Below are 288,358 nucleotides of genomic sequence, written 5' to 3'. Positions count from 1 at the left end.
AGACAGAGGTCCTATGGCTAGGTCGGGATGGCATGGGGATGAGGGACCAACTCCCTTCTCTTGCGGGACCCAATTAGTGCCATTGCCTTCTGTTAAGAGTTTGGGTGTAATCCTTGACGCCTCCCTTTCCATGGAGGCGCAGGTTACAGCAACAGCCAAGGCGACATTTTTCCACCTTTGCCGCATCAAGCAGTTGGTCCCTTACCTTTCCCGCCCTGACTTGGCCACAGTGATCCATGCGACGGTCATCTCCAGGCTTGACTACTGTAATTCGCTCTACGCGGGGCTGCCCTTGAAGCTGTCCCAGAAACTCCAGCGGGTGCAGAATGCTGCAGCGAGGCTCCTCACGGGGTCTCTGCCATGGGAGCATATTCACCCAGTGCTTTTCAAGCTGCACTGGCTCCCAGTGGAGTACAGGGTCAGATTTAAGGTGCTGCTTTTGACCTTTAAAGCCCTTCACGGCCTAGGACCCTCGTACCTCCGGGACCGCCTCTCCTGGTATGCCCCACGGAGAGCCTCAAGGTCCATAAATAACAACACCCTAGTGGTCCCAGGCCCTAAAGAAGTTAGATTGGCTTCAACCAGAGCCAGGGCCTTTTCAACTCTGGCTCCGGCCTGGTGGAACGCTCTGCCTCATGAGACCAGAGCCCGGCAGGATCTGATTTCTTTCCGCAGGGCCTGTAAGACAGAGTTGTTCTGCCTGGCCTTTGGCTTGGAGCCAATTTGATTCCCTCCCTCCCTCTCTCTCTTTCCCCCCCCCTTTCTTTTCCTTCTCCTCCTGCGATGAGGCTACATTTTAATATTTTAATGTTCCATTATTTTAATGTTGTATTTTATTTTTGTTTTTAAGTTGTAACCATTCATCTTGTTTTTATTATTGCTTGTAAGCCGCTCTGAGCCCGGCCTTGGCTGGGGAGGGCGGGGTATAAATAAAAATTATTATTATTATTATTATTATTATTATTATTATTATTATGGTTGGCAGTTTAAATCAATGCTGCAGATGTCCTGATAGTTGCTGGTGTCCCACAGCTGGGCGTCCTGGCTTGGGATGTTTCTTTTTGCGAATGACAACACTGCTACTTATGTGTAGACAAATGTGTTCCTCACCCTTTCATTCATTGATCCAGCCTATGAGCTATGACTCAAGACATATGATCTCAGAGACTCATCATACTCCATTGGTCAAATGTGAAACAATCAGTAGATTTCCCCACCCTATCACCGACCTCAGCGCTGATCTGAAAGACCACCCTGTCCTCGGATAAGGGGTGACTTCAAATTACATATTGCAGTTGAATTGTTTTGTGACTGCCAGAGTTTGGGGGCAGAAGCAGTAATAATGATAAAAAGGCATCAGTGTAATGGATATCTTCATAACTCCATAACTGCAGTTTAGGCTTTGGAAATTACCGATATGTGCTTTAAGGAAGGCTAACCAGAAAGTATTAGATGGTGTCTTAACTGTTGCCAGCTGTGTAGCATTTAGAAATTAGAATGGAATGTTTTGCCATTCCTATGTGGTGAAATGCTGGCCCTGAATATTTGATAAGCCCTCCAAATCTACAGTGTCTTTCACTGAATGTGCATAATTTTTGTTCAGGTAAAGATGACAATGGAACTTATAATAATTATTCCTTTAAACTTGATGCTCCAAATGCCTACAGTGAAAAGTTAAAGATCAATGAAGGAAGAAACTTAGTGCATGGAAACAATGGCACTGAAAGGGCAGAAACCAGCAGCTCAGCCTTGGCCCAAAGATGAAAGTATTCAAGAAATGATGCTCCAGATGAGAAAGCAAATAAAGCAAAAGACGGACAATTTTCTGACAGAGAGGAGGGGAAAATGAGGAGCAAGGCTTAATCTCAAGGTTTAAAAGCAACAGTAATAGTCAAACTAAGGAGAGTCATAAAGATCCTGCGAAATTGTTTTGGAATGAGGAAAGTGAATTCCACATATAAACGACACTCTTCTGCATGTACCACAAATAAGTTCATGTGCAACAAAGCATGCACAAAACAAGTACAGCCTAGTTTCATGATCCATGCACACTGCACACCTCCCATGGGGCATGTCTGGACTTCCTCAAATTTACAGTATTATCGTTATTATTTCAATATAGAATCATAGAGTTGAGTCACCTAGTTCAACTCACTGCAATGCAGGAATCTCAACATGTGTTGATCCCCCATCCATATTCCACCCCTCCTGAAGGTGCCAAACTATTACTATTGAAAACATTTCTATCTCATATTTATGCTGCCTATATTCAAAGTGGCAACCACAAGTTATAAACCAATAAAATCTAGAGCCAGAAGAAAAAGAGAGATGTTGGGGGACAGCAATCCATCAATCAACTATGACCATGAGTAAATTAACTCATCCAAATGTTTTAACTAATGGAGGTTCTGGGAGTGAAACTCCGGGTAAACCTTAACTGCAAGTTTGCAATGTACAATCCACCTACACAGCAGAACCATTAATCAGTACTTTAGTACTGTCACGGACTGCAAAGTAATCTCTGCCAATTTATCCTTTCAGCACCAACAAACTGTCATCATCATTTTATATTTTGGGGGCCCTGAGGCATTTGCAACATTGGCCAATAATGAGTCATACTGTATCACCACCCCTAGTTACAGTTGTTTATTAGAAACCAATAGGCAGGAATGTACTGTTCAACTATGGAGAGGCCATAGATGGAAAGAAAAGCAAACGTATTTGGGGGATGGAAAAACAAGGATTTGCAGAGTGTGTTTGAGTTATCTGGATTAATGGCAAATGGTGACTGATGTATTGGCCTGTATAGTAACATGTATTCTTTCTTTCAGGTCTCCCACTAATTGCACAAGTTGGTGGATCATTTTGGACAATCCTTCCCGACTTTGGCCTAGAACTAGATTATGGTTTATCTCCCCCACTCCTCAGAGCCTAAGATTGACAGGTGGACAGAGCTGCCCACCTGCCAATCACCAGACGTCAGGTGACCTATTCTGCCTTCAGATGTGGTATCTTGCCCATGGTTTAATAGCTCCATAGAAGAAGACATTTCAGCTGCTGTAGCTTGAATGACAAGCATTAGTGTTTGTGCAGTGTTTTACTGATCTGTAAGTAGTAGTAGTAGTAGTCATGGGATGAGGGTGGCACTGTGGTCTAAACCACCGAGCCTCTTGGTCTTGCTGATCGGCAGGTTGGTGGTTCAAAGCCCCTTAACAGGGTGAGCTCCCGTTGCTCTGTCCTAGCTCCTGCCAACCTAGCAGTTTGAAAGCACGTCTGTGTAAGTAGATAAATAGGTACCGCTGTGGTGGGAAGGTAAACAAGCGTTTCTGTGTGCTCTGGTTTCTGTCATGGTGTTCTGTTGCGAAGGAAGCAATTAATCATGCTGGTCACATGACCCAGAAAGCTGTCTGTGGGCAAACGCCAACTCCCTTGGCCTGAAAGCGAGATGAGCGCCACAACCCGATAATCGCCTTGGACTGGACTTAACCATCCACGGGTCCTTTACCTTTTACATAATAATAATAATAATAATAATAATAATAATAATAATAATAATAACAATAATTTTATTATCTATACCCCATGCATCTGGCTAGGTTTCCCTAGCCACTCTGGGTTGCACTTTTTTTCATATATGCCGGTGCATCAATACGTAGTGCTGCTGCACAAACACACGGGTGCACTGATAAAAATACAGCATGGTAAAAAAAAATCAAGACTATCCCAGTTATACTGGTATTCCTGAGTAGTGGAATTGCTGTTGTACAAAAGGTACAATAAACTGAGTGCAAAGAAGGGAAGATTAGGATCCCTTTCCAAATGTATAGCCATTTTTCCCTCTTGCTTCCGAAAGGGTGAATTAGGTTCACATTTAAAAGCAAATGTCTCTCCATCCCTCAACTAGCTAGTAAGTTTTTGGAAACCACTAGTTTGTTTTGTAGTGCTTTGCTTATCTGCTCCAAAATGACCCTGAGCTTGTTTTGAGCCCCAAGAAGGCACTTCTGTGCAAGGATTTAGGTGTATACGAATGCTCCAAAGGAAGATTAAGCATGGGAAAATATCTGCAGCCAATGTCAAAAGAGCGACCTGAAAAAGCTGGTTTCTAGCACAAAGATTAGTCCTGCAAGTGAGAATGTATTGCTGCGAAAAAACCAGCTTTATCAGCTTTCTGTCAGCAGCTATCACCAGCACTTCCTTTCCCAATCAACGTGAGCTGTGACCTCATCATTGCAAAGGTGAAACTGTGACAGGGATTAGAGGCTAATAAAGAGCAACAAGGTAGTGGGACTGAACAAAGATGAGACTGTTGCACAAAACAACACTTACTCAGAAAGTTACGAGTGAAATGTGAGTAGAAAGGCCACAGGCAACACTGCCCCACCAATGAAACCAAGGTCTCCAATGCATAAAAGCCCCTGCCAGCTTCACCAAGAACTTTTTTTTTTTTAAAGCAGGGTTAGACTGGCTTTGTGATTTGTGGGTATTCTTCTGGGATTTATTTATTTTATTATTTATTTAAAACATTTTCACCCTGCCTTTCCTCAAAATATGTACTTTGAGAAGGCCAATAGTCAATTTAAACAATGCCATACCACAGGAGCTACAAAAACCTAAAAACAGCAGAGGTAAAACCCACAATCAAAATCAGAAGGCAGTTGAACCAGCTTCCAACAAATTCCCAGTGTTTAAGAAAAGAAGTCTTCTGAAAAGGAAGAGAAGCGGGGGGGGGGGGGGCTGCTTAAGCAGGGAAGGTTCCTCTCCCCAATCCGCAAACTCCATTGAACAAGCTGGCTGCTGTGATTCACACTAAATCAAGCTTCTGGGGCTCTTCAGAATCAGTCCCCTATCAGCAAAAAGAGAGAGATGTTGATTTAAGTTATCGATTTAAATAATTTCCTACTGATTCCTATTTATGCATTTTCTAAACAATGGTGAAAATCTGACCATTAAACAAACTCCTCGCTATATTGCTAAAACTATTTTTCATTTCAGCAAGTAGTCCCAGACATATGACTTAGTTATGCATTCTCAGTTTTTTTCATGTTGCTTATTTGATCTGCATATTATTGACTATTATTTTAGAAATGGGGCTAACAGACACAGCAAAGGTGCAGAAACTCTAATAATGGTTGGGCTGCCTTTCCTTATGGTAAAGGAAAAAGGAGAGGGCAGTCAGGGAACCAGCAAAATATAGCAGATTTGAGTTTATTGAATGGAAAAAGATGACTCAAAACACTTCCTTGGATACCTACAGCATTCATTATAGTGTTTGGAATGGATTGTTGGTTAAACTTCTTGTGCTGGACCACGGGGATGAACTTCACGGCATGTAATGCTCTGAAGGAAAATGTAATGAAAATGATATATAGGTGGTACATGACCCCAGTTAAACTTGCCAAAATATGCCATGTGCCAGACAATAAATGTTGGAAATGTAAGGAAAATGAAGGAACATTCTTTCACCTCTGGTGGACTTGTCCCAGGGTGAAGGTCTTCTGGGAAATGATATATAATGAGCTGAAAAAGGTATTTAAGTATACCTTCCTTAAGAAACCAGAGGCCTTCCTCTTGGGCATTGTCGGCCAGATGGTGCCAAAGAAGGATCGAACATTCTTTTTGTACGCAACAGCAGCAGCAAGGATACTTATCGCTAAGAAGTGGAAAACTCAAGATCTACCCACGCTGGAAGAATGGCAGATGCAGCTGATGGACTATATGCAACTGGCTGAGATGACTGGCAGAATTCGAGACCTGGGAGAAGAGAGGGTTGAAGAAGATTGGAGGAAATTTAAGACTTATTTACAAAAATATTGTGATTTGGTGGAAAGTTAAGTAGGATGTTTGATCATAAATAATTGGCCACCACAAAATCGGATCGGAATGGGATGTAAAGTGAGATTAAGAGAAATAAATTTGCAGAGGACTATATTTAAATAAGCGGTTATAAAATTTGCAAACTAGATGATAAATTGCATGGAAAAAATCTATGATGATGAAAATGGCAGCGGGAGATGTGAGGAAGTCCAAAGAAGTTATGAAACTCTGTTGAGATAAAAGTAAGGTTGTTTATTGTCTTTGTACTTTATTCTGTAAAAACCCCTAATAAAAATTTTATTAAAAAAAAAATAAACTTCTTGTGCTGGAAGATTTTCGCTCTCGTTATCTTATCCACCATCCACAGCTTGTGTACTATTTTGTTACTTGTAAGGATAATGACGCACCGCTACAGTAGAGACTTGGCTGTTTGAACTTTTTGCCTGATTTTGGTCTCTCCAAGAGGTGGAGCTAGAGGAGTAGATTTCAGCCTCTCCCTAAGGTTCACCCTCCCCCATTTAACGCGTTTGCTGAACAGCTTTTAAACCAAGCAGAGATAATCATCAATCCCACAGAGCAATCACTGAAGATAGAAACTTTGTAATTTTGATAAGAGTCATGGCATGCTGTCAGATTTGCACTGATGTTTCTAATATTGCCACACAGCAGCAAATTTTCGAGCCTTTGCAAAATTTGGAGACTTTCTAGTCTGACAGTCTTGGAATTCCTAGAAACAATTAGTAATTGATTTTCCCATCCCCACAGCTGCACCAAAAACCAGTTTCAGATACACTACTGGGTAGTAATTGATATTGGATTGGAAATATAGGAAAGCCAAAGTAAAAGTAAATTATGGATCAGATTTCCCTCTCCCTCCAATAAAACTAAAAGTATTGAATCCAGGGGTGGGGGAAGAAGGAAACAGCATTTTGGGAATGCACGGCACAGTTCCCCAGTGTTCCTCATACTCTCCAGCTTCTCTTGGGGTCTAGTGTGCGTTCCAGAGCTGGCACAATACCTTTTGGCACTTGAGGTGAAAAACAGAATGGCCCTCTCTTCCTGCTAGGGAAGAAGGGGTGAGTGAAGATCTGCATCAGGAATGGGGGGGGGGGTAAAGATCTACATTGGGAGCAAGGAGGGGAGACCAGCAGACCTCCTATGCACCCAGAGGCCGCTGTTAGAGGGGGCTCTGGGAGGGCTGCCAAGAAGGCGGCAGATCAGACCTCTGTTGTTGCTGCCACCTGGGCAGTGAACATGCATTCCCTGGAGGCTGCCCCCCCCCGTGGATCCCGACGCCTGAGGCAGTTGCCGCATCTTGCCTCATATGTGCCTCTGTAAGCCAGGGTGTATATAACCACTTGGCAAACTGCTCATGTGTATTATACCATTAAAGGGCAATGAGCACTTTACCTCATGTCAGGAGCAAATGTGTTGTAAAATCATAATCTGTAACCAACCCAGCTGAATGTAAAATTTACATAACTTGGTCTTCTATTGATAATGGAGTTCAGAAGCCAAATGCATTTGCATTTTAGCTAGGAGCACTAGTTCATGTAAGCTATGGTGAATGGTTCTTGGTCCAGGAATTGATCTGGAGAGCCCACCTGTATCTTCACACAGTAATGGAAGAAGTTGCCTGCTACTTCCCAAGACCCTCTCCTCCACACTTGCTGTTAGGCAGAAATTATTAACACCCCCAGGCTTCAACAGACAAGAGAAGGGGATCGCCAACAGATCCAGGCACTAACTCCCTCCCCATCAAAGTGGTGCCAGCAGGTTTATTGGACAACATTGTGTTCTGTGCTGTTTCTAAACAAGAAAGGCGCATTTTCTACTCATTTTGGTGTGTACATAAAGTATAAAGTGGTAGGGTAGAAATAAAAAACAAATCTCTTAAGAGAGTGGAGTACAAACAGCAATCATTTTTTTCTAGCGTCACAAAAATTGTCTGTAAGACACTAGGGCTGCAATCCGACACCCACTTATCTAGGAGAAAGCCCCAGAACCATGGACGCCATTCTAGAGTTTTCTGAAGCATCCAGAAAGCAAGAGTTGGAAGTTAGATATTGTTTGGGGGGGGGGGGGAGGAAAAGATAAAAAATGGTCCATTAAAGAGAAGCCAATTCATTATTTCTTCCTTCACAAACAAAGAAAACAAGGAAAAGTGTTCTCAAGAGAAACTGTATGCCTTTCTTTAAGAGGGTGCACTTTAGATCAAGGATAGACTAAAATCTGTATGAAGTTGGAGTTACTAAGGTAACGATGCATTTTTATGAATACCAAAGCAAACAGATGAATAAACCTTGGGTCAATCATTAATTCATATTACTATTTTTTAAACTTTGCTAGAGTGATTTAGGTACCATACTTCCTCTTTATTTGATATTACATATGGTATTATTTGATTTAAAAGCAAACACTTAACACTGACTTTAAATAAACACTGTTGCCTTTCTTCCCATATTACACTTCTTTTGAAATGTTAAGTTACTGATCATAGTGTGTATGTGTTTTAAGCTACAAAAACGGTTTCTGATTCAATAAGGTAAAGAACTGATGATTGAGACGAGGGTTGAAAATGCTAAGCTTTTACCAAAAAAGAAAAGAAAAAGAAAAAAGGAGGTGTATCAAGCACCAGGTCAAAGTAAAATATTTGGGTAGACAATAATGAAATAGGAAATGCAGAGAATTTGCATTCTTCTGACATTAAATGTGGTTATTAGATCTTTAAAAGCATAATGTGTACTTGGAAAGAAGTTCTTAAGGCTACTATGTTAAGCACATACTTACTGGAGAGTAAGCCCTGTTCAACTCAATAGACTTACTTCTCAGCAAGTTCACATAGGATTGCACTGCATACAACCCTCTCGTGATTTCTAAATACTGTTGGTAAATAACAGATAACTTGAATCTTAACAATTTGTATGTGGTGCATGTTGAAGATCAAAGATATATTCACATGGACCATGATTGTCTTTGTTAGAGCTGTTAGAATCATTTGTGAATGAGGTGAGGCAGGAAATGTACTAAAGTTACTATGAGAGCGCCATCAAATAGTGGAAAATACAACTTCTTCCTTTTGAGTTTTATTCCACCAAATCCTTTGTTGTTTTGTCTCTACTTATTCACATATTAGCTATGGGTCTAGTGACATATTTAAAAGTTCCATAACACCATTTCAGTAAACAGCAAGGCAATGCAAACTCTCAACATTATCATGAACAGTCTTAACTATAAGAACCATTTCCCTACAACTCTGCCTGGATAACTCAGTTGGTTAGAGCAGTGTTTCCCAACCGGTGTTCCGCGGCACACTAGTGTGCCGCGAGACTTTGCCTGGTGTGCCGTGGGAGGGAGGCGGGCTCCATGTGCTTAGAGCAACAGGCTGCCACCCCAAGCCTCGCGCGCCCGACGGGAGCTCCTGCCGGGTGCGCAAGGCTTGCAGACACTCGCCCGAAGCACGGGGCACCCTCCGGAGGGCTCCGCGTGCTTCGGGCAACAGGCTGCCGCCCCAAGCCTCGCGCGCCCAGCGGGAGTTCCTGCCGGGCGCGCAGGGTTGCAGACACTCGCCCGAAGCACAGGGAGCCCTCCGTAGGGCTCCCTGTGCTTCGGGCAACAGGCTGCCGCCCCAAGCCTTGCGCGCCTGGCAGGAGCTCCTGCCCGGCGCGCAAGGCTTGCAGACACTCGCCCGAAGCACGGGGAGCCCTCCGTAGGGCTCCCTGTGCTTCGGGCAACAGGCTGCCGCCCCAAGCCTTGCGCGCCTGGCAGGAGCTCCTGCCAGGCGCGCAAGGCTTGCAGACACTCGCCCGAAGCACGGGCAGCCCTCCGTAGGGCTCCCTGTGCTTCGGGCAACAGGCTGCCGCCCCAAGCCTTGCGCGCCTGGCAGGAGCTCCTGCCGGGCGCGCAAGGCTTGCAGACACTCGCCCGAAGCACGGGGAGTCCTCCGTAGGGCTCCCTGTGCTTCGGGCAACAGGCTGCCGCCCCAAGCCTTGCCGCCTGGCAGGAGCTCCTGCCGGGCGCGCAGGGTTGCAGACACTCGCCCGAAGCACGGGGAGCCCTCCGTAGGGCTCCCTGTGCTTCGGACAACAGGCTGCCGCCCCAAGCGGCATATAGTCAATATAGGCACAGAGTTAATTTTTTAAACATTTTCTAATGGTGGTGTGCCTCGAGATTTTTTTCATGAAACAAGTCTGCCTTTGCCCAAAAAAGGTTGGGAAACACTGGGTTAGAGTGTGGTGCTGATAACCCCAAGGTTGCAGGTTTCATTCCGTACGTGACAGCTGTATAGCCCTGCATTGCAGGGGGTTGGACTAGATGATCCTCAGGGTCCCTTCCAACTCTACCATTCTATGATTCTAGATCGTTCACAAGAAACACTGATCAAGATCAACCTGGAAGTTGGAGTGAGGTGTTGTTGATAAGCTGATGACACCCAACTCTTATCCCTTTCATTAAATTCAGGTGAAGTTATTGACATGGTATTGGTAATAGACTAAATGAATCTTAAATCTGACTGTTGGTGGGTGGTTTGTCTGTCCTGCTTAAAATATAAAAGACAACAGAGCCTTAAAAAATAGCGGGATGAGGACAATCATGTAAAAATAAAACAGCTCTATGAAGAAAAGACCTAAAGAGACCTTGGTATCCCCAGTCCTAGCCTAACTCTAATTACTAACATCACCGGCACCATTAGCCACTAAAAGCTGGCAGCTGGCAGTCCAGAACAAACCAAATGTTTTTTGTCCTGAGGTGAGCATTTCACAACCAGGGTACTGGGTCACTAGCCTGCTGATTTTAGAAGATTGGAGAACTCAGCATCTGAGAAGGTCTGAACCTCCTCGGCAACAGAGACTTACTGCTACAACCAAGAAGACCTGCTGCTTGGCCACTATGTGCTCCTCCTCGGGTGGCAGGAGGGCCCAAAGAGGAAAAGCTCAACAATCAGACAGCTTTGTGGGGGCAGGTCGTAAACTGTACAGGGTTTATGGTTAAAAACAGCACTTGAACTGCGCCCAGAAATAGATGGGAAGATGTTTTAACATTGCTGGGATGTGCTCTGACCAATTCACATGAAGAGAGAATCCATGTTTCAGAGGGGATAATTCTGACCTCCCTCGTGTAAAAGCTCCACAATCCTACAGGATATATTTGCCAGTTCCCTGAACAGATTCTTTCAATGAGTAATTAGCTTCAAGCAGCATGAATGGGCTAGTTTTCTATCAAGAGAGTAAATTTTAGCTGACAAATTAGACAGATTCCCTAAGGCAACAGCTATGCAGCTTTGCCATCTGCACTTAAAAACATGATTTATAATGGAGTCCTGTTTTCTGGGCACTCCTTTCTTCAGGAATGAAGCCTACACTGCATCTTAGATTTCTAGGTAGGGTGATCATATAATCCTGCATTTTCCATTTCCTTTGGTTTACACCAGGAGCCAGCAAACTTTTTCAGCAGGGGGCCAGTCCACTGTCCCTCAGACCTTGTGGGGGGCTGGACTATATTTTGAAAAAAGGAGTGAGTTCCTGTGCCCCACAAGTAACCCAGAGATGAATTTTAAATAAAAGCACACATTCTACTCATGTAAAAACAAGCTGATTCCCAGACGGTCCGCGGGCTGGATTTAGAAGGTGATTGGGCCAGATCTGGCTCCTGGGCCTTAGTTTGCCTACTCATGGTTAACACAAAATATAATGGCCACGTTACCCAATTTAACGTGCTCTTTTAAGATCCATCAGCATGTTTCGGGGGGGGGGGATTCCCCCTGCTTGTGCATGGATGGTATGGTTTTGGACACAGGAATGTGTCCAACAGAGGGATCACGCAGTTGGTAGAACACGAGACTCTTAATCTCAGGGTTGTGGGTTTGAGCCCCATGTTGGGTGAAAGGTTCCTTTGGCAGGAGGTTGGACTAGATGATCCTGAGGGTCCCTTCCAACTCTATGATTCTATGTGGAGCTTTGGATATTCCTCTTACCATATATGATGATGAGAAACAGGGTTGGGGGCAAACCTGACTAGAGCTGATGGAGGGCTCTGAAGGTGAGGCTGGTAGATATGGGAGTGAAGCTAGCATTCAAAAATGCCTGCCTCCCACTCTCCCACCCCATTGCGATCTTGTGTCCTAGAAAAGCAGCCTAGCCTACTTTCTTCTCCCTGTCTCCTTTGCTCAGTACCCTTTCCCTCACTTGCTTGGCATCTAGTTTTGTGTACAACCTTCATTTACTAAAAGAGCAAGATTGTCCTTTTAATTATCTTCTGCGTCCCACTCATGATCTGATCCAGACAGTAACCACAGTCCACAATTTTTCTCCCCTTATTTCCCACTGCAGAGAAACCGCACATCCTACATCCACACAGCAGCAATCCCATTCTTTTCATACTCACAACACATCAAATCCCACAATAACTCTGCGTCTCACGGCAACTCCTCTTTTTAAAGCCATGCCACAAAAAGAACTGTTTGTGTGTGTTTTGGTAAGAGTGCACTGGGAAGGAGGAATGGGGCTGCTGTCAACTTCTGGGCGTGATCCACTATAAAGTACAGATGGACTAGTTTTCAAATACATTTTATTGTGTAGACGGTTCCCTAATGGAAGTGAAACCCTATCTCCATTGTGAAGATGTACTCTTGCATCAAGCTGGCATGTATGGGGATTAAATGCAGCAAAGTCCCATCCTGGGCCAATGTTTGATCCTTATCGGTCTTTGACAGCAACATGAGCTTTTGGTCTTGTTTACACCTTGGCAACACCTGAATGTCTTCTTGTGTTAATAAAATATGACTGAATTTAATTTTATGGAACGAGTGGGGAGGGCATTTACGATGTGGAAGGCTTTGAGGGAAAGAAGATGGAAAAAGAGCAGGGTGAGGCATGCAGATGTGAAAATCCAGTGATGAAGTCATCATGGATTCAAGTTGAAGCAGCAAAGTTATTTTCAGCTTGGGTGCGGGAGTGGCGGCAGTTGTGAAATGTGTAGAATGTGACACACTAGAGAGGTGTGGGCGGGCAGAGCTCTGCATAAGAATCGGCAGTACAACCTCATAGCTGTACATGGGGAACTGCCTTATAGTGAGCCACACCACTGCTCCCCCGGCCCAAGATGGTCCCTGACACTCACCTTTTCCAGCCCTGCTACCCGAAACCATTTTGCTTGGGATGGAACTTGTCACCTTCCTCATCACAAGTATGTTCTCTGCCATTAAGCTATGCTCCTCTAGGCTGCCCTGCAAGGTAGTGGCTACAAAACCCACAAAGCTCCACACATCTAAAAGGCCAGGGTGGGAGCACAAAGCTCCTCCTGCCATTAGCAGTCCTCAGACATCAGGATGATGTATTTTCAGTAATTAAGGTGGCTTAATAGTAAAACACTTTTGGACAAATGCCATATTGACATACTTAGCAAATTTAAGGCTACATCAGTTTTCAAACAGAAAAGAAACAAGTGGCAAACTCAAACAGCTGCCATGGGCGGCAGAATCCCATGGGGCAGCATGGGCCTGCTGGCATTGTGTGGCTGTGGTTTCATGTGAGACCCTGTGAGAGCTCTGAGAGATCTCACTGGAAGTCACCAGTGCTGCAAGACCCAGGTAGGCAAGGTTTGTCTCATGCTGCCCCTGACAAGTGGGGCCCTGCAACAAAAAGCTGTAGTGTGGAGGCTCCCAGCCACTCTTCCAATTCAGCTTCCCCCTGGATTTTTGCCCTTTCAAGCCAGTATTTCATGATGAGGATGCTCAGTCTTTAATGGACTCTTTAATGGGGTCTAAAGAAGAGGGTGGGGTAGGGTGGGCACATTTGTGCTCAAGGGTGTTTTAAGAGTGCACAATGAACAATTGTGCTTGAATTGTTTAATTTATCCATTGATGTTCATGGGCAGCCTGGCCTTCCATCCCTCAGTTTCTCAGTGTGAACCACAGTCACCTATGCAGAAGGAGATGGTTCTTTCAAGGTATAACAAAAAAAATTCCTTCCAGTAGCACCTTAAAGACCAACTAAGTCAGTTCTTGGTATGAGCTTTCGTGTGCATGCACACAAAAGCTCCTACCAAGAACTGACTTAGTTGGTCTTTAAGGTGCTACTGGAAGGAATTTTTTTTGTTTTGACTATGGCAGACCAACACAGCTACCTATCTGTAACTTTCAAGGTATGTGTGCCCTTCTCTTTGGCCTCTGCATTCAAGCCCATCCTCTACCTATTGGTAGTGTTGTCCCCCTACCTGTAGCCAATACTGTACTCCATTACCCTGAGTTGTTAGAGGGATCTTACAAGGGTTTTCAGCCCCATGGCAGCTGGCTTCAAAATATATATTTTTTGTGCACCTACAAACCTTAGATTTCAGCAAGACAGCCCATAGCCCAGAGTGGTGGTGAAGCTCCCTGAGCATAGGAAGAATCAGATCGATATTAGTATTTATGATATCTTACAGTAAATAGTTTTCATAGTTGGTGAAAATACATGTGCAAATTAAAATAAACACACCCTGTCATAGGAGAACAGCCACAGAAGGAAATCGAAACTGGTTACAAGTAAAAACACAAAATACATTTTTAAAACCTTCTTGGCGTTCAAACTCTCCAATTCCTGTTTTTCTGTACTGCTCAGGAGCAGCTACGGAAGAAGCGCTAACTTTGAAGGGAACTCGCCAGGGAAGTGGGGAGCTGGGCTCCCTCCTGCCCCTTCGGGAGAGTCTCCTGCGGAGGGTCGGGAGCAGGAGGACTGGCGCAGGAGCTGCGCCCCCTTCTCCGGGGGGGGGGGGATAAGAACATGCGCCGCTGCGAGCGAGCGAGGCCACGAGGCCCCCACCCCCGCGAGAAGCAGGCAGGAAAGGGCGGGGATTGCTGCCTGGCGAGGCCGCGGAGGGCGAGCGGCCGAGGCCCAGGCCTGCGGGGCGGAGCGAGGCCTCGAGCCGGGCGGCCATGGCGTCTTGGGAGGCGCCGCCCGGGGAAGAAGAAGAAGCAGCAGCAGCAGCAGCAGCGCCGCTGGCCGCCCTGGCCGCGCGGCTGACGGGGAGCGCCGAGCAGCAGGAGGAGCAGGAGGAGCAGGCCGCGGCGGCAGCGCCCGGTCGCCTGGCAACCCTCGGGCAGATCGCAGCCCTCTTTCGCGACCCGGCGGGCAGGTGAGGGCCGCGGGGGGCGTTGGGCCGGGCTCCGTCACGTGTGGACGCGCTGCCGCGTGTCTTCCTGCTGGGGCGGGTGTGGTTTTGCCTGCGTCTCGGAGGAGGGACGGGACGAAGCAGGCGGAGCGGGGGGGGGGGTCGCTTCCTCCTCCTCTCATTCTTCCTGACGATTTTGTAAGGAAGCCTCCAGAAATTCCTAGCCCCCCATTTCTCCCTGCATGTCTAGAAATACAAGGCGTCAAAAGTTCACGCTGCTTCTCTTCGCTTGGCTGGATGCTGTGGCTTTTTGTCGGCAGAAGTTGCTTGGTGGGGTATAAATACTACTACTACTACTGCTACTGCTACTAATAACAACAACAGTAGCACTAATATGATTAGTTATACCCCACCCATCCGGCTGCATTCAGCCACCCTGGGCCGGTTCCAACACGTATGAAAACATAATAAAACGTCAAACATTAATAATAACAATCAGATCCAATACAGAAAAGTCATAATAACTTTAAAATAAGTAACTTATATCAATAAAGCCATATTCAATAGTCGATTAGAATATAATGGCAAATATTAAAATTAAATATCAGCAAATAATAAACCGTTTCCACTTGGGAATTACAATAAACAATTACTAAACTGTAATTAATAAAAATCACAATGCATAAAATATCAGAAAACATACAAAACCATGTATTTAAAAATATATCTGAATTTCTTTCCGGTGAAAAATAATACTATAATATAGCTTTATTATTATTATTATTATTATTATTATTATTATTATTATTATGTAATAATAATAATAAAGCTACAAATCGTATGTAGAAGATGCTGCTTTTCAGCATCTTACAGTTTTCATGTACATTCCTCACCCTAGTTCAGACAGTTTAAGAAGAAGCATCCTAAGAACCAGTTCTTTGATTCCAAGAGGAGCTTTTTCTTTTTTGGTAACATAGTTTCTATTCATTCTCATATTTAAAGCGTTTAACATTAAAGTGTATGAGATGCAACATTTACGTAAAATAAAAAATAAAGCAGCAAGAAACACAGAGTTAAATGTTTCTGAGTGTATTAGCAAAATTGTGTCAAACTATCTATCAAAATTATTACAATTATTACAGATATGAAATGATGCGTAGTAACATGTAATGACCATAACTAACATGTATTTTGTATTAATAACAATTAGAATTTATAGGAAGGGGCGAGGGAGAGGAGCAAGGGAAAAAATAAAACACATGGTAATAAAACTGCTAGCCCATTTGCACATGCCTGCCCAGGTCTTTGGATCCTGGGAGCCATGGAAGTGTCCTTACACTGAGGCCGACTGGCTACACGGACCAGCAGTGGCTCTCCCAGCCCTGCCTGGAGGCCGAACCTGGGACCTTCTGCATGCAGAACAGAAGCTCTGCTCCTGGGCTATGCCATGCAAGGAAGTGTGTCTGCAGCTCCACTTTAGGAAAAAAGTCTGTGGGACATACTGAAATGCACATCAGTCCTGGCTTAATCTTTTAAAATTTCACATCTTGTCTTCATTCCGTGGCTCCACAGGAAGGAATGTAGCTCAGTGATAGAGCCAGTTCTGCATGCAAAAAATTCCTAGGTTCCATCCTGTTATCTCCAGGTAGTGCTAAGAAAAATTTCTCTCTGAAACGTTGGAGAGTATCTGTCTTCACTGTGGGTAATCCTGAGCTAGCTGGATCAATGGTCTGAAGTCAGCTCCTTATATTCCAGTTCAGGCATCCATCGTCCCCAGAGCTGCTGTGTTTCAGCAAGATGGTTTCATCATATTCTGAAGGCAAGCAATGCAGCCACCTTGGTGAAGCTAAGCAGGTCTGGGTATAGTCAAAGCCTGATGGGATACTGCCTAGAAGCTCTACTTAACTTGAAAAGTGGGTGTAATAAACAAACAGAATAATTCACCTTTTGACTTGCCCTGGGAACTTAAGTTCAGAATTTAGAAAAACTCCATTTTTTATGAATTCTCTTCACAATTTTATGAAGCTTGCAGAGGCTGGAGAAAATACCTGAGTTCATGGATACCTATAGTAAATATTTCAAAGCCAGGGCAACCCTTTATTTGCTATATTTTTTCTATCCCTATCAAGTACAAAATATGCAAAACAGCTTGGATTAGCTTTTTAAAAAAACATTGCATGGTACAAATGATATCCTTCTTTTATGTATATTTTTTAATGTACTGTTGATGCTGTCTACTTTATATTTATTTTTCTTTTCAGGGAAAAAGCAACAGAAAGCCTATTCCATGATCTCCTGCAAATTTTGAGGAAGGCATCTTATGAAATTGATGTAACCTACAAGCAAAATAATACACTGGAACACACAGATTCATTGTTCCTGTTGGTATCAGAATGTTTCAGATGCCTTCGGAATGCTTGTGTTCAGTGTACCAAGAATCAGAACGTTATGAGGTATGATTATTGCCCCCCTACTTGCATAGTTTTTAAAATGTTAAATTACAGTAACTTGTTTCACCCAACTGAGTTCATAGCTGATTTAACTTTTGAAGCAGGCTCTCTTTGAAATACATTTCACTCCTCACTAGTTCACTTCACTTTGCTGTATACTCTTGGCGTTTGAGTGGAAACCTTGTGAGTGAATTGTCCACATTTGTTAAATTGTGTGGCTCAGACTAACTGACCAGTGTGTAATCATTATATATCTACATATTCTCTGAAAGTAAATTAATCTGCAAGAGAATCAAGGGTGCATGAACACAAGATTTATTCTGACAACTTTTTTTCTTTGATTTGCTCTTTTTAAAATACTCATGAAGTGAGATTTCATAGACATCTTCACCAAGTCTTGTGATTATTTAAGATCTGATTTTTTTTGTTAGTCTTGCATCTGGATTACTTAATATTTGTTGGCTGCAAGGATGTGCATTTTATTTGCCCCTGAGGTCAGGTGAATTCTGGGGTGTTCTTCATGGGATTTAAAGTGCACTGCAGCAGGGAGCGTTGTGTATCCATGAAGGTTCCCTGCACAGTTGAAAACCCGGATTTTCTAGAATTGTCAGTTGTGCAGGGAGCATTCATGGCTGGACAAGCATCCTCAGTGCAGAAGTGCACTTTAATCATGTGAGGGGTCAGAATGAGTTGTTAGTTATTTTGAATCTTTATGTGAATCTTTATCTCCTGCCAGCTCCTCACCATGAAACCCCCCTCCTGTCTGTCTTCTCTCCTGGTGTGCCTTGCCACCTTAGGACTTTTTATTTTCATTCCTTTTCATAATTGCCCAGTATGACTTCCCTTTCCTAGACTTCTCTGGGCCTGTTGTTTTTTAAGCTACAGTCTGTTCTTTCCAAGTATTTTTAAAACCATCTTCCTCCCCTTGGCTTTTCTTCCTACTCAGTCCCTTTCTGTCACTCTTACCTTACTCAGTCAGTTACTCCTAGGGGAGTTCACCACCACAGAATTTATTTATTACATTACAATATGTATTACAAATTTAGGACTTTATATTATGATACAGCTTTGTATAAAACACTAGCTTCTCTGCTTTTTTTTTTTAATTTCAGAGAATTTTAAATTTAAAACTGTTCTTTTATAACAGAAACCTGGGGCTAATTGAGGCATCTGTACACTTGATCCAATTACTTCACAAATTAGAAACTAATCTGGAGTCATTATTGCCAGGTAAGATATTGCGGGGGCTACGTACATAAGCCCACATAGCTACTAACTTACAAACATGTTTACTTGCCTGTGTGCTCACATATACCTAAGAAAAGACAGCACTATTCCAGTTGAACAAAAAGACTTTACATGTCCAGCCTCCATCTCCATGTTGTAGAACTCTTAGAACTGTGGAACTGTCCTGATTTTCCCCCTGATGCTCTGTGGCCTTCTTGTACAGTGGTACCTCGGGTTAAGAACTTAATTCACTCTGGAGGTCCGTTCTTAACCTGAAACTGTTCTTAACCTGAAGCACCTCTTTAGCTAATGGGACCTCCCGCTGCTGCCGCACCGCCAAAGCACAATTTCTGTTCTCATCCTGAAGCAAAGTTCTTAACCCGAGGTGCTATTTCTGGGTTAGCAGAGTCTGTAACCTGAAGCGTCTGTAACCTGAAGCGTATGTAACGCGAGGTACCACTGTAACTTGAAGCCATTGGTTTGCGTCCTACCCTTTGGAGCAGGAGAAAACAAGCATGCTCCCTCTTCCATGTGAAAGCCCTTAAGATATCTGAAGATGGCTACCGTATCTCCTCTCAGTCTCCTCTTTTCCAGGCTAACCATACCAACTCCCTCAAGGCTTGGTTACCAGGCCTTTGATTATCTTGGTTGCTCTCCTCTGCACACATTCCAGCTTGCCAATGTCTTTAAATTGTGGTACCCTGAACTGGAAACATTATTGCAGGTGTAATCTGGCCAAGGCAGACTAGATGATACTCTTACTTCCTTCACTCTGGAGCAGTATGCTCTTTATGAGAGAGAGAGTTATTTCTTTATTCTGTTACAAAGCCAGAACATCTTGCTAGCTAATTGCCGCCGTGGCAGTGTAAGGCCTTGGGGTGCTGTTGCACTCCCGCCAAATGCTGTGGGACTGCTAGTTGCTGCCCTCAGCAACTCTGTACAATGAGATCATGCTCTGGGAGTGCCAGCTGACCTCCAGATTAGCATGTTGTGGCACTTATTAGTGCCAGATGTGCTGATGATGGATACTGTTACAGGTCTCTATACCAGCAGACTAAAATCAAAAGACTTTTCTTTGAGAGCAGGTGTTCTTTAATTTTGCAAGCTTGAAACTGAGCGGTATAGCTCAGTGTTAGATAATGTGTTCTGCATGCAGACAACCCCAAGTTCAATCCCAGTCAAAAGGATGGGGTTAAGGGAAGACATTAACTGTCAAGGTCCCTCAAAGTTGGAGCAGCTGATTTTGTTGTGGTTGCCATATTTATTATATTAAGTGATCATTTTACCCTATTCAAGGAGGTGCACATCAGCATTCATTAATGAAATATGAAACCTGAGTAAACAGATAAAACAGCAATGGAATTAAATGATAGGTGAAGATAGAATTATTCCAAACTATTTCTCACCAAGAGTTCATGTAATCAAAACAAGGTTTAAGTTGATGTGAAAAGACAAGATTAGGTGCCAAGCCAATTCTCTGGAGAGGACACAACCTGGATGTTGACACAGAAAAGGCTTTGTATCTTAGTAGCCACCTTCTGTTATCAGGTTCATACAGAAGAAAGCACCCTGTTTTACTTAAGTGCTTTAGGGCTTTATAGGCCATCACCAGCACTTTGAATTCTATCTGGAAATACAGCGAAGCTCTTCAAGCGCTGGAGTAATACATAACATAAGGCAAGAAAATTTATTTATTTCATAAAATTTATAACCCACTTGATTGGAAAAAACACCCTCAAAGCGGTGTACAAAAAGATAAGACAATAAAATCGAGAGAAAAATACAACCCTGCTTTTTAAAAAAATAAAATAAAAATAGATTAAAATAAATGACATGACCATCATATGTTGATCCTGTTGAGGTTTTTGAGGCTGCTTTTCAGAGGCAGTCTGACACAACATATGGAGAGGTTTCCAAGGTGTTTACGGTTATGCCAAAGTCACCACAGAAGGAAACATGGCATACTAATTGAAATGAGCAAAAAGGTGTCCTTATATTTGTACCCTCAAGCTATGAATCTTGCTTTAAGGGGAACATGATCTCGTTTGTTATGGGCCAACATCACTTCAAACTCTATTAAATCACCAACCATCAGGAGAAGACCTCCATTGGTCTGGATTGAATTTTAGTTCCCTAGAGCCTACTCTAGAGCCTGTGTTGGTGGTGATGGTGAAGAGAATGTTATTTCTGCATCTGCACAATGCAGTTTCAAGTGGTAAAGGGACTGCTTCATTCTGAGCCCCAATATAATAAATTTATAGTTCTGGAGGCACTCATCCAGCGCATTTCTGACTCAAGGAACATTCACATCACACTTGTATTAGAGAAAAAAGGAGGAAACAAAACTGGATGCCATTGGCCTCCTTATGATGCCTCACCTAAAAATTTCAAATAAGCTCAGCGAGTGGCTTCATTTCATTGTTAAATAGCATGAGAGGCAGAATAGATCCCCAAGGCACTCCATTGCAGAGTTGTTCCCTGGAAGCACTGGGATTCCTTTCCAGGGCTTTCAGTCCAGACTGATCCTGTGATGGATGCTGCTGAAAGCTGAGAGGTCCAAGACAACCTGAGGGGCCACTTTTCCTCTGCCCATTTCCTGATGTAGGTTGTTTCACAAAAGTAACAAAGGCACTTTCTGTCCCAAAACTAGTGCTTAGCTGCAAGCTCTCTCAGGAGAACTTTTTACTCAAATGTGTTTGGGGGAAAGGGGATTAACAAGTCCCAAAATGGGGGTAATTTTGGTGATGGCAGAAATCATTCAAAAAGTGTGCGTATCTTACCATTTGTGATGGCAGCGGTGTAGTGGTTCCTTTTTAAGCTTGTGAAAGCCTGTTTCAGTGCTGCAATCACACACACCCCTTTTCCCCAAAGTGCCTGGATGTAGCTTTGTTGTGGAGCATTCTGTCATAGCAATTCTGGGCCTCTTAAAGCAGAGAGATGATGTTAGGGAGAATACAGGTGAAACTCAAAACTCAATTATGGCGTACAGCTGATGAAAACCCTAAATTAACTATCTCATAAAATTAGAATATTAAATGAAATCAGCAAAACAAGGATTGCAAATAGAGCAATATTGGACCTCTGAGAAGTAGAAGCATGCCTATGTACTCAGTAAATGGTTTGGGCCCCTTTTGCATCAATTACTGCCTCAATGCAGCATGGCATGGATGCTATCAGCCTGTGGCACTGCTGAGGTGTTACGGAAGACCAGGATGCTTCAATAGCACCCTTCAGCTCTTCTGCATTGCTTGGTCTCATGTCTCTCATCTTTCTCTTGGCAATGCCCCATAGATTCTCTATGGGGTTCAGATCAGGCGAGTTTGCTGGCCAGTCAAGCACAGTAATCCCATGGGCATTGAACCAGGTTTTGGTACTTTTGGCAGTGTGGGCAGGTGTCAAGTCCTACTGGAAAATAAAGTCAGCATCCCCATAAAGCTTGTCTGCGGAAGGCAGCATGTAGTGCTCCAAAATCTCCTGGTAGACGGCTGCGTTGACCCTGGACTTCATGAAGCCCAGTGGACCAACGCCAGCTGATGACATGGCTCCCCAAATCAACACAGACTGTTTAAACTTCACACTGGACTTCAAGCATCTGGCATTGTGTGCCTCCCCATTCTTCCTCCAGACTCTGGGTCCTTGGTTTCCAAATGAGATGCAAAAGTTGCTCTCATCAGAAAAGAGGACTTTGGACCACTGAGCAACAGACCAGTTCTTTTTTTCTTTAGCCCAGGTAAGACGCTTCTGACGTTGTTTCTTGTTCAGGAGCGGCTTGACAAGAGGAATAAGACATTTGAAGCCCATCTCCAGGATGTGTGTGGTGGCTCCAGCCTCATTCCACTCCTTGTGAAAGTCCCCAGCCCGTTTGAATGGTCTTTTCCTGACAATCCTCTCTAGGCTGCGGTCATCCCTGCTGCTTGTGCACCTTTTACTTCCACACTTTCCCCTTCCGCATAACTTTCCATTAATGTGCTTCGGTACAGCACTTTGGGAACACCCAACCTCTTCTGCAATTACCTTTTGAGGCTTTCCCTTATGGAGGGTCTCAATGATGGCTTTCTGCACAATTGTCAGGTCAACAGCCTTCCCCATGATTGTGCTTCCTACTGAACCAGACTGAGAGACCATTTAAAGGCTCAGGAACCCATTGCAGGTGTTATGGATTGAATAGCTACTGCACCTTTTCACAATATTCTAATTTTCTGAGATAGTTAATTTGGGGGTTTCATCAGCTGTACACCATAATCATCACAATTAGAACAAATAAAGGCCTGACATATCTCACTTTGCATGTCATGAGTCTATCTCATATATTAGTTTCACCTTTTAAGTTGAATTACTGAAATAAATGAACTTTTCCACGATATTCTAATTTTTTGAGTTTCACCTGTAATTCAAGCATGTCTGAATGTACTCTACCTATATTTAAGTGGCATAATTTGGGAGCTGCATTTCTTCTAACCAGGAATAATAATAATACCTTTATTGTCATTGTACAACTTGTGTACAATGAAATTAAACGAGCCTCCCCCCCCCAAACACTCAAGCTCATTACACTCTCTGTGCTTATCGAACAACACACCACTTCGCAAGTCAATTGCGCTATGTTATTTTCCGTTCAACAGCCTAACAGCCCACGGATAGAAGCTATTTTTTAGCCTGTTGGTATGGTTGATTATACTTCTATATCTCCTGCCCGAGGGTAGAAGATTAAAGAGGTGCTGGCCGGGGTGTGAGTCATCCCTGAGAATTTTTCTCGCTCTCCTAAGGCAACGATTCCTAGCAATGTCACCTAGCGGACTCAAGGTACAGCCCATGATATCATGAGCTGTATCCACCACCCTCTGTATAGACTTTCTGTCCGTGTCTGTCAAGCCAGCATACCACACTGTGATACAGTATGAAAGGACACTTTCTATTGTGGACTGGTAAAAGGAGTTCATCAATTGTTGTTTAACATTATTCTTTCACAAGACCCTGGGGAAATAGAGTGTCTGTTGGGAAAGAATACAGTGAAATCTTTTAAGTTAATTATCCTGATGGCTATGTATTTTTCTCTCATCCAGTAACATCTATTTTAAGTTTTTATTGTGGTGTTCATAATGTGGGTAGGAAAGTCCAGAGTGTCCCAACAGTTTGGAATCGGTAATGCACACACTGAAGTGGTATGCTTTATGTGCCTGGCAGATGCTTTTACCACTGCGGCTGACTTGCGGGAGGAGTTTATTTTTAACGATGTATTAATGAATAAAGCAGCAGAAAAGGAAATACCGTGCAAAGCGCTGTGACTTAAATAACTGCTGTCTAATATCTGGTTAGGTCAAACTGCAATTTGCAATTTGCCATGAGAGCAAGGCATTTTTTATATAAGGGAACAGCCAAGTCACTGCTCTAAAAGTTTTAACCCATTTTGTTTACTGTTCCTGCTTTCATGTTTACTTAGATCTAGCAATCATAATTTAGAAGCTGTTCAATTAACAGCTTCTATATTATGACCAATTTGCATACGACCAATATGCAATTATATATAAAGAAGTTTAAATCACATTTTTTAATATTGTTCTAGAATATTTATTCAGTTAATGGACTGAGTTAGTATTGTTGACTTTGTGAATTGTATTATCATTCTGTACAATTTAAAACCAAACTGTATGTGATGTAAACTGTATCATTACATCCATTAGGCAGGTTATTTTAAAAAAGAAAATTGCATCAGCTGAGGAGGAAGCTGGTAATTAATCAGTTTGTAGCAAGTATGAAAGGGGAATATAATCCTTTTGTCCCCTGCTGCATTCCTGAGGAAAATCCCTTTTCTAATACAGTGGTACCTCGGGTTAAGTACTGTATTGTTTGCACCATAACACTCACTTTTTTCCTCCTAGAAAGTAAGGGGAAATGTCTGTGCGTGTTATGGAGGGAATGCCTACGGGTGGCATGCCTACAGATTTTCCTCCTCTAAAAATTACGTGCGTGTTATGGTTGGGTGCGTGTTATAGAGCGAAAAATACGGTACTTAATTCGTTCTGGAGGTCTGTTCTTAACCTGAAACTGTTCTTAACCTGAAGCACCACTTTAGCTAATGGGGCCTCCAGCTGCCAGCGCACCGCCGCTGCACGATTTCTGTTCTCACCCTGAAGCAAAGTTCTTAACCCGAGGTACTATTTCTGGGTTAGCGGCGTCTGTAACCTGAAGCGTATGTAATCTGAAGCGTATGTAACCCGAGGTACAGTACCACTGTACTAATAATTATATTGTGAGAAATTCCCCCATTTGCACCAGTTAAATACCCCAAGATAAATTTCATTTTTTTGCAATTAACGCAGGTGGCGCTGTGGGTAAAACCTCAGTGCCTAGGACTTGCTGATCATAAGGTCGGCAGTTCGAATCCCTGCGGCGGGGTGAGCTCCTGCCGTTCGGTCCCAGCTCCTGCCCACCTAGCAGTTCGAAAGCACCCCTAAGTGCAAGTAGATAAATAGGGACTGCTACCTAGTGGGAAGGTAAACAGCGTTTCCGTGTGCTGCGCTGGTGCTGGCTCGCCAGAGCAGCTTCGTCACACTGGCCACGTGACCCAGAAGTGTCTTCGGACGGCGCGGGCTCCTGGCCTCTTGAGCGAGATGAGCGCGCAACCCTAGAGTATGGGCAGGGGTACCTTTACCTTTACCTTTTTATTACTTTTTTAATTCTCTTAATTTTTATTTTGAAATTGGGATTTCCTTTTGCAAGTTTCACAATATAGTTAGACTGTAATATTCACAACAGAGTGAATATTCTATTCCACTCTCCCAGAAACCTCTGCATTTGGGATCCTAAGGTGTACTGACCACCCTCCTCGGAAGGTGGTGGACTCTCCTTCATTGGAGGTTTTTTAACTGAGGTTGGATGACCACCTGTCAGGGATCATTTAGCTCTGATTGCTATATTGCAGGGGGTTGGATAGATGACCCTTCCAACTCTACAAGTCTATTACATATCCCTCCAAGACAGCATTGCTGGCCATGCTGGTGGAAGTGGTATTGGCGGAACCCAGGACTTTGGTTCTGTGTGACTTCAGTGTCTATGCCAAGGCCTCTTCCATGACAGCTTTGGAGCTATCACAGCTCATCAGTGGCCCAACCCACAGGGCAGGACAGATTTAGCCTGGGTTGTGTGGTCCAACAATAGATGGGATTCAAACAAGATAGACCACTTCCTGGTGAGGTTTGGTCTCATGGTGATTATCTCCCCATGCAGGGGTTCAGGACCTATTCAGATGGTCCATCCCAGAGACTTAAGGAATCTAATGGAGAGAACTGGCAATGGTACTGAGGCCCTTGTCTTCCCCTGTAACAGTGAAATGTGTAGGGCTATCCACACTTTCTCTCCTGAGTGCCCTCTCCACTGTTGTGGAGCTTGAAACACACCTTGGTGCTCTAGGGAGCTATGAGTTGTGAAGCAAGATGACAATGGCTACAGCGCTCTTGGCACAAACCCCATTGCAAAGGTGACCCAACACACCTTAGAGTACACAATAATGCACACTATGTTGCAATGAGGGGCAAAAAGGGCTATTTTGTCTCTGCCATTGCATCCTGAAATAGACATCCAGTAGATGACACACCGTCTCAACCCTTGCCTCTCATAGCTAATTATAGCTTGTTAGGTGTGCTTGTGTGTGTGATTGGTTATGTACTGTATATGTGCAAAAGTTCTGAACCAGTGCCTGGATGCAGCAATGGGCTTGGTGAGGGCTAATAAACTGAAGCTGAATCCCCGAAAGAGTCAAACCCTGTTGCTAAGCATCTGGAAACCTGGGTCAAGTACCATCTCTGCATGGGGTTGATCCATCCTTGTCATTGGGAAGCCCAGCATCCTCAGTGGCTGGGAATTTCTTTGACCAGCTTTGCCTTGTGTGCCAGCTGCCTTTCCTGGACTGAGATCATCTGGCCATGGAGCTTTCTGCCCTGGTAACCTCAAGGCTAGACTAATGTGCCAAATGCAGGGCTGCCCTAGAGATTAATCTGGAAGCTGCACTTGGTGGATGTTACGTTGCTCTGTGCAATGACTTAACACCAACAAGCTACACCATTGTTAAACTTTTGCTCTGGTTGCCAATAAGCTACTCAGCTAAGTTTAAGGTTATGGTATTGGCATACGGAGCCCTGAACAGCCCAGAACCTGATTATCTGAGATATACCTGATTAATATAATATAATATAATATAATATAATATAATATACCTGACTGTCTGCTCTGGTCTGCTGTGTTTTTTGTTTTTTTTAATACCATGTGCATCAGTGGGCCTGTTGTTTGTTACTCACCACTGAACATTTAGTTGTATAGTCCCCTTTCTGTCCCTTAATATTTTAGACAAACACCAAATTGGTATATTCTTGGACGCTTATTGAACAGATCTTCCCAGACTAAGACTAGACTGTATTTTATCTCCACACAATGTTTTTTCAGTTACATAGTTGTGCTTGTGTTTTGTAGCTGTAATTATATTTTACTGTATTTTGTATAGTTGCTGTTTTAAGGGAATCACTTAGATATTTTGGTTTGAAGTGACAAATAAATAAAACAGTAATGACTATGATGCTAATCTGTGCTGACTTTTCTTTAATTACATAAGAAAAATAGCTTAAAAGCTACTTATTTACATCTTTGCTTTGTCTTTCTGCACTTCCAGGACAGGGAATTGAGGCCAGTATTTTGCTACTGTGGTTGAAGCAGAAGCTGTAATTACATTGTCAGAATAATATTTATAGCACTGTATTACTTTCTCAAAATAATTGCAGGCATATGACAAATACATTACACTCATCAAAATTTTATGTAAACACATGCACAAGTTTTTATTTGACTTATTGATAGTGTGTGTGAGTTTCATGCCTTGCAATCTGTTGACCAATCAACCAAACAAGCAAAAAGCAATCTTCGTGGCCTTTTAACTGTTAACACTATAAATATCTGCTGTAAAATAAACAGTCACTTCTACTGTGGGCAATATTTGTTCTGTCATACTTTATGCTATGCAACTCTCATATCATGCTTTGAAGTGAGACACTTAATCTTTTTGTTCCTGGGATGTTATTGGATGAATTTGCTCTTGAAACAATTATTAAATTGACAATTTTTTAAATATGAGAGTTGAAAGTGATCTTTAGGGCTCATAAGGTCCTAAAAACCTGGTTGTCTTATAAGCAAATGAACCAACAACAGCCAGAAGACCTGAAAGCAAAAGCAGGCTTTTGCACAAACGATTCATGGCAGGTGCACGTGGTTCCCACAGAAATGGCTTGATGTGTCCTTTGATGTCGATATAGGTAATTTGCAGCTTCAAGCTGATTTCACTTATGCTGAAATAAATAAGTGGAAAGCGCTTTCTGAACTCTTGCTTACTGGCCTTTGGGGAGACCATATGAGGCCCTGCGATGCTCCCAGAGTCCTTTCCAGAGATTGGTAAGCAGCCCTGTCTGTCTCACTGGGCTTGGGGAGTGTATTCTCAGGTGGGGGCATCATTCTACACAAACCTGGGTGTTGTAGATTTTACCTGTTGGCCTTGAGTGTGAAATTCACTATACGATTCAATTTTTCATTGCAAAATGAATATTTTCGCTGATTTAATTTCTAATTGCCTTATCTTATATAATAAGATGCAACATAAAAAGAGTACTGGTTACATTATAAAACTAATTCAAAATAGCTTTTTAAAAATACATTGGTAGTTTTAAAACAGCTAGTAGGGAGGACCACAAACTTTTTTCCTGGTAAGTAAACACTGCTTTTTTTTTTAATTATTCAGAATATTTATATCCCACTTTTTCCGGAATATTGCTAACAATAAAAATGAAATTCATAAACTTAGCAAAAGGACCCCATAGTAATAAGATACATATCCCGCAGGCTGGTAGTTTTTTGGTCCAGCTTGCTGGGGTCTGCAGTGTGGCACCCATAGACATCCTGGCACCTCAGGTGGTCCCCGGCCCCTCCCAATTTTTAAATTTGACTTAAACAAGCTTTGCAGGTTTGCTAATTTGGTCAGGAGTGCCTGTTTTATTTGGACAGAGAAGGTGATAAATCACCAGTTTTCCTTCTGAAAAATTAGTATGATATGGTGCTCACAACAGTTTCTTCGATTTCCAAATGTGGTCCTGAGCTCAAAAAGATTGGGAACCCTGTTCTAATATTCTCAATTGTGCTTTCTTCTGTTCAGAGTGCAATACAATAAAATGCAGTATAAGAAATAAAAGAAGCAATAAAGATACGCTAGCTCAGTGGGAGAACACATGCTGTCCATGCAGAAAGTCCAGGTTCAATCCCTGGCACCTCCAGCTGAGAAGCAAAATAAACAAGGAGAAAAGAGCGTTCGGGTAGCAGATGATGTGAGACATCCCTGCCTGAGAGTGTGCCCACTTGAATAATTTTGGGGGGTGGGCGCCAGGTAAGCCCCGTCCCGCATACACTGTTTGAATGGCCATGCCCATCAGCTGGGGGGCAGCACCCTCAATTTTTTTGGGGGGGGCAAATACCCCACGGCCCCTAGGAGTTGGCTCCTTACACCAGAGTAAACAATAAACTGCTCGATGACGATTAGTCTGACTACGAACTCCTCCTCCGCCTTCCTTCCTATTGCTTGCTGTCCTGTCATGGAAGTGGAGATCTAGGCCTATTTGTGTCAACAAAACAGCCTGTCTTTTAAAATGTATAGTTCCCAACTCCAGGGATGCAATCTTGAAGTTTGATAAGCAAAGCTAGGATGCCTCATTTTCACAGAAGACTGACATTCTTTGAAATTAAATGAAGCAGCCAGTCCGTCCAGACATCTCTATAAATCTAAGTGTGCAACATCTGCTACATCCTGTGAACTGGCAGGTCATATGGTCATGCAATACAGCAGCTGGACACTATGAATAACTCATGGTGGGTGGCCGGTCAGCCCTGTTCACTCGTTTTCTCGGTTACCAAGTGTGGTTGAAGTTCAGGTTAAGACTCAGACCATTCATTTTCTGCTGATTTTATGCAATTGCTCTTTGAAGGGATACTGTTGCCTGATTATATGCTTAAATGAAGGGCTAATCCCAGGATTGTGTTTGCTATGAGGTATCTGAAATGAGAACACTTGTTCTTTAACAGAAAGATTAACTGTTGTTCTAATGCATCAGGGACTGGTGAAGGAACTTCAAGCAGTCAATAATGTTTAATTTATTAACTACAATTTAGTCCCTCAGTTCCTCAAAGTAATTATACTTGCAGGCCCTGGGGCACTAAAAACGAACAGAGGTAAGGAAATTTCTGCATTGGTTTTTAGACCACAGAATGAATAAAACTCCCTTTGGTCAATGTAAACAGAGGTCTTTAAAAACAAAGGGCCATATCATATGTGACCTTAAATTCAGATTTACATTTAACTTGTAGGTTTAAAATCCAAAAAGTATCAGCTGTTAGCGCCAATAAGAGAATGCAGAAACAACCTTCAGAGGACAAATTTGTCTTAGTAGCTCAGCTGGGGAGAAAAGAGTTAACCTCCCACATGCCTGCTGCAACCCTGATTATTATCAGCACACCCCTTACCACTATTTGCATGTTTTAAAACTTGCATTTTACACCAGGTGTCCTAAACCCTCTCCAGTTTTTGTATTCTCAGGGGTTGCTGTCATCTCGAAACTGTGGGCTTGGGCTGGCAATATATTCTGCCTTAAATTGGCCCTCTCACAAGTTATCCAACTTCATAGGAAGGCTGGTGCCCTTTAGCCTTGTTGCACAGCTCAGAAAAGCATGGCATACAAGTGTGTGCAAGTGCATTAAAAATCCAAAATTAAAGTTTACCATTAAATTACGGAATCTCTCTAACAACTTGAAAATACTATTTTATTATTTGCCTACGGTTTCATTCACAGAAAAAAAGTTTTGTATTACCTTGCTTAAATCATTGTAGAGTGGGGAGGGGGGAATCATTTAAACCTAAAGAGTAAAATCAACTGTAAATTAGAAATCAGGGATGGACTGAAAAGAAGCTTTTCTCCTTCAAATAGAGGAAACCATCTAGCCTGTGAAAGACTGCTTCCAAGGCTGAGAAGACAGACTCCTGATTCAAATTCCAGAGGACACATAGTCTTCCCAGGTCCCTAAATAACTTCTTGCCTTTGCCAAGGGTGGAAGGCTCTGATGGGGCTCCCTCTCCAGCAGTTCCTAAGGCATAATAGAATGGAAATGTAGCTCACAATTTGACTAAAGGAGCTGTTTATTTCATGTGTAGACAGCCAGCTATTTTTTATTATTATTTGTGTTCAGGGCTATCACCTTTCCTGCTACAGCTGCAGCCTTTCCCCCCCTTCACTTTACAGTGTCTGCTTTCCAGCCCAAAGCTGGTGGGCATTCTTAGTGTTCAGCGCTCTGAAGGTCCTGGAGGGTTTTCCTCTGGGCAACAGCACTCACAGGAAGTGACATCGTCTGGTGGTCTTCCACAGCAGCCTTCCCATCATTTGTTGTAGACCCAGGGGTAGCTTAACTTGTGGCCCTCTAGATCTTAATGGCCTAAAGCTCCCACCATGGCTGGGCTGATGGAAGTTGGACCCCAACAACCTATGGAGGGTCAAAGGTTGCTTGTCCCTGCTTTAAACAAACAAGTGTGATTTCTCTGTGTGCCATGTTCTCCCATGGGAATATGTAGGCTGCCATGACTTGTAGAATTGCAGCCTTTTAAAAAGGTCCAGTGTGATCATGCAGAATTTAGAGGTCATGTGTTTACTTGCTATGTGGAAGAACCAGTTATTACCAGTTATTTCCTGGTTTTGTATGCACATCCCTCCCAGGATGCAAGCCTGCCAGCGGTCAGCTCTATATGATTGCTCTTTGATATTTAGGATCTATAATAGGCATAGGCCTTCTTTTTGTGCAATTCAGATAAAATCTAGCCTTAACTTTTAAGTGGTTTGTGGCTGAATTCAATCAAACTTTGATGTAAGATGAACTTGTGGCCAATCAATATTCCTTTTACTGTTCAGATGGCCACATAGCCTGATATAAATTGGTGTCCTAAATTGTAGCATATTGTGCTAAAAATCCTTTAAGCCTGAGATCCACTATGACCTAGCATTTGTGAATCTTAAGCTGCAGACTCCTTGATCAGGGCACATGTCCTTCTTTGGTAATTTTCTAAGAAAGGAATATTGAGAAAATTATTCTCTTCTTGGAAGCAAAGTGGAAAGCTGAAGTTCCTTTTCTTCATACTTCACTGGCAATAAAACGGGGGCATGTTCTACGTTTCAGCAAATACAGAACAGTAAGGCCTTTAAATTGTGTGTAAAATGATCTATTGCCATGGTCGCCAACCTTTCTGGGCACATTAGCAATCTGGAGAAACTCTTGTGGTCCCCAAGCATATACCACAACCTGTTCTTTGTATTGGCTACAGTAGAATCCTCCTTTCAAGCCCAGTTTCATCAGAGTGAGGGGAGGAGACCCTGTGGGTGCCAGGGAAGGCTTCTGCAGGCACCTCCTTGGTAGCCTCTATTCTGGTGTTCTAAAACTAAGTTGCAGTGACCATACACATCAAATCCACATTTTGTTCTACCTAGATTACCCTAGACTAGCTATCCTAAGCAAGCTTTGTTTTTGTATTCTTTGTGGTGAGGTGAAAGCAAACTGGATGGCCAAGAAGATCTTTCCCAATGGATCATCCAGAAATGAGAAATAGCCTTCTGGCACCTTAAAGATTAACAAAAAATTATTTTAGCATAAGCTTTCATTGTCTGGAGTCCATTTCATTGCATGCCAGTGGACTCTAGTTCAACAAAGCTTCTGCCACAATAAATTTGTTAGATTTTAAAGTGCCACAAAACTCTTTGTCAACAGACTAACACAGCTGCCCCTTTGGAAATACCTTAGAAAACCTGAAGTTAGGTTGTGACACATAAGGGCTGGGAATATACTGTATTAAACTGTCTTGAGGTATATATAATTCTTGTTAATGCTATATCTGCATGGGCCAGAATGCCTCTGCTACTCAAAGACCAAGTCACACACAGCTATTGTCTGCTGCTAACAGTTGGATGGCTGGCAAATTAAATATGTATTACCTTGGTAAGCCAAACCTGAAAATGCTTGCCCTGTGTTTTGCTTTGGGGAATTGAAAACTTCCTCTAGAAATGGCTCAATTTTAGGTAGGTTTTATTAGGAGCAGCTTGTATGGAAGAGTCTGCCATGACATCTTATTCCCTATGGTATGTTGCTGCATCACTTTGTGTCCTTGGATATTAGAAAGGGAGGTATTAGAAGGAATGCTCCCTGAGTGCCAGGCTACACATTCTGTAAGGATAGAGATGAACTCTGGTTTCTTAAAGGTAAAGGTAAAGGGACCCCTGGCCATTAGGTCCAGTCATGGCTGACTCTGGGGTTGCGGCACTCATCTCGCTCTATAGGCTGAGGGAGCCGACGTACAGCTTCTGGGTCATGTGGCCAGCATGACTAAGCCGCTTCTGGCAAACCAGAGCAGCGCAAGGAAACACCGTTTACCTTCCTGCCGGAGTGGTACCTATTTATCTACTTGCACTTTGTCGTGCTTTCGAACTGCTAGGTGCAAGGAACAATTGCTTATTTCTATGTATGTCCTGCAACGAAGTAAGGAATTGCCTGCCATGGTATCTAGTGCCAAGAGTTTAAATTTAGAAACAATTGTCTTGCTTTTTATTTATTTTCTTCAGGTCTGGGGGAATTGAAATAGGCTTCTGTTATTACACACTGATTCCATTTATATATATTTTTGTTCCAAAGGACTGAAACAGAATGTCAGCCTCTTATGGGAGTTTGCGGGGCAATGCAGCTAGGGATTGTCAATTTCAGTTCCTCTCAGGTGAGAGCCTGAGCGGGAGTTTGTGTAGGTAGAGGGTGGGCCCATGAGGAGGAGAGCTGGGAGTGAGAGTTAATGCGGGACACAAGCAGGGGGTGGGGTGGGGCCAGGGGGGGTGATGTTGTGGTGACAGAAAGGGGTCTGACTTAAAGGTTGAAAGGGGGCCAGAGAGCCGGACGTTGCCTTTCCCACTTTTATTCAATTCCGGTATTGGAGCTCAGCTGGGGAGAAAAAGGAGTCATTTAAGTGTCAGGATCATGTATGAATCAGTCCCAGGGCAAGTTTGCAGGGAGGTAAGATACCGGAGGGATTTAGCTTCAGCACCCATTTGCTTCAGAAATTGGATGTATATCACCTGCTTTATAATTGATTTTAAAAACAAGGATTGCTGCTCACAGCTTGGTTAAAGTGGAGGGATTTGCCGCTAGAGGGGGCTGTAATACATTCTTTGGCAACTGGTTAGACAAGATTGTGACCTTTGCCCAGAGATGTCCCCAGAGCCACAACTCGGCCACAGTTTCTTGATGTCCAAACTGGCCAAGCACACATGTCTCTTTAAATCCATTCAGTCTTAAGTTAAAATCGGTGTCTCTCTATCTATATAATGTGAACTGGAGGATTTATTCCCATCCTGCTTCTCTCCCCCAGCCCCCCCCCCCCCCCCGCAAAAGCTGGAGTGCAAAGCTGTGACTTTTTTTGGCGTTTGGAACATTTGTCTTTCTATGCTTGTTTTATAAATCAAGAGTAAAAATGATCTTACTGTTGCACTATTTCATGATGCTTTTGACTCATTAGCCAAGTATCTGAAATCCTAGTAATAATTATAGATTCTTAACATCAGTCTTCCATTTGAGATGAATCTTAATTTATATCACAGAATAATAGAATCATCATACCTTTCACATTTTAAAAGCATGATCGTTATGTTTTGGTGATATTTAACTTCAGTTAGAATTTTGGAGTTGATCCATCCACATAATGATTTGATTTTTGTGAAGTTGTAAGTGTTGGTTCCATGTCCCCTTTTGTATAAAGGTAGGCAACATTATGCTAATTTAAACAGTTTTCCTTAAATCTTTGAGATTTGAAGAAAAATCAGTTTCAAAAAGTTAAGAAAGTAAAAGTCAGAGGTTGCTTTGTGCCTAACCCCAAGTGACCTTACTTCAAGTTCTCTTTCTGTGTGTTCCAAAGGAGCAATGTTCCCAGGCCCTTCTCGCAACTTTGGTTGCCAGCTGGCTCCGTCCCTTTCAAGCGGATACTCCTTTGCTATTTCCAGGACCTGGCAAAGGACGCTTCCATTTGCAATGGGCTGCCTTTTAGTAATATCTGTTTAACTATATTTTAATATGTAATAGTATGTTTATAAGCCAGCCTGTAAACAACTGAAGAAATTGAGAACTTGTAAGTCTTGCCCAGAGTGTCCTGTATGCTAATGTTTAGACTTTTATAGACTGGAATTCTTTTATTATTCTTATTTAAATTTACTGGCCTTCTTCTTTTGGAGTCCTAGCTACAAACCTGACTAATATTTCATTGAAAATCAATAGTTTTCTTTAACTGAAAATAATCCTGGGGTGAAGATTTACATAGCTTGCATTACTAGCATACTTGATGCATTTACATTACCGTACAAAAATTGGCTTTTACGATATCGCTGCTGAAGCAGACATATGGTAAAAGGGAATGGGTGTGAGTGCTTGTGGAATTTGAAGGGAGCAGCTTATATTTGGGTATTGTCTTTTTTCTTTTCCCCTCTTGAATTTTAAAGGTGTGGCTAATATTCGAGTGCAGCTTATATTCGGACCAATATGGTAAGAAAGCAAAATACTCTGGCTTCAGTCTTCTGGAAGGAAGATTTTAGGGTGTTGTGTTCCCTGACTGCAAATTGCAGTGGTTTGCCAAGCTGCCTAAAAATAAAGTTAGTAGTGAGTGACTTCCCCTTTGAAATATTGCTATTTTGCATCCTACAGCCTGCAATAATATTTTTTCCTCCATTAGATTGTATTTTTGCTCCATAATCGCTCCTGTTTACTTCTTTGAGTCACTATAAAATGTAACTTTTCTGTTATGTGACAGGTTGAAAAATACTTTAAGTACTTGAGGCAAAGCAGACAAAAATAGTGGTAAAAGTTAAAGTCCATTGATCCTGCAGAACTCCAGGGAAATAATCTTTGCATTTCTACTAGGTTCCTTTCCAGCCAGAGTGCAGTAGCAAGCGAATCTTGTACAGTGAACAAAGTACCACAACCTAGTTTTGAATTTTGAACAAGATATTTATTAAGGGAAATCTACAATCCTTAGGCATATGCAGAAAATGAAACTGTCTAGTATTATTTTATTTTATAGATGGGAAGAAGGAGTTTCATTTACATGCTCTTAAAGGCTTTGTCTCCGCAGCATGCCTGTAGTGCCAAAGGGGCAGGCTGGCATGTTAGATTGTTTTGAAGTGTAACAGTTGGATTCATTCTGCAGTGCCAATTAATCCTCCCCCTTTGTCATGCTAAAATTTAAAATGGAGTTGTTTATGCATCAGCTTTATTCCGTATAGAAGACCATATAGAACAGTGTTTCCCAACCTTGTGCCTCCAGATGTTTTTGGCCTACAACTCCCATCATCCCTAGCTAGCAAGACCAGTGGTCAGGGATGATGGGAGTTGTAGGCCAAAAACATCTGGAGGCACAAGGTTGGGAAACACTGATATAGAAGAACCCCTTTTCACCCCTCTCTGCAAAGTTCTCCTTCCCTCCCAGTTGCAGTGGGGACAGTCTTGTGATTGCCTTCAGTATCCTATAGCAGTGGTGGCGAACCTATGGCACGCGTGCCAGAGACGGCACTCTCAGCCCTCTCTGTGGGCACACGCACAGTCGCCCCACTGTGCTGGAGGTGGGAGGAGGAGGAGGGCTCACGAACACGCCCACAGCCTGCAGCCCGAGTGCCGTAGCTTCCGTGCCGGGGTAGGGGAGGAGGAGAGAAGGGCTGGGTTAGGGTAAGGAGAGGGGGGTGTCATCGTCGTGGAAGCAGCGGCCTCCCCTGACAAAGGGAGGCGACTTGAGTGCAAAAAAACTAACAACCCCAAGACGGGAGGTGATCTGGTGTGCAGGGGCGCCGACTTATAAAAAATATTGGGGGGGCCCATACCGGGGTCCTGCCCCGGGAAGTTTTATAAGATCCGCTCCCGGCCCGTTGCTGCTGCTGCCGCCCGCCTCGTGGCCCCCTCGCCAGCTGAGGGAGGGAGAGAGACCGAGAAGGAGAGAGATGCGTGGTGGGCAAGGCAAGTGCCCGCCTCGCCTCGCCTCCCACCGCCCCTCGTGCCGGCCGCCCCCTCCCCTCCCTTCCCCGCGCGCGCGCCTCGCTCGCTCGCCCTCCTCACCCCAGCTCTTGGCCGTTCGCCCCAGGAACTCGCCGCTGTTGGGGTTGTAGATGAACCTCCGCCACTCGGCCATAGACTGGCTGAAGGGCTTCTCCTCCTCCTTGGCCAGAGAGAGAGAGAGAGGCTGGAAAGAGAGAGGGAGCTCGGCGGTTCGCGGGCGGCGGTTTTTCCCCTGCCGAAACAACAGCGGCTCCTCAGAACCGCTAAGTAACTCTCCCTCAGGCGCCCGGCGGGAGAGCAGAAGAGAGGAAAAGGAAAGAGGGGCTGGGCCAGTCGCACGCACCGAGCAAAACTACTCGCGCCGCCTCTTTTACTACCGTAATAATTATTTGTTTTAACTCATTACTGAATGTATTTTAAAAGGTAACTATCATCAAACAAGGAAAATAAAAAATACCAACATAATTTTGTGATTTTACAAAGCATAATATAACTACCGTATTTTTCGCTCTATAACACGCACCTGACCATAACACGCACATCGTTTTTAGAGGAGGAAAACAAGGGAAAAAAACATTCTGAATGAAACAGTGGATGTATCATTTTTGTGCTTCATGCTGTGGCCACAGACATGTGATCTGATGGTGAATTTGGGGTGACCCAATGCAAAAATCCTGAGGATCCATGTGGATCCATGTTTTGTAACCACGTTTTTGCACCATTGCAGCCCCAGGGAACAGTGGGTGCGTGATTTTGGGGGGGCAGGCTGTAGCCATGGACATGCTATGTGCTCTGATGGTGAATTTGGGCTGACCCAATGCAAAGATCCTGAGGATCCATGTGGATCCATGTTTTGTAACCACGTTTTTGCACCATTGCAGCCCCAGGCAACAGTGGGTGCGTGATTTTGGGGGGGCAGGCTGTAGCCATGGACATGCTATGTGCTCTGATGGTGAATTTGGGCTGACCCAATGCAAGGATCCTGAGGATCCATGTGGATCCATGTTTTGTAACCACGTTTTTGCACCATTGCAGCCCCAGGCAACAGTGGGTGCGTGATTTTGGGGGGGCAGGCTGTAGCCATGGACATGCTATGTGCTCTGATGGTGAATTTGGGCTGACCCAATGCAAAGATCCTGAGGATCCATGTGGATCCATGTTTTGTAACCACGTTTTTGCACCATTGCAGCCCCAGGCAACAGTGGGCGCGTGATTTTGGGGGGCAGGCTGTAGCCATGGACATGCTATGTGCTCTGATGGTGAATTTGGGCTGACCCAATGCAAAGATCCTGAGGATCCATGTGGATCCATGTTTTGTAACCACGTTTTTGCACCATTGCAGCCCCAGGCAACAGTGGGTGCGTGATTTTGGGGGGGCAGGCTGTAGCCATGGACATGCTATGTGCTCTGATGGTGAATTTGGGCTGACCCAATGCAAAGATCCTGAGGATCCATGTGGATCCATGCTTTTAAACCACATTTTAAGTGGGGAGGGAAGGAAAAACACAGAACGGACAAGGAGCACGAGAGGGGTGTGCAGAGAAGCAGCTGGCTAAGAATGCAGGAGAGGGGTATAACGGGGAGGGAGGAAAGGAAGGCAAAAGTTTTCCCTCACCTACCCACCCAAGCCAGCCACCTCTTGCGCTCTCTCTCTCTCTCTCTCTCTCTCTCCCTCCTGCATGTTTTCAGCAGCACCGGAGCACAGAGACGACACTCTGCTTTCCCCTCTGCTTGCCTGGAGGGGAGGGGCTTTCCCTGCTCTTTGTTCCGTTTGAGCAAACACAGCAAGGAAACAGAGGAGGGTGGGCAGTAAGACCCTGAGGCAGAATGCCGGAAAGCAGCCGCTTCCTCTTTTCAGGTTTCCCTTCTCCGAGACGCGCGATTTGATTTTTGCCTGATTTTATTTGCCTCCCCTTGCACCAATTGGCTCCAGGGACCACACATTCGCTCAATAACACGCACAGACATTTCCCCTTCCTTTTTAGGAGAAAAAGTCTGTGTGTTATAGAAGGAAAAATACGGTAATAATTTTCTTAAATTATTGGGGGGGCAGAGCCCCCCCAAACGAATTTTTGAGGGGGCTCGGGCCCCCTCAGGCCCCATGGAGTCGGCGCCTATGCTGGTGTGGGAATTTGCATGTGGGGGCCTTAGAAACCTCCTGCGCTTTCTTGGGAAGGAAGTGTTGCTGAGGTCGGCAGGGTTTACTCCCGAGTAAGGGTGTGCAGAATAAGGAGGAGGGAAGCCTGGTGGGGACTCAAAGGGGGCCAGGTGTAGGTGAGGGAATTAAGAGCAAGATGGTGGGCAACACTGGGGTGTGAGGGATGGGCGTCCTCTCTGGAGGGTTGTTTCCCTTTATAAAGAGTATCTGAGGGGTGGATCAGCAGGACTTCAGCCAGCCGACTTCCCCTGGGACTGATAGGGGTGCATGTAAACACACTTGTGCAGGTTGCATTTTGCAATAAACAGGTGCTTAATTATTGGCAGGCAGAAGGGTGAACCCTTTTGGGTCATGTGGTTTGTGTTTAGCCTTTTATCTTATGAATGTAGATGTTTACATATGGAAAAAGTATTGGAAGAGAGGAGGGTTATTGGTTTGTTCTTGTTTTCATTATGTATTTTGTGTTTTTTATCTTCTATTTTTATGCTGCGAACTGCCCTGAGACTTGCACATGAAGGGCGGTATGCAAATTCAATAAATGAATAAATAGAAGGATTGGGATCTGGATGGAGAAAAAAAGCACTGAGTTATACCATAAAATTATATATCAATGTAAAGATAATTTAATAAAGAACTTTCATGAAGGATTATTTATTACAACAGCAGTCATAAAGAAGAAACGTGAAACACACAGAAAAATATACAGGTGAAATTGCCATGTTGGCACTTTGTGATAAATACTGTATTTTTCGCTCCATAAGACGCACCTGACCATAAGGCTCACCTAGTTTTTAGAGGGGGAATGCAAGAAAAACAATATTATTTAAAGGGAGCGCTGAGCAGAACCTGTATGCATCCCAGGCTCTGCTCAGCGCTCCCTTTCATGAGCCGTGTGGAGCGTGTGTGGCTTTTCCCCGAGGAGGGAGAAGGGCAGCCCATCACTGACGGGCTGCCCTTCTCCCTCCTCGGGGGAAAAGCCCCCGACAGCCACACACACACTCCACGTGGCTCTTTAAAGGGAGCGCGGCTATCCCTGGCTTTCGCAGGAGGTGGGGGAAGTGTTCTGGCTTTGGGGATAGCTGTGCAGCCTGCATTCGCTCCATAAGACGCACACACATTTCCCCTTACTTTTTAGGAGGGAAAAAGTGCGTCTTATAGAGCGAAAAATACGGCAAGTGGGTTTTGGGTTGCAGTTTGGGCACTCGGACTCTAAAAGGTTCGCCATCACTGTCCTATAGCATTCGTCTAATTAGTGTGTTGAGACCGACAGCCTGGATCACCTACCCATTGAAGGTGGATTGTGTGGCACCACTATTTTTCTTTTGGGTGGCTTTTTTCTCTTTTGGGGAGGAGGGTGAAGAGCAGGCAAAAGAGAGAGCATGGGAAACCAGATTCAAAAAGGCCATCTTGTAAGAGATACAGTGGGGCCTCGCAAGGCAAAATTAATTCATTCCGCAAGTTTTTTCTTCTTGCGAGTTTTTCGTCTTGCGAAGCACGGTTTCCCATAGGAATGCATTGAAAATCAATCAATGCGTTCCTATGGAGACCGTCCGGGGACAGAGGGGAAGCGCCGCGCGTCTTCCCCTCTGTCCCCGGACCTGTTTAAAGCAAGGGGCGGCGGGGAGAAGATTGCTTCTCCCTGTTGCCTGCCCCGCAATCTCCGGGGACAGCGGGGAAGACGCGCTGCGCTTCCCCGCTATCCCCGGAGCTTGCGGGGCAAGCTTCGTTTTGCGAAGCAAGCCCATAGGGAAATGCGTCTTGCGAAGCGGCTAAGAAAACGAAAAACTCCTTCGTCCAGCGCGTTTTTCATCTTACGAGGCGTTCGTCTTGCGGGGTACCACTGTACATTTAAAAGTCGCCCCTGTGTTTCAGGCTCTTTGATGAACATAGGCCCTGGGTTTGAAAAAGTAAAGAGGTCTGGCAGCAAACCCGGGATGGATGTTGCTCTTGCCAATAGCTGCACTGCCGCCTCCCAGCACCATCACAGGGGGTTCATGGCGCTTTGAATGAGGCAGTGGCGACATCCTGCTGCAGATGTGGAAGGCTTTCATCCCCAGGGTGGCTGTCTGTAGCAGAGCTGCAAAAAAAGGGAGGGAGAGGTAAGAAGCAGGTGGACCAAGCAGCACTGAGAAGGACATTTTGCACCTGCAAGGCTGCCAAATGCTGCTTGTCCTTCAGCCCCCAGAGGTGTGCTCACCTGGCAGGGAATCCACACCTTTCCCATTTATGCTGTAAGAATTATAAGTCTGTATTCTTACATTTCGTGTCCCTGTGATATCACTGCTAGTATTTCTCTCTCTCTACCTTTATAGCCATGTACCTGCCTCCTTCAGATAACATTCTATGCATCTGATTAGGTGGACTTGAGTCCATTAAAGCTTATAAAATGATCAATTTGTTAGTCTTTCAGGTGCCAGAAGACTTTGCTGTAACAGACTAACATAGTCACCACTCTAGAAATTTTTCTAAATAGGTGATCAGGGGTCAGCAAACTTTTTTAGCAGGGGCCCAGTCCACTGTCCCTCAGACCTTGTGGGGCCAGACTGTATTTTTTGGGGAAAAAATTAAACAAATTCCTATGCCCCACAAATAACCCAAAGATGCATTTTAAATAAAAGGACACCTTCTACTCAAGTAAAAACACGCGGATTCCTGGACCACCCACGAGCTGGATTTAGAAAGCAATTGGGCCGGATCTAGCCCCCGGGCCTTAGGTTGCCTACCCATGGTGTAGATCTAGTAATTTGTGAATATGTAGTAAGCTTGTAGATTGTGAACATGTTAATCCTATACATGTTTCCTCAGAGTAAGTCTCCTAGATTTAAATTGCAATTAGTTCCAACCACATGTGCATAGCTTTGCAACACTAATGTGCTGGTGGGCTAGATTATTGTGGCTTTCTTTGGATAGCTTTGATATGTTGTAAGGCACTTTGACCGGGCAATTAAATGATTCTCTCTTTTCCCCTTCAGCTTTTCGTTGTAGCCTCCAGTTTCTTGGAAACATTGCAGCTGGAAACAAAGCTTCTCAGCACAGGATTTGGACTCTTGCTTTCCCTTCGCTTTTCTTGTAAGCATCTTGTCCCGCCCATCAACAAATGAAATATTATATATTATAAGCTCTCATTTTTGGAGAATGAGAGAGTAGTACTTTATTTGTGTATGCTAATCACAGGAATCAGGTTAACTGGAAAAAAACTCTTGTTCTAAATAGATTGGGTTGGTTTTCGCCATAGACCGCAAGATCACCAGTAGGCTTAATATCCTTAACGTTTTGTGCCAAATCGTATGCAGGTAGGTACAATGGGTTTTAATTCATTAATGCTTGGCTAAATACAAGTTTATCTTGACCAAAATATCACAGTTTACATACAAAAATTCAGTTATGAATTTAGAACAGGATCTTGAAATTCTTTACAGCTAGGTTTTAATAGGACTGCTATGAATTTCAAGAAAACCTGGTCAGTTGATTAATTGTTGATTAAAGCTGCATAAATTTGGGTATTAATCGCATATGAATAACTCAGTATATAAATAACTTTACTTGCTTGTAGATGATTTACAAATTCCTGATGGCAGCATTTTAGATAACACATTTCCTTTTGCATGTGAGAGAAGAATAAATGGTTATATTAATATTGCACTGGCCAACTCATTTTTTTGTCAGTTATAGTATTAAAATAGTTACATTTTTAAAAAAAATGCTGCCTGATATTAATTTGGGGGCTACTTTTAGTTAATTAATTGGTTGGAGTAACTTAAATTAAATAAATGTTGCAACCCCACTTTTTCTTCTAACGTCACCTCTAAGAGGAAATGCTAAATTCAAATAAATTGTTCCAGAAATGTATAGTAGTATTTGAAACCTTAAACCCCTTTCTCAATGAAAAACTAATGACTTTGTATTACACTGTTTAGAATTTGCAAACTACTTTTTAAATTGCCCATTGCAACATTGTCATGAGGCAACAAAGTTTTTGAACAAAGTTTGACAGAGTTTGGGGGATTTAAATAGAAAAATCTCCATTTAAAAATTACTTGGCCACAACTCTAACCTGCTTCCCAAAACTGTGAGGGCAAGGTAGCAAACACTGAAGTAAAAAACACTGTACACAGCATCACAATTTAAACATTTCTAGTTACCATTCCATTCATATAAACATAAGCGCTTAACTTTGTATGAATTCCCTCTCTGTTTCCAAAAAGTGTCAAAGCAATTGGTGTTAAAAGGATGACATAATAATACAGCTTCAGTGCTTGCTTGCTTCAGTAGCAATTCTTAGATTAGCATAACCAGACAGGAACCCATCCTGACCTTTCTAGTTTCAGGTAAACTTTTGGATGGATGGATGTGTGAGTGAAAACACTTCTCTATAAACAGGGCTTTGGTTGATTTACATTCTATGGCTTTTTAAATATATTTGTGGGAGTGGGGTTATTGGTTTGTTTTCTTTGTTTTTGTTTTATTAAGTATTTTGTGTTCTTATTTTGTATTTTTATGTTGTGAACCACCCTGTGATCTTCGGATGGTATTTTATTGATTGATTGATTGATTGATTGATTGCATTACACATTGAGGGATTAATTGGGATTATTTTAGAATAAAATAGCCCCCAAAGTCCCTTCCAACATTCTTAGATTCAGTAAATACCCATCACCATTTGCACCATTTGAAGAGTTGGGTGCATTACATATTGGCTGTTGGTACGTAGCCTAAACAATCCAGAACAATAAATATTCCTGTTTTTTCGTTTTGTTTTTGAGGAATTGCTTGAAACATCAAGATGAGAAAGTGGTTTCCTATTGCTGCATGGTTCTTTTCACTTGTCTTAACCCTGAGAGGACAAGAGAACTACAGGAAGAAAGCAACTTGAACGTTGCCCTTGCTGTTCTGCAGGCATCCAGGAAGTACCCGGAATCAGAATGGACGTCTGTATACCTCTCCTTTTTCCCAATACATTACCTTAAGTCTTTGATAGTTGTCTTTTCTCAGATGAGATGTGCAGCTTGCTTTTAACTTATTTTAGTAAATACATTGTAATAACTTAATATTGATTTTAATTCTAAGAGAACTTAACAATATGTAAACTTTATATTGGCCCAAAGTAAGGCTGGGATTGAAAGAACTGAATGCCCAATGGTGTTCCATAGTCTCTGGTAGAAGTCACGTGTTTCTAACAAGCTGGGCCATAATTACAATAATTTCACACTCTTCATCTCTTGCTAGAAGTTGTAGGAGGAAGGAGAATGTGATAAACCCTTTTGGATGTGCAAGTTGTTGGGCTTTTTTTGCATGTCTGCAGGGCTCTTTGGACTCTAAAATAAAATGCCACTTGCAGATAGAGATGGTGAGAAATTTGAAACTCTCTTATTCACACTTTTTGAACTAATACATGAAGTGAAAAACAATTCTCATTTGAATTCACACTTATTTGTGCCTCCTTGAACGACACAATGAGGAATGAGTATCCAGACTGCTTTCTGTCTGTCAGGAACAATAAAGTGGAAAGTGAGGCGAGTGCTGTGCCCGCCTTGAGCTCCTTGCCGCTTACGGTGTTAGGACCCTGAACAGGAGATTCATCAACATCATTCCTTTTGATGAATTTTGTTGTATGTCCAGTTAGTAAACTGCTATAATAAATCCATTTCAGGGAGAGGAGGACCTAATGGACATTGATCCCAGCTGAGTGATGGAGATGTTTCTGGGAGGAGATGAGGGGAAAAGCAATATTTAAAATGGAAAGTTTATTTTACTCTGTATCTGAAGAAGCCATTACAGAATCAGTAAGATTCCCGAGGACACTGGAGTTATCCTATTCCAGAGCTTGTCTTGTTGGGAAGAATAACAGAGGTAGATTTTCAGCAACTTGACACAAGTGGAGTTTGGTACTGGTTGTGATAGCTAGATTTTGCTGTGAGAAAAAAGCTTTGGAATAATTTTGTAAATAATGCATTTTACAAGGAATAATAATATATATATATTAATTTATATGCCACCCCTCTGACTGGCTACTCTGGGTGGCTCCCAACAGAATATCAAAAACACAATAAAACATCAAACATTAAAAACCTCCCTGTACAGGGCACCAGGCACATTTTGTACCTAAAGATTCTCCATTTGCGAGCACCTCAAAAAGTCTGGGTGCCATTTTTTGTGTCAGGTTGACACTCAATGACTACTGAAATGTAGGTGCATTGAAGCCTTGTACAGTAGTGTATACAAAAAAAATTCCTTCCAGTAGCACCTTAAAGACCAACTAAGTCAGTTCTTGGTATGAGCTTTCGTGTGCATGCACACTTCTTCAGATACACTGAAACAGAAGTTTCCCAAGTTTTCAGTGTATCTGAAGAAGTGTGCATGCACACGAAAGCTCATACCAAGAACTGACTTAGTTGGTCTTTAAGGTGCTACTGGAAGGAATTTTTTTTGTTTTGACTATGGCAGACCAACACGGCTACCTATCTGTAACAGTAGTGTATGTTAAGGATAGACCATATGGTAAGGAGTTTAATAATAAAGAGTGTTTGAAAACTGAAGTATGGTACCAATATTTTTATTGTAAACACAACATTAAACATGTATTAATAATTTCTGATAAAAATGATATTCACAATCGTGTCACTTATGTGAATTGCATATTAGTTCATGTTTATCAAAATGATAAATAAAAAGTGTTGCTGAACCCTCCTGTGGCAACTAGCCATTCTCTTTTGGCGCCCACAACCCAGGTCCCAGAAGCCACTTGGCTCCTAGCTTTTCTACCCCAGTTTCTAACACTGGCTGCCTTCAGATGTCTTCTAAAAGTCAGGTTGTTGTTTATTTCCTTGACATCTGATAGGAGGGCGGGTGCCACTACCGAGAAGGCCCTCTGCTTGGTTCCCTGTAACTTGGCTTCTCATAGGGAGGGAACCACCAGAAGGCCCTCGATGCTGCACCTCAGTGTCCGGGCTGGACGATTGGGGGTGGGGGGTGGAGACGCTCTTTCAGGTATGCAGGGCCGAGGCCATTTAGGGCTTTCAAGGACAGCACCAAGACTTTGAGTTGTGCTCAGAAACAGATATTTTGATTATTAAAAAGTCTTCTGTCTCTGAGATTCTTCTCAAAGAGTTAGCCATGGTTTTATATATTTAAATGTGAAAGGCAAGATACCATCTTTACTTTGATATACTGTGGTGGTTGCCTTAGTTTCAAATTTATTAGCATATTTAGTTGTCCCCCCAACCCCCCCACCAGTATACTCATTTTTGTTTTCTTACATAGAGGCTGACTGATGACTGGTATGCTCTATATACAGAAATAGTATATGCTATTGTTTTAAGTGAGGGAATTATTTTTTCTAGCACAGTAGTGGCCTTAAAAGGGGGGGGGGGGAATGGGACATTTTATTAATGTTGAAGGGGTGTGTGTGTGTGTGTGTGTGTGTGTGTGTGTGTCTAGCTTTCTTCAGTTGTTGTTTTTCATCTAAAACAAGTTGAGCCCTCTTCCCATCTACCAGAAATATACACTGCTTAAACTGAGCATTTTGGCCTCACTAGATATGGTAACCTGGATTTCGTCAGGTGCAGAATTGTACTGAGGTAGGTTATACAGGTTCCTTTTTAAAGCACAAAGCAGTTTAACTTGGTCTCCTTCGAAGGTAGGAGGTAGGAGGCCAAGGGGTCTTGGGACTCAGCTGATCTTTAAGAGTCATACTTGGCAACTCACTGTGACAGAAACGTGGGCTTAGGGATGTGAGCAAATAGGATGCTGTCCACTTGGCTGCACCTTGTATTATGTGCAACCTGGGGTAGCTTACTTGCAAGTAGATTGTTCAGAGAGACAAAAGGTTTTCCATATATAAATGTTCCTGAAGCAATTCACAATATATCCAGTTAAAAGGACCTCAGGTATCAGGGGTGGAGAAAACATCTAGCTGAAATCTTGGATAGCCGCTAGATAGTAAAGGGGATAGTTTTGTGCTAAATACACCGATGGGTGATTAATTATAAGGCAGCTTCTCTAATCCTTATATTGTAATGATTAGCATAGGCCATAATAATAATACAAAATAGAGCAAGGATCTTGTGTGGATGTTTTGCATTGCTGACTGAGAGTGTGAGTTCTGTGCAATACATACTGTGCCAAATCATAGATATATAGTCTGTGTGTGTTTTATATATATATATAATCCGTCGTCTTCTACCCTGTTTATTATCCCAGTCCTGTAATCATTACTGTGGTTATCTACTCATATGTTTTCTTGGGTAGAGGGAGAGGAGATAGCAGAAATAAGATGGGAATGTCATGAACTGCAGTGTAAACTGATCCGACTGCTTCTCTGAGTTGCATTTCTTCCTTCCCTCCCCCTCCCCCTTTTATGTATAAAAAAACACTTCTTTACACGCAAGCAGATGAAAAGTCATGCCTTAGGCACTGGAAAATTTAAAAGTCTTCAAGAAGTCAGATAATTTTTTTCTATTTTGGTTTGCTCTAATCAACAGCAGAGAAGAGCCTTGCGTCTTTTGAAAGCTACCGCCTGTAAAAGGGAAAAGAAACAACATTGGACACCATATGTTATCTATTTTAAACATTGAACCTGCAAACACATACTGTACATCTGGGATAGGGAAAAGTGCTTCAAAGATGCATTATAATTTATCCAGTATATGTTAGAAAAGCTAATTTAGAAAAACTATGGATATTCAATTACAGACTCCATTAAGGAACGGTTCGTCAATGAGCTTCAGTCAGCTACATTTGTCATATTAAAATTACTGATTTGAAGAAAAATTATTTGTCTTTAGATAATTTTAGAACAAGCATTCCCTCCCGAGCACCCAAGGAGAGCCTGCTGGATCAAGCCCAGTGGCCCACCTAGCCCAGCATCCTGGTCTCACAGGGCCAAGCAGATGCCAGCGCTCTGCCTCTACGCAGGACATGCGTGTGCCCTCCCTTGTGGTCTTCAGAGGCAGACTGGCTCTGGCAAGGGAGCTCCTAGTGCACAGCCCTCGTAGCTAGCTGTGATTCCCAGCAATGGTATTCAGAGGCGTCTCACCTCTGATATGGGAAGTAACACACAACCACCGTAGTGGTAACCACTGACAGCCCAAACCTCCATGAATCTGTCTGACCCCTTTTAAAGCCATCCTGGTTGGTGGCCACCCCTACATTTTGTGACGGCAAATTCCATAGTACAGTGTGTGAAAAAGTGCTTCCTTTTCCCCATTTTGACTCTTCCAACATTCTGTTTCATCGAATGTCCCCAAATTCTAGTATTATAAGAGTGGGAGAAAAGTTTTCTCGGTCTAGTTTCTCCACACCATGCATAATTTCTATCATGTCTCTTCTTACTCACCTTCTCTCTCAACCGGTAAGCCCCCAACACTGTAACCTTTCCTTGATCATTTTGGTTTACTTTTTCTACATCTTTTCCAGTTTCGAAATACCCCCTTTGAGGTGAGGAAAGAAGAACTTTATTCCAAGTGTGTTTATAACTAGACATAAGAAGTCCAGAAGAAAGCAGAATTCTTTGGGGAGGAACCATTTTTATCTGTTGATATACCGCAGTTGTGGTGGAGGAGAGGATAACGGGGGAGAAGAAACTAAACTGTGCCCTTCTTCGTATTTGTTCTTAACTGGAATAAGCATATATGAATACAGTGGTACCTCGGGATGTGAACAGGATCCGTTCTGGAGCCCCGTTCGCATCCCAAACGGAACGTAAGATGCGACAGCACATCTACATGTGCACGGGGCGCATTTCGCCGCTTCCATGCATGCGCCTGACTTCATTTTGAGCGTCTGCGCATGCTCGAGCGGCAAAACCTGGAAGTAACGCGCTCTGTTACTTCCGGGTTGCCGCGGAGTGCAACCTGAAAGCGCTCAACCTGAAGCACATTCAACTCGAGGTATGACTATAGCTGATTCTGTAGCTCTCTTCTACAAGTTTAAAGACCAGAAAATAGCATTATCCTTCCCCACTTCGTAGGTACTTTAAGCTTGTGGAGCTAATCATGAATGGAAAGCCAGTAGTTGAGACCAGAAGCTGCGAGGAAGAGTTTGAAAAGGGAGTCATGGAATTGTATAATCACTATGCTATGATGTGTAAAGTATTTTCTAGCTGTATGTAAAAATATTTTTCTGCCCTCTTACGGGTTGAAAATCCTTCCTTTCTAACTTAGGGATAGTTTTATTTCCCCCCCTACAAAATTGTGTGCTCTCCAAAAGACCAAATTTGTTTTTAATTCCTGGAAAGTTGGAGTTTCCTCATGTTACAAGTTCCAAGTGCAAGTGAGGGTTTGATAGCTATTTCTCACTGGAAAAAATGTTCTTTAATTGTAGCGTTGCAACAGATACTTGACATCTGTAGAAGCAATGCTGGTATTCTACAAGAACTCTTTTAATAGTTTTCTCTCAAAGCCATGACTATATTTGACTTTTGAATGGGAATTGTGACTAATATAATCACAAACACCATGTGGAAATGATTTTTGTGCTGAAGCTGGGCAAAGCACATCTAATGGTCCTCTTCTCAGCATCGAAGCTGGGCCACATTGCATAATATAAACACAATGCCTTTGTGGGTGGGGCTACAAGTGGATGGAGTGTCAACATGAGGATGCTGCTGAAAAGGCATATTCCTTTGGTGAATTTGCCTTCTTTATCTGTAATATTTAGGAGCCCTTACGCCATGTTGTGAAGTCATTCTGAGAGTTTTCATGTCTCATTCCTTATCATAGGCTGGTGGAGAGAAGAAAGAATGCAATGGTGTCATTGCATAGGGCAAGCGTTATGGATGATGACATTTTTGGTGGTACCCCCATTTTGCATTTAATGTGTAACTTGGTTGTGATTCTGTTTGTTTTCCAACCCCCTTCCTTAATCAGTCAGATTTATTACTTGTAAAAGGTGTAATTTTGCTTCTTAAGGAAATGCAACTATTTTGGTTTGAGATGAAATAATCCTATAATCTGGTAAATCTTCCCTTCTCCTGTTTATAGCGAAATCATAGCACATGACTTGAATGGAGCTCATGCTCATGTAAATATATATAGGATTGCACCCTTAGTGTTCTAACTGTCTCAAAAACCAAGTGCCTAGTTGGTTACCTGGTCACCTGAAATTCACAGTCAACAGCTAAAAAAAATTATGATTGTTTTTTCCATCTTTGTCCAAGATTGAATCCTGAAGGTTTCAAATGTTTGTTACGCAGCAGTGCATGATCCATTGGACAAAGGGTGCATGTGGAAAGAACATTAGATTGGGAATCTCCATTTTTGTAGTTTAGGAAAATCTACAGAGGAATTTGCCTACTTCTGTTATCAAAGATGTCCTGGCTTGCGTGGGACAGGGAATTTAATCCAACTATTTGTGTGCATATGAAATTCAGTATCATAATTGAGTTATCTATTTAGCATGTTTAACCTATTGTCTTCTGGACATTTACAAATGATTGTATTCTTGTGTCTCCCATTTACTTTATATTACGTTTAAGTCTGCCTGAACAATATCCAATTCATTTTTTTTTTAAATACCATTTACTATTTAATCTTCTTAAACTGGGGTCAAGCAACAGAGGTGCAATGGACCAACTTCTGAAGCGTTGCCAGCCAGGACAGAAAGTGGGGGGGGGGGCATTTGTTATATTTTGCAAAGCTACCACTAAGTATTTGAGGGGTCTGAGGATTGCACCATTTGGTGGAATTCATGGTGTTTTGGTTCAGACAGAACCAAAGCTTTGGCAACCCATGGACAGCTAGGAGTCTAAAATGACTCCCAGGCTGCACACGTGGTCCTTCATGAATTTAGGAGGTTAGGGATTGCAGTAGCAATTAGCAAATATATTTATAGGCTAGAATATCTAACGACACATGTCCAGGGCTGGATTTAGGTTTGATGAGGCCCTAAGCAACTGAAGGTAATGGGGCCCTTTATATGTCCAGCTGTCCTTTGTCAACAACAAATTTTCACTGGTTTTTTGTGTTGAATATATGCTATATGGTAATTTATGAACCTAATAGGTATCTAAAGCCATTTGCACATAACAAAATATGTCTTTAATCAAAGTAATTGTTGAACTTATCTTATATTTTGGAAATGTACATCTAGTTTCCCCACCCCCCTTTAAATTTTTTTGGGGGCCCCAAGACAGTGGGGTCCTAAGCTACAGCTTGTTTAGCTTATACGTAAATCCGGCACTGCACATGTCCATGGTTGCAAAGGAAAAAATAGTTAAATTTGTTGTTGTTGTTTACTTCTTATATAGTTTAGCAGGTACTGATAGAAATGTAACTTGATTAGTGACCAATTATTATAAAATGCCAGTGTGAACTACCGGTAACTTTGCACAGTGCAAAGTAGCTAACTTTTGCAGTTTTCCTACAGCCAACAACAGTTTGTCCTATTGTTTTTCCTCCTCTTTCAGGTTCTTGATTGTTACCATCCATTTGCTGAAGTGCCCCGAGTTGGTCAAAGCCATGTATGCCAAACTGAGCAATCAAGAAAGGTAACCCCAAAAACCAATGTGGGTTTCAGCATTTAGCATTCCATATAGAGTATCCTGTTCACATGATTTGAAAAAAAAAAGTGTGGTTTCATAGTTGGCACAGAATCTCTAAATACATGTTTCTATGTCAGTAATGGTTTTAAATTGGTTGGTTAACATTACAATTTAGCCACAACTGGCAGGGATTTAGATAGGGGTTGCAGAATCCAGGTTGGCGCCCTTACTCTGTAAGAAATGCACACACAGAAAGAGAAAATGAAGACAAGATTTCATGCTTATGCCTTGATTTCATAAGTGCACCGCACCCTGTTGTATTTTATGGCTCAACTTATACAGCCATTTAATAGCTATTGGAAAAAAAAACAGATTTGCACCAAATAACTTTAGATATGCTTCACTACCTTGCAAAGGAAGTGCAGAATGAATGCGACAATGCATTCGTGCCGTGTTCTTTTATATCTCAGTCAGCACAAACATGCACATAAATTCTGTGTATGGAAAAGAGCAAGTGTGCTACTCTTCAAAAAGGAGATGGGTCGGGTAGAAGTTGCACATTATGTATATTGTAGATTCTGACCTCACTTTATATATTTTTAACACAATCAGGCAGGCCTCATTAAAAAAAATATAAGGAGATGTGGGCCAGCAACTGGCTGCACCACTATTTAGTGAACAGAAACCTGAAAGCCAATGCAATTCTGGGCTGCATCCGTAGGAGTATAGCATCTAGATCAAGGGAAGTAATAGTGCCACTGTCTTCTGCTCTGGTCAGACCTCACCTGGAGTACTGTGTCCAGTTCTGGGCACCACAGTTCAAGAAGGACACTGACAAACTGGAACGTGTCCAGAGGAGGGCAACCAAAATGGTCAAAGGCCTGGAAACGATGCCTTATGAGGAACGGCTAAGGGAGCTGGGCATGTTTAGCCTGGAGAAGAGGAGGTTAAGGGGTGATATGATAGCCATGTTCAAATATATAAAAGGATGTCACATAGAGGAGGGAGAAAGGTTGTTTTCTGCTGCTCCAGAGAAGCGGACACGGAGCAATGGATCCAAACGACAAGAAAGAAGATTCCACCTAAACATTAGGAAGAACTTCCTGACAGTAAGAGCTGTTCGACAGTGGAATTTGCTGCCAAGGAGTGTGGTGGAGTCTCCTTCTTTGGAGGTCTTTAAGCAGAGGCTTGACAACCATATGTCAGGAGTGCTCTGATGGTGTTTCCTGCTTGGCAGGGGGTTGGACTCGATGGCCCTCTTCCAACTCTATGATTCTATGAAAGGCGGTTTAGGTTAGATTAGCACCCTGTGGATGGGATTTTTCTCTGGGGAGCGGAGAACGTATGATGAATTACTCTGCATTCCTCACCCCACTTACATGGGAGTTAGCCCCATTGATTAGACATAGTTAGGATTACAGTCTTAAGTGAGTATGTTTTTTACTCAACTAGTTTTTACTGATTTTGAATCTGAAGCAAAAGCTGAGCTTTTAACTTGGCTTGAGGCCTGCCCTTACCATTTAGTTTATATGCTGCACTTAACCTTAAGTCGATGAGGACGCAGGTGGCACTGTGGGTTAAAGCCTCAGCGCCTAGGACTTGCCGATCGAAAGGTCGGCGGTTCGAATCCCTGCGGCGGGGTGCGCTCCCGCTGCTCGGTCCCAGCGCCCGCCAACCTAGCAGTTCGAAAGCACCTCCGGGTGCAAGTAGATAAATAGGGACCGCTTACTAGCGGGAAGGTAAACGGCGTTTCCGTGTGCGGCTCTGGCTCGCCAGAGCAGCGATGTCACGCTGGCCACATGACCCGGAAGTGTCTCCGGACAGCGCTGGCCCCTGGCCTCTTAAGTGAGATGGGCGCACAACCCCAGAGTCTGTCAAGACTGGCCCGTACGGGCAGGGGTACCTTTACCTTTACCTTTAACCTTAAGTCGAACCTGTGGTAAGCTTCCACTGAGGTTTTTAAACGTATAAGTTACCCTTTAGTTTTAAGATGTCAGTTTCATACCCTAAATTTGAAACTGAACTACGGTTGTAGCTGCGGTTTGCTGCAGCCCCCCAAGGCTGCCCTGCTAGAGTTAGAGCAGGAAAAAAAGGTTCAACAGACTTCTCACCCCTAGGATGCCACTCCTGAGCTATACTTTTTACAGGGTTTTAGATTAAGCTCCTGCCGCCCATTGCCTTTCCCCTTGTTACAGGGGAACAAGTTGTACTTTAAGAAAATACATGAATAAATGGTTGGCAAACACAGTACTTGCCCTTTCCATGCCCAACCCTCTGACTTGCTTGTTACCTTGACAGTTTCTTCCTGGGCCTTAGACTTTACATCAGCTTCATAAGGAACAAGCAAAGCTGTCAGTTATCACTTTTCACTGTTGGTGCCAGCAGTAGAACTGTCAGCAATAGCAGGCAAAAGAAATCAAGCAGTGTATACATTTTATGAAACAAACAAACAAATAACAATATAAAAAGTTGCCAGGGGGCTCCCTCACACAGAGCCTGCCACTTCTGGCTGCAGCCCTAGCAGCCAGAAGGCAGTAGAAGGGGCAGTGGAGTGGCCTCCTCCTGCGTTTCTAGCTTGACATTTTCTTTTTTTTAATAAATATTTATTAAAGTTTTTTTTATAAAAGAAATACATAGATAATAAACAACATTACTTATATCATAACAAAATTTCATAACTTGTTTGGGCTTCCTCACGTCTCCTGCTCCCACTTACATCGTTAAAAAGTTTTTTTTCAAGCAAATTATCATCTTGTTTACAATCTTATATCCACTCATTTAAGTATAGTCTAGCAATTCTCCGAAAGGTTTATGTTTTCCTTAATCTCATTTATCATCAAGTTCCAGTCTAGTTTAGTGGTGGTCAATTATTTATGATCAAGCATCCTTCTTAACATTCAACCAAATTACAATATTTTTGTAAATAAATCTTAAATTTCTTCCAATCTTCTTCAATCCTTTCTTCTCCCAGGTCTCGGATTCTGCCAGTCATCTCCGCCAATTGCATATAGTCCATCAGCTGCATCTGCCACTCTTCCAGTGTGGGTAGATCTTGTGTTTTCCAATTCTTAGCGATGAGTATCCTTGCTGCCGTTGTTGCATACATAAAAAATGTTCGGTCCTTCTTTAGCACCTTCTGGCCGACAATACCCAGAAGGAAGGCCTCTGGTTTCTTAGTGAAGGTATACTTAAATACCTTTTTCAACTCATTATATATCATTTCCCAGAAGGCCTTCACTTTAGGGCAAGTCCACCAGAGGTGAAAGAATGTTCCTTCATTTCCTTTACATTTCCAACATTTATTATCAGACAAATGGTATATTTTGGCAAGTTTAACTGGGGTCATGTACCATCTGTATATCATTTTCATTACATTTTCCTTCAACGCATTACATGCAGTGAAGTTCAGCCCAGTGGTCCACAACCTTTCCCAGTCCTCAAACATAATGTTATGCCCAATATCCTGTGCCCACTTTATCATAGCAGATTTAACCATTTCGTCTTGTGTGTTCCATTTTAACAGCAAGTTATACATTCTTGATAGTACCTTAGTCTTTGGTTCTAACAATTCTGTTTCCAACTTTGATTTCTCCACCTGGAACCCTAACTTTTTGTCATTTTTAAAAACTTCTTTAATCTGAGCGTAATGTAACCAGTCTCGCACTTTATCCTTCATTTTCTCCAAACTGCAATTTCCAATTGTCTCCATCTTTTTCTAATATTTCCCAATATTTTGGCCATTTGGCCTCCATATTGGGTCTTTTTCGGGCCTTAGCTTCCAGAGGGGAAAGCCACCTCGGAGTTTTATTTTCCAATAAGTCTTTGTATTTTGTCCAGACATTAAATACTGCTTTCCTGACAATATGGTTCTTAAAGGCCTTATTGATCTTAACTTTGTCATACCATAAGTATGCATGCCAACCAAAAGCATTGTTAAAACCTTCCAGATCCAATACATCAGTGTCTTCGAGAAGTAGCCAGTCTTTTAGCCAGCAGAAAGCTGCGGCTTCATAGTACAGCTTCAACTCTTGCAGGGCAAAGCCCCCTCTTTCTTTCGCATCAGTTAATATCTTAAACTTAATTCTGGGCTTTTTGCCCTGCCAGACAAATTTAGAAATATCTCTCTGCCACTTCCGGAAGCACTCCGTCTTGTCCACAATTTGCAATGTTTGAAACAAAAACAACATCTTTGGCAATACATTCATCTTAATAGCAGCAATTCGGCCTAACAAAGAAAGCTTCAATTTTGTCCAACTGTCCAAGTCTCTTTTAATTTCAGACCAACATTTTTCATAGTTATCCTTAAATAGACTCAGATTTTTTGCTGTTATATTTACCCCTAGGTACTTTACTTTTTTAACCACAGTTAGTTCTGTTTCTCTCTGAAACCGTTCTGACTCTGTATCTGTCAAGTTTTTCCCCAACACCTTAGTTTTCTGTTTATTTAGTTTAAATCCCGCCACCCGACCAAAGTCTTGAATCAGTTGTAATACTCTTTTTGTACTAGATTCTGGCTCCTGCAGAGTCAAAACTAGGTCATCTGCAAAAGCTTTAAGTTTATATTGTTTCGCTCCGACCTGAATCCCTTGCACCAATCGGTCCCCTCTGATCATATTCAGGAGCACCTCCAGAACCGAAATAAATAACAGAGGGGAAATCGGGCAGCCTTGTCGTGTACCTTTTTCAATTTTAAACTCTTCTGTAACCACATTGTTAACTATCAATTTTGCCTTCTGTTCTGAGTATATTGCATCAATCCCATTCTCAAAACCCCGTCCCACTCCCATTTCTTTTAAATTTCCCTTCATAAATTTCCAAGAGATATTATCAAAGGCCTTCTCCGCGTCTATAAAAATTAACACTGCTTTTGTATTTATGTCTGTTTGCAAAAGTTCTAAAATATCAATAATGTTCCTTGTGTTAGCAAACATGTGTCTACCTGGGAGAAAGCCTGCCTGATCTTTATGAATTACTTCATTTAAAACTCTTTTAAGTCTACTTGCCAAAACATCAGCAAATATTTTGTAATCCACATTTAAAAGGGAGATGGGACGATAGTTCTTGAGTTGTGTCTTTTCAGTTTCTAATTTTGGTATCAATGTGATAAAAGCTTCCTTCCACGATTCCGGCGCCTTCTTTCCCTCCATAATTTCATTACTGACCTCCATCAATGGTTGTATCAAATAGTCTCTTAGTGTCTTATAATACTTGGAGGTCAGGCCGTCTGGCCCTGGAGATTTGCCCAATTTCATGTTCTGAATGGCTTGTTCGATCTCTTGTCGTGTTATTTTGCTGTTCAGGAGTGATCTATTTTCTTGTGACAGTTTTTTAAGTCCATTTTTCCCCAAAAAATGTTTAATCTCAACCTCATCCTGCGGCCCTTGAAAGTATAATTTTTTGAAATATTTCTGAAAACACTTTCTAATCTCCACGGGGTTCTGAATGTTTCTTCCTTCAATTTCCAGGTTTGTGACTATATTTAACTTTTGTCTCTTCTTCAACTGCCAGGCCAGCAGTTTCCCACATTTGTTTGCCGATTCAAAAGTTTTTTGTTTCATTAATTTAATCTTCCACTCTATTTCCTGGTTCATCAGTTTAGAATATTGTGCCTGATGGAGTTTAATTTCTCTCAGAATCGGCTGTGACTTCGGGTTTGATCTTAACTTCTTCTCTAACTCTTTAATTTTCTCCAAGATCTTATCTTTCCTCTCATTTTGTATTCTTTTCTTTACAGCATTCTGTTGTATCAAAAACCCCCTCATCACGGCTTTGCTTGCGTCCCAGATAATTCTTTTTTCCACCATAGTGTTCATGTTTATCTCAAAGTAGTCCTTCAAAACTTTTTGGGCCTTCTTAATGGTCTCCTGATCTCTAAACAAATTGTCATTCATCTTCCATCTAAAGGAACCGGTTGGTAATAATGTCATGTCCATTTTCAGTGCATTATGGTCGGAGCAGGTCTTTGGGCAGATTTCCACTTTCCTGACCTTAGGTGCCAGACCTCTAGTTATCCAAATTTGGTCGATTCTTGTCCAAGTCAGCTGGGCTTCAGAAAAGAATGTTCCTTCTTTTCCCAAGGGGTTCTTCGTTCTCCAGATGTCAATCCAGTCCATATTGTCTGTCATTTCAAAAAAGGTCTTTGGTAGTCTGCCATCTTTCGTGACATTTTGACTTTGTGACTTATCCATATTAGTTGATACGACCCCATTCATATCTCCCATCATAATGATGTTGTCATAGTCCAGATATTCCAGCATAGTCTCGTGCAACTTCTTATAAAATTCGGATTTCCCTTCGTTTGGTGCGTAAATTCCTAATAACAAAATCTTCTCTCCTTGATGTTGTATTTCGATTTGCAAAGTTCTTCCATGTTCATCTTTGAATAAAAATTTAGGTGACAGGCTCTCTTTTGCATATATCACCACGCCTCTCTTCTTTACTGTATCTGAAGATATAAATTCCTGACCAAGTCTTTTGTTTATTAACACTTTTCTATGGAGCCTAGTCACATGTGTTTCTAGTAAGCAAATAATGTCCAATTGTTCCTTTTTTAATATATGAAAAATTTTCCTCCTTTTTTCCGGAATGTTACAGCCATTTATATTCCAGCTCAAAAGTTGCAGAGACATCCTGAATAAATCTGGTTATTTTTCTGGGGGTGGTACCTTACTCACTGGGTCTTCAGAATCCAAGGGTGCGGGTGCCTCTGGTGCTCCAGGCCCTGAGGGTAATTCGAGTCCTTTTTGAAGGTCCTCTCCGTACGCGTTCAGAAATTTGTCTCTATCTTCCAATGTTCTAATTTTAATCTTCTTCCCTCTAAAAGTAAAGGATAATCCTTGAGGAAAGTCCCACCTGAAGATGATTGAGTTGCTCCTCAACAATCTTGCTAGTTCCAAGTACTCAGATCTAAGATCCAAAAGTTGTTTAGGAATGTCCTTGTAAATTTCAATTTTTTTGTCCAAGATGTCCAGTGACTTTCCGTAGTGCAGACCCAAAATCTTGTCCCTTTCCTCCTTTGATCTCAATGTTATCAAACAGTCTCTGGGTTTGTCTTTCTTTATAAGTCTTCCAAGCCTGAAAGCTGATACAATTTTAAAGTCTTTTTCCTCTAAGTTCCAGGACTCGGAAAATATTTTGGTCAGAAACTCAGCTAAGTTGTCTTCTTCCACTTCTGGTACCGACCTTATCCTTAAGTTAGTCTCCCTGTTCCGCAATTCAATCATAGAAAGGTAGGTCTGGTGTTCACCTACTTGTTTACTGAGTGGTCTCACCTCTTTCTCTAACTTTCCAATTCTTTGGCTGGTATCCTCAGCCAGTTTACGATTTTCACCTGTAGCCTCCTTCAATTCTCCAATTGCTTGTGCATTCTGTGCCACTTGTCCAGTTAGTCTATTTAAACATTCTGTGTTTTGGTCGATTTTGAATGTTTGCTCATCGGCTTTTTTATCCAAAGATTCCACTCTCTTGTCCAAAGATTTTTCTCTAAAATAGAAACAGTTGTTCCTGAGGCCATATCTTCCAATTGTAGTTCCTCAGTTTCTCCTTCCCCTGCCCGTGGCAGAGAAACAGCTTCTTCCTCAGAAAGCAAAATAGGCACAGACGATCTACGTGACTGTAAGGCTGAGGCTAAAGTTGTTTGTCTAGTTCTTACTCTATGTTCCTTTTCTTTAGGCTCCTTTTTCCTTGCACCACTCATTCCAAAGTTATCTAAAAGTCAAGGTCAAGCTGAATTATTCCCATGAGAAAGAGACGGCCCAGATGGTGACAGTCAGACAGGAGGCCGGGAAAGAGAAAGTAGAACAATGCCACTGCTGTAAATTCCAGAACCTCTAGGGGGAGCTTAAAATGTCTTTCGGGAAGAGATCAATTCCAGTAAAATTCATAAAATCAGAATTAATGTCCAGGAACCTTCAAATAATAAGTTTTAGCAGAGTTGGTATTAAAAGAACACAATGTCTCAAACAGTGCTTGCTGGTGTTCCAAATGGTGCCTCAAAGTAGCAAATCCAAACCCCCTCAGATTGTTTCCAAATTTATATTCAAAATATCCAGATCTGCAGACTGACTGCTACAGTTACTCAGGCAGTTCCAGCACCTGGGTTTCTTACTTAAATTGTAATTCCAATAGAAGAGGATATCACAGTCCAAGTCAAAAACATAAAATCCAATGCTTACAGTCCTTATTCTATTTCAAGAGAAGTTCAGTGGGTGCTCAGATCCATTAGGTTAAAAGTTCACTCTCTGCCTCCACTCCTCCTGCTCTTTGCTTTGAAGTTCAATAGCAGCGGAAGACGGACTTCCTTTTTTTTTCGTCACTCCGCTTTCAGCCAAATTCAGTAACTTTAAAATCTTTAGATTTTTTAAAAGTCCTTATTACTCACGGGTTGTTGCATTTCCGAAACAGAATTTCCAGGAAGAAAGGTCAGCGCTCACCGGCAACAGCTACGCGGCTTCGCTCCGTTGATTGCGGAACGACCCTCAGCGCCGCTACCCCCTCCGCGATCCGGAGCCCCTTACGGGGTTCCCTCAACGTTTTGGGGGCAGTTCCTGGTGCCCACCGGGTCCCAAGACCACAGGCTTGTGCCGCCTGCGGTTTTCCGATGTGGGTCTCCGCTTCGCCGTAGCGGATGACCCGTTTTCAGCGGAGCTTCCCTCTCCTAGTTAGAAGAGGGCAGCCATTACCGTTCGCGCCGCCTAGTCTGCTTTTTACTGCCAAGAGGGGCTGGCAAAGAAGGGACCAAGTAATCTGTCCAACCTCTAAAAGCCCCTCATATAAGAAATAGCAGAGAATTTCATTTTACAGGCTAGTAAGTTTTAAGACTTGGGATATAGTTTGGGAATCAGGATTTGTCTCAAGGGAACATCTTATTAATTGAACAATAATTGGCCAACTTAAATTGGGGTGGGGGTTGTTAACATTTTGTAACACAAGAATTGGGAATACTGTAACCCAGGCAGTTGACTCCTTGTGAAGTTAAAGGAGTATATTCATGTATCTTATCAAACTGTACTGCCTTTTAAATTTGGAAAAAATGAGGGTTATCGTTTGGGGAAAAGATTTTGGAACTTCTTCAGAGAGGTGGGGCCGAAAATATAGGAGCCAAAAAGCATTTTTCTGCCAGTACATCATTGAAAGAGACCTAATTTAAGATACTCTAGTTAATATGTGAAAAATCAAAGAATGAATATATGGAATGGATATGTTTGGATGCTTGAAATGTGGAATGGTGGATGCAGACTTATACGTTATGAAGATGTCCCACAGTTCAAAATGATTGGGTTCAAGTTATAAGGATCAGTTTGCAAACTGACATACTAATAATGGTTCTAAATTGTATAATGAATGTACCAAAGAAACCTGGTAGTTAATCTTTTGCTAGTGGCCAGCATATTACTTGTTCAGTACTGACAAAAATTGTCAGCTCATTCTACTGGAGCAGCAGACTCCAGCCTGGTGCCCTGTTTTGGAACACAACTTTCATCTGCCCCAGCCAGCATCTCCAGGGGTCAAGGATTATGGGAGTTGTAGTCTTAAACAAGAAAGAAAAACAAAAAATGGGTCATTTCCTGAATTTAATAAAAGAAATATACCACACATCTGGTATAGACTGAAGGATAAACTGAGTGAATATTACCTCTTACTTCAGTTTAATTGTTGTAAACCACTCTGATTTTTTTAAAAAAATGAGTAGTGGTATATAAACATTTTTATAACTAGGTAAGTAAAAATCATACTTAAGGTGTGGATTGGAATTTCTTTGGTCAGAAACTCCATGAGGCATCAGGAGATCTGTGGTGGCCTAGCAACTGTGGTGTAATTTAAATATATTGACTGTGCCCTCCATTCGGTATACTTCAATGTAAATAAGCAAGGCTTGCATTTTTATTCTAGGGCTTCGTTTTTAGAATTGATACAGTCAGAAATTGGTGAGAACAATACAGTTATCAGTGCAGAAACAGCCAAATTTCTTGTAAGTTGTTTCAAGGAGAAATGTCAAGCCGTGCTCATATTGGCTCTTGCAGCAAATGATGATGATGATGAGGTAAGTATATTTTTATCTGATGTTGTAAACCTGATGAAACGTGATCTGATGTGAAGTTAAAGCTCTGTGAAGTGCATTTAGCTCTGTGGCTCACATTTGCATTTACCAGTTCAGCTCACTACAGACAGTTACTCTGTACATGTCCTGTAAGACATTATTGACAGGAAAGCAGACATTTTTTAAAAAAATGTTAATCATCTGCACCCATGGATTTTTCTGCTGTCTTGAAACAAATAGGGATGTTCTGTGGGTGGGCAAACAGCGCATGAGCCAATTTATGAGATCATGGTGATTGAGTCTGTAGTATCAGGTGCATGAAATATCAGAGATGTTTGGATATGCATGTCCTAGTAATAACTTGTAGTATTGCCACACAGTTGATATATTAGCTGATACAGTTCGTCCTAATACTTGTGGCTAGATCACATTGAAAATTACTTGTACTCTCTTAGACTACAAATGGGGGATTCCTTTGTTTGAATTCTTCCCTGTGGGAAGGAAAATAGCCTTCTGAGTTGAACAAAATGTCAAGGAGAAGGCTGGGAACCATATCTCTTTCTGAAATCTAGTTCTTTATAGATATTTGGAAAGGAGGAAAATATACAATTATACCATCTTCTCAAATGGATATAATCCAGGAACAGATTGATCTGTTTCTGTTAACTGGTTTGTTCATGCAGTTTAGAAAATCCTGGATTTATTATGATCTTTATCCAAACATTAACATTTCTCTATCTTATAGACTGGATTTTCAGTTGCAAGGGTAATTCCTGTCTTATTCAGGAAAGCCATGATATAACACACGGCTCTGCCGCTGTAGCCCATAATTATCGCTTTCTAGTCTTAAATTTTATATAATCTGTTTTCTGCATATGATGATTTGCAATTACCACAGTTGGTACAGATCAATCCAGCTGCAGTTAGACAATTCCAAGCAACAGCTCTCAGGTTGAATAAATAATATGCAAATGACAATAATTTCTCTTTCTATCTAATCACAAATACTACACATTATTTCAAATGAATATTTATTGAACTTTAATGTAAATATAATTACTTTGCCACAAACTATTTAATTCTGTTGCAGAACAATCTTATATTGAAAATAATGTAGCTAAAGACTTTCTATATTTCTTTATTTCAAGTTTGTTTTTAGTTTTTAGAGTATCACCCTTGCAGCAGTATTTCTGTTCTTGATTATGTATTTGTGATTCTGAGGTTGATTGGATATTTGTAGTCCAATATGCTCATTTTTATGGAGGTTTGCATTTGACTATGTTACAAGGCTTTTGAGTTAGAAAAATATCAGTACAGTGGTACCTCAGGTTAGGAACTTAATTCGTTCTGGAAGTCTGTTCTTAACCTGAAACTGTTCTTAACCTGAAGCACCACTTTAGCTAATTGGGCCTCCTGCTGCCGCTGCGCCACCGGAGCACGATTTCTGTTCTCAACCTGAAGCAAAGTTCTTAACCCGAGGTAGTATTTCTGGCTTAGCAGGGTCTGTAACCTGAAGCGTCTGTAACCTGAAGCATATATAACCCGAGGTGCCACTGTACCAAAGAAGGTTGTAAAAAATTCTGCACAAGGGTAATAAAATTTCATTGCCAAGAAAAACTGAATTCTGCAGTCTGTACAAAACAGGCGGTTTTTTTGTTTTGAATAAACGTGCATTTATACTACATTGGGACAAGGAACTGTGTTTGCAAGTAAAGCTTACCGCATGACCATTTGCAATATCCTCTAATACCATCTGGCAATTTCAGTAGGCATTTGCTGCCATAGGTGCTAGAAATTTGCTTCTTAAGTAGGTGAAAGCTGAGGTTTCAAACTGTTGCCTGTTTTTCATAGGAAGCACTAGTCACGATTCGGCTTGTTGATGTTCTTTGTGAAATGACATCAAACTCTGGACATCTGGAATGTCTGCAGGCTTGCCCTGATTTGCTTGAGGTGACTGTCAGTAAGTAAGAAGCACACACATTTTTAAAAATGTAATAATCTAAGGAGTAATGCTTTGTATTTTATTTGAAATTAGGTTTTATAAGGAACACTTGATAGTTGTGACCAACAACTTAAAAATAGGAAGCAGAAAGTTGATAGCATGTCTTCCAATATTTACCGTATTTTTTGCACCATAACACTCACTTTTTTCCTCCTAGAAAGTAAAGGGAAATGTCTGTGCGTGTTATGGAGGGAATGCCTACGGGTGGCATGCCTACGGATTTTCCTCCTCTAAAAACTATGTGCATGTTATGGTCGGGTGCATGCTATAGAGCGAAAAATACGGTATATTTGGATGAAAAAGGTATTGAAAGGTTTGCTAGAGGATTAGCTAACCATCAGGTAAAACGTATAAGCTTTGCTGCTATATATGTTTATTCTAAGATATTGTGTATCTTGTATTAAAAAAATTAAATATATGAACCAATTTTCACACACTACTTTCTGCATGCCTTTATTCTTCACATTGTACAGAATGTGTGAAACAGAATTGAAACTTGAATGCTCCTGTGAAGTAATTTGGTAGTAAATGTTATAATACCTTGGTGTTATGGCAGCAGTTGGAGCTGGAGAGGAGCACAGCCAGAACTTTTCAGCAGCGTGCACTAGAGTTGGTTCACATTAAATTGTAGTTTGTTTTTAACTCTGATTCTATGTGATATGTGAACTACACTTATGAATTAAAGGACTCTTTTGATTTCTTATCTATTGTACCAGAGCAGAGGAATAAACAATAATTTCTAAAGTTGCACACTGAGCAATATTTGCTACTTTTGGTGTAAAAGAGTTTACCAGTGAGCTTAGAGATCAATAAGTACTTTTATGAATTTTCACCCAAATAGCCCAGCTGACTAATTAAACACATAGCATAGAACATTGAAACCATATGTTAATGTTGAGGATTCCCAAACATTCTTAGCCAGCAAGTTTTAAACTATTTATGTAGCATATTTAAATATGCTGCAAAATACATTCAACTTGATGCTTGAAATGTTGGCTAACTTCAGGAAACTGCAGTAATATGACTCATTATACCAGCCTTAATTGAACCAGTGCATTTAGAACATGAGTTAAAATATCACATACAGGAACCTGATCTTGAACAGGAATATCTTGTCTAATGTATTTTCTGTTTTTACTTTTCGGAATGATTCCCAGGATACTCTCGGAGACCTCAAATACACACACATCACCCCTCTGACCTCCTCATGCCACCTTTCCCCTTCTCGGGTTGTGCCCAGATTCTCCTTCAGCTCTCTGTCCTTGCAAAGAGGACCGTCTGGTTCCCCTCCTGGGGAGACTTCTGGGACAAACTATTCCAGATTTTAGTAGTGTTTCTTTCAATAGCAGTAAGATGTAGATTGATTTCCTTTTGTAATTATATGTTAATAACTATGAAGTAAAACAAAACTTAAGTATCATGGGCATTATGAAGAATTTTTTTAAAAAAATAAGACAGAATTATTTTCTCTGTTTAGAAACTTTGCAGCTTACACATCTTGCTGGGAAGCAGAGCACAAACATCTTCACAGTGACTCATTCTGGGCAAGAACAAAGCTGTCATCCAGCTGTGGGGTTTAAGTCACATCTAATTCGTTTGATTGGAAATTTATGTTACAAGAATAAGGCTAACCAAGACAAGGTAAGAAAAGCTAAAGACTGTAAGCAATTGGTTGTGCAGTTCATAGTACAAAAAGACATTTATATCTTAGAAATTTTGCAAAAAAAGGCTCAAGTAAGTAATAAATATGGTATGCTGCAAGGGTGCTTTAAGTCAGTTGTAATATTTAAAATCACTTCCATTAATTCCTAGTGTTTCATGTAGGACTGCATGTATATGCTAAAAATACCAAATTTCTACTTATTATAGGGAGGGTAATAGCTCTGACTGTGCCCCCCCTGCTCACTTTTGAGATTTCATGAGGCAGTGTCTGCAAACTTTCAAGCATAGCTTCAGAGCTGTAGGAGCTAATACTTTTGAAAACAAACATTGAAACTAATTTCAAGAAACTAATTCTCCAAGGCAAATTGGGATGGAGATGATTCATCACATATCTTTTAAAATAGATTTGATCTGTCAGCAAACTCAGCCTCCATTGGGAACAGGGGTAGCATTTAGTGACTCAAATTCCCCATAGTTCAAAGGTGGGTTTATAAGCCACTGACTAGTTGAGGCTTGAGAAATCTTCAGATTGTCCTATCTCAGTTCATTAAGCGAAGAGGTGCACAGACCTTTTGCCCACACACACAGTCCCTTTCCTCTTCCCTTTGTGCCTTGCAGCAATTAAACAAGGAAGGCTCTTATTAACATATTTCCTTGTTTCATCTGAATTGGGAAACTGATTAGCAGATTTGGAACAAATCAAGGTGTTACACCACCATTTTTAGAAAGTGTTTAATTGTCCCAAACTGGTAGCCATAGTTTCCTGCTTTAGATAAAATGGGAAACTATAAACTGTATATTTATTTCCTGCTTTAATTTCCTCTTACATGAATAATGGAGTGAAGGGGCTTTTTGTGCAAGAAAAATGATTGTGCATACCGTGGCTTAATAGGCTGAAATATTATCTGACCTGCGGCAGTGTCGTTTTCCATTTCACTATATAGAAAAATTATTGCCATTGTGTAGGTGTTACAGCATTTAATACATTTGTAAACCAATGAAAATAGCTCACTGAGCTGAAATAAGTGCTTTTTACAATGGTTTTTCACTTCTTGTTGACAACTTGTGTGAGGTTGTTTTTGGTGAGGTTTGTTTCTTCATAGTTTCCCTTGGGGAAGAATAGTCAAGTTTGAAATACTTGGAATTTTGTTTGGGTGTTTTTTTTCTTACTGTGAATTTCAGTTCCCATTCCTGATAGGAATGACTCCCCCTACTGGAGACAGGGAATCTTCAGCTTGCAATGTCCTCTCTAGAAGGGAGGGGTCATCCCATCTCTCCAGGCAGAATAACAGAGCAGAATAACACCTCAACCCTACAGCAGCTGCCCATACGCCAGCCCCACTGCTGGAGCACAGGACACTCAGACACAAAACATGTGGTTAGACAGCAATGCAAAAGTTAATGTTCCAGAACTCCTCCCCATATCAATCAATCAATCAATCAATCAATCAATCTACAAATCAACCACAGCAGCCAATAAAGTCAAAAAATTATGCAATGCATAGAACCAGAGGAAGATAGAGGAGGGTGGAATGACACCCCCCCCAATTACAATATATGTAGGTCTGCCTCTGAAGACAGTTAATTCAATGGCCAGGTTGCTCTCCGGGGCAAGCCAATGGCACTGGGTACCAATTAGTTTCTGGACCCAATTCAAAGTGCTGGTTGTGACCTATAAAGCCTTAAAACGGCTCAGAACCACAAGACCTTAAGGGGCATGAGGTTCATACCTCTGTATAAACCTACTTGGACCCTAAGATCATCCTCTGAGGCTCTTCTCTGTGTGCCTCCTCTACAGGAGGTCCAAAGCAATCCTGATAATTTTTTTGAACTAAGGAAGGCCTTCCCCCTTACTCATGCTCACCTGCTCTGACAAAGAACCTGGAGAATCACCAAAGGCAGCTTGCCTGGAATCTCCAAATGCATAGATCTCCTCTGTGCCAACACTGCAAGGAGAAAGGCTGCCCTGCAGAGATGCAGTCATCCTGTGCATAGATGCAGAGAAAAGGTGGGAAAAGCAATGCGACTGAGCACACTGCAGCACCTGCTCAAACTCCCAGTTAGCACTGGAACCCAAAGGTGCAGTGATAATGCAGCCAGTCGAAACTGCTAGACCAACAGGTGCAGCGATCACGTCTCTAGGAGCTGCTGGGGCCATCCCAGGAACACTGAGTTGCTGAAACAAAATGGCGTTCCTGCTTTTTTTTAGAAAGAGGCAGGAAACGCAAGCTCCTGGCCCTGTGTCGCCTCTGTGGACTCCTCCTGTGCCTGCCTGGCAATCCAGTCAGAATCCAGCTTCTCCCTACAGTCTCCCCAGAGAACAGGGTGGGGGATAAAAACAAAGAGAATGAAGTAGAAATGAATAAGCTGGAGGAGGCAGCCAACAGGAAAACAGAGACAATAAATTCACTCAGAAAGATGATACAGCAATAGGACGAAGGAGAGGACTAGGCAAAGGGGAAATCCACACAAAACAAGCACTCCTGCAAGTGTTTCTCTCCACACACACAGAGAGACACAAAGACCCAACCATCCCTTGAGCAGGCAGGGTCATTGGGAGAGAAGGGGTTGACTCCTCACCTCTGGAGAGGACCTTGCAAACTGAAGACCCTGCCTGTCTCCATAGGGGGAATCCTCCTCTTTCAGGAATAGAAGCATCCCCCTCCATCTGATGAACATTCTCTGCACCTGGCAGCTTCTGCCTTACATATATGCTTACTTTATTCTAAGGTCTTACAAGAAATGGCATGCAGTCAGTGGCTAAGTGGCTGTGCCAGGATGTCCCCCTGCCTTGATCCAACAGGGGAGTTGCCCATGTGAAGTGCACAAGCCACATTTTCTGTGTTTTTACCCATTGCTGCTGCTATGTAGGAGCAAATCACAAGGAAGCAGTTTTGTGGCAGCATATATAGCAATGGTAATGTGTAAATTGGTCCAAAGCTGTGTGTGTTTTAAAAAGTCTGAATATAGAATGGATGTAAGAAAAAAACTTGGATTTTTTGCCAACTAATACTTGCTTAAAAGATTCATTTGTAATTGTGAGACTAGAGAATTGGTGAGTTTTAATAAGGACAGATCTTTCGACAACTTTTAATATGTTTGAAGGGGAATCTTGCTGAATTAACAGTGATACTTTGTAGGTGAAGAGGGGATTGCTGTACAATGTCTCCATTCTTATTCAGGAAGATGCAGGAGGTTGTGATGGACACATGGTCAATTGTAAAACAAGCTGTCCAGCTAGATTTCAGTTCTCTTGCCTCATTTAATTTCTGGATGTATAAGTACTGAGGAAACTAAAGGCTGAACAAATGTTGATTTAAATTGAAACTTTTAGAGAGTGGAGTCTCAAAGATGTGAAGAAAATGGACATAATTATACTGATAATGTTGTTATAGGATCTTTTAATTTGCCAGTGGGATTTGTATTTGCCTGGAGTAATTGTTCTCAAAATCAACCTATGAAAGGGGGTGGGGGGGGAGAGAGGTGAAATTATGAAATCCTCTTGGATTACCTCATACAGTACTAACAATTGTTAAGTGAAAGGTTGAACTGTCAAACACACCCTGTAAACAATTTCTGTAATCACCACCATCATCTTCATTATCATCATCACAGTAAAATCCACTTCAGCCCTCATTCTGTAAGGGTGACTTATGTGTGTAAGCATACAGATACAAATGCTTATCACTGGTCCCTTTGCATAGGCTCACCTGGGTCCCTCTGAACAGGTCAGATGTGCCTTTTTGGAAATACCCATTCCCATCCATGTCCGCTAGTAGCACACAACTGTAGCAGGATCAGGAATGATTTTCTTTTTTGTTTGTATTGCCTAATTAAGGAATCAGTGAAACCTATCACTGAAGGAACTGCTTCCCCACATGGGGTTTGCTAGCTAATGCTTTGCATGCACAGAATGATATGTTGTGGAGCAACAGGGTCTTCCTCAATGTTCAGAAATGTGTCGAATGATCTTCACCTTGATTTAGATGTCTCGTGGCTGGGTGGTGGTATAGGGCCGTGATAGGGGCAGCATTGAACATGTAAGAAGTATTTCAGGCAAGGGTTTTTTTTTCCAACTGGAACTCACTAGAACTTAGTTCCTGCACCTATCAGGTGGGTGCCATTGCCATTCTAAGAGAATGAGGGAGGCATTCATGTTGAGTTCCTCTTTTTCTAGAAAAATAGCACTGATTTCAGGCATATTTCCAGCAAAGATGTGTGCAAGAGGTCACATGGGCCATAGGGAAGAGGAGGATTGCAGTCGCAGATAAACTGTTTGGTGGTTTTTCTTTTGGTCCATTTTTGATTGGCATCCACAAACTCGGTTTAATCAGTAGAGGAGGAGGATGCTGAACATAGTCTGCAAGCACTGTATCACTCTTGGCACCAGGGCTAGGTAGATCTGGATGTACATCTCTTGTCTCAGATGTCGTGGAGGATGCAGCACACTGCAGTCATGGTAAGGTCTTCCTTTCCTGCTTCAGAACAGGTGACAAGATTTCCATTCCCCCTACCCACCCCCAATCCCTGCTACCACCATCCATAAAGAGCCTTCTGCACCTTTTAAGGGGGAAATGCTGTGCCTCTGATCTCACAATGATCTCAAGCGTAATGGTTTCCAATGGAATAAGCCCACACATTCTACTGTTAATCATCAAATGTTAAGAAAGAAATGTTTGTATGAACCCACAGGGCCCACATCTTAGGGCAGTATTTTTCTTTTTATAGACCAACAGTTTGGTGGATGTGTCAGAAAGGAAACGCAACTAAAAAGTGAAATGGTTTTTAAGAAGTGAAATATTTTTAAAGGTTTTCATTAAATCAGTTTCTAGATTAGTTAGGACAAGTAATTGGTAGAAATGTCCTGTATTTCTTTCTCTGATGTGAAAAATCAGTGCTGTTTCACACACTGCAGGGTTTTATTGTTTTGGTTTTTGCTAGGCTGCCAGGTTTCTAAAGAAAGCTAATGCACCATGAAACCTGGCTAGCTTTAACTTTGACATTAAAAAGTGGCATATAATCTAGTGATAGTTTGCTTCATGTGTTGCCCTGTTCAGAAACACTTGAGGCTCCAGTCATCTCTATACTGTAATGCTTGAGTACTACAATATTGCATACCTTGGTTATTGTATATTCTTTGTTGTAAATATATAGATTTCATAGATGCATAAATCACAAAAGTAAGTTACAGGTTTATACAAACATATTAAACATATTAAAGCCTGACCAATATGTATATGCTACTTAAGTAAGATCCATTCATCTTGGAGGACCAAGAAGCTATTTCCCTTCATATAGTTCAGGTCTCTCTTTTTTTAGTCCTCCTTTATAAAAACGATGGAAATGTAAAAGCAATGCAAAAATTACTAAAGTTGCAGTCCATCCTTTTTTTTATGAAAGGTTACCATCCAGCTGTCAAATAAGAGATATTTTCAGCAATGACACTGCAGTTAGTGTGTGTGTGTGTGTGTGCGCGTGTGTGTGGATCACTTGTGGAAACTGTAATAAAGTCCAATCATAATTGCAATAGGATGTAGGGTGTGTCATTCTGGGAAGTGCCACTACTTGGGTGGTTGTGGTGCTGAGATCTCTGCTTCAGTCTGCAAGTGAATCTTGGGAATTGCAACCTCAGCATGAGATCAGCAGAGAGAGAGAGAGAAATCTTCTATTACATATACTCCTTACAAAGACCACTTCAACTTTTCTTATCTTAACGATATTTTAAACAAATTAAGGTGTCTGTACTGTTGATTGCATAAGTTGACCTGATTCTTATCTAAGGCACTTAAGTACTGTATGTGCTAAACACTAAAATTAAAACTAAAGGGCAGTTGACCCTTCAAAGTTAGACATTCTTTTCTCAAATATTTTATATAGAATTATATTGTTCTGCTTTATAAGTAATGATTTTTCTACATTGGAAATCTTTTTGACTCCATAGAAGACTTATCATGTATAACAGAGAGTTCTTAGGAACTATGCTACTCAAGTTTAGGTTCAGCATAAATCTGCTTTCATGGCTATATTTAAAGAACACTTTAAAGACCCTTCCCCTCTGCAGGGAGGTGGGACTGATTCGGATGGTCTGCCCCCGCCACTTAATGGATCCAAACGTTTTCCAGAGAGTGGTAGGGGATGCTTTATCCCATGTTGATGGCCTTTCAGCCGATTCCCTGGTGGTCCGCTGGAATGTGGAGTTAACCAGGGCTATTGACTGTTTGGATTCAAAGCGCCCTCTCCAATTGCATGGGGCCCGGCTGCCCCGTGGTTTTCCATGGATCTGAGGGCAATGAAACAATCGCTGAGATGGCTAGAGCGCCGATGGCGGATAACTCATTCTGAAGCTGAGTGGACACAGTTAGAGCTCAATGTCGAGCCTACCAAGTGGTGGTAGTGACGGCGAAAAATACTTTCTTTACCGCCTCTTTGCATCTGCAGAAAACAGCAGCAGGAGATTCTTTCAGGTGGTTCGCAATTTAGCGAAACCACCTACTACTACATCCTGCAGTGATTCTGATTATTTTTTTTTTTTTTGCAGATAAAGTCACTCAGATTCGGGAAGAGGTAGACTCCACCGTGGGAGCAGGGCTGGGGCGGGATAGTGCTAGAGTCCTGTCTAGTCAAGTTACGTGGGATCAGTTCCAATCCGTTACCTCCGAGGATGTGGACAGGCTGCTTGGACTAGTGAAACCGACCACCTGTCTCCTGGATCCTTGCCCATCCTGGCTTATAAAAGCTAGCCAGGAAGGGCTGGGCGATGGGCTTCGCAGGGTGGTGAATGCTTCTCTCTGTGAAAGAGCCTTCCCAGACCCACTGAAAGAAGCGATTATTAAACCACTTCTTAAAAAACCATCTTTAGATGTGGCCACGATGGCCAACTATCGCCCAGTCTCAAATCTTCCATTCTTGGGCAAGGTGATCAAGTGTGTGGTTGCTGAACAACTCCAGGCACGCCTGGAAGAAGCTGACCATTTGGATCCCTTCCAATCGGGATTCAGGCCTCATCATGGGACTGAAACTGCCTTGGTCACACTGGTTGATGATCTCCAGCGGGCTAGGGACAAAGGTGAGAGCTGTTTCCTAGTTCTGCTGGATCTCTCAGTGGCGTTTGATACCATCAACCAAAACATCCTTCTGGACCGTCTAAAGGGGCTGGGAGCTGGGAGCCTCCTGGGCCATGTTCAGAAAGTGGTGTTGGGGGTTGAGTGTTCAGACCCCTGGGCTCTCACTTGTGGGGTGCCTCAGGGTTCTGTCCTCTTCCCCATGCTTTTCAACATCTACAGGCATCCGCTGGGAGAGATCATCAGGGGGTTTGGTTCATCAGTATGTGGATAATACCCAGCTCTACCTCTCTTTCAAATCAGAACCAGTGAAGGCGGTGAAGGTCCTGTGTCAGTGTCTGGAGGCGGTTGGAGGATGGATGGCGGCTAATGGATTGAAGTTGAATCCTGACAAGACAGAAGTACTGTTTTGGGGGGACAGGGGGCGGGCTGGTGTGGAGGACTCCCTGGTCCTGAATGGGGTAACTGTGCCCCTGAAGTACCAGGTGCGCAGCCTTGGAGTCATGGAGGCGCAGGTCAGTTCTGTGTCCAGGGCAGCTGTTTACCAGCTCCATCTGGTACGCAGGCTGAGACCCTATCTGCCCCTGGACTGTCTCACGAGAGTGGTGCATGCTCTGGTTATCTCTCACTTGGACTACTGCAATGCACTCTATGTGGGGCTACCTTTGAAGGTGACCCAGAAACTACAACTAAACCAGAATGCGGCAGCTAGACTGTTCACTAGGAGCGGCTGCCTAGACCACGTAACACCGGTCTTGAAAGACCTACATTGGCTCCCAGTACGTTTCCAAGCACAATTCAAAGTGTTGGTGCTGATCTTTAAAGCCCAAAACTGCCTTGGTCCAGTATATCTGAAGGAGTGTCTCCAACCCCATCGTTCTGCCCGGACACTTGAGGTCCAGCGCTGAAGATCTTCTGGCGGTTCACTTGCTGCGAGAAGTTACAGGGAACCAGGCAGAGGGCCTTCTTGGTAGTGGCACCTGCCCTGTGGAACACCCTCCCACCAGATGTCAAAGAGAAAAACAACTATCAGACTTTTAGAAGACATCTGAAGGCAGCCCTGTTTAGGGAAACTTTTAACGTTTAATAGACTATTGTATTTTAATATTCTGTTGGAAGCCGCCCAGAGTGGCTGGGGCGGGATATAAATAATAAATTATTATTATTATTATTATTATTATTATTATTATTATTATTATTATTGGAATGGTAGGTTCTTACATTACAAAACATTTGAAGCTGTGTGATGTAAGGTGCATATAGTTCAAGAGCACATCTTTTTTTCTTTGTTTGTGAATGCAGCCTGAGAAGTCACTTCTCCAGTCTCTTATTGCCAACATTACAGATGATAATGCTGACTCCCCCCCCCAAAAAAATGAAATGCATTTTTAATGCATGAATGTCTGTATCTCATTGTATTATTTTTCATAGTATAAGAAATAACAGTTATTCCACACAGTGAAATATTATTCAGGGACGTCTCGCTGTAACCAACAGCTGCTTTCCCCAGCTAACAGGACAGTATCTTATCCCTGCTGAACCTCAGTTCTTTAGTGGCTCAGATAACTGGAAGGCCAACACGTGCTTTGTGTCAGGGTTTGCTACCCTGTAAGCTGTGCTGCACCCCTGATTTCCAGTGTTCATGTTCAGTTACTGTGCTGCAGTAATAATGCTCATCACATTCATCTCAGATGGGATTGGTTTATGCAGTCAGTAAGCTGAAGCTAGTTTTCTAAATCCACACAAGTAAATTACGTTTTCAAAAATGTTTTTTCAAAGAATGAATCAGAGCAATGTGAGAACAAGTTTAGATGTGATGTTAATTAGGTAAATGCAGTTAACATGCACATTTTCATATGCATTAGTAGCAACCAAAAGGAAGACTAAGCAACCATATAGGCATCCTTGAGTTCCTTGATGAAAGGACAAGCAAGGTGAAAAGAAGAAGAGAGAAATTATGAATTATGCTGAAGTACATGAATAAAAATCAATAAAAATACATAGCTAACTGAGGTTCTCCCCCCCCCCTCCAACAAAAATCCTGGCTATGCCAATGCTGAAGAAGTAGCGGGAAAGATGGGTAGTAGATTGAGATTAAGGAATGGGGGAAGTTAGTAATAAGAAAAAGAAGGGTGTTCTCAATATTCTCAATGCGTGTGAACTCATTTTCTAGATTTGTTTTGAGTGTATTGAGCTCTGTTTAACTTAATAACATGCGAATATTTTACGTAAGTACAGTCAGCTTAAATTTCAGTGGGATATCTGTTGTAAGACATTAATACAATTGTGTCAGTAGACAGCCACTTTTATTGAATGACACTTTAAATATATATAGACTTTGCAGGGTAAAGGTCAAAATTATCGTTACATTTGCAAGAGAGAAAAAGTTTCCCCCTCATGTATATATTTAAATGTTTCATAGTGTCAGTCGAGCAACACAATTTTTAAGTATGGTAGAGGCAATGATCATAGTTTTGCTTTCAATGGGTGGGCATGGGGCTTCCTGCTGTGGCTGGGAAAGAATCTCTGCTACTTACGCCATCCATCTTGTATGGGACGTATATGTCACATCAGAGCCTTTGCCATTCCAGCATATGTATGTCCTGGGAAAAAGAGCCACAAGTATTTCAGCAGTTTTGCAGGATGTGGTAGCTTCCAATAATAGACTTGTTTGCCACAAGCCACAGTGCCATATATTATAAGCCAACATGCCTGTACCCTAAGCTCTGAGATCTTTAAACAGCAGGGAATAAATGCCCCATCTTTCTTTGGGTTAGACATGAATTTGCACCTTGCCTTTGTGTGGGGACAATATCCCATATATAAAGCTATCGACAGCAGGTTGCCCACCTCTAATAACAGGCTAACTGGAAGCTGCTGTGGCTCATTGGACGTCCAGGCTGGTTCACTTGGCATGAAAAACTGGAACTGAAGTTAGAGCAGGGACTTCTGTCTTTGCAAAGTCCCTCCACCCCAAGCCCTCAGTTACAAGATCAGGCAACATTTGCAACAGGGATACAGCACAACACCTTTTTGTGGGGCCCAGCTTGTCCATGTGACAGGCTTCAAGAAGGAAGCCACAGTTTATAGTTGTCTTTGTAAACCCAGGGCAGAAATCCTACAATTTTTGTCTCTTAAAGACACTTTTGTTTGTACACAGTTGTGTGCATGTACAAGTGTGCCAACAAAAACAAGGCTTACCATTGCCTTGTTCCTAGTGCAAATGCTAAAAGGGGATTTGTTTTTTAATCAACAGGAGCAAGGCAGTGTAAGCCCCTGATCCTTCCTCTAACACATTACTGTCTCTTTGCAGGTGAGCAGTGCTTCATATATGTTAGGTGAGGCAGGTATTTCCCTCTGGCGCAGGGCTTGGGAGTGGTCTGGGCTCGCTCTTGCCCAGGCCTCCTTTCCTCTCTCTCTAGTTTGGCATGATGCGCGACTGACCAAGGCCTGAGTCAAGCAGGGAAGCCCAAGGCTGAGAGAGAGGCGCCTGCAGAAGGTCACCCAGTGAGGGCACGGATGAAGTGAAATTTAATGGAGGATTCTGGATTGGGAACTAATTCTCTAAACCACAGTAATATGTACAGTGGTACCTCGCAAGACGAATGCCTCGTAAGACGAAAAACTCGCAAGACGAAAGAGTTTTTCGTTTTTTGAGTTGCTTCGCAAGACGAATTTCCCTATGGGCTTGCTTCGCAAGACGAAAACGTCTTGCGAGTCTGTTTCCTTTTTCTTAAAACAGTTAATACCCAGGGAATCCGTGCTTCACAAGACGAAGAAACTCGTAGAACGAAAAAACTCGCAGAACGAATTAATTTCGTCTTGCGAGGTACCACTGTAGTGTGATTGGAAATGGGAATGGGGCGGGGAATAGTAGCTATGAGTGATATGTATATTGTGGAAGGCATTTAATGACAGCCCTGCCCTGCCCCAACCTGTGGTGGGGGAGGTATTGTTTTGGTTCATGATTAAGTAATAATCAGCGCGGGTGGCGCTGTGATTTACACCACTGTTTCCATCTCAAGCAACTAGCGAGCTGCTTGGGCTTGCTGATCGGAAGCTCGGCAGTACGAATCTGTGCGACAGGGTAAGCTCCCGTTGCTCGGTCCCTTCTCCTGCCAACCTAGCAGTTTGAAAGCATGCCAGTGCAAGTAGATAACTAGGTACCATTCCGCGGGAAGGTAAACAGCGTTTCTGTGCGCTGCTCTGGTTCGCCACATCACCCGGAAAAACTTCCTGCGGAAGCAGACAAACGTCGGTTCCGTTGGCCAGTAAAGCGAGATGAGCGCTGCAATCCCAGAGTCGTTTGCTTCTGAACTTAACTGTCAGGGGTCCCTTTACCTTTACCTTAAGAAGTAGTAGTAGTAGTAGTAGTAATAATAATAATAATAATAATAATAATAATAATAATAATAATAATAATAAAGCCATTTTACAGTAGTGAGGATTGGGAATGGCCTTTGTTTTTTATATTAAAACTGACAGCACTACAGATCACATGCTGAATCCTTAGACCTGTTATATGTAATGAAACAAACCCTTGTAGTGTTCACTTATCATTGTTGCCTAACTCTCCATTAGAAATTGACCTACTTCTGATGTATACTTTCTGGAATGAAAACTGTCTGAATAGGTAATTACTGTGTCAAAGAGAGCTTTGCACCTAGAGTTGGCATGTCTAGGCATATCCAAATGTTTTAAAAGTATATTGCTATACTTTTGTTGTAGGAGACTAGTTTAAATAGTGTATTGTGATGTTTTGGATAGTTGCAAGTTTGGTTTTAATTGTGCATGGATTGAGATTGTTTAATCTGAAATTGAGTGATTATTTAATTTCTGAACCGGTTAATATATAAAAAAATCTCTTAAAAACTGTATAGAGATAAATAAATTAAATTTTTTGTTGTTGTTTAGTCGTTTAGTCGTGTCCGACTCTTCGTGACCCCATGGACCAGAGAATGCCAGGCATTTATTATTGTAAATAGGTTACAATAAAAGAACTGTTGGAAGTAAAATATTTTCTAGAGTGTGTATGGCAGGGGTTTGCAACAAATATGATACTTATTCGGATTTGGCCATTTCAAAAGCAGCTTGAGTTGGCTTAGAATGCTTGAGAGGCCACCACATTAGAACCCCTTCAGAAGGGGTTCGCTTCAAAAGCGAAGAATTTAATACATGCTGCGTAAATTTTGCTATCAACGCAAGGATTTTGGCTTGGCAAACAGAACAACCCTTCTCTCCCCCCCCCCCCCGCCTTCTCCTGTGCTCTGTTCTGGGGGTTCTCCAACCTCCCCAAGCCAGGGGAGGAGAGAAACACCATTTTGTTCATGGAAGTCCTTGCATGGGATTCCACTAACAGACCTCATTAACTGAATCTGGCCTAAAGTATAGATGTAACACCTTGCCAAACCTGCTTCACATCATTAGTTTTAAATATTGGGTTGTGGTCAGTTGTTAGGCATTGTGTCTGAATACATACATCATAGTTAACCATGGTTCTCGCTGGATAAATGTATACAAAACCTATCCATTTAGGAATGGGTTATGTTTGTGTATTTTTACCCACCAAGGAGAAATATTTTATAAAATATTTTTTATTTTCTTACAGGTTTATGATCTAGATGGCATCCCGTTGATCCTGGATAACTGCAGCATTGATGACAATAATCCTTGTATCCTTTCAATAACTTTCTAAATTAATAAATAATTACTCCTTCTGACGTAATTTGAGCTGGAGGTGGGGATGTAGATGTGAATGCCTTATCTTAAAACTCCCGTCTAGAGAAAACATTACTTCAGTTGTAAAGACTTCAGAGAGACATAGCACAATCCTAGCCCACTTCCCCTCAATTGGTGGCTTGTGGGTCAGTGGTCAGTAAGAAGCAACAGCCAGTTCTTCCACTGACAGTTCAACGTGGCATCAAAACAGGGTGTTGCAGAGCCCTGGTAGCTTGGGATCCAAAATCCCATAGAAGGGTCCGCTCCTTGGGTCATTCAGCCATTCCCAGAGCTACAAACAAACAAAAAGCAAGGAAACTTCCCTTCAATCCTGGCTGTTGTGAGCTGGCAGGGTTTGGAATGTAGTGGTGTCCCTGCCACTCCAATCCAATGAGACCTTGGCGTAGAATTATTCTGCCCAAAGGGCAATCCTATAGATAACAACTCAAAAGAAAGTCCCATTGAATCCAGTGGAACCTTAGTGGGAGTGGGAATAAGCATTGGCCTATTTTAACTTCCTCTGGATTCTGTCCCAGGTTGTCAGAGTTGACCGCTGACTCTAGTGTTCTGGTATACTCATTTGTTAACCTTTTACCACCAGTACTAAACCTACATTATAATTTCTACTGCCTATTTTAGGAAAAATTATAGCTTGCATCAGAAAAGGGTTATTGTCATATTTATTTTAATTTTTAATATTTAACACAAAGAGAATCATTACGCTTTTATTAAAAGGCCATCAGTTTTCATTTTGCATAACATATTTTAAATCTTTTTCTGTGTGTTTTTTGGCTGTCTACTCTTTTGTCTTGGGTTATACTTGTTAATTGTATGAAATTTAATTGCTGGGAATGTTGTACTGTATTATGAGATCAGAATATCATAAAATAATATGCAAACAGGTTTGAGGGGGTAAAACACAAAACACCGAGGCTGCTTTTTTTTGGCTGGGGTAGCAAATTGACAGAGAGGTTTAAATCTTTTAACTAAATACAAAAATGGCCTCTTTTGAAGTGGAGAAACTACATTATTTTTAGTCTTAAAACAAATGGGCCTGGTTGAACATTATCTCGTGTTCTCTAACTTTCTGAATATCCCAGAATCATTGTTGTCACTTTAGATTACGGATTGTAATGGAATCTAACCAAATTTGGTCATTGTAGCTAATCTTGAAGCTTTTGCTTCAACTGACATCTGACCAGTCAGCTGAAATGAACAGGTAGATGAGTTAGTAAGCAGCTCATCAGTTTTACATACCTTATTAAATCTGACCAGTGGAAAAAATATTTTCAACTCGTATATCTGGTATTATCTGATGAAAGAACAATAGATATTTCTGTTGTTAGGACCGGTGGAGAAATTCCAGTGGAACCACCACTAAGAAAGATGGCTGTTGGTTATTAAACTTTGTTAAAGAAGGTTGTTTTTGAAAGTGAGTATGCAGTAAATAATCTGCCTTGTAAATATTGTGTGTAATATTTAATTATTATGACTAGCCAGTCAAGCCCTCAGCCTAGCATCCATTGTATTCTTCAAAATGATATCACAAAAAATTAGGTTTAATCCCAGAATAAAAGGGAAGGGAAAATTAATAGTAAGAGACAATCACCTGCATGAAATAAATGGTGGAAATAAGCAAAATCATCATGAGAAATCTCATGAGTCTTATTGACTACCTTCTGGGGACTACTCAGAAGTGAGTTTTTTCAAAATTCTTACGCAGTTCCTTGAAAAATCTTTAAATTTTTACATATGAGAGTTCCCAAAATTTGTTTTGGGTTTAGCTCTGGACAGAATTCTTGTGGCAACTTTAGAGAGGTTTAACTGCTCTTCAGATGCTACAAGGATGGAGAATACTTTGTGGTATTGGTTACACCAGTATGGTTTGTGAATAAATTCTAATGATGGAATAAAAGGAGAAGCACCATCTTTGTATGAATTAGAATATTATTTCTTATCTCTGCCTTTCTCACACATGCATATGCATATACGTATATGTATGCACCCACACACTTTTGTTAATATTTAACATTTCAAACTGATTCATAGTCCTGCATCATTGTGAATTCTGTTATTGCAATATACGCCGTAGATACCAAATATTTTTTCTATGGGTAGCTTCTTTCAGATGCCCAACAGGCCTCAGCCAGAAGTCTGTGTTTAGTCCAGGCAGCAACCATTTTGCATGCATTCAGTTGAAGGGGGCAGGGTGGAACTTACCACTTATGCCTTACAAATGACGTTTCCAATAACCTGGAACGCAGCCCCTTCAAACGGGGGGTTGCCTGTACCGTCAGTCCCATGCTATGGAACCCTCTTCCAGCAGAGATAAGGCAGGCATTTCTTGACTTCCAGATCTTGATACCTTTTTTTCCTTCTGACAGGCCTATGCAGTTGTTTAAAACCTTTTGACTAGCCTGTCATTTTATTTCTATTTTTCATGGTTTTATATTTTATTATACACATATTGTTGTACACCGCCTTGATTTTTTGTTGTTGACAGGATAGTGTATATAAATGCATTTATAAATAAGTAATAACAAATCTCCCAGCTTTCTACATATGGCAGCAACTGAGGCTAGTGGCTAAACTATCCATCTTTCTGACCAAAGGCACTGAGCTGAATTCAGTTTGGATACTATGAGGGCCACAAATTATTTGCCTCAGAGTACAAAGGAAGTTTTCAGTTGAGTTAGAAAGTGAGCCCTACTCTCCTGCAGTGCAGTGTTTATTCCACCAGTTCATCCCAGACAGTCTGTTAAATGTTGGTAAAACTTTAAATGCAATGCATTTTTTAAATATTTCATTTATGTTGCAACCAGCTTACTCCCAAATGGATTACCTCTTCTAAAGAGAAAACTCCAGCATTAGAAGGGAGAAACAGGGGCTATTTACTGTAGAGTAGTCCCATAGGAATCCCTGGAACTACTTTAGAGCAGATAATTACAGGAGTGTAGTCTGAGTGATCTTGTATTCAGTTCTTGTGTTAGGTAGTGAGAAAAGGTTCTGATGATAATATGCCATTTAACGTTTGATGAAAATAAGTGGCTCTTTGACTCCAAAGACCTTTATAGTAAAGCTGCTGTGTTATGTTAACATCAGCTTGGCAAGTCCTCTTGTGACCAAAATGTCGGTAATATTTGGAGAGGAAAAAGCAGGGCTGCCTTTCTGGGTGATCATTCAACTGGCTACTTAGGAGACAAAATTGGCATCGTTTGTGAAAGGAAAACCTGTGGTTTCTTTTATGCTCTCCTATTGCAATGGCGGTGGTTTATCCACACATACAGACCCTTTAGTTTGGATAAAATACTGAAAATATAAATGCGAGCTAATTTTTACATATACCCATTTGAAGAACATTTTCTGTCATTATATTCAGTCTGACAGTCATCTCAGAGGTAGATTCAAAATACTTTTGACCTCATGGCAACGGTTAGTATAATTGTGGTTTATGAAACCTCAGGTTAAATCTAGGAGAAATCAAGTTGCTATGGTCTATAACAATGGCAGTTTGTTTTGTGTCATGCCAGGAAAGACTTTCTTGGGGAAACCGATGAGCATTTCATATTTAAAAGTGTAGCTTGAGACGGGCCTCATGCTGTGAAAACAATCCATGCTGCTGAGGAGAGCAAAAAACAGGGATGTGATTATGTTCTGAAGGAGTGAACTATAGTGGCTACCACAAAACAGACAACTAATAGAATACAGTAGTTTTAAAATGGTGATCAAATATGAATTACAAGTACTTTTATTTGACAACAGCTATGTTTTCAAAGATTTGTACCCATTGGGGGAAAAATATTAATTTGTTTATATTGTTTCTTACAAATTATAATGTAAATAACAAAAATAATACCGTATTTTTCGTCCCATAGGACGCACCGGCCCATAGGACGCACCTCGCTTTTTGGGGTGGGGAATGAATAAAAAATATATATTTCCCCCCTCCAGCCGCGGCTGCCGCCCCAAGCCTTGCACACGCCTGCCCGAAGCACGGGGCACCCTCCGGAGGGCTCCGCGTGCTTTGGGCGGGAGGCTGCCGCCCCAAGCCTTGCGCGCCCGGCGGGAGCTCCTGCCGGGCGCGCAAGGCTTGCAGACACTCGCCCGAAGCACGGGGAGCCCTCCGGAGGGCTCCCTGTGCTTCGGCCGCCCCAAGCCTTGCGCGCCTGGCGGGAGCTCCTGCCAGGCGTGCAGGGTTGCAGACACTCGCCCGAAGCACGAGGCACCCTCCGGAGGGCTCCGCGTGCTTCGGGCAACAGATGCCACCCCAAGCCTCGCGCCTGGCGGGAGCTCCTGCCGGGCGCGCAAGGCTTGCAGACACTCGCCCGAAGCACGGGGCACCCTCTGGAGGGCTCCCTGTGCTTTGGGCAACAGGCTGCCGCCCCAAGCCTTGCGCGCCTGGCGGGAGCTCCTGCCGGGCGCGCAAGGCTTGCAAACACTCGCCCGAAGCACGGGGAGCCCTCCCCAGGGCTCCGCGTGCTTCGGGCAACAGGCTCCCACCCCAAGCCTCGCGCGCCTGGCGGGAGCTCCTGCCGGGCGCGCAAGGCTTGCAGACACTCGCCCGAAGCACGGGGCACCCTCCGGAGGGCTCCGCGTGCTTCGGGCAACAGGCTGCCGCCCCAAGCCTCGCGCGCCTGGCGGGAGCTCCCGCCGGGCGCGCAAGGCTTGCAAACACTCGCCCGAAGCACGGGGAGCCCTCCGGAGGGCTCCGCGTGCTTCGGGCAACAGATGCCACCCCAAGCCTTGCGCGCCTGGCGGGAGCTCCTGCCGGGAGCGCAAGGCTTGCAGACACTCGCCCGAAGCACAGGGCACCCTCCGGAGGGCTCCGCGTGCTTCGGGCAACAGATGCCACCCCAAGCCTTGCGCGCCTGGCGGGAGCTCCTGCCGGGCGTGCAAGGCTTGCAGACACTCGCCCGAAGCACAGGGCACCCTCCGGAGGGCTCCGCGTGCTTCGGGCAACAGATGCCACCCCAAGCCTTGCGCGCCTGGTGGGAGCTCCTGCTGGGAGCGCAAGGCTTGCAGACACTCGCCCGAAGCACGGGGCACCCTCCGGAGGGCTCCCTATGCTTCGGGCAACAGGCTGCCGCCCCAAGCCTCGCGCGCCTGGCGGGAGCTCCTGCCGGGCGCGCAAGGCTTGCGGACAGCTTCCTGAAGCCTGGAGAGCGAGAGGGGTCGGTGCGCACCGATGCCTCTTGCTCTCCAGGCTTCAGCGAAAGCCTGCATTCGCCCCATAGGACGCACACACATTTCCCCTTCATTTTTGGAGGGGGAAAAGTGCGTCCTATGGGGCGAAAAATACGGTACATTTGATGTAATATGGTGCATCTGCAAGACACAAACTGGCTCTTTTCTGAGGAAGGCAAAATAAATGGGGATAGTTTTAGCTTTCACATTGGGATTTTAAGCCAAGCATGCACAGTTTTCAACTCTCGAAACCAAACACAGTACACACCAGCCCCACCAGGGGCTTCTGAAACCTTTTCCGTTTGCTGCCTATCTGGGATTGCAAAAGCAGCAGTGTTGCTAAGCCCCTGGCAAGCCACAATTCACTTCCATGGGCTGCATTTGGTTTGTGGGTTGGAAACCTAGTAGGCTTGTTCATAACTTAGTTGAGAACCATTCTAGTATTAATTCTTCGAATATTTGAGTCCCATTGTGGTTCCCCCCACCCAGAAAGTATTTTGCTGCCCCCCCAGTCCCCCAATAAAATTTTTAAATTAAAAATGCTTTTACTGACTGCTCCGATAGATGTCTAACTGAGATACTGTGAAGCCAAAAGCTTTTTGTGCTCCCCCAAATGTGTCCATTCTTTTTAAGAAGTTGTTGTTTTTATTTTTAACAATGTGTAAAGAAAAAAAGAAAAAAGAAAAAGCTAATGGATGCAGCCGCCAGAGAGATAGCTAAGGCCCTTGGCCCAGAAATGGTTGGTCACATATATTTTAAGGAATGTTTTGGCTTGTTAATCTTTTTTTTTAACTGCTTGATTCATCAAATACAACTAATTTTATGTAAATGTATGCAATAGCATGCTAATAATTATACATTAACAATATTATTTGACATTAACTGTGCTGTCACCCAAGCTATCTGTAATTAAACAATATCATTTCATTTGTTTTAATAATTAAGGTCAACAAATGCCAGAGGATCCAATTGATTTACTATTTGCTAATGTTTATTTCTACCTCCAAAACATATATAGATTCACTTCATTCTCTCATTCCATTAAGATATAAACAAATTCTCATTTTAGGTAAAAGTATTAGCACTTTGTCTACCTTTCCCTGACCCGTGCCGGAGCTCCGTTCGCATCCCGAATGGAACGCAAGATGCGACGGCGCGTGCACAGGTCACGTTTCGCCGCTACCACGCATGCGCGCGATGTCATTTTTAGCGTCTTACTTCCGGGTTGCTGCGGAGTGCAACTTGAACGCGCTCAACCCGAAGCGCATTCAACTTGAGGTATGACTGTATATGACAATTACAAAAAAAAAGAAAAAATACAAAAACAAAATTCTAACTCTCCCACCTCCAGGACTGACCAATCTAGTTAATTTTGCCAAAGTCCAGTCTGCGATTTGGGTAGCTGCCATTCTTCAGGGTTATCAGTAAAGTATTTTTTTAAATGGATGCCATATTTCAACAAAATCATCTACATCATTTGTATTATACAATGCATGTAATTTCTTTCTTAATTTTTTTTCTGATACAGCAGTAGACCATATATTCTGTCTTCAATGAGAGATACACAGATGTTCCAATTCTGTGTCACTAGCAGGCATGCTACAGAAAAATAGTTCTGTAACACAAAGGTCAGATTTCCCTTATTTAAAAAATAGTTAAGAATCCCAAACTTGTGGCACATTTTGTAAACACCCATTATTCTAGATTCTTTCCAAGATATCAGGACCGTTGCCATTCTTAGAATGCAGTTAAACAACCTGCCCATATGGGGATCAATGTTTCAGAAAAAATTCTTATAAAAGATACCTGGCAGAGGGGGTTGGACTCGATGGCCCTTGTGGTCTCTTCCAACTCTATGATTCTATGATTCTAGGAGAGGATGTGGCAGGAAAATTCACGGACAATCAAAGAAACATTAAAGCATTTCAGTGCAGTATCGTATCATATCGTATTGTATCATATCGTATCTGTCAGGACTGCCGCTAGGTCCCAGCTCACAGAGGACCAACGCCCGGTGGATGTTATATACAAAAGTCTTTATTAAAGTTCAGTTTCCGTTTCCAAGCTCTGGGCGCGCAGATCCACGTCTCGACGCTAGACCGGCTAAGTCCCCTCTTACTCACTGCTCCACCCACACCAGTTTAAGATTCTAGCCCGGCTCCACCTCTTACGCTGTTCTTTCCTTCGCTGGGTCCTTCTGCCCTCTGGGGTTCCCTCCTTCCTGGACTCCTCTGACGCTGAGCCTCCTGAGTCTTGCCCCTCCCTCCGGCGGGCTTTAGGACCTGGCTCCCTTCCCGGGCTCCCCACTGTGCCGCGCTCCTGTACATTTGAACTTGGCGCGCGCGCCCAGCCGGTGACTTTCCTTCTGACCGTTTCCCCACTTCCTGATGTGGGCGTTGCCAAACCTGACTCCTCTCCTCCCTCTGGTGGTGAGGACACTGGTCCCGACTCCTGGGACTCCCCCTCCCCACTGCGCTCTGGTGGAGACGCTGGTCCTGATTTCCAACTGCTGCTCAGGGACTCCCCGCTGGCCCCTTCCTCCTGGGGCTTCCCCCCTGGAACCCCCCTCGCTCTGGCCACCGGCGCTCCCTTCTGTGAGTCCTCCGATTCGCTAGAGAGGCTTGTGGAATAACTCTGGCCACTGTCACTGCCTGCGCCCCCCTCGTACTCCTCCTCCTCACTCTCCATTTGCTCCCCCTCCTGTGTCTCTCCTTCTGAACCCCTGACAGTATCAAAATGTGTTTTATTTATTTGTGGAATGTGGATAGATATATTTTCAAAATGAGAGCCAGAGCATGTGCTATTCTTCCACTGTTCTCCATGACCTATTGTTGTGAACAGGAATTGTTCTTAGGTAGCTTCCTAGATGTCCCATGGTCATATTCTAAGGCAGCTGTGTTCTGTGTTTTGTTTTCCAATGTATGTCTTATCAATTAAAAATTCATTGTGGCACGAGCAGATTTTTATTCTGAAAGTGTGGCCCAAAGGAAAAAGTTTGGAAGCCACGGTCCTAACAGGCTGGCTGCCTGCAACAGGGAGCGAGGAATTGTCAGCCACATTTAGCTGTAGGTCCCACTAGAACCGAAATATTGTTTGTTAACAATTTTTGCCCAACTGGCATGTTTATGTAGGTGGTAGAGAGTGTTAATGACAGATAAATAAATTAAAGTGACATTTCACAACTCTGCATATTTCTGGATAAAGCAACTGAGTGCAAAATGCATTGTTGCATGTTGTATCACATTCAGTTATTCTGATTCCATGGATTTTCATGACAGTGTTTAAACACTGACAATTAATTGCATATGTTCCCATCTGGAGATAGATATATAATAACTCTTAAAACTGAATATCTTAGGCATGGAATGTTTTTGGCTTTACATTGTCCAAGAGTGTGATTTTTTTTTCTTCTCCTTTTTTAAACCCAAAGGATTTTTAGTTGCATATAAATTATAGGTTTCTATTAAAAATGCCACTTAAAAATATGGGCAGCCTCTGTAGCAAGAATGTATGTGCCACATACAAGCTAGCATTATACATTTTAATTTAGTGCCTGCTTTTACAAAAAAAAATATTTTCTAAAAGTAGACTTTTATAAATTTGACAGACTTTCAAAGAAAGCCTAATAGGTGCCTTACTTGTGAGCTTTAAAATACTTAATTGTCCTAAGGTGTAATAATGAAACTCATTCCATTTTTTAAAAAAATTAATAATCACAAGTCACTGCTTTGAGCTGACATTCTGCTTTTGAAGCACATGATAGAAGAGCGCCTGCCTTAGGAGATTGCGCTTCTTAGGCTTTGTCATAGTAAGCTGCCTTAGGTGAAGATTAAAAGCCTTAAAAACAGTAAGGTGATCCAAAGCTCTTTTAAATGTAATGTGCCCCCCATCTCCAGTTGTACCAACTTTCAGGTTGCATTTGTGTCCCCTCCTTTACCTGTTTATATTCAATACACTTGTGGCAGCTCTACATAACTATGATTCTGCCCAATGCTGTCATTGTACCCACCTTGTAGTTCGGTGACTCTGTGATTCGAGGCAAAATAGGAATATTTTTTTTGCTGTGGAATGAAAAAAGGAGAGAAAGAACAAGGAAACCAGGGGGGCCAACCTGCTGATGAGTTCTGAGTTTTGGGGAGGTATAAGTTTGGGGTTATTTAGTGGTGAGGCAAAAGCACTCTGTGCAAGCTTGGAAGTACTTCTCTCCCTAGGCTGAGTTCTTGTGAGGTCACAACACATAATGAAGTCATAGGGAGGAAAAGACAAAGAATGGAGCGGGGAGTTGTAGCAATAACAGGCACAACCTTTTATTGGGTGAAGAATTCCTGGAAGACGGAAAATAAATGGGTTATGTGGAGATGCACTCCATGTGCATCCTGGCTGTCATTTGCTTGCAGTGGAGGTCAGTTCAGTGCCTAATTCCTTTATTTTTAAAGAGCTGGGGCTTTAATCTGTGTGGGAGACGGGCATCGCTCTGTCAGCTTTTCTTCTTAATTTTCCATCTCTGGGGGAGGGTACATTCTCATTTATCAATATGCCTTCGCACTCTTCAGCCACAAAATGGAGCCCATGTCCTTTAAATAGGGAGGGATTGAGCAGTCTCATTCTGCAATAGTTTCAGTTTCACTGGTGCTCAGAGGTCTGTCCTGTTCTCTCTCTCTCTCTCTCTGTGTGTGTGTGTTTAAAGAATACATTAAAACTCTGCCTTTAAATTGTATGGATTTTATACACATTTTTATATAAAATTTGCATTTTTCAATTATTTTCAATGCATTTCCCCATTAAACTATGCATTTTGTGCATTCTATTTACATAAAATATTGATTTCTGTACACACTTAGTAAACACTGAAACCACATCACAAAATCTGGCAAACTGTGTAATCTGACTGCGAAGTTGTATTCTGATCTTTAGGCAAGTTCCGGCTTGTTGCATTGGGCCAGTCAGCTGTTTAAAGCAGGCCTAGCTAATTCCTTCTTCCTCCCTCCCTCCCTCTAAAGGAGTTGTGGATATGAGAGTTGTGACTCTTTCCAACTTGCCAGGTGGTATCAGGCGCTGGGTTGAGCTGTTTTTAGGACTTCCTTAACCCTTGCAATATTATGAAGATTTCATTTTCCTTCACAGATGTATACAATCGGGTCATGTTGACTGGTTGTTACATCAGCCCTGCTTGGTGTGAAACTAATGGGCAAATGAATGTCCCAAAATTTGTGCTCACTAAGGAAAACAGGGCAGGGCAGCATTTGTAGGACAAAATCAGTGGAAGGGGGTGGAAGCTTGATCCTAACGGCACCCACTGGTTCTCCTAGGTTACTTTAAGTCATAGAGCTGGAAGGGACCCCAGGGGTCATCTGGCCCAACCCCCTGCAAGGCAGGAATCTCAATGAGATCATACCTGGCAGGTGCCCATCCAAGCTCTGCTTCTAAACCGCCAAGGAAGGAGAGTCCACTACCTCTCATGGGAGTCTGTGCCACTATCAAGCAGCTATTACTGTCAGAAATGTTCTTCCTGGTTTTTTGTGGAAATCTCCTTTCTTACACAGTGGTACCTCGGGTTAAGAACTTAATTTGTTCTGGAGGTCCGTTCTTAACCTGAAACTGTTCTTAACCTGAAGCACCACTTTAGCTAACGAGGCCTCCTGCTGCCGCCATGCTGCTAGAGCACGAATTCTGTTCTTATCTTGAAGCAAAGTTCTTAACCCGAGGTACTATTTCTGGGTTAGCGGAGTCTGTAACCTGAAGCATCTGTAACCTGAAGCATCTGTAACCTGAGGTACCACTGTAACTCCATTGGTTCAGGCCCTACAATCTGGAGCAGGAAAAAACGAGCAGTCCTTGGAGTCCAGCTGTGAGAAAAATGATTTGGGGAGCATTTCAAGGGGAACAGCAGGCAGTTAACCACCCTCTGCCAGTCTATATACTTTTGTACTGGAGTATCTCACACTTTTTAAATTGAAGGTATAGTTAATACCAGCTCTTATTTTAAAGGAAGAGTAGCCATGTGGTGGCATTGTTTAAGTTTTCCACCAACCCCCCTCCCTGGGTGCTATTTGTGCTCTAAGATCCTGCAGTGTGAACATTGAAGAGCACAAAATTTTCAGTGGGAAACTAGCACAAGATCTCAGTCTGGATGGGGGAACTGCATGTTTGCCTGATAAGCTGCAGTTCTTTTGGAAAACACAAACACTTGCATGTGCGCGCGCACACAGGAGCTCTCTTTTTTCAGCTGAGTGTTTAGGAAAGTGGTATCTTTAGCACTTTATAGGCTGAGATTGGGAATGCAATGGAAGGGTTGTGCAAAATCTGAGAGAAAATCTAATTGAAATCAGTAAGACTTGGCATCAAGTAAATATTCATAGGATTTTACTGTAAAATATGTAAAATTGTAATTGAAGACACAGAACTGAACTAATTTTGGGGGGGCTTTCCTATATTTTTTCATAGGAGATCCAAGTGATTACCTTGTCATATGATTAACATAATTCTGCATACTGCAGTGCTATGCATTTGTATGGTTTTCTAGAAATGTAAAGCAAACCTGCAAAATTGGGTTTACAGTGATTGCTGTGTTTTGTTTTATTTTGTGAGGTTTGGCAACCAATGGGCTCATGCTCCTATTTGTAGTAACTATGGAAACTTTAGAAGCACTCTCTTTCTAAGGCTGATTATACAATAAAGTGCTTAAAGTGTTGGTCGGATTATGGACTTAAGAATATGTTCAATTTTCTATCTGTCTTTTGGGTAAGAACAAGAGGGTAATGTGAATATTAATTGGGGACTCGCTTTAATCTCTCGTGACACTTAAGTCTGTATGGGTCTGCATCCAGCCATCCAGAAGTCTCAGGCTCACTCAGCATGTTAAGAGCAATCATACATATTCATGACTCTCCATTGCAAGAGTGCACTAGGAAAGGAGAAAGCTGTGAGCAAGCACAGCACACAAACCTTCCCCCAAGCAGGCAATATACTGGTAGTAGGAAAAGGGGGATATGACAAACACAGAAGCCATGTGACACTTTATAATTTATATCATGGATTTATTTTGTTTATATCACTTGTATTGTTCAATCACACTCTACAGCAGTATACTTTAATTGTAATTTAATTTTAATATCTCTGCCCTTGCAAATGTTTGAAGACACTCTTAATTAGCGGGCCAGTTCATGAAGCTGATGTTCTCTACATGGTGGTCTTTTTTAAAAAAATTAAAAGTTCATTGGCATAAACACATACAGAATACACTAAAATGCTCTGTTAAAACAATGAGAATCCATATTGATGTTTATATTGATAACCTGATTTTTCCAACCCTTTGTTTAGTTACTGAGAGCCCCTGTTCAGGGCCCCAATGCACTGGACTGGAGCAGGGTTGCCTGGCATAGGCATGTCCCTCAAGAAGTGCCTCCAGGTGTCTCCCATACTGCTGGTGGCATTTCTGCTGGTGTTTCAGGACGGGTCAGAACTGGTCTGGTTAGGGATCTGCTGCCATTGTGATGGCAACAAGTCTGATCCATCCCTTCTTCATGGCTCCTGCCCTTCCACCCCAGCCAATATGTGCGGTGGGACTGTGAATGGGACAGTGGCTCCATCGCTCTCTTAAGCCCTGCTGCTGCAAGTCTGGGTCACTCTCTTATAATTAAAACTATATTATTTGGTACTCATGTTTATATTGTGGGTGCAATAAACCCTTTTGGATTGTCCTAACATGGCAAATATCCTCAATGGTCTTAATTTTTCATATTTAAAGCAGACAAATGTACATTGCAAGCAGCTTTTAAAGAAACAACTTCCTAGCATTCTTTCTTCCAGAAAGCTATACTCAAGTCAATCAAATGCTAATAATGTGCTGCTGAGTGCCATGTGACCATAATTAGAATCTGTGACACTTGCAGATCACTATCCTTTTCTGCCAAGTTGACAATATGGTACAGCTCTCTGAAAAGGTCTTCATGTTCTCTGTGCTAGTAGTGAATAAAATCGGTGGAGCTCTGCTTCAAATCTGTTCCTGAATTAACATATTGCCAAAATAGCATTAGCTTGGGTAAACTAGCACTGTGTTACTTTCCACTGCCAGACTACATGGCTGTCTTTGTTTCCCTCCTCTGCATTATATCCATCTACTTATCTTTCTTCATTTTGTTAATTAGGACAAATCTCTGGTCATAAACAGTTGTGTTTCATGCTTTGGTCTGAGGTTGTTAGAGGGAATTCACAGTAAAAATAAGTAGTCTAGTATACTCAAAGATCCAACTTCAAACTAGGCTTTTCTTGTTTATTAAATTTACATGGGATGCACAGCAGTGATCCATGTTGACCAATACTCTTCCATACTTTTCTAGTCTTCACTCTTTTGACTGGTATTCTTGCCACACCCAGACTCCAGACAGCTCTGCTTATGCCCTGAAGGTGAATGGCCATGTGGAACTTAGCAAGAAACTATGAAGGATACGAGTAAATTATGCACAGCTTTCTCTTGTATGTGAAGCTACATGTAGCAAATAATTGGTGCCCTGCAGGCATTTTGTTCTTGCATGGAGTTGGAATTCCTTGTCTCCTCTGTAGGTGTTTTTGAGAGCAATTACATTTTGTGACATAACACCTTGCTTGCAGCATTTAAGCAAATAGTTTTAATGGAATGCTCAGGATGTAGTTTATTAATGATGATGGAAATTATTAAACCTGGATCTAACATTTGCCTGAAACTTTGCTTGAAGGGAGACCACCATGAAAGAGGAATGGATCATTGCAGGGTATCCTAGCTCTAAGTGTCTTCCAAAACCAGTAGTTATAGTTTGGTGACTTTAAAAAGGTCATTTTTCATTTTACAGAAGCAACACATGTCAAGAAATAACTTAAATATTATAAACAAAGTACAACCAATAATGCTAAAATATAAATATACATGATAAGAATGTATTAAAATATGGAAAATATGCTTGCAGGCTTCCCATTGTCATCTTATTCACCACTGGGAACAGAATTCCAGACTAGTTGGGCCTTTGGCATGACCTAACAGGCTCTGTTTATGTTTATGCTATTAAAAATATAAGGGGTGGTGGTGGGGAGATTTTTGTCTGGATGCATTTTTCTTACACCTAATTTCCTGCATTAAAACCTTCTTCCATACTAGGTTCATGTTGAATATTTTGGTCACACATTTGATTTTAACTATAATTAGGTACATAGTCATGAGAGCTTCTACTTTGTCTTTCATAGCAGTGGCATACACGTAGCTGAGTACAGGACCATGGCCTGTTTTTCTGATATCGGTGAACTGACATTCCCTTAACACAGACTTTTGGGTGGTTAAAGTGACTTTTGTAAATGACAATATGGATTTAATCAGTCTGTTTAATTTATTGAAATACAAGTATTTGTAACATGTGTCGCATATTATATACATTAACTGGAAATGAACATGGCATAAATTCCTTAACTCTTTTCAACAGTTGTAAGCCAGTGGGCAGTATATACAATTCGCAACCTCACAGAAGAGAATGAAAGAAACCAAGAACTCATTGCACGGATGGAGCAGCAGGGACTGGCTGACAATTCTGTCCTGGAGAAGATGGGATTGAAAGTTGAGAAACGAGATCAGAAGTTGATTTTGAGATCCAGTGGAAAGACACCACATCTATAAGCAAACTGAATGGTTTTCATCTGTTTTGCTGTGGATACGATACCAATGTAGTATAAAATAGACTCTCAACCAGATTGTTGGCATTATTTCTTACCAAAATCAAAGGTTAATTTTAAACCTTCCTAGATTGAATAAAATGTTAAAAATATAATGTATCTACCAAACTAATTCATAGCTGCTAGATACCTGGAGGCGGTTGGAGGATGGATGGCGGCTAACAGATTGAGATTGCATCCAGACACGACAGAAGTATTTCTCTTGGGGGACATGGTGTGGGTGGGTATGGGGGACTCCCTGCTCATAGCTGTCCATGGAGGTGCAGATCAATTCTGTGTCCAGCTACATCTGGTACGCAGCCTGAGACCCTACCTGCTTGCCGACTGTCTCGCCAGAGTGGTACATGCTCTGGTCATCTCCTACTTGGACTACTGCAATGCGCTCTGTGTGGGGCTACCTTTGAAGGTGACCTGGAAACTGCAATTAATCCAGAATGCGACAGCTAGACTGGTGACTGGGAGCGGCCGCCGAAACCATATAACGCCAGTCCTAAAGGATCTTCACTGGCTCCCAGTATGTTTCCGAGCACAATTCAAAGTGTTGGTGCTGACCTTTACAGCCCTAAACAGTCTCAGTCCAGTGTACCTCCAACATTCAGCCCAGACACTGAGGTCCACTTCCAAGGGTCTTCTGGTGAGAAGTGAAGTTACAAGGAACCAGGCAGAGGGCCTCCCTGTGAAACGCCCTCCCATCAGATGCCAAGGAGATGAACTACATAACTCTTAGAAGACATCTGAAGGCGGGTATCAGGAAGTTTTTAAAGTTTGACATTCTCCCCCCCCCCTATATTTTGCTAGAAGCCACCCAGAGTGTCTGGGGAAATCCAGCCAGATGGGTGGGGTATAAACAATATTATTAGTATTTGTATTATTTGTATTAGTATTTTCATCTAAAGCTGCAAAAAAGGAAGCTTACCTCCAAGTGTATGAAAAGGTGGGAGATGAATATGTCTGGCTGCAATAATGCATTTTCCCCCTTGTGTAAACACAACATATCAGACTCTTAATCACTCATGTTACAGATAGGTAGCCGTGTTGGTCTGCCATAGTCAAAACAAAAAAAATTCCTTCCAGTAGCACCTTAAGGACCAACTAAGTCAGTTCTTGGTATGAGCTTTCGTGTGCATGCACACTTCTTCAGATACGAAAGCTCATACCAAGAACTGACTTAGTTGGTCTTTAAGGTGCTACTGGAAGGAATTTTTTTTGTCTTAATCACTCATGAATTTTCTGCCTCACTTTAGTGAACATGAGAAGCCATCTTCTGAGGAATTACTGAAATATGCCCTCATACATTGCAACCATTAGAATTGTTTGTCGCTCTTTTTTATTTATTACAAATATCTATTTATCATCACTGCAAAAAAACTGATACACTACTTACACATCAGAGTTCTTCTGTAATTTACCATTTGCAAAATGAATTAAAAAATGCAGAAGCTGCTGCAGCAGCAGGTGTTAGGTTTAACTGTCACAGGGCTTGTCTCTGTTTCTAGAGAACTGGATGTTTGTTTGAATTTTATTTGTTCCCTTGGTAAGTCATCCCACTTACCCTTTTATTATTCTTTTGCTTCTCATGAGCTTTTTCTAAAATCTGGAAGACTTAAGAGGTAGTTTCTCACTGTGATTAATTCTAGCAATTTCTTTTCACCCCGTGCCTTCCCTAAACATTGACAAAACTCATTTCCAGTTAATTAATTCAAGAGAGGCTGAAGAATGGAAAGCTCTGCCTTTCTATTTTGGATACCATTCTGTATTGTTGTTGAACTCTGCCACTGTGGAATGTTGCATGAATGAGATGGGTGGGTGAGAGACAGTGGCCAATTAACTCCCTGTGCCCCAAATTCATTTTCTCAGGTAAAAACAAAAAACAGAACAAATTAATTCTTAATATTTTTAATATGCTCCCTTCAGTTTCCAAACTTTGGGCTGTGTTCCAAAAATGTGTATTATTTTAAGATAAGCTACTGCAGCTTCCCTCAGATAACAACGTGGTTTGCCTTAAGTTGGAATAATCAAACACATGTTATTAACACTGACCATCTTCTCTCTCACGCAGACCCACCCCACTAAGGCAGAAAAGGAATGTGATTTAATGAATACACAAGCAATATATTCCTTTTTTGTTTTAATAGAACACAAGGGAGAGAACAGGAGGAAGTTCAGCTAAGTATTTGGCATAAATGAAATATTTCCATAAGAAGACCAGGGATGCTTTCATATGCCCTATAAGTTGAACCACACAATTCCAGTGGTGATTTCCCCCCATGATCAGCAGCACAGCTTCATGGCGGCAGAAACATCTAACTAGGCACAAATATGTTGACAGGCACTTCTTTCAAGTGATGTGAGCAGGCTGGGGGGGGGGGGGAATCTGCCATGCATTTAGCATTTCAATTGTGCTTAAACAAGAAATTGGACTACTTTTGTATAAACTACTTCCATTTCATTGGGGTATCTCTGTGGTTGTCATGGGAAATAAAACTACAGCTGTAAGAGAATATTATGCATAAGAATCATGCATATTATGCATAAGAACTCATGCTCTGGCAAAATAAAATTGTTCATAACTTTATTCTTTAATGTTTCTTTTCACCCCTTTAAATATTTATTTTAGTTTTAGTGGAGAATGTGAAAAAAGACAGTATTACAGATTCAACTGGAATTTTGAAACTTCAGCATTGTAATCTTATGTGTACCTGAGGCTATAATTGTATTGAGACTTACTTCTGAGTAGACATGCAAAGTGTTGCACTGTAGATATTTGCAACTGATAGTTAATATTTAAAGCATGTTTCTGGGAAATGGTTGCTGGAAGGAAAATGCAGTTCAGAATGTCAGTAAAAATTCTGTGCAACAAGTATACCCAGATGGCATGCAATATTTTTAAAAATGGGTTCTGCTTTTCCTCCTTTGTGTCAGTGGCTGCAATTGAAGAGTGTCAACTTGTGGGCTCTGCACATGCCCACAGAATCAGGAAGCATAGAACTGTAGTTGGGAGGAACCCCAAGGATTATCTAGTCCATATATAAGAGGCTAGGAAGAACAAAGGGATAGAGAAGCATTTTCTCCTTTGCTTGTTTGTTGAAAATATGTAGTGGGTAAAATTTCAGTTCTAAGTAGAAAATGCAAGACTTTTACAGTGGAAAACATGCTGATTACTGTATTGAGGTTGATTAGCTCTTGATTTTCCAGGATGGATTAATTCTTTTGAGCACAACAGCTTCCCTGTCCTCCTTCCGTGGTCTTCTGTTTTCTGAGGGGTGTGCTTTGCAGGCTTGAGGATTAATATAGGGCATCAACTAATGATAGGAAAATGCCTTAACAAGATTGAAAGGAAAGAGAGTAGTCAGATCAAGGCTTGTGGCAATCTTATTAAACAAAAGAGATCAGTTTTCTCCACCTTTTCTTTAAAAGCAAGTGAGGATTGGGGTTTTCATGATAATGGGTAACTGAATCCTAGCAGAAAGTGTGTGCTATCTTTTACAAAAATCAGATAGAAAGGTATGAATCCATTATTTAATTGAATTGTACACTGTGCCTTTTGGTAACTGTTGACTTGCTGTGGGCTTTTTAAAAATGCCATTATAAAGAAATATTTCTAAATTATTTCCCTTCACTAACAATTATTCTTTAAAAGCAAAATCAGTCTGAAGCTGACTGAAAAATGGTTTTGTTTTGTTTTGAAATATGTTAAATATTCCTTAAAATGCTTCTAATTTGGTCATTCTGGCATGGTAGGTTCCACAATATAAATGCAACTTACATGAAATTCAATATTTGGATCAAAGTGGAAGATTGTAAATTCAGAATTTCATGAAGCACAATAAATGCAAAACATCTTGGGGCAAAATAAGACGAAGAGTCTCAGCAGTGCTGTCCAAGGTTCTGATAAAATGCTTCTCTGAAGAGTATTTTTGTCCTTGAAAGGCTTAAAATATTAGAAAATCTTTGAGGAAAACAATGGAGTTTTTTGGTTTGCTTTTTTGCAGTTTCTTTACATTATGACACAAAAGTATTGCATATCTGTTTTGGTCAGCACTTTATTGGCATTACCTGTAGAAATTTCTATCAGACAATCAATTTATGAAAGCTTTCTTTGGTTGGCTGTGGCTTTAATTAAAATTGCTTATACAGAAGGATAATTTCCTCTTTCCCCCACATTAAATTTAAAACTAAAAAGAACTTTTGCCCCCCCCCCCCAAGGTATGAACTTTTAAAAAGTCAAACTCACTTTAGAATGCTGACATGATCTTCAAGGTTTTTCTTTATACTGAGAGTCCAACATTTGTATTGAACTTTTCCACGGATCTTTAGGAACTCTTATCAAAACAAGGTAAAACATCATTTTCAAGTTTACTGACATGCAATATCAGGCAAACGATTATTAAAGAGGAAATGAAAACAAACACACATTTCCCCCATGCTTCCTTCTCCTTCCTCTGTTTCTCCTCGGCGAATTTTACGCTGCAAGTTCTTAGGAGCAAGGAGCTGTGCTCTTGTACTCTACAGCAGTAGGCACATAGATGACACTGCGCATTTATTATCTCAGTTTCAACTGTGAGCCCAAAGGGACTTTTCAACGCGACGGCAAAAATGCATATCAATACATCAGTATGCTAACAGTCTAATGCTAATTCATTTCAAAGCATAATGCAACAATCCAAATAGTTTATTTTGATAACTGGGTATTTTAACATTTTTAATTCATTATAAAACAAACGGAATCAAATGTTATATCAGAGTCCTAGGACAAGGTTGGGTAGTGGTGCAATCATCAATAATATGTCACCTTGATACTTGAGAGTCTATGGAAACATATATAAATTTGCCTGATGGCATAGGGCAAGTTCTTTTTACCTTTTTATTTTATTGCCAAATATATTACAGACCAGTTCTCTCCATGTTTTTCCACAAACAACAAAATATATTCTGAGAAGGAACATTCTTTTCTGAAGCCCAACTGACATGGACAAGAATTGACCAAATATGGATAACTAGAGGTCTGGCACCTAAGACAAGAAAAGTGGAAATCTGCCCAAAGACCTGCTCCGACCATAATGCCGTAAAGATGGATATGAGACTAACTCCAACCGGCTCCTTCAGATGGAAGATGAATGACAATTTGTTTAGAGATCAGGAGATTACTAAAAAGGCCCAAAAAGCTTTGAAGGACTATTTTGAGATAAACTTGAACACTACGGTGGAAAAAAGAATCATCTGGGACGCAAGTAAAGCGTTTATGAGGGGGTTTCTGATACAACAGAACACCATAAAGAAAAGAGCACAGAATGAGAAAAAAGACAAGATCCTGGAGAAAATTAAAGAATGTGAGAAGAAGTTAAGATCGAGACCGAAGTCAAAGGAGATTTTGAGAGAAATTAAACTTTATCAAGCACAATACTCTAAATTGATAAACCAGGAAGTGGAGTGGAAAGTTAAGCTAATGAAACAAAGATCATTTGAATCGGCAAATAAATGTGGAAAACTGTTAGCATGGCAGTTGAAAAAGAGACAAAAGCTAAATACGGTCACAAACTTAGAGATTGAAGGAAGAAATATTCAGAATCCAGTAGATATCAGAAAGTGTTTCCAGAGATATTTCAAACAACTTTACACTCAAGGGCCGCAAAATGAGGTTGAGATAGAACAATTTTTGATAAAGAATGGTCTACCAAAGCTGTCTCAAGAAAATAGAACAATCCTGAATTATAAAATAACACAACAAGAGATCGAAGAAGCCATTCAGAACATGCAATTGGGCAAGTCTCCAGGGCCAGATGGGCTTACCTCCAAATACTATAAGTCATTGAAAAACTATCTGATACATCCATTAATGGAGGTTTGCAATGAAATTATGGAGGGAAAGAAGGCACCGGAATCGTGGAAAGAAGCTTTCATCACATTGATACCGAAACTAGAAACTGAAAAGACACAACTTAAGAATTACCACCCCATCTCCCTCCTAAATGTGGATTACAAAATATTTGCAGACATTTTAGCAAGTAGACTTAAAAAAGTTTTAAATGAAGTAATTCATAAGGACCAGGCAGGCTTTCTCCCAGGTAGACATTTGTTTGCTAACACAAGGAACATTATTGACATTTTGGAACTTTTGCAAACAAATATTAATACAAAAGCAGTGTTAATATTTATAGACCAGTGTTTATATTTATAGGCCTTTGATAACATTTCATGGAAGTTTATGAAGAAAAACTTGGAAGGGATGGGAGTGGGACGGGGATTTGAGAATGGGATAGACGCAATTTATTCAGAACAAAAGGCTAAATTGATAGTGAACAATGTGGTGACGGAAGAGTTCAAAATTGAAAAGGGAACACGACAAGGTTGCCCTATCTCTCCTTTGTTATTTATTTCGGTCCTGGAGGTGCTCTTGAATATGATTAGAGGGGACCGGTTGGTGGAAGGAATTCAGGTCGGAGCGAAACAGTACAAACTTAAAGCTTTTGCAGATGACCTGGTTTTGACCCTACAGGAGCCAGAATCTAGTACGAAAAGGGTTTTACAATTGATTCAGGAGTTTGGTCAGGTGGCGGGATTTAAACTTAATAAGCAGAAAACTAAGGTATTGGGGAAAAAATTGACACCTTCAGAATCAGAAAGGTTTCAGAAAGAGACAGAGTTAAACATGGTAAAAAAGTAAGATACCTAGGGGTAAACATAACAGCTAAAAATCTGAGTCTATTTAAGGATAACTATGAAAAGTGTTGGTCAGAAATTAAAAGGGATTTAGAAGGTAGGTCAAGATTGAAACTTTCCTTGTCGGGCCTAATTGCTGCTATAAAGATGAATGTATTGCCAAAAATGCTGTTTTTGTTCCAGACTTTACAGATTGTGGACAAAATGGAGTGTTTTGGGAGGTGGCAAAGAGATATTTCCAAATTTGTCTGGCAGGGCAAAAAGCCCAGAATTAAGTTCGAGATACTAACTGATGCTAAAGAAAGAGGGGGCTTTGCCCTGCCAGACTTAAAGTTGTATTATGAATCAGCAGCTTTCTGCTGGTTGAAAGATTGGCTGCTTCTTGAAAACACTGATGTTTTGGATCTGGAAGGTTTTAACAATGCTTATGGATGGCATGCATATTTGTGGTATGACAAGGTTAAAAGTCACAAGGCTTTCAAGAACCATATTGTCAGGAAAGCAGTGTTTAATGTCTGGACAAAATATAAAGACTTATTGGAAAACAAGACCCCAAGGTGGTTATCACCAATAGAAGCTAAGGCCCGGAAAAGACTCAATATGGAGGCCAAATGGCCGAAATATTGGGAAATATTAGAAAAAGATGGAGATAATTGGAGGCTGCAGAGTTTGGAAAAACTAAAAGATAAAGTGCGAGATTGGCTACATTATCCTCAGATTAAAGAGGTCTTTAAGTTGGATAAAAAGATAGGATTCCAGGTGGAAAAATCAAAGTTGGAAATGGAATTGCTAGAACCTAAGACTAAGGTACTTTCAAGAATGTATAACTTGCTGTTAAAATGGAATACACAAGATGAAACGGTTAAATCGGCTATGATAAAATGGGCACAGGACATTGGGCACAATATCATGTTTGCTGACTGGGAAAGGTTATGGACCACCGGTTTGAAATTTACGGCATGTAATGCCTTGAAAGAAAATATTATGAAAATGATATATAGGTGGTACATGACCCCAGTCAAGCTTGCAAAAATATACCATTTGACTGACAATAAATGTTGGAAATGTAAAGAAGCTGAAGGAACGTTCTTTCACCTCTGGTGGACCTGCCCTAGAGTTAAGGCTTTCTGGGAAATGATATATAATGAGTTGAAAAAGGTATTTAAGTATACCTTTCTTAAGAAACCAGAGGCCTTTCTTTTAGGCATCGTCGGCCAGGGGGTGTTAAAGAAGGACCGAACATTTTTTATGTATGCAACAACAGCAGCAAGGATACTTGTCGCCAAACACTGGAAAACCCAAGATTTGCCCACACTGGAAGAATGGCAGATGCAACTGATAGACTATATGGAACTAGCAGAAATGACTGGCAGAATCCGAGACCTGGGAGAAGAGTCTGTGGAGGAGGACTGGAAGAAATTTAAGGTCTATTTACAAAAATATTGTAAATTGTATGAATGTTAAGAAAGATGTAAGATTATAAATAAGATGGCACCATTAAGTTAGTTGAAAGGAATATGAAGATAAGTGAAAATATAAGAAAAGATAAATTTTGGATAAATATTATGCTAAAATTAAGCTTTTAAGGTTTGGGTAAAAATATCTAAAATTAGGGACACAATACTGGGAAATTATAAAATAAGAATTGAAACAAGGTGATAAATTGCTGGGTAAAGTTTGATAAACTTGGAATGTGAGGAAGTCCAAAGAAGCGAAGAAAATATGGCTATTGTAAAGTTATATGTTATTTTCTCTGTTTTTTTCTATTATATCAAGAAAATCTTTAATAAATATCTATTAAAAAAAACAAAATATATTCTGTGCTCTTAAGCTACAAACATGCATAGAGTTCTTTAACCATGAAAACTAGATCATTTCAGTTAAAAAAGTAAACACATTTGTTCTCTCCATGAAACCCACCCCCATCTATTCTGGGGGTTCCCAACACTTCAGAGCATATTCAGAGAGCCTGGGGACACACAGGTAGGGGAGGGGGGGGGGAGTCCTGCAAATGTTGGATACAAGCCTGTGGGTGGGGAAGTTTAAGTTTTACTCAGAGTAGACCTAGTAAAATGAATGGATCCAACTTAGTTGTGTTTTTTTATTTCAGTGGGTTGATTCTGAGCAAAATTAGCTGAATAGCACCACTGACTCTTAATTCCATATTGGACCAACATGAAACATGCTGCCAAATATTCTAATACATTTCCTGATATTTTGTTTTCTGCTCTGCAGCAGTTAAGGACAGCAAAGCTACTTCCATTATTATGAACACTAAAAAAAATTCCTTCCAGTAGCACCTTAAAGACCAACTAAGTCAGTTCTTGGTATGAGCTTTCGTGTGCATGCACACTTCTTCAGATACCTGCACACTTCTTCAGTGTGCATGCACACGAAAGCTCATACCAAGAACTGACTTAGTTGGTCTTTAAGGTGCTACTGGAAGGAATTTTTTTTGTTTTGACTATGGCAGACCAACACGGCTACCTATCTGTAATATGAACACTAAATTGGTGTACTAAATGAATCATACCAAAGTGGAGTTGGACAACTGTGGCAAAACGTCCTTTTCAGGAGTAGTAATTAGTGTATCAGCCTAATCTGAGGTTACCCCTCACCATCACAATAAACCTGATCCTTCCACTGAATTAATTAATAAACACTGTTAGTACTAACAGACATTAGCCTCCTAAAGCTAAGCATTCTTAGGTCTCATTGATTTCAGTGGCCAAGGCTTAAGCAAATACTTAACTTCCCATTGGTATCACAAGAATCTGACAAAGCTTGCCTTAGGCTAGATTCCACTCAACTTTTGTGTGCGTCTCTGCCTGATACATATTTATTGCAAATGTGAATCCTTTCACTCTAGAGTAGACTTCATGCAGCAGTCCGTGGGTTAAAACTCGTATTTTGACACAAGAACAAGCTCTCATTTAGATATTTTCTCTCTCCCTCCGCCCCCTGTTTGGGATCTTAGGCTTTCTAGTTCAGCTTTTGTGGAGGCTGCAAAACAGGTGCTCGCTCTACAGAGAACCTTATTCTGTAGTTTCGACTGGAGCTAGTGGCCTTCTGAACTCCCCTTTGCTACCTCCTTCCCCCTCAATAATTTTTTATGAATGATAGCTTTTCAACACCCTGGGAAAAGCTTGTTGGGAAAAGCAGCTCTTCACAGGGTGCAGTCAAATCCTACACATTTCATCAAGGGGATCTTATGAAAGGAGTAATACTGTGTGCTTACAGGTATGACGTATTCTTGGGGCCCATCGCCTCCCCCCCTCCTCTCCTTCTTTTATGAACACTTCTAAATATGTTCCTTTTTATTATTATTAATTCCAATCGGCTGGCTAGTTCTTTCTGTCTCTGCATGTGCTTCTCAATTAAAGTCTTGTTTGTTTAAAAACTTGAGGCTTGTTTAGCAGATCCCCTGGGGAGATTGCAGGAATAGGTGACAAAACAGAAACCCCAGAATCCAGAGGGTTGCATTGACAAGTCTGTTCTTTGGTTAGCAAAGGGCAGTGACACCTCTGAGAGGAAGTCTGGAATGCTTTGACAAGCCCTGAGCACTCCTGGTTACTGGTCCCAGCCTGTCTTTTTTCTCTCTCTTTGCTGGAGTGGACATGTGCATTCTTTGTCTCTTTTGCCTTGTCCTTAAAAAGAAAAAAGTTGCATCTTAGAACCTTCTTGAATTACGTGTAGCAGAAAAAAGACCCAACCCACCATGAAGTGCTGTGGGGGCATTTTGCTTCACAAACTGATCCACTCCCCTCACAAAGAAGTCAGACTTTGTATTAAATATGGTCCCATGAAGCAGTAAGTACTTCAGAATTATGGAACGGAGGCCTTTGGGCCCAAGGTGGAAATTGCATGTAAAGGGAAATGATGATGATGTTTTTATTATATTGAATTTCTATACCACCCTTCATCAGAAGATCACTGGGCGGTTTGCATCAAACAATACAAAAATACATACCATAACAACAAACAAAAGCAATAACACCCCCCCCCCCCAGTTTAAAAGGCCATAGATCATCTAATTAGTCAAAGGCCTGGGAGAAGAGGAATGTTTTTGCCTGGTGCCTAATGAAGGCACTAGGGGAAATGTTTCAAGAATGTATTTATTTGTTAATTACAATAATTTAAAACAACAATACCAATTACAAATGATTGAAACTAGCAAAACAGTTAGTAGCCATGTGAAAACTAAGATTTAGAAGGTACTGGGAAATAGAAATGTCTTCACCTGGTGCAGAAAAACACCATAGTCTCCATTAGGCAAGCCTCTCTGGGGTAAGCATTTTAAAGCCTGGGTGCCACAACTGAAAAAACCCTGTGCCTAGGCCAGTGTCTCCCAACCTTGGGTCTCCAGCTGTTTTTGGACTACAGTTCCCATCATCCCTCACCACTGGTCTTGCCAGCTAGGGATGATGGGAGTTGTAGTCCAAAAACAGCTGGAGACCCAAGGTTGGGAAACACTGGCCTAGGCAATAGCTGGTAGGTGAAACCTAGAGATGGGCCTCTAAGGATTATATTAATACAGGGAAAGGTTCACATGGGAGAAGGTGGTTCTTTAAAGTCCCAAAATGTTTGGGCATGAAAGGTGAGCTAGTAATTTCAGCTGTGCTCAGAAACATTTTCGAGACTGGTGAAATGTGTTCCAGTTGACCAGGCCCAGTCAGTATCTACTCAGGGTCCAGATAAATTGCTTTGTGTGTTGAATCTAGACTCCATGGCCCCCATTCCTGGCTTACACTTGTAAACAAAGGTGCTTCTTATTACATTGATTCTAATCCACTTTAGAATCTGATTCGGAAGACTTGGAAGTAAGCCCTGTGGAGGCTTTTCTGAAAGCACCAAGATTATTAGCAGTTAGTTCAAATTATAGCTGCTATCTAAGATACTTCCAATGATCAACCTATTGGCACAGGATTGGTCAAGGAATGGTTCTGGGTTTGTTCAGTTAAGATATGTTCAAAAATTGAGGAGTACAGAGAAACTTATGTAATAGCATAAATACAAACAGCTTGTGTGGCCCCCCTCCTCTAATGTTTTGGCCTTATTGCCTTGGCCTGAATTGAGCTTGTATGTGTACTTTAAAAGTAACTTCCTATTTTGAGAAAGACTACATTAGATATCTTGGAATACCCATGTTTGACTATAAGAAAGGTTAACAAATCTTGTTGCCCAAAACTTTGTTAAGGTGCTTCTGATAATTTTTATATTTTATTCTGTTAAATTTATATCCCACCCTTTCTCCAAAAGGGAGACAACAGCAGCAAACACACAATGGGTGAAAAAAAGTAAAACATTTAAAAACAATCTCAGTACAGATCCAAACTGGGAAAGATCTCGACTTAAAAGGCTTGTTGGTAGATAAAGGTCTTTTGCAAGCAAATAAGCTCCAAACCCCAATAGAGACAATACCTGACTAATATGTATGGTGTAGTGGTAAAAGTGTTTGACGAGGGTTCAGATTCCCTGGCATGAAACTCACTGGGTGACCTTGGGCAGTCACTGCCTCTCAGCCTAACCATTAGGGAGGAATAGAACCACGCATGTCACCTTGAGTTCCTTTGAGGAAAGGTGATATATACATGCAGTAAATAAATAAATAAATATCCAAAGGGGGGGGGGGGGAGTGGATTCTAAAGGGTAGTTGCCACAATTCTAAAGGTCTGATTCCTATATTGTGCAAAATGTACCTCCTGATTAAGATGGTATCTGCCAGAGGCTCTCACCTAAAGATTATTTTGGCTCATTAAGAATATTTTAAAAATATTTTATGGTGAATAGATCTCTAATACAAGATGTTTTTGTTCTGTTTTTAATACCCTGAAGACAATGGGAATACAAATAACACCTTAAAATATTTGGATGCGCCACAGTATCTGATCTGTGATTGGCACTGATTAGTAAAGCCTGGGGCATGTTAAAAAATAGCTTTAGACCTTTTTAATGGCCATGCTGCTGAAATTCCAGGTTGTCACTGCTCAGACAGTTCAACAATGAGTTAGGCTCAGGAGTTGTACAAAAATCCCTGCTGCTATCTAACCAGCAGCAATCTGCTGTGGTTCACCTTTCTTCTCCTTCGCTGAATAGGTTTACTGTGTTAGGCTGTAGGAACAGAGCTAATAACAAGCTGTAACGGTCCAACTTTGTTTGCTGCACTCATTAAGCTTCTTAGCAAGATCTTGATAATATGTCAGATTTTGTACCACAAAGACAATGTTGATTGTAAGAGCTTTCAATACATTACAAGGCATTTTGCTGCCTATATTCTGCCCTATTTTCCTAATGCTGCAGACTTTGTTGCCAAAATCACCATTCTTTTTTAAAAAGGTGATAGAACAGCCTGCAGAAATTGTCGAGGCATCTCTTTATTATTAGCTACAGCCAGCAAAATTCTTGCAAGGATCTTAGCAAACTGTTTCCTAACTATATCTGAGGCTACCCTTCCTGAATCCCAAAATGGTTTTTGACCTTCTAGGGCAAAAGTGGATATAATTTTCACTGCTCAACAGCTTCAAGAAAAATGCAGAGAGCAAAACCAACCTCTTTATATGGCATTTATTGACCTGACCAAGGCTCTCAAAACAGTAAATTGCACTGCTCTGCGAATTGTCCTTCTGAAAATTGGCTTCCCAGATAAATTTGTAAACATCCTTTGGCTCCTCCACAATAATATGGCAGTAACAATTGCGGATAACAATGGCTCTCAAAGTGAACCATTCACAGTAGGATCAGGCATTAAACAGGGTTGTGTTATCACTCCAACTCTATGTATTATCTTCATTTCCATGAGCCTACACATTGTTGAAGGGAAACTCCCCACCGGAGTAGAAATCCTGTATCGAACAGATGGAAAGCTCTTCAGTCTGAGCAGGCTGAAAGCAGAGAGTAATGTTACTGTAACTTCCGTCATAGAGCTTCAGTATGCTGATGACAACGTAGTGTGTGCACGCTCAGAGGATGACCTCCAAACAATCCTAAACATCTTTGCAGAAGCTTACAAAAATCTTGGCCTATCACTCACATCCAAAAAACCAAAGTGCTGCACCAACAAGCACAAAACAACCCCTCTGTAGTACCACAAATCCAACTTAAAGGTGTACTGGAAAAAGCAAAGATCACCAGTGTCTAAGCAATGATTCTTCACCATCAACTTCATTTGACTGGTCATGGTGTTTGGATGCCTGATTATCGTCTTCCAAAGCAACTACTCTATTCTCAAGAATGGAAAGCGAAATACCGGTGGACAACAAAAGAGCTTTAAAGATGCTCTCAAGGCAAATCTTTAAAAAATGTAGTAGAAATATTGATAACTTGGAAACACTGGTCTACGAGTGCTCCATTTGGAGAACAGCCTTTACCAAAGGTGTCATGGACTTTGAAGAAGCATGAACTCAGGGCCAAAAGGAGAAATGAGCTCAGAGGAAGGCACATTTGGCAAACCCTCACCATGATCAACTCCTGGCCCGAAACCTATGTCCCCACTGTGGAAGGACGTGTGGATCCAGAATTGGCCTCCACTGTCACTTATGGACTCACTGCTAAGACCGTGTTCATGGAAGAGAATCTTACTTGGCTATGAGTGATCACCAAAGAAGAAAGAGAAGAAGAGGCAGATGAATTAAATGAAAAAGTGCAAGAGTAGACCTCAGCCCAATTTAAAAGCTTAGCAACTTAAAAACTAGACTGTAAGTTACAAAAAGGTACAAAAAGTCTGCTGAGATCTCTTTCTCCCAGATTTTTTTGATGAGCTTGTGAAATTGTTGTGTAAGTTCAATTCCACCCACTTTGAAGACTTCGGCAGGTATCCCATCAGCTTCGCTGGCTTTGTTGTTTTTCATTTGGTTAACAGCTGTACACAACTCTCCCAGATTTGGAGATATTGCAAGCTCCCCTCTAATTTGTTTTTGTGGGATTTGTGAGAGGATCTCAGCAGCTATGGGGGAGTTGCAGTTAAGGAGATGCCGGTAATGTTCTTTCAAGAGCAATGCAATAGCTTCTCTATCTTTTACAGTGGTAGCTTGGTTCCCAAACTTAATCTGTTCCAGAAGTCCATTCCAAAACCAAGGCAAGTTTTCCCATAGAAAATAATGCAAAACAGATTATTCCGTTCCAGACTTTCAAAAACAACCCCTAAAACAGCAATTTAAAATGAATTTTACTAACAAGACAATTATCCATAAAATGAAAGGAATAATCAATGTACTGTACTGTAAAACAAATAAGACAGTACTGTAGATGATAAAAATTTAACTTAATTTTTTTTCTTACCTGCAATGCTGATAGTCATCAGCTTTTATCCATTTCCACAGTCACACAATCAATCAGTAGCTCAGCTGGGTTCCAGTCACGAAAAGTCACAAGCCAGAGTCCCATAAAACGAAGAGCAAGCCACAGTCACAAAAACAAAAAAGTCACACAAACAAAAACACAAAAAATAGCAAAAACAAAAGCACCAAATAACACATCAGAACACTGCATTGGAAGCTCAGGAGCACATTTGGTTTCCAAAGCAAAGTTTGCAAACTGGAACACTGACTTCCGGGTTTGCAGTGTTCGATTTCCAAGTTGATCAGGAACTAAGCTGTTTGAAAACCATGGTACCACTGTAGAAGTGTGGCACTAACTATTGAGCATATGCCATGATTTTTGGCCCATTAATGACATGAGTGTTGGCTAAGTGCTGGATCTCTTGAGTTGTTTTTTTTAATCCCCCAGGAGTTCTTTATTTCTCTGGTTCTTCTTTGAACCTCAGCCTTAGTGTTGGAATAGGTTTTTTTCCTTAGTGGCGCAGTTTCTATCTCTGCCAGATCTGAAAGGCCTTCCTTTTCTTGTCGATAATGCCTTCAATCTCACTGTCATTCTCATCAAACCAGTCCTGGTGCTTCTTGGTTTGGTATCCAGTAGTTTGTTCGGAAGCTGCAATAATGGATGTTTCTAGCTTGGTCCAGTGTTCCTCGATGTTATCAAGGAATTCTAAAAGCAGGTGGTCCTTAAGAGTCACTTGGAAGCAATCCTGCTTTATGGGATCTTGAAGGGCTTGAGTGTTCATTCTGCACCTTGGTTTCCTTCCTTGAAACCTGTGTTGAGATATAATATTGATAGCCATCATGTAACGTATTAATTGGTGACCTGTCCAGCAGTCGTTTACGCTCGTCATAGCTCTGCTAAGGAGGACATCATGGTGATGTTTGGCTTGGTTTATTCTTGCACTTTTCTTTTAATTCGTCTGCACACTTAAATCAGGATATGCTATTTTCTGTCCTCTCTTTTGTGTTGCATGGGGGACCTGATTCACATACAGTATCCTGGGTCCAGAAAATAATAGAATCATAGAATGTAAGTGACCCTGAGGATCATTTAGTTGAACACCCTAAAAGGCAGGAATATGCAGCCATCCCATATGGAGATCAAACCTGTGACCTTGACATTATCAGCACCACGCTCTAACCAACTGAGCGATCCAACTGGTACCATAGTAGAGAATGAATGAACAAGGCATTAAAAAGGGAAAGGTAAAGGTACCCCTGCCCGTAAGGGCCAGTCTTGACAGACTCTGGGGTTGTGCGCCCATCTCACTTAAGAGGCCAGGGGCCAGCGCTGTCCGGAGACACTTCCGGGTCACGTGGCCAGCGTGACAAAGCTGCATCTGGTGGGCCAGAGCTGCACACGGAAACGCCGTTTACCTTCCCGCCAGTAAGTGGTCCCTATTTATCTACTTGCACCTGGAGGTGCTTTCGAACTGCTAGGTTGGCAGGCGCTGGGACTGAGCAACGGGAGCGCATCCCGCTGCGGGGATTCGAACCACCGACCTTTCGATCAGCAAGCCCTAGGCGCTGAGGCTTTAACCCACAGCGCCACCCACGTCCCATGAACAAGGCATTAGTTAAGGATAAAATTGCACTGAGGAACATTAGTTTGGTTCTGAGCAAAGACAACCGAATTATGTGAAGATTTCTGCTATGATGTCTCACAGTTACCGGTAATTTGACAGCCATCAAATTGCACCAGGTGGCCAGGATATAAAACGACCGTGTCAGAATGGAAGCCCGAATGGAACGCTTCTTTCTGATGTGCAGTTTTCTCACTGACCTCCTTACTGTGCCTCATTGAATGGCACAGTCCAGCAACAACTGCACTGTAAAGCTCTGCTTTTAATGTACCCTGGTGTCCTGAGCACACCCAGCCCCCCAGCCCCAAGGAGGACACAAAATTGGAAGTTTAGTTCTTTGCTGCCAAAGCACTCAATTACACCAGCTCCTGAGGTGCAAGAATCACATGCACCACTCCTGCAAGTTAGCTAGCTGGGCACCTCCTTCTTCAGACTTGTGCTCTGACCCCAGACAGTTGGAGCCAGAGCACGACCACGCTCCTTTCAGCACACTAAACTCCTTCTGGTGTGGTGCATGCAAGCAACCAGCGACTTTTTCTGTGCGGCATCTCCAGCTGCTCTTCTCACTTTAAGCTCCTCCTTGTCCTTGGAGACAGTGGGAGAGAGGATGGAGGAGATTCTAAAGACTGGACTCTCTCTGGGACTGTCTCTTCCCCGTTTGTGCCTTCCTGCATTTCTTCCTCTGCCTGTTCCCCCATCTCTGACTGCCTGGCCTCTTCCTCTTTCCTCTGCCTCAGGGGTGGTGCAGAACCCCACAAATCACTGGCCCTAGATCCTCCTCCTGCCCCTTGCCTCCTCTGCCCCCCCCTCGGACTCCTGCCTGTCCCTGACATCTGGCCTTCAGGGTGGGGCTAGCCATGATTACTTCCCAGTGGCATTACATACCCAGTCTCCAAAAATAAATTATTATTTTCAGTCTGGAGGACTGCCTGTCACATGGTTGCTATTGAAAAACATTTTATGACTGCAAAACTTGGTTCCTGGAGAACACATGGCTTTCCTCTGCCAGACGGAAAGTTCCTTCTGGTGGTTACACCAAAGTTGTTTCATACTCCTACGGACACCACAACTTTTTGGGTATGGGAGAAGATGATGGAACCCAGATTGGAGGAGCGAAAGGGATGAGTTTGGACATGTTGGGGGTATTTTTTGGGTGTTTTGTGTCCCTGAATTTCAATGAATGTCTTTAAGACTCAAGACATGTTTCCAATAAAGTGGTTTGGGTATTCTTTTGTTTTTGTTCCACATGTTTGTGTTGTTTAGTTTGTCTTTGTTTATGCTGAAGCTAAGTTAGGGTGACCAGATATTTTTCTTTTCAAAATGCCTTCTGCAATTTCCCTCATGACATTGTGGGGAATGCCAGAAGGCTTTACCAGCTGGAAATGTAGGTCATGCTGGGGACAGGAGTTTCTCAAGGGCGTAGGCAAGTCTGGGTAAAGAGGAGGAGGAGGATGTGGAACCTGCTGTGGAGGCCAGGTTGGAGATGCTGGTTGGTTCACTTTCTGACCTTCCCATGGCCTTTCTTTGGTCTCCCAGACACTGCATTTATTACTTAATTTTGCACATTTACCTTTCTCTTTAAGTCCATGCAAAACAGCAGCAGCAGCAGCAGCGATACATGCCGGTTCTGAATCTATCATGGATGTGGCAGTTTACATACCAAGGGCCAAAGAGCAAATTGCCTGTTGCTACCAAGTGAAAGCAGAGGAGAAATAGAAGTTCAGACCCAAGTTTCCCATCTCCAAAACCAACATCAGGCTGCCTCTGCTCAGCTCATGGGATGGCACTGGGCACGTTGCTGTCTCTGTACCTGACACCAGTGTGGCGCAATGGTTTGACTATGACATGGGAGACCAGGATTCAAATCCCCACTGAGCCATGAAACTCAGCTTGGGCAGCCACCATCTCTTCGCCTAACCTACCTCACAGGGTTGTTGTGAGGATGAAATGGGGAGGAGAAGAACCATGTATACTACCTTGTGCTCCCTGGAAGAAAAAGGTGGTATATAAATGTAACAACAACAACAACAACAACAACAACAACAACAACAACTGAATGGTGAAGAGGTATTTCAAACAAAAGATTGGGCTGAGAGTATTGTGTTGGATCCACAGCCAGTTAGCAATTATTTTAAGTTAGCATAACAGTTCTATTGAAATTAATAGCTAGCTTCCCATTGACAAAAATGTAACTAGCTTGCTCTGGCCCCAACTTATTGTTATTTCCCTGGCACATTGCCATATTGTGGCTAGAGTTTCTATCCCCAGTTTGTTGCCTGCTATTCTAGGATTGGTTTTGTTTGTTTGTTTACATAGAGGAACAATTTTAAAAATGATTCCCCTATTTGCAATCTGAAGTGGTAACAATCCATTCTACACACATGGGACCATCTAATTTCCATCTCCTTCTGCTGTTGGAAGCTGGAGGTGACAGCTAACACCTGTGGCAGTTAACAATATGCTATTTGGACACAGTGGGTGGTGTTCAGCTAAGTTTTACTTAGACTAGAGTCATCAAAATTTGTGGACCTAACTTAGGCTACTTATGTAAGGCACCACCCTTTCTGTCCCACATCAAACAATGTTTAAGTTCCATTTATTATTATCATGAAATATTTTCATGACTTACTTAATCACTGAAATAAAACCAATAAGACTTAAGAATGCTTAGCTTTCACTGGATGATGCCCATAGTTTACTATGGTAGCCTCTAACTATAAAGATACTCATGCGATAGTTTGTAAAAGATATACAACACATTACTTCATCCCAAGCCTTTGTAACGTTCACCCAAGAGGCAATACGTTTTCATCTGTGAAACTACAAATAATGAAAGTTATAATTCCAACCGATGCATGGGGGCAGAAAATGTGACACATCTCAGCCCATTGAACAGTGGGTATCTCAGGATAAACTACATCACATCTTTGGCATGGCAAACACCACAATTACACAGGAATTTGCTGTTATCTTCCATCCAGGTATGCAGAGGGCATAGATTGAAATCTAAGCTCTGCAAAAAGCCTGTCTGAATGGGGGAAATGTAAGTTCCTTAAGTATTGGGCTCTATTGTTCTCCTTTTAAAGCAAGCCATACCATCTGGAGAAATGTGCAGCTTTAATGAAGTTCATAGAATTATAGAATTGTATAGTTGGAAGGAATCCAAAGGGATCCAAAGGTCATCTAGTCCACCCACTGCAATGCAGAAATCATAGATTTATATCTATGATTTACTGCATAGAGGGGATGAGGGTCGGCCAACAGAGGAAGCAGGAAAGCAATGGGTGAAGAGGGAGATGGAAGGAAAGAGTTAGACAGAATCATGTTTGTTTGTGTGTTTAAAAATCTCACTTGTAAAAGCACTCGGCCCTCACAAACGTGCACACAAGACTTTAAAACATGAAAATACAATGACATAACACCTGCACACAAAAGCCAAGCAGCAAGTGAATTTTTCCCAAATACAGCACAATACAGCCAAATGTAGACTCACATAAACATGTATTACGAGGGTTTTTTAAGCACCCTGTGCTAATCATTTCCTATATACTCTGTCAGGGGTGCCAACTTGAATTAAATATTAGGGGGACCCTGGTAAGCCCCACCCCACATAATTGTTCACATGACGCAATGCACACACAACATTAGAAGGGCAATGTCCACCAACTTTTTTTTGGGGGGGTAGCCCCTTTTAATATTTTATTGGTGGGGCTGAAGGCCCCTTGGCCCCTGGGAGTTGGCTCCTACGTGCACTGTAGTGCCCACTTGGATCCGGACCAGAACACAGATTGTGCCCCAGTGGCATAGGATGGGTTGCCAGCGTCTAGGGCGGCATGGAGGGGATGGGTTTGGAGGGAGGGAAATGGACAGAGTACGCATACTACCCCCCCAAAAAACCTCACAACAATATGTATGGTTAAACCCAATATTTAAGAAATTATGGACCATAGGAACATGCAACTTTGGCCACATCATGCAGCAATTGACATTTTTCTCCCTCAGGAGAAATGCTGAGAGGAGTGTCATCTTTTAGGAGCCCAGCCAGTGCGCCTCAGAGTTATCATTTTTATCATTTGAGGCTGCTGGTTCGTTTCTCCAGATGTGCCATCTGGCACATTAAGCAATTCTTTTCTTAGAAAAAGAACCTATGGTTTTGCCATGTAATGCAAAACACCAATGGAATCACTACACAAGCAAAATACCAGTAATGGTATAGCGGTTCAGCCACAAACGATGGCATGCTAATTTGTTTGATTTTTTCCCAGTGTGTCATCTGTAGTACTAGATTTTCTACCCAGGTTGTGGAGTTCATCATTTGGCAACAAATCTTAAAAGTACACTTTCCTACTTTTTGCGTTACAGCTAAGGATATTGATAATGATGTGCTAATGATTCAGTTTTAGGATTCTGTCCACAAATAACGGTGACTACAGTGGTACCCCAGGTTACAAACACCTCGGGATACAGACTCCCCTAACCCAGAAGTAGTACCTTGGATTAAGAACTTTACCTCAGGATCAGAACAGAAATCGTGTGGCGGCACGGCGGCAGCAGGAGGCCCCATTAGCTAAAGTTTCAGGTTAAGAACAGACCTCTGGAATTAATTAAGTTTGTAACCAGAGGTACCACTGTACATTTTTCAGATTAGGAATTTGCTTAATTTTGTTTGCTTCCTTAGTGTTTCATCCCAGATGTATCCCTTCCTAGTTTTAGCAAATGCTCTCAGCTGATGTGATGCCATGTAGTGAGACCCAACAGGTCTGGACAATGCCCAACAGAGCCTCACATGAACTGCAAGTGTGCATCTTGGAACAAGATACAGAATCCTACAGCATGTGGAACAGATTTTCAAGCCAATGTGGAAATTGCTGTCGAAAGAAAGTATGGGAAATCAATGTTCTAAAACAGGGGTCAGCAAACTAAGGCCCGCGGGCCGGATCAGGCCCAATTGCCTTCAGGATCCAGCCCACGGACTGTCTGTGGATCGCTGTGGGGATTCTGTTCATTCGCGCTGCACCATTTTTTCTCCTGTGCCATTCCATTCCCCACACACACACACACACCGCAGCGGCGCCTCCTCCCTCCCTCCTCCTGGCTTCTCCCTGCCCTGCCTAGACGAGGAAGGGGGCTGTGCTGAGCTGGCTGAGCGCCACTTTACACAGCCTCTCTCCGGAGCCAGCACTTTTGCACAGCTCATCTACCCCCCGCCACCACCTGGTGCTTCTGTGGGCCAGAGAGTGGAGTAGACGAGCTCACTCTGCCTACCCATGAGAAGCAGCAGCGGTGGTGGTGGTGGCAGCCTCTGGGAAGGTAAGCACAGTGGCTGGGGCTGGGGCTGGGGCTGGGGCTGGGGGGTGGGGAGGAGGACTATTTGCCCCTCTCTCCTCTTCTTCCAGCCCCCCTGGGCTTCTCTGGCCCACCACTTCTTCTTCTTACTCGTAGCCGAGTAAGATTGTCTTCCATAAACACGGTTTAAAAAATGAGTCTGTAAGTGACTGTGGAGGCCAATTCTGGATCCACACATCCTTCCATAGTGGGGACATTGGTTTCCAGGCGGGAGTTGATCACGGTGTGGATTTGCAAGGCGTGCCTCCCTCTTACCATGTTTCTCCCTTGGGTCCTGAGTTTGAGTGTCTTCAAAGCCCATGACACCTTTGGCAAAGGTTCTTCTCCAATTGGAGCTCTTGCAGGCCACTGTTTCCCAGTTGTCAGTGTTTATACTATATATTTTGAGATTTGCCTTGAGACAATCTTTAAACCTCTTTTGTTCACCACCAGCATTATGCTTTCCATTTTTAAGTTCGGAATAGAGTAGTTGCTTTGGAAGACGATCACCAGGCATCTGCACAACATGATCCGTTCAACAAAGTTGATGTTGAAGAATCTTTGCTTCTTCCAGTACACTGATATTAGTTCGCCTGTCTTCCCAAGTGATGTGTAAAAATTTTCGGAGACACCATTGGTGGAATCTTTCGAGGAGTTGGAGATGGCGTTTATAAGTGGTCCATGTTTCACAAGCATATAGTAAAGTTGGTAGTACAATAGCTTTGTAAACAAGCAGTTTGGTTTCCCTGTGAATGTCCCGGTCCTCAAACACTCTTCAATCAGGAGAAAGCCGCATTGCAGAGCTCAAGCAATGCTGAATATCGGCATCAGTATTGGCCCTTGTGGAAAGATAACTTCCTAGGTAGGAGAAGTGATTGGTATTTTCCAATGTTACACCATTGAGTTGGATTTGTGGCACTGCAGAGGGGTTATTTTGTACTTGCTGGTGCAGCACTTTGATTTTTTTGGATGTTGAGTGATAGGCCAAGCTTTTTGTAAGCTTCTGCAAAGATATTTAGGATGGTGTGGAGATCATCCTCTGAGCGTGCACACACTACGTTGTCATCAGCATACTGAAGCTCTATGACGGAGGTTACGGTAACCTTACTCTTTGCTTTCAGCCTGCTCAGATTGAAGAGCTTTCCATCTGTTCGATATATGAGAGAAGAAAGGGAAGTTCCCCGATGAGGGGCCTGCCCCTGTCTGTGTAAGACAAGGATTAAGATCCATCTTTGAGAGAGGGCTTTGGGTTTTCATCTCTCTTTCTTTTTTCTCTTTTGTTTTATTTTTATTTAGATGACTTTTTGTTGTATTGCATGATGAAAAGTTTCAATAAAATCTGTTGGGGTTGGGGGAAGAGCTCTTACCAAAAGAAAAAAAGGGGAAAAGAAACTAGATGGTGCAATCTGCAAAGCACCTTCATGGAAAACAGGTGTGTAGGAGCCAAAATTTCTGCTTCACTGGTGTATCCATGGCTCCCTCCAGTTTGATTAGCTCTGCTGCTATGTGTTAATAATGCTGGGGTGTGGCAATGAGGTATTTGTATTTATTGAGCTGCTTTCTGTTTTCCCATGGCACACAGAAGGGTGGGAGTGAGCGAGTGTGAACTCTCTCTCAGTCTCCATTATCTCATCCCAAGAGTATGGCTATGCCCATGTCTGAAACCCCAGGAGGTGAGGGACAAACACTTCATTATTTTCTCTTTGGGCCTCAAGGGTTATCAAAAAACACCAAAAAGTTCTGAAAGGAGATTAAGCCCTGTTCTTTTTCAGGCCTCCTCTGTGGAGTGAACCAAAGAGCCACTGCTGTGTCCCTTTTAATAGCAGAGAAATCAAGGACAACAGTGAGAAAATGGGGATTATGGCATACCAGAGTTCCAAGAGGAAAAAGGCACCACCATGATTGCTTACTCCCAAGAATGTAGTTGTCACAGGTCTTGCTATGCTGGTTAGCTTGTGTGGGAAAGAAGCTAAAGTTTAATGGTCATCAGTTCTGTTCTGTAAATTGTTAAATTTTACGTGTGGACATGCTGGACATTCATTTTATTAATTGACTTTCTACCTGGAACCATTATGCATTAGTTGGCAAGAAATCTGTGCTGGTAGTGGATGACAAATTGCCCTGTTAACACTGAACACAGAAGAGATGCAAATTTATTAAGAATTATGGCTGAGTTGGCCACCCATTTTGGTTGCCCAGCACTGGTTTTAAATACATAGTACTTAGTTGAAATGAACCTGGTGGTGGTTTCATGAGAAACTTCATCGGAATTCAAGGAGGCTGCATTCACTGATTGAGGGAAGGATTTTGAAAAGACTAATAAATTATTGTTGTGAATTTATATAGCACAATCAGTGTGCATATTGCTTTATAGAACAGAAGACAACAGGTCTTTGTTCCAAGGAATTTACCGTCTAAACCAGGCTTCCTCAACCACGGCTCTCCAGATGTTTTGAGACTACAGTTCCCATCATCCCTGACCACTGGTCCTGCTAGCTAGGGATCATGGAAGTTGTAGGCCAAAACATCTGGAGGTCTGAGGTTGAAGATGCCTGGTTTAAACCATGACAAAGGGGAAACAGAGGGAGGGGGGAACGGAGGCAGGGGTAGCAATCTGCTGTTATTTCAGTTGCATACAGGTAGGTTGAGTTATACAGTAAGGTATGGGATGAGGTAGTTGTGCCAAAGGTGATTTTTGAGAAGGGATGAAGTAAGAGAGGTGTCATCATGCAGATGGTCTGGGAGGCAGTTCCAAGTATAGAGGAGAGAGTATGGAGTCTTTTAAGGGAACAGGAGATCTTCCCATAATAGAAGCTGATGGAGGGGAGGAATGAAGAGCTGTGTGGAGAGATGGGGAGGGAAGGATATAGAGTTGGCCCTAGGACTCTATAGTGGACAGAAAGTATGGGGATTTTGTGAGGGTGGTGAATCATTTCTGCAGTACAGTGAGGGATAGACATGATGAATCCCAGGTGAGACACTGGAAACTGCAAGAGAAAATTGCAGTTGTCTAAATGAGAGATGCCCAAGGCTTGAAGATGACAGAGAAGAATGGCCATGTGATTTCAGTACTATAAAAGGAGAAGTAGCATAAGTGAATAATAAAAATACATTGACACAACATATCTGCAAAGAAAGTGACCTGTATTTCTATATGTTTCCCCCCTCCAAGGAAAGTGTTTCATTCTGCTGTACATCGTTCTCTCAAATGGCAAGGTCTGGTCATGCTTCACTCTGCCAGGGATGACTCTGTGTTCAATGAATCTTTAGAGGCTTCAGATGTTACAGCAGAACGTGGATGATGGCTGCACAGCTGACTGGGGCATTTTCTTCCTCTGTTTCTACTATAGCATATTGTTAAAGGAGGACCTTGCACATCTTTCCTATAGCAGTTGTCTCTCATTTATAAAATTTTCTTCCCCTTAATTGTTTAGCAAATGCCTGTGAAAATGTCTCTTGGCATCCCCTTTTGGATCTTTGGGCCAGTTAACTTGAGTAGTTATGAATATTCAGTTCAGCTCTGGTGATGAATGAAACCTCTCAAAGCAAGAGTTAAGGTAAAAGACAGTGGGAGAAGACTTGTGAAAAACATCCTAATGAACTGATTTGAGCATGTGGCTAAATTTGATTAGACACTTTTGTCCAAAGACACCCGGAGGTGTGAGCTCACTAGATATTGATTCACATAAGCCAACTTGGCTGTCACTGTACAACCTCTTTTGGAATTGCTTTCTGCCTGGGTGAATGGAAACAATGCATATCCACCACAGTAGTTCTACCACAGTCGGTCTCATTTCCTCCACATGATATACAGAGTTGTGTCTCATTTGTTGCCTTTATTTATTAATAAAGGCCAATTGAAATCCATCCAGTTGGGCTGAGACAATCCTCTACTATTTGGCGTGGGGGTGGCAGTTGGCATTTCTACAGTCTTAAACTGCTTAGCATTTGATCTCTGTAACAGCGTTTCCTGGAAAACAACATTTCTGCCATGCATCTAGTGCATAAATTGAATTGGGAAGAGGGTTTCTAGGAAACCAAAGCAATCTGGGAAATCATATAAAGTGAGGGAGGTGAGAATAGGCAAAAGGCGTGCCGGGGGGGGGGGGGATCCTGATCTCAGGCGAATGTGAAAGCAAGTTGGAGACTTCGTTCTAATAAAAAGTTTGAAAAATTTGTTTGGAGTTGTGGGCATGTGTTTTCCCTCCTCCATCTGGAGGTTGAGCTTAATGGAACACTTCCTGATTTGTCACACTGCTTTGCCATGATATTTGATCTAGCAAACTGTAGTTTGAGCAAACCAAACCAGAGTTCCAAACACAATTCCATCCTGGTCAGCAATTCTCATTTGGAGGATTGCTCAAACCACAGTTTTCTGGGGCAGGTGTCATGGCAAGCTGGTTTGACAAACCAGGAAGCAACAGAGGAGGAGAACATGCACACACGCTCATTCTCCATGTTTTCAACCATGGCTGGGGATAGAACATAATATTGTAAACCTGCTGGTCAGTTTGTAAGCTGGAAAATTGTGAAATTACAATGTATCTACTGGGTGAAATTCTTCAAATTCTACCTTGTAATTCCCTTTGGCTTCCAGTGACTGGATCTAAACAAAATTAGATAGAAGCATGTTGCGTGTCACACAGAGCTGACATCAGTTTCCCCTCCCAAATTCTCCACAGCAAATTTGGTGTTGAACATTATTCAGATGCTCTCTAAACAAGTATCTTTGCATAATAGTCAGAAAATATTTTATATCTGTCTGAAATATCTTATACTGACTTTTGATACTGGGCAGTATTTGATAGTTGTCATGGAATTATATTTGATTTACAGCATTTGTCATGCAATGATATTTAGCATCTTACGGCTTGCATCATAATGATGATTGCTTTGGCAATCAAAAAATGCTGGCAAGTCTAGAGGCCAGAAAATGAGATTTCTGAGGGAAGGTTTCATATAGCTTGACAGCATGTAGAAATTGCCTGCCCATTGACAGTGTTTACAAATACTAATTTAATTTCCAACAGCAAAGGTTCCCCCCCCCCCCCAAAATATTATTTACTTCTCTCTTTGTCCACCCCTTTTCCATTTTCGTGGCAGGGAATTTCTGAAAACACTAAACCAATCTAGACTGCTCTTTCCCAAATGGTCACAAGGTGGTTGACACATTTGAAGAAGTCATAAATACATGATATGAAACATTGAAACAGCAAGCGCTAAAGGAATAATGATATAAGCAAACTGGCCATGGTTCCAGCAATTGCATCCTTCCACAATGCCTGTGTCCCATACCACAGAGGCATTCCTTTGCCAGGCTTCTAAAGGAAGGCAATAGAAGAGCAAGATATTACTTTATTTAGAGAGATCCATGCATCAAACCTGGTGGAGGGGAATTCAAAAGTTTTTTTTAAAAAGGTTGTTCTTAACTTTCAGCTCATTGAATCTCTAAAAAGCAAGTAACCTTAGACTGCAATCCTATGCACACTAAACTAGGAATATGTACCACTGAATTTCTGAGTAAATATGAATAATGATTGGGTTGCCAATCTCTAAAGCCCCTTCCCATGTATGTTATTTAACGCATGTGTAAAGAAGAATGAAGATGCCTGGAGATTCTCATAGCTGTGACTTGTAAATGCCCCCCCCCCGCCGTTTTCTTTGTACTTAGGCTATGAAGACAAGCAGTGGTTATTCAATAGCCTCTGAGATAAAGAATTTGGCCTTTTAAAAGGTCACTCTCACTAGTTTTGGCCAGGAAAACACTTCCACTTTTTGAGGCAGTTGCTGGGAAGTGCAAGCAGGGAGGGAGGGGCTGTGGCCCCCTGTCCTGCTTGCAGGCTCCTCTGTGGGGCATTTGCTTGGTCATTCTGAGTACAGGATGCTGGACCAGATGGGCCTTGGGCCTCATCCAGGTGGGCTCTTCTTATGTTCAGGTTAATTTAAGCAACACATACAGAGGGAATTAAAAAAACCTTCCCAGAATTGTAGATCGTTACACTGTCTCCAAAGGCCTCCACACAGTTCTAGTCCTTGCACATGGAAGCCAGTTTTCTTTGTGTTCTTGTTTGCATACTGCAGGAAAGTGACTTTGCTTGGAGAGCTGGAAGGCGCCAGAGAAGTGGAGAGAGAAGCAGGGCTTGGACTAGCCAGGGGTGCCATTCTTTCTTATTTCTTACACCGTTGACAGTCAGCGGGCAGACAGGCATGTGCATGGTTCCAGGCACTCAGTTTATTATTTTTCTTTGAAAACATACTATCCTTTTTCTACAGTAAAACGGTGCTTGTTGCAAAGTAAAGTGTTTAGCAGCAGGGCAGCAGGAGTCAGATTTATTGTATTCCTGTAATGGTGGTGCTATGATTCAAAGTGAGTTTAAAGAGCAAAACTGCACATGTTCAGAGTATTTTTAAAGAAAAAAATCAGGATTGGCAAACTATTTGTTGTTTCACACAGGAAGTAAAAGTAGTCCTATTGGCATATTAGAAAAAATCCAAAATTCATATATATAATAGACCAAGCACTTATTGCATGCCTTGTTTCAAAGTCTGCTACATCCAGCCCACCTTGTTCCTTAAGACTCTTAACAGATGCAGACTTATGGCCAACCTCTCACTGGCTTTGTCTGGAGTCCAGCCCAGCCTTTCTGAACCTTGGGTCACCAGATGTTGTTGGACTACAACTCCCATCATCCCTAGCCAGCATGGCCAGTGATCAGGGGTGATGGGAATTATAGTTCAAGAATACCCGGGACGCCTCAGCAGGGAGATATAAGGAGCTGATGGGAGTTGTAGACGTAGGCCCCAAATACCTGAAAGACCAAATCATTCTTTGCAGACCCTCGGGGGGGGGGGCTAGGTTTAGCAAAGGAGGTCCACTTGCTGTCTCCTCTGCCCTCAGGATGTCATGAACTGGTTGGATGCAGAGGATTGGTGCGAGGAAGCAGCTGGCAAGAGGAGAAGGCTCAGAGCCATGGGAAGTGGTGGTGGAACAACAATGAGTTGTCAGAAGGGAAGAGGGAGAAGACTGGGATGAAGAGGTGTCAGAAGCTGAAGAGGTAACAGGGCTTAGTGACATGGGAGAGTCTGTGGCAGAGAGAAGCGCATAATTGGAGGCAGAAGCTGAAGCAGGAGTGTGGGAGAAATAGGTCACACAGAGAGGATGTAAGTGGCAGGTCAAGAGCAGATGTCAAACAGGGCGACAAAACAGCAGAAGCAAATGTCCAAATCACTTACATTGCACCAGCGAAAAGTATTTTACAATGGAACCAGATAAAAGAATTACATTTATACAGGTGAAAGTTATATTTCTTGTAGAATGAAGGACATTCCAGTGATGAAAATAAAACAAGAAGATGATTTACTCATTTCTTTACTCAAACAGCTACAAACATTTTGAAACAAAAAGCTCCTCAAAGATACTAAAAAATCAAAGCAATTTCATTTCTCAGGAAGGTGTCAGACCTTGTGTGAGTGAAGTCAAAAGAATGGTACAAATAAAGTCCCATAAGTCAGATGATATTTTATGGATCAGCTTTGCAGATGTTCTCTGGTCTCAATCCTCCCTCAAGCTTGGAGGAATACACAGGTGGAGGAATATTTACCTGGGAGGCTGTCATTTACCATTCCAAGGCCTTCCAGGTCAGAAAACATTGCTTTGCCAGATTCCTCTGACTCAGAAGAACCACCCCCAGTGCAGCCCCAACCACCTCCATGGGTGCAATGGCTCTTTATTAGTACAGGCATCTCCTTGGGGGTGGGGAGCCAATTGCAGGACCACACCAGCCAGCCTTCAAAAGGCCTTTGCACTCCTGGGAAAGACCTTGATGTTGGGAAAGATGGAGGGCACAAGGAGAAGGGGACGATAGAGGGCAAGATGGTTGGACAGTGTTCTCGAAGCTACCAGCCTGAGTTTGACCAAACTGCGGGAGGCAGTGGAGGACAGACGTGCCTGGCGTGCTCTGGTCCAGGGGGTCACGAAGAGGCGGACATGACTAAACGACTAAACAACAAGAAGGGCAACAGTTGGGTGGGTAAGAAGGCACCACCAGTGCCCTGACCAGGGTTTTGAAATGCCCCTGCCTTGCCTCATGTGACCCTCTTGTTTCAGATTCACCTATGAGCTTTGGGTTGTGACAGGGCAGGGCAGGACACAGGGACTTGGAAAATGCACCCAGACATTTGCAGGAAGCAAATTTGGGGTTTATATGTTGATACATGGGGGTGCAAATCATTATAAGGCTGGGGAGATGAATAGCTCCCTAACCCTTCTGGAATATTGGTGAAGAACAGCCAGTAAATAGAAGCATTTCAAGCAGTTAAAAGTCATTTGGAGTTAGAGAAGGGTGAGACAAAAAAGTAGGACATGGAGGAAATGGGGGGGGGGGGGACAATAGAGAGCTTTCAGTTGTTTATGGTGTCAGGATTTGCAGTTAGTTAGGATCACTAAGTAACAGGGATTATTGGTAAATAAGACTTCTGTTGTCACCATTCCCCCAATAAATACAGTTTTTGAATGATGAGGAAGGGGAGAGGCCTTTAATAAAACCCACAAGCCCCTCCTTTGATGTTTCCCAGTCTTAGCCCCAGCTTAGACTTTTGAAAAAAGCAGCTGGGGACCCTGGCATCACTGAAGTCAAGGGGATGGACCTGAATAATTGCTTTCCACACCTCTTGCAGGCTTGGAAGTCTTATTTCCCCTATTAAGCCATCTCACATTCTTTGTTGATGTTTGGAATTCCAATTTATGCGACAGAAAGGTGTCAGCCACATTACAAGAGCTGGTCATGAAAAGTCTGCTGGGAGGCAGGGTTGGCAGGGGATGAGAGGGGAGATCATTCAGATATGCTTGCACTGATAGAGCATTCTCCTCAGCGCTAATTTGAATTCCACCGTGTCAAATCAGTGGTGTGTCACAGAGCTGACCCCATTTGCTCCAAAAATTATTTTCAAAAATCTTTGAACACTTAAGTATTTTTCAAGCATTAGATCCCTATATTGCCTGTGATATGACCTGGCCACATTGTGCAGTTGCCTGTCCTCTCCTGCAGCAACCCATAAATGAGAAAACACACAAGTTGATGATGTCACAACAAGGGCATCTTTTCCCACAAGTCATTGGGCAGGAGGGCAAATGAAGAAGCTGCTTTCTGCTGTTGTTCTGTGTTGATTACACAGTCCAATCCCAGAATAAAAGTGAGAAGGTGCATCTCCCTGCTCCCACTCAGAGATTTAATTTGTAGAGATTTAGACTAGAGCTGAGGAAGAGGCTGAATGGCACCTCCAGCAAACAAGCGCTAGAAACATTTTTTAAAAGGCATCTGCGAAAAGAGGACAGTGATTTAGCAGAGAGGGAGTGTTCCTGGTAAATGGAAACTATTGGAGCATGTGAAGACTAGAGTTAGAGTGGGAAAGGATTCATGCAAGAGGACTTGGGGGCTAAGTAACTTGCTCACAAATTGAAACGGCCTTTCTGCTGGTGAAGGAGTGATTCAAAGTCGACACAATAGAAGAAAGGGAAAGGAACGCCAGGACTTGCCTGAGAACTCATCCGTAGGCCTGTGCTGAAAGATCTTATTCTGATGGAGGCTAAATCGTGCCGACTTTGCCAGTGAAATCTATTCCACCAGTGTGTAGAGGGCTTATTGCTGCATTCACCATGGCCCCACACAGCTCCCCAATGAAGTCATTCTGTAGCCTGATTAAAACAACATCTTCTAATTCTCTTTTTGTTGTAATTTACAATCTCTTTCCTTTGGCTGAACCTGCTGGCCGTCCTGGAGGTGAACAAAGAGAATGTGCTAAAGTTGCCAATTCAAGGGCTTGGTGTCGGAGGAAAGCTTTTGTTTCCCCAGGGTGTATTTATTTGGGAGACAGTTCATAAAGCCCTACAGAGCCTTGTAAATCTCCAGTTAAGTGCCTGATCTGTGTCCCCAGTTCTCCAAATCCTGTAGCAAAGTAACTTAATTGTAATTTACTCCAAGATCTCAGGTTGGTTTCGGCCTCACTTCAAAAGATAAAATTGCATCACCCCGGACGATTTCTTTTTAAAGACTTGAATAGTGGGGTTTTTGTTTTTTGTTTTTGTTTTTAAAAGAGCATACACTAAAGAAATATAAAACACAAACCAGACAGAGAATGTATTATCATCTCAAAGAAAACAAAAGCATACAGTTAAATCAGTTATAGGAAATATTCTACTTAATCACTGAAACTGCAATATGCCAGCCCCACAACCTTACATGAAAAACCTCTTATTGAATAACAGTTATTTTAACCTAATTGTTCTTCATTCTGATATTCGTGTACTGCCCAATAGCATTTTTTTCCTGGGAAGTTTACAATGAAAACCTTTAGACACAATATATATATATATGTGTGTGTGTGTCTGTGTGTGTGTGTGTGTATATATATTGTGTGTATATATATGCATGCTTTTTATTGAGTTTTTTCACAAACAACAAATAAAACAATCTTTTACAGCCATGGTGCCTTTATGATACGCGGTTTATTTACACATACAGTCGTACCTTGCTTTTCGAACAGCTTCGTTCTTGAACATTTTGGCTCCTGAATGCCACAAACAGTGGCTGTTCCAGTTTGTGAACTATTTTTGGAAGCCGAACATCCGACGGGGCTTCCACGGCTTCTGATTGGCTGCAGGAGCTTCCTGTAGCCAATCAAAAGCCGTGCTTTGGTTTCCGAACATTTTGGAAGTTGAACGGACTTCCGGAACGGATTCCATTCGCCTTCCAAGGTACGACTGTATATATAACCTGAGCCTGCGATGGAGGAGCTCACACAGCTTTAAGGATCCTGCTTCTCCCATAGTCACAGGCTTGGCTTCCAGCAGAAATCAGGCATGCTTCTTCCCCGCCTGCTTCCGGCTTCTGGCTTTTTGCTCGCATAACTCAACTCCCAACTCAGGACAATAAAATGATTCATCTGGTGCGGAAAAGGCCACATTGTGAACACCAGGCAAGCCTCTCTGTGGAGGCCATTCCACAATCAGGGCTCCACCGCCAACCCCCCCCCCCCAAAAAAAAACTTATACCCCATCCATCTGACCAGGCCTCCCCAGCCACTCTGGGCAGCTTCCAACAGGGTATTAAAAGCACAATAAAACATGAAACATATACAAATGTTTGCACAAAGTAATTTACACATGTATACATTTATAATTTATACATTTGATATACACTTTCCCCTAATATATGACTATTTGGACACATCATTTGGTTAAAGAACTGCATAGCAAGAGTCAGAGAAATGCAAATTTAGGAGGATAACTATGTTTTGGGTCATGCATTATTTAGTGCTGATTAGATAGGGTAGCATTAAAATGTGAACCAAACCAACTATCTGTCCCTAGCAGAGAGTAGACTACGGTTTCCAGATTTTTTTCAATGAATCCAGGGACACTTTTCAACTTCCTATTAAATAGATGGATTTTGTCAGTGGACTGATTTGCAAATCCGGGGACTGTCCCTGGGAAATGGGGGAATCTGGTAACCTTGTTGTTGTTTAGTTGTTTAGTCGTGTCCGACTCTGCGTGACCCCCTGGACCAGAGCAGGCCAGGCCCTCCTGGTAACCTTAGGGTAGACCATAGTGGGAGATGGTTGCTTCTTAGGTACCCTGCTCCCAAGCTGCTTAGGGCTTGAAATGTTAATACCAACACTGTTGATTAGGACAAAATGTCACCCTTTCTAATTTAACTATCAAGGTTTATTTTGAATAGACTGTTTTGAAACTGAAAGAATACCTGCTGATTTCTAGCTGGAAGCTTCCACAATTTTTGCTACTGTTAAAATGTTGGGATAAGGAGGGAGCCAGAAAGGACAGCATCCTGTCAGCATAGACAGGAGCATTTTTCTGTGTGGTGGTTGTGGTGGTGGGGCTTTATTGGAACTAATCCTGGAGTGCAGCAACTCCAGTAATGGAAGGCCCACTGTGATGATCAAATTGCCAGACACTTTGTACATAAAATTGCTCATATCCATGCCAACTTGGATGCTGTTTTGACATGGCTGGAGATAGTCATTGCCAATGCACTGTCTGGTCTTATTATTAAAGATTTATTTCAGCTTGTGTTGCCTGGGGATAGGGACAAGCTGACAGGAGCTATGAGGCCTGTCACCTGCCCTTTGTGAATACTGAAGGGTCACTGAAGTTTATACAAAGTAAGGTAAGGGCACTTAGCCTCCAGGAACAGGAGGAATTTCCTCCAAACAAATTAACCCTCTTGCCATTTTATTTATTAACAAATGGGTTTTGTCTTTGCATTTCAAAAATCAAGCTAAATGTCAAATTTAAAATATAAATTTCAAAAATGGAACATTTGCTTTCAAAATTTGGTAAAATTGGATATGTGTCCCCAGTCTCAAATATTCATTTCAGCTCTAACTCCTGTATTCAGAGATACAGAAAAGGGTTTTATCATTTATACTTAGAGCATGGATCAGGGAAGAGGCCCACTGACAATTCAATTTAATCAGAATCATTTTACTTCTATAGCCAAGTTACTGGTGGGGTTTTGAGGGATTTTTTTTGTTGCTGCTGCAAAGCTTTTGAAAACTAAACTAGGGTGCAGGATGGAAATCCTTGAGGATGGTACTTGCCACAGTCCTGCAGCCTTTCCCCCCTATGATTGGCTAATGATGTCATCCGTTGTTATTTCCCTTCTTCTGCACACGATTCTCCCTGGTCTGTCTTCAATGCAACATCTCCCTGTTGCCTTTGGATTTGATTTGTGTTTTCATTGGCCAGAACTTGTAAACTTGAAAATATAAAGCTATTTCAGGCAAAAGTTCTCTTTCCCCCCACCTCAGTGTTTTTTCACGGTCTACAGCCACACCCCTGACCTTTTCCTCCAGCCATTCTATTAAACAAACAAGCAGAAGAAATGTGTTATTTCCGCCTCTGACTGTAGTTAACAAGTGCTTTAGAGAGACTGATAGTGATTACAGTGGTACCTCGGGTTAAGTACTTAATTCGTTCTGGATGTCCATACTTAACCTGAAACTGTTCTTAACCTGAAGCACCACTTTAGCTAAGGGGGCCTCCTCCTGCTGCTGCGCCACCGGAGCACAATTTCTGTTCTCATCCTGAAGCAAAGTTCTTAACCTGAAGCACTATTTCTGGGATAGCGGAGTCTGTAATCTGAAGCGTATATAATCCGAGGTACCACTGTACTGGACAAAATGGAAAGAAAGCTCCAATGATTACAAAAGGCTACAAAAAGAAATTTCAGGAAGCCAAAGCAGTCTCATCTACAGTGTCAACACCTTCAATCAGGATGTTTGATTCCAACCAGAATAAGTGTTTCCTGAACTGCCAAGACTTCTTCGGGCCTCCATAGCACAGGACTCCTAGAATGATGGCAGGAACCAAAGTGCTCCATGAGCAGAGAATCTAATGCCACTGAATGGGTTTGGCTAGTCAAGTTTGGTGAGACCAGGTTTGGTTATTCCCCCTCAACTGTTCAGTCTGAATGACAACCTTCACATCAACTGCATTTGTATATGCAGTGTCCCCTCCCAAGACGGCACACAACACCTGTCACCAGGATAATAATAAACCATGATTTCAGCCCAAGCCTGCTTCATCCATTCACATAAAAGTTTGGGCTGACATTTATTTATTTACTTATTTTGCTCTCCCTACCTGTTCTCCCAGTGGAGACCCCTCCTAGCCAGGATTCAGCACTTGGAATAGTATATAGCCTTTAAAATAACTATCCTGGAACACCTTGGAGTGCCTTGGTTTTTTGTTCAGAGTGCTTGCAAGATCTAATGGGATTATAGTGTTGGGTGATCTGCTGATGAATGCAGAATGATTCACTTTGTCTTTTCCATCTTGGGAAAGTTCCCCCACTCACTGTACTACAAAATTTACATGGCAATTGAACAGGCTGCCTCTGTCTGCATGGATATTTGAGTGCATAATTGGAGACCAAAGCTTAATACACAATTAGCAATAGGTTCTCAGCTGGAATGAGAACAACATTGCAATCATGATATTACAGGGCAGTTGCATGTTTTGATGTGGTCTTGTATAACAACATGCAAAAACGAGATGGCATCATTATGTCCAGCTGAAACAGATATCAGTGAATCTAAGTCTCCTGACACACACACACAGATTTCTCCCCCCTCAAAAAATAAATAAATAGCTTTTTACCACCATTTGAATTCTCTGAAATGCATTATAGGCAAATATGAAAAATGAACTGCCATTAATTAGCACAATATAAGTAGTTTCAGCAAGAATCCCCCCCCAAAATATTTTGTGCTGTGCAATATTCCTCCTTCAGCCTTGTTGCCTCTCTTGCACAACATCAATGTTTACTCATGACTGGTGCCTCTTGCCAACAGAGCCACTCAGCTGCTGCAGATGAGGCTTTCACTTTACTCAGAAAAGACCCATTAAAAGTAATGAACATGCCCTCCTCCAGTCTGCAGGGACCTCACCTGTTCTCCTGGAATCCATCTTTGCCTCCAGACAGCAGCAGCCCCGGGGGGGGGGGTGTGTGGAGGGGGGCACAGAAGGGGCAAAAAATATTTCTGGGTGGGAGAAATATGTTAAGATGTCAGAGAGTATATATGAATGATAGGAGTGGGGGAGCAAGTGAATTGCACATGCCTTGTGTGAAGAAGTAGTTTCATTCTGAATTGCAGATCCATTTCTAGTGTTATGAGAAAGGGAGAATAAATTGTCTACACCTACATTGCATACACCAGTCATTATTTTACAGGAATGCAATCAAAGACAACAGCAGAGCAACCACTTCACACTCCTGCAGTTTTCCTTGAGTGTGGGGAGAGAGTCTTTTAGATTCTAGAAAGGAAGAGTGTGTCCTTTGGCAAGTATAACACATATCCAAGCCTCTAGATGTTAAACATAAAGATGCCAATAAGGAAGCCGGATTAGATATCTTTATCCCCTGGGTGTTAATATCCCCAAGTTACTGCCAAAGACAGTGAACTAAATGATGAAACGATCTACCCTTTTCACCCTTTCCTGCTAAGGGTCTAGCATTCTGAGCAGGGGGAGATGCCTCACCCTTACTACAATGAGGCAGCTGTCCAAGCATAATATTCCAAGATGAGTTCCTGCAGAGGGATGTTGGGTTTTGTGGTGGGGAAAAGCTGGCAGCCATGGACTGTGATCTGTAAAAATCGTCCTTTTGCGTCTTTCCTTCTTGGCAGGCTCCCACAACTCACCCACTACTGTGTACAGTAAAAGATGCAGTATCAACTCTGCTTTTTGAAAGGCAGAGGCAAGTTTTCAGCAGGGTTTGAGAGGAGGGTGGGGGGATGAAATTACTTACTGTGATTCTAGATGTATTTTATTTTACTTTACTTTTACAGCCTCCTGCACATGCTGGGGGGACATAGCTGCCCTATAAATGGTACCACAAATGTGCTAGACTTTTCTTCCCTGGCCTGTGTTACCTCAGAGTCCATGCATCCTGTATGTCTTCAGTTAGGAGTACATTAAAGGCAAAGAGAGGTGTGTGTGTACGCGTGTGTGCACACACATGTGCGCGCATGTACATGTACAAAATATTGCTGCAATTCTTAAACTATACATACTATTCTTTTCTAATATGGGGCATAGAACAGCTCATGGTTAACTCATTGGGCCAATGCAAACATCCCATTTGCACTGGGAGAGCTGCGTTGCCTTTGCCCAGCCCCAGAGGCTTCAGTAACGACTAGAAACAAGCACCCTGGGAGCAGACAGGTTGCTGGGCTTACTTCCTGTGCTACCATAAATCACCAGTGTGGAACCACCTTTTCTTACTTGCCCATGCGGAGCTCATTTACTCACCCTCCTAGAATGAAGTAGGATTAGCCATGCCGAAACAGTCCTCACACTGCAGAGATGTCCTTTGAATCAGTCTTTTGCTGTCCTGTTTAGGACGTATTTCTTTTTTATATGTTTTATTACTGGAAGTTTTACAAAGCATACAGAACAGAAGCCAATACATCAAATTCCTCACAATGACCCTGATTATACAGCGCCTGAAACTGTAACTGCAGTACAACCTCTTCCTTTTAGGAAATCAAAGCCAAAGACCATGTTTCCGTTGGGACCACTTGCGGTTAACAAGCAAAGGCCTTTTTACTGGAGGTTCCTTACGAGAGGGATTTTATGTCTCCCTCATACTGATGCTCAGTCATCAGAAGGTACCTCTCAAACCGTAGGAATCCTCTCTACAGGGCAAGAACACCAGTCCTCAGCCAGCCAAAATCTTAGCCAAACAGTTGGGTTATGGCACACCAGCAATCTTCCATTCTCTAAGTGCATTTGGAGGGACAGGGAGACATAAATATATCAAAGAGCACTTATTTAATAGAAGCCGCCACACTGCAAACCACAAAGCCCACTGAGCTACATCCAAGATCTTAGCTCTTCCTCAAGCACCACAATAGTCTTGCGCATTGCAGCAGCAAAGAGACTGCATTCATCGGAGACAGGTGCTAAGGAAAGAGTTTTGTTTCTGCAGCTCAACTCTTGCAAATTCTTGGTCAGGTGGTTTTTTTTTTTATGTTGCATCAAACAGTGACAATATTTTGATGGAACATAAAAAAAAACCTGACCAAGAACTTGCAAGAGTTGAGCTGCCAGTTCAGCCCTGTGAAACTTCAGACAGTTCTCGTTCCATGCCTCTTGCTCTCTGACAGGTTCACATAGGTTGGCAGGACTGAAGCAAGAGTGTTTGGCTGAAATGCACATAGGATTCTGACCCTTAAGGGGAGCGGTCAAAGTTAAGAGGTAGAACAAGTAGTTTATATGTGGACAGTCCTTGGCATCTCCAACCAAGAGACCTTAGGAATCACGGGTGGGAAAGACCTGTGACTGAGCGAACCTGCGGAACCACTCTCACTTTCACTATACCAGAGGTACTAATCTTTTGGAGCCAGTGGGCACTTTTGGAATTTTGTGTCATGGGCACCCATCACAACTACCAAAGGACCCATCAATACTAAACACTGGCAATGAGACACAGCACAGGGGGTTTTTTTCGGGGGGGGGGAGGGGGTTGTTAGTGCAGTTTGCCAATCATTTGTGATTCCTTTTTTAGTCAGCAGAGTCACCCAGAAAGTCTTTCAGAATCTTCTTCCTCAATTTGGACCATCTGTTGGTGAACTCCCATGTGGGTATAAGCACCTCATCCATTCCAGTTCTTAAGGTATTTATTGTACAATTAACAGTACAGCTTATATAACTACTGGTCTAAGAAAAACAAGGTAAACTATATACAGAAAAAATTCCTTCCAGTAGCACCTTAAAGACCAACTAAGTCAGTTCTTGGTACTAACTTAGTTGGTCTTTAAGGTGCTACTGGAAGGATTTTTTTTTGTTTTGACTATGGCAGACCAACACGACTACCTATCTGTAACTATTTACAGAAAATCATTCCCCCTTTATGCTCTTCAGCCATCTGGACAGAGCGACTGCTTCCACACCAATCACACTTCTCTTCTCCAGAGTCTGCCTTCTAAAGAAGCCTGTTGCTAAGAGCAACCCTGTTGCTGAGGGAGATCTGTTGCTAGGGGCAAACTTGTTGCTATGGGCAAAACTTTTCAAGGATCATTTCAAGCCCATGTTTACACTAAACTAACTTATCTCAAATGAGTAGGGTTCCAAGTCTAAACACTTTAACTGACAATGGCTCATAGAACTTTTTTTTGGGGGGGTGTCATCACCACTCCTTAACCAAAACTCTATTCTGGTTGTCAATGATGGCAAATCTTAATCACGGGGGCAGGGAAGTAAAGTCACACTTGTTTGTTAATGAAGTCATTGATGCCTATGCAAGATCTTCTGAGGAGACTCTGCTGACCATTCCAGGACCAGCGATTGTCACTTGGTTGCAGTGCAGAAGTGGGCCTTCTTGCTGTTGACAGCCCTTGCCCTCTGGAAAGTCCTCCCTTTTAATAGTTTGTGAGGCTGAGATAGTAATGACTTTTGCGTGCCTCTTAAAAGCCTGTTTTAACCAAGCTCTCTGGGACTCTCCCTCTTAACTTCTGAATCCTCAGTTTTTATACGTGGCTCAGTTTTAGGGCCTTTCCACACTTTCTATTTATAGTGGTATAGTTGCTGTTTGATCCACTTTTCAGAGTGAATTTGTAGCTAATAATCTGCACCTTTGGTCACATATGGCTGTTATTAGAAAGCAAGTGCAGGATTTTCCTTTCCACACTAATGGTGGGCTGTGCCCAAATGGAGAAAATTTCTGTGGCTGTAGTTACACCCTTTATGTACCCTTCTGTTCCTCCAGCCCACAAATGTCGGTGTTATGAGCATGCGCCTGAGGATATCCCTTTCATGACTTTCCTCTTCTTCCTTTTTGGTTTTTAATGCCTAATATTCAGGAGTTCTGATATTATAGCAGTATAGGGAATTAGCAGAGGAACTGCCTGCCTGCCTGAGCTATGGTGAACCTGGTTATTGTGGTGAAAATTCATCTGCAGCTAATAACTGCTGTTGTGGGCAGTATTTTGACTCAGACCCGTTGTCTCTCCTATGAACTGAGCCTGCAAGCTATAAAAATTATATTAAAAATTATATTATTCATTATATAGAATACATATAACAAAATAAACATTTTATATGACAGCTCTCCTCCAATATTGTGGTAGTAACTGGGATCATAGCCTAGTCTGTTCTAGTATCCTTTTTTAAAAATAGAAGGTTGGGGTTGGACCTCTCCATTCTACAATACTGCAGGATGAGCACTTTGGGTGAAGAATGTTGGCCTGTTCTTCTTTTAGTGATGCAGGGCAGGATTTTCTCTTTTTATGCTATTGCAGGTTAAAAACTTTCGGTAAATAATTTTGTTTCATGCTTTTTCATCACTATCTTTTTATTTACAATTTGCAAATACTTTGGGACACTTTATGTAGCAAGTGATTAATGCATATATTAAATATATAAATAATTAGTCAGTGCTGCACCATAAGCCTACTTAGGCAGGGCTAAACTTGAGAATATGCAGGACATCTAGTCAGAATTGCCATTGGTCCAAGGCTCAAGGCGTTTTGCAGAAAAGGGCTGTAGAACATCAAATGCCACCCCTGCTGGAAGATATCGATCAGAAGTAGGTGGGTGCAGTAAACAGAAGGGAAACGGTTGGACCAAAGCAGGAGGTTCTAAAATAGATGCCGGGAAGCATTCATCACTAGGTTCAGTAAGGTCAGAGGGGATCCTTGGAACGTCTTGGAACAGAGCCATGCTTGAGCCTGGAGAGGATAGCCCAGCCTCCCATCCTAGCTTCTCTTCTTTGGATCGGACACCATGGGAGCTGAGTATTTCAAATTCAAAATTCAAATTCGAATTTATTTATTTACGGCTATTAGCCCATAAAATATGTACAAACCTAAAAGCACAGAAACATAAAAACCAATACATCTAACAACAGAAGGGGAACACCACGATGCAAGGGTGGGTCATTGAGCAGTGACAAATAACAGCTTGGGGCCCGGAAAGATCCAAGGGACGGTTCACAGAAAAAGGAGAACTGGAGACGAGATCGAGATCGAGATCGAGATCCGTCATGCACTCTCATCATAACTGTCCGATTAGTTTTTGTTGTTGATGTTGTTTTTTGGTGGTTTTTGTGTGTGAGATAACCGCAGCTGAGTATTTAAATTTAGTTGATTAATCGCATAAAAATCTTTCTGATTAATTAGGGGGCAGATTAAAAATAAAATAAACCAGTACTTCCAAAAACAGCAGATGATAGGAGAAGCATTCTGCACTCTCTCACAGATGTGGGCAGGTATGCCTCTTTTAAGATAGTGCCTATGCAAACAATATACGTGTGCTACCTTCCAAGTGGAAAGGAAGGATGCTTTCATCTTCAGAACTATTGCTTTTATTTCTATCCATAGAAAAGCAGATTATACAGCAACCTCCCCCCCCCCCCCTTTCTCACAAGGTTGGAACTTGGAGAATGAAATTGCTGGGCAGTGAATTCAGGATAGATGAAAGAAAACCCAGCACACCCTTAAATACGTACTTCCCTGCTACAGGCTGGTGGTCATCAGGCTGGATTGCTTTCTAGAAAAATGAAGCGTTAGTCATCTTCCTGGAGAAGGGGAGGGCTGTGAATTGCTATTATCCATGATAGTGAAATAGAACCTCCATGTTCAGAGGCATTAGACCTCTGACTATGAATTACAGAAGGGAAGATCTGTTGGCTTTGTGACCCACTTGTAAGCATCCTGGAAGCAGCTGGGTAGGCACTGCTCAAAACTGAATGCTGGAGGAGATGGACTGTTTGCCTGATCCAGCCAAGCTATTCTAATGTTCTTATGACTCATAATTGTCTGTCTCTATTTGCCTATTCAGGGGTTTTGTCCACCACTTGTTAATGCATTCAGCATTCCCTTGTGTAAATAGATGTAAACATTTCAAAGCAGGGTCAGTCTTCTTTTCCTCTCTGCATTCAGAGACGGTGCCAGGAGTTTGGATATGGCATGAGATCACACAAGAGCCCACTTGCTATGGATGGGTAGCAATGAGGTTAGCCCTATGGTGTGCCTAGATGTCTTCCAAGCCCTGATTAGTCATATGGACACACTGCAAACCCCATCTTTAAAACTGAGCCTTGCTTTTAAATCAAGTCACTCTGTGGTGGAAGCCACAGTTGCAACTGAGATTCTGCTGATACTGTGTTAAGTTGGCTCCTCATGAAAGCAGAGAGGAGGTGAGGGGGAGGGAGATGGAAAGAGGGGTGGGCAAGGAAGAAGAGATATTAAGGAGAGGGGAGAATATAGAAAATAAGTCTTAAATAGGATTTAATGAGATGTAACAGGGATGGGCAAAATGTGGATCTATTACCACACTTGTACACTCTCTCCCTCTCTCTCTCTCTCTCTCTCTCTCTCTCTCTCTCTCTCTCTCCCTAAATGTTACTCCTAAGCAATTAAAAAAAGTGAACGGACAAGTCCCTTTCAGTACATATACTATGAAAACTCGACCTTCTCCAGCCCCAGCCTGGCACTGGGGGGAATATGGGCTGGAAACACAGGAAGCTGCTTTAACTGAGACAAACCACTGGTCCACTGAGCTCTGTACTGTCTGCACTGGCTGGCAGAAGCTCTTTGATAATAAAACCTGGGCCCTTCTTGATGCAGAGCAGATGCTCCACCACAGAGAGGACAGGGGGCAGAGCTGTGCCAGTTGTGGGGCAACAAGCTGCAGGCCGAGCCGGGGCAGGGGGCAAAGGACCAAAGGTCAGGGTGGAAATGGGTGGAAGAGGAGGAGGGGCAGGGTGAGACCCCAACTTGTTCTAACTGTAGTAAGGAGAGAATCATGCCCACCTGAGGAGGGAGGGAAGAAGTCCTACATACTATATACCCATTCTGGGCCATGGCTGCCAGCTGACATAACCCTCCCCCAGCACATTCTATATTTTTGTCTCACATTGAGGATCAGATAGTATGTCAAATAAGGAATGCTGAGCATGGGGAACTTTAAAACATTTCCTCCATTGATCTCACAACCGTGCCTTCCACCTAATGGGCCAAAGCTAATCTTTTCCATTTTAGTATTGTAAACCCGAGGGCTGATTCATCAGATGTGACTCTTTCTATAGGAAGCAGACCCTGGCACAGATATACATGGCATGCCCTGGTTACATCCAGACTAAACTATTGCAACCCGCTCTCTGCAGGGCTTGAGAATCGCTTTCTCTTGATTTCCAATTTTTCCATTCTGAAGTTCAGCTCACCACATTTCCACCTGTTTGTGAATTTTAAAAAAATCTTGAAAATTTACCAGAATTTTACTGTGCATTGTTCCTAATGTATACGTTTGAATGCATTTTTGCCTAATATAATGCGCTTTTCAATTTTTTATGAGTATGCATATGCTAATGCATACTTCCCTCTAACACACACATTTTTGTTCATAGTTTTGGTTGGAAATTTGGAGGCATGAGAATTTTGAAGAATAGCTGTGCTTTGGTGACTTAGCTACACTTTGCATTAAACTTAGCTCCTGTTTTCTCAGCCCCATGTAACCATTAAAACCCCTACATTTTGGGACCAAGCTATTTGACAGACTCTTTTAGAGTTGTATTTGGTTGACAGACACTAGAGAAAGGGCCTGCTCAGTGGTGGGTCCAGATTTATGGAACTTCCTTCCCGAGGAAGAATACAGGGCCCCTATTTTGCCAGTTGTAATCAATCCATGATTTCAAAAACATGTATTGTGATGTGGCTTAATTTCTAAACATGAGATATAGAATGCAATCTTGTCTGAAAAATCTTACTTGGACCCTTTTTTCAGGGAGGAGGCAACGGTGCTCTGCATGTGTGTAAATGACACACTTTCCTAAATCAAGTCCTATTGTGTGGAAACAGCAAAGTTAAAAATGGAAGCCCCACTGAGTTAAAATTTCACCAGCTGCCACTGCCCTAAGCCAATGTAGTTCAACTGGTGAAGTTAAGCAGGTGTTGCCCTGGATGGGAGACTACGTGGGGATAATAAGTGAGGCACAATCCAGTCTTGGAGTTACAGTAAGGGTGGATCCCAATCCTGACATGTTTGAAAACTACTGGTTAAAAATAATAACATTGCTTCCTGCTGTTCCAGGGATCAAGATGCCAGATGATATTTTGCTGCAACTGACTATGGATTTAATGAAGAGCAATTGCTTTGTCTAATCAAAAGAGAGAGAAAGCGTATATTTAAAAGCCCCAAAAGATTTCCATTTAATGACGCACATGGGCAGCACATTTTAAGTGGCTAAACTTCCTCAGCAAACAGCCACGGTGCACCTGTGCCACAGCTGGATCTAATCTGTGGAGGACTGTACTTTAGAAGCCATTGCCGGATTTCAGGCTGGAAACAAAATAATGCCCCACCCAGGCATATTTCAATCCGCAAACTACTTTAACATTTCAGAGGGGAAAGAACAATCCTATTCTGTGGGTTAAAGAAATCCATAGAAGATTTATGTGTTGCTGGGGATTTCTGTGAAATTCTGACCGGGGGAGTCGGGGAAAGAGCAGGAGCACACATCCGGATTTGAAAGAAAGAAAAGCCTGGAGAGAGGGGCAGAAGAGGAGGAGCCTTATAAAGGTCAGTAGCATTTTAAGGAATTGGGATCTGGAGAAGGGGCAGTGAAGCATCTCTGTTGACTACATCCTGCAGACCCACAAGCTGAACACGCAGCAACCATAGCAAAGGAATCATATCAAAGACTGCTCTATGGATTTGTCTGGATGGATAGCCTGCCCTCTCAAAAGCTAGAGACTTGGTTATCATTTGGGCAAAAGAGAGTTTTGGACCAGGTGGGGTTGTTCCTCAGAAGCACAGATATATTTCTGGCCAGCTTCAACAGTGCACAATGGCTGAGTTCAGCAAAATGGAAAACAACCATTTTTCTGCTATGTGAATGAGCCTGTATTTGTTGTGGGCTCACACATTGCCCCCTCCCCCTCCCCGTCTTTCATGGTCATGAGAAGAAAATGAGAAACTTTCACTCTTGGTTAAGACAAATTCCAGTTCTCAAAGACATCTCACTAACTAGGGAATGTTTTGAATATAAAACCAGGGGGTATTATTACCATTATAATTTATTACTCATCCTTTACCCTAAGGTCACAGGGTCAGTTGCAACATTAAAATACAATATTAAAAATAGTTTAAAACAACTTACAACCACAAAGATAAGATGGGCCCTAAAAATATATACCTTAAGTGTCAAAAAACAGTATAAAGAGGTGCATTTTCAGCATTTGCACTAAGCTATAAGAATGAAGGAGTTCCAAAACTTACGGGCTTCCACAGAGAATGCCTTCTCTCAGGGCTGCATTCTCCCTGTCTCTTTGCATTCAGATTTGGATTTCACTGGCTGCTTGGGATTTGCACCCTGGATGTCACTTGCACTCTGATGAAGCCTTTGAGAAATGCAACTAGTAAAGTGTAAAGCTTGGTTTTCAGAATTTTTGCCAGCTAGCAACCAATCTCCATTGCTTCCTTTGCAAAATGTCGCGTCTAGATTTTCCTCAGCACTGGCCTTAAGCTCCTCTGAAGGGCAGCATCTAACAGTCACACCATAAACCTCTCTCCCAAGGTCATTTCTAGCTCTCTATAATTCACTGAAGCCCATTTCTTAATGGCCTCTTTACATATATGAATTCATATTGTAATAGCCATTGTCTACAAGTAATATTGCTCAGCATGACTCTTAATGGCCTGAAGCAATTCCGCCAGTGATGTTCCCACTTCCCTATGTATGGCTCCTTCCAAGTGAGATACTTTCAGGCGTGTAAAACAAAGCTTGCAGCTCCAAGGAGAATATGCATTTCTGTTGGACTGCCTGAAAATTTAGGTTCAAGCATGGAAGTGCAGATAGCAAAATTTTGCCCTGTGAACTTGTTGAAGAGTGAGGTGTAAATCCATTACTGCCCTGCTGTGAGGGCTGAAGATTGCTCCCTGCAAGGCCCGTTCCACCTGGCCTAGGGGGCAGGGACCAGACTCCCCCGGCTCAACATAAGAGACTCCTGGGAGGCCAGAGGGACATTGCCCTTGTGCCCTTGTCACTGGAACAAACTCTGGGGTTGGGGCAAATGTCAAAAATGCTTTTAAATATTTATAAATGTTTTTAAATAGTTTTTAATCGGTGGCATTTTAAATTTTGGGTTTTTGTTTTGCTCTGTTGGGGTGGGATAAATATTTAGTTGGGGCTGGGGATTAGTTTAATTTTAGTACGTTGTTGTTGTTTTAATTAGTTTCTACGATTTTTTTGGTTTATTATATAGCTTGTATTCTGTTCTGAAGGGGAGAGGGTCAGGGCTACCTGGGAGTGGGCCCCAGCCAACAGAATGGCTGGGGCAGGTTCCACAGGGGGGGATACTTTGGGACAGCTAACCCTTCATTGTTTGAAGACTATCCCTGCCAATGGGTCTGGTCTTGACCAGAAGGATGGTAGAATCACCAAGGGAGCCCGCCATGACCTTAAGGTGCTGCTGTGCAATGCCAGGTCAATGATTCACAATATCTCTGCCATCCATGACTTGATCATGGATGGAGGACTTGACCTGGCATGTGCAACAGAGACTTGGTTAGATGAAGCAGATGGACCTGTACTTGCCACTGCTTGTCCACCAGATTTTTCTTATGCAACTAAGGTCATATAGGCGGGGAGGGGGTGGCAGTGATTTTTAGGAAGTCATATAGGCGGGATGTGGGTGGCGCTGTGGGTAAAACCTCAGCGCCTAGGACTTGCCGATCACACGGTCAGCGGTTCGAATCCCTGCGGCGGGGTGTGCTCCCATCGTTCGGTCCCAGCGCCTGCCAACCTAGCAGTTTGAAAGCACTTCCGGGTGCAAGTAGATAAATAGGGACCGCTTACCAGCGGGAAGGTAAACGGTGTTCTGTGTGCTGCACTGGCTCGCCAGATCCAGCTTGTCACGCTGGCCATGTGACCCGGAAGTGTCTGCGGACAGCGCTGGCTCCCAGCCTATAGAGTGAGATGAGCGCACAACCCTAGAGTCTGGCAAGACTGGCCCGAACGGGCAGGGGTACCTTTACCTTTACCTAGCTTACACCAGGCATCCTATTGGGAAGACCCAGTTTTCCAAGTGCATGTTCTGGAAGTTGGGCAATAGGGGCAGTACAAGTTTCCTTTTGGTGTACCGACCTCCCTGCTGCACCAAGGATTCCCTGCCCGAGCTGCTTCAGGTCATGGCAGATGTTCTCCTGGAGACACCTAGTTTGGTTGTACCTTGGAGATTTTAACATCCAGGCCAACAAGACCTTACAAGGGGCCGCTCAGGACTTCTAGAAAGCATGGCCTCCATGAGGCTTTCCCTGAATACGTTTGGCTCAACTCATAGTCACAATCATGCTTCCGACCTAGTGTTCACCTCTATGGACATGGGTGATAATAATAATATATTTTTTTTATTTTTACCCCGCCCTCCCCAGCCAAAACCGGGCTCAGAGCGGCTAACAACCAATAATAAAAACAAGTTGATTAAAATACAATTTAAAAGATTAAAATACAACATTAAAACATTAGGACACTAAGTAAAAGTGAAACAAAAGAAGTGCCATGGTCAGATCATTTCCTGATGCAACTGGGAAGTGGGACCTATTTGGATGGTCCGCCCCCACCATCCAAATGGTTTCCAGAAAGTGATAGGAGATGTTATATCCTATGTTGATGGCCTTTCAGCTGATTCCCTGGTGGCCCACTGGAATGCGGAGTTAACCAGGGCTATTGACTGTCTGGCTCCGAAGCGCCCTCTCCGATTGCATGGAGCCCGGACAGCCCCATGGTTTTCCCCAGAGCTAAGGGCGATGAAACAATTGCTAAGATGGCTAGAGCGCTGGTGGCGGGAAACTCAATCGAACTGGACATGGGTTAGAGCTCACCGTTGAACCTACCAAGTGGCAATAGCGACTGTGAAGAGGACCTTCTTTACCTCCTCTATTGCATCTTCAGAAAAAAGGAGCAGGAGGAGACTCTTTCAGGTGATTCACAATCTAACAGAACCACCTTTGCCATCGGGGCCTGGTAGAGACATCAAGATCTCCTGCAATGATTTTGCACAGTTTTTTGCAGATAAAGTCACTCAGATTCAGAAAGAGATAGACTCCACCGTGGGAGCAGGGCCGGGGTGGGAGAGTGCTAGAGTCCTGTCTAGTCAAGTTGCATGGGATCAATTCCAATCTGTTACCTCTGAGGATTTGGAAAGCTGCTTAGATGAGTGAAACCAACCACCTGTCTCCTTGATCCTTGCCCACCCTGGCTAATAAAAGCAAGCTGGGAAGGGCTGGGCGATGGGCTCTGTGGGGTGGTGAATGCTTCCCTCTGTGAGGAAGCCATCCCAGACCTGCTGAAAGAGGTAGTCATTAAACCACTTCTTAAAAAAAAAATATTTGGACCCGGCCAATATGGCCAACTATCACCCAGTCTCAAATCTTCCATTCTTGGCCAAGGTGATTGAGCTGAACACCTCCAAACACGCCTGGAGGATGCAGACCATTTGGATCCCTTCCAGTCGGGATTCAGGCCTCATCATGGGACTGAAACTGCCTTGGTTGCACTGGTTGATGATCTCCGGTGGGCTAGGGACAAAGGTGAGAGCTGTTTCCTAGTTCTGCTGGATCTCTCAGCGGTCTTTGATACAATCGACCATAACATCCTTCTGGACTGTCTAGAGGGGCTGGGAGCTGGGGGCACTGTCATACAGTGGTTCTGCTCCTTTCTCCTGGGCTGTGTTCAGAAAGTGGTGTTGGGGGATGAGTGTTCAGACCCCATGGCTCTCACTTGTGGGGTGCCTCAGGGTTCCATCCTCTCCCCCATGCTTTTTAACATATATGAAGCTGCTGGGAGAGATCATCAGAGGGTTTGGGCTGGGTGTTTATCAGTATCCTGATGATACCCAGCTCTACCTCTCTTTTAAATCGGAACCAGTGAAGGTGGCGAAGGTCCTGTGTCTGGAGGTGGTTGGAGGATGGATGGCGGGTAACAGGTTAAATCAGGTTAAATCCTGTCAGGTTAAATCCTGACAAGACAGAAGTACTGTTTTGAGGGGACAGGGGACAGGCAGGTGTGGAGGACTCCCTGGTTCTGAATGGGGTAACTGTGCCCCTGAAAGACCAGGTACACAGCCTGGGACTCATTTTGGACTCACAGCTGCCCATGGAGGTGCAGGTCTATTCTGTGTCCAGGGCAGCTGTCTACCAGCTCCATTTGGCACGCAGGCTGAGACCCTATCTGCCCGTGGACTGTCTCGCCAGAGTGGTGCATGCCCTAGTTATCTCCCGCTTGGACTACTGCCATGCGCTGTACGTGGGGCTACCTTTGAAGGTGATGTGGAAACTGCAATTAATCCAGCATGCGGCAGCTAGACTGGTGACTGGGAGTGGCCACCGAGATCATATAGCACCAGTCCTGAAAGACCTTCATTTGAAGGTGATGTGGAAACTGCAATTAATCCAGCATGCGGCAGCTAGACTGGTGACTGGGAGTGGCCACCGAGATCATATAGCACCAGTCCCGAATACCTACATTGGCTCCCAGTATGTTTCCGAGCACAATTCAAAGTGTTGGTGCTGACCTTTACAGCCCTAAATGGCCTCAGTCCTGCATACCTGAAGGAGCGTCTCCACCCCATCGTTCAGCCCGGACACTGAGGTCCAGCTCTGAGGGTCTTCTGGCGGTTCCCTCACTGAGAGAAGTGAGGTTACAGGGAACCAGACAGAGGGCCTTCTCGGTAGTGGCACCTGCCCTGTGGAATGCCCTCTCATCAGATGTCAAGGAAATAAACAACTATCTGACTTTTAGAAGACATCTGAAGACAGCCCTGTTTAGGGAAGTTTTTAATGTTTCATGTTTTATCGTGTTTTTTATATTCAAGCCACCAAGAGTGGCTGGGGAAACCCAGCCAGATGGGCGGAGTATAAATAAATAATAATTATCATTGTTATCATTATTATGAAATTGAAAATAAATTCCCACCAGGAATTCTGGGGCTACCAGTCGCAATTCAGGCCCTAGTAGGAAAATCCCAAAGCACCTGCAGCTACCACCTCTGGAATTTGTTTTGCCTCTCTGTTCATGGCGCACACGCTTTTCCTCCTGCCATCTTTCTCTGCTATATCTTAACATCTCTGTGCTTTGTACCAGGGATAGGTAACCGGTGGCATTACAGATGTTGATGTACTACAGCTTCCATCAGCCGCCGCCACCCTGACCAATGGCAGGAGGCTGAGGAAAGTTGTAATAGGCCAACGAAGCTGGAAGATCCCAGCTTGGCGCTTTACCTAGGGATACTTGGAAAGCAAACTTAGTACCTTTTGCGCACAAAGCTCTTGATTTTATGTCTTATTTTGCATTTCAATTGTTTTTACTTATTTATTGTAAGCTGGGCAGAAATACCTTATGTTATTGAGCAGCCTACAAATGCTGTAAATAAAATTATAAAATAAAATTTGAAACCGCATTCTTATCATTCTGGGGAAGAACAGCATGCATACCTGGACAGCTGCTCCTGAGCCTTTTTTATTTAAGCTTCTAGACCTTTGATTATTGAACTTTTAAAAGAATGAACTCTACTCAATAAAAGCATAATTACACAGCTATATTTGTTCAGCCAACTTCCCCTGTTGATTTCGCATACCATCCGATTTCCTCATTCTTGGTGTTTAATCTGTCAGATCAGAAACCAGGGCTTAATAATAGTTTGTTAGTACAGGATAGACACGCAGAAAGGAGAAATTGGAGTGCCAGTAAAATAGCTTAGTGTAGTAAGTTTAACATTCAACTAACCAGTTACAGATAGGTAGCCGTGTTGGTCTGCCATAGTCAAAACAAAAAAAAATCCTTCCAGTAGCACCTTAAAGACCAACTAAGTCAGTTCTTGGTATGAGCTTTCGTATCTGAAGAAGTGTGCATGCACACGAAAGCTCATACCAAGAACTGACTTAGTTGGTCTTTAAGGTGCTACTGGAAGGAATTTTTTTTTTATTATTCAATTAACCAGTAAAACACTATAAAGCTACACCCACTGTAATTTACAGCAGGGAAAGGTTGGTCATGTTATGCTTTCCTAACCACATTTTTTTTTTTGGGGGGGGGGTGTTAATGACTGGCTGGATGCCAGTGACAGTGCTATCCTGGGCTAGAGGGATTTGAGCAGTGGCCTCCTTCAGGCCAAAATGATAGATGCAGCCAAAATCATTGGCTGATTCCACTGGTTGAAATAGCCAAATGATTTCAATGTACTTGAATTCCTTTAAAAGAGAGAATGTGCTGAAATCCTTATTAAAAAAGAAAAGAAAAAACCTCATAATCCATAAAGTCTAGTATGTGTTGCATTAATGCTCTAAAAATAGGGAACCTTTTCTGTGTCATTTTTGGTGGGTGTGGAAATAATTTTATGTTTTAACACTCTGGTGCTGAGATTAGACTTTCATTCCTGTGCTAGGAATATGGCTTGTTTCAGGAAATTACCATGAGATTGAAAAAGAACCTTGCTGGTGTGCAAAAGATGTATTTTCTTAGATATTTCTCTAGCTGCCCCAGCCCTGGGGTGAAGTCTGAGAGGAGATGAGTATCACACACTGGAGAGATTAACAGGGGGCCGTTTGGCCCCCATGGCATGTTCTTGGGTCCCTGTGGACATGTGCTTCCCTTTTAGACCCCAATGAAAGCCAGGCAGGTCCTAAGTTGTAACTCGTGTGAAGGAGGCAAGCAAGATGAAAGGGGTTGCAGAGTAGTACATTGAGCTGCCACAAGTCTTCTTCCACTCCACCCCCATCCTGTGGAATCTCCAAAGCACAGAGATTCCTCTACATATGGAGGCTTTCCTTGTGATCTAGAAACCCCAAAGGACGTCTGCTGCCAGCCTAAATGGTAAAACCCGGTTCTTTTCTCAGGCCTTTGTGGATTGTGCAGTTGTGTCCTAAATATTGTAATAATTGTAATATTAATATTACCTGTTCTGTTTTTTAATGAAACCATTGCTTTTAATAGAATTATGTACCCAGCCCTGACTTAGATGAAATACACAGCAGACTATCAATGGTTTACATGAATGAATGATTTAAATAAAACAAACCTGGATCCCCTAGGGTTCTAAATCATATAGTGCACAGAACAGTCTCCCTGCTTCAAATGATATTCCCCAATAAGACAATGGCAGGAGCTATGCTGCTCCACATTTGCCCCCTTCATGTGAACAATGCCTAAAGATGGCTCTGGTTACCATGTAAAGTGGAAGCAAAAGAGCATCCTAAAGGGTGACCCCAGAGCCTCACAAGTGTTGGCTCCATTTTTCTAGCCAGCCATTCTTTGTGGTTACCACCAGTCCTCAGCCACACCCTTGTCAGCCAGGCTATGGAGGAGGTAAGAAACACTAGAGGCTTCTCCCACTGCTCCGAAGGGATTCCTGCTCACTTGCTTGAAAACTGGATCTGTGTGCTGCCAGATGTTCTGCTCACCCGACAGCTGGGTGCACTTTCCCATGGAAAGCTGCGAGTGGATTTGTGGATGTCTAAGTGACACAACAGAGTATTCAAGTAAAAAATCGGACTTAGAAGCAGAGGGGACACAATGCGTATCCGTGCAGAGGTCCGCAGCACCTCCCACTGGCTTTTGCAGGATATTGGTCCTATTTTTGTTGTGTCTCTGACATAATCTGCTACTGAAAATTAAGAGTAAAGCTGCCTGGAGCCATGTATGAGAACTGAACAGGGCTGAGCAGTGTATGGGAATACAAATAAAGAATGATGGTTTGCATAATGCTAGTCAAATATATATATATGGTGCTCAAGAGCAAACTGTTGCTTCCATGGGTGGACTCTCAGAGGTTCTTCATACACTGCTCTTTTAAGATTTACACCAAAGATGTGGGAACTTGGATTGGCTGCTGCTCCCCATTGTGCGTGTACTTGATGGAAAACCTGTTTTTGATCTCTGCAATGTTAAAAACGGCCTGCAAAGGCTTGGGTGTATGTTAACTTTCTGAACTCGTGTATCATGGCTTGTGAAATGCTTATGAAAGCCAATCTGGGCGTATTCCTAGAACAGTGCACAGGAACACCAATGTCAATTCCTGGTGCATAAAGTCTGAAGCTCATTAGAACTGTGTAACATGTTCAGTGTGAAACCAGAAACCACGTGAAGCATGCCTGGCTCACAGAATGTGCTTCTAAAATCAGAAGAACAAAGACTGTGTTCATCCAAAGAGTTTTCTTAGGCTTGCAGAAAACTTTTTCAGCTGACCTTGGGAAACATTTCAAAATGCATCTGGGCTGATTTATAGAGTTGTAGCGAAAGTTGGGTTTTTAAAATGTGTGGTTTCCACATTGTGCTGCTGCATTCAATGAAGTAAACATCAACGCTTTCCATCTGAGGTTTGGGCTGCTGCTATGCTGAGGCTCCTTTGAAAGGGTTCCCTTCTGTGACCTGCCTGGAAGGAAGACAAGGACAGCAGGAAAGGTAAATGACAGTGTTTTCACCAGATGGTTTAAAAGGGAAGGGATTCCTTTCCAGTTTTAGGAATGATTTCAGCTTTGATGCTGCTTAGCATAAGGATTAGTGGGGGGGGGGGAATCCTGGTAGACTGAGATCAAGATGTCTGCTCTGATGTGTGCAATTTGCAATGCATCTGCATTACCCTTTAATTCCTGTTGCATTTATCTTTCTGTTAAAAATGAGCATGGGGTTTTAACTATATTTGAATTCAGAGGATTTGAGGTATAAAGCATTATTATTATAGTTATCCATTTTTTATAGTATTATCAATTTACATAGTGCCTTACAGCATAAGTACAAAAGGATAGCTCTCTGCCCTGAAGAGCTTACAAGATAAACTGCAACAGTGGGAGGGATAAGAGGGGCAGAAGGGTGGGCAGGGGAGAGAAGCAAAAATAATACAGATTGGCTCCATCCAAATTAAATTCATTTTGCATAGGCTTAGTTTTCACTTTGAGCGAGGACTGGAAATGTCAGTCAAAAACTTCATGGGAAAAGTGGATACTGTGAAGGAAGAGAAGGCCAGGAGTGGGGGAAAGGAGGAAGAAAGTGGGGGTGGATGAGGGGGTGCTTAAGACAACAGGAGAGTGGTAGAACTGGAGGAGTGAAGGTAATGAGCAGAGTGATCGTGGCAATAAGGAGAGAATCATAAGGTTGAGCAAGGTTGTGCTGGACTCAGAAAGGTGATAGGAGCTCTGGGAAGAGACTTAAGAAAAGGCCTGCCATCCTCCTCATGGAAATCTACACTTCTCTGGGCTTCAGACGGAATTTGCAAGGATACGGGTGGGAAGTGTGAGTCGGCATATTTTCTGATCTCTGTTGAGCTGAGAGGAGAGAGGCCCATTCTGGCCCCTGCCACTGTCCAAGGAAGGACCAAGGGCCAGCCAACAGACTTGCAGCTGCTCCCGTGCTTTACCCCCCCCCCTCTTTCCTTTCCCCTCACACCAAGCAAATGGAGAGTGTAGGATTAGGGTCTGCCTTAACTGCAGCATCTCCACGGCACTTAGGAAAAAGATTAGGTGACTTGTGAGGGCTAATGAAATCATCACCATCTTCTCAAGACACCCAAGTAGGAATTTCGACTGCACCACTACTGATTCAATATGGGGTGTCATTTTCTTTCATGCTCTCCCTTTTGAAGCAAAAGTCTCCCAGCTCCGATGTAGTGAACCAGCACATCAGCAAGGTACCCCGGTGACTCCCAGGCATGCTGGCTTATTACATTTGTTTCTTTTATTATATTTCATTACACTAAAATTGTACCTCATCTTTAATCTGAAGTTGTGTTGCCCAGCATTCTAACACACAATTCTGCATTTTTGTATAACAGCTTTCACAACACAGGATTGTTTTTCAGATGCACCCAAAGAATGTTGAAGGATGTTATAAACACACCTCACTGTTTCTTAGTGCACTGGATTAGAGTAGGTATGTATCATATATATCATTAGAGAAGCAGTGGGTTCTGTGGCAACACCCCTTCACCTTCTTCAGCCTTTTTTTTTCTTTTTATTTGGAAAGCAGACATGTTGTCCCCAGGGAGAATTAAAGGAGAAGCATTAGCTTGCAAAATGTATGCCAAATGAGCTAATGCTTCTGACACTTCCACAATGCAAGCTTTACAAGAAGGCATGCAGACAGTGAGGCCTGTTTTTCTATGTCATATTTTTTTTTAATGGCTAAATGTTTGTAGGAAACAAAATGGATTTATTTTTTGCTCAATCCAGGCATAATATCAGGACTTATCCGGTTCCGGGCCCCAGGGCTTCAGACAACTAACAAAACACATCTTACTTCTGCTCTGGTAGTTCCCTGTTATGTCTTTCACGCGCAGGAAGAAAGAGGAAAAGCAGAACCCAACCGATTAAAGCACCATGACCCTGTGATTCTTTTCTTATGAACAAGCACATGACAAGCCCTGGGGTAAGGACTCCTCCGCAGCCCCTGCTACCACGTGTGACACTGATGGAAGCCTTCAACTCTCCAAACCAAGTGTGCACAGCCTGGGACTCGCCAGGCAAAATACAGACCACCAGCCCTGAACTGCAGACAGTCAGGTGGTAAGCAACCCTTTGTCCCCACCTCCACCCTATTTTTGAAGCTCTAGGCAGCCAGCCAAAAGAGAAGGGGTTCAAAGAATCTCGCAGTGCCTTAAATCATAGCAAATTTATTGAGGCATGCCGTCACAGACTTCACTAGATACCGAGAAATGCTGAGGATGTGGTGGGCTGCATTTGGCTTGGTGGGTCGCAAAATTGCACATGCCCTGTGACTCAGTTGAGTTTCTAAAGGTATACAAAAATGAAATTCTGAGGCAAGTTGGGTAAACATCTGAAGGATACTGAGCAAAGCAAAAAGCATTTGAACAAAACTAGCCTTTCCATTCAGCATCTGTTTGTTATTACATACACTGGTGAAAAACTGCTGGCTATTTTTTGTAATTTTGGTTTCATTTCATTTTAAAATTTTGAATGTGAATCACCTTGAGGGTGCTTAGGTAAAAACAACAACAACTCTTACTTGAAGCAAAAATAGGAACAAAATAGGAACAATGATTTACCAGTTACCAAAAACAGAGACTCTCCCTTGTAAAGGAGAACAGTTGGAGCACAGAACCATTAACAGAAGGCATTCAGCACCTTGGCTGGATGGCAACACAAGGGAAACAGAGGCTGTAGGAACAGAAGATCAGTCAAATTAAGGGGCCACTTAGGTCTGAAGGAAGGCTATAATTTGGGGCATCTTGGGTCTGGAGTGTCAGTATATGGCCCCTCGTGAAATTTAAATGTTGATGTTTTATTGATTTCCATCAACATTTAAATCCATAAAACACAATATTGGTAAATGCAGGAAGTCAAATCTACAGTGCTGGAATCCCAGGAGCCTATGATGAGGCCTGGTGAAAGAGAACGATTTCTAACAACTTTCCTAAAATGTCAAAAAATGCAGCCCTGGCCTTTCTTCTTTGGGAGGGTGTTCTGGAGCAGAGGCAGGGCACAAACTCTAGGGGGCCCGAGGGGCCTGGGCACCCTCAATTTCTTTTCTGAGGGTGCCCAGCCTTCGCCCCCTGCTGCCACTGCCAGCTGTCGCCTTACCTCTGACCTTCTGGTGCCTTGGTGACAACCGGGCCAGTCATACGAAACAATGCAATAAAAATAATATATGTACAAATACAAAAAATCAGCACTTAAATCAGTTGAATACTTAAGACCATTAGGAAAACCAAATTTCACATTGTACCCTGTGTGTTTATTGCATTTATGATAAAATCCCACCAAACAGAATAGCATTTTTCAGCATCCTCCAAACCTAAACCTAAATCATTCTTCACAATTCTCAACCTGCCTGCCTGTTCGTGACAGTCATGTGCAACAGAGAATATTTAATGTTTCACATTGGGAGAGGAAAATAATGAATAATCACACCATCCCTACTTTCTAGAAAAAAGCTGGCAACTTCCTAGCAAGGAGAGGAAAGATCCTTGCTATTCCTGACAGATCCACTGTGGAATCTTTCCTTTTCACTGGCAATATATGTGATTTCCCTCAATTTCTTGCAAAGTGAGCCCCCTGGAACTTTCTACTCTTGAAGAGCTACTTCACTTGAAGATGAAATGGATCTGAAGTACTTTGGAGGGTATTTAACTTCAGGTGCTTTGTTGCTCTTTGCTTTCCACCTTCCCTTTTGAGGCTGATACGTGTTATTCATTAAACTTACAGTTTCTCTCTTGCCTCTTCTTTTGAGTGTGACTTATGACCTTGCAATCTCTCTCTGTGTGTTTTTGTCATCACAACATGTTTCCATGGAGCTGGATCTGATGTCATGAATAAGAGCATTGTTTCTTTCTTTCTTTCTTTTCTTCCCTAAGTTCCCAAGCATATTTGTGACACAAGTTTGGAAACCAAAATGACTTCACCAGTTAAATATTGTTAGATTCTACAGTGTAACAAAGGTAAGAATGCTGGCATGCTGTATTCCTCTCTGCATGAATTGAGGGTTAGGTATTTCAAAGCAGGTACACAAAGGAGTCCCCAGAGATGCCATTTCACAAGCTTAAGCATTATGTTATAAGGATGAATCATTGGGTCACCCAGATCATGAGGTTCCATTGCTCAAGCTACATGGAGAACCTGGGTCCGTGTAATGAAAAAAGTAGGCTATAGTCCTATGCCCAGTTACATAGAAGAAAGTTCCACTGAAATCAGAGGACTTTGCTCACTGTGAACCTTATGTTCTTAATGAAATGTCAGGGCAGGTATCAGGAACAGGTCAGCAATAACTCTCCAGGCGTCAGTAAAGTTAACTCTTTATTCAAAGAAACAAAGCAGCTCAGGCCTAGTGATCACAGCAATTCTTCCTAGTAGGTCTTGCCTCAATGAGGCAGTTGTGAGAACTGAAAGTCACCGCATTCCAACAACTCTGTTCCTTCCCAACAGGAGTGCCAATTTGGCCCCATGACTGTGGGTGCCATGCAGTGTGCATGGCCCTGGGACTGAAATTTGTGGGTGCCAGGCCCCTTCATGGGGAATTTTGTGGGTGCTTGAGCATCTATGCTTCTGAAGTAATCTGAGGCTCCTTCATCCTGTCTGTCTTTGCTTCACCCTCTTCATACCTCTTCGGGTTCTGGGAGACCACAGGGGAGGGAAGCTGATCACAACAGGAGCAGGAGATTCCTGGCTTCTTTGGCAGCCTGCCTCATCTCTGCCTCTTGGCCTCACTCTTCTCCAGCTTCAGCTTCTGCCTCGGAGTCTGCCACAACCTCTTCCTGCTTACTAAGCCCTGTGACCTCTTTGAGCTTCCAACACCTCCTCCTCCCAGTCTTCTCCCTTTCACCACTTATCGTTGTACTACTACCAATCCTCAGACTCTGAGCCTTCTTCCCCTGGGGGTTCCCTGGGGTTTTCCAGCTGGTGCCTCCCACCACTCCTTGGCATCCAGCCCATCCAGGACATGGAACTCAAAATTCTTAGGATGCTTACCGGTGATAGAGCCTTGAGATCTTCCAGTTACTGTACAGTTTATTTTTGTTAACCATCTTTTCCTAGAAAGTGTACTACAGCCATCCTAGAAACATCCTTTTTAGGCAATAGTGGGACAGTAAAGGTAAAGGGACCCCTGACCATTAGGTCCAGTCATGGCTGACTCTGGGGTTGCGGCACTCATCTCGCTCTATAGGCTGAGGGAGCCGGCGTACAGCTTCTGGGTCATGTGGCCAGCATGACTAAGCCGCTTCTGGCAAACCAGAGCAGCGCACGGAAACACCGTTTACCTTCCCGCCAGAGCGATACCTATTTATCTACTTGCACTTTGATGTGCTTTCAAACTGCTAGGTTGGCAGGAGCAGGGACTGAGCAGTGGGAGCTCACCCCGTTGCGGGGATTCGAACCACCAACCTTCTGATTGGCAAGTCCTAGGCTCTGTGGTTTAACCCACAGTGGGACAGTACCATCCAGCAATTAGTAGCTTCATGATCGGGGGGGGGGTGTCTTTTGCTGAGGTTAGTACAGTCTTGCTCCTTTTGAAGCTGGGAGGAACATGAATATATATATTTTCTAAAGCAAGTCTTAAAAGTGAAGGGAAAATGTTATATGGCTGTTCTAGTGTTTTGCAGTGATGGAATTCTGAAAGTCTGTTTTACCTTGTTGACTTCTGTGCTGGAATTTGGTGAAGATGGAGTTAATTTCACAGTACAGTAGATGCTCTCCCCCAGCGCGACTCATTCATCACCATGAAACGGTTGAGGAGACTTCTTCAATAAAGTCTGAATAGCCTTACAAAGAGGGGCAATACTGTACTGAATGAAAAGTGCTAACATAACAAAGATGTTCAGAACCATTGCTAGACATTTTGTTCTGCTTGATTTTTGCATGGTTACATCAATCCCGGACCACTGGAATTTTCCTACACCTCTCTGGTAGCTTTAGCACCTCTTACCTCTCAAGGAGCCAGCCAAACAGGTCTTTGGTAAATGGCATTTCTGCAACCCTCCTTGCTTCAGCCATTGTCGTATTTCAGCTGTTGACCTCAGCAAAAGACGCCCATCATGAACCTTGGTCACTTCCGTCAGGAAAAGCAGTTGCACTGCTTATTATAGCATTGCCAGTTGGCAGGCTGTGTGTGTGTGTGCATTTATTTTGTAAAAACAATAAAAAATACAACAAATGGAGCCCATTCATTTCATTATTAATTAGCAGAACAAATCCCACATTTTCAAATGCTCGCTTGTTACTTTTTAATTTTTTTAATTGAAATTGTGTTGTAACAATATGCAGCAAAAACCACTATACATCAAACACCTTTGCTTCTTGTGCAAAAAAAAACCCCCAAGGGAAAGAAAAAAAGAAAAGAAAAAAACCTGAGAATGATATATGAGAACAGAGAGAGACAGCATAACAAAAACTCTATAATACCATAAGTAAATGAAAAGGAAAAATGTTGTCATTTACTTTGTCATTCCAGAAATATAAAAACAGAGCCCACCTCTCAATAAATTTATTTTCTTGATTATTAAGTATTGTGTTTCTCTCATAAGATAGTTTGCCAAATGTTCACTTGAAACAACTGTCATATATTTATTTGTAACTAATTCAGAAACATTTTAGCTTGCATTTTCACCTAATTGCTAGAGTAGGGCGTTATGAGGAAGCAGAAGGCAAGAGAGCAGAGAAAGGGAGATTGCACAGTCTCAAACACATCTTAGTAGAAGTGTCAAGCATTCTCAGAGGAATTCTTTCAATACACAGCCTTTCAATCCCAGTAACAAGGGGCAAGACTTGCAGAAGTCTATAAAAGAGGAAGGCAAATGCTTGTCGTTTTTCTTCTTGTGCAGGTTCTTGGTAAGTTAGCTTTTTTGGTTTCCATCTCCCACTCAATCCCCTATTACAGTTCCTTTAGGCATTTCCTTCAAACATTTCCTTCCTTTCCCATTCTCTTGCCCTCTGGCAATTATTTGTAATTTAGAGAGATGATCTTTTTGACCCCGTCTTGGTGCCTTAGTGTATCTTCTCACCACAAGTTGCTTTTTACAACCATCAGATTCCAAGACAAGCAGGGCAAGATGAAGCTTCCCCTTCTGCCTCTCCCAGGGCCTTATAAAGCTGCCTGAAGCTTTTCTGAAAAGATGCTGGTCATCCAAGACACTTTGTGGGGGCTGCTGATTAAACGAAGGGTTTTCATTCACTTACATAATTTTGGAGTTAAGCGTGTGCTCAGACCTCTCCCACTGACATGTTGAAGTTCTTTAACCAATTTGGACAGTTTTAGAAAAGGATTAGACAAATTTGTAGAGGATAAAGCTATTGGATCTCATCACTTCTGGGTCGTGCTATGGAAAATAACTCTCTCCGTCTGATATGAAACATACTTTTGTTATTTCCCAATTTTGTGAATTTTTAAAACACACACAAATCACGTTTGAATTATGCACATTTTTAATTCTTCTAAATGCACAAATTTGATATGCTTTCCAATGCATTTCACCTAAAATGCACAATTTTATACAAATGCTTTTGTAAAATAACATTTTATTTTGTGCATTTTTCCTTGAACTGAAACGCCTAATAAAATGCAGAGAACTATGAAATTTGGTTGATAGCTGCTTTCCAATTCACATATAAGTCTAGGGTGGGGGAAATGAGTCAGTTATGGGGAAGAAACAAATTTCTCCTTCAGCCCTAGATGCTACAGGATGGGAGGGAGAGGGTAGCTCTAGGGCAGGACACATGCGTGACATGCAGATGTCCCAGATTCAAGCCCAGCATCTCCTGGAGGGGCTGGAGGGGGAGTCCAGGTGAAACGCAGGGGAGCCTCTGTCAATCAGTGCGACGGGGGGGGGGGGGAGGATCCTGTGGCCCATGGGCCAGATTGGCCTTTGAGGCTGTTTTGTGCAAGCCACCCTCCCCCATCTAACCATGTACAACATCAAGTGTGTGGCACAGCTGATTGGCAGCAATTGCAAAGCCCCTTTCTCAGTGCTTCTTCCCAAGCCTCTGACCACCAGCTGATTGTTGGGTGCCTTGGAACTGCTACGGAAAGCACTTTTCAGGCTCTGTCTTTGGCACATGGGAAGCACTGAGCATAGAGCCCACCACCAGGGGCACAGCATGGGTTGCCAGCGCCTGGGCCAGGGCAGGTGTTGTGCCCCCTGGTGGACTGCGAAGCAGGCAGTCCCTTCCCTGGCCAGCATCGAATGGAGGGGGTCTCTCCTTGCAAACCAGCACCAACCTGGGAGCAGAGATAAGGCAGAGAAATGCAAATCCGGGAGCTCTGCTCAGGGGCGTAGGAAGGGGGTGCGGTGGATGTGGCCCTCCCCAGGTGTCATAACTGAGGGATGTGTGTGACAAAATGGCGGGCGAGTGGGCCCAACGCCTTGTGCCCGACGGCAGCAGCTCTTCTGACCCAGTGGCAGAGAGCAGCCCTTCTCAGCCCTGGCAAGGCACACCTGGCCACAGCAGCTCTGTTGCGGGACATGTCTGACCCGGCGGCAGAGAGCAGGAGGACAATGAGCAGCAGCTTCCCCGCCCCCTCCTCCCCTGAACTGTGGCGCGTGGGAGGGCACCCTCCATGCCCCGCCCCCCTCGGGCGCTGGCTCTGCTGTGTTGCCTCATCCTCCTGTCCTTGCAGCGAGGCACTCTCGGCAACGCATGTGGCTCTGGCAGTGCTTCCCCGCCTTCCTTTTCCTCCTTCTTGGTTCTAGGTTGGTATACAAATTCAATAAATAGCAATGATGATGTTCAGATGCTTATGAAGGCCACAGAGACTTGAATCAGGTCTTAATAAAGAGAAACTATGTTCTCCATGGAGTTGCAGAGCAGTAACATCTAGAGCAAAACCACTATGCAGAAGGTCAAAGGTTCACAGTGACGATAAATCATTGACACAATTCTGGCTTTGATGACATGAGCAAGTTCATGTTCTAGGCCTGCCTGCTGGAAGCAAAGTGGAAGGGGAGGGGAGGACTGAGCCCAAAAGCTTGGGGAGGGAGCTTAAGGAAATTTGGAATACAGGGGCATGTGATTCAAGCACTGGGATGAGCTAGAATGCTGACGGTTAAAAATCTCGTGTCAAGGAGTGTTGGAGATCTAAACAGGCTGAAGAAGTTGCCTCTGAGATGGTGTCATTGACAAGAAAGAAGTGAGCAAACCTTGAGTGTAAGGGGAAGGTGGGGACAGAATCCCACCAAAGCAACTATCATGAGGGGAAACATCCTCTATACCAGTGTTTCCCAACCTTGTGCCTCCAGCTGTTTCCCAACCTTGTGCCTCCCATCATCCCTTGCCACTGGTCTTCCTAGTCAGGGATGATGGGAGTTGTAGTTCAAAAACAGCTGGAGGCACAAGGTTGGGAAACACTGCTCTATACTGCCTCATTTGATGTTTTTATTGTTAGCCCTTGTTTCACCTGTGGCTAGAAAAGATAATACCATTTCCAAAGAGGGAAGTCACAAATATTGAATAAATTCCTCCAGAACTAAACTATTTGACACTGATCCCATTTGAGTCAGAAACACGTGGAGAATTGGAAGCATTTTGGGTTGTTGGGTTTTGTTTTGTTTTTTTGTTTATTTGCCCCAATGGCTGAAATGTAATAGTTATGTACAGAGGAGCAAAGCCACGGGAAACCAGTGACCGCAATGGCATTTCCTCATTCCTTCCCTTTCAGGTACTTGCCTGAAACGCCCCAACTGCATATTTTCTTACCCCTTTCAGAGATTTAAGTTTAGGGTAAGGATGATATCTCTAATGTTTCACTTTGTTTTTAAATGGCCTGGGATGTTTTACAGAAATCTGTAGCGCTTGTTACAAGGTACACACACACACACACACACACACAGCAATGTTGATTCAGAGGGCATGCCCACATTATAGATTTAGGTGGGCTTAATTGTCATTCCCTTTCCCTAGTGAACCCTAAGAGCTGAAATTCTCTGGGGGCTCCCAGGTCATTCTGTTCTCAACACCAGCAGGAAACTAAGATCCTTTGCAAGAACCCTAAAACTGGAATAAAACTATGTTTGTAGTGATGTTCCAGGTTCTCTCACACAAGCACTTTTTTGAATGCAGCCTTGTGGTTGTTGTTGTTTAATCGTTCAGTCATGTCCTCCTCTTCGTGACCCCCTGGACCAGAGCACGCCAGGCACTCCTGTCCTCCACTGCCTCCCACAGTTTAGTCAAACTCATGCTGGTAGCTTCGAGAACACTGTCCAACCATCTCATCCTCTGTCTTCTCCTTGTGCCCTCCATCTTTCCCAACATCAGGGTCTTTTCCAGGGAGTCTTCTCTTCTCATGAGGTGGCCAACCTTTGGGCTGCACTGCAGATCTTGCTAAAGGTGGTGGGGGTTTTTTAGCCCCCATCCTGTTCTTGTGATTGGAATTTGTTTAAACTTTTTAATGCCGTGTTTTAAATTGCCACATCCTGCCCTGGGGCCTTGGGGTGCTGAGCAGGTAAAAAATCCAATTAACAACCATGAAAACAATAAATATAGTAGCACCTGTTATTCTCAAGAGCTGGTATTCAGAGGCCAATTGCCTCTGTCACAAATGGAAAAGTAACTGCAGCCTTTCTCTCTTCACTCTGCAAAGGGACAGTTCTCACATGTATCAGCACCAGTCTTGAGACAGAAGGTTATTCTTCCACTCTGCCAAGGGAGACCATTTTTTAGAAGGGCTGTGTGTGTGTGTGTGTGTGTGTGTGTGTGTGTGTATGCACATGTACATGCGCACACATGTGTGTGGCAGTTTTGCTAGCCTACCCTTTAGGTTTTGTATGTTTTGAAAGCAGATTGAGTTGCAGAGATGGCTCTATGCCAGATCAGTTGGAACAAGATGTAGTGAGAAAACCTGTCTTTCTGCATTGCTGCTGCTTCTTCATCCTTTTTTTTAAGCAAGAAAAATATTTCACCCATTAGTTTCCACAACAGTATTTTCTGAAGCTAGCAACTGATCGTTCTGTATGTTTGAGCACCGTTGAGTGACAGCTGCTTTGCTCTTATAGATATTTTACAGAGAGTTATTGGATAAATCAGACCACTAGTATATCATACATGATTTCAGCTGCAGTCGTGTATTTTATGCTCATTCCACAAAACAAGAAGAGTTTAGAGAAAGTCTGTTTTGCCCACAGAGCATTTGATTAAGATCAGTCCTGCAACTCATCATATCTGTGTCGGAGGCTGGCTGGCTCCTGTATCTGTATCCTCTTCCACATCCTGAACCAGCCCCAGGGTAAGCTAAGAATAATGGTGAAACCTGGAGTGTACTTAAATTCCAAGTCCTTACTATGCAGACAGTGGACCAAACCCTGCTGGCTATTTCTGCCTTGTGTCAACATGAAAATTTATCAAGTTGGCAGCAAACAGCAGCTTTGAAGAAAGCAATTTTGCAAGCCTCATTGAGGACCTCTCTGGTTGATGTTCGCATTTTAAAAATAATTCACACTCTCCCCCCCCAACCCCCCCATGTAATGTCAGGTTGCCATTCATCTGGAATTTCCCAAACAAAGACGGGATTTGCCCCTCATAAACAGTGTCCAGGCGGAAATCACTGGAATGTCCAGGAAAACCCGGACAAATGGCAACCCATGTTGGAAGCGTAGTTTTTCCTTTAAAAAAGCTCCAAACCTCTTTTTTTAAAAGATTTTGCACACACACAAAAACCCCCTCAAGAATTTGACCCCCCACCCACCCAGAAGTTCAACAGCATTTGTGTCCAGATTTTCACTTTTCAAATTATGGGAACCCTGTGGAATGTCAGATGTAGTTTTGCCTTTATTTGGGGTAATCATTATTACCCAGTACATATGACAGTGTGGAGTGAAAGAGTCTCTACTTGTGGAAGTTTCATATTGATGATTACATGCTGGATAATCTTTTTGTGCGGCCTTTTATTTATTTATTTTTTAAAAAATATTAGTTTTCATAACAAACAAAAACATCAAGAACAAACAAACAAACAAACAAACATTTATTCTTGCTATAATAATGCCACTTTTGTTAACATTGTTGAGTGACTTCCTTGAATCCCCCTAGCTAAGTTTCCATATACTCCATTGTATCAGTTTTCCAAAACTATTTTCACATAAAATTTACTTAGTCAATTTACATCAATTTACATCTGAGCCCGGCCTTGGCTGGGGAGGGCGGGGTATAAATAAAAATTATTATTATTATATTATTTTCTTTCTTTCTTTTCATTTTAACATCAACATAGTATTTTACAACATCACAAATTTAAATCCTAGGCCTATCTGGTAGTCGCAAGTAATTCTATTTATGTTATCTTAACATATTTAGCTAAATAGTCTTTAAATTTCTTCCAATCTTCTTGGTGCTCCTCCTCCCTCTGGTCACGGACTCTTCCAGTCAGGTTGGCTAGCTCCCAAAAATCTATCATCTTCATTTGTTTCTTAATAAATGTATATTTCAACATTTTTTTCATTTCATTTGTGCAGCCTTTTAGGTCTCTAGGATGGTGGCTGTATAATGCCTTACCATTGGAGCCATGGGGCCCTGGGGGCCTGAGCACCCATATTTCCCACGAAGGGGCTGGGCACCCACAAACTGCAGCAGCAAGCACACAGGGACACTGCAGGACGTGTGCATGCAATGTCACCACTCTACTGCATGCCATAGTAGGTTTCCTTCTCCAACAAAATGAGAAAACTTTAAGATGAACCTACTGGAAATCAAGGCCATGCGTATCTTTAAAAAAGAAAAGAAAAGTGAAATTGTCTTGTGTGAAAGGGAAAGGCATGCTAGTTTTCATGCGTATTTCTCTTTTGGAAACAAAACAAAACAAAAATCACAAAGGTCTGAAACTGCTTATGAGCAGTAGTTTCATGGAGTTTAGTGAATTACTCAGTTGGTTTCAGCATGGTGGCCTGGATTTGACAAGAGTTAAATACAGGTTCGGATACTGACGGGGAGTGGGGATCTGAAATCTGCATTTGAAGTTCCATGTGGTTTGTTCTGTGTTCAAGTAAGTGTCTTATCAAATCAAACTCATGAAATCCAGTATGGATTAGCAACAGTCTTCAGCAACAAAACAAACCTTTCAACTATGCTGCTTCTTGGAAAAGTTTAAACTGTGCCTTTTAACAGACACCTCAGCTATTGTGCAGTGTTCATGTGGGCAGAGAGAGGCTCATGTGCAGAGAGTGTGATATTTTCTTTGTTTGCATGTAAAGCCTAGTTCAACTGAGAAAATATGATCCTTTGAGCAGGAGATTCCAGATGACATTCCATGACAAAACACTGATGCACCTCTCTACCCTGGTCTTTAACACCAGAGAGAAATATATTTTAGGATCTGACACTTTCTCTTGACTGAAGTTAGTCTGAAGTGATTCTAATATTGCATTTTTAAATTGCTGAAACTTACCCTGGGATCTCATGGTGAGAAGGACGGGTGAGAAATCTGAATGAAAATGAATGGTTGATGATAACATAAATAAGTAAGATCAAGTGCCTTGACAAAGGCTTAGGTATAGGCATTAGAGAGGTGCAACTAGAGATAAATGCCTAAACGTAAACTCAAAGAAAGTGTGAAAGGGAGGGCTCCTTTTCCTCAGTTAAAATGTCTGCAATTTTTCATAAGACATAAGAAACACAGTGTCAATAATAGCAAAAAATTCACCTGAAGAGACATTAAAAAGTGAATGTCTCCTTTGTAGATGAAACTTTCAAATAATTTCAGGGAAGCCTCAAGAGTTCAGTGAGACTAGGAAGGGTCTGGCTGACATAGTGTCCCTGCACTCTCCAAACTGAGTGAATGAGAGATAAAATGACAAATGCAATTCAGTATAAGCAAGTGCAAATATATATCTCAGTTTCACCTGTATTTCACCTAATTTCACGGGGGCTAAACTAGCGGTGACTGACCAGGAATGTAGTGGATGGCTTGATGAAGATGCTGACCCAGTATGCAGCAGCTGTGGGAAAAGCAAATTCCACATGAGGGCTTATTAGGAAAGGCATTGAAAATAAGCTGCGGCCATCATAATGCCGCTATACAAACTGCATTTGGAACACTGTGTACATGTCTAGTCACCTCACCTTAAAAAGGATGATGTAGCAGGGGTTCTGCCCAACATTGTAGGTGCCTGGCGCATGCATGTGATGTTGCATGGCAGGAGGAGGCCCAGTGAGCCCTGACACAGCTGTCACAGACGCCATCGGACCCTCCCGCTGCAGTGACAGGCTCCGTTGGATCCTCTGCCTGACAGAGTCTACCACTGCAGTGGGAGGGCCCAGCCTGCTGCAGCTGTGGCGAGCCCTGCTGGGCTTTTGGGAGGGTGCAATAGACCCCATTGGGCCTCCTCCAACAGTGTGGCCCCCCTCATTGAAAATTTGGGGAGGGCTTCAACTCCACAGCTCTGCAGAGATGGCTCCCCTGTATTGTAGGATTGGAAAAGGTTCTGAAAAGAGTAACCAAAATAATCGAGGAGATGAAGTTACTCCCATATTAGGAAAGGTTGCAGCATTTGGGACTTTTTAGTCTACAGAGAAGGCAAGCAAGGGGTGACATGAGAGAAGTTTTTAAGATTATGCCTGCCATGGAGAAAGCAGAGAAACATAACAAAACTCGACGTTGGAAGATTCAGGACAGAGAAAAGAGTATTTCTTCACACAGTGCATAGCTAAACTGTGGATCTTGCTCCCACGGGAGGCAGCCATGGCTACCAACCTGGATGGAGTTATAAGAAGATTAGACAAATTTGTGGAGGACAAGACTATCAATGGCTCTTAGCCACGGTGGCTGGGTTCCACGTCCACTGCCAGAAGCAGTCTGCTTCTGAATACCAGTGTGGGCCACAGTGAGAGGAGGATCCTGGACTGGATGGGCCCTCTCACATTCTTATGAGGTTCACACCTGAAAAACCAAACCCATCTGCGTAGGAGGCAGAGAGAAGTATACACTTCTTTCTCAGCTTGTAGATTTGTCAAGTGTTTCTCATCTACATTTGTCACTTAGCTATGATGATCAGAAAAACATCATTCATAGCATTTATTCAGTTCCCAATCTATGTGCCTGGGAGCATCACTGCTCTGTGGCATAACTGCTAGGCATGCCCTGGGAACAAAAATAACAATGAACGGCTGCTGTGAGCCCACAGCACTCAGCTGCAGAGGGGGGTGCCCACAGTGTCTCTGTATCCATGGGATAGTATGGGGGGCCGGGGGGCCATAGCCCCAGGCACATTTTTTTTGAGGGGACGCAACCAGGCTGTCTCACTGAGGGAAGCCTCACCTGGCCCAGCCTTTGGGGCTGGGGTGGCAGCAGCAGCAGCTCCTTCTTCTGAGAGCCACCCATGAACCAGCTGAGAGGGAGGGGCAGGGAGCAGTAGCAAGCCAGCCACTGTTCCCCTCCTAGGTCAATTCCCGCCTGAGCAGGGGGCAGAAGTGGCACAGAAGTGGTGGCAGTATTGCCGCCCTTCTCCTTCACAGAGCTAGCTGGACCAGTAATTTAATCTGATAAAAGGCAGCTTCTTGTGTTCTTGCTGAATTGCTTCCAAATCGATTTTAACACCCAGAGGTTTTCTTCTCATAAATCTTCACTATCACAAAGAAAGAAGCAGATCTTCAGGCTTTATTTTGTTTTTCAAATTCTTTAATGTACAGTGTTTTGAGTTCTGTCATTACTAATTACTGTAAACCGCAGTGTTGTGTTTGTAGCATTCAAAATTGGTTGTGGCGAATCAGAACTTAGGGGAATGGAAGCGCTAAGGTGATCAATGCACTGTGATCAATAAGTGGATGCAGGAATCCTGATGCACACAGTGAGCATCATCTTCCTATGAGGACCACTATTTGTGCATAGAAAATGTGTGCATTGGAGCTTGCACATGGAAGTCAGAGCATGGATGAATTAATATGGTTAATTAGAAAAGTTGCATAACTGAATATGGAGAAAAGGATTTTCAAGGGGGCATTATGTTATAATATAGACACACACACATATACTGTTTCAGTGTTGTTCAAAATAATTTAAAATAACTCTATAGACATTTCAATGATATACAATAATATAACTTAATTGAATCTCTCAGTTGTACTCAACAAATACTATTAATATATTTACAATATCTTGTGCCATAAGACCGAATATGGAAATATGATATCCACGGAGGACACATCAAATTTCATGAATCAAAGGGGGGGGGGTTTGCACTTTTATTGAGAGATCTGCATAACTGTGTGGTGGTGATGTTTCAGAGGAGCTGCAGTCATTTATTGTGAAGTGGAATTGGAATTGGATACATGTATGTTTGGAAAGACATTTGGGGTATGTGGCTTTTTGGGTGCTCATATGGAAACTCATCAGCAAATCTGCTCCACAAATGGAGCTGCCATTTCCACAAATGGTTATTTAAAAATTGGAATTAAGCTCGCCTAGGGCATTTAAAACAAACAAACAAAAAAAACACCTTTATCTCACTTGCCAACTTACAATACGTACCACCAATGGAAAACACACAAAGAAGAAAAGTATGTTCTTTACTGTTGAATTTAGCTCATACTAGATCTGCAATGAATTTGCTCTCATTGGATTATTAAATCATATATTCTCTAAATAGTCTCTGAATACTGAAAAGTTGGTCAAATATTCAGCATCTGTGGCTGACATCCTATTATATTTTATTTCAGTATTTACTACATTTTACTGGATCTCAGTAGTTGATGTTTGACTGTTTTGGATAGTTGGGATAAATTTGGTATTCGACAGCTAGATAGGCCACGAGGTCTCATATCTGATGACTGTCAGAGCAATCAAGAGATGCCAACAACTCTGTGACTGTAATCCTAGAGGCCTGGGTGATGGCTCCACCATCTCATCCAGGGCCCTGCCAGGCTCATGTCAGCAAGGTGCAAGTGAGGAGCAACAATACTCTTATGGGACTTCTGGCTGAGAAGCCAGTGTGGTGAAACCAGAGTAAAAGGTGAAAGATTTATACGATCTGAAGAGAAACCAGAGTATCTACAGGTGGTACATGACACTAGTCAAGCTTGCAAAAATATATCACTTGCCCGATAATAAATGTTGGAAATGTAGTGAGACTGAAGGTACATTCTTTCACCTTTGGTGGACATGCCCAAGGATTAAGACTTTCTGGGAGATTATCTATAATGAAATGAAAAAGGTATTCAAATATACCTTTCTGAAGAAACCAGAGGCCTTTATCTTGGGCATGGTTGGCCAATTGGTGCCAAAGAAGGATAGAACCTTCTTTATGTATGCTACAACAGCAGCAAGAATACTTATTGCAAAGTATTGGAAGACACAAGATCTACCCACCCGGGAAGAATGGCAGATGAAGATGATGGACTACATTGAACTGGCGGAAATGACTGGCAGAATCCGAGACCAGGGAGAAGAGTCGGTGGAAGAAGATTGGAAGAAATTTAAAGACTATTTACAGAAACATTGTAAAATTAAGGAATGTTAGAAGGATGCTGGAATGAAGTTATATGGCTTTAGCAGAAATGTTATAAAGAATTAAGTAAAAATAGATTGTTAATTGGCTAAAGGGGGAAAAGTAAGGTTAGATTGTGTTAAGACAAATTATAGGACGAAAACTGAGAAAGATGGAAAGGATTTGCTGAAATAGCTAACTAGAATACAAAAAAGGGAGGTGTGAGGAGGTTGATGAAACAAGTAAATGAAAGATAAGTTATGGAAATATTTGATGTGTTTTTAATGGTTTCTGTTTTTGTTTTTGTTTTGTTAAGATAAGTAGTGTTTTTTGTTTTTGTTTTTTGTGTATTGTAATGTATTGTTCTGTTTTGTTTAACTTTGTTTTTTCTTTCTGTAATCCTTAAACCTTTAATAAATATTACTTTAAAAAAAAAAGAGAGAAGCCAGTGTGGCAAGTCACCTCTCCGGGTGCGCCCAGCTTCGTGGGGAACCTGGATGGAGATGGGGGTACTGGGGGCTGGCATGCTCTCCCAATGATGTTGGAGGGGGGTGAACTCACAGACATCTGGAAATGCCTGCTGGGGTCAGAGATGGAGGTCGCGGGGGAAGGACGTGGGTTTACTGCAACTTCATCCACTGCAAGCTCTGGTCTCTCTTGTGCATGTGCTGCAAAGTTCCTTCAAATTAGGATAATTGGGCATAAAGTTAAGGCACTCTTCAGAGAAGATGTGAAATAAACAAGCTGCTGGGAGCTAGAGGTTTCTGAATGAAAGTAATAAACACACCACTTTTTATGTGTTTATGAGCCCCTCCTGTTAAAAGGAAGAAAAGATTAGCCTTGCCTCAATGAACAGTGGTTAAAGAAATTATGAGTGTATAGCTGGTGAAAAGATGGCAGAGAAGGAGAGACTGTGTTCTTTTTCTTATATTTTCTAAGGGATCACAACTCACCCACCACTAGAGTGAGGAAATAAATTTAAGCACAGGACAGTGGAACCGATGGCAATTTGTGAGAAGCAATAATTTGGGAACTGTGTTGTAAAGAAACTGTTTGGGTGAAGACGGGGCAGGGGGAGGGACTGTTTATGCTTTTCCATTTTACCAAGGGATTTACCCATCTCCTCCCAGAACAAGAAATAAAGAATTTGAAATAAAGACTACAGGAGGTGAAATAAAGATGGAGGTGACAGCATTGCTAAAAACAAGAGAGGCTTGGACTTTGTTTGAAAGAATAAAATGAAAATCAGCAGAGAAATGTTGATGGGGAGGGGACTAACTCTGTCTTTTTAAGTTCATGAGGAAGTATGGTCTAAACACACCCACACACCCACTATGCAGGCTGGTTTCACTGAGAATGTTTGCAGGAGGAGAATGCTTTCCCAAATGGCTGTCCTTGAAAACAAAGGGCGGTGGGGTGCAACGCTGTGGTGAAAATATGGATTTCTACAACACCGCAGTTCTGGACAGGAAATGGATATGATGGAAGGATAGCAGTGGTGAAAAGGATGGATCCAGATTTATACAAAAGCAAGATGAAAAAGAAAGAATTAATATAAAAACAACAAGTAATGATTTAAGATGGAGAGGCAAGGGGCAGAGTAACCTCATTTGTTTTCTTTCTGTTTTGTTTTTTAAGGGAATAATAAATTATACAAGCAGGAATTGAGAAATTGACAGCTGAGGGAGAGGGGGGAAAGGAGGGGAAAATATAAATTTTAAAAATGTGGAATTTAAGATTAAATATAAGGAATGGAATGTGAATTGGAAATAAATAATGTAATATAAAGCAGTAATTAGAAGAATGAAGAAATACATTGATGATGGAGAGTGGGAAAATTGTATTAAATTTGATGTAATTTGGTATTGATTTGTTAAAAATTTGGAAAATGAATAAAAATTATTTGGCAAGCAAGAGCACTCTTATGCTCTCTGTCCTTTTTAAAAAAAGAATTACTGCCCCAGTTTGGAGGCATGTTGGAGAAAGGGGAGAGTGTCAGATGCTCAGGGATGCCCCAAACTGTCTTGGCAGCAGGGAGGAGGCTTCTGACGCTGAATCTCCCAGACTTGAATCTTGGATGCTTCCTATGGTCCATGGGACGCATTCCTGGGGACTGCAGGGTTTCAAGCCCCAACACTCAGATATGAACTTCTGGTAAAAACGTAACATTTAATATTTGAAATTTTGCACCCAAACTTTTGACAATTTAAAGAATTCATGCTAATGAATTGTGGACTGTCAAACAAGCTGGCTGAAATGACCAGATGGAAATCCCACAAGGAAGATGTACCACAACAAAAGCTGCTGCATTGCAACAACAAATTAGCATGAAACAAATAGAATCAAACAAGAGATTGATCAATGAGACATCAAACTGAAGATCTAATAACCATGCAAAAGTGATGATATGTGTGTGACTCACGAGGGTTTTTTGTACCACGAAGGGGACTATTTATTAAGAGATGGCTTACTGCAGTGTGTGAGAGAGTGAGGAGGGAAAAATACTTGGTCTGATGGTTGCTCTTCTCAACATTTGATCAGAAATCTAGGAAAGCTGAAGAGGGACGGGGGAATCATATAGCTTAGGTGAGCATGCAATTGCATGCACGATATTAAGAGGTGCCAATTTGTAAATGGTGATCTGTCTTCATGCTTTGAGCCCACATTTACAACTCTCTCAACTCAGGGGAACATAGTCACTTGTGTGAACCTGCCAGGTGATCAGGAGAATCTTTTACCACACAGTAAATGTGTTGTAGAATGTAAAACAGTTCTCTGCATTCAGTCTTAGGACTAATGAGGATGAAGACAAACGTAACATTTCAAGCTTATGTAGCTCTGTGTGGAGGATGTAGTTTGAGCACAGAAAGCAGTTGTTTTCAGAGCAGTGTTTGAGCTACTTCCATCGTTATTACAATGTTATGTCTGGCTTAACACTTGAAATAATGCTTCTATGTTGAAACTGGGTTTTTTCAAGCTCTAGATGCTAGGACCTGCTAGGGACTCTCGTCTTTTGGCAAGGTTTTGCTCTACCTGAACATCAAAATTGAGTGCTGAGAAAGGAAGTTGAATTAGCTGGATTTGCTGCCCTGTTCCAGCTGGAGATACCAATGCACAGATGCAGCTCTTCTTATATGCAGCAAATGCTAATTCAGATATGCAGCTGTATCTGCATCACAATCTTTGCCTGTGCTCCATTAACCTGCAAAATGCATCTTGGGAGCTACCTATGGACCTATATCCTCATCTAGACCCATCAGTTGTTTTGTGTAACTAGAGATGGATCGGGGCTCTTTCCAGTATTGGACACTGGGCATTTTAAGTCGTGGCTCTTCATGATCCATCTTTCCTGATGCCAAGACAGGAACACCTGCTTGGGTGAATATTTGCAATCCAAGTCTCTTAATTCTTTTTATATCATCTGCAAGTACCTTACTTAGCTCTTAGAGATAAATTCAGAAAGGGTGCTTTCACAAGGCTGAAATTTGCCACAGACTAGAAGGGACTTCATGTTCATTTTCAGTAAAAAAATGTGATTGGCCTTTCAGCTGGCTTGCAACCAAGTGGTGGACATTTTCATAACTGGGAGCTGCAGATTCACACCAGGTTTTTGAAAACTGAATGTTATCACCTATTCTGCTACCTGATCCTGTCTAGCTCAGATACCCCATGTGGCACTATGTGTTTCACTAAGTGTTGATTATTTAGCTCTTGGAACTGTTGAATGCAAATAGCTGTCATTGGAAACGAAGGCATTTGCAATGACACTGGGTGATACAAAAGTTGTAACTGTAACGTTTTGAACTGTGATCCACACATGCCAGAGTTGCACTCTTCAGTGGATGCAGAGGCATGTGGGAACCAATCATACAATGTAAAACAATAAAATGTAAGATAAAGGTCCAGAAAGAAACACAGTGGTGCAATTGCAAGGAACATGAATAAAGGCTTTGCTCATTACTGAATATTTATTTGAAATTTACTAAGGGCTATTTTATGCAGGACCGGCCCACCCACAGGCAAGGTGAGAAAACTGTCTCAGGTGGCAGGATCTACAGAGGCAGCAGCAGATCCAGCCTCTGAGGAATGCATTGCCTGCTGCTGCTGTTGGAGGCTGGATCTGCTTCCTCAGCAGCTCTCCCCATGCTACCACAACAGTGGTCTCTCTGCCCTGGTGGAGGGTTGCTGGTTTTGTGCCATTTTGTGGTTTGCCTTAGGTGCCAAAATGCCTTGGGCTGGCCCTGATTTTATACATTACGCTGTAGGACATCCAGACTTAAGAGGCAGCTGCAGCCAAACCCAGCTCCTTGTCAAGTTTACCAGCAGGACCCTTGGAAACATGTGCATGCTACAGTCATGCTTTTTGGCTATAGACGTGCACCTAAAAGTGTGGCATGAAGAGGCTCTTCCGGAAGAGGGAGGGTAGTTAAATGCTGCCAACCATACTTCGGTTCACTGTGCCATTTAAAAATAACTCAAGTTAACACATCAGCCATGTATTAGCTGGCTGTATTGGGTAAAGTGGGATTCAGCAGCTGCTCTTTTCATCATCTTCATGGCATGGTGTGAACATGATAATGCCTTTCAGAGAAAAAACCTGTCCTAACCTGGAAATTGTCAAACATTAAGAAAATCCAACTGCCCAAATAATGTTGCTGCAAGGTTAACTCTGTAAAGCCCTTATGACCAAATCACACATGCATGTACTTACTGGTTTATGCAACAGTTGATGGCTCACAGCTAAATGTCTGACTTGTCTCTCCTGAAAGGAATTTGCTTGAGGTGATGTATGAGAAAACTGCTGGCTCTTGTTTACTTATTTACTTATTTATTTATATTTAGAATACTTTATAGCCCCAAGAGGCTTTCAAAGCGCCTTCCTTGCAAAAGATTCTCACAATAATAATAATATTAATAATAATAATAAACCACCCCACATTCACAGAAATGGTACAGTGTCCCTCTGTTGCCAGAACTATTCAAGTGACATTCCCTGCCCCGTGCTTTCCTGGTGCCTCCCTTCAGCCTTTGCTCCCACGGATGTCCTCTGAGGCAAGGCAGTGGGACTGAGCAGAGGGAACTTGATGGATCACATGATGGACTACAGCACTGAGTGGCAAACTGCATGTGGGAATAAATGGTGGCATAGACTTTATATTTGCCAATGGGACTGGGGTTCCTGCAGCAAAAGTTTCCACCCACTTCCTTGTCACATTGCAATCCACATTCATTGCAACTGTTGGGAGGAATGGGAAGAACCATGGCCAGTGGTGGTGCAAAAGTCACACAGACAGAACCTTGTTTATCATCACCTCAGACAACATCCTTTCGATTCAGTGAAGATAGTTCATACATTCAGGTAATATTCAGAGACTTATAAAGATCCTCTTCCCATGGAACGGGTCCAGGGTTCCCTCTGCCACCATCCCCTTAATAGAGTGAGTACTTTAGGTTGTCTGTGCCTGAAGAGGCTGAAACTGTGAGCCATAACCCACAAAATAAAGGGTGGGAATAGCAGCCCTGCTTGGATGTCCTAATTCCTCATCAAAAGAGGAAGACTGGGGGAGAATGTGCTGACTCTCTCCTGTAATCTCTTTGTTACATGAGTTGGAAGCACACATCCACAGTAAGGAGTCTGCTCTATCTGAGAAGGTTCCACTTGTGATTTAGAACCCTGGGAGATCATGGACAGCCTAGAGAAGTAGAGACGTCTCACCACTGCAGAAGTCAACCCTCCAGCTCAACAGTGGGGAAGATTATGAGAATGGAGCTAGAGCACTCAGGAGCCTCACTCGCCCTCATCCCATGGAGAATCAGAAACCTCTGAAGAGGGGCCATCTGATTTAGCCCTCTGCATGTATGAGTCTCCCAAAGGACTTTCTCTGTTGCACAAGTTAAGAGTGTGGCGGTCAGGCACAGGAGGCCTTCCTTCACCCAGAAACAGGAACTTCTGCCCAGGTAAGCCAGTGCATCATTAAGTAACATTTAAACATGGCAGCTTCTCCCGTGGGTTCATCCCACTGTGTGGCTGTGATACCTAAAAGTGTGCCACTATGTGGGCAGTGGGACCTTAATACAAAATCGTCATCCCCAATGCTGATCTGCACTAATATTTCTTTACTCGATGACTCCTTAATGCGAAACCATTACCCAGCTAAGCTTGGGAATGATGCTTTCATGTCAAGTGCTACACAGTTTTCTGGATCCCCGTGGTGGTGACCCTTAACTGTTCCAGCCACAGCATGGGGTGGACACATGAAAAAGTGTCTCCCCAAACATGGCTGCAACCAATAAAAGGTAGCCGAGGGGTGAGAAATGAGGAAGCAGGGACAGTATACAAGCTTGGCTGCCTTGGTTTGTACAGGGATGAAACTGCTGCTCCCCTTCTGAATTCTGGGTTATCTATAGCAACCACGTTCCTAGCATTTTAAACCACTGTTTCCCATGCTCCAGTTGCTTGTGCTCTTAGGCCATGTTTGATGTGTACAGTCACAGAACTCTTTCTAACAGTGGAGTGCTATGAAATCAGTAGCATTGAAGACATAGGGAGAACCAAATACAAAATAAAAACAGAAATAAAAATCAGAAAGTTAGAATTCCAGTAAGTTTACATTTAGTACAGAGTAAAGACATAGCTACCCGTTAGTGCTTAGAGAATTTGTTTTGATGCTATTAAAAACATAAATAAAATATTTTTTTCTTCAAATGTCCATTCAAAAGGTTCCAGTGTCACCTGCAGCTGTCAGAGCTTTGTCCTTTGTCCTGACCTTTGTTTTACAAATAAGTCAATAGCTGAGCTTCCACCCTAGTCCCTATTTTACATCATTGTCTCACCAGCTGCCCTTTACCTGCTTTTGTTTCTTTTCTTTTCTTAGAAATAAAAGTTTTTCAGCAACACTGCTGGGATTTTAGGTTTCTCTGTGTACAGTTAAATTCCTCATTTGTTTTTTAATAAGATAAAGGTCTTATTTGCACATATTTGTGTGCGTTATAAATCTGAAAATAACCTCCTGGACTGTGATACGTATAATTTAATCTAAGAGCAAAACTCTACATAACCCAGACTGCAGGGTTTCTTGCGGGGTGGGGGGGAACCACAGAGGAACCTGCTTGCACTGAACAAAGTCACCGTACAATTCACCCCATCGACCCTGGTTCCAATGTAGTGAAAGCAGCTAGTCAGCAAGTTAACGCATCGTTCTTGAATGTGTTATTAAGAAGTAATAGGAAAGAGACTGGCCTCCTCCTCCAAGAAAATTAAATGTGCAAAATGATGCTGTAGTTGTCTTGTTCCACTCTAACACGTGGCGGCTGTGTCTTTTAAAAAGGAGGAACATTAGCTGTTATTTACAAGTGAACACCTCTGTCCGCTCGCTACAAGTGTTGCATTTCACAAAGCAGCACCAGTGGAACTTGCAGTTACACTGCCAAACTTTGGTGTACTGATGGGTGTTGTAGCCCCTCCCACAGCACATCATGTCACACCCATCGGCGCTGGGTGAGGTGCGGTTGCAGAGGCGTCCCTGTGTCCCCACGCTCCCAGTGGAAGCATCTTCTTCGCAGTAGTTGGGCGACTTATCTATATATACCAGATCTGTTTCCATTGGTTTCTGGTAACTTCTGATCTGCTTGATCTTCAGAAACGTGGGCTGCCTAAGCCGGCTGGCTCTCACCACTTCCACCTGCACGGCGGCGTTGTATTTTTCTTTCAAAATATATCCAATCTCTCTGAATTTAGGGAGCGTAGTCCAACAGGTCTTGGTTGTGCAGGAACCAGAAACCCCGTGGCATTTGCATTCCAGTTTCATTCTCTCTTCAAGCACCTGTAGACAAAAGCAGGGAGAAATAATGAAAGGGGGAAACAGCCTCTCAAAGTTCATCACGTGGATTCTAAGATATTACATGGGAAGTTATTTGTGACAATATCATGCATAAAGATCAAGGGCACGATCCGGCACTTTTAAACTCCCACCAGCTCCAGATGGAGATCTCTGCTGTGTGCTTTTCTCTCATTAAAATTAACTGAAATTAGGAGTGGTTCGCTTGGCTTGATTCAAGCCTTTGGTGTGGAAGTGTGAAAGCAAAATTTTGTTAATGTTCCTAATGGTGTGATTCATCTCTTCTGCCCTAAAGATGTTCAGACAATACCCACACCAAATTCAACCTTATTATGCTCTATCTCCAATAAAATTGTTGCAGTATTTTATATGCTTCAGATGGTTCAAATGTCCTTAATATTTTAATTAAATGCAAAATTCAATGGAAACCCTAATAGTCATATCCAAAACAATGTTGTTGGCTATGTCAGTCTGGTGCTTTCCAGATGTGGCTTGGCTGCAGCTCCCGCCCTCTCATATTACTTGCCATGCTGGCTGGGGTTGATGGGAGTTCAACAGCATCAGGAGGGCACCATTTTGGCTATGCTAGTGTGCAATATGCAAGGTGATCCTGCGGGATCACATAGCTCCCCTTCGTTTGCCAACAGCCTACAGAAGAAGACACGCAGTATAGTAAGTCAGCATGTGCTGGTAGGATTCAGCCTGAGCCTTCAGGCAAACAACAGAGCGCAAAGCAAATGTGCATAAAGTGCAGCTCATAAGCAAAGGCAGCCGTCCAGGCCAAAGGTGTGGGAGGCATGTGACACTTCACAGGAAGACACAGACAATTCCCTTCCCATCCCGTTAAATTCATCCAATCAGGCAATTCATCTCTGGGATATACCAAAGTGAATGGCATTGCATTTAAGACCTCACTACACTTTTTCAAATAAAGCTAGTGTGAACCTTCAGGAGACAGGAACGACATGTTTAAACAAAGCAATAATACTGAATCTGTAGCTGTTATGCATTTCAAAAATGGTTGTTGTTTGTGCATAATGTATGGACTGGAATCCAGACATGGTTCATTGAAACTGTCCACGTCTAAATTCATATTTTTCTTATTATTCATGCAGTGTCACCTACACACTTCACAGAAGAAAAAAACACAGTAGTTCCCTACCTCAGGTTTATAATCTATTTGTATAAGCAAGAAACAGAACAAAATATCACAAGGCATGCCATCTTCCAGGAAACTCCATTCCTGGTTTTCCATCTGCCTCCCTCATCCTCCCCCCCCACTGCCAAACAAAAACTCAGCATTATGTGGCCACTGAGCATTACTATTACTATGATGATGAAACAATGAGGAAAGCAAAGGAGAGGGGGGAAGGGGCAGGAGCCCTTGTCAGGCACTCTGTCCCTGCATGAGTAGCAGTGGAGAGGGGCCTGCCAAGCCCAGCCCCATCGCCGTTCTTGACTAGTAGGGTAAGCTTCTATAGGGAAACATTTCAGCAACTGACCCAACAAATGTTCATTATTCAAATGGCATTAGTATTTCCATGTGCTTTTAGATTCTCACTAGTGGTCTAATTAGTTATTCACTTGGTGCAAAGACATAATGGACTGCCTAGGAGCATTCCTTTCTGTAGAAGTATTGGTTTGCCCTTTTAGAGTATAGCACTGTTTTGTTTTTAAATCTTACATTATAGGTTAGCTTTTCTCTCCAAGCCATTGCCATGCGGGACCAGAACTGTTTTCAGTCCCTCTTGGCCCATGTATGGTTTTCATCCATTTGTTATGATTGGATGTATTATATTTAACACATTCAGGTAGGTAGCCTTGTTGGTCTGACGCAGTAGAAATATATATAAAAAAATAAACAAAATTGTCCAGTAGCACCTTAGAGACCAACTAAGTTTGTTCTTGGTATGAGCTTTCATGTGGTATCTGAAGAAGTGTGCATGCACACGAAAGCTCACACCAAGAACAAACTTAGTTGGTCTCTAAGGTGCTACTGGACAATTTATTTATTTTTTCCCTATATTAACACATTGTGATTAATAAGGCTCCTAAGTCCACATGCTCAAGGCCCATGGTGTCCATGCAGAAACCTTTTGAGATGCTGTGGTAACTATAGTTTAACATTTAACAGGCAAGAACTGCCACATTGTTTGGAGGAAAGTATGTTTTAAATATTTGCTTTCTCACTCCATTTTGCATAAACTTCCCAAGAACTGAAATCCTGTCAAAAAAATTTAAGTGTCTGTGTCTGGCAGCTCCTCCAATTTAAAACTGCCTTCATTGATTAAAAGTTAATTGATTAATCTACTTATTAAAATGTCAGTCTTACTCATTAGATGTTTGATAGTATCAGTCAGGGCTTTTTCAGGGGGGAACTCACCAGAACTCAGTTCCTGCCCCTCTCAGGTGGGTGCCATTGCCATTCCAAGAGAAAGAGGGAGGCATTCATGGTGAGTTCCAGCACCTCTTTTTCTAGAAAAAGAGCACTGCTATCAGTTAAAATTAGCTATAAATCATACCGCAAGAGTGATGCACCAAAACAAATCGCCACTATGTGACTTGCTCTCTCAGAATAACATTGAAACTATTCCCCTCAGATAGATTCCCTCTGGGTTCATGATGTTCTTTCCAACTAAAATGGTTGAAATGCCACTTCTCCTTTGTAAAATAAGTGCTGAAATACAATGGCATAAAAACCACTTCTTCAGTTTATTGTTTTGCTTTTTCAAATGACACATTGCAAACACCATTTGATGGAATTTCCCCCTGCAACTTAGAAAGAAAATCCTTACCAAGAAGAAAATCAAAACAAAATGTGTAACATGTTTTGTCAGTTTCAAATTAGGCATGTGGCTTCAGATGCAGCTTTTGAACATACTAGAGCCTGGATTTTTTAAACAATAGTAACATTTTTTCATGTGTTGGTTTGAACTTGCTTTCCCTGCTGTGTGTTTTTCTTGGAGATGCTAATTTTCAGACCAGTTGCTGAATGTAATGCAATCCGTATTTTAACTGCCAGAGCAAAGGGTAATAGACAACTTTGACACTGGTGCTCTCTGTCTTTTGCTTATGTTATTCAGTAAAGCACCATCTGCACTGCTGGCACAGAGAGAGGAAATGCCTGCAGGCTCCTCCTGAGACCCTTTCTCAAGTTTAGATTTCACTGAGACAGACAACCTGTGACAGACCTGAAACTGCAGATAGGGACTCACATGGCTGGATGATCCTCTAGACAGAAAAGAAAACCCTTTCATATAGAAAGCTAGCATGTTGGGAAGGCATCTAGGCCAGAACCTCCTTCTGTTTGGCTTTCTCATGTTTCCTGTTTTAAGTTCAGCTCTCCACATGCCTACAGCAGTTTGACTTTTTAAAAAGAGAATAAAGACCCATCATTAACCAGCACATTACCATACTCCTTTTTTTTTTTTTGCAAGCAATTTCCCCTATATCATGCATTGCTCCCAGTATTTTCACAAATATATGCATTTTATGTACACTCTTCCCACATATCTCACAAAATTCAGAGAAGGGTGAATTTTGGAAGAGAGCCATGTTTCAATTTGCGTGTTGTTTTGGGAAAAGAAAATAAGGCAGGGTTGCATTAGAATGCAAATGTGATCAACCCCCCCCCCCCCCGTGGACATTCCAGTTTTGTATATGCAGGGAATCTTTTACACTGCCATAAGGCGTATCTGTCCAGCCATGTGAATCCATGCCTACCAGTGAAAAGGAAGCCCATCCCTCTAACATTAGACCATCCACTCCTATTCTAAAATACCTTTCTTCCAGCCTCATTGTTGTGCAAGTTCATCAGCCTCCGAGCACTCTTTCTGATTTCTCTGGCATCAACAAACCTCCTGGAGAATTCAATGCCGTATCTGATATCAGCGGAGCAGCCTCCCCACTTCCACCCTTCCTCTTGGTTGTAATAACCTTGTTTCTCTCTGTCACAGCCACAGTTGCTGAGGTTTCCCTGGCTGCAGGCAGCAGTGACGGCATGCGCAACCCCAGCAGCAGTGATGGCGTAGGTGAAAGCGGCTTCCCTGCTTCCTGTGGGGTGGAGGGAGAGAAAAAAAGGTGGGGGGAAAATCAGCTGACTGGAGCAAAGAGAAGGTAGCTATGCCCCAATGAAATCCATCCTATGCTTCCCAGCCAACTGGTATTTCAACAGTCTGCCCAGTTAAGATGTAGGTAGTGCTGCTATCCCCAAGTGGCTTGTGAAGCACCTTGCAGGAGAGAGAAGGGATTCTGCTGCTTGGCCGTGACTGAGGCGGGGACCCGGGACTCTTGTGATTTGGCACCGGGGGCTGCCAGCACAGCACCCTAAAGGCACACAGCTTCCAAGTGGCTGGCAACATCCTCTAGTCAGGGCATCAGGACACCTTTCCTTTTTTTAAATTGGAAATAAAGTTTTCTCAGCAGTGATAGAAGCCTTCTTTGCCTCCAGCAAACCACCACATTAGCTATGGGCTGGATTCTGGTTTGAGGATAGGATTGTCTTGGCGGTTTGGGCCCTCTCCTACATCGGTGTGCCACCAGCTCCCATTTTGAATTTCCCACAATGCCCTGGGGTGCCCAGCTTAGGACCACTCCAGAGAAATATCATGTCAAGATCCCCGTTCATGGATTCAAGGACAGCTTTTTGTATTTTATCTGTGGTTTTTAAATTTGTGTAAGCTGTGTTGAGTTCCATCCTGGGGAAAAGGTGGGATGCAAATAAATTCAATATAATAATAATGTGGGGATAAAGCATGGAGAAGGTACAGAAATGTGCACACAGACTTCACTCCCAACATCACAACAGCCAAGCAGACAGTCCTTATTTCACTCCTGAGTTAGGGATGGAAGGATCAGCCTGTTTCCAGCCATGACAGCTTTGCATGTTATATCATAGAATTGTAGAGTTGGAAGGCACCTGGGGGTCATCTAGTCAAGCCCCCTGCAATGCCGGAATATGCAGCTGTCCCATACAGGGATCAAACCTGCATCCTTGACATTGTCAGCACCACACTCTAACCAACTGAGCTATCCAGTAATGTTCATTCATAAATCTGTTCAGTCTCATTTCTGCATCAATCTGCATTTTTTTTAAAAAATTGCATTGTTTTAAACATGTTTTTTCAAAAAATAAATAGTTTTTACATATTCTATCCTAAATGCGTGTTATTTATATGTGCTTTGCTATGGGTTTTTCTGATCGAAGAGTGCATTGTGACCCACATGTTAGTCCAGAAAGCACAAATAAAATTAGTTCTCTCAGAAATACAGACTGAACAAAATCCTTGTGGTTCCCTTGTTCGAGTGAAGGTGATTTAAATCCTCCGTGCAGTTATGATCCCTGCACAATCAGGGTTCACAATTATGGTGAGGATTTGCCACGCATTCCGCCAAATGAGTGGAGAACCTCTCTCCAGACCTTTGGCTTCAATGGGTGATGGTGGGGGTGGAGCCAACAGGGACTGGGGGGGGAGGGGACTAACTCGGTGTCCCTCCAGCCTCCAGCCCCTTTTTGGATGCAGACAGCTACTGCCTTTTTCAAATGTAAAAAAAAAAAAAAAAGACGATTCAATCCTCAGCTGAAAGGGATCAGTTCTAGTTAACACAGTCTCAAAGAGCTAAATTTCTAATTTAATTTTGCAAATTCAGACTGTAACCTGAGGTAAAATATATACAGTATGGCTCAGTTTCAACATGTCTGTCAACACAGCTGAAATGAAATCATTTGCTTAAGTCAGGAAGAATAGACAATTTGACTGTGGAATCTTGTAAAATATGAACAAGAGCTGAAAGGAGTCAGCTCAGATATTCTCCTCTGAAAATTTTCATGTTGAATATTCACAGCCATGTTCTGAATTTCTGAATATTTGCTAAATATTACTACCATATTTACTCAAATCTAATGCTCACCTTTTTTGGTCAAATTACGTTGCAAAAATTAAGGCACACATTAGATTCAATGGCACATTAGACTCGAGATAATACTTTGATTTCAGTCGTTTAGATATGGCTTTAATGTTCAGTATATGGTGTTTGACAGCTTATATTTGGCAGTATTTGCTGGCTGATGATATGCAATAGGGTTTAGTAGTTTATAACTGAAATATTCTGTAATTACATTTACTCAACAGTACAGTACAGCATTTAGTAGCTGGTAGTAACTCATACTGGGACGCAGGTGGCGCTGTGGGTTAAAGCCTCAGCGCCTAGGACTTGCTGATCGAAAGGTCGGCGGTTCGAATCCCTGCGGCGGGGTGCGCTCCCACTGCTCGGTCCCAGCGCCTGCCAACCTAGCAGTTCGAAAGCACCTCCGGGTGCAAGTAGATAAATAGGGACCGCTTACCAGCGGGAAGGTAAACGGCGTTTCCGTGTGCGGCTCTGGCTTGCCAGAGCAGCGATGTCACGCTGGCCACGTGACCCGGAAGTGTCTCCGGACAGCGCTGGCCCCTGGCCTCTTAAGTGAGATGGGCGCACAACCCCAGAGTCTGTCAAGACTGGCCCGTACGGGCAGGGGTACCTTTACCTTTACCTTTAGTAACTCATACTTGACATGAATCAGTATTTGGTTTTAGAAGTCCTAATCCAACTGGGCAACTATGTGGTTACAGGAGAGTCTAAATTTAAAATAAATAAATAAATAAATAAATAAAATAATAACATGAGTTACTATTTATGTTCATACATAGAGTTGGTTGAATGTAATTGTGCAAGATAACATGATAATAGAAATATATATGTGTATGTGTATTGCATAATTTGGTAAAAATAACAGCAATAATTGTATGTAAAAGGTGGAATATAAATCTCGTAGTAGTAGTAATTATAATAGATTATGAAATACAATAAACAATAATAAAATAATTTTAAGTGTTAAACGGGTGTAGTGATAAACTGATGGACAAAGATATTAGCCCATATGGAGGGTGGGGGGGGAACCAAAAAATTTTGGTGAATGGCAATCTTCATCAGGGACAAAGAAATGGTGACCATATAAATAAATGTCAACCTTAAGGCAAATAATTATAGACATAGACATGAATTACAATAGAGCAGCCCATGATTAAAAATGTGACAAACCCCCAACCTCAGCTGACAAACACACCAAACATGCAGAATATAATGAAACATTATAAAAATAAGTGAAAAGAAGGAAGTGGTTTAGATTTCTCATTGAAAAGCATTTTTATAATGTAAATATCTTCACATAAAACAAGAACACATTACATTAGGCAGAAAAAAGTTCCCTTCCTCTGCCTTAGGACTCTACAGAATCCAATATTAAGGTCTTCCTGCCAAAGCAAATTGTCTCTGAGGTAACATCCCCAAGTCTCCTCCTCCTCCTCCTCCTCCTTGCCCTCCCAGCATGGGAGATATAAAGAGAAGAAACTGAGCGATGGCCTTCAGCATGTGAGAAGCGCAACCCTACTCAGAAGTGGGATCTGCTACCGATCACCATGCTATTTCAGCGGATTGGATTCAGACTTAATCACAATTAGAGGAATATGAATGAGTCTGGATTCCAGCCCAGAAAGAACTAGCCTGCCTTTGCGTTCCCCATCAATCAAGGAACAGGAATGTGGGAATGCCATCTCCAAAAATAGCATCCCAGAAAATAATTTGCAATGATTTCAGATATTACAAAATTTTTGAATAAGCAAGGCAATGGATTACTTATAATCTGAAACAGTTTGCTTATTCCAAACATTTGGATTTATTTCTAATATTAGGATAGAACTTGAGAAATGTGATTTCCAGAATGATGTTTGTGACTAAGTTGGTGAAGGTTGTTGTAATAAGAATATTTGTAAGGGAAATCAGTGGGTGGGATGGAGTGGGCTCTTCTTCCCCACAAACCTTTCCCTATGCTGGGCTTTACCAATCTTACTGATTTCCCTCTTGCAGATTCCTTGCCTCACATAGATTGGGAATCCTTGAGATCTGTCATTTATTAACAAAAAAAATCAGGGGAGATTTGCTACCATTTATTTGTGAGAAGGAATACAACAGAAACTGAAATGTTACAATTATCAAAGCTACCACCTGTATCTTGCTGTTGGTGACTCATACCTTCCCTGATTACAATTAATTATTATAAAATAATGTTAAAGTCATTGTATGTTTCTTTGTACAATCTTCACATTTCCATACACTAATTGATTTTTTACTTCTGTCTTTATTCTAGATGTTTGGTTAAGATCATTTAGTATTATCTATATGACACAGGTGGCACTGTGGGTTAAAGCCTCAGCGCCTAGGACTTGCCGATCGAAAGGTTGGCGGTTCGAATCCCTGCGGTGGGGTGCGCTCCCGCTGCTCGGTCCCAGCGCCTGCCAACCTAGCAGTTCGAAAGCACCTCCGGGTGCAAGTAGATAAATAGGGACCGCTTACCAGCGGGAAGGTAAACGGCGTTTCCGTGTGCGGCTCTGGCTCGCCAGATGCAGCTTTGTCACGCTGGCCACGTGACCCGGAAGTGTCTCCGGACAGCGCTGGCCCCTGGCCTCTTAAGTGAGATGGGCGCACAACCCCAGAGTCTGTCAAGACTGGCCCGTACGGGCAGGGGTACCTTTACCTTTACCTTTATATGATCCTCCAGCAATATTTTTACTTGGTAAAGTAAGTTTCCCATATTGGAACTTAGCTATTGACTAACCAAAACCCATCTCTGAACACTACTGGACTTTGAGAACGTTCAAAGCTATATTTTGTGGCTCAGATTGATCTCTAATTCAAACAATCCAATTGGAAATATTAATATCACCAAACATAACAACAAATATTCCTCATGGAAATTGGGTATTAAAACCCACCACTAGTCATATTACTAGATGGTGATGTTACTGATGGTTATCTTTTGTAAAAATGTGTACCATGCAAGTCACAACCCCTGAGTTCATACATTCGGATGGAGTCGCATTAAGTGTTATCCATGTGGTGGAAAGGAATGCTCTTCCATCCCACCAAACATATGAACTGGGGCAATTTCTAGGATTGCAACTTAAGTATGCTGACCAGATACAAAGGAGGACAGGGACACCAAGATTCTGTAGGCCCTTTGGCAAGGTGATCTTAGTGCCCCACATAACCTTGAAGATACCGGGCATTGCACCTGACCTTCTTAGGTGCCTTCAATCCAGTGTGAGCCTGACCTTCCAAGGTGTTATAATCAAGTTCTGAAAATTCTGGCTGGAGGAAAACTACCGTATAGCCTAGTTTGCTAGAATTCTGTATGGAGGTACTTTTTATAGAGGCCCTCCTCTGCTGAGATTCCTGTATTGCAGGGATTGGGCTAGATAACTATCAGGGTCCCAACACTACAATTCTATGGTTCTGTGATTATGATTCAAGCTACATGATCCTCTACCTGCAATTGGAAGCAGTACATCTGAGAAACAGATTTACCAAGACTAGACCTTGGCTACTATTAAAGGTAAAGGTATCCCTGACCGTTAGGTCCAGTCGGAGATGACTCTGGGGTTGCGAGCTCATCTCGCTTTACAGGCCGAGGGAGCCGGCGTTTGTCTGCAGACAGTTTTTCCAGGTCATGTGGCCAGCATGACTAAGCCACTTCTGGCAAACCAGAGCAGCGCATGGAAATGCCGTTTACCTTCCCGCCGGAGCGGTACCTATTTATCTACTTGCACTGTGTGCTTTTGAACTGCTAGGTTGGCAGGAGCTGAGACCAAACAATGGGAGCTCACCCCTTCGCAGGGATTCGAACTACTGACCTTCTGATGACAGCGCCACCTGCGTCCCTTAGCTACTATTAGTATACAATTAAATGGGCATTTGTAGCAGTGAGAATGCCAAAGATACAATTCCCTTTACTTTAAAAGAGGCAACTTTTTGCTTTCCCATCGCAGAGTAATTTACAGTTGTTATTTAAGTCTGTATGGCAGTAGTTAGGTCCCTGTCTTCCAGGAGAAAAGCCCCAAAGCTGACCGGCACAAATATCTAGGCATTTTATCATCCAGGATATTGAAGAGCAGTGCCAGAAAAGTGTACAAGTTCCTTAATTTCACTTTTAAAAGCTTACGTGGCCATCTTGGGAAGGATTGAAATGTTATATTTAATACATTCTTTCTTGTTACACACACTTCAGATCATAAATATTCACCGAAATCAAGTGTGCCCTAAACTCTCAGTTGATGCCAGTTATACCACCTGGAGCCTGCAGCATATCTGTATATACACATTAAAGATCTTAAGTTTAAACTTTGTGTTCAAATATATATCCAACAAGATACCAGAAAGGTGAAAATTATATAAAGGAACTGACACAAAATACCGAGGGCTGGTTCACTTTCTGCTGCTGCAGCAAAGATGGCAAAAGGAGGCAGTCCTAGACCCCTCCATCTGCTACAGGCAAATGTTATTCCTATTCTCCACCTTTCTTATTGGACTTTGAAACTGTTAGAAGCAATCAGATCTGCATATGTTCCTTTAAAAATCAAGGAGGCGGTGTCTGATAGAGAGATTTCCTTTTACCTCCTATGAAACCTATGTTTCATTGTGTCAGTAGTATGTGGAATATTGCCACTAATCCCTCCCCAAAACAAACAAAAACGTGTTGTTGCAGAAAATCCTGTTGAGTAATAGGTCAGAGGAATCCCAGCGAACTCCCCTGCTAAGTGCTTCTGTTTGAACAGTAGTTAATATTACAGTGCCTGCAGTAAAGTAACACACTTGATCGATGGAGAAGAGAAAGCAAACAATGGGGGGCGGGGGGGGCAGGCGGGCGAAGGAGAACGTGAAGGTAGCCTTCCTGAACTGCCAAAGGAAAATAAATGGGAGATGGAAGAGATGAGGGGGAGAAATGTGTTCATGCCTTGCTACCTGTGTCAGGATGTCATGGTGCATCAATGCGCTAGCTAAAGAGCCTGAGGGGCAGCATGTCTTATTCAGAGAATGGCAGAGCAGATGCAGAACAGTGACTTTATAGTAATCACAGAGGGAACAATCCACTGGGAAGATCTCCTGTGCAAGACTTCAATGATGTCACCTTGAAGGAACAGCATTTTAGCTAATGGATCCTTGAAGAAGGAATTTGGGAGGTTTGGGGGCCTGGTTAGGGTAGATGCACAATCAGGTTTGGGTAACCTGTTCCTTCAACCTACCCAAAACCACAGAGAGCAGTGCACAGGAGAGTTTCTCTTTGGCTACCTTTGTTCTTTTGCACTAGGTTCCATGGAGGAATCCACATGACCATGCTATAAGAGAGATGCCGGTTTTGCCCTCCTGCAACAGGAACAAATATGGGCAAGAAGTAAATTGATAGTATGTGTCAGTTATGTAAGAATCATGCCCAGTAGCTTTTTTCATTTAGCATGCTAGTTGTGGTTGTCTTCTTATGTGCCTTAATTTTTGCTTGGGGGGTGGATCTTGTTTTGCTTTTATTTAAATGTAATTTTTATCTGGGTTATTCATAACCTCTGGCCTAAACTAGCAATAAGTTTTCCTTAAACAATAATAAAAAGGTTAATGTCACCTGTCCCTTTAAAACCAGGACTGTCCTGTTTTGGGGGTACATTGGGGTCCCATGGATGCAGGTGGCGCTGTGGGTTAAACCACAGAGCCTAGGGCTTGCTGATCAGAAGGTCGGCGGTTCGAATCCCTGCAACGGGGTGAGCTCCCGTTGCTCAGTCCCTGCTCCTGCCAACCTAGCAGTTCGAAAGCACGTCAAAGTGCAAGTAGATAAATAGGTACCACTCCGGCGGGAAGGTAAACGGCATTTCCATGAGCTGCTCTGGTTCGCCAGAAGCGGCTTAGTCATGCTGGCCACATGACCCAGAAGCTGTACGCCGGCTCCCTCGCCAATAAAGCGAGATGAGCGCCGCAACCCCAGAGTCAGTCACGACTGGACCTAATGGTCAGGGGTCCCTTTACCTTTACCTTTACCTTGGGGTCCCGTTTAGCCCCGTTATTTTCTGGTTTTGAAGTCATAAAAATAAAAATTGGCATTTGTGTGCTCACCCAAACTCGCTAGTGTTGCCCCAACCAAAGTTGCTAGGTCGAAACTACTATTCAACCCAGGCAGGAAACTGCTACTGATGCTAAGAGCGGGGAAATGATCATTGGGGCCACAACAGAATGGAAGGGCTATTATTTAAAGAGGGGGTTGCACATTGAATGCAATCGCACCTTTAACATAACAACTGCTTAGGCTATAAAACTGATAGGTGAAGGTTCCACTACACATGAGAAAGTTTGTAGGATGTAAAAAAATCTCGAGGCCTAGCACACTTTCTTAGACTGCCTGGTGCAGATCCCCAGTATTAATGTAAAAAACCTCTGGGGTTATTTTGCTGGAAGTCTCCTTGCTGATTCCATGTGGTGCATGGGAATCATTTTTATCCAGAGAGTTATGAAAATAATAATTTGAAGTGCTTGGCCTATAGGCCCCACCCCTTTAAAAACATTCATATTCCAAAATGCATTTAGGGTGGGGATGAGTTTATTTTTAGCTGCAAACTTGCAGTATAGCTGTCTGTCATATAAACATTTCTTGGCTTGACTGCCATAATACATGACGCAAACTAAAGTTAATGTACAGTCCTTGTATGTTTTTGTATAACAAAATCATTTATTTTTCAAAAGACTGCCCAAATGCTCATATACATAAGAACAAAAAAAACCCAAAAAACAAAAAGCATGCTATTTTACAAAATCCCTGTATTTGGGGTACATTTGTGTTGCATGGGGGGGGGTATTTCTTTCAAACTTTGGAAATGCCATCCAGTGTTGTTGTTTTTTGTTAAAGAACATGTGGTTTACTAAAAAGAACGTATGTTAAGGAAGAGAGAAGAAAAGGAAGGATGCAACACATGTAACAGTGAATTTTAATTCTATGTTTAGCATTTGCCACTCGATGTAAAGAACCAGACTAGATGACCAACCCTATCATCTATAATTGTAGGGAAGGGATTTCAGCAGCACAGGAACCACAAGCAAATGCTTGAGCATTTTGAAAAGCAAATAGAACCTGCTAAAAGGGTATGTTTTGATGTATTTAATGTACAGCAATGTTTCTGTTTTGTGTGTGTGTGTGTGTGTGTGTGTGTGTGTGTGTGTGTGTGTGTGTGTGTTTGTAAGCTCATTGCTTCTGGGACTAGTCATTTAGGCTGCAATTCTACACACTCAGTGGGACTTAACTGCAAGTAAACATGCAAAGGGCTGGGCTGTTAACTTGTTACTGTGCAAAGCACCATAAAAACTGTGGAGCTATAAATAAACAACAATAGTAGTAGTAATAAAAATAATAAGGCACTAGGCATCCAGACTTTCAGGTCTATAGATAGGCTGTGAAGAAATCAGGATTTCACTTGTTTTGCTCAGCTGGCTCTTGCAGCTTCAATTCATGTCAGAACACAGTAAAGTGCTGAAGGCAAACATTTTTCATCTTCTAGAGTTCAGAAGAGAGTTTGGCATAATTAGCTGCAAAAGGGCTGAACAAGGTATTTGAGGAAATCTGACAACTATCTGGCATGTGTCTAACTAGACTAAAGAGGAGGGTTTTGTTTTAGCTCTTATACTTCACAATAGAAACCTCACAATGTTCTTGGATCCAGGGATTTATTAAGTAAGTCATATGTCTAGACCAGCCTTCTCCACCTTGGTGACCTCCACAGATTATGATTCCCATCAACCTGAGTGACATGGGCTGATGAAAGCTGAAGCCCCAAACATCTGGAGGGCACTAGGTTGGTGAAGGCTGATTTAGGCTTTTGCCTTTCAAGGCCCTTTAAACAAAATTGCAGTGGTTTAAAAAGCTAAATACAGAACTAAAAATCTTTTGCTGAACTTAAAATGGTAAGATATTTAACACTTGCAACTGACTCTAAAGTGCTTCAGACAGCATTCCTATGCCTACTCAGAAGTAAGCTCCATTGAGATCACCTAGTCTTACTCCCCAGTAAGTTCTGAAGTGTTAGTCTAGTTGTTATTGCTTTGCTTGCTTTTGAATTTGTCAGGTATCAAACATGAAACCTTATACAATGGTACCTCAGGTTACATACGCTTCAGGTTACACACTCCGCTAACCCAGAAATAGTGCTTCAGGTTAAGAACTTTGCTTTAAGATAAGAACAGAAATCGTGCTCCGGTGGCACAGCAGCAGCAGGAGGCCCCATTAGCTAAAGTGGTGCTTCAGGTTAAGAATAGTTTCAGGTTAAGTACGGACCTCCGAAACAAATTAAGTACTTAACCTGAAGTACCACTGTATAAATGGTCCAATGCTAAAAACCATTGCATGCCAATCAGATGCTATCAGATACTCTGTAGCATTGTATATGTCAGCTATCAATTACAGTAATAAATGAAATACTATTGCATATTCAACATCATCAAAATTTGAAATTAAATCTCATGTAATACCAAATGCAGATATCAATCTATGACAGAATATTCAGTGACATGCCTGCCTGGATATAGTGTTTGACTATAACAAGGGACACCTGAGTTCAGACCCCCACTTATTTATGAAATTCATTAGCTAAGCATGAACTAGTCAGAAACTCTCAACCTAATGTACACTGCTTAGTAATTTTGAGAGCACTGCCCATAAGGTACAAATGTGGCCGATTATAGATGATTTTATTTAATAATAATTAAGAAGAGAATTCCAGGTAGAATTTTTAGAATTCCATTTATTTTATCTTGGGCCTTTTCAGGGTGGGGTGAGGCTTATCTTGTAGAATCACATTAGATTTGGTGTGTTTGTATTTCTGGTACTCTCTACTTAATTCACGACACACACATATTTACCATTTGCATTTGCTTGACCGACATTTGAATCTCCACCATCCACAAGTGCGCCAACTCTAGGGGGCCATTTTGTCACCACCCCCATCAATCTCTGTTGGAAAGGGGCCAGGACCCCTGAATGCTGAGGGAGACTGGTGTGACCTTATGCATGCGGTGTCACACACATCACACATTGTGTGTCCCAGCTTCAATGGCCAACTCTTCCAGAGTGCTTGGCCTTCTCCAGAAGATGAGACGTCACTCACGCATCATGCATGTGACATCACACACACACTATGTGTGCCGCCCTCCAACCAGGCACCTCTGACCATCCAATACTACTAGTTATAGCTTGAAGGAAGGAATTCTTCTTGGGGTGTCTCACAGCACAATCTGAAGTATGTCTACTCAGAAGTAAGTCCTAATGAAATCAAAGGGGAGGGGGTTACTTCCAAGTAAGCAGGGTTACAACTGTGGCCTTAAGATATGCATATAACAAACCAAGCTTCTCATTATCTATCATCTTTTGCTTTCTTAGCAGTAACAATACTCTCCCTCTTTTTCTTATCTCACCAGAGCCAAGATAATCTTTAGATAGGCTTCTCTTTTCTCCATAAGAAACCTTGTTGTTGGTTTTTCCCTGCTTCCAGGCTGCCTGGTGATAAAGCTGGAATTCCACAGCATGTATTGCTTTCTGCTGATTTACTGCTTCAAGGACAGCTAAACAGCAGCAGCACTTTGCAGCTCTTTCCCTCGGTCCCTCTTAGCATTGCCCCAGCTTGCTGGCTACCCGGGCCTGATGTCATGTGGCTGAAGTCATTCCAACAGCCATCCTTCCTGACACACGTATTTGGATAATTGGTATCTTTAGACATAGTCTGACTTAGTGGCTCTTTCAGAAGCTGAAAATAGGCTCTATTGGTAAAAGATACATGCTTACATCCCAGTTTGCATTCATTTTAATACCATGTAATGCCATTATAGTGTAAGCCCCACCCCCACCCCAGGTGTCCTTTTATTTTGCACTCATGTTTTCCCTAACAGCATAAAGGACAGTTTGGGAAGGAGCATTTTTGTCAGGAACATGAGCTGAGGGAAAGAGTTAACTGCCTTCCCTATGCACCAGGGTCTCATAAAATCATAGAGTTGGAAGGGGGCTTATGAGATAATCTAGTCCAAGGGTGGGCAGGCTTCAGGCTTCGGAGATCTACTTTGTTTTTGTTTTGTTACTGGATCCTTGAAACCCATTGACCAGAGCCTGGTGCATAGGGTAGACGTTTCAAATGAAATAATTTTGAGCCCAGGAATTTGTTTAGAGCACCAGAGCTGAACTGAGGTCACAATGCTGCCACACAAAAGCCACTCCTGGTTAGCTTCTCCCCTGCAAACTTTGTTTGTTTGTTGCATGGTGTGTATGTCATTTTTATGTTATTATTGTTATACAGGAGACAGGTTGCTTTGCTTGTTTGTTTAATTTGTGTACCACCCTTTATCTGCAGATCTTGGGGCAGTTCACAACATAAAAATGCTGTCAGAAAGCACAAGAGTAAATTGTGATCTAGCTTCTGACCTCCACTGATCTAGTTGAAACTCAATGAAGAACCTGCAAAGCAGGATGAAACCACATCATCCTTGAGCCATGAACATGTGCTTAAATGCCTTCTGCAAAGGGGAAGCCACCAGTTCTCAAGGCAATTCTCTTTCACAGTTGACCAGTTCATGTTGTTAGAAGGTTCCTTTTCATGTTTAGTGAAGAACTGCTTCCCTGCAATTTCCACCCTTTGGCTCTAGTCCTGCCCTCTGGAGCAACAATGAAGAAACTTGTTCAACCATTTGCATGAAATGCCCACCAGGCTTTTGAAGACATTGTCATGGGCTCGCCTTAATCTTCTACTCTCTAGGATAAACATAACCAACCATTTGATCTGGACAGACCTTTCCCAGTTATTGCCCAAAATTTAGAGATCCAATAATTTCCATTGTCTTCTCCGTTTCAGCCTTGATACTGACCATCTGCTTTGACTTGACCTAAAGATGCCACAGATTGGAGAGGGGATTCTGTATGTCTAAAGCATGTGCTCTGGGGCTGAACCCTGCCTCTTCTCCTTGCACCACAGGCACAAACATGTCTTAAGAGTTTCTCTCTCTGGTGCATGAATTAGACATGTTAAGTTTCCTGAGGCTCAGAACCTGATGCAAAGAGGGGCAGCACAGTAGAACTCAAGGGTGGCATCTGGTGGGAGGAGAGTGCAGAGCTTGCCATCATCTGACGACTTCTCTTTTTTCTGCCTTCAAAATGAAAACCCTCCAAGGGTCCCAATTTTCCAGAAATAGTTTCAGAATTACAGAAGCCATCTCGGTTTCTGATTTGATCCTGGAATGTCCCTGTTTCCTTTTTTCCTTCCCTCCACTTCTCAGAGAACAATTAAAAGTGATGGAGGGATCAGATGCATCCCCCCCCCCCCCGCCATCCTGTCCTTTTTGGAAAGAAGAGACTTTGCTGTGTAGGTGTGGGTGCACAAATGGAGTCCTGTTTATACTGCAAAAAGGTACATGCATCAAATGAAAGGAAATAGTGAAGCTGTCATCACTATTCTGGCAGCCCTTCTTATAATTTTGAAGGAAAATGTCACCAACACTTTAAATTATTTAATTGCAATGCTTCAACAGCCAGCAATTTTTCAAGGAAATGCACGGAGTGTTTATTCCTTTATGTTAGCCTTACACTGCAATACTAAGCCTTGTTACTCAGAAGTAAGTAAGAATTCACTCAGTTTACTCTTTGGTATGTTCCTGCTCATTTTCACAGTTTCTGTTGTTGCTGCCGCTGCTGCTACTTCTGCCCACCTTTTCCCCTGACTCAAGCCAGCTTACAGCTAAAAAATTATTTCATTCCATTTATCTGTGGAAGGTGTTGTACACAATCCCTTCTCTCACACATTTTCTCTTTACAACAATCCTGTGAGGTAGGTTCGGTGGAGAGGTTGCAACTGGCTCAAGGTGACAGATGTACCATACATGATGTCTCTCTGTGCAGCAAGATCATCTGCGGGAAAAGCTTCCTGGTGTAGAATAGAACGCCCTTATTTTCATCTGAGAAATGTTGGCGGGGATGAAAATATATTTATATGGCTGGTCCTTGTGTGCTTCAACCTACCTCTTTCTCACTGGGGACAAATTAGACATGAAGACAAGAGATCCATGACCAACTTTCCTGCATCCTTGTGCATGAAATTCATATCAGAAGCATGGTGCTGTGTGTCAACCTCCCCACATACCATTTTCCCTGTGAAAAATGTCCCCCTTCTTAAAGTTCCTATTTGCTTTCATGGGGAACTTTGCATCAGGGAGCAACCTGTGTGCCTTCAAGGGCCAGATGCAGTGATGAGAGGCTGTATGGGGGCTGCATGCTGTGGGGGCGGGGGCGGCAGTGAGTGTGCCATTCTCACTCACTCACTCGCTCACTCACTCACTCGCTCATTCTCTCTCGTGGACCACCCTTCCCCATATGAACCTTCCTGAACCCTGATCTTGCCATGTGGGGCTCTTCTCTGCATGGCCTCCTCTGTCGTCGCCCCTCAGGGTTCCCTGCCTTGCACCAAATCTGTCATTGTTTTGGCACACTTTTGTTTTTTGAGATGTTTGGGCAGCACCAACAATATGGCTGTATTGGTAAATCTGCTTTTAATATGTTAGTGAAATTTTATTATTTTATTTTATTTTACTTGGTGGTAAATTGCTTTAAGACTTCTTTAGTGCTTATGTCCACATCTGTTACACCCCCCCCTTCCAGGTGTGGGTTGCCAACCTGTGCCTTACATGGATTACGACTATAATTCGCACGTTTATGTGATATTACCACCTTCACGCGATAGGCATACACAAATCAGCCTGTAGCAAACATCACCCCTCCTTTCTGATGAGGTAAAGTTTAGCACTCCTCTGTACTGTGTTTAAAATTCTCTAATTTCTTCTCTTTATTATCTTCCAGATTATTTTGAGCTTCCATTCTTCACACCCCATACCCCCAATTACTGGAGTAAAAACAAATATATCAATATAGATTTTCCCATAATAAATATACAGATGTTTTATAATAAACATACCATCAACCTGACATTAACAGTAACCAAATAGTTAAATAACAGTGCCAATAATATGACAAAATGACAGTATGAGAAAAAATAACAAAAAAACGAATAAAAGTAATAATAAGAAGAAGAGTGTTTCACATTAACCAAAAAGCGGTCTGAATTGGTTCAGGATTTCTTTCTGACTCTAATAATTTGAACCATATCACAAGGATACTAGAAATGCTGTCTTTGCATCCTGGGTGTATTCTGTGGTGCATAGAAAAAGTTCAGAATGCTGTATTCAGTACTGAATTCAGCATCCATAAAATCTTAGCTTTTTTTTTAAAAAAAAGCAAGTTTCTGACCTAATGGCTGTGAAGCTAGATTTGAAAGGCCAGAACTAGACATTACTTAAGTTGCCTGGAAACCACCAAAACAACAGACGCACGCCTCCATTTCTTTTCTGAAATGCATGATGCAGTGCCATCCTATTTCTCTGAGCTTAGTTCACTTTGTGGGCTGCTGATTGTGGAGACAGGGAAGGGATGAGTGTGGGGAGCAAACATGTTGGCCTGAATGGTTGATGTTGTTGTGTTGTTTTTTATTGCATGCTGCTTGTGGAGGGTGTGGGAGAGGAGACCTGGAGTTGCTATACAAAATATATGAGTGGTGCTTGCTATAACCTCAAAGGCAAAGGGGGCAGCACCTCATTCTCCTGTGCCAAAATTAGAAAAATATATATGAAAATAATAAAATACGCCACACACATTTACGTAAAATGGGGGGAGCACATTTGTTGAGTGCATAATTTGCATGGTTCGCAGAATTCAGATTTCCTTGACACAAAGCTTGGTTTGCCTGTATGCAGAATTTTAATTCCTTTATTGGCATTTACCAAGCTCTGACTATGGGTTCCTCAAAGCTCCACATGGTCTTTGGTGGAGGTCTTTGCCACAGACTGCAGCTGGGGCTTCCTGCATGCAGCTGATGTCCATTGCCACTAAGCCATGGTCACTATGCTGCTGGCTTCCCAGATGATAAATAGACTTAAGGTAGCAGTGGCTAATGCTTTTTGACCCAGGGACTATAGTCAACCTTGGCCAACACTCTGAGGCCCACAAGACCACATCCCCCCCCACACAGAGAGTACACCCAGGCAGACATATGTGAGCACACAGCCCCACTTCCTCAGCTGAGCTGTGGCGATTATTGCACCCTGTTCACTCAAGTAATTTGGGAGGGGGGTGGTTTGCATTCCCATCAGTGCACGGGGTTCTGCCCACCCCAACACTGAGCTGACTTTCTTTTTCTTTTCCACTTCTGCCAAAATCTGTGGGGTCTTGGGGAAGGCAGAAAAAAATGCTTGGGGGCAGAGATTAGGCCCCCAAACTAAGAGTTATCACCCCCGACTTAAAGCAGTCTGTTATCACAGGAGCAGATCAGGGTCTAACCCTTAAATTATTCAATCAGTCTTTTAATCATAAATTACTGAAAATCTGCAGACCCTACATTCCTCTGAAGGTGTTCAAGAGTCCCCTTTCCCCAGCTATTATTATTCTTGTGGTTTCTTACCCCTCTACTTAACCTTCTGCTTTGGCTTCAGATGAACCTACAATCCCAAAGCAAAACACAGCTGAAATGGCCATGTTTAGTCTGAGTTTGGTTTAAACCATAAAAAGCCACCAAGCACCACATCAATCAGAGTCAGACATTTTTGGGAGTTCCCCAGGTTCACTGAACAAGTTCACGAACTTGGTGAATATTTTGGTTAATGTAGTTCAGGGATGGAAAAAAGCCCAATTCTTACCAGAGATACAATTGACAATTGTTCACCCTGAAACTTTGAATGTGAAGACCATCATCTTCCAGCAAACACAGTCGTTTTCCATACTAGTACAATATTAGGTCCATGTTCACATGCTACCAGCATATTACCAACACACACAAAAAAGAAGAAACCCTTCCCCATAATTGGCTCCAATATGGAACCCGAAATTTGCTCTAAATTCATTTTTAAAAATGTCTGTGGCGATTCTAAGGATGCATTCCAGTCAGTTACCAGTTCCAATTTCAAAATAAGCCCAAGAGACTTGCGGATCACTACTAATACAGCATAGTGGAGGATGCAGGGCCAATTCACATGAATGAATATTTCTAATCTACATATGAATTGATGCCCTTTAGATGCTAAGAGGGGGGAACAGGCACTAGGACTACACAGTACTGAAGAGCTTTCTGGGGTAAAGGGAAAATGCCTCACACAATTTAAAACCACGTTAAGGTTCCACGTTGCATACATGCAAGAGTTATGCCACTTGGTTTCATTAATCTGTGGCAATATATTGACATTTGACTTGCCACATTAACATTTAGAAAGAAAGAGAAAGAGAAAGAAAGAGAGAGAGGGGGGGGGAGAGGTTATCTGATCTATTGAAGATGGTAATTACATTTGGCATCTATTATATGCCTGTTAATATGCTTTTCCTCTTCAACATTACTTGAAGGAATCCCTTACCTACTCGAAGCTCTTGACCAAAGACTGTTTTCTCTCCCAGGGCTGAGCAGTTCCACCTGCCATATCGGAACTGGTACTGGCATTCATTGATCCCCATCTGGGCCCCTTCTCCGATCACTATGATGGCATCAGGACGGCTCTGGCAGATTGCTCGCTGCCGAGGGGCCAAGCCTGGGATTTTGTTGCAGATTATGTTTGCTCCTAAAGCCACCACAGATGACAAAGCTCTAAAGGAAAGCAGAGAAGAAGCATTAGAGCTAATGGAAGCCATTAATTCCATTTCCTTGATAGCATAGCATGCTGGACAAGGCAACTGGCTAAGAGCAAAAGGGCTGGAAGGGGGCTCCTATAATTACGCACACTTATCCCAACCTCTTTGGTCTGGCAGTGGGGCTGGAAACCTTGCATGACTTTCGGTAATGCCTGGTTTTGCTTGGGCCAGAGTTACCACATGTGCAATCTGTCTTACAAAACGTTGGCACTTCCAGCTTCTGCCTGTGATCATACGAGGCAATGAGGAGATGTGAGAAATAGATATTTAAAATCTGATTTGGATTTTTGGAAATCTTGCTAACTGAAGGGCAGATTAAGTTTAGTGGGCACTGGCTCCGCCTCACTGCAGAATGCTTTCAAGCCAGTTCATCCCTTTCTAATTTTAAACCACAACATAAAAAGTAGGAGATGACTTTATTCAACCAACATTCACGCTCATTATTATAAACACGAGGTGATGAATGATTAATAGGAGCTTGCGAGCACAAATTTCAGAGTCAGGTTTTTCAGACCTGGAAAATGGTCTGGAACTTTTCACAGAAGTGTCTCAAACATTTAGACAGAGTAAAAGAAACATTTTCAATAACTGCAGCAGACACGCTTGCAATTTTCATTAAAGTTTTTGTCTTCTGCAGTATGCTATCCCAGTGATAAACAGTTTTGAGGCTGCAATGCCCTTAGCAAAGGGGAGCTGGCCCTGCTGGAAACAAGTTGTGCTTCAAAATGAACCAGGAGGACCAAGCTATGGCTTTAACGCCAGAGCAAGAGATTGTACTGCTTTATTTATTATTTTAAAAACTTATATACTGCTTTTCACTTATCTCAAAGCAGTTTGCAATGTACATGAAACCATTACAATAAATAACAGAACATCCATATAGTCATATAATTTCAAGAACTAACGCAACCAGAATCAATAAAGTACTCAATAGTCAAGAAATGCTGTAGAAAACTAAAAGGCCTTTAATTGTCTGTGAAAGCCCCTCAGAGTCAGTGGTCACCAGATCTCCATAGGGAGTTCATTCCATAAAATGCAACATCTGCACTGCAATACATAGGCAGCCCCTACGAGCCTCGCAGTGGTTTCCATTCTAATATCCAGAGCTGAAGGTCAAACAGCATCACAGTGTTGGAGAGGAAGCTTGAATAGCAGGGGTGGTATTCAACTAAGTTTTACTCAGAGTTGACCCATTGAAACTAATGGGGATCTGATGACTTCTCATCCATTACAGAGTGGCACAACAGATGTTGTTGGCTAAACTAACAAATTTGAGAGAACAGAACATCAGACAGGACAACTTTTTGTTTAGATGGAATGTCTTTATTCAACGTTATATTAGATAAGGTTTTTCACTAGATATGAGTCATGGGTACTCTCACTGGCCACAGCATCCATTAACTACATGCAGCAAATAAAAGAAGAGAAAAAGCTTGCAGCAGAGACTGAAACACAATACAATATATGTAATGCCATTTCCAAGGTTGTGCTTTAGAGCAAGGCATCTACCTTAGCCAGGCAGAGACAAGGTGTGTGATGTGAACTTGAGGGATGTCTTATGCAACCTCTAAGCTTCTTTGTGCTTTCTGAAAAGTGAAAATGGGAGCGTTTTAAGTAGTGGAGTCCTTAGCCAGTCTTGGAGCCCTTGTATATTGGTACAGTGAACTGTGCAAATGCAAGTGTTGAAATATTATAGATATCCATATCTATTTTGAAGTTCCTTTTCCCAGCAGCAGTTTTAGGCATTAAAGAAATGCAAACAGAATATTAACATGCTCATTGTTACATTGGATTCAGGAATTCTTGGACCTGTTAAGGATTCAAATTGATCAGGCCTGGTCCTGGCACTCGCTGTGACCAAACAGGCCCTCCTGCAGCCAGGCTTAATTGTTTTCATGCTGTTGCTCTATTGTTGGATTTATTAATTGTGCTGCTTTTAATTTTTGTTATGTTGTATATATTATTGTACTTTGTGTATTGTTGGAAACCACTCCAGGATGGCATTGTCATGATGAAGCATTGTCTATGAATTGGAGGAGTGACTAGGTCCTCTATTTCCACAGATGCTTCCTGCTGGAGGTCTTGGCTTCCATTCTTTCACAACAGTCCATGTGACCTAATTTCTGATCACTTGATCAGCTGATGCTCATCCATTCTTGCTTCAAACCCATCTTAGGGTCCACTAGGCTCTCTTTATTATCCTTGCTACTTTCACTATAGGCGACCTAAGACATCAGGGACTGACCATACGCTTTTCAGGCAGAAGGTTGGGTCCCATCCCCAGCTCATATTCAAAAACTCTCCAGTTAAAAAGAATCTTCAGTAGCAGAAACATGCCTACCTGAGACCTCAGAGGACCAGATACTAGGCTAGACGGACTAATTATCTGTTTCAATTTTAGGCAGCTTTATTTGTCCCTCTTATATAGCCATACATGCTTCTGTGCAGCATCACACTTGCTGAGCCCAACAATCAGGCTGCTTCACACTGTGATGCACATCTCTTGATGTCCCGTAGCTGAATGTGTGAACTGGCTCCACTGAGAGAATTGTCTTTATTTATATCTATGCCACCCTTCCAATAGCAGTCACTCAAAGTAGCTTACAAAAAGAATAATTTAAAAACAGAAGGAGTACATGAAGCAACATGAAATTTCCAGGGCTGGATCTACACATGGAACAGAATTAGGTGATAGAGGCTTGAGATGGTAGAACAGACTGTCCCACTCTGTACCGTGCATGGAGGGAGCAATTGCATTTTTACTGCTCCCCTACATAAAACAGACCACAAAATCCTCCCCAGAAGTCAAAGTTTAGCATCTCAAGAGTGAAGGCCATAGGTCACTCTCCTCCCTGCTATACAGGAAGGCTGTTTGTTTAGCAAAAGGGACACTTGAAAGATTATGATCACACACCTGTAGTCTGAAGTGGTGCAGACCATTCTACCAATGTTAAGTCTCTACTACCTGATTCTGCCCCATGTATAGAAGCCAGCTTACCTCCATGTTCTGCAATGGCTTATTCACATATAGAAGCCACCATTTGATGCTGCAGTCCATGAATGAATGAACTGAATGAAGGAATGCAGTGAGGAATGTCCATGTATGGCTGTTGTGTAGCATCTCTCACATCTGTATCTGAAATGGAACTGACATTCCCTGAAAAGTGCTATGGTCCTGGTGATGCAGGAGGTTTATAAGGCCATCCCTGTTTCTTGACAATAATACACTGATATACTGCTTTATAGCAATTAAAGTACTTGTCATAACCAGTGGCGTAGCGTGGGGGGTGCAGGGGGGGCCGCCCGCAGCGGGTGCAACATCTGGGGGTTAGGGTTAGGGGGCGCAAATCCACGGATTAGGGGGCGCAAATCCATCGGTTAGGGGGCGCAAATTACTTGCCTTGCCCCGGGTGCTGACAACCCACGCTACGCTACTGGTCATAACTGAGGAAATTTACACAAACTAGAGAGTTCATAGCAGTGGCTCTTGAAAAGCCCCCCCACCCTGGGCTTCTATGATTCAGAGCTCAGGCTCTTAGCTACCTAACCAGATATAACATTTCCAGTTCTCACCTTTTTGGGTGATTTCAGTGATCAGAGGGAGAATAAATTTTGCGCTTATTTTACAGGCAATCCAATCAAATTCCAAAGCATTACAGTCCCATACAAAGCATTATTGCAATGCCATTCTCAGTGACTAACATAATACAAAAATAATATTTGCTGATCAACTCACTTAATCATGAATGCCAACAGAGTATGCTTCATGATGGCTCATGTACAAAACCACAATGGAATGCAGAGATCCAGGCAAGGCATGGCTTGGAAGGTGCTGCTGTAGAGGAGGCAGCTGCCATTCAAAGAAGAAATTTGTGTATATAGAATAGGTACCTGTGGCTTTGCGCGATAATTCCATGTCCTATTTGCTCAAAATGCAAGCTTCACATGCATCCTCACAATGCAGCATGCAAGCACCCGTCCTTAGACAATAAATGTCCGTGGCTTCCAATTGGCTTGTTCTTTAAGCCTGAGGTGGTCTGGGCTCAGGGTGCCCAAATGATCACCTGCTCCCATGCAAACCTGCCCACCTTTACAACTATTCACTGTGTTCTAACTTTAGATTCTTACAGAGCTAGAAAATATTAGACTAATATATACAAAATATAAGGCATTTGGTTCCTTTAAAAATATATAGCTGCTGTTGGGGGTGGGGTCTTAGTTCTCTTTTGGCTCAGCTTTACCAATATATCCTCCAGCTTTGCTTTTATCTCACTCTTAAGTGGTTGCCATAAATGATTGCCAGCAGAAATGCTGAGTCATGAGACTGAGGTTTGGAAAATTCTTTATTTATATTAAATAAATGTGCCTAACAATTTCAGGCTTCCTCTTGAGCTATTCCTTGCAGGCTTCCTCATTTTGTTTGTCACACATTCTAATGTGGTATGTTGCACATTTAGGTCTTGGCATATTGTGAGCTACATCTGCAGCTGGATTTGAGGGTGTTTTTGCTTCAGAGCAGCTGAAAAACAAATTAATGTGCTGTATTTTGGCACTGGCACCTATTTAATCTTTCCTCACAGTGCAATATCCTTTTTTATCAGAGGAAATCCTGAATGCCATGTTTTATCAAGACTTCTAGTGCCATGTGTGACCAGATTACACTGCATAAAAGCATCAGACTAAGCTATACAGCATAGCTTGGGTATCAGTAGCAATAAGTGACTCGGGAAAAGTAGAGAGCTATTTGGTTTATCATCAACTGAACTAATGACCAGTCCCCAATCTTTTTAGTGTTTTAAACAGAAGTTGACCTAAAACAAAAGTTGAAGTAACTCCAGATTTTATTAGTTACTTACTTGAATTGGAGCCAAATTCCACATTGTACGGCTTTTGATGGAATGTACCAATTCAAAATGCAACTGGGGTAACTACACCTCTGGATGCCCCCCCCCCCACATTACTAAACATGTTAAGCAAAAAGGTTTTAGCCTGGCTTCTCCCCAAGGCAAATGTCATGGAACCTTTTTTTTTAAAAATGTGGAAATATCACAGGTTGGTTGAAGGGGTCAACAACCAGATTTCTTTCAATTTTGTGTTCCCCCACCCATCCACATTTACAAAAAGCCCAGCAATATAAGCGTGGCATTTTCCCAGGAAGGTAGACAAAATATGGTGGTCTACGGTAGAACCCACAGAGAGTTTTCCCCCTGCAACAATCTTCTCCCCCCCCCCCCCCGGTTATTGGGCAAGGTTCCCTTTTGGGCATGCTCTAACCATTCCCCATCTGCTGGCTTGGCTCTCCTTGTTAAAATATTGAGTTTTTATTTAGTTTGGCTAACCAGTTCAATCTAGGGTGCTTTGAGAATTCGATTTGGTTGGATGGTGGGTTGATTTTTGCACCCGCACCCTCAGTGGGCGCCAGTTTCACCAACCCCCAGGTCTGCCTCTGGAGCACTCTAACTCCCCAATACATGGAGAGGAAACATGCTTTACATGCAGAAAGGCCCAGATCCCTTGGCATCTCCAGTTCAAGGGATCTGTCAGGCAGCAGGGCTGAGAAAGGTCTCTATCCTGACACACCAGAGGCTGCTGGCATTTGAAGCAGGATCTGTACGTCTGCTTATATAGTCACTGAGTTTTGGTGCATTAGTATACACAATGGGCTCTTGCAGGATTACTGAGGTGCTACTTCTATCTGTCAGAAAGCGTCAATCACTGTGGGCAAAGAATGAGTACAAGGCATGGACTGAAGGAAGCTAGCCACACACATATTCCATTAACAGAAGGGCAGTCCAGGTCAATTAGTTAACAGAGTAAAGAGAAAACCTATTCTTCAGTGGCATCTGTGTGTGTGTGTGTGTGTGTGTGTGTGTGTGTATAGACAAAGAGTGGCTGATATATTTTGTGGTGGCACTGTGACACATCTGAAATAGGATCTCACTACTGGATGGTTTATTTAATTAAGAATTCCTAAGTAAATATTTCTGAGCATACATAAGTGGCCGAGCATTGGCAGAAGCTTCTCTGGCTCTAGATTTCATCTGCATATGTTTTTGTGCTTTCAATTTTGTTTTCCACTTCAGGCTTCAAGAAATCATTTCTGGCACACGCAATGATGAAATGGAAATCCAATAAGCTTGCTCCATATTGCACTGTGGTGGGGCGATCCTCCTTGTGGCTCTGACTCTGAGCCGAATCTCCAGGCTCATGTGTCTTCTGCAGTGAACATCATTTCTGAGATTCATTAGAAGAAGAAATTTCTTTTCTTGAGGGTATTTACATGAGATGTAAACTAAAACGTATTCACTTCAGAAGCAATGGAAATGTAATGCCCATTCACACAACCAGCTCAGCTGGTGAATGCCACAGTTTTTAAACAGCCTCAGCAGACTTCCAGTAGCGCTAACATGGGCTTCGGCTGTAAATGCCTGAGTTGGCCCACCTATAATGCAATGGGAAGTGACCGCCTCAGGTGGCAGGATCCACAGGGGCAGCAAATCTGACCTCCAAAGAATCCATCACCTGCTGCTGCTGCTGCTGCCTTTTCGGCAGCGAGAGCACTTCTTGGAGACCAATGCACTCCTTGGAGACCAGATCTGCCACCGCCACAGCAGCAGCCCCCGCCAATCCCGCCTCTAAAGCAGCCTCTCAGCAAATAAGAGGCACTGCTAATCTCCTCCCACCCCTGGGGGGTGCCCTCTGGGGTCTCCTGGATTCTGACCCACTTGGCATGATTTAGAGCACAGACACCCCCACAATGGACTTTGATTGCCTTTTCAATGGTCAGATAAAGTTGATTTGATTCCACCACCAGTCATCCTTGTTCCCAGTGTAGATTTTCCTCCTCCCTTGTTCCTGATGGAGATCATCACTCACCCCTTCTTCTCTGGACAGGGAAGAACCATTTTGTAGTTCCAGGTTCCTATGCAGTATTTTTCTTTACAGCATTGGACTTTCCTTTCGCTTCCAGGCATATCCGCAACTGAGCGTCCTTTTGGCTTTGGCCCAGCTGCTTCATCAGCTCTGAATCTACTTGTACTTGTCCTCTGCTCTTCCTCAGTAGCATGTTGGACACCTTCCGACCTGAGGGGCTCATCTTCCAGCCTCATAACTTTTATATGCCTGTTGTCTTTGTCCATGGAGTTTTCTTGGCAGGGATACTGGAGTGGCTTGCCGGTTCCTCCTCCAGGTGGATCACGTTTGGTCAAAACTCTCCACTCTGACCTGTCCATCTTGGGTGGTCCTGCACGGCATAGCTCATAGCTTCTCTGAGTTATTCAAGCCCTTTCACCACGACAAGCATAGGAGCCTACATAACACAAAACACTGTTGCTGTATGTAGGTTTTATTTTGTTTTTTTATCTTATATTTTGGAAATGTATATCCAGTTGTTGTTTTTTTCTTTAAAAAATTTTTGGGGCCCCAAGAGAGTGAGGCCCTAAGCTATAGCTTGTTTAGCTTATACGTAAATCCGGCACTGCCTGCACCCACCCATATCCACCATGTGCTTTCTGGTGAGAGCCTTGGTTGACACCACCAACAGATCCCTTTGACAGCCACAATTTCTCATTGTCTGAAGAAGTATTTCTGTTATCATTATTGTCCTATAGAGATCCTTCAAAGTGCGCCAGGACCTGCCTGCATACATTCCTCAGGGATTATGTTCCCCTGCATAATCCGGCTAGTACTGAATACGTATAAATGCTTCCACAAACTTCACCCGCTGATTCACTTTGGGAAAACCAAAATACCAGTAGTCTAACACTTTAAATTACAAGAATTTGATGAATCATAACAACAATATACTGTATATTATGTGTTTAATCAAAAGTGCCAAGAGCTTGCCAACCAACTAATCACTATTGCAATCCTTATCCAAAACATTAGAAGGTAGGAGTAGGCTTATTTCTTACTGAATTTGTCAATTGTTTGATGAATCCTTGTATATATATATTTATCGTATGTTATTTGTCTTCAAATGATACAGATCTCTGTGTGAGAAATGGTAGAATGCCTCTTTTAAAATCCTGCTTTAAAATCTGGCTCCCCATTAATTGGGAACACCTCTTTAGTTGAATAATCTAACCAATTAATTGATTAAATGTTGCAGCATAGTGTGTGTGTGTGTGTGTGTGTGTGTGTGTGTGTAATCAAGAGAGACCCAAAAACTAACTATAACAGGCTTTGGGGACTGAACATGGATAGGCTGGTGAACACGCAGCTCAGGCCTCACACAGGACTCAGCTAGATTGGTAAAGGAAAAGCCGTTTAGAGGTCTATGTGGAATAAGAAGCTACAGTTAGAACTGGATATGGAACAACTGATTGGTTGAAAATTGATAAGGAGTACGACAAGGCTGTATATTGTCTCCCTGCTTATTTAACTTATATGCAGAATTCATCATGCAAAAGGCAGGGCTGGATGAATCCCAAACCGGAATTAAGATTGCCGGAAGAAATATCAACAGCCTCGGATATGAAGACGACACAACCTTGATGGCAGAAAGTGAGGATGAATTAAAGAACCTTTTAATGCGGGTGAAAGAGGAGAATGCTCTTGAGAGTCCCATGGACTGCAAGAAGATCAAACCTATCCATTCTGAAGGAAATCAGCCCTGAGTGCTCACTGGAAGGACAGATCCCAATACTGAGGCTCCAATATTTTGGGCACCTCATGAGTAGAGAAGACTCCCTGGAAAAGACCCTGATGTTGGGAAAGATGGAGGGCACAAGGATAAGTGGACGACAGAGGACAAGATGGTTGGACAGTGTTCTCGAAGCTACTAGCATGAGTTGGACCAAACTGTGGGAGGCAGTGGAAGACAGGAGTGCCTGGCGTGCTCTGGTCCATGGGGTCACAAAGAGTTGGACACGACTAAACAACAACATGTGCAATGTAACATTTGACCACTAAATGGTGCTGTGGAGCCCCATTTTTCTCTACCTATTTTCCCTATTTAAATTTACAACACATTTAATTGAAATGCCGTGGTACCTTGAGTTACAAACGCTTCAGATTATATACTCCACTAACCTGGAAGAGTTACCTTGAGTTAAGAATTTTGCCCCAGGATGAGAATGGAAATTGTGTGCTGGTGGCGCAGCAGCAGCAAGAGGCCCCATTAGCGAAAGCACGCCTCTAGTTAAGAACGGACCTCCAGAACAGTGGCGTAGCGTGGGTTGTCTGCACCCGGGGCAAGGCAAGTAATTTGTGCCCCCTAACCCGTGGATTTGCGCCCCCTAACCCTAACCCCCAGATGTTGCACCTGGTGCGACCGGGCCCCCTGCACCCCCCACGCTACGCCACTGCTCCAGAACGAATTAAGTTCTTAACTAGAGGTCCTACTATGCTTCTTTGATGTGTCTAGATTCAGCCACAGAGATGGGGGACAATTTGGTTCAGTTCACATCTTAATGTGAATCTGACTAATTTGTACTTCTGAGAAGAATATGCAACTCAAAATCTAACTCTCCTTTGAAATGTGCACCTGTCTGAATCTTGAAAGAAAAAATACAAAAATGCATATGGAGGAAAGGCTGCATAAAAAGGCATATATTTGTGAAAAGAACATACATAAATGATTATATTAGGGAGACCACTAGCAAAACAATGTCTATTAGGCACAATTGCATACAAACACAAGTATATTAGGAGAATTACACTTTAAAATGCTTATGAATTTTCGTGAGCCTAATATATCAAACCGATGCAGAAATGTGGAGAACTTTATTTAAGACTAGAAAAAATGAGGAAAATAGGGAAACGAACTGTCAGATTTGCCCACCCCTAATTAGCACATACAATAAAGTCATACCCTTCAACATTTCTCGAATGAAAATAGGGACATCCTATTCCACAATAATTTTATTATTTATACCCTGCCCATCTGACTGGGTTGCCCCAGCCACTCTGGGCAGCTTCCAACATATATAAAAGCATAATAAAACATTAACCATTAAAAAAATTCCCTCTACATGGCTGTCTTCAGATGTCTTCTAAAGGTTGCATAGTTACTTATCAACTTGACTTGGGGGGCGGGTTGCATAACTCCATACCCTCCAACATTTCTCCAATGAAAATAGGGACATCCTAAAGAAAAGCGGGACATTCCAGGATCAAATGAGAAACCAGGACGGCTTCTGTAAATCTGTGACTGTCCCTGCAAAATAGGGACATTGGAGGGTCTTCAAAGTCTCTAGATTGGCTGGACTGGATATAAATACTAGGCAGCCTAGCCTTTGCCTCATTTAATAAAGCAGAAGCTTCTGCCCACAGTATTTAGGCAGTTAAAATAATTTGAATTGTAAAATGAAATGAATAATCTGGTGCCTTGTTGGGCCCAGGGACAGGCCCCTCTGGCTCAGGGGATAGCAGGAGTCCAGAGCTAAGGGGCAGACATTTTGAGGCAGTTTTTCTCCACAGCCCAATGAGCACCTGAGAAAGTATTCTGCAGAAAACTTATTTCAGTATACTCTTAATTAGATAATCTTGCTCAACACTGCTCATCTGGAGCCTTGCTGCTGAATCTGCAAGGGCCGACCCTGCCATCTAGCATGGCGGTTTTGTCAACAGGTTCACCCACCTGATGCTAGTTTGCAAGACTTGAAGCCATGACTACGTTCTCTTGGGGAAGGAAGTCATAGCCTTTGTCCCTGTGTGCACCCAAAAGAATCCTTCCAGTATGAAACTGACCTTGCAGTTGGTTTCAGAATGTGTTCACCCACAAAAATCTCCAGAAGTCAACATTGCACATTACACATTGCAGAATGCTGTTCATAGCTTTGAAGGGGCATAGTTTTTAAAGCAATTTTGGAATTGGGGAATGTGCAATTTGTCCCACAAGAATGGGGCTGTGGTACATAGGGTCTATTATGCTGGCCCATGGAATTTGCTGTCTAGTGTGACTTATATTCGCGGCAAAGCTGTAGTAGCAGGCCTATGCAGTGACACAACGCAATGGGAAAGGGTGGGAAATTCTTAATTCATGCGAGCTATCCACTAAGAGATGGTTCTTAGCATCCATTTTAAAAAGTGCAGGAAGCCACTTTTCTTTAAAAACTCATTATTTTAATCACTAAACTTGAAAATAATCTATCTTGAAATAATCTGGGGTTTTTTCCCCTATTATCGGTCCAGAAGACGATGTAGTACACAAGCAGGGATGCCAACAGGATTTCCTGGGCCTGGCATCGCCTCCAGCGATCTATGGACAATAACTTCTGCTTATATTAACTTGACTTAGTCCACCTCACAGGGTTGTTGGAAAGATAAAGGGGGGAAGCAGGGATAACTTTGAGCTCCTGGGTATAAAAACAAGATACAAATTTATAATGTCACCCACTGATCATGCAAAGAATGCCAGAAAAGTCACTCACTGCTTTAACTCCAGTGTTTCCTAGTCCTGATAATTACAGCAAAACACCAAAACCAACAAATAAAAGAAATGCCACCCATTATAACTAGCATCAATTAAATATACTTGTTTTGACAGTGGAACACACTCCCTTGGGAGGCTGTGGACTCTCCTTCATTGGAGGTCCTTAAGCAGAGGTTGGGTGGCCATCTGTCAGGGATGCTTTAGTTGGATTCCTGCATTGCAGAGAGTTGGACTAGATGACCCTCAGGGTCCCTTCCATCTCTACAATTCTATTATTCTATGATATAATTGTAGAGCTTCCCAGCTTTGGTGTCTGAACCACCAACCCTCAACCTAGCTGTTCTGAAAATTAAAAGGTGGGGGAAGGGGAAACAATGTACACAGCCTTGTGTTCCTTGGAGGAAGTTCAATATACAAATAATAAGCAACAAATGTGTGCAGTTTCTCAACTCTCAGCAATGCAACACACACACACACACACACTTTGCTGACCTTGATAAACACACACAAAAAATCATTATATAGACAAAAAAGGTCAAAGGAATGTTATCTTACTTCAGCTGTAAGGTGTTTAATTATTTTATGGCTGTATTTGTTGATTCATGACTGTATATTAATAATAGCCCAGTGGTGGCAAGCAGACCAGTAGTGGTTATAAGGAGGATATGGGAAATCCAGGGTGGGGGGTGTCACAAATTTTTCTCAGTAGGAAATAAACCTCATCTATTTTAAGTAACTTCAAAGTAGAACATACCAGAGCCAGCCAATTGTGTTTTATTCTGCAAGGCACCACATGTGGAGAATGAATGAAATAATGTGGGAACAAGGGAAGTGCTCAAATAAAAGTACCTCGATTTCATCATCTGTCCAGCATCAAGTTAGCAGCAACAAGGAGCTTCTGCTTTCTTTTCTGCTGCTTCCAGGTAGGAATCATCAGCGTTCTTTCCTCTAATTGCTTAGCAACAGCAATTAGGTTTCCTTAGCAATGGTGTTGCTTGTCAATTGCCAAAGCCTTAGCGTGTCTCCACACTTTGTTTTATAACTTTCTTTAAAAATGTCTGACTTCCTTTTCTTTTTTAAAGACATGAAAGCTAAGAGTCTGGGGGCCCTGTAGACTTGCGGCCTGGTACAGGTGTACCCCTTGTTCCCTTCCCCATTGACAGCCCTGACCACAAGGGAAAGAGCAAGAAGATATAAGGGAAAATACAAATGACCAGGGCATTACATTAGAAATAAACACTCCAAAGAGATTTTAAAATAAAGTAGAACTGTTGGTGTATCTGAAGAAGTGTGCATGCACACGAAAGCTTATACCAACAACAAACTTAGTTGGTCTCTAAGGTGCTACTGGAAGGATTTTTTTTATTTTGTTTTGACTACGGCAGACCAACCCAGCTACCTACCCGTAGGTAGAATTATGGGTAATGTGAAGAAAACATGGGATTCTCTAGCCTGCATTTGCCTTTTTCTGCAAATGACTGCTTTGTTCCCAGGAGAGAATCAAAAGGTGAAAGGGGAGTGATTCTTAATTATTCCCCCACTTCATTATTCTCCACGCTCCACTCTGATTCAAACGGTGGAAGAGAACTTGGCGGTAGATGAGGGGGTAGGAAAGTAAGCCTAGACGTGGTGGGAGAAGAGTTGTGCACTCTGCCTTGTTCGCTGATTCTCCCCTGAAAATCCTTTCCCTGCATCGTCTTTTACCACCAAAACACACATATGCCAAGGCAGTGTTTAGTTCTACCCTAAATGTCTATTTCTGTCCCTCAGAACTTTAGAAAGCAATTTTATGTTCCTGGCAAGTACAAGAGATGGTACTTTTTTAATATTAAAAAATGCACCAATGTTTTGATTAAAATTGTGAATGGATACCAGAGACCTGGGAGTGGGGGAATCCCTTCAATTGCCAGATAAAGCTCACAGGGACCCAGCTGGCCATCCCTGATTTACATATTAGAGAGGGTGTGATCATAGAACAAATCCTTTCATCACTTTGCTTGGGGAAACAAATACAAATCAGAAAACTGTGGCTGTTGAGAACAGAATCCTGGGCCCCTAGGAGGCTTCCCCACCCAGGCCTGGCAGAAATGCAAAGATGCAGTGAATGGTTGGTGGACTCCCTGAGGCTCTGCCACCTGCTTACAATCCATGCTAGGGCATCCCAGTGTCTTCATGTTAAGCCCAATAGTCCTCTGCAGCAAGGCCCATTCCACATCCTGTTTTCCCTCTTCCGGCACCTAGAATGAACCTCCGCCTAAATGGGTGGCAGCAGTGTGTTATTTAAAGCAACTTTCCACCAGAATCTTAGGGAGAAGCATCTAAGGAAGAAAGCTAAGCTACAATCCTTTCCCTCTTTGTCTATGTGTAGTTGTGCTTTTGTTTTCATTGCAGTTTTAATACAAAGGAGCAGTCAATACGGTGATTCCACAGTCTGAAGTGGTACTGATTTAGTATTGTTACAGAAGTTGGGTGCCAAGTGTCTCTGCCAAGCAGTGGTAGGAGCCCATGGGGTTCCTGGCACTCGCCTGGGGTCTGTGGTCATTTGGAGAATTGAGACACAGTGGAGACTGCCTTAGCTTTAAGAAATATAGTTTATTCACCTGCATGGAGGGAGTCCAGATCTTACAGCATGGCCATTTCAAGAGGGGCTTGTACTTCACAGCAGTGCAGCCCTGGGGTCCAAGGCATCTCTCCAAGTCAGCCAGCCTTCCCAACGAGGGACCCCAGCCTTTCTTCCTGCTTCTTCTTGCCAGCAACTCTTGCTCGAAACGCCTTTTTTCTGTCACTTCAAACACACACTCCATCACCTTGGTAACATCTGACTCCCCAGGCCAAAACATTTCTCTTCGATGGCCCATCAACACATTCACTGATCGGTGAGCTCCCGTTGCTCGGTCCCTGCTCCTGCCAACCTAGCAGTTTGAAAGCACGTCAAAGTGCAAGTAGATAAATAGGTACCGCTCCGGCAGGAAGCTAAACGGCATTTACATGCGCTGCTCTGGTTCGCCAGAAGCGGCTTTAGTCATGCTGCCCACATGACCCAGAAGCTGTTTGCAGACAAACACCGGCTCCCTCAGCCTGACCTAAAACAGTCAGGGGTGCCTTTACCTTTAAGCCAGCTATGCTGATTTACATAAGCCAGCCCAGGATTCCTCTGGAGCTGCTATTTCTCCCTTCACATCCCAAATAAGCAAATATCTAGGGTTTAGGGGTGTCCCCAGTGGCAGAGCACCAGGGGGCGGAGAGCAGGCGGGGCGGGGCTGGTGTGTGTCCTGGGCGCATGGCGCACCTCCCGTAGGGGCGTGGCACTCAGTGCGGGCGGGGGGGCAGCCGCGATGGCTCCCCACCAGGGTCGCACTGCCGGGGGTGGTGCGCTCCCCTGCACACCTCTTCCTCCGCCAGTGGGTCCCCCACCCACAGCAAAGCTGTAACAGTATATCATTTGCTGTTTGTGTGGACCAGTTCTTGGATCATCACCAAATGACTGGAAGGTCTGTGTTTCCTGCTAAGCTTCATGAGTTATTTCAGGCTCTGTTTCTGAAGAAAATAACTGCTTTCTATGCAGATGAGGAATTTCTACACAGATGGCGTATATCAACTAGATTCTTATATCAACTATTTTGGGTCATTTGTGTGTCACTCTGTGTTTCTAAGGAAATATTCACCTCACCCACCTCTGCATACCAGAGATCCTGCTTTCATTTACAGGGTTACTTATTGGAAGATAAAAGAGGTTCAAGTCAGAATTTCCAATTTTGTCAGTGTTGCTCGGTGCTCTTTCAGCTGCCTTCAGCTTGTAATTCACCCCTTATGGTGAGTGTTATCTCAGGAAAATCAATCCTGAAAAAAGCCCTCATGGATGACTATTATTGCCTCACCTCTCTTTTCTTGCCCCATGTTTTAAGGTTACCTACCTTGTATTTGAATAGTCAGTTTAAACATAAATTCATTGTAGGATAGTATTCTGGCAAACAGATGAAACACTGTTTGTCGCACCTGTTTTTTCAAAGAATACAGTTAACTTTGCTGAGGGTAGCACATGCTTGAGAACACAGGAAACTGCATGGGTGGAATTATAACTCAAGAAGAAGGAAGACCACTGCGGAGGACATGAAGCACCCCACACACTGCACTGAATTGTGAAAACCTGTGAGGCATCGTTCAACATCAAACACCCAGCCTAGAAACCATAGAAAACAAGTTCGCCACTGGCTCACCTTCCCCATTGCAAGCTGCTCCACACATGGGCCTTGTCCCCCAATGGAGGTGGCCCAGGGCTGTGTGATGTCAGCCCATGGCGTGAGTGCAAGATGTCCCCATGCCCTGCAGTGTTCTGACTTCACCCACGCACACCGCAGGGCATGCTGACGTGTCGTGTGGATGCCCCCACGGCGTGCGCGCACGGATTCCACGGAACTTGGGGAGCAGCCTATCATCAGAAAAATTGCAGGAGCTCCGGCCCCCTGCTGGCCCCCTACCTATGCTGCTCTACCTGTCAGTGGCTCTCTAGGATCTCAAAGCAGTTGTACTTCCTAGCAAACTACAGAGATCTTTTTTGACTGGAAAGCAGGAGTGGGGGTGGGACACAGAGAGGCCCTCCTGGCAGTGGAGTTGACACCACTTACTGAGAGAGCCAGTGGTTGGCGCAAGCGGGTGGCAAGGCCAGGCATGTGCGGGTGCATCAGCAGGAGCACCTGACTGACTCTGCCAGTGCACCTTCAGAGCCCTGCTAAGCCCTAGCAATGCTGCTGTGAGAAAGGTGACTCTGTGGCCCACCTCCACTGCGCAGCTGCCCCTGCAGGACAGCCCAGAGACCGACCCTGCATGCTGCATAAGCAGTGTGTGCTTTGCCATTGAGCCCCACCCTCAAAATGTGACCCTCTTTTCTCAGGGTGCATGAGCTTAATGTTGTTCTGAAGAGTCAGGTGGTTTTTGGCCTACTATATTCTCTATTTATTTATAATGTTACCTGCTTTTCTTTTAAGAAACACCCAGGGCGGAACACAACATTCAAAGTACACATGCCATTCAATTAACGTATTTTGCGCTCTATATGACGCCCCAGACCATAAGACGCACCTAGTTTTTGGAGGAGGAAAACAAGAAAAAAAATATTCTGAATCCCAGAAGCCAGAACAGCAAGAGGGATCATCCGCTGCACAGTGAAAGCAGCAATCCCTCTTGCTGTTCTGGCTTCTGGGATAGCTGTGCAGCCTGCATTCGCTCCATAAGACGCACACACATTTCCCCTTACTTTTTAGGAGGGAAAAAGTAAGTCTTATAGAGCAAAAAATATGGTATATCACAGTAGCCTATACAAACAATCCATGAAGAGAGAAGCTTCCAATTTACCTATCAAGGAAGCTGCAACAAAAACTAAGAAACAAAAATTAAGAATTGAAAGCTTTTTTAAAAAGAGCAAAACTGCTTTGCCCCCTATCACCAAAAGCTGACATATGGCTTCTCAGGCCTCCATGGAAGAAGCATTTCACGGTTGTGGTGCAATCACAAAAAAGCCCCACCAGATTTTACTTCCTAGAGATCTGGAACCCAGAACAAATGCTGTCCTGTTACCAGAGCATGGAATGCTCACATAGGAATTAAGAGATGCTGTAACGTCAATAGCCATTAAACCAATCCTCTCATTTTGGCTTCTCCCCTATCCATGTGCTGAAACATTCTAAAGCTGCAAGGCCAAGTGCTATGCTGTGGAATTCCCACTGTTAGTGTTGTATAATGCACCTAATTTGTGTATTAACTACAGGAGCATATTATGGGTTGCCGGGGGCGCATGCATGCACCAGGAGGCAGGGCATCCAGGGGTGGGGCACGGAGGGTGAATGGGGCCGCCATGCCAGTCCAGCCCTTGCCACTGAGTCGAGGGCAGGCTAAGCAATAAATGCAACATGGCCTTCCTTGCAAACACTTGCGCAGGATCACACACCCGAGCCTGGCAGTCCCAGATCTGAGTGGCCTTATGCTGGAGGCTGAAGTGCTCCCAAGGCTGGGGCAGCTGTTGTGTGGGGGGGGGGTGTCCTGGTTGGGGCAGCTCTGTTGCGTGGCAGCTGCCGCAGAAGAGAGGTGCTGGGCCAAGAGCTGAAAAAGGCATTGGGGGCTCCAGAGAAACACTGCAAGCTTTCTGAGGCGGCTTGGCTGAGGCAAGGGCTCTCATCGTCACCACCTTTTTGGAAGCCCCCCAGGCTGGTGGAGATGGCTGTTGCTGATTCCTGAGCTGGAGTTGGGGGGGCAGCAGGTGGTGGCATGATAGGAGGCAGGGACATGGACAGACATCCCTGTTGGTCTCGCTGGAAGGGCTGCTGCCTCTTCTCTGACTTGCCCCTTGCCTGCGTCCCTTGGCCACCTGCGTGGGAGTGCCTGGTTGTGCCTCCTCAAAATTGTGTGCCTGGGTCCACAACATCCCTGGCACCCCATGCTATGCCCTTGTCTAAGGGAAAGACAATTTTGGGGGTATATCAACTCTATTCATATATCTGACAACTCCACGCTACTACAAAAGAAACCGTGCAGGAGGAGAGCAAAAATGGGACCCAGCGGGGAGATGGGAGGGAATCCAAGCCACAATCTAGCAGAAGAAAGAAGAGGAACCAAAAGTCACAGTACAAGAAGGAAACAGAAATAATAACCAAGGGCCAGAAGAGGAGTCTGCTACTGGGAAGTGTTTTTTTGGTTTTGTGTGTGTGTGTTTTTACTACTAGTGTGAAAATTAGTCACAGCTGTATAAACTAGGCTTTGTGAAAGCGTTTCCACTTGAGAATCCTTTCTTGCTCTCGAACAAGCTTCGATAGTGTTGTTTCCCCAACAGGAACAGCTGAATTGTGCTAGTTAGGCATGGGTGTGCAGAAGTTGTTGGCACACATTTGGGGGACTAGCTTGTGATCTGAGCTGCAGGATACTTCAGGAAATAGAGTGCGTGCTGCAGTCAGTAGAAATGGCAATCTTTTTTCAAAAGAACTACATGCATACTTTTACTGGAGAGATGCTCAGACTTCTGCAGGGCCGTCAAACCCGAGCTGTACTGCTATTGAACATGGATTAGAATCAGAGGCAGATGGAGGGCAGCATGACCAGTTCCCCTACACCAGGCGCTGAGCTGTGATGTAGTGAACTGAGCAGAAGAGAAGGCAGAGGGGTTGATTTTGGCCCAACATAGAGCGCTACCAAAGTCTTCCCCTAATAGAACGTAGTTTAGGCTGCCGGGGTGGGTGGGGGGGATCATCTTTTTTAAAAAGGTTTTTGTGGGGGGCTGCCAATAATACGTAATATGTAAAATATTAATCTACCTAGTAGAAAGATTTTAACCCAGCCTGCTATCTGCTGTCTAGAAATGTGGTTCCCCACAGCTGCTGTCTAAAGTGGTACAGTCCACCTTACACCTCAGTAAGAAAGCCTGCAACTTACATGCATTTAACTTGAGCACATTCACTATACGTGCTTAACGAAATAACGAAATAAATAAATAAATAAAATTAAAGGGGGCAGAAAGGGGACAGGCATCTGGGAGGTAGTATTTGGCAACAACAACCACCCTCCCACCAATGTGTTGTGACTATACATGATTTTTTCTTTAGTCATGATCAGGGGTCGGCAGCCTAAGGCCCATGGGGGACAAACGGCCCACGGGGGTCATTTAACCAGCCCCCGAGCCGCCCCCGAACTGAGCTGCCCATTCGTGAGTCCCTGCGTGCTGCACTAAACCGGCGTGGGGACTCGCTTCCGCGGCACTAGAAATCGCATCTATGCAGACACCGGAAATCGGGGGGGGGGGGGTGTGTGGCCTGATCCGGCCTAGGGAGGGATCTCCACTGGAGTGAACCGGCCCAGGTGAGGTAAACCTTGCCCACCCCTGGTCATGATCCCTGGAATGTAAGCCCCCGTGTAAATTGTGGGTTTACTGTATTCTCCACTCTCATTCAGCTACACATATATCATTAATAATAATATAAATAATTTAATTTTTATCCCACCTTTCCTCCTGAAGGAGGTCAGGCCTTGCACACCTGCTTGGCTCAGTCCAAAACACCCATGATGTTGAATGTGTCACATGTGTAACCATTTTATTTCATAAAATGTATTCACCGCTTGGTTGTTAAATAAAACTCAAAGCAGTTTACAAAAGACAAAACAGTAAAATCAAGAAAAATTCACAATCCTGCTTTAAACCATATAAAAGTTAAAACAGCAAAATAGATTAAAACTAGAAGTTTCACTACCCCTCCTCTCCCCCCTCTCTACTTCCCTGACCTTATACTGTACACAACACTAATGTCTCATATCAAATGTAACTGTTCTGTAGAAAAGACTTTACGATCTGAAAAAAGAAACAATGTATGTGCTCTTGTAAACAAGAAAATCTTTAATAATAATAATAATAATAATAAAATTGTCACGAGGGAACAATGGTTATTGGGACTGCCATTTGTCGGGAGGGGAGACTTATTTATTCATTTTCCAGCCACCACTGGGGGTGGAGTGGGCACTGGTAATGTTTTCTGTGTTTCTTCATCATGCTGGGTGGGGAGGGGGATTTTGTCCAAATTGTGGCTCGATAGGAAGGGGATAACCTCTCCTCCTGACACAATGCTGCCCAATAACCATTGTCCCCATATCTATAATGTTTTCAAAATGCCCCCACCCAAATACATAAATAACTGCATGCTACATATTTAGCATAACCAATAGTTTGACCCTTAATGACTCAGGTGTTTACATTTTCCACGGCTTTGCCCCACCCTGCCTTCCTGCCCTTGTTTCCTGTGGTTATGACTTGCGGGGGTGGGGGGGATTGAGACCCTTCTATTTTTTAAAAAAATAATTTTTATTAATTTTCACAACCAACAAAAAACAAAAAAAGAAAACAACAACACACACAAAAAGAGAAAAGAAATAGACATATACAAAACACAAAAAGCGTGACTTCCCCATACCTCCCTTACACTGCATCCTTGTTTTGCAATTTTTCAGCAACCCTTTAGTCCTTTTTTCTATTTGTATCTCTCTCAGATTTCTTAACATTATTATTTACAGCTGTAATTCTCTGTTTCTTACCCCCTGACATCTTAACAGTCCACAATCTTACAACAATTTTTAAGATATAATTTAATTTTTTTCCAATCCTCCTCCACTGTCTCTTTCCTCTGGTCACGGATTCTGCCGGTCATCTCTGCCAGTCCCATAAATTCAGTCACCTTCATCTGCCATTCTTCCAGAGTGGGTAGTTCTTGCGTCTTCCAATACTTTGCCAAAAGAATTCTTGCCGCTGTAGTTGCATACATAAAAAAATGTCCTATCCTTTTTTGGTAGCAGTTGGCCAACCATACCCAGGAGAAAAGCCTCCGGCTTCTTTGAAAAGGTCCACTTAAGGACTTTCTTAAGTTCATTATAGATCATTTCCCAGTAGGCCTTAATCCTTGGGCAGGTCCACCAAAGGTGGTAAAAGGTTCCTTCAGACTCATTACATTTCCAGCATTTGTTATTGGGCAAATGATAGATCTTTGCAAGCTTGACTGGTGTCATGTACCACCTATAGATCATTTTCATTATATTCTCTTTTAAGGCACTACATGCCGTAAATTTTATACCAGTGGTCCATAACTGCTCCCAGTCAGCAAACATGATATCATAACCAATATCCTGTGCCCATTTAATCATAGCTGATTTAACCGTTTCTTCCTGTGTATTCCATTTCAGCAGCAAGTTATACATTCTAGACAGATTCTTAGTATTGGGTTCTAGCAGTTCTATTTCTAACTTCGACCTCTCCTTCTGGAATCCTACTTTCCTGTCTTGCTTAAATACCTCATTTATCTGATGATAATGTAACCAATCTCGAACTTTATGCTTTAGCTTATCATAACTCTTAAGTTTAAGCTTTTCACCATCTTGTTCTAAAATTTCACAGTATTTTGACCAATTGGTGTCCATGTTAAGTTTTTTTCACTGCCTTAGCTTCCATTGGTGACAACCACCTGGGGGTTTTACTTTCCAACAAATCTTTATATCGAATCCAAACATTATACAATGCTTTCCTAACAATATGGTTTTTAAAGCCCTTATGCACCTTTACCTTGTCATACCATAGATATGCATGCCAACCAAAGTTATTGTCATACCCTTCTAGGTTCAAAATATCTGTGTCCTCAAGAAGTAGCCATTGCTTCAGCCAGCAAAATGCTGCTGATTCATAATAGAGTTTTAAGTCTGGCAGGGCAAATCCCCCTCTATCTTTCGCATCTGTTAAAATCTTAAACTTTATTCTGGGCTTTTTGCCCTGCCAGACAAATTTAGATATATCTTTCTGCCACCTCTTGAAGCAATCCATCTTGTCCAAAATCTGTAATGTCTGAAATAAAAACAACATTCTCGGCAATACGTTCATCTTGATAACAGCAATCCGGCCTAACAAGGAAAATCTCAGCCTAGACCATATGTCTAGATCTTTCTTCACTTCTGTCCAGCATTTTTCATAATTATCTTTAAATAGATTCACATTCTTAGATGTTAAATTCACCCCCAGATATTTCACTTTTTTCGTTATTTCCAAGCCAGTTTCACTCTGAAATCTATCTTTTTCTTCCATTGTTAAATTTTTTTCCAGCACTTTTGTTTTTTGCTTGTTCAATTTAAATCCTGCCACTTGACCAAATCTCTCAATTAACTCTAACACTCTTTTAGTACTAGCGTCTGGCTGTTGCAATGTTAGTACTAGATCATCTGCAAATGCCCTTAATTTATAATGTTTTGCTCCGACCTGTATTCCTTTAACCAGCTGGTCCCTTCTAATCATATTTAACAAAACCTCCAGAACAGATATAAAAAGTAGAGGGGATATTGGGCATCCCTGTCGTGTACCTTTTTCTATTGGAATTTCGTCCATCACAACACTGTTCACAATTAGTTTAGCTTTTTGTTCAGAATATATTGCACCTATACCATTTTCAAAACCCTGGCCTACCCCCATCCCTTGGAGATTCTTCTTCATAAAGCTCCAGCAAATGTTGTCAAAGGCTTTCTCCGCATCCACAAAAATCAATACTGCTTTCTTATTGATGTCCACCTCTAATAACTCCAAAATGTCTATAATGTTCCTCACATTATTTGACATGTGTCTTCCTGGGAGAAAGCCTGTTTGGTCCTTATGAATCTCCCCTGACAATACTCTCTTAAATCTTTTTGCTAAAATGTCTGCAAAAATTTTGTAATCCACATTTAATAGTGATATAGGGCGGTAGTTCTTAACCTGATTTTTCCCAGTCTCTGTTTTCGGTATAAGTGAGATGAATGCCTCTTTCCACGATTCGGGAGCTTTTTTCCCCTCCAAGATTTGGTTACAAACTTCCTTCAATGGTTGTATTAACCATTCCTTCAGCACTTTGTAGTATCTCGCAGTCAAGCCGTCTGGTCCTGGTGATTTCCCCAATTGCATATTCTGAATGGCACCCTCTATTTCTTGTTCCGTAATTTTCTCATTTAGGATCATTTTATTCTGTTCTGAAATCCTTGGTAGTCCATATTTTCCAACGAATTCTTCTATTTCTTGTTCATTTACTGGCCCTTGTGCATACAATTTCTTGAAAAAGCTTTGGAAGCAGTTACTTATCTCATTCGGTCTAGTGATAATTTTTCCATCCACTTCAAGAGATGTCACAGTATTTAATTTTTGTCTTTTTTTCAATTGCCATGATAGGAGTTTCCCACATTTGTCTGCCGAATCAAAAGTCTTTTGTCTCATTTGCTTTATTTTCCATTCTATTTCTTGATTCATCAGTTCCATATATTGCATCTGATAGTACTTTATTTCTCTCAATATCTCTTGAGACTTTGGTTTGGATCTCAATTTCTTCTCTCCTTCTTTCATTTTTTCCAGAATTTTTTCTTCCCTCTCCTTTTGTTTTTCCCTCTTTATAGAATTCTGTTGAATTAGGAAACCACACATCACGGCCTTACTTGCGTCCCATATTATTCTCTTCTCCACTTCTGTTCTCATATTTATCTCAAAATAATCTTTTAAGACTTTTTGGGCCTTCTTGTAAATTTCTTCATCTCTTAAAAGGGTGTCGTTCATTCGCCATCTGAATGTTCCAGCTGTTGTTAGTTTCATCTCCATCTTTACAGCATTATGGTCGGAGCAGGTTTTTGGGCAGATTTCTGTTTTTTTAACTCTTGCTGCCAAATTGCTAGAAATCCAAATTTGGTCAATTCTAGTCCATGTCATTTTTGCTTCGGAGAAGAAGGTTCCCTCTCTTTCTAGAGGGTTCCTTGTTCTCCAAATATCTATAAGGTCCATGGTGTCAGTCATTTCAAAGAAGGTCTTTGGTAGTCTCCCATCCTTGGATATTACAAGTCTTTGTGCTTTGTCCATATTTGTTGAGACGACTCCATTCATATCCCCCATCATCACGATTTTATAGTCCAAAAAGTCCACTAAAGTCTCATGCAACTTCTTAAAGAATTCCGCCTTCCCTTCATTAGGCGCATAGACTCCTACTATCAAAAATTTTTCTCCTTGTATTTGGATTTCAACTGCCAAATATCTTCCTTGGTCATCTTTAAATATCATTTTTGGGGCCAGTTTTTCTTTTGCATAGATCACTACGCCTCTTTTTTTAACCTTGTCTGATGAGATAAATTCCAGTCCCAATCTCCTGTTTGTCAGAAGCTTCCTATGTGTCCTGGCAATATGGGTTTCTTGCAAACATATTAAGTCCAATTGTTCTTTCTTTAAAATATGAAAAACTTGTTTTCTTTTTGGGGAAGGTTCAAACCATTGCAGTTCCAACTCAGAAGTTGCAGAGACATCTTTATTGATGGGTATCTTTTCCACCGACTGCACCAAGCTGTTGTTCCTCGTCAGTTGGTGCTGGGCTAAGTCCAAATGATAGATTTGCAATGTCAGTTGGTTCTCTCACACTCACAGTCCCTTTTTGTAAATCCTCAAAGTATCTCTCCAAAAAGTGTTCCTTGTCCTGTACTGTTTTGATCTTGATCTTCTTCCCTTTAAAGTTGAAGGACAATCCTTGTGGGAACTCCCACCTGAATGGGATGTTGTTTCCTTTCAGCAGGTCGACAAGATTTTTAAAATAAGTTCTCACTTGCAAGATATATCGAGGGATGTCTTTAAAAATCTGTATTTGAGAATTTTTTATTACCAATGCCTTCTGGAAATGTAAGTTCAATATTTTGTCTCTCTCTTCCTTGGATCTTAGTGTAATTAGACAATCCCTTGGCTTCTTACCTTGTCTCCTGCCCAGCCGAAAGGCTGTAGTTATCACAAAATCTTCCTCTCCTTCCAGATCATCAAGCCAAAATTCATGAAAGTTCTCTGTGAGGAATTCCCTAAGGTTGTCCTCTTCTTCCTCAGGAACCAATCTTAACTTCAGATTTTTCCCTTTTCTCTCCAGTTCCATTAAGGCTAAGGTTGCATCATGTTCACTCACTTTTTTTTCGATTGGCACAAATTTTTCCTTTGTCTCCTCAGCAGTACTTTTGGCGCACTCAGCAATTTTCCTTGTTTCCGTACTTTCTTGAATTAATCTATTTATAGAATCAGTATTAGATGAAATTGTTGTTGTGTTCAAGTCCAGTCTTGTTGTCAATTCCGTCAATTTCTTAGAGTTGTCCGTAGATTGCTTTGTCAGTGCCTCCAAAGATTGATTTATTTTAAGTAGTGCCTGTGTCATAGATTCCATTGATGCTGTTGTTATTTTTTCCTGTGCAGCTGGTAGTCCTGACGTGGAGCCTCTTTTCTTTTGTGCTTGTTTTGTTTTAGATCTTGTTGATATTTCCTCCACTGGATTGCTCATAGCCAAGGTCGTTCTCACAGGAAAAGTTTGCAAGTGGAAAATCCCACTATTTCTTCCTTAATGCAACTGTGTCCCTTTTGTCCTCTAGAGGGAGTAAATTATATCCAAATGGAAATAAACCACAAAGGGGCATATAGCATGCAACCATGAAAAGTTCCAAAAGTCAGCCTGGACCCTTACTTTGTCTCAATCAGAGGTGTTGCAATTTTTGCAATTTTTAAGTCCACTAAAACCGTTACTTTCTGTCAGATAAAGTCCTACTTTGTATCCACAATCTGTTTGACAGATCACTTTCAGGCACGCGCTACTCAGGCAGTCCTGGCCAGGGGGGTCGACAGTACGAGGTTTCCCGTCCAAACTGAATTAAGGCAGGTTAACAAAGTCCCATTTTTTCTTCCCCCCTTCTCCTGCCCGGGGGGGTGGTCCACTTTCGATGTCAGGTTTAACAATGTAAAAGGAGATTTTCATTTAAATGCAGCTTTCTTTTTCGTTGCTTAGTTAGTCATGCAGTTCCGGGAGGCAGACTTCCTTAATTTATGCCTTGCCCGCTTTCAGCCAAATCCAAATTTAGTGTCCCGTTAAACTTTATTTTCTTGTTCTTACTCACGGGTGTTGCTGTCCATCTGTAGTTTCAGGAAGGAATCGGCGCTCTCCGTTAATGGCGACGCGGCTTCGCTCCGCGGGCTGGGTAGCGATTCTCAGCACCGCGCTCACTCCCGATGCCGCTCCGGAGCCTTTAAAAAGGCTCTTTCACAGTACCGAGGGGCGCAAAGGTGCCCACCGAATCTCCTTGCTCACAGGCTTCAGCGCCTGTGATTTTAGGGGTCCCCCGCTCGCCGTAGCGGGTCAGACCCGAACTCGCGGAGCAGTCTTACCTCGGAGCTTGAGGCTAAGACCGCCATTAAACGCTGGCGCCGACCGGAAGTCGGATTGAGACCCTTCTAACCCCTGGATCCAGCAATTGCTAAAATATAAGCCAGGATAGCCTGAGTGGTGGGCCACTAAGGGAAACAAAGGAAAGGGGGTCTATGTGAGAGGGGGGCCCTCTCCCAGCTGGAGGTTAGTTAGAAGCAGAAAACCCGAGTTTAGAGTTGAGCTTGCAGTGATGTGACCTAGAAGCAAAGTGGCTCATATGATGAAGCCACTGGATTAGGATACCTCTTACAAACATTCCCTGGTCCCCACAAGCAGTTGACCGTAATAGAGATCAACTGGAGACGTACAACAAAATTCCACAGTGCAAATAACAGACATTTCTGATTTCACCCCTACCACCTCTGTTCCTTTCTTCACAAACATAAAATAAACAAATATAAACCAAAAATAAAAATTGTAAGATGAAATAAACCTAGACATATTTGTACTATTGGTGCTAAATAGACAGTTTGGGACATTATGGGTATTTTAGGCTGCTGAGAAGTGAAATCTGTTGGAATAATGGGCTCGATTCTGCTCAGAGGAGACTACTTCCGCTCAGATGTGTCAGTGCAGAAAACCTGCTTGCTGTTGCTTCACAATGTAACCTGTTCTTGATTTACCTCCCCCCCCCCTCCCCAACGCACACTAGCAATACTCTGCAGTTGACTGTGTTGCTGGCCAATGAGAAACTGCAGCAACACTGCCTTGGCTGCCCGGCTGCCCTTATTGAGCCTCCAAGCAAACTGGCTTTTCCTCCACCATCTTGAAAATATGCTTGACAATTTCACACAGAAAGGAAACAGTATTTAAGTCAACAGCAGTTCCCCGGCCATCATGTCAACATGTTATGCAATTTTTTATACTGATTTCTCATTCACATTCATATTGCGCCCACAGCTGATTCTCCTATTGCCCAGGTTTAATTACACTACTACAGTAAACCTATTATTGCTGCCTGTCTGGAATTGCAAAAGCAGATGTCACAGGACGTTGCTGGTGGCTGCCAGCTCAGAGGCTCACAGTTTAGCTGTCTCCCAAGTGTAGGTCTGCACTAGCACCAATTATGCAGTCACGTTTTCCACATTTGGGGACATCACAGGGGCCAAAAACAAGGGGTGTAGTGGATGAGCCTCACCCAGGGGAAACTTCCTACATGGCCAAGGTATCTTCCCTGCCAGATACCATTTCAGATCAGCTGAAAATAAAATTCTAAAATCCATACAGAAACATCATGTTGACCAGGGGTGTGTGTGTGTGTGTGTGTGTGCGTGTGTGTGTGTGTGTGTGAGAGAGAGAGAGAGAGAGAGAGAGAGAGAGAGAGAGAGAGAGAGAGAGATTATAATATGAGATTTACACAGCCATAAACTAGAAAGAACAACTGGAGTTACTGCACACATTTGAGTAGATTTATGATCTGACTGAATCTGAGGCAATGGTGGCTGGCAGGGCCTGTGGCCTGGAGGGAATTTGACACCTGGATGGCTTCAGTACTGCAAAGTCCTCAAGGCGGTGAATTTTGAGGCAGCGTAGACCCAAGTCTGCACCTGTACAATTGAGTTTTGCCACAATGAAAGGTGCTTCTTGCCAGCTCCACCTGGTAAAGAGGCTACGACCTTCCTTCTCTCTCTGTGGACTCATCCAGCCTCACACATGCCTTTGTAGCCTCCAGACTCGACTACCCTAATGTGCTCTGTGGGTGGCTGCCTTTGAAGATTATCAGCAAGCTCCATCTGGGCTATAGCAGAGCATTTACTTCACAGGGGGCACAGACCACACAAAATACATTCTATACCAATGCTTTAGAGCCTGCAGTGTCTTGTCCTAGCCTCTCAGGCACAACTGAGCACACTTGTTTTGCCAGAAGCCATCATGAATTTCTCTTCAATGTTCCACTGTGTGAATTTCAACACTGAAAGTAAACTGAGTGTTGTCAGAATGTTCTAATATTTAGCAAATGTTCATCAAATATCTGCACTCTTGATGTCTGGTGAAGTCTGGTGATACTTGATTACAACCATAGGTTACTCAGTCATTGAAAACACTTGAGGTTAGTTTGAAAACCTTTCAAGTGTGGTTAGATAGGTGGCCCTTCCAGAAACTGATGTTTCCCCTCTTCCTCTGCACTCAGTGCTGCTTAGATCACCCTGGGTAAATAATCCAGCGCAGAGCTGATGGCACTATATAAATAATTATGTCAGCCATGTGGGCAATTCATCTCCTGCCTATAAAGCAGACAAAGCCCAGCATATTTGGGTGGCTGGGAGTCTGAGAGAGTGAAAAGGGTGCTGTGTGTAAACCGAGGGAGAGAAAGGGGTGTCAGTGATTTTAATAGATTTTGAATGGACTTTTCAATTTGTATGTAAGCCATTTAAGCCACTGGTGTGAATGGAAAGATGGGATATACATTTTTATAATAATAAGGCACATGAGGCCTATGGCAGGACTCACCTGTTTGAGTGATGCACTTTCATTTTTTGCTTTGTGCTTGTGATATTTGGAATCTGGGCAGTATTCTGAGTTGGACTAGTATAATTAATACAGCATGTATAGCTTGGGTGGAAGGAGACCAGCAGCGCCTCCTATTCGCCCAAAGGGCACTGTAGGGATGGCATGTAGTGGGGGGGGGGATGCTGAGGGGACAACAGATCCAGCCTCCAAGGAGCCTCCAAAAAGCACCCCACAGCTGTCGCTGCCCCATGGCAGTGGCCGCAGTGGGCAAAGCTTCTCTTGGAGGCCAGATCTGCTGCCCCTGTAGGTCCTGCAACCCAAGGCCTCACCTTGCCTCAGGGGTGGGCTGGCCCTGCCTACCCTGGGCTCTTCCAATGCACTAGAATTTTTTTAACTTTCAAAAGTTGGCAGCCCTGCTTAAAAGGACCAAAAGGTCCTACCTATACTAGAGATGTATGTCCATAACTCCATGCAGCAGCTGTTCACCGACAATCACTGAGCATCTTACTGAGTAGTTACAAGGTGAAAGCAGACACACAGAGGCTGCTACTTTAGCCCTGCACAGACCCAGAGGGAGCAAACCCAGGTTGGGCATCTCTTCCACACACAATGCCCACACAGCAGCTGTGCTCCTGCATGGTGCCCACGTAGCAACACCATCCAAGGAGCAGGGTTCCAGGCAGCTGTATTTCCCAGCCCTGCCTGGAGACACCAGGGACTGAACTTGAGATCCTTTTGCTTGTTAAGCAAGTGCTCTGAGCCTGAGCGGAATCTGATGGTGCACAAATCATGCAGAGAAGCAGCGGGCAGCCTCCTTTGTAGGTGGGTACTTACTTAAGACTTACTGAAACTTTAATTATTGGATAACTAGTGGTGATCTTGTTTGGAAAGGACTGGGTTAAAGACAGTCTGCAGTTATTTACAGATAATTGTCCTTTAAAAATAGTTTCTAAACCAAGGGTTTTAAGAGCTTCTCTTGGCATGTAGATATGCAATGGGTAGCACACAGAGACAGACCACTTGGGAGCATTTCAAACTGAAATAAGAAATGCAGCCACATGAAAGCTAACTTAGTATCTCAGATTTAAACTGTGTCCTGGTTGCCTTGAACACTCCTTGATCCTTAGAATGGCTCAGATGTTCCTCCAAATTGTTCACCCAACTCTAATGCCCATTGAACTACACATGCTCTCGCACATGCGGCAGGATTAGAAGGTCATGGGTTCTGTCCCTTAACGAGGCCTATTCACCCTTGTCACAAATCTACTCGGTTGATGGACAAATCTTTGTGATGAGCTGGCCACCCATTCAGAGGGTCAACAAAAAATCTCACTTATCTTGGAAATTTGACCGTGAGACTGACAATTGCCCATGGACGGCTGGGATGGGATGCAGTGTGGGGGCAGGGCAGGGCAAAGATCAGGATGGGATTTGTTGTGTGTGCAGACTTGAAAAATTAGGGGGGAAATCTCAAGCTCAGAGATATTTTATGAATACTTGAGTTTTTCAGACATAAAGGGTGCATGTGTACATATTTGGCCCCATTTCATTACATAAGCATTTAAAGGCAGAAATAAGGACACTGTTGTATAACTATGTTTGTTCTCACAAAGATTTTTTGTAAGCCCTGCCCCTTTCACCAAAACAGATTGTGAAGCTCCCGTTCCCGTTCAACTTCCTGCTTATGTTCACTTGGGCTACAATAGCTTATTTTGCACTAGCTTCTGAAGAGGAGGCAATAGTAAACTGGCCTATAACAGTTTCCTGTTTTAAAAAAGTAGGAATTCAAGCATCTAATGCATGATCTTGTGGTAGTTCTGGTTTTTATCATAGGCAAATCCAAGCAACATTGCTATCTGGACGGGGAACTTGAGAAACTGATGTGGTGGGGATTATACAAAGGTACAAAAGGCAAAATGGGAACAACGACTTCCCAGATACTAGAAAACAGGGATTGTCCCTCCTTCTGGAAGCAGTAATGGCCACCTCCTGGATGGCTTTAAAAGAAGATGAGACAAATTTGTGGAGGATAAGGCTAGCAGCCGCTATGAGCCATGATGTCTATGCTCTCCCTCCACAGCTGGAGGAAGCAGTGCTTCTGAATCCCAGTTGAAAACCACAGGAAGGGCGAGGGCTCTTGTGCCTGGGTCCTGCTTGCTGGTGGCCACAGGCATCTGGTTGGCCACGGGGGGAACAAGATGCTGGACTAAAGAGGGTCCATGCGCCTGATCCGGCAGGCTCTTCTTATGCTCTTATGAGGAGCACAGGTGTCAGGAGCCAGAGTCAGGAGTAGGTCAGCAATAAAAAAAGCACCAGTGACAGTGAAGTGAACTCCTTATTCCAAGAAACCAAAACAGCGCAGCAACTCTTCCCAGTAGGTCTCACCCCAGTGAGGCAGTTGAGAAGGTTGAAGTCCTCACCTTCCCACTCCTCCCCTGGTTCCTTCCCCACAAGCCTAAGGCTCCTCTCCTTGCTCCTCCCTCTTCATTTCTCTGCGTGTTCTGGGAGACCAGGGGGGAGGGGAGCTGGTCGCAGCGGGGGAGGGGGAGATTCCCCAGATCTACCTCCTCTGTCTCATCTTCAGCCTCTGAATCAGACTTGCCTCTGCCCCAGCCTCTTCCTGCTCACTTAACCCTGTTATCTCTTCAAGCTTCTGACACTTCCTCCTCCCATTCTTCTCCCTCTTCTCCCTCTGACCACTCATTGTTGTCCCACCACCAACCCCCTGGCTCTGAGCCTTCTTCCCTGGGGGTTCCCTGGGGGATTCCCAGCTGGTGCCTCCCACCACTCCTCAGCATCCAGCCAGTCCATGAGAATAGGTCAGTTTAGTGACCTATGAATAGTAACAGGAGTCTAGAGGAGGATCTTGCTAGTATGCTTTTTAACATGAAATTGGACTTTAAATTGAGTGCTAATTCATATTTGGCATGGAGCACTGAGAGTCAGCCACAGATTCTGAAGCATGCAGAGAGGTGGAAGTAGGAGTTCTGGCAGGATTAGGATTAGAGACAGGGCAGAGCTGTGGGGCAGAACCACAGGTGGGTCAGTCGAGAGCAGGGATCAGCAAACTTTTTTAGCAGGGGGCCGGTTCACTGCCCCTCAGGCCATGTGGCAGAGGGTGGCTTTTCTCTCCCCAGCCCCTCCGCTCCCCCTGCTTTCCTGTGTTCCTGTGAGAAGATTAACATGGTAGCAAACAGAGCCTAGAAGGGCACAAAACAGGCAAGGTCAGAGTCTGGCTGGCCTGAAAGTATATATAGTTTGGCTACGTCATAAAGCACCAATGGACTTCTTGGTGGTGGACCTGGAAAGAGAGTGTCGCCCCATTCGTTATCCCTGAGTGCCTCACACCTTGCATCGCTCACGGCACCCTTGGATGGCTCACTCCAAGAGCTAAGAAATGCAGTCCCAGCTGATCTTAACAACGTGCACAAGTTCCAACTGTTCCTATTTACCAGGGACAGTTCCTGTTTTTCTGGTCCCTCTCCCCAGTCTTTGATTGTTCCCATTTTCTCAGCTGATGCCTTTGCAGAGAGTGCTGCCTTGATAAAATGTGTTTAAAGTGAGTTGTCATCTCCAGGATTTAGGCCCCCGCCCTGGGGTATCTAGAAATTGAACCTTGGACTGGGTCATAAGGTCATTTCATGTTTATTGCACGTGCAGGTAAATGCAGTGGTGGACTTTGGACTTTAACATTTCAGCGGCACCCTGAGCAATGACAAAATTCAGTGCCCCTCTGCCGCTTGCCTTCCGTTGTTTGCCACTGCTTCCATGCCCCCTGCAGTGCACTCTCGGCTCAGCGCAACTGGTTGCACTCCCCTAAACCCCCCTCTGGCATGTGCATCATCTCTCAGGCCCCATGCAGCACTTGGCCTGCCTTTTGACACACCAGGGCTGCAATGATATATTCTGAACTGCTGATAAAGTCATGTAGGACAGTGACATTTTCCTAGTATATCTTTTCCCCAAAGAACAAGAAGCCTTCTGGCTTTTAAATCAATGGAAGATGGGCTGTTGCAGAATCAATGAAGACGGTATACAGCAACCAGAATAAAAGTGTCATCAATAAGAAACAGTAGTGTTGATATGAAAATAATGAGCAGTGTGTCTCTATTTTTGCCCATTAGATGCACCCTTCCTTTGTATTTGGATGGATAGGCATTTCAGAGAACCAGACAGGAGTGGACTCTAATGTCCAGCCTCCACCCACTGAGTGTCAGGATCTCAGCCTCAGGGCAGCTCATACAAGGGGTGGCTAGGGAGTAGCAGGCGGGCAGCTGGGAGCTCCCATGTTGTGCAGTATGAGCTTCAGTCAGTTTCCATGCAAATTCTCACCACCGTACAAGCTTTTCCACTTACTGAGCACCTTAAAGAAAACTATGCCAAGAATGTTTTAATGATCGGTGGTAGTTTTTTTTAAAAAAAATATAGATGCAGTAGGTGTTCATCATGTTATTTGTCCAGGAAGTAACATTAACAAATAAAAGCAAATGTTTGGAATGCTTTCACTGAAAGGGCTTCATGAAATAATACCTTAATGCTGCCCTCAGAGTGTATGGTTTAGTGCTCTTTGAAACAGCATGCTTGTGTTTGTCATGCTTCACACAACGTCTCCCATCCCAGAAAGAGGTGCCAGTGGGTGGGGAGAGAGAATTCCACAGCCTTCTCATTGCATAAGCAGCAGATTAAGAAAATTGTTCAGTTTTGCTTGATTGTTTGTTGCTTGGAAAACAACAGGTTCACAGGGATCTGATAACTAATCCATTGGGCACATTGCTCTGCTAATACAATCTAAACATTACAAACCAATTCCCAAGAAGTGTGAGGGACCCAGGTTTATTGTTACAGAACAACCCTGGATTCCCATTCAAATCTCTACTCTGGAACTTCGAAAGCTTTTATGGCACACAGTTTGCACTGATTTCAGTGGCAAGTTCAACTTGTGATAGATTCAGAGTGTGTGCTAACCTCTGTGAGAGATGGAACTGAAATTTTTGTTGTTTGTGCTATGATTTTTTTTAAAAAATGTAAGCACCTATCGTGTAGAGCTGTAGGCCTATTGAGACCATTCTCTCTCTCCCCCCCCCCCCACCGCCCCACTAGTACTGACTAGCTAACATTCATTTGTAAGTGATCGTGTGGATTGGGAGCCATTTGCACGGGAGAGTCAACAGGTTGTAGTGAACAATTGACATTTCCCTCACCTGCAAATTCTCCCTTGCAACCACTTGTCCAGGCTGTTGTTTCCCCACCCCCACCCCACAGCAAGGCTAATTTTGAATCTTAAAAGCTGGCTAAGCAAGAAATAATGGGGGAGGGGTCATGGGAGAAAATAAGCACCATCTCCCTGTTTGCCGGTTCTTCCCTGCAATCCCCTCCCCCTTTACATTTGCACCAATATAGATGCTTACAGATTACAGCGGGGGAGGCAACTCCCAGCCACTCTGAGCCAGAGAGCGCGATCTTTGTGCCCCCTGTGTCTGTGCCCTTCACAGGGGAAAACCTGGCCAACTCCTGGGAATAGTTACCCCACAATCTTTTCCTGGGCTTTAGTTGAAATTCAGGAAAAGCCAGGGATTGGCTACCAGGGGCCTAATATCAGCACACTCACTAGTTTTTTTTTAAGGGAATTTGTTAAAGGAAGAAATAACTTTTTTTTGGGGGGGTGACCTTGCCATTATATTGTAGCATGTCAAGAAGTGTTAACCCAGCAGTCTTCAACCTGTTCTGACCAAAGACCTTTAATGCAAAAATGCATTTAGGGACCCATTTTTTATTTTTAAAATAAATTCATCATATGTTGGTAGTGCTGCTGTTGTGGCCCACCTTATATCAGGCCAGGCCCCAGTTGCTGACCAGTGCCCACCAGTTGTGGATCAGTGGCCTACAGAGCGAAGGGGGTGCTCCCTCATCTCTGCCTTGTAGAGGAAAGGAGAAAGATTTTGCTTGCTCTTCAAGATGTTGCCATGTGGCTAAATCTGAATAGCTCTGTGGTGCTGTGACACTGTCATCTTCACCAATTAGCTGGGAAGTCCTACACCAAAACAGCAGCATGCCAGAGCTGTGAAACAGGTGTGAAAAAATACAGAATACTATTTTTTAAGGGATTTTTCAGAGTCCTCTGGAGCTCACATAAAAAATTTTTTTTAAATGAACCTCATGAAAATTCAGTGTTACGCTACTAAAAATAAATCTTCTCACAATAAGCCTTCCCCCCCCCTTAAGGATCTGATTGGATGTGTTGTTGTTTAGTCATTTAGTCATGTCTGACTCTTCATGACCCCATGGACCAGAGCAGGCCAGGCACTCCTGTCTTCCACTGTCTCCCACAGTTTGGTAAAACTCATGTTTGTAGCTTCGAGAACACTGTCCCACCATCTCGTCCTCTGTCGTGTCCTTCTCCTTGTGCCCTCCATCTTTCCCAACATCAGGGTCTTCTCATGAGGTGGCCAAAGTCTTTGAGCCTCAGCTTCAGGATCTGTCCTTCCAGGGAGCACTCAGGGCTGATTTCCTTCAGAATGGATAGGTTTGATCTTCTTGCAGTCCATGGGACTCTCAAGAGTCTCCTCCAGCACCATAATTCAAAAGCATCAATTCTTCGGTGATCAGCCTTCTTGATGGTCCAGCTCTCATTTCCATACATCACTACTGGGAAAACCATAGCTTTTACGGATTGGATGTAGCCAACCATTTACAAGCAGGATTTACTCCAGTAAACTGCAGTGTGAAGTCATAATTTAGTGGTTTGGTATGAAACACTGAAACATTGCTCGTTGCAGGAAATACTGTTTCCAAATGATTTCATTTAAGTAACTTTGTTTAGATGCAATAAAACAGATTGCAAATACCAAGCCGATAAAGCAGAGCAGGCAGGCAGACAATCAGAGCTGGAATCTAGCAAGTCAGCATGCTGAGTTCTGCATGCCCGGGGGCCTTTGGACTTGTTTCAAAGCAGCAGCTTGCCATGCCGCATGGCAAACTGAAGCTATTTATCTTCCTTGTCCACACAGCAGATAGATGACTGTCTCATCTTACCACCTGAGGCTCTCTCCTCCCCATGCAGGTATTTGGAAACATTGGCAGAGGTGCAAGCCTTTGGCGTGAACTGAAAGGCACAAACCACGGGGCTCTTCACTTGTGGCTTGAAGCCCCTGGAGCCTCTATCAGCAGAGGAAGAGGGAAGACAACTCCAACAAAGGGACTGAGGGAAGGAGTTCAACCAAATTTCAATATGAGAAAGAGACATTGCCAGCAATCTGCATCTCCAAAGCAATGTCCAAACAAGCATATTTCTTATTAGATAAACACGGTGCTTTTTTTCCTTAAAAAAAAATGTTTAGGGGTACTCTCATTTTCCTACTCATATTGAAATACTGCCCCTCAATGAGGCCAAACTTAGGTTCACAAAATGTTTAGGGGTATGCGTACCGCTGCATCCCCCCCCCCCCCGAAAAAAGCACTGGATAAACAGAACCTCTCAAAGCTGTGGTAGTATTAAAAGAAAACATTTGCAAACATTGTCTCCTGAGGCTGATTGATGCCAACAAGTATTTTCAAACGGGATCCCACATGTAGTTGTGCTTGGTGAGGAAATGGGAGAAAGGACAGGCTTCTTACACACCAGGGGAGCTATGAGATATGCAGAAAAGAGCTGAGCACCCTTTTACTGCCAGCAAATGTTGACAGTAAATAATGGTGGGCAGAAGGACCTAGCTGTAGAAGGGAAGCAAGCATCCATTCATTTGTTTTCCTTAAACCAGGGCCTATAAGAAGGTGGAAAAAAGGTTGCATGTGCATGCCAAATTCCCCCCTCCCCGGGACACTTTAACCCTTGAGGAAGATTGCTCCTTTGAAGGATGAGGCAATATGTGTTGGTCCAGGGGCCATATTCCAAGCAAACCACTGCTCCAGGGTCATTTTGTCTACCTGCTCCACAGAATAGTGAGGCAAGAGGGATCTCTGTCAGGCCACATCCTGAGACCCTCAATTTGCATAGAGTAAATCAAGAAGAAAGTCTGTAAAGTAATCTGCCTACTCACAGGATAAAGGGCTACTGGGAACTGGGCTCTGTGGATGTGCAGTTTCAGTCATTCGTCCTCCATGTTTACTCCCCACACCCAAGTTTTCAACCCCAGAAATCTGAAGTGTGCATTTTGTTGGATGTACCGTATCTGCAGCACAGGTACACCATCCATACTGGAACACACATGTCAAAAATGTCCCCCCCCCAAAAAAAACAACAACAACAACCCTCAAAATTTGTCAGGGATTCACACTTGTATACCTCTATATTACTTTCTGTACCTCTCCTACATGAATGTTTTCATATCTCATATGCTATCAACAGTCCATGAGAAGAATTATCTATTTTGCAACTGTTCACTTCACATCACTGCTAAATTAGCAACCAATCTTGTGCTGTAACATGTTCACTGTGCAATTGATAAACAATGGAAAGACAATAATCCACTTAGAAAATAAACTGACTGTATATCAACATTCTCTATAATACTTCTCCACTGTGAGCAGTGGTTTGCTTTATTCCAGAAGGAACTCGTGGTTTCAAATTTGACATTATCTATCTGCATAACCCGCATAGTTGGTGCTGTAGCATTCTGAATTTCTGATAGAGTCATCTCTTTATAGGGCTGAGCCAAATTTTCAAATATTCCCTCTCAATGACAACCTGGGTATCAGCCAAGAAAATGGGAGAAAACAGAATACATTCTCAGGAGGAAAAAGAAAATATTACTTTAAATGGCCCTTTACTTTGGGTTTCTGACTGTAACAAACTGCTCTGCTGTATTGCTGGAAAATGCATCATTGCCGAAAAAAGATGGTTCCACTGCTCTGCCACTGCTTGATAAAAAGTTACTGCTTCTGCCTCCACCGCCAGCATTTATCATGGTAAGCACACAAAGGCATTTTTTAAAAAGAATTTACCCAGCACCATTTAACTGAGCCCCCCACAAAAGCCATTCACTTTTAAGCCTCAACACAACACAACACTGCCATCCATTCTGGACTTTCCCCAGTTCTTTTTTATTTTAAGGAAAAGGATTTAAAATCCATATTTTATATTCAATAAATATTATCAATAAAGAACATATACCATTAAATATATGCATATAAACCCTAACTGTCATATGACTATAAGTACATGACCTAAACATTTCCCCATTTTATAGGCTCTAGAAAATTCTATTCAACTATATTTGTTATTTATTTTTTGAATATTTATTATCTGGACCAGTGTTTCCCAAAATGGGTGATACTGCCCCCTGGGAGTGCTGGAACAATTCAGGGGGCAGTAGTAGCCTCTGATGCAGTTGGGGGACGCTGAATAAAAATAAGGGGGCAGTGGAAGCATAAAGAAGAAAAGGAAAAACTATTTGTGCATGTTTCATCTGTTGTGTAATGACACTGACCGCCAGGTTGGGCGCTGTTGTGGGATGGCAACAAGGCCTCCCCTGGATCCAACGGGTGAGCTGAGAGTGAGAGGTTTTCCTGGGCTTGGGGGAATCCTTTGCAGCTTCAACCAGGCCCAGGAAGTGGATCACAGCTTGTCTGCCTGTTTGGTCAATGGCAGTCGGGCTGCAATAATGGCACCACCTCTGAGGCAGATCAGACTGAGCCAACAGGATGTCTGTAGAAATATAGCTACATAAAAAGGTAAAGGTAAAGGGACCCCTGACAGTTTAGGTCAGACGTGGATGACTCTGGGGTTGTGGCGCTCATCTCGCTTTACTGGCCAAGAGAGCCAGCGTACAGCTTCCGGGTCATGTGGCCAGCATGACTAAGCCACTTCTGGTGAACCAGAGCAGCGCACGGAAACACTGTTTACCTTCCCACCGGAGCGATACCTGTTTATCTACTTGCACTTTGATGTGCTTTCAAACTGCTAGGTTGGCAGGAGCAGGGACCGAGTAACAGGAGCTCACCCCGTTGCGGGGATTAGAACCGCCGATGATATATAATGAGTTGAAAAAGGTATTCAAGTATACCTTCACTAAGAAACCAGAGGCCTTCCTTTTGGGTATTGTCGGCCAGAAGGTGCTAAAGAAGGACCGAACATTTTTTATGTATGCAACAACGGCAGCAAGGATACTCATCGCTAAGAACTGGAAAACTCAAGATCTACCCACACTGGAAGAGTGGCAGATGCAGCTGATGGACTATATGCAACTGGCTGAGATGACTGGCAGAATCCGAGACCTGGGAGAAGAGAGGATTGAGGAAGACTGGAAGAAATTTAAGATGTATTTACAAAAATATTGTAATTTGGTTGAATGTTAAGAAGGATGCTAGATTATAAATAATTGGCCACCACTAAATTAGATTTGAATTTGATGATAAGTGAGATTAAAGAAAACATAAACCTTTTGGAGAATTGCTGGATTATATTTAAATGAGTGGATATAAGATTGTAAACAAGTTGATAATTTGCTTGGAAAAACCTTTTAACGATGTAAATGGGAGCGGGAGACGTGAGGGAGTCCAAAGAAGTGATGAAACCACGTTATGATATAAGTAATGTTGTTTATTATTTGTGCATTTGTATCCAAAAAATTTTAATAAATATTTATACAAAAAAAAAAAAATAGAACCGCCGACATTCTGATTAGCAAGCCCTAGGCTCTGTGGTTTAGACCACAGCACCATCCGTGTCCCTTATAGCTACATAAAAGAAGGCAAATTTGTCACGGTATCTTTCAATTTGTTCGCTTAAAGAAGATAGATTTCCAGGGGGGGCACTGAGGGGTTTTTTCTGGAAAGGGTGGTAGGACAAACAAGTTTGGGAAACTCTGATCTGGAAATATATGAAGGCGGCTTGCAACATAAAACACCATAAAACAAATATATGTAAAGCATAAATAAAATATGAATAAAACAGCAACAGATACTATTTACTTAAAAAGAAAAGCTTGTGTTGTGAAGGCCTCCAACTGCCCTTCCACCGTTCAGCTTCCGTTCTTAGACCAAGATAAAGTTCACAAACCAGGACACTATTTCTAGTTTTGCAGTGTTCGTAAACCAAATAGTTCATAAACAGGGCTGTTCTTAAACCGAGGTACCACTGTATTATTCATCTGAGCCACAAGACTGTTATTAAATCAGAAAGTAGCAATGCTTGTTGTGGTTTAACTTCTAACATGCAGGCAATTAGTAGAAAGGGCAGCATATATTTTGTATCAGGTGAAGAGATTTCCTCCCACGGTGACTATTCCAGGACCTAAATCCAAAAGGCATCTGGAAGAATTCTTCTGAAACTAATGTAGTAAAAAGTAGACAGCTTGACCTAAAGCTTGTAAACTGAAATTGGCATATGTAATAATTTAAGAAGCTAATCACATCCAAGCTTTATCCCTTTGCAAGCTCATGAGATGGCACAATTCTAAGGGACAGAATGATCTGTTCCACTTCAGGTAGCAAGTGTGTGGGGGGGGGGGGAATTACATGTTATAATACCCCTCTGTGTATGATACAGCCAAACTAGAACAGAAGGGAATGGACCGAGGACTCATCCAGACTTCCTCTTGTTTCTAGGCACAGATCCTTCCTGTAAAGTTCCATGCACTTTTTTTTAACCCCTGCACTTTCTCCACAAAACCCTCTCTTTACCGTTGAAAACAATTGTACAGAAAACCCGAATTGCCATTTTGTCTGATTCTTTAGAGAACAGGTATTCCTGGGGAAAACAGTGAGGCAAAAAACCAAACAAACACTCAGATGAGACCTGGGCAAGACAGGTGCCCCAAAAGTGAAGGGGAAAAGGTAAGGGTGGATGTGATGTGCCAAGAGGTCGTTTGTTTTGCTTGAGACTCTCCTCCCTGAAAGAGAGGGGAGTGGTTGTGGGCGGGAGCCCGAGCACCGCCCAGCAGGGGGCGTTGCCCCTGCCTCCAGCTCACCTGGCTGGCGCTCACGTCCCCCCGGTGGCCACCCAACCAGGTGCCATGGTGGGGGCGTGTTCAGCAGCCTTTTGCTGCAGCGCCAGCCTTTCCCTGGCCTCATTCCTCCTCCTCGTCCCGTCACGAGTCACCCACCCTCCACTCCCTTTTAGTTAGGGCTTAGGTCATTGGCCTTGCTATGGACCTTAGGTTGGTCGCCCTGGTTGCCCGGTGGGCCTGGTAGGAGTTTTTCCATTTGGCAATAGGCTTTTTGGTTTTTTTTGCCTACCTCGTAGCAATCGTCACAACTTTTGTGGTATTGGTGGGTAGGTTAGGCATTGGAATAATGTGTGGTGGTGTGTCGAAGTGCTAGGTGTGGCCATCGCCTATGCCTTCAATTTTTAGGGCTATTCTGTTAAAGGAATCTGGCGGTCGTGTATTCTGTCCTTGTGTCTTCATTTCACTTCGCGGGGGTAGGGCCCTCGAACCACAATAGGGAGTTTGAGAGGGGATCCCACCTGCCCACTGTGGGGAGAACATTCCAGGTTCAGATGGGACAGCAGAGCCCACTGCATACCTCTTTCTTTTCCCCTCCCACAAGTCTTCAGGCTGAAAAGGGGGGGGAGATCCCACTGTAGTCTGAACTGATTCAGTTCCCTTGTCTACCTCAGGGCATGGTTAACGTAGCAATATTGCTGTGCCTACGATATGACTGCTGAGCCCAGTCAGAGCCTAGCTGGGGCCGGGTTTGCTTGCAGGGTGCTGACAGAGTGCCAAACACAGGCTGTGCTGATCAGTGATCTCTCAGCATTAGTGTCAGCTAATTCAATTGTTTACCCTCAGGTTTAAAGACTAAAAATGTCACATTGTTGCCAAACTATTGGATGTGGAGTCCTAAAACAGCTCGCTTAGCATGCAGAGGCCAGTCTCATAAATGCCTAATGACAAAGTACTGTAGGGTTCTTTCAAGTGTTCCCAAAGTAGCTGCTTATTTTATGAAGAATAGGGTTATATATGCCGAATACCCACAGAGTGACACAAGGAGTTCCTTGGCACAAACTTCCCCAAACTCCGTTGTGGCTTTGCCCTTCACAAGCGTGACCCTGTGTGTAATGTGATTATGTGGCCACATAATTGTAGATTATTTGTAAATTGCTGCATAATTAGGCTCTAAGGCTCTCTAAGCTTTCACTGTTATGAAACATGTGTCTAGCATTTCAAAACATGGGGGGAAAGCGGCTGAAGGGGTGAGATCTTCTTCAGGCACTGTGTCTTCTCCCACACCCATGAAAATGCCTCAGGAGTGAATGGGGCTGCTCTGGAAGCACAGGTCTACTCAAGTACCATAGATGAACTGCTGAGGAGAGCCAGCATCTCCATGTGAGTGATTCCTCACAACGGGATATAATTCTTTCACGTCGGCATTGCTGCCAAAGTGGAAATCATGGCAACTGTAGCGATGCTGATTCACATATTAAATGGCCTCTCAAAAGCACAGTCTGACCAAAGGCCAATAGCAGATCCGGATGTTATAGTGGTGGGATCATCATCCTATAGTGGCCCTCAAGCTCATAAGACAGATGAAAGAACAAGCTCTAGTGAGGTGGCATACCTATATCAGGATTGTACCACATCAGTCTGTAGGTGGAAGAATACTCCACCATCACCATGCCTCTACACAAAGTAGTATGTGAAGGAGAAGACTTCTAGCCTAGCCTTTTCCTAATATGCAAGTTTTCTATCATGTGTAGGAACTTTTTTCCCCTGTTGGGGGACATTCCAGTATGTCAGCTCTCACTTTCATTCTGAAATGGCACTAATAGTGCAATCTACTCAATACTAGGTAAAGATAAATGCACCCCTGACTATTAGGTCCAGTTGTGACAGACTCTGGGGTTGCGGCACTCATCTCACTTTATTGGCCGAGGGAGCTGGCTTACAGCTTCTGGGTCATGTGGCCAGCATGACTAAGCCGCTTCTGGTGAACCAGAGCAGCACACGGAAACGCTGTTTACCTTCCCTCCGGAGCGGTACCTATTTATCTACTTGCACTTTGACGTGCTTTTGAACTGCTGGATTGGCAGGAGCAGAGACCAAGCAACGGGAGCTCACCCCATCGCGGGGATTTGAACTGCCAACTTTCTGATCGGCAAGTCCTAGGCTCTGTGGTTTAACCCACAGCGCCACCCGCGTCCCTCTACTCAACACTAAGCCCCATTAAATTGAGCAGGATGTACCCCCAAATGAATTTGTTGAAGTGTGCAGCCTAAGGTCCATCCTAACCCAAGTTTGTTGTTTAGTCATTTAGTCATGTCTGACCCTTCGTGACCCCCTGGACCAGAGCATGCCAGGCACTCCTGTCTTCCACTGCCTCCCGCAGTTTGGTCAAACTCATGCTGGTAGCTTCGAGAACACTGTCCAACCATCTCGTCCTCTGTCGTCCCCTTCTCCTTGAGCCCTCCATCTTTCCCAACATCAGGGTCTTTTCCAGGGAGTCTTCTCTTCTCCTGAGGTGGCCAAAGTATTGGAGCCTCAGCTTCAGGATCTGTCCTTCCAGTGAGCACTCAGGGCTGGTTTTCTTAAGAATGGAGAGGTTTGATCTTCTTGCAGTCCATGGGACTCTCAAGAGTCTCATCCAGCACCATAATTCAAAAACATCAATTCTTCGGCAATCAGCCTTCTTTATGGTCCAGCTCTCACTTCCATACATCACTACTGGGAAAATCATAGCGTTAACTATACGGACCTTTATTGGCAAGGTGATGGCTCTGCTTTTCAAGATGCTGTCTAGGTTTGTCATTGCTTTCCTCCCAAGAAGCAGGCGTCTTTTAATTTCGTGACTGCTCTCTATGTAACCCAAGTTACATAGAAGTAAATCCTACTGAATTCTGAAGAACATAATTCTCAGTAGACATGGTTAGGACTCTGATGTAAAATACTTACAGGCCCATAATTAGGAGAATGATAGTCATAAAATCAGGTGGGCAAAGATGCAGGAAACTAGGGGCATATTTACACAAGCACACACACAATTTCTTGATGACTGGCGTGTGTGAATCACATAGATTAGTGGCAGATCCACTGCCATGACTGCTGATGCCTGTTCAGCTCTCTTGGCCCTGTTGCCAATATAACCACCCCATGCAAGACTGAACCTGTATCAAGAGTCACAAGGTGACACATGACAAACCGTTGGTGGCACCACTTCTGACACAGAGCAGACACTGTTGCTGAGAGAACACGTTTCTCTTCAGGTGTTGATCAACAGGGCTGCTAGCACATCCAGAATACCACCATTAGCACTGACGTCGAAACAATCCAGGTTACAGCATGGTGAAACTGGGATTTGCCAATGTCCCAAGGCTAACAAAGATGTCCATCTCCTGCATTGGCCCAATCATAGAAGAAAAGTAGACAATCAGCAGAAGTGCCAGCATTTCAAGGCTGCAACTGTCAGCTATGTAAGAAAAGAAAAGAGAGAAGGGGGAGGGGAGGGGGGAGGGGGAGCAGCTGCTTGCATTTGAGATTGAGACACGTGGGGTCAGCCCTGCAGATTGATTCTGGATTCCTATACTTCAGATCTCATAACAGATAGCCTTTTGATTTTCACTGACTGTCCAGGGATGGTGACAAAATGTTATTTGTCTAAGTCGACTGCAAAACCTTTGAGCTACCAGATTTTCACACTGCCCCCAAGGCTCAGAGGACATATTGGTAGTTACAGGGATCCGTTCAGGAGGAGCCCACACCCCAAATTCCAAATCTGGCACAGACATTGTCACTGGCATTTAGATGAAGAAATTAAGGTGAATATGAAAATGGACCTCACAGCCCCCTTTCTGCTTCAGTACCCAACCCGCTTTGTCCAGTGTGTTTTAAATTGCTTCTGGTGTGCTCATTGACACGGCTCTGAAAGTGCCCCAAGGCCATTGACAAATACTGTACAGTATTTCAGATGTCATTTTATATGCATTGTGGTATAATAGAGCTAACTTGCCAATTGTACCTGCCATTGTACTTGTACTTTTCCCATTGGTTGACAACAGCACTGGATTCAGGGCAGGGCAGGCTGAGTGCAAAACTGAGAAGCTCTATAATTGAGAAATCCATCTGGGGACGCCAAATTTTGGTCTTGCTCAGGGCACCATATTGACAAAGTTTACCAAAGTCTCATTTGACCCCATTTCATGGTAAAGTTCCACAGCCTCTGACACTGGCCAGACCAATGACCAGGGTCCACATGGTAACTGTTGTGGACACTCCAAAATATCCATTTCATTGAAGAAAACTGGTGACATTCAAAATCCACCCCCCCCAAAAAAAAATTACCCCCCCACCACAAAAAACAACAACAAAGCACAGGCAAAAAGCAAAAAAAAAAACAGGCAACACCCAAGCCAAACAATAAAGAGCACCAAACCTTCATTTTAAAAATGGAAAAAATGAAATAGAATCATAGAAAGTCACAGAATCATAGAACTGTAGCGTTGGAAGGGACCCTGAGAATCATCTAGTCCAACCCCCTGCAATGCAGGAATATGCAGCTGGTCCATACAGGGATCAAACCTGCAACCAGGGATCAAATCAGCACCATGGTCTAACCAACTGAGCTATCCAGGCAATGAAAGAGTGGAGAGCATTGGAGAACAAATCTGTGTCTGAGAGCGCCATGGTGTGCCATGTTGAGAGATTTTCAAGAAATTTACAATATTTACACAACAGAAGTGCTACCTTCAGGGAAAACTTGTGCTGGTAAACTTTGTGCCAGCACACCAGGGATTCTCTGCTGAATACATTTCCATGGATGTGGACACGGTCTTTCCCCTTCCAAATATTGAGCTCTAATGTATATTTAATAGGGGTCTTTTCTAACCGCATGCTGCAAGACATTTTGGCACAATTTCTCTCCCCTTCCCCTAACAGTAAAGAGAGACGTAAGGCAACCTTTTAAGATACGGATCCAAAGTATCCCGAAGTCATGAGGTTCTTTGCTATTTGGAGTCTGGCATTCTGTTCCTCCTAAAGTGAGCACAAGGTTCTAATGCATGGACTTGAGTCCAAAGTTTCCATGGGGATACTGGATGTTCTAACTGCTGTGTGTGTGTGCAAGGCCAAAAAAGAATACATATAAAAACAATAATTATATGTTGGACTTGGAGAAGTAGAATTACATTATATAACAGCAATAAGTCGATATGTGTCTCTCCCCCCCCCCCCAACACCTCCCTTCCATTCCACGGCACAGCAATTTGCGAGCGGCATATATTCTGCTTGCATGCTGTCCTATCATCTGAACATTCTTTGCCTCGCAATGGTTATATTTTATCCCCTGCTGATTCCCAGATTTCTGATAGGGTTGCTGGTGGTCATTGTAATGATGTTCTGTAAAAATGTGGTGGTTGTGATTCTTTAGATACCAGTGTGGCTTTGATGCCCACAGTCACCACTTTTTCTTGGACTAATTCTCTCAGAACTGAAATACATGAGCAGAAGTCACATGGGAAAATTTAGTTCGGGAGTAGACAACATGGTGCCCACAAGATGTTGCTGGACTGCAATACTGCAGTCTAAATACTGTAAGGCTAAAACAGCCTTACAACCCAATTGTTATACTTAGTGAAGTCTCACTGTGGTCCAGCCTTTCTCAACCTTCGGTCCCCAGATGTTGTTGGACTACAACTCCCATCATCCCTAGCTAGCAAGACCAGTGGTCAAGCATGGTGAGAGTTGTAGTCCAACAACATCTGGAGACCCAAGGCTGAGAAAGGCTCCTGTGGTCAAAAAGGTTTAAAGTGTGCAGGATTTCAACCTTACTTAGATACCGCAACGAGAGATATTTTCTGTCCTAGTTCAGATGCAGCAATAAACCACAGTTTTCTGTTACATCATGTATCCACTGACACATGCTTCAGGATCCCCTCCGCTTCACACACAAAGGAAGGCGATTTAAACATTCAACTCTCACCTCAGAGATCTATCTGTGGGAGCTGCTGGCTATGTGCAGCGTTTCTCCTTTCTGACTTCTGGCTGCTTTTCGGAGGGAGCCTGGCAAGCTTGCTTTGCAGCTCCTCTTTTGATGCTAGTTGGATGAGTGCCCCGGTCCATAGATCCTTACGCAGACTGCAGTGGACGGCATGCATACAGCTGCATGTGAGGATTCTTTGTGCTTGCTTGCTTATTTGTTTGCTAAAGAGATTTCAGCCAATGGGATGAGAGCTTGCAAAATGGTTTAGAAAAGGGCAGAGTTCAAAACAGAGTTGAGGGAATGCTGCTCAAATCCATTTTTAAAAGCATCTAAGCTAGTGGTCATCACCATGTCTTGCGTGGATTCCTTCTCTTTCAGGTACACGCTAAACAGAGGGCACACACATACAGATAAGCAGCAGAGTGTATAATTGGGCTTAATTTAGATAATGACTAAAAAAACACTACCCAGGTTACTTTATAAAGTTGCAAGTGCGCTGATAGTGCATTGAGGTAGTAATAAAATGCAGTAGCTATTTTGTTGTGAAAGGTTTATTGGCCACGATGCCTGCATTCATGCTCTGAAACTAGAGCCTATTCAATGGAAAAAAGGAATGTTCGAGCGCTGGAATGGAAGGAGGGTTGTTGTTTTTTGTTTTGGAAGGGTCTAGAAATTCCATCCAAGTACAGTTACAATGACCAGGCAATTTTTTTAATTCAACGTTGAGGAAACCAGCACAAATGTACCCTTGTAATACCCCTGCTACACTATAATGTTAGCTTGTGAAATGAATAGAGGCTCCAGAACGCAGGCACAGCTCATCCGCTTACCAAGTGGTGGAGGGACAGAGAGATGCCTAAAGTAGGGACGGGGAATCTGTGACTGGCCAGATGCTGTGAGGTTACAAATATCTTCATCCCTAACCACTAACCAAGGGCCACTGGTGTCCAGCATCATCTGAAGGACCATAGCAGGGGTGGACTTTGGTCATCCGTTATGACTCTTCTCAATTTTGTGCCTCCGCAGATCAGCACCCTGTGTGGGGAAACCACCTGTGCCACCCTAAAACTGGGGCTGACAGCAGGTTCTCTATCCCTGACCTAAAGTAGCAGGTGACATGGGCTGTTGGACCAATATATATATGACACTCACATGAGCCACTCTTCCCCCTCCCTTCTTTTGAGGAGGAATCCTGGCACTCTTTCGTCCACATGGAAAACCTGCATCAAATGCCACTTTTGGCAGGTGGGCATGAGAATTTTTCAACAGCATAGACAAAACAAAAGAAAGCATGCAAACTATGGCTATATGGATGTACATACATTGATTTACACTCAGGCACATGACAGAAGTCCTCTACGTCCCCAAACACAGTAGCAGAGATTCCTAAAATGGTGCCAGTGTTGGCAAAGTATGGCTGCAACACCTTACCAGTAACTATAATTTCAGAAGCTCAATGTAAGGCCAGTCAATTAGCTCATTTCATTAGATCATAGAATTTATAAAGCGTACATTAAAACAGCCCCAACTTAAAAAATAAAAATCAATTATGTCCCTGTTATCTGTTAGTCCCTAACATCTGTTCTAATGAAATGATTAAATGCTGAAGAATCTTCACATAAACTCAGAACTGTGAATATTGAGTCTAAAGTAGAAATGAATTTGCTGCGCAGCATTCTCCTCAGTTAATTTTGATAATGAAAAGCCAAATGTATTTTGAATAGGTGAATATTTAATAAATGTTTTATTTTCAGCATCAGTATTTGCCATATGATTACTTTACAACAGCAACTAGCACTTGAAATAATATAATATCTGAGTATGAGTGATAGTATTTAACAATAAAGGTAAAGGTACCCCTGCCCGTACGGGCAAGTCATGACCGACTCTGGGGTTGCGCGCCCATCTCGCTTAAGAATACCCAACAGCTAATTTGCAAATCCATTTAGTAAATTTTGTACTATGCTCATCCATTGATTTAAACAATCATGGGTTATTTTCTCAATAGGCAAAAGCCTCCAGCACTATTAAAATTCAATTATAAGATCCCTCCCTTTTCCTTTGGTAGAATGCATAAATGCATTACTTTCAATGTATGTTACAACTAGCAAGGTCCAATAAGGTATAAAATGCATGTACTGTATTTAAAAACATTCAAAAGACTATCAAAATAATAGTATGCAAAAAGGGATTAAAACACCTGTCAGCATACTACATGCCAAGATAGGCTTGTGTAAAAAAATGTTTTAAGTGGCAGGAAAAAACCAGAGTACAGTGAAGGCATCTGCCTGAGATGACTAGGCAGGGAGCTCCCAAGTGTGAGTGCGGCCACACTGAAAGATCAGTTTCTTAGAAATGAAGAATGAGTATTATGTGGCAGCTGGAGCAAGGCCAGTTCTACAGAGCAGTCACATGGGAATATATTGGGGATGCAATCCCACAAGTTAACTGGTCCTAAGCGCTTGAGGGATTTATATGCTAAGAGTAGCACCTTAAACTTGGCCCAGTAACAAATTGGCAACCAGTGCAGATTTCTGAGCAGATGAGTTTTTTTTTTATTTTATTTGTTTATTTAAGACAATTATATACCACTTAAGCAGGGTCTCACTGCAGCACTCTGCACTAAGAGCACCAAGGGCAGTGTCCAGATCAAGCGCAAGGGAAGCCCCACGTAGAGTGCATTTCAGTAGTCCAGCCTTGAATCACCAGTGGCTAAACTACTATGGTCCAAAGATGGTTTTAGTTATCATACTAGCTGCAGCTGGTGAAAGGTGCTTCTAACCACTGAGGTACCTGGGCCTTCCCCAAACTGAATCCAGAAGTACTCCCCAACTGCTCCTTTCTGTCAGGGGTGAAACTAGGCTTTAATTCACCTGGGTCACCTGTCGCCCCACCCATGTGCATTTGTGTACACACACACAGGCTGGGAGCCTCAACAGCGCCCCTCTGGAGGCTTCACCTGGGGCAAAAAGACCAGCTAGCCCCCCCCTCCCGTAGCTACGGCACTGCTGTCTGTTACTATTATATATATTTTAATTAAGCGGAAGTCAATGGTCTTAGGAGCAGGCTCTGTGCCTGGTAACAACTTTAACCATGGTGCCATCTGGGAAAGGGTCTGCAGTTATAATGCCTAGTTCTGCTACTTTGCAAGGTATATCATTAGGATCCTCATATCTAACTAGCTACTGATGAGTTACCTCTGTGTTAATTAAAGTCTGGGCAGGAAACAAAAAATGTTTGGAAAATGTGACATATACTATAGAGGCTGCCTGGCTAGGTTGGTTGTACCCTATGTTCTTGCTGAGTCTTCCATCTCGGTCTGGCCCTTCTGACTCAACATGACTTCCTGAGCTAGACTCTGGCTTTGTTCCTCCAATGCTGGTTTCTGCCCAGTCTACTGATTCTTTATGTGGTGTGGCCTTTAGTCTAAAGAGTTCCTTTTCTCATGGTTCCAACACTAGCTGGCCATGGTTACAGACATGACCCAAGTCCTTTGTTGCCTGTACATTGGGTTTTTAGACCTTGAATATTCTTTGTTGTTGTTCTTTGTAGGAAATTATCTTTTTTGTGGCAAGGTTCGACTAGGTCAACAGTATACATCACTTCCTTATTTGGCAGTCATTTCTGACACATTCAACCCAAATATTTAGGTTTAGGGAACCATACACCTACAGAACTAGCTCATGCCCTTAAAAATAGCCAATGAAAGAGAATTTAAGACAATATAATGTGGCTTTACTCTTTCCTATATATATATATTCTGGGAAACAAGATTGTTTGAGGGATTGTTATTGGGATGTGGAAACTTTCATCATCGATCCAAACATGGCTCAAGTCTGAAATGACCAGGAGTGGGGGAAACAGTTACCATTTGGCAGATGTTTTGTGGCAAAGAGGATTACGAATGCGTCAATGATCTTAATCCAGTTCTCAGTGGGCAAGTCGCCACATCACAGAAACCACCACCACAATTGGCAATCTGATTGTCAGCTGTAGCAAGTTGGCTAAGGTTTAAACAAGTACAGGGAGAGAAGAACAAATCCAGAGGTTGCCCTTTCAGGTCATGGATGAGACACATAGATGGGCCTGATATGCAAAGTTCATATTGCATTGTGGGTGGGTGAGGAAAGTTCAGCTCTAAAGGCACTGTGTAAAATAATATAATGCACTGCATTTAATCCTTAAAAACGTCCCTTTTAAAGGACATGAGGAGAGAAGCTAAATGCACATATTCATTGTTTAGCTTATTCAGTTAATAGAACAGAGAGAACTAACTTTTCTAAAACCAGAGGCCAATCTGGCAAGACTGCATTTTATCCCTGCCTTCTATTTTATCCCTGCCTTCTATATTGCATTTTATCCCTGCCATTCTATCCCTGACCTTGTATGTTCATTCATCCCCATGGTCCCAAGGAGTAGCAAATGTCCACAGAACCAACAACCACCATCACTGCCATTTTGCATGAAACACCAAAAGAGGCCGGATTGAATGGAAGAGAATCCACACTTTTCACATTGTGCAGACCTAGTTCACTGGGAGTTTCAGCAGAGGGTAAATGTTTGGCCTACTTTGGCAAATGTTGGAAGCCTAAAGAGCACAAACAAGGGAGGAAGGAAAGAGACGTTTTTTCTAAAACCAACCAACCAAATCACCCAAGATGAGGGTGGTCCAGCCCCTCAGACCAAGTGGGCCACCAGAGTACTTCCAACACAGAACCATATCATAAATTAAAGTGCCTGTAATATAGTTAATATCATTTAATATAGACAATATATTTAAGTGAATATATATAACACTAAAACACAATTAATAGATATAATATATTTATTTATTAAACAAAAATTAATACACAAACATATTATGCGCTTTCATCAACAATGCTGATATCGAGTCCCTGTCTGGATAAAAAGGTGGGGAAGAAGAAGAAGAAGAAGAAGAAGAAGAAGAAGAAGAAGAAGAAGAAGAAGAAGAATCATCTAGAAGGCTCCTATTTAGACTGACTCGAGCCTCTTGTGAAGCCAGTAAATAAATGCAGCCCATGAAGAATGAGTATCAGTCACTATTTCTCAAGGTTGTTGTGAGGGATTAAACAAGGAGTGGGGAGAACCATGTATATCACCTTGGGCTGCTTGGAGGAAAAGGTGGGATATAAAAACAATTAATAACAAGTAAAACAAATAATTTAAAAATAGAGGGAGAACACACATGAGTCTGAAGTGGTAGCAGTTCATTCCTCATCTGAGGACTGATCCTAAAATATTCCAAAGGCATTTCAAGGGTCCCCAGGACACCTGAGCTTAGCCATAATGCATGCTGGGAGTTGTAGTTCTTGCTCCCTGGTGAGGTTCCTGCGGGTCTGCTGGCAGCTGCCAAGCCAAATGTCCTTCATTGCCCCCAACGCACACCAGGCGGCAGTTTCCAGCTGTGCACCAAACATATGCAGGACTCACCATGGCTTCCAAGAATGACAAGAGGGGGAAATGAATGATAAGCACCAAAGCCTCCCCCACAAGCCCGAATCTGAGTCTTCATGCTCTTGCTGAGAGTTTGCCACCGCTCCTCAGACCTTAACAAATCATAGCTTGCCTCCACCCATCCAGGGGTCTTCCTCTCTTCGCACCCATTGCTTATGATTTTGGCATGAACTAACTGAGAGACAGGATTTCCTTCACAGCGCCACCCCCACATAGCCAGTGTTACCCCTTTCACTAAGATTCATAGAAGAAACATAGAGGAAAATATGGAAGAGAATGGCTGTTGCCACTAGCAATGCTCCTTTGGGCAAGGACCACCAACAGAAGCCACATGTTGGATCACCCGACTCTGGATCACCAAATTCAGTGTCCTCTCAAGGACTGCATTACTTTTGGAAGCATTGTATTTATAGTTTTCAATTTTACAACAAATACATAATTATTTAAATCCTCTCATTATCCACAACTTCCCCTCCCCACCTTCCATGGTTCATTAAAGTTCCCCTAATTCAAGTGCATATCCAAAATGTTCCTTTACCCTTTTATTTTCACCTTTTATTTTCACCTATTTCATTTTATTAAACTTTCTCTGCTCTGATTATTCTAGTCCTGCTATCATTTAAAGATGTTTACAACAGTGATTCATGGGTTCCAAAAATTTCCCCTCCAGGATTGCATATTCCCCAGACTGTGCTTCAGGGACTAGAATAGCATTTTGTCATCAACCCCCTTTTGGACACTATGTGGCATATTAAATCCAAAACCAGGCCTAATTTTAGCATGGGAGCGTCCTTGAATATGCAAATAGCAGTCTTAGAGAGGTTTTGTTTTTGTCAGGCCATGGCAGATAAAGAGTTAAACTTCCATTCCCCAGGATCCTGAGGCTGCTTAAACTTCACCTCAGCCGCCATTTTAGACAATGCCCCATCAGATTTGGTTCAGTCCCTAGTTCACATATAGCAAAAGGCCTTGCCAGCGCCTTGCATGATCTGAATGTGCATCCAAGAACACTTTGACAAATCTTCTACAACATGCAAGGATTTTATGGCAGACACAGCAGTGTGGAAAGGATTCCCTGACGCTATAAAGTTTGAAAACAGGCTGGTGTGATTAATTGAAATCAGTGCCATTATGCCAAGGATGGATTTGGCACAAGCAACCTTTAATTGTCCCCACTACAAACTGAGAGAAATTATTTCACTGCATTAAGTAGCATCACTCATCACTTCCATTATCCCCCAAGATGTCTCACAGTGAATGCAACCTATGCCAGATCCTGCTGCAAACCTAAGGAAGGTTTTGTTATTGAGTACAAGGAACAATAGCAACCCAAGAGCTATCAGGCAGCCCAAGATATGATAATTCTTGGAACACGCATTATGCAATATTAAGAAAAGCAAAACAGGAGCTTAGGTTACCAGCAATCTCAGAGGCTTAAATAGGGCAACTGATAAATGCAGCAGGAGCATTCATGAGAGGTCACATTAATTTGGGGTGCGGAGACAGAAGAATAGGAAATTCCATGATACTGAGGTAGTTCAGAACAATGATTCCTTTAAAGGCCTTGTCCTTCAGTTATACTTTGGGATAAAATATTCTGTGTGAACTGAACACTAGGATACTGGTCTAGTTCTCACTGTGGTAGTGAGTCTTCCTCGCTGGGCTGTATCACTGCAGCTGGAGATGTGTGTGTTAAGACTAAGTTAGCCCTTCTCTATGAAATGGATGTGGATGGATTTTGTGGGTGGAGGATCATTCAATCATATGAGTCTCTCAGGTAGAGCTGGAATGCTTCTCACACAGGCTGATGGCCTCAGTAGGAACCATTGTGTCCCCTTGCTTCTGTGCATACGTCAATAGGTTGTTGTTTGAAATTTTAGCTAAATTAGACAGTTAATGTTACAAGGTTGTTAGGAAAACAACATAGAAATATAAAATTACAATATTAGAGTAACCAGCTAATTGGGAACTTGCCCAAATTACGGTAAAGTGTACTAAAATGCTTTGTTGTCTGGTGAATGTATATCTAAAATGCATGCATGTTTTTCGCTTTCCAGCTTGTTAGCAAATAAATGCATGTCCCATTTCTATTGGTACTAGCCTGACTTCCATTCTGTGCTCCCATTTTTGCAGTGGACCCTCCAACTGAGAATTCACCCTTTCAAAAGCTGCCTCAGCCACAACCTGCCTATGTACCATCAAGTGGTGCTGTTCTCTTAAGGTCTTATTTCAGAACTCCAGATAAAATGTTTTATTATATAAACCATTGGACATAAAGATTTCACTTGGACAAACTCATTATCTTTGCCTTTAATGTCGTCATTGTCCCTTCATCTCCCTGCCCAAGTCCTGTTTCAACTTTTCCACATCCACTCATGTTCAGAGTCTCCTCCCTTAAACAGCTTCTCCCTTTCTTGCCTGTGACTCCTTATCCTGGTACTTTCAGAATCTGCACATGGTGCTACTGCTCATCCCTCCTTCAGACTCAGGCTCAACCCATCTCTTCTGAGTAGCATTTCAACTAGCATCTAAATCCTCATTCCCCAAACAAACTAACTGCATTTAAGAGCCGCCAGAGCCAGCCCACCCATGGGGCAAAGTCTCTCCACACCAAGATTCTACTTTAGCCATGTCCATTCCAGCAGTGCAAAGGTCAGAGGCATGCAAGAGACATGATCACAGATCAAGGACATGTTCCTGCCTTGCAAAAGCACTCCATGGGAGGGTATCTGACAGGAATAGAGAAGGGCCGTCTATCAATCTTTATTCCTCCCTTTTCCCTCATGTAGATCTTCACTTACCCTTTCTTCTCTGGACAGGGGTGGGTGGACACCATTTGGTGGTTCGCCTCAAGTGCCAAAATGTCTTGGGCCGACCCTGACAACAGCTAAGGACTTGTAATGACATTTGCACCTCTTTTACTCCCCTGCCTCTCTGGTCACCCACTACCATTAACATTTAAATTTTAATCTTCTCAAGGACAAGGCTCTATCTTTTTTTGCCTATGGGACTCTGTAAAGCACCATGTGGCGTTGTGGTGGTGTTAATAACACCAGTGAAGCCAAGAGTTGGAACAGGTCGTTTGACAGGCCCTGCCTCTGGTCTGATCTGTTGTTCTCACAGGGACGTCTTGGCTTCTTCACAATGTTTGTCACAGGCAGGCACTGTGCTCCACTTTTTACCTCAGGAAGCCTGTGATAGTTTAGCACCCTATCATGTCTTAAGTGTAATGTTTATATTAAGTTTATTTGGACAGGGGCTGAGAGGAAGTTATTTGACTGCAAGAACAGTTTGTGAAGCAGCCAGGGCAGCTGACCTTGTAGAGAAAAAGTAGCCCTCTCTTTCACTGCGGTTGTCTGCCAAAGTACAGACATAAAGGAGAGAACCATTTGTCCAGCTGGGCAGAGTGGCCATATTACTTAAGGATAGACACTATGGAAAAAGAATGCAGAATTCAACATTCAGTACTGCCCATGTTTGATGGGATACATTTCAACAGTGCATTTTAAAAACAAGTCCAAAAGTTGTTTGAGGCTCGGGGGGGGGGCAGGGGTGGAATATCATTCATCACACAAGATTAGTCTGAAGCAAAGAATTTGGCAGTGTTAGGATTTTAAATTATCATCTTATATTTTACTTAGAGGATGCTGGTCCATTAGGGAGAATGGGGCACTGACCCACCAGCTTCGTCTGCCTTCACCCAGTTCAGGGAGTCGCACAGCCTATGGCACCTTCTTCTTCTTCTTCTTCTTCTTCTTCTTCTTCTTCTTCTTCTTCTTCTTCTTCTTCTTCTTCTTCTTTAGTTGTCCTTGTAGAGCTCAGCAGAAGATGCAGGATGGTGACTGGGATTGGTTGGCTCTGCCTGTCATTATCTCAGGCTCCATCTCCTTTTGACCCCCTTGCCTTTCACCCTACCATGGGCACCAGAGGACATCACTGATTTTAGTACTGATGTCACTTCTTGTTTTGTAAGGCCCCCCTGGGAACCTCATCAGGGAACATGTGTTGCCACCTTGATAAGTATAATTTTATGCCTGGACGTCTTTAATATTGGATCCTGAGTTTATATACATTTCCCCCACTTATGCTCTTTTTTCAGAACAAAAGTGTGATCTGAAGGAAGGTGGTGTCTTGGAGAAGGCATTATGTAATCATCTGGTTTAGCATAGGTATGTTCAGAAATTACGATAACATGCAATGTAATGTTTCTTTTAGTCCAAACTCAGGAGCTGAACTAAAGTAAATGAATTCAAAAATCTCTCTAGTACAGTTCTTGAGGGTGTGGTTATGGGGAGTTAATCACAATAATGGATGGATTAGAAGCACTTGGATGCACCGCATGCTTGCTAATACCCCCAAGAGGTTGTTATTTTGTCGTATGTGGCTTGCTAATTATTCTTGCTGAACAATTTAGCCAAACCATATTGTTGTTGCGGAAGCCTTGCCATGCACAATCCAGAATTAAAGTAAATGTCACTATCTGACAGAATTCATGACTGATAGATAACATCAGGGCCAGCCCACCTCTGAGGCTACAAGGTTGGTAAGTACCAAGAGGCCCAGGAACAATTGCCTTGGGTGGCAGGATCCACAATGGCAACAGATCCAGCCACCATGGAATGCATCACCCGCTTCTGTTGCTGCCATGGTGGCAGCAAGAGCTGCAGTGTGCTCTTGGGAGGCCAGATCTGCCTGCCCCCCAAAGCCACCTCCCCAGTCACAGTGGCCTCTTGGGAAATAGGAGGCCCTGCTGGTCTCCTCCCACCCTTATTCCCAATGTAGATCTTTACTCTCCGCTAACTGTGAATGAGAGAGAAAAGTTTCAGGAGGAGACAGGATTAACATTGGTTAAGAAAGTGAAATATTTAGGGGTTAACATGACTGCCAAGAATGTGAACTTATTTAAGAATAATTATGAAAAATGTTGGATTGAAGTGAAAAAGGACTTAGAAATATGGTCAAATTTGAAGTTATCATTGCTAGGCCGAATTGCTGTGATAAAAATGAATGTATTGCCAAGGATGTTGTTTTTATTTCAAACATTGCAAATTTTGGACAAGATGGATTGTTTCAAGAAGTGGCAGAGAGATATTTCCAGATTTGTCTGGCAGGGCAAGAAGCCTCGAATAAAATTTAAGATATTAACTGATGCTAAAGAAAGAGGTGGATTTGCCCTGCCAGACCTTAAGCTTTACTATGAATCAGGTCCTTTTTGCTGGCTGAGAGAATGACTGCTTCTTGAAAACACCGATGTGCTGGACTTAGAAGGTTTCAACAATGTATTTGGTTGGCATGCATATTTGTGGTATGATAAGGTAAAAGCACATAAAGCGTTTAAAAACCATATTGTTAGAAAAGCACTGTTTAATGTCTGGATAATATATAAGGATTTGTTAGAAAATAAAACCCCAAGATGGTTGTCACCAATGGAAAGCGAAGGCTCAGAAAAAACTCAATATGGAGGCCAAATGGCCAAAATATTGGGAAATTCTGGAACAAGATGGAGACAGAATAAAACTGCAGAGCTTTGAAAAATTGAAAAACAGAGTGCGAGATTGGCTCCATTATTACCAAATAATGGAGCCATATAACTTGGACAAAAAAGTTGGTTTCCAGGTGGAAAAATCAAAATTGGAAACAGAATTGTTAGATCCCAAAATTAAGAATTTGTCAAGAATGTATAACTTGCTGTTGAAATGGAACACACAGGATGAAACGGTGAAATCTGCTATGATTAAATGGGCACAAGATGTTGGACATAACATTATGATGAGTGACTGGGAACTGTTATGGACCACTGGTATGAAATTCACGGCATGTAATGCCCTAAGAGAGAATTTAATGAAAATGATTTACAGGTGGTACATGACACCAGTCAAGCTTGCAAAAATTTATAATTTACCTGACAATAAATGTTGGAAATGTAATGAGACTGAAGGTACATTCTTTCACCTTTGGTGGACATGCCCAAGGATTAAGACATTCTGGGAGATGATTTATAATGAAATGAAAAAGGTATTTAAATATACCTTCCTGAAGAAACCAGAGGCATGGTCAGCCAATTGGTGCCAAAGAAGGACAGAACTTTTTTTATGTATGCAACAACAGCAGCAAGAATACTCATCGCGAAGTATTGGAAGACACAAGATTTACCCACCCGGGAAGAATGGCAGATGAAGTTGATGGACTATATGGAACTGGCGGAAATGACTGGCAGAATCCGAGACCAGGGAGAAGAGTTGGTGGAAGAAGATTGGAAAAAAATTAAAGATTATTTACAGAAATACTGTAAAATCAATGAAAGTTAGAAAAATGTTGGAATGAAGCTATATGGCTTTAGAGAAAGGTTATAAGGAATTAAGTACAAATAGATTTTTAATGTATTAAAGGGAAAAAATAAGGTTAGAATAAGTTAAGATAAATTACAGGACAGAAAACTGAGGAAGATGGAAAGGAATTGCTGAAACAGTTAATTGAAGTGGAATACAAAAAGGGAGGTGTGAGGAGGTCGTGTAAACAAGTGAATGAAAGATAAGATACTGAAATTATTGGATGTGTTTTAAATTGTGTTTGTTGTGTCTTGGTAATTTAATGTTTTAGTGTTAGTGTTACGTAGTATTTTTGTTTTTGTATTGTATTGTTGAATTCTTTTTCTTTCTTTTATAGTTACAGATAGGTAGCCGTGTTGGTCTGCCATAGTCAAAACAAAAAAAAATCCTTCCAGTAGCACCTTAAAGACCAACTAAGTTAGTTCTTTTATAGTTTTTAAACTGTTAATATTTTTTTTTTAAAAAAAAGATCTTTACTCTCCGCTTGTTCCTGATTTCGACCTGCACGCACCCATCTTCCTTAGTGGATGGGGGCCATTTTGTGGTTTGTCTCAGGTGCCAAAATGTATTGGACACCCCCCTCTCTATGCCAAATGCTCAAAAACGAAAGCCTTCAGTGCTCACTATGTTTCTGCAAGAGCAGGTTACTTTTCTCATCAGCTCTACTATTCTGCAATGCAAAATTCCTAATAACTGGGTATATAAGATCTTTCTGCAGTACAGGGTCTTCATGCAGCTGTTCCTGGGCCTCTTGGTACTTACCAACCTTGTTGTTTTGTACCTTGGGTTGCCACCTTGTAACCTGACAATTTATGGGTGTCTAGCAGGCATTCAATACATAATGGTGGCAATATGAGGTGTAGCACATCAAGGCTATGATACTGAATCTAAAATGAAATTCAGAGTGCAGTTGAAGGAGGATTGCTTCCCAGGTCAGTTTTAGTAATACAGACAGGGTTAGGAGCATTAGATGTGAAAGGCCTAAGAGCCTGGTTACCAGTTACCTTCATCATATCAAAAGTAGCCCAATGTCCTCTGTTGATAATACTGGTATTTCTTCTCTCTCCTTTAATGGCTAATTGTCTCTAGGGGTTGAGAGGAAAGGAGCAGGGACAATCAGCTACTAAGGATAAATGAGATATGTAGAAATTAACAATTAAAAGAGAAGTGCTCCTTCCTTTTTTATTTCCTGTCTTTTATATTTACCTCCAGGCCCCTCCAAATTTGTCTGCCTATCTCACAGGGACCCTTTAGAATTAACAAGAATCAGAGCTTGGCTTCCACGTAGCTGTTTTTCACATGATGAGTGAAAGTGTTGCTAAGCTGCAGTTCTCTTTAACAGAAGAGAAAAGAAAATGAAGGTCCTCCTTTCTTGAATGCTTTAGAGAAAACCGATCATCTCATACTTTTATATTCACCACCTCACCATCGTCACATTTGTCCCTTGGTATGTATCACTGGAAGACCATGCTGCAGATATCTGAGTTTACATGAATTTGCATGGGAAATAAATGTTCAAGCCATGTGTAGAGTGAAACTAAAATATGACTGTACCTAGTTTGCTGTAAGGGTAATTGAAAGCAGAGATAACCCAACAACATTGAACTTTGTAAATATGACCTGTCTCCCAACAGTCTATTTTTTTAAAAAGTATCATTTCTCATCTGACAGTGTCTCACTGGGGGGGGGGGTGTTGTACTTAGATTTGGGGCATTGTATGTTAAAACATTCAGTGGAAAAAACCCTTGTCTTTTTTTTAATTGTCATTTCCATTCATGGCACCTAAAACTGTACATTGTTTGCAAGCACCTTCAGTCATGGCAACGCCTGAAAGGCATGAGATGGTCTACAAGAATATGAAAAACGTGTTATCTATCATTTTAAGGACCAAATGAGACGCAGCGCAGATCTTTGAACAGATTTCCAATGTTTGTTTTTATTAAAAATGAAAATATGTGGGTGGATTATCTATTTATTTATTTATTCAATTAATCAATCAATCCAGTGAAAAGTCGTGATTGATCAATGAAAAATCTAACTCTTCCTCTTAGTACAGAGGTGCACTTGTCACATACACCTGCTCACACATGAATCATTAAGGGCCAGAGTAATCTCATAGTGGCATATTTTCATTCATACAGTTAGTCAAAATTATTTCCACTGACTTCTGCGACTGGGGTGAATGACACATGGACCATAGTTCACCAACCACCTCACACCTAATCAAGTACCGGTAATGACCACATACTGTTGATTGGCCTCATTAACTGGCCTCACTGACAGAGCAACCCCAAAACAGACTGTGTGAGTATGACCTTATGTATGGAGGATTCCAGACTTTGCTTGGACAACATGCTGCTTCATGTCATGACTCAGGGCTGAAGTGGATTCCGAATGTGGGGCCTGACCAACGTCAGGCAGGGGTTCAGACTGTGAACCACCATCCAGTTCTGGCCAAAGGGAACTTCAGGAGGGAATAGGAACTAGAGCTAATGGGGCTCTTACAACAATTGGTCAGATCATGTCATATGTTTGCCCTGGTGCTATGAAGCCTTTGGGGCCAGGTTTGCCTGGTGGTCTGAGCAAACAAGGGACTCCTCCGGCCCAGAGTTGTTCTCTCCCTTTTCAGCCAACACCATCACCTGCCTTGTGATCCTTTTAACTGGAGTTTACAACAGTTCAACCTGGGACCTTCTGCATGCCAAGTGTACCCTCTACCATGTAGCTGTAAGCACATTGATGTGGCTTTACCTGTTTCCTGTCCCTGCTTCACCCCAGCCAGCCCCCAGCTTGACACTTCCTAATCGCAGTTCCACCAGGCATACCATACAACTGGTGTGTCAGAATGATTTCACTATAGCACTGCGTTGCGTTGCCAGCTGCTGTCAAGTTTGGCCAATTATCTGGCTCCTTGGAGCTCTTAGCAAACTGAGAGGAGCCTCGTGAGCCCCTCCATTAAAGCAGGGAATGGAATCTGTGTTTGTCCAGTCTGCTAGAAACAGTAGGAGATGGAGGCAGAGCAACAGCAACTTTGCCAAGCCTCACAGCAAGGCCAGACTTTGAAGCCGGTCCTCTGAGCTCCAAGGACAACATTCTCTCAGCTGGACCCTCTAAAACAGCTTCCACGTATGCATAAAGCTACCAGACTGACCAGATAAACTTCTGCGCCATCCAGACTTGCTGTCTAGTGTAAATATATCTCACCCACCTCACTTTAGTTTTTTGCCCTCCACCCAAATAATTTCTGAAAGGTTTTATATCGGCATGTGCAGCAGAGATTGAGGCCTTTTTATCTGAATGGCAAGATATACTCTCCATTTGATGAGACCACAAAAGCAAGCAGACATGTTACACCCCGCAGGGGACGAAATATATTTGGTGGCATTTTGGAAGGGAGGAACTGCAGGAACAATGGCGGGCAGCTTGTTTATATGTAGCAATGAACTCTGTAGTCACCATTTCCCTCTAAACTCATTCAAAGCTGCAGCAGCTGCAAAGATTTGAGGAGTGAGGTTATTACCCCTCTACTACTATCTCTGCCAGATTGCTCAGCCATTGCTACTGTGTCCTGTCTTCTGGCAGATCAAATAACTAGGTGACAGGAAAAACTCCAAAATAAAAATAGCAGGGGAAATTAGAATAAGAACTGTTATTTGATTAACTTTCTAACATTGCTCAGCTTTAAAATCAAAAGCCTATTGGCTCACATGTTTTACCTGTGGCTAAAGGATCATGTATCAATTCTATCATTTCTGTAATTTATTACCAACTTAATACAATTTTATTCAAGTGACTTCCCACTCACCATTGTCGATGCGTCCTTAGCTTCTGATGTTACTGCTTTGAATATTTTAAATTAGGTGCCTCCAATTATAATCCATTACCCAAAATTATCACTTAATCATCAGCTGTATTCTTAGTAATTTCCATTCATGTTGAAACATTATTTAAGGCATTTGTATACTTTTGTAAAGCTTCAAGTGAGAATATTATACTTCTTTTCATTTCATTCTGTGTACGACAGTTCCAGTATACAACCTTCATTGGCCTTCCATTTATATCAGTCGTCTCCATTTCCAGAGATTATCTTGAGCCCTTTCTGTGCGCCTGCAGTGCTGTTGCAGTTATTCAGTGCATCGCTGGTATCTCAAGGTTAACTCAGCCCCTCCTCTCCCCAGTTCGCAGGTCCATCCCATAATACTCTAAAAAGTGCATTGTTGTCCAAAAGCGACAGTCCTTGCCTTACGTAGATCCTTTCCAACAAGTTTCAAGATCTCTTAATTTTCTTCTCCTTTAAATCTCATCAGCACAGGCAGGGAAAGGCATTTCTCCTTGTACCAACCCACTGACAGCCTGGCATCACCTTCCCTTCCTGCTTTCCTCCAGCAACACCTCTCACTTGGAGTTGCCAAATCTAAATTTCTACTTTCTCCATGTTGTTCACAGTCTGTTCTCTCCACACTACCACACCAAGAATTTACCTTAGCCAATGTCCATTCTAGCCATGCAAAGGTCAGAGGCAAGTAAGAGACATGATCACAGATCAAGGGCACCTTCCTACCTGGCAAAAGCGCTCCATGAGGGTATCTGACAGGGATAGAGAAGGGCCCTGGACAGAACCTGAGGGCCAGGCAGAGAGAGCCCTGCTTTTCTCCCCTAGGTCTGATGTTTCCCACCCCTCACCTAAAGGCATACTGGCCAGTGGCATCATGTGGGGAGGGCCAGAGGGGCAGTGGCCATGGGCGCATTTTGCTCTTCACTGCCCTGCCAGCCCCACAGAAAGGGCACATGCCTGTTGCATCCCCCTCACACAGCCCTGCGGCATCACAAAGTGGCGTGGGGCTGGCAGGGCAGTGTGACTGCACCTTTCATGCCCACCAGGGGCCGGGGCGGGCAGGGGTGCAGCATGGCCCCCACTTGGCTCTGATGGGTGGGGCATCAGCACTGAGGGCTAGGCATGGGCTCTGTTCACTCTCCGTACCCCAAACCCCCAGGCATGCACACCTCCTAGTATTCACTGCAGGTTTCAAGGGGTTTCACATGAGCAAGATCTCCTCAGTGTTCCACTGCTGCCCATTGGCTTGTCCTCTCCCTCTGGGAAAGCTAGGGAAGCAGCATGACCTCCATCAGGCCTAGGCAGCATCTGAGAGGGGCTGCCTGCATGCTGTAGAGCACTCTCGCATGGTAAGGTTTCCATGCATTTTTAAAGAAACAAACAAACAAACAAACAAACAAACAAACAAACCACAAACCACCAGAACTCTAAAGCAGTATATAAAAGTTCATGTATAGGACACGGTCTTCCTCTTTCTCTTTTGACCTGTGAAATCTCAGTGCATTTCTTTTTTCCTATTGCTAGTAAGTTCCATGACTAGAGGATGTGGAATCAACAAAAACAGGCCCATACAAAGTCAGCATTCAATCGATACATGTGAAAGTAGCTCACACAGCAAGCCATTGATAGTGGCTCACTTGCTGCTGACACTGCCATTTGGAATGCTCTACTGTACACTCATCACAAAGGTCTTTGCCACTACATAAGCTGGATGTGTCAAACAGTTGACACCTATCAAAAACCCCTGAGGCTTTCTCTAGCCACCATAACTGGGAGGATTCACCCTCACCCAAAACAGAAGACTAACTATATGTCACTGCCTAGAGGCATATTAAAAAGACTCTCAACTACTGCACTAAATTGTTTTCCACTTGTATTGTTTATTGAAGCTCACTTGTTTTTTAAGTGCTTATTACTATGTCTGCATATGACAATCTGATCAGTTCAGCATGCTAAATGTCACTGTTATGCATGCTGTGAAATCAAAGAGCAAGCAACCAATGTACATCACAACACACAGATCCCTTTTTGGTTATTTTTAATATGTTGTGAGCCACTCTGAGCACTTTTTACAATGGAAGGGTGGGGCACTATTAAATTGAATTAATTAAATTAAATTAAATTAAAATTAAACATGTTACTCTTGTCCCCCTTTTTCCTGTACTATGGTTGAACACGTGTCTGTGGTTTTGCACACTGTCAAAATTGAGACTATAGTCTCCCCAGGACAGAGAACTGTATCTTGTTTGGTTGTTTTTGTAACTCTGTAAAATTCCAAGTACAGTACTGTACATAGATGGTGGTTAACAAATCCATAATAACAATTTAAGAGCTTGCAGCGAATGCATTCACCTCAATAGACACCACACATATACTTTTTGGAAGGTAGAGGGAAACGAGAAAGTTGCTGAGACAGACAGCTAAGCAAGAAGGCTTTGCTGCTGCTGCTTGCAACCATATTGAGATTATAGTGCACTAGAATCATTTCACAACTTGCTCCTGTGCAAAGTTATCTGTGGCTGGACCCAATGATCTCTTTTGCCAACCAGGAACAAAGAACAAAGGCCTTATACAAATGCACACAATTCCCTCATAACCTCACCTCTCATCCTTCAGTAAAATCTGCACGATGCTTATACACACACACACACACACACACACACATTTGTTTTGTAAATATACATGCTATCATGTTAGATCTAGTCTTCATTAGAAAATATTTTAGTCTTTTCACTTTTGTAATTTTCTCTAAGATCACACAAATACATTGTCTATTTTGCATTTTAACAGTCAATGTCGGATCCAGCCGCCGAGAGTGGCTGGGGAAACACAGCCAGATGGGCGGGGTGTAAATTATTATTATTATTATTATTATTATTATTATTATTATTATTATTATCCCATAGACTGAACAACAGAGCAAAAATGTAAATGTTGTAATAATTATAAAATAAGTTCCATTAATATACATTAATTTGTCATTACTGTACATTAACATTTATTATACTTTTATAAATTTATTATTTTGATTATACTTTTGTGTTGGTTTTGTAAAATTTCTTTATTCAATATATATTTTTCTCTGCCTCGAGTACACCAATGAGAAGGCAGGATATAATAAACTGTTGTGATGTAATAAGATGTGATAAACTGTACACAACTTCTTTATTCATAAATAATAACAGTTTATTTGCAAAGATGAGAAAGTACAGAACACCTAGAAATAAATTACCAACAAATTGAGGCTTAACTCCTACATAACAACTGGGGACACTTCTCTTTAGAACACTAAAATTCTCTCAGATGGAGACCCCCAAAAAGAAATAGTTGGATGACTTCTGCCAAGTTTTAATCTTCAAAGGTTGCCATTACTAAACCAGGCAAAGTACATTTGTCCACATCATACACATACGTACCACAAATGCAGTAGGCTATTTTCCATTAGGTATGGAAATAGTGTACAGGAAATCTTGGCCTAGGAGTTGCAAAATGGAAATAAGTACTTTCCAGAATGTATTACATATTATATTTGTAATAAGCTGCAGCAGCAATTTATTGAAGCCATTTTACATAGCAAGCACCGCACAAAATGTTGCAGTATGGAGAGTTCTGCATCCCAGCTGCCATTCGCTGCTATCCCATGTTCTCTTTTTCCCTTCAACAGACAAACAAAACAGCTCACATCCCACAAAACAGCTCAGTCCTCATTGGCTGTTTGGTGCCCTTCCATCTCCACTGATGTCTGTGGGCAGTGGAAGCTTGTGTGGAGGCAGACCTTTTGGGGCACCATGGCACTGAAACATGGATCCAAGTCACAGATCCACATGGTTTTTAGAAAGCATGCCCCACCCAAGCCACCATCAAACTGAAGTTGCCCACAGTTTCTGTGGATTGCACTGCAAAAATGATCTACCCAGTATATTTGTCAGAGCCTCTGTGGCATAAAAAACACAGATCCTCATGAACCCACATGGTTTTTACATAGAATTCCCAGAAAATCACTATCAGACAGGTGTACACCAAAATACCCACAAGCATCCATGCCTCAGGTCCATGTGCTAAGGTAGTTCTAGTAAGCACCAGTCTGTGATGTTTACAATCCAGTCCATAGACATCAAGTGTTGGATCGATGGTTGAGAACATAAGAAGAGTCTCCTGGATCAGGCCAGGGGCCCATCTAGTCCAGGATCCTGTTTCCACAGTGGCCAACCAGATGTCCACGGGAAGCCAAGAAGCAGGAATGGAGCACAGCAGCACTCTCCCCTCTTGTGGTTTCCAGCAACTGGTATTCAGAAGCATACTCTCTCTGATTCTGGAGGTCGAACATATCTGCCAGGCAATGTGGCCATTGATAGACTTATACTCCATGAACTTGTCTAATTCTCTTTTTGAGCTGTCCGTGTTGGTGACCTCACTGCCTCCTGTGGGAATGAGTTCCATAATTTAACTGCCTGCTGTGTGAAGAACTTCTTTCTTTTATCTATCCTGAATCTTCCAACATTCAGCTTCATTAGATGACCACAAGTTTTTGTACTATGAGTGAAACTTTTATCTAGCCACTTTCTCCATGCCATGCATAATTTTATAAACTTCTATCCTGTCACTTCTTACTTGCCTTTTCCCTAAACTAAAAAGTCCCAACCTTTCCTCATAGCAGAGTTGCCCTGTCCCCGGAATCATTTTGGGTTGCCCTTGTCTGAATCATTTCCAATTCTAAAATATCCTTTTGAGGTGAGACTACCAGAACACTCCAAATGTGGTCATATCACAGATTTGTATAACAGCATTATGAAACCGGCCGTTTTATTTTTAATCTTTTCCAAATGATCCTATAGCATGGAATCTGCCTATTTCACAGTTGCCACATTTTCTACAGGTCAGTCCATGGGGACAGAGTGACCTGTGCTTTTGTGGTGGCTTAGAGAAAATTCCATATAAAATCATGTAAATATAAGAGGGCCCATTAAAAAAAAACTTTTGCTACCCCCTCCCCCACCACGCATGCTCTACAGCACACATTTTGTGACCAGACACCCACAACAGTCTAGAATTTTACATGTGTTCACAGCCCCCCAAAAGTTGAGGCCCCACCAGCCCAAGATCCTGCCCCCCACCATTTTCTTTAGCATCTGGTTAAAACTGCTAGGAGAGGGTTGTCCAGAGTTTGGAGGTTTAGTTCCAGCATTATATTGATGACACTCAATTCTATTTCTCCTTCCTTCTAAGTCCAAGGAAGCTGTTCAAGTTCTGAAATCAGTGTCTGATGTCAGTAATGGACTGGATGTGGGTGAACGAACTGAAACTTAATCCCAAAAAATACCATGATACTCGTGGCCAGCAGAAAAGCAAACCTGGGTGAAGGGATTCAACATGTCTTAGATGGGACTGAACTCCTCTTGAAGAATGAGGTTTCCATCTGGGATGTCTTCTTGAATTCAGCCCTGAACCTGGATGTCCAAGTTTGGTGGTGGCCAGGACTCAGAGCACTTTTGCATTGCTAAGATCAGTATGTCAACTTTGCTCATTCTTGGAAATGGTGTGGCATTGGTGACACTATGACTTAGTTACATTTCATTTGGACCATTGTAGCAGCCTCTGGGCTGGGCCGCCCTTTCACTGTTGCAGAATGCCATTGAGCAGGGTTGATTATAGGGAGCACGTCACTCCCGTGTTAGAATAGCTTCATTGGCTACTGGTCTGTTTCTGGGCATAAGTCAAAGTTCTGGTTCCATTAATATACATTTTGGTAAGTGGTTTGTTCCTTTGTCTGTCTGTCTGTTTTCTATAGCAATGTTTCCCAACCGTGACCCCCTTTTGACCACGTTTCCCTCCTGTGCCCTGCATGGGCATAGCAAGGAGAGCAGGGGCTCAGATGCCTCCCAGTAAGTAAAAATCAATACAAGTCAATACAAATCTGAGGTTCTGAACCCCCCCAACAAAAGCCTGACCCCCGTAACAAAAATCCTGACTATGCCCATGCCCCCTCCCATCCTACAGGTGGAAAGGTAGCTATTTAAATGTTTTGTTTGTAAATAGAACATCTTTTATATATAATTTTCATAGTCTTTACAAAATACAATTATATAAAATGATAGGAACATAATGAAATATTGTTGAAGCAGAAAAACATAGAATCATCATTCTCCCTCCAGAAACAAACGAGGACTGCTCCAAGAAAACGCATGTGGCACAAAGGAGCATTAGGCCCTGGTGGGTCACCCCCTTACCCACTTTTGGTTGGCCAAGCGGATAGCCAGTCAATCGGGATTAAAAATAAATCCCCCCTCACTTCTCACTTCCCTCTGTGTTGTGACCCCCCATTTATGTGATTTTCACCTGGGGGCGTCCAGGGGGCCTTATGGCCCCCCGGTTGGGAAACGCTGCTCTATAGTTTCTGCTTCCTCTCAAGATATCATCACCAACTTGGCACAGGGTTCCCAAGGTGGGGGCAGCAGTAATCATAAATGTTTGGGCGCTGGGCACCATTTTGAATTAAGATCATGGACCAAAATGTTACCTTGCCCCTCCCCCCTTTTTTGCATAGGTTCAGTCGCCTCTTGAGATATTGTTGTCAAACTCAGTACAAGGGCTCCTGAGGTGCAGACAACAGTTTTCATCAGGCTTGGATGTGACTTCTGCCCAAATATGATTGTGCCAGGTACAAATACACAAACAACACCATCTGTTTTTAAAAAATCACAATATTTTGGGTTTCTACAAAGTCCTGGGCAGCACAGTAACATATAAAACCCTACATGACTTGACACCAAGTTATCTGAAAGACCATCGTCTCCCATACAAGCCTGCCTGGGTTTTTATGATATTTGGCAGAGCCCCTTCTTTCCACTCCACCAACAACAGAGGTGCATCTGGTGTGAACGCTCAGACAGCTTTCTTGGTTGTTGCCTCTAGGCTTTGCCTCAAGCAACATTAGAGACGTCGCCATTGTTTCACTGTTGTGGTGATGGCCACTACCTCAGATGGATTTTGGACTAACCTTACTTCTGTGCTTGTAACTTGTTTTAAATACTGTGTTCTAAAATCTTGTACCCTGCCCTGAGACCTTAGGGTGAAGGGTGGTAATAAACAACAACAATAATTTAAAAAACCAATGAACACCACCATTAGACAACTTCATGGAAGATAGACCTATAGACAGCCTATAGCCCTGGAATCTAAGTGGAACTCTTGATGCAGACTATCTCTGAATAAGCCACAAGGAACTGCCATCATATTGGGAGAGAGCGATGGACCAGGTGGTCATCTGGTCGAATCCAAGTTCTTCATTAAATTCAACTCTTGTCCCTTTCTGCCCTGCTTGATTCCAATAAGGGACCGAGGCTCAGCTGGATCCCTCAACTCCCCCAGCCCATGTTGGGCGGGGAGGACTAATGATGAGTTGGGAAAGTGCGGGGCGGGAAGCATCTGGGCCGCGCTGGGCTGAAGGGAGACGGGGGAGGGGATCCGGATTAATTTTCCCACCACAAATTCTCACTGCCCCAGAAATCTGCGCTCTGTAGCCAGTCTCCGCGAAGCGAGCTCTAAATAAAGCCTGCGCTTGTATTTCCCCCATCAGCAGAGCTGCCTTCGTATTATTATTATACATCCATAGCTTTTGCCTTCGGACCTTATAATTATGTCACACTGCAAGGGAAACCACCAGCATCTGGTGTGTGGTTGAGAAAACTTTTGTTTCAAGACTCGGAACTATTTATAGAAAGAAAAACTTGGTGGGGAGAGTCATTTCCTAAAGTTTTTCAAGAAAATACGGCTAGGTTTCTATTAAAGGGGGTTCTTCTCCTGCACACACATGCCCACATATAGATATAGATATATAAAATAAAGGCTCCCTTTTACAAAAGAGGGAAGCGGTAAGCAACGCGCTCCGGCTCTTTCGCTGCGCCCCGCGTTGCGCAGAGTCGGCAGCCGGAGCGATTCCATTTAATCCCCGCGAACAGCAATGCAAGCGCAACGCGGTTCCATAAATCAGACTTCTCTGAAAATAGGTGGCCAAGGCATATGTATTTCATTAAGAATTAAGAAGGAAGAAATAGACGCGTTTCCTTTCTGCCTTTCCTCTTTCCTTGTTTTTCAAAGGGTAGATTTCTAACTTGCGTGGGGATCGAGGGCGCGTTTCCCACAACAGAAGTAGAAAGCTGCAGACCCACTGAAGCAGCCAGGGGTGGGGTGGGGTGCAGATGGATGGGGAGATGAATAATAGGCCACTGGTCGCACGCCCATCGCAGAGAGAAAAGCAAGACAAGGCCACCATCTCCCAGAAGTTCCGCACTATATAGTTCGAGTCTATGCGTGTTTACACAGAAGTAGAGTCAATGGGACTTACTCCCAGGTAAGGATGCATAGGATTTTGCGACCAGAAAGCCCCCATTGGTTTCGATGGCAGTGACTGAGGAGGAAAGAGCCCCAGTTCTCCAGCTGAAATGAACAGGTTTTGACGTGCTGAACTTTTTGCGCTCTAGGGGGGTGGGGTGCAAGTTAAGCAAATGCTTAAGCCATAAATACGTTTCATGGGCCGAATGCAGCAGTGGGGAGTCCCCGGTTCAGCTAAGAGCCTCTGTACACTGCAGCCCTCCGCGCGACCCTCAGCCGCCAATCCCCCCGGGGTCCAACAGGGCGCACTCCCAGGGGAGCCGAAAACTGCGCCCCTTTACTCAGCAATAAGCCCGTTGTATCTCTGCCCAAGCGAGACTTAGGCGAAGGGCACCGTTATTCTTTCACCATCGCCCCCTCTCCTAATAAAAGCAGCCTACCTGACACGGCTGTTGGCAGCATGGCTGGCATATTATGGGCGCGGGAGCACTTCGCATAGGGAAGCTGGAAGCTGGCCAAGCCTTCTCTAGCCGACAGCCTGAACCATCCTCATCGCCCTTGAACGCCGCACTGCACTGATGGAGCCCAATGCCAGATCCAGTTGCTGGGCCTGAATCCGAGCTTCCTGCCTCAAATCAGCCTCGCTTCGCTCACTTTGAATAAATTAGTCCTCACTCCTCCAGGAAGCCTGACTTCGGAGTCGATCTCCAGCATCAAAATAAAGGGGCTTGCTTGGAGGTGGGGGTCCGTCCCGCTGCCCCTCGGCTCCCCTAACCTCCATCCCTTCCTGCATCTAGATCCTCATTTCCCAGATAAAATCGTTTGGTAACCTTCTAGATCCGGGTGATGTGGGAATGGCCTGCGCGTCTTGGCCTGCATCGAGAGGAGAGACGGAGCGAACCGGGCAGCCCTAGCGCGGGGAAAAAGCGAACGAGGGCGAGCCGCTCCAGTCAAGAGTGAGGGGCAGAAAGCATACATTTGAGTTCAGAGTTCAAATTTAAGTGCCATCTCTGTCAAGGAGAGCGAGGAGAGTCAGAAGGGTCTTGTCTTCTCGCTGAAACCAATGGGACTCTAACAAGTTTCTCTGCGGCCGGATCATGTCATAGATGCAATACAATTATTATTTTTAGGGGGATATGCCTGTAATTTAGGAGTACAGTATTACACTACGAGTTCCTCATCGCCAAAACTTCTGATAAGTACCTGGACATCAATACTTATCTTACTTTGGGGGGAGGTGGTACAATCTTATTTTGATTCAAACACAAACCCCTTGACGTCTAAAACCAAACTTCCTTTTCTTTAATAGAGTGGAATTGCAGCCACGCATCCCGAGTCACGCTTGATCCGAAGTTAGCCCCACCACAATCCCATGGGATTTATGCCCGAGACACTGTACCCACTTAATGCCTTTGGGTGCTTCTCCTGTTAGCAGTCTTTCTTCAGGACAAGGAGCCCCAAGTCCCCGGCATAATTACCCGAAAGGAAGCCCCCCCCCCCCGTTTCTCAGCAGTGCTTCTGCCCTCGCTGGCTCCGCCACCCGATCCCTCCTCACGGAGCACCTGTTCGCAGCAGCATCTCTCGCCGGAGCACCTCAGCCACAACCTTCCCCAAAAGCCTCTGATTCCTCCGAGGGCGCCTCTGAACTCCAGAGAGCCAAGCCTGCCGCAGGTAACTTGTTTTCGGAAGAAACTTTCTCTCTCACATGCACACCCCGCTCCCGACAGCCCCCATACCTGCCCCCCCCACCCTGCCTTGCAACCACCTTTGGGGCGCACGTCTCTTTCCCCCACTTTCCCAGCTCCTAGAAGGCGCCCTTTAGGAAACCAGCAAACATCTAAGTAAGGGGTTTAAAAGAAAAGAAGTCTTGATCACTTACAAGTAACTTCCACTGGTAAGGATGAGGAAAATCTGAGGGTAATAGACTGAGAGTAAAACGCTGCGCGGTGAGAAAAGGATCATGGTCGTTATCCAGTTCTGAGCACTCTCGAAAGGTCTGTTCCTTGGCTTAGGATGGATGTCTTCCTTGGGGGACCACAAAGGGTTAACTGCTCCCTCCCCGGTTGGTGTGTCCCCCCTCACTTTGGGTGGGAGGGTGTCTGGGGGGAGAGGCTCAGATGGGGAACTTGAGTTTGGATCCGGATTGGGCTGGGGAGAAGGAGCAAGAGAGGGGCTTGTTGGCTCAGTTTTGCTGCGTCTGGTTAATTTCCTGGGTGGTGGTGGTGGTGCTGTCTGTCTGTCTGTCTGTCTCTCTACAGAGCGGTGGTCGCTGCTCCTCCAGCTCCTGCTGCTGCTGCTGCTGCTGCTGCTGCTGCCTCTGGCTCAGCTCCCCTGCCAGTCATCTCGCAGTGGTTGGAAGCTTGTTAGAAAGTGGCTTCTCTCGGCGGAATGATGATGCTCCCAGGGATTTGGAGGGCAGACTGCGCCTCTCTCCCTCTCTCCTCGCCAACTCTCCAGAGACTGCAAGCTGCCATTGGGCGAGCGGTGCCGGCAAACCGCCTCCTGTGTGTGTGTCTGTGTGTGTGTGTGTGTGTGTGTGTGTGTGTGTGTGTGTTGGTGGCGGCGGCGGTGTTGTAACGATGACAATGGCATGACACTGATCCGGCAAGCTGGAGAGCTCCCTTTCAGTGGCGGAGCAGCGCTTTCCAAGTTGGCTGGCTTGAAAAACGAGCGCCCAAGCGCCGGGATGGGACGCCCTGGCTTCCCTTTTGCTCTTCGCTCTTCGCCGTTATCCTTAAGGCAGCTCTTCAGCATCAGCCATGAGCGTTCATCAGGAGCGGAAGAGAACGAAATCTCTGCCCCACAGAGCTTACAATTCCTCTGCAATGAAAGCAATTCCACTGACCCTTTTATTTCCCTTCCCTCCTTCTTTTGAATATTTAAATATCCCGTGGAAGTTTAAATTAGAGACTCCTCGGGGAAGGAATCTGCCATCAGAAGCACTATATAAATAAATTTATAAAAGTATTGTTGTCGTCGCCAGTACTGCCAGATGTGACTAGCTTAGAAAGGATAGCTCCTGGCTTCATAACACCGCCAGAAACATTAAACAGACAGGGAGGTTCCCGAGCCAGCAGGTGTTGTGCGTAGCCAGAGAGGGAGCGAGACATCCGAGCTGCGCCATGGCACAATGCGGGAGCCCGGTTCAAATCTCGCTAACCACGCATTCTTGGTCCTCCGCCAAGAGGAGGGGTAACAGTGGCATCGCTGCAAGGGTGGCTTCAAATCGCCTGAGAAGCGCCCGGGACAAAGTGCTTCGTTATCTTTGGCCTCCACTAAAATCGAGGCATGTCAGATTACCATTTCCATGCACTGTAACTGGCTGGGGGTCCTTCAGCCAAAACTGGCTGCCAAAGCGGCTCACAGCAGTGAAAATTTGCAGCAAGAAAGGAGGGATTCCTCGGTACTTGTAAATGTGGCTGCCTCTTTCGGCCCCTGGGAGCTGGTAATCCACCACCAGGCCTGCTCTTCCATTACTCTGCAGACTTTAGAACAGGGGAGGGAAAGCCCTGGCTGAACTCTCAGCTCCCATCATTAATTGTTTTTTAATTATTGCCCTTTTTTCTATGTTTTTAGCGGGTTCTATTTTAGCTATTTAGGGGGAAAGGAGGTACACGAATAAATATAATCATCATCATTCCTGGCCCATGGGCATACTGGCTGGGACTCATGGGATATATAAAGGGGCGTGGCCAAGGGGAGAGGGGCAGCTGGCCCCCATCAAGTAAAAAAATAAATAAATACTGAACTAAAAGTAGAAATTGGAGAAAGATTTTGACATTTTTCTGAGCACCTAAATTACTTTTCAAAAGAAAGTAATTTAAAACAACTGTTGCTGTGACATTTCATTCCGAATCTGCTAGACGGAGCCAGGTAGAGGTTGTTGTTAGATGGGTGTCCTGCCCTTGCGAACATAAATCTTGGCTACGCCCCTGGATTTATATACTAACGACACCCGCAAGGTCCGCAAGTCCCCATCCCTGCTCCAGAACAGGGGAAGGCAACTAAGGCCCGGGGCGGATGCGGCCCAAACGCCTTCTCAATCTGGCCTGGGGACCGTCCGGGAACCAGCGTGTTTTTACATGAGTAGAATGTGTGCTTTTATATAAAATGCATCTCTGGGTTATTTGTGGGGCATAGGAATTCGTTCATGGTGGTTTTTTTCCTTCAAAATATAGTCCGGCCCCCCATATGGTCTGAGGGAGAGTGGACCGGCCCCCTGCTGAAAAAGGTTGCTTTTTCTAGAAGAAAGCAGAGCCACAGCCCTGCTCCGGAAGGAAGGAAGCTTCGTCCCTCGTGCCTTTGAATACCATCGGTCTCTGCAATCCTAGACTCGGGAAGATCCCTGCTCTCGGTGGTTTCACGAGGTGTGCCCGCTATAACACTGAAATGAAATTTGTCAAGGATCCTCCTGTAATTCCCCACTCCCCCACAAACCGTTTAAAGCTCTTTCCTCTTTATACATGGCACTATATAAAGAGGTGCGTGAACTGCCCCTCAAGCAGAAAGATTAGATAAAAACAGAATTTTGGGGAACAGGACAGCTGCAGAGATCGACTCCCTCCGTAGTAAAGCGTGGGGGTTTTGCGTATTGCGTCTCCATATAATGGTCAGAGTTCAGAGAGCTTCGTTTACATTCCCCTGTTATAACCCTTACAACAACCCTGCGAGGTAGCAGGTCTCTCAGAATTCTCTCCTTCTGAGCTGAGGTTGTGGCACCAGGTTCCTGGCACCGGGGGAAATCCCTCTTCCAGGGACTCCTGATTCGCAGCTCACAAGGCGAGCCTCTCCGTTCTGACTGCGGAATAAGCCTCATGCAGCTCCGCGGGGCTTTCTCCTAGGTGAGTGCGGTGGAGTCGTTAGTGCTGGACGAGGATCGAGTCTGGTCGACTAAGTGGACCAGAATCAGTCACGAAACGCGGGGCTGGAAGCCAAGAGCCTGAGACTCCTGCTCCAGCTGCTGAGCTCTGCCTCAGTCACCGCAGCCTCTCAGCCTCAGCTCCCTCACAGGGCTATTGTAAGGATATAAGAGAGAGAAGAAGACCCAGACCCGACACCCTGAGCTCCTTGCAGGAAAGGGGCGATGTAAAAGGAGTGGATGCGAAAGTATTTGGACTGCAGCCAGCCTTCCTCTCTTGGACAAAACCCGGCTCTCTCCCTCTACGGCCAGAGGAAAGCTGATGCCCAGAACTGCCTTTCCTCCATTTCTGAACTCCCCATTTTGATTCCTGGGCGGGGGGCGCGATGCACGACCACCACAAATGGAGCGAGTGACATATCCCCGTGGACAACGGCTTCTGGCGACCCTCACCCCGTGCGACCCTCCCGGAGGGTTTTTAGCTGGTCGTTTGAATCCGGGACTCGGTCAGGACACCTGGCCGCCGTCAAAGCGGGCGTAAAACCTGAACACTCTTTAATTCTAACCTCTCCCGACATAAGTGAATCTCCCAGGGGGCGAAATGTTAATTATTATTCTCTCTCCAAGCAGAAAGATTAAATTTCGTCTCGTCTGTCAGTGATTCCCCTCACCACCCAGAAACGGGATAAGGGGGTGTGTGCATATTTGCAAATATCGAGAAAGGTGGAAGGGACATCAGCCGTCGCTTCCCAACGGGCAGGGAAGGCAGTTTGGTACCTGAAGAGGGAGCTCAGCAGCCCCGCCCAAGGAGTTACATGCCCCTTCTAAATCCCATGGAGACTATTTTTAATAGTTGCAAGGTATTTTGAATGAACTCAGATGCATCCTAAATGACCCTTGCATCATCAAGGTCCTGTGCACTCTTACTTGAAGCGGAGCTGGAACGGGACTGACTTCCCATTGCTGGCATAGGATCGGACCACGAAGCTGTAATTCCAAACATGCTTGTTAAGAAACGTCGCATTGGCCTCGGCCAAACTGGCTGCAGAGCAAACGCGTCAAAGCTCCAGCTGAACAATGAATTCACGCGATCCTTACCGTCCTCCCTTCCTCCAGGGATCTTCCTCCAGGGGTCCGCTCTCCACAAAATACAATTGTTGCACAATTTTAGAAATTTCAGTTTTAAAAAAGTCAAAAATATCAGTAGCTTTTGATGAGTGGTGGGGACTGGCTTAAGGTAAGTAGGTTTTATGGTAGGGGAGCTAGAATTAAGGACCTCTTCCCCCACTCCAAGTGACGCGCAACCCGATCCTATGGAACTTTGGCTTGGAAGAGAACTCCATGCCAAATCAGCAGGATTAGGCTTACTCGGAGGTAAATTCTACTGACTTTAATGGGACTTTCAATTGAATAAGAATATAGGAAGAGGAACAAACTCTCCTCCTCCCGCACGCGCACACAATCACACTAAATCACTGATCTGTTGCTTTCTTTAAAGAGAAAAACAAATGTCGGGAACACTTCGATTTTATGACAGCAGACATGCGGTAAGTTGAAGTGTCCTGTTTTAGCGGCAGAATTCTCTTCAAAGACTTGACAATGAGAGAAACCGATTTCGTGGCAGTCCCTTATTACTAGAAAGTGAAAGTCTCGTTTCCACAGAAATGACAGTGGCAGAGGGAGCGTGTATCTGACATGCTGGTGCGATGAGCTGATACCCTTAAGACGAGCGAACAGATTTGTACATATGGGATCCTAACGAGATCTGGAGCTGCGCTGCCAGGCGAAGCCGGCTGGAAGTTTTGTCCTGTTTGATGGACAAGGGTATCCGGAGACCGAGCCTCGGCCCTCAACAGATTCCCAGAGCAATGTTCAAAAATATGTTCTTGCGTCACCTTCCGAAAGCAAGCTTACATTCTGCGTTTTGTTACTATTTTGGCATAGCCCTGAATGTGTGCAAGGGAACGCAACGAAATCCATTTTAGAAAGAAAACCTCAGGTGGCTCCTGTGGGTGTGGGTGGGTGTAAAGTAATAATAATAATAATAATAATAATAATAATAATAATAATAATAATAATCTGCATTGATCTGCCTAGTAATATTTATAAGCCTGTATCGTAAGGCTGTCATTCTAGACTAACTTGCCTGGGAGAAATCCCTGAGTAGGGACTATACTCCTGTATAGACAGTGTCAGCCTGAAAGGTGAAGTGCCGCTGTTGAAAACTGTTGAGATCTGTTGAGAGCTGCGACGGAAAAGAAGAGATACAATTTCGTTGGTGGATTGTAAGGCGTTGCTCCCTTTAAATGATGCACCTTGTGATTTACCCAAATTCCCACCAAGGCGGGCCAGGCGTGGAGCAGGTGGGCGAGAGAATAACCAAAAGTGGTGCCTCCCCCTCCCCCCCCCAGCCCAGTTCATTTGGTTCATCCTGTCTCTAGGACTGCAGTATTTTAACCTGTGTAAGTTATTCCCAGGGCAGAAGGACGCGCGTCTATTGTCTCTGGAGTCAGTCGGTCTGGAGTAAAGAGCAGAGGGGGCAGCCAGCTGCACCGTCCTTCGCCCCTCGCTCCAGAGTCTACTTCGCCATCGCTCCCTTCCCATTCAGAACCGAATAGTGACGTGTTTCACTCCGGATTGTTGTTCACAGTGCTATTCAGGGATACCGAAAAGGAGTACAGTACCCTGGGGATGCAGCAGCCAATGGGAAATCAGAGTTTTTACTGCCTCTCTCTCTCTCTCTCTCTCTCTCTCTCTCTCACACACACACACACACACACACACACAGCGCTGTGAAATATCTAGAGTTCATATGACAGAAAACCGCGCGCGCGTGTGTAGGACTGAATATAGTTCTCTCTCAGAGAGAGAGAGCGAGAGAGAGAGAGAGAGAGAGAGAGCGCTATATTCTCTTATACACACACACGGCTACCTGTCAGTATCTTATACACTCCGGATCTGTCCCTGCGCTGAAGATCCTGGTCTTCCATTCGAGACATCACCTCGCCAAATCTGGAGTTTGGGCAGGGGCCGCTCATCCAGGAAGACCGCCTGGCTAACTACTGTCTGAAGCCCATGAACACTTTCATTCAGCTCCTAGCAGGAGTATTTTCATGGAAAGGGAAGCCGCAGCAGAAACCTTTTATTATCACTGTTACTATTACTATTATTATTTCCATTCTATTACTATTATTATTATTATTATTATTATTATTATTATTATTATTTCTATTATTTCTATTATATTACTACTACTACCAATGGCGTAGCGTGGGTTGTCAGCACCCGGGGCAAGGCAAGCAATTTGCACGCCCTAACCCGTGGATTTGCGCCCCCTAACCCTAACCCCCAGATGTTGCGCCCGGTGCGGCCGGCCCCCCTGCACCGCCCACGCTACGCCACTGACTACTACTACTATTATTATTATTATTATTATTACTATTACTATTATTATTATTTCTATTCTATTTCTAAAAAGGGTGGGGGGTATCTATACTCCCCCTGGGGCTGCATTTAGCTCTTGTTCATCAGATGATGAGCAGGGAGTAAATCCTGCTCAGTTCGGCTACACACCCCGTTCCCTCCTAAGAACAGGTCACACAGCCAGCGCAGGGTTTAACCTTGCCTCCCTCCTGCCCTGGCCCCTAGGGGGCTTTGGAGGGAATGGCCTTGCAAGCCGACTTGAACCCACTATATTATTATTGGCATTGGCATTGGTATTGGTATTATTTTATTAAAATTTCTATACCGCCATTCATTCGAAGATCACAGGGAAGTTTGTAATATAAAAAACATCGAAAATACATACCGTAATAACAAACAAAAACAACAACTCCCCCTTTCCAGGGAGATGACAATCTGAGCATCTCAATGGCGGTGGGCAAAGAGAGACAGAGGAAGGAGAGCGGAAGCGCAGAGCCTGAAACTGGTTTTGTATCGTTCTGAATCTAACTTTCCTCCTCCAAAGCCAACAGGCTGACCCAGGAAATGGAGTGTTTAATAGAGCGGGTTTAATAGCGCGATTTGTATTCTTATTTGTGGGAAATACGACTGGGTTCAAGGGAAGGATGCGGAGCCTGAAGTCACTGGGAAGTACAGTAAGGCTCTCTGACCCGCCGCCCCAAGATCCACCAGGATTTACTGTTGAGTAAAAGATGAGAGGCTCGGGTTGCGCGACCGTGGGCTGGAGCCGGGAAGGTTCATAGAAACCACCATCGCAATATGGAGCTAATATTGACCAACCTTTCAGAGTTGCTGTAAGGAAAACGGAGGCAGTGTGGCGGAGTACTTTAGGGGTGCTAAAGACCAGCAAAGAACCCCTCCTTAAAAGCTACCTTTTCCATAAAACTGAGTTTGGGAAGGGGCAACGACTTTTCTCCGTCCTCATCCCACACTGCTCTGACTTCTCCTTTCCCTTATCTCTTCCAATACCATTTAGACTGTAATTTCTTCATGGCGGGGGCCTATTTTGCACCTTGATGGAATTGTTCACTATGTGTAAAATAATAATAATAATAATAATAATAATAATAATAATAATAATAATAATAATATAATATCAGTTAATGAAATAAAGATCTTATTTTATAAATATTTTATAAAATAGGAGAGATCTTGAATTCATTCATCCCTAACCTTGTTATTTGCTGGTGTTCTCCATCTCCACCACAGCTGAAGGTCGAGATTGAACGCTATCTTCATCTTCACTAAGTCCAAAAATATGGACCCAAAATATGGCCAAATACAAAACTCACCCATACCTAAAACACACACTTCATTCTGCAAATCAAAGATAGAGGTGGGGGTGGAGTGTGGAATAAACAGGAGGATGGAGAAGAGAGAGAGAGAGATTTGAAAGCCAGGCTGCTGCATGATCATTCCTCCCTCTCCTTTTTTTGTACAGGGGGAAAAACTGGTAGAGGGAGGGAGGGAGGGAGGGGGAGAGAGAGAGAGAGAGAGAGAGAGAGAGAAGGAAAGAAAGAAAGAAGAAGAGGTATCACTGCATTCAAAAGGATATGATTTCACGGGGGTGGGGAGAATTGGTCTTTCCAAGGCTCGATGAAAGAGGGAATAATTGCCTCTCCCCCCAGTCTAGCCTCCAAGCAGCCCGAGTCAATTACACCCGCTATTGTTTAGGGAAAGTGAAGGATCTTCCTCTCTCTCCTAGGCTTGCTGAAGGATCTAGTGCTCTCTCGCTCTCTCTCTTTTCTGGTTATTATTTTTTATTACCGTACATTTGCAGTTGCAGACTAAAGAGGAGGTCATCATTCATCAGTCTTCACCTGTCTGGGGCTCTGAATCGCCCTCTCAGTCTCACCTGCGTCCTTTGCAAGGAGGACGGCACAAAGCAGCCTGCTCTCCTTTCTCTAGACTGCCGCGTGCCCCGCTTTCCTCGTTTGCTCCCCAACCCAAAACGAGGGATTACAACATGGGCAAGGAACGAAGCTAGGAGAGAGAGATTTTTCTCTGACTCGCAAAGTATAGTTTCTGCAGCGGCTGCCTCCTGCTTTCTGAAGGTGCCCCGTCGCCTTCCCTGCTCCCTCTGGAATCCGCTTCCCACAGTGTGATTTCAAATATCCCAAGCCAGGCTGCGTGCGTGTCGCACAATACACTTCCTAGGGAATGACTGCAGCTCTTGGCTGATTCACACAAGCTTGATCCTTAAGTGATGCACATCAGGTAATGCTGTGCACGTGTCAATTTGCACTGCACATATAAATCCAGGGAGAAAGCTTTTATCACCTGCCAGCATCGTTGCCAGTTCTCCATTTAGCTAAAAGAGGGCAAGGGCAGATTCAGGTGCATCACTTGGTTTTTCCTTTAAATGGGGACCATGGCAGGTAGCAGAGAGCACTGTACTGAATTGGCTTTTTGAAAAACCATTTTCTTGGAAGCCATGTGGGCCTTTTTTCACACTTGCAAGCCCCCACGATGTTGCAGTCAAATAAATGCATGCTCAGGTTACTATAAGACTGACTGATGAATACGTGAATTAAACTTCACAGAGATAACTTTTTATTCACCTCAAACTTCATGCTTATCAGTGGATACAGTTCACACATTCAGTTTCCAATAATCAATCAAGTGTTGTGCTTGCTAGTTTGGACCAATTTTCCAATTGTCACCTGTTTGGGTGTGGTGTGACCCTCTATATTTTTCATTATTATTGATCTATGCTCTTCTTTAGTGCAGCATATTCTCCTTGCATGCCTCTTCCATGTATCTCCCTCATCTACAGTGACCTCTGCACTGCCTATGCAGTGGCGTAGCGTGGGGGGTGCAGGGGGGGCCGGCCGCACCGGGCGCAACATCTGGGGGTTAGGGTTAGGGGGCGCAAATCCACGGGTTAAAAAGGTAAAGGTAAAGGTACCCCTGCCCATACGGGCCAGTCTTGACAGACTCTGGGGTTGCGCGCCCATCTCGCTTAAGAGGCCGGGGGCCAGCGCTGTCCGCAGGCACTTCCAGGTCACGTGGCCAGCGTGACAAGCTGCATCTGGCGAGCCAGCGCAGCACATGGAATGCTGTTTACCTTCCCGCTAGTAAGCGGTCCCTATTTATCTACTTGCACCCGGGGGTGCTTTCGAACTGCTAGGTTGGCAGGCGCTGGGACCGAGCGACGGGAGCGCACCCCGCCACGGGGATTCGAACCACCGACCTTTCGATCAGCAAGTCCTAGGCGTTGAGGCTTTTACCCACAGCGCCACCCGTGTCCCCTAATCCACGGGTTAGGGGGTGCAAATTACTTGCCTTGCCCCAGGTGCTGACAACCCACGCTACGCCACTGTGCCTATGGCTCAATTTTCTGCTTAAATGGTGGAAATCCCACCAGGTAGCTGCCTGGGCTCATGACATTCTTCCTACTCTCTGAGCACCAGACTCTCCTCCCCTCCTTCCTCTAATTACAGATACATGGGAACAAGTTGTAGTGAGAAAAATGAGTTTTGCACATGTTTCAGTGCCATTAGTTCACATGTTTGAGTGCTAAGTCTGTGTGATTCACATTAAGGTTCAGTTCAGTGTGCTGGTCCTCTGTATCCTCCTTCTAAATGCTGGAGAAAAATTTGCCATCCAGTCAGTAGTTCAGATAAGATGCAGACAGGTAGTAAATGCATTTCTTCTCTGCTTGAGCACCCTTGTCAAATGGTTGTATCACATGCACACATATACGTTGGGTAAGTCATCATCTGCAATCATAGAATCATAGAATTGTAAAGTTTGAAGGGACCATGAGGGTCACATAGTCCACCTGCAATGTAGGAATTTTTTGCCCAATGTCAGGCTTGAACCCACATCCCCTGAGTTCAAGAGACTCATCCTACCCCATGAAACTCTATCTGGATTCATTAGGAGCAATTACTTGCAGGCAGAAGCTACAGTAAATAGTTGGGATGAACTCCCTGAAACGGAAGAAAACAGAGGTGTGCGGGGGGAGACCTTGCTGTCTGGCTTTGTAATTCTTGGAAAATCCAGATTTCTGGACACACATATCAACTTAGAAGCCAAATAGAAAACTACAACTGTGTGCCAATGTGTCAGCAATATGACTGATCATATTGATACCAGGAGAGGATATATTGATTGTATATTATCCTTCCTCATTCACGCTAGTGAGCTGGTAGCAGAGCACATTCCCCTCTGTATTGCAGGAAGCTAGTTGGTAGATTCGTTTGAATCTCTTGAGTTAAGCAATCCAGTCTGGCTTGTCTAGATTGGATTTGTTCCTGGTAAATCCCCCTTGTTCCCTCTTAAAAAGAATAAAGACACAACAGTCTTCTTATAAAAGTAACCAGAAGTTTACTTACATTCAGTTCACAGTATGATCCTGAAGGCAAGCTTTAGCTTGTAGTTACAGAAGAGAGTGTGGGTTTATCCCATATGGGGGTTGAGCCCATGTGCTGCTGGCTGAGAGCCAGCAGACAGCAAAAGCATCAAGAGAAGCATCAAGAGAGAGGGAGAGGGAAGATGGCTGCATGAACAGCCCTTTTACGGGGTCTCCCAGGGTCACGCCCATCTACCTGGTCACATGCAGGGGGAGGATGCTCCAGACCAGGTGTCACAAGAAGTCCTCCTGGCTGGAGTAACATCCCCCTGTGTGTTCACTCTGGGCAAACAGGAAATGTTGTATTTGACTGCTTTCTGTGATGTTACATCCCATATAATTGACATAGATTTGGTAAGGCATTTTGAGAATTATCATGCAAATGCTAAATATAAACTTTCAGAAAACAAAAAAGGGAATCCATTCACATTCAGCTGCAATTCATCAAAGGCTGGCCAGTCCTGAGATGTGCAGACATGTGTGAACTGTCTCTTAGCCCCCTAAAACAAAAAGAAGAGAGTCCTGGAACCCTTGAGATGCTGGTAGCATGCCTAGGCAAAGAGGCTACTTCAACATAAATGTATCTGATGCAGCAGGATGAAGATGAGTAAGAAAGAGTTAGTTTATCTGGTTACTGCAAGAACATACTTTTGCAGTTGGCCCTGAACTGTTCATAAGTCGCTTTCATCTCTTTGATTATACAATACACAAACTAACCACCATCAGCTCTGGGCACGCCACTTAAATGCTGCACTTTGCTAAAGAACAATAACACAATCTCAGAGGAAAAAAGCAACCCTGTGCTTAAACATCTCAGCATCTTATTTGGAAACAGGGCTGGCTCACAGATATTCATCACTTAATGACTGCATCATTGGGGGAGGGCTTCACTTGCAGGTGTGAGTGATCTATCACAGGTATAATGCCATATAGGACCTTCATATCTCCTTAAAAAACAAATACACAAGAGCAGTATCAGGAAGTGCAGAACACTGGATATTCGTGAATGTGTGGACTAGTCCCTACAGCACCAAGGAACAGACACAAAGTTAAAGAGAAACACATTTATGCACAGGAAAATGCTTTTCATCAGTGACATAGTCTAATGCATCTGAAGTTAATCCCATTTATCTCAGTCGAATTTATTCCAAAGTATGAAACATTCCCAGTGTAAGCACAGGGCAGGCTTGGATGTACATCCATTTGAAATAATTGTGACTTGCTTCTGCTAAACAGTGTGATAGAGTTTACGGCAGGGTCGGCTGTTGTGTGGGCTCTAGATACCACTGCTCCCATAATGCTATCTGAGCGGAAAACAATGATGTGGCAGGAACCCCACAAGACACAGAGACCTTTGGTTGAAACTTACGTTCAATACAAACAAACCAGTGGCTGAGAGCAAAATATGACAGAGGATGTGTGGGACGTTTTTCCTCTTTCCAAATACTAGAACTTATGTCATCCTATGAAACTGATTAGCAGGAGATTCAGGATAGACAGCATTTAATGCAGGTATGGAATGCATTGCCAGAGCCAGAAAATGCAATGACAGCCACTGACTTAGGTGGTCTTAAAGCAGTCTAAGCACATAATGGCTACTAGTCATGATGGGAAAAGGAAGCCTTCAGGCTCGAAGGCCTTTGGATACCATTTGCTGGGAACCTCAATGACAGATGGCGGATGCCTTCGTGTCCTGCATGTGAGCTCTCCGAGGTGAGGTATCTGGTTAACCACTGTGGGAGAAGAGGATGATGAGCTAGATGTCTGGTCCACCTGGACTCTCTCTCCTTAAGTTCTTATTTGGCTTGGGCTTAAATTGGTGTGAGGGCCTGGAGCATCTGCTCAGTCCATCTTCTTCATTCTCTCTTGTATGAGGTGCGCTTTGACATGGTGGCAGCAAGAGATGAACCTTTGTCCAGTATGAAAAGAACTGGTTCCTGTGTGCATCTTGGGCACTGGTTGGCTGCAACATCAGATGTGCTGCAGATGTGGAATGGCTGCTCCCAAATCATAGGTGGAACCTATAGCTGCCTGGGATGTTTCCATAGGATGCGTTCACACATTCTGCTAGGGCCATGGTCTAAACATGAATTCCTCCACAAAATCAAATCACCAGAGGCATTTTGTGATTCAGCCCTTCCTAAAACTCTGTGTGAAAGTGACAGACTTTCAGAGAAGCCACAGTCCCTCTTTGCAGTCCAGCACACACACATTCTTAGGTGTAAGCCTCACTGAACTTACTCGTGGCGAGAAATAGCTACAGCCCTATGTACGCTGGCAAGTTGAAACCCACATTTACTCGGAAATAAAGGCCACTGAGTTAAGCAGGGCTCCTTCCCGACTCCAGCAACTGTGCTCAGGGTTCAGGTCCTGTACATAAATGAGCAGAAGATCAGGGCTGCAAGCTTCCAAGCCCAGACTCCCCAAGCAACATTACTCATCTCAAGGAGGTCCTGCAAGAGAAATATGTACTTGGTGGCCTCTATCGCAGGGTCTAGTGCTTGGGGGAGAGCCCGACTTACGACAGCGAGACTTCACCCTGAGCTCACACGATGGCAGGGTCTGATGGTTGTCAGTCGGGAAGGGGGTTCCGGGTTCGAATCCCGACTCCGCCTTGAAGCGGCTCTGGCTAAACGGCTAGTCCAGGACCTCTCAAACTCGGGCCTTCAGCTGTAGTTGGACTACAACTCCCATTATCCCTGGCTAGCAGGACTAGTCCCTGGGCTCACGCGCCCGGCCCCGCACCTGATTGCGCCAGTCTACCTTGCAGGGTTGGTGCCAAGCTGCCTGGGGCTTCCCTAAAGCACCTGCCAGCCCGAGTGCGCCTTCGCGCAGCAAGCGCCCCCCCCCCCCGCCCCTCGGCAGGTGAAGCTTCAAAGGGTCAGGATTGCAGCGCCACACTCACTCTGTGCATTTTGGACCGTAAAAGAGAGAGAGAGAGAGAGAGAGAGAGAGAGAGAGAGAGAGAGAGAGAAGGGGGGGGGAATAATCCCGCAGCTATGCAAAAGGAGGGGGGGTGGAATAAAAGGCAGGGATCTTTAACGTGCGGTTCAACAGGTAGAAACTCGGCTGGAGCAAAGGAATGTGGAAATACAACTCGCGGCAGGCAGGTTGGCCGCCTCGCGCGACACGCAGGAGGGAGGGAGTGAGGGCGAGCAGACCGGCCGGCCTGGTCTGCGGAAGGAAAGCCCCTGCCTCTGCCCGCGCGCCCCCGGCCACCCCCCTGCTCTGCCCTGCAGCCCGCTGCCCCCCTCCAGGCGCCCAGCAGGTGCCTCGGTCCCGTCTCGGGGAGGGCGAGAGAGCGACCCTGGCGCGGTGGCTCGAGGGAGGCCGCCTCCGCACCCCTCTCTCCTGGGGACGAGGGATGCTTTGGAGGGTCGCTGGGGCCCGGCTAGCAACTGGGAGCTGACCCCCCCGTGCAAACACACACACCCCTTCCACGGATTTTAATTGTGGGAGTAGGGAGACAGGATCGCACCCTCAGAAGCTTCCCTACACCCACCTCTCCGCTTCCGAGATTACATTGCTTCCCAGGAAATGGGCTCAGGGATCTGGCGCTGGGCGCAGCCGGATCCTGCTCACGGGGAGGTGAGTCTTGCTGATCGTCGGGTCCGCAGGGAAGCAGCGATCCTACGCCCTCGCTTTCTCTGGGGCAGGATGGACCCGCTCCGGATTCCGCGGGAGCGACTCCGGAATTGGCTCCCGACCTTAGGCTGCGGTTCCCAAGCACGTTTCCGAAGGAGGAAGGCGAGCTTCGGGTCAGGAGTTAACCCCTGCGAGCCTGCAGCCTCGGCAGCTGGACCCTAGCTCTGCGTTCGTGGAAAGGGAGACCCGCTGGGGTCAGCTGCCGCCTTTCCTCCCCAGTCAGCGTGCTCAGGAGGCTGCAGCGATCCTGTGCACCTTTACTCAGAAGTAAGTCTTGCCGAGTTCCAAAGGAAACGGAAGCTTCTTCTTTATGGTCTCACTCTGAATAAAGTTCCTCTCATTGCAATGGCGTTTACCTCTAAGTAAATCTGTACTTGGAATTGCAGCCTGAAGGATGTGTTGCTGGGTTATTTTTAAAAAACAAAAACAAAAACAAAACCACAGTTATTCAATCCCTCTTTGTCCTACACCAGTTAACAAACGAAACAACAATATGTAAAATGTCCCTTTTTGCAGACTCAGGCACGTAGACCAGACAGTGCGCGACGCAGCAACGTTTTGCAAATTGCTGTGCTCACATGACCAGCGCCTCCAAACTGGTGGGAGGGAGGAAGAAATCGATAATTCTCTTAGCTGACCGACGCGCGGCTTGGATTCACAAGCCCTTTCTCTCTCCAAAGGCGAGCTCAGGCCAGGCTGGGACAGGCAGCAGACATCCAGGTCCCGCCACCCTTCCAGAGAGCTCATATTTGGCGCCCGAAAACCTGCCTGCGAGTTTGCAACAACCCGTTTCCAGAAGCGCTGCAAAGAAGGGCAATGACTTAACCAACAAAATGCAATATGTGGCATTGTTGACACACAACTTCAGAAACTTCTCCTCGGATCGCGACACCCCCCTCCCCGCCGCCGCCCCCGACGCCACCCGGTCTCGTACTCACCCTAGTTTGACATAGATGACTCCGAAGCAGAGAAACACGTAGAAAATCCACTTTCGGAAGTTTCTGTGCATGATCTAGGAGGGCATGGAGTGAGCCATATAATATAAAATTGTGCGGGGGGAGGGGGCCGAGAGAGCGGAGCGGTCGCAAAAGGGATCTTTGCCGATTAAATCCCAGCAGCAAGAAGCCTTTGGGGGATTCCTCCAAAGACCCGGCAGGGGGGCACCAAGGCAGCCTTCAAACGATCGGCTCCCCCTGCAACCATGGGGGCCAAAAAACAACAAAGGGGGAAGAGAGAGAGAAGGGCTTTTGCATTTTTTTTAATTGCAAAAAGCAACCACATCGAGGATCGCGAGGGGAGTCTCCTGGAGAGGAGAGCAGGCGTCGCTGGGGATCGACTGCCTCTCCGCAGCCTGGAAGTTCAATGCGTTTCTACTTGTTCTGACTTCTCCAGGTAGCACCACGTATCTTGCGATCTGTAGCTGCAGGTAGGAGGAGGATCTCTCGCTCTCTCGCTCTCTCGCTCTCTCGCACACACACTTCGCGCGCGCACCTCCTCTGCTGCCTTTTGCATTTCCAACGCTCATCTCTCCAGTTCCACACACAAAATAAAGGGGAGGGGGATTCACAGATAATTATAGGGTCTGCAAACGAAGCATTTGTCTTCGGCAAACTTACACACACACACACACACACACACACACACACACACACCCTCTTTAGCAGACATAGTAACATTAAAAGCAAGCTAAAAACTAATCCTGGGTCTGTAATCCGATTAAAACCCAAACGTGCATCCCGATCCGTAGAAGGACGTCCCACTGCTTTTATTTTATTTATTAAATTTGTATACCGCCCTTCATCCGAAGAGCTCACAGCGTAAAAGTACACAAAATGCATAATGCATAATAAAAAATAAGAGCAAGAACAAACTCCCCCTCCCACAAACTCATTTAAAATGATATAGGATGTTAATCAGCCCAGAGGTTGCGGGAAGAGGATCGTTTTCGCCTGGCGCCTAAAGGAAGGCGGTGTATTCCTGGAATCCGGAGCAGACCTGCCTGTTAACACTGAGCTTGGGGAGGCTTGCTACTGAGTGAACATAGGAATGGGTTATTCAATCGAACAGCATAGTTATATATATGGGAAGTGACTTTAAAAAACCTGATTAAATTTACATATTTTTCATATGCAAATTCCATCAGTAAAAACACTTAGGATGGGAGAAGACTTCCTTTGGTTTTAGAAGCTTAACGAGGCCATTTTTCTCAGGGTCATCACAAGAGTAAATAAATCATAGTCAATAAAGCATAATTATTATAGAGATGAATTAACCAATTAAATGTGTATCCGGTGGAAATCAACTTAACAAATCCACTTTCAAAGCAATGGATGTGCAGGTCACAGCAGTCTTTGCAGGCTTGTGGGAGGCAGTGGGCACTTTGAAGATGGCACCTAATGCCCACCATTTTGTGGGATATCCAGAAAGAGCAACCAAGTCCAACGTTTCCTGTTTGCTAGATGGGTGTTCAGAGGAATGTGGGGTCAACAGGGAGGACTTCCCTCTGGATGCGGCCAGGTAGAGATGGGCATCACTCATAAAAGGCTAGTGATGTCGCTCCCCCCTCCCTCCCTCCCTCCCTCCCTCCCTCCCTTGCCTCTTCCTCTGCTTCCTGCAATCTAGTCTGATCTCTCTTACCTCATCCTCATTCAGACTTCACTTTAATCTAAACTGCAATATGTACCTGTAACTGCAACCTAAGCCTGCCACCAGATTGCTACTGAATGTGAACTTTGAGTAAACTCTGTTTTATTCTAAGAAGACTGTTTTGTACTGTTATTGTTTTAAGTGGGATAAAAGGGGGGGGGAATACCAGGAAGAATCCTGGCTGCACCAAGGCATCCTGGTTGCTTCATAAAAAAGGCTGAAACCAGCTGAATCAACAGCTTCCTATCTTGCTGCAAAGGGATGCACTCTGCTGTACTCACAAACTTGAGCAAGGGAGGATAATATCTGATATATCCTTTCCTACCTTCCATACACATCCCTACACATTTTTGTAAGTATGTGTATTAAAAATAGTTTTATCCACTGCCTAGTTAATCAGAACATCTTTTTATTTCCTCATGATGTTATTTATTGATCAAGTAATTAACAATTGCCTACATTGTGTAACCCTATTTACAGGCAACTCTCAAGCTCCGCATTTGATGCACATGTGCCCATGTATGTGTGCGCTGCATTTGGCACCAGAAGGGCGGGGGGAGGAATGGAGCTGGGCAGGCCAATGTGCACAGTGACCCATAACGTAACCCACACGTAAATGTGTGTGGGGTGGTGTCCCTGCATTACCTTAACAGAATAAGAGGGACCCAGCATGGCAATAGAAAGCTGACCTTCTGCAGCCAGCCTTGCAAGTTCAGATTTTTTGTGTGTGTACCTGCCTGCCTGCCTGCTTACCCTTAGCAGTTGCCCTACCTAACTGTTGATAGTACTTAATGCTGCTTCCCTTCCCACTGCTCTGGAGTGCAATATGGGAGAGCCAGTCAAAATACTTGCTTTATACAAATAACAGCCTGCTTCCTTGATTAATCAGGGGTCACCTTTCAAATTAATCAAAAAGGTTATGATAAATTAACTGCTGCTTTAAATCCTCTTCTTTTTCTTCAAACATTGGAATAGTATTTCTTCAATAACTATTTGTGAATGTGTATGCTTAGCTATTGCTTGGGCCTAATAAAGGCATTAGGGACGCGGGTGGTGCTGTGGGTTAAACCACAGAGCCTAGGACTTGCCGATCAGAAGGTCGGCGGTTCGAATCCCGGCAACAGGGTGAGCTCCCGTTGCTCGGTCCCTGCTCCTGCTCACCTAGCAATTCGAAAGCACACCAGTGCAAGTAGATAAATAGGTACCACTCCAACAGGAAGGTAAACGGCATTTCTGTGTGCTGCTCTGGTTCCCCAGAAGCAGCTTAGTCCTGCTGGCCACATGACCTGGAAGCTGTATGCCGGCTCCCTCGGCCAATAAAGCGAGATGAGTGTCGCAACCCCAGAGTTGGTCATGACTGGACCTAATGGTCAGGGGTGCCATTACCCTTTACCTTTAATAAAGGCATTACTTCATTAATATATATTCTAATGGCCCAACACACACAATGTTCACATCATAAATCTAGCATGGCCCATTCATATTTTGGCAGGAGCCTGCACTTACCAGCCTCACCTTCTGTCCATCTGTTCACACTTCAGTCCATTTTCTATAGAAATAGAACGAGGGCTGCTGTAAACCATGACAATTCAAATTCTACACTGAGAAAAGCTGAAGTCCACAACCTCTAAATTAGGGAACCTGAGCAAATTTTAGTAATGCCTCTTACTTCTGTATCTGCTTGTCTGCAATGTTTTGTTGTTGCATAATCTGTTCTAGCTCTTGCTATCCAGGACCTCAGGCCAAAACTCAGCTTCCATCTTTCATCAACAAGAGCCCCTTGCTGTAGTTTCAGCATTCCCTGATATACACAGGTCCTTCCCTCACAATCACCTTGTCACAATCATGGGCATCTTGCTAACAAATAATTGAAACTGCAAATGCCCCCTTTCCAAAATGTCTACTATTTATGATTGCTATTCCTACAGCCTGTCTTACAACTGTTTCTGTCTTCCTAATCTTTAAAAATCACAATCACCATGCAATCTTCTGGCTCTCCTGTAGATAGAATAAGTGGTATAGTAAAGTGATTCCACTAAACACACACCCCGACACACACACACACAATCCTTGCTCAGCACCTGCACAATGGCAGGAAAGGGATGGAAGGATTTGTGAGGGTCTACTCCACTTCTTCTCTTAGTGAGGGTGAGTGTACCCAGAAGCAGGAAAGATCTGATGCCAGGGATAGCAGGGCTGTTGAGTGATGGCCACTCCATTCTTGTTAGGGACCAAATTTGGAAAGGGTTTGTGTGGAGAGTGGTTGCCCAGACCTGAGTCACCACCTTGGGGGCATAATCTTCTGCTGAGTCTCTCTCTTTGTCTTCTCTGCCCCCCTTCCTTCCTTAGGAGGCAAGAGTAGTGCTTAGCATGGGAGGCAGATGGGCAACACTGCTGACAATGGACTCATCCAGGGGTGCCAACTTGAATAAAATATAGGGGGACAGCATGGGTGTACAAGCAAATAAATAAATAAAAATACTTAACTGAAGCTTGGTTCTGCCCCCCCCCCAATCCTGGCTATGTCCATGGGGAGCAGATATGCCCCATCCCGTAATTGATCATATGGCACAATTGGAATGGCAATGACCATTCACTTTGGGAGGGTGGCCCCCTCAAACATGGGGGGGTGAAGGGACCTCGCCTTTAGGAGTTGGCTCCAGGGCTCATCCACACTGTCTTTTAATGTGGACAGTCAGCAGAACAGTCCTGTACCACCATTAATTTTCTGTTATCCATACAGCATTCTCCTCCAAATCACCGCCTTCCCACACTTTCCCCTCCCTCAACCCCAGTTTTCTTATACCAGGGATATACCAAAAAGGAGAAAGCGGGGGGGGGGGCAGGAAAGGAATGTGTTGGGAAGGCAGTGATTTGGAGGAGAACATCATATGGGACGCAAAGAATCCATGGAGGTATAGGAAGCTTACTATCTGCATTGATGATACGAATGAGCCTAATATTCCTCCCACCATCATTGCACATCAGGGCTAATAAAAAGGGGAGTCCACATTGCTGCTTTAGGAGGGCGGGGGGCTATTCCCCCTTTGAGCCCAAAGAGACTTTCATTGAGTTCTCCCCGGACCCCGACTGACCCAAACGCCATGGTGAGACTGAAAATGTGTGCTTCAACAAACAAACAAGTGATTGAGCCCTGAAACAGGATACATTACAGCAAAGTTTCAGATTTCCATCTCATTGGAATCAGGGTATATTAATACCATTCTTCAAATCTATGGTGCAACTGTGTACAGTTTTGGTCACAGTGCGTCATAAAAGATAGTGTAGAACTAGGAGCACAATTATTAATTGGCATGACACAACCATGGTGCATGTGTATGGCATGGAGACAGTTGATAGGGGAAGTTTTGCCCCTCTTTCCTAAGGCTCATCCAGGATCACCCAGGATCATCCAATGAAGTTGAGTGGTATCAGATTCAGGACAGACCAAAGGAAGTACTTCTTCACACAGCACCTTGCTGAACTAGGGAATTTGGCCTCCAGCCCTGGTGGCTTTAAAATGGGATTAGAAAAATTCATGGAGGATAACGCTACTAGTCATGATAGCTTTAGTCTCCCTCCAGGATCAGAGGCACCATATCTCTGAAAACTGGTTGCTGGAAATCAACAGTGGGGGAGAGCTATGGTGCTCACGTCCTTCTTAGAAGCTTCTGCAATGGGAAAACTGGAGAGGCCTGTGATTTGATCTAACAGGGCTGATCTCATGGCAGCTCTGCAGATGGGAGTTGGAACTTTGTGCTTCCCAAGCAATCTTCTAAACTCTACTGCTTGGCCCCTGTTTTGATGCTGCTGAAAAAGTTCAAAGAAAAGGTAATGGGAACTGTTGAGTCAGCCAGAAGAAATGTAGTTTTTCATATAGAGCTTCCAGTTCTACCAGGCGGTTCAGCATTTCTTTCTCCCTGCTTCATGAGAATAGTACTGCTTTAATCCCCCTTTACAGCTGGGAAACTCAGTGACACTGGTTTGCTCAAGGCTATCCCAGAGTTGAGGAAAAAATGGTGCGTCATTCCAGATGCAAGCACAACTCTCTCTCCTAGAAACTGCAATTATTCAAAGCTTTCTGCATATTTCTAACCCACTTCTCAACATTCCATCACACTCCAGTAAGACCAAGAAGCAGAACTTAGGGTGCGGCTATGTGGAATGGAAGCGGCGGGTCTCTGCAGAGTGTCCTGCTTGGTTTGCAGTGGCTCGCTCCAAGTTCCTTGCGATGGAACACAACTGATGGAAGAAACCTGCTCCAGCAAGTGAGGAGACCGGGGGCAAGGGTATGGGAATAGCCACGGGGGCAGGTGCCCCCCTAAATCAGATAAATAAAAATACTTAACTGACCAGTTGTGTTGCAGATAGCCTGGCTCTGCTCCCCCCATTGATCCTGATCTAATCATACATAACTGATTCCTTGGGGTGTGCAATTCACATTGGGGAGCACATGCACACCTATTCTGGAAAGAAACAGTACAGTAGGCACTTTATATGTAGCAGCACTGCACTACTCCCCCCCCCCCCAAATTGTTGCCATTTCATGTTCATGTAACACTTCCTTGTAGCTATTCTGCTGCATCAGTTGTTTATTTGGTCCCATTTTTTAAGCTGAAAAGAGCTTTTCCACCCTTAGATCTCACTGAGTAAGAGATTCTGTGGTGAACACAATAACATCATAGCACTACCCGGTCAGGTGAGTTTATGTGATAACGTCACAGAAGGCAAATGAAATTATGGAAGACTTGCACTCGGTTGGGTGGGCTGCAAGTCTTGCTTCACACACCAATAAACACCCTCATGTGAAATGGCAACAATTTGCAAAAAAAGTAGTGCAGTGCTGTTACATATAAAGTGTCTACTGTACTCTTTCTTTCCAGAATAGGTATGCATGTGCTTGCATGTCTATATAAGAACAAATATGTCAAGCTGGCTTAGAGCAATGGTGCATTTAGTCTGATATGCCCTCTCCAGCAATGATGAAAATTCCCTCTGTGCTCAAGTCCTTGTCACTCAGTATCTTAGAAATTATTCTTCAGTTCCACCTTCCACACGTCTGTGGACTGTATTCCGCAGTCATATGAATACCATGATACTTTCCCAAACTTTACTCTTCTTCCTGACTGTGTGATGATACAGCCCATAAGGCACCAAATTGTTAGCTCCATTGTTGTGGCAGCATGGGGAGAATCCACAGGGAGGTCGTTCCCATGGTACTTCTGCTAACTTAGGAATGATTCCTCAAGAGCCAAGCTGCAGTATCAGTAGATTCTTGAATAGCTCAGTCAGTAGAGCATGAGACTCTTAATCTCAGGGTTGTGGGTTTGAGACCCACATTGGGCAAAAGGTTCCTGCATCGCAGGGGGTTGGACTAGATGACCCTCGTGGCTCCTTCCAAGTCTACAATTCTATTATTCTATGTGATGCAGCTCTTACTGGATTGTAGCACTGGATTGTACCACTTGTAGGTGGAGAATCCACCCATGGAAAACTGGCATATTAGAAAGAATAATCCTATGATGTGCTTCTCCATAGTGTGCTAGTTTTCT

General features: G+C 43.2%; 2 protein-coding genes and 5 long non-coding RNA genes across 11 annotated transcripts; 2 read left to right on the top strand and 5 right to left on the bottom strand.

Annotated features, from left to right (window-relative positions):
* Positions 1–14,698: 14,698 nt before the first annotated feature.
* ATXN10 (ataxin 10) lies at positions 14,699–92,732 on the top strand. Of its 3 annotated transcripts, none has more exons than XR_014564201.1 (14): positions 14,699–14,928; positions 17,166–17,357; positions 18,502–18,584; positions 41,847–41,943; positions 43,638–43,802; positions 51,278–51,358; positions 61,244–61,390; positions 63,242–63,351; positions 64,871–65,034; positions 77,725–77,853; positions 79,181–79,266; positions 91,425–91,469; positions 91,733–91,827; positions 92,468–92,690. XR_014564201.1 is itself a non-coding variant. In XM_083738822.1 (11 exons), exons 1-11 carry the CDS (start codon positions 14,729–14,731, stop codon positions 92,656–92,658), a joined length of 1,494 nt encoding a protein of 497 aa, XP_083594948.1. In that variant the 5' UTR covers positions 14,699–14,728; the 3' UTR covers positions 92,659–92,732. The 3 variants fall into 3 exon arrangements, 1 of the variants encoding a protein (XP_083594948.1); XR_014564202.1 differs by having other exon boundaries at positions 91,358–91,469; XM_083738822.1 differs by lacking the exons at positions 79,181–79,266; positions 91,425–91,469; positions 91,733–91,827 and having other exon boundaries at positions 77,725–77,788; positions 92,468–92,732.
* Positions 45,037–49,448, bottom strand: LOC310844662. The gene is made up of 2 exons (XR_014564221.1): positions 45,367–49,448; positions 45,037–45,105 (listed from the first exon to the last, which is right to left on the bottom strand). It is a non-coding gene; the product is annotated as an uncharacterized lncRNA (long non-coding RNA).
* Positions 52,637–61,237, bottom strand: LOC310844668. Its single transcript, XR_014564228.1, has 3 exons — positions 60,034–61,237; positions 53,275–53,937; positions 52,637–52,895 (listed from the first exon to the last, which is right to left on the bottom strand). It is a non-coding gene; the product is annotated as an uncharacterized lncRNA (long non-coding RNA).
* Positions 92,733–146,233: 53,501 nt separating the features above from the next.
* On the top strand, positions 146,234–148,617 carry LOC310845327. Its single transcript, XR_014564640.1, has 3 exons — positions 146,234–146,573; positions 147,967–148,037; positions 148,337–148,617. It is a non-coding gene; the product is annotated as an uncharacterized lncRNA (long non-coding RNA).
* A 139-nt stretch (positions 148,618–148,756) lies between these two features.
* Positions 148,757–150,445, bottom strand: LOC310845328. Its single transcript, XR_014564641.1, has 2 exons — positions 150,327–150,445; positions 148,757–148,894 (listed from the first exon to the last, which is right to left on the bottom strand). It is a non-coding gene; the product is annotated as an uncharacterized lncRNA (long non-coding RNA).
* Positions 150,446–168,825: 18,380 nt separating this feature from the next.
* On the bottom strand, positions 168,826–282,635 carry WNT7B (Wnt family member 7B). 3 transcript variants are annotated; one of them, XM_083738912.1, is made up of 4 exons: positions 281,099–282,635; positions 193,185–193,411; positions 175,639–175,910; positions 168,826–171,842 (listed from the first exon to the last, which is right to left on the bottom strand). In XM_083738912.1, exons 1-4 carry the CDS (start codon positions 281,167–281,169, stop codon positions 171,363–171,365), a joined length of 1,050 nt encoding a protein of 349 aa, XP_083595038.1. In that variant the 5' UTR covers positions 281,170–282,635; the 3' UTR covers positions 168,826–171,362. The 3 variants fall into 3 exon arrangements, with proteins under 3 accessions (XP_083595038.1, XP_083595039.1, XP_083595037.1); XM_083738913.1 differs by lacking the exon at positions 281,099–282,635 and adding an exon at positions 265,718–266,241 and having other exon boundaries at positions 175,794–175,910; positions 193,189–193,411; XM_083738911.1 differs by lacking the exon at positions 281,099–282,635 and adding an exon at positions 265,718–266,235.
* Positions 274,698–277,080, bottom strand: LOC310844681. The gene is made up of 2 exons (XR_014564246.1): positions 275,484–277,080; positions 274,698–274,949 (listed from the first exon to the last, which is right to left on the bottom strand). It is a non-coding gene; the product is annotated as an uncharacterized lncRNA (long non-coding RNA).
* Positions 282,636–288,358: the final 5,723 nt, after the last annotated feature.

Source organism: Podarcis gaigeae (genome assembly GCF_964106915.1).
Source record: "Podarcis gaigeae genome assembly, chromosome: 5".
NCBI lineage: Eukaryota > Metazoa > Chordata > Lepidosauria > Squamata > Lacertidae > Podarcis > Podarcis gaigeae.
The sequence above is the reverse complement of the archived record's forward strand: the minus strand, read 5'-3'. Positions and strand labels throughout refer to the sequence as shown.

Bases quoted from the DNA above. Each gene is read 5' to 3' on its own strand.
- ATXN10 (XM_083738822.1), top strand. From the start codon at position 14,729: ATGGCGTCTTGGGAGGCGCCGCCCGGGGAAGAAGAAGAAGCAGCAGCA. The intron at 41,944-43,637 runs GTAAGCATCTTG...TTTGTTTTTGAG, and splicing joins GCTTTCCCTTCGCTTTTCTT to GAATTGCTTGAAACATCAAG. The intron at 63,352-64,870 runs GTAAGTAAGAAG...TTCTCTGTTTAG, and splicing joins TTTGCTTGAGGTGACTGTCA to AAACTTTGCAGCTTACACAT.
- WNT7B (XM_083738911.1), bottom strand. From the start codon at position 265,800: ATGATCCTTTTCTCACCGCGCAGCGTTTTACTCTCAGTCTATTACCCT. The intron at 193,412-265,717 runs GTAAGTGATCAA...GCTTTCCTTTAG, and splicing joins CTTACCAGTGGAAGTTACTT to AGCTTTGTCATCTGTGGTGG. The intron at 171,843-175,638 runs GTATTTTAGAAT...TTTTGTCTACAG, and splicing joins ACAATGAGGCTGGAAGAAAG to GTGCTTGAAGAGAGAATGAA.